The sequence below is a fragment of the Hibiscus syriacus genome, unplaced genomic scaffold (genome assembly GCF_006381635.1).
Source record: "Hibiscus syriacus cultivar Baekdansim isolate YM2019G1 unplaced genomic scaffold, ASM638163v2 tig00011079_pilon, whole genome shotgun sequence".
Lineage (NCBI taxonomy): Eukaryota > Viridiplantae > Streptophyta > Magnoliopsida > Malvales > Malvaceae > Hibiscus > Hibiscus syriacus.
This window is the reverse complement of record NW_024062242.1, coordinates 632,698-921,055: the sequence shown is the minus strand read 5'-3', so window position 1 is coordinate 921,055 and position 288,358 is coordinate 632,698. Positions and strand designations below refer to the sequence as shown.

The window sequence follows — 288,358 nt, the reverse complement described above, 5'->3', positions numbered from 1 at the left end:
ATAGATGGTTTATATGAGTGGAAAAGGAAAATGATATAAAATAAGTGGAAATTATTTATAAGATAGAATGAGACTAATTGAACCTGTAATATAAACTTTATAAAGGAGTACTTGGGTAAAATCATTATATGATACAATTATAGAGTATTACTATACAAATTATATTAAAATATGATATATGAGAATATGAGTAAGTTTATAGGTTATTGATAGGACATATAAGAATATATAAATGTACGATGATATGAAAAAGGGAACTAAGTTTAATGATGTTGAACCCTATGAGTAGAAGTTATGTGATTATAAGTAACATGATTATATGATCACAAGATATGATACATGATATGAGATATATGAAAGATAAAATATATGTTATATGAAATATTATATGACTATGTGATTATATGAAAATGTTCTACGCGTAGGTAAACCATGTGTTTATATATATATGGGATATGTGATTTATATGACAATGAGCTATGTGAAAGGACTACATGACTATGTGTATATGTGAATGTATGTTAACATAAATATTAATGCCCATGTTATGTGTCATGAGAGCTAGGGGTATAGTTGGCATGCCAAGAGTCGAGGGTCTATGTGGTCCTTCGGGACATATATGTATTCTTTGGAACATGTGTGAAGTTGGTGAGACACATACTTGATCCTTGGCATATGTATATGATTCTTAAGGAATGATATGTGGTCCTTCGGGACATATATGTATTCTTTGGAACATGTGTGAAGTCTGATGAGACACATACTTGATCCCTAGTATATGTATATGATTCTTAAGGAATGATATGTAGTCCTTATGGACATTATTATATGGCACTACGGTGCAATTCTATGCGGCACTCCGGTGCAATTATATGTGGCACTTCGGTGCAATTATATGAGCTGTGGTGACAACATTAGTGCACAACCTCTATATACTCGCATATCTTTAGTTCTCACATGTGTATCATGGGCTATTAAATAGATAATATTAATAAAAATGAAGATGATATTATAGTTGCATGGGTGTACGTGTTTTATGATAGTATATATGGTATATGTTATATGATATACATGAGTACAGGTTAAGGTATATGTGAATGAGTATAATTGATTGAAATGATGATATAATAATAAGTTTATAAGATATATGATATGAACATAAGAGATCATAGGAACATGAGATAAGAGATATGAATGATAATGACATATATGTATGTATATATATTTGTTACATATAAAAGTATGAGTTGTATGAAATGATAGTAGTAATGTTTATGTATGATTATTAGTTACCGTTTAGCTTATATGGTTATTGCCTCACTAAGTCTTCGACTTAGCGTGTGATTGTTTCACACGTAGGTTACAGAAGCAAGAAGAGAAGAGAAGAAGAGTAAGACAGGTCAGCACCTCCCTTACAAAATTTCAGATCAGAAAATAGAGGATTTAAATGTTTTTGGTTATTTTGAGTATAGTTGGCATGTACTAATTGGTTGAATTAAGTATACTCTGATTGATTTTGGTTATTGTGGTCAGTTTATGTAACTAAACCGCTTTTACTTTAATGAAATGTTTAAAAAAATTCTTTGAATTTTGTCAAGAGTCAAAGTTTGAAAAGTCAATGTGACACCTCATACTCGTATCCGGGTCGGATACGGGTTGGGGGTGTTACACAGACCTTGTATACATAACTGTTTGAACTCAAGATCTTAATATATAATAACATTTCCTTTAACTACTGAGGTCACTCGTCGAGTTCAATTAATTTTTTTGTTTGAACAATGGTAACTGGGTTTTATTAATAAAAATAAAAAATAATCAAAATTACAAAGCACATAGAAAAAAATGAGGACAATAGTCACCAAGAAACTCATACAAAAACAAATATATTAAACCTAAATATACGAAGAAAAACGAAATATTCCCTTAATGACAACAAACATCGAAATAATATAACTTTCATAAAAAAACTCATAATCTATGTAGAACGAGACACTTACGAAGTGATAAAGGAGTGGTGAATGAACCAAACTATCTGAAAAATTACTTCGTTACACAATTATGATTATATCGGCAAACAATTATGATTTTATTAAAGAGGATATCTGTCGATAGTTGATCACTAACAAACCAATCAAAAAACAAATAATGTTTGTACGAGTACCAAAATATGCCATAAGAACAAGAAAAAAGCGTGCCACAATAACCTTAATTCTTAATCAAAATTAAAAAAATTCAAAAAAAAAAACAAACGACACAATATAATAAAAAAACAGAACTAATAATCATTAAAGTTCGACAACTATTTTAGAAATGAGGACTTAAAACGATAAAGATAAATAAAGGCTAAAAATGAAAATATGCCATAACCGCGGTCTGCGAACCGTCTGTATTTATTATTGCGGTCGCCGAGTCATTCCCTCTCGGCTCGTCATCGTCGCCTATAAAAGCCATTGCAACATTTCAAATTTCTCAAATATTTCATTCCACAATATACTCGTAAAGAATCCTTTTCTTCTTTCCAAAAATAATCATGAGAATCTCTTCTCTATTTTCCTTTGTTCATCCCCAGCTTAAACATATTGTCGATAAGATGACTCTCTTCGATACTCTATTGTTCTATGTCCGTACGCCAAATTAATCTATTTCTTTACCATTTGTTCCTAATTAATTACTAATTTGGTGAAGATGTTGGGAAAATTTTAGGTCATACATTTTGTGTACAAGTTTGGGGTGTGCAATCGGTTACCGGTACTGTTGGGATGGCTTACTTGGGAATTAGAAGGCACTTGCACCAACGTTACAATCTGTTCGATGTCGGTTCGGGATGCGGCACAACCGGTAGTGCCGCTGGTCGGAAATATTACATGGTAGAGTTTTGTTATAGGACGGCCGATGGGAAGTGCAACCATCCTAGTAACCATGTAATCGGTAGCCGGGGAACCTTTTTTGGTCGCAATATGCCTCCCTCAACTTCAAATTATGGGGTACGTAAAATTATATTTGATATATATGTAAGGTTGCTAAAATATTAAAACGACATCATTTTAATCTTTTTTTAATCTTTAATTAATAATTTAATTGTTTGTGATATGGTTCCTAATTTTTTTTATTTCTTTCTTAATTTTAAGTTCATTTTTAATTATATTTGAATCACATACTCTTCAACTACTATAGAATACATGTATAATTACAGTTCCTCATTTTGACATCATTTTTTCTTTTTTCTTAATTTAATCCTTCAAAATTTTGTTTTATTTAATTTGATCATTTGACTATCATTTTTTTCTACAAATTCTTCCTCCCATTAATTTCCCGATTGCTTAAAATTCTTATAAACACTTTGTCCTCAAAATATTTTAATATTTATAAATATTTTATATCATATTTAATTTATTAAATAACATTATAAATCTTCTTTATGCATATGGAAAGAGAATATAAAAAATATATGTATATCATATTGTCCCAACCGTCTTTCGGTTGGGCCCGGAATTAGGCTTCGACTTGAATTGATTGGGTTAGAGTCGCCATCAACCGTTTTAAAACAAATTTAGGTGGGTCGGACATCATTTTACATGATCTGCATTTTTCCAGAAATGTTTCAGGTTCGGGAGTTGGTTACGGTTAATGAAGGATTAGTACCCTTAACCGCCCTTTCGATACCAATTAATTTGTCGTTGTCTTTATTTGCGAAAATTAGAAAATTTAAATTGAAATTTAAAAACCCGATTCAAATTACTTACCTTTGATTGGTCGAGGTTACTACTAAAAAAATATTCAAAAAATAAACATCGAAAGAAAAATTAATTAATTAATTAATAAGCAAATCAAAGGAAAAAATGTTAGAAGAAAAATGTGACAAAAGAAGCAAATGTTAGCTTTCAAAAAATGAAAACAATATGTAAAAAATAATAATAATGAAATACATAAATAATAATAATAATAAACATAATAAAAAGAGAATGAAAATAATAATAATAATAATAATAATAATAAACGAAATAAAACGACGTCGTTTTTCTATGGGTATTTATACCCAAACCCACGCCCTACAACCCTTAAGCATTCTCATTTCCTTCTTTGTTCTCTCTCACTAAAAGAGAGAGGAAAACTCCTCTCTGAACTCTCTCTGGAAACTCCACCGGAGGGAATGACCGGCCACCGCTGCCCGAGCAAAACTAACCTAGCCCGAAATGACCCACTCGGCCTCACGAACCCAAAACTAACACCCAAACAACCCCCTATCGGAGTGGATCTACAAAAATATGTTCAGGTTCTCTCTTCCTCTTTTTTACCTTTTCAACGCGTTTTTTCGGCTTCGGTGGTATGGTATTTTCTGTTTGGGCTCTTTTTTGTGTATCTTTTTTGATTTCGGTTATTTTGTGGTGATTTTTGTTTCGGTTGTGTTTGGTCTCTTGTGATGTGCATGTGATGGTTTTACTATTTTGTTCTCTGTTGATGTTGGCTTCTTGTTGATGGACGTTGTGGTACCGATGATGGTGGTTTCGTGTTCTGTTGGCCGATGATCCTTTCTGGTCCTCTCACCGTTGGTTTCCGTGGGTATTTATAGCCCCCAGTCGGGGCTGTTCTCCGTTTGTTTCAGGGGTCGTTCACCCCTGTTTCTTGATTAAATTGGGGTGGCCGGTTGTTGTTGGTTGAGGACCCGGAATGGTGCAGTCCCGGGCTATCCCTGTTCGAACGCTAATAATCTCGGCCGACGTGACTGTGACTTTTCGGTGTTGACCTTTGTGCGGCGCCCTCTCTTTCTATTGGGCTAGTTCAGACCCATTTCTTGGATTGTTTGGACCCGAACAGTGGACTCTCTAGGACCTGGACAAAATTTAAAAACAAAAAACAAAAAATAATTAATAAAACAAATAGAATAATAATAATAATATAATATAAATTATATAGTATATATATTTCAAAAATATTTTTAAACTATATATTATATTTTTAAAGAAGTTTTCAAAACTATATATATAGTTTTCAAAATGTTTTAAAAATATTATATAAGTTTTCAAAAAAATGTTTTTAAAACTATATATTATATATTTTTTCAAAAATGTTTTAAAAAATTATATATTATATAAGTTTTAAAATGTTTTAAAAACTATATAATATATAAATGAAAATGTTTTCAAAACTATATATTATATATATTTTAAAAATATTTTCAAAAACTATATAATATATAAATTTTCGAAAATCGTTTTCTAAAAATTATATATTATATTTTGTCAAAAACATTTTCACAAACTATATTACTATATATATATATATAAACAAAATAACTCCGGACGAAAATGAGTATCTACACATATATGATTAGGGAGAATCATTTTACAATTAAATTATATGAATCAATATCATAATATTATAAATAATTATATTTAAATTTGAACAAATATTTCAGTTTGACTTAATTCGACTTAAAAAATTTAAAAATTAAAGTTAAATGATAAAATAATACTCATAAATTCAACTCGGTCAAATACTTATTCCCTCTTAAAGTACTTCTATTAATAGTAATACCGTAAATGTACCAAAAATTATTTTGATTTTAACTTGTGTGTATTAAATGTAAAAGATCAATATAGTGCCTTTATACAAAGAATCAATTGTTACAGTTTAGTTTCATTAATTTTTTAAAATTAGTATAAAAATTGAATTAAATTATTCATCTATCTAATGGAATTGAATCTACCTCATTTTTAACACATGTAGTTGTTGGATCCTCTCACCCGTCAATTGTAGCCGCAAAGCTTTTGGCTAGGAAGAAAATGATAGATACAGGGGAACAACTCAACATGATCGCCAGCTCTTGGTTCAGTTCATGATCCATGATTGGATCGATCGTTTGGAGGACACTCAACAGGTGAATTCCTTTATTCTGCCTTAACCTTGTTTTCTTCTATTCGACTAGTCTAGCTCAAAAATTTGACGAAAACGAAACACCGTTCTGAGAAAATCGTTCGTTTCGCCGGCAATGGCAGGTCGAACTCAGTGCTCAGTGCTCCACCGATATTGCAAGTGCCAAGTGGTTGCCCTTTGAAGTCATTCAAGTTCTTCAAGTCCAAGATGGTCTCCACCGGTGAACCCGATATAAAGTTCGAATTTTTGAATACAAGGACCCCTTGGTGGTACGTTATGAATTTGTCGTTTTTCGTAAAATATTTATGTCCTACACGTATTTAATTTGTACTTTGTAAATTTAGGGATGGAAGTGTAATATATGGGAACAACGATGAAGGGATGAGAAGTGTGACAGCATTCAAAGATGGGAAGCTAAGAATAAGAGCATATGGGCTCCTGGAGCATGATGACAAAGGGATTCCGATTTCCAGCGACGTACGAAACTGCTGGGCCGGCTTTCTCCCTCCTACAAGCCTTATTCGTCCGCGAGCACAACGTCGTTTGCGATATGCTCAAAGTAGGTCATGTTAGTTAGAAACTGATCATTGTAGCTGATGATGAACTATAAATGATCTGTTTGATTTTTCTTCTCAGGAACATTACCCTGATCTCGACAATGAGAAGCTCTACTGACATGCAAGACTGGTGACCTCGACTGTTATTGCTAAAATCCACACGATCGATTGGATCGTAGAGCTCCTCAAAACCGACACTCTTCTTGGCGGAATGAGGGTCAATTGGTAAGAAACTGGCTATTGTTTTGGCCATCTACTATGATATTGTTGAATTGCTGATATTTTATGTTTTATGCAGGTACGGTTTACTTGGGAAGAAAGTTAAAGATTTGTTTGGGCACATTGGTGGAGCTATACTAAGTGGATTGCTTGGTCTTAAGAAGCCTAAAGATCACGGAGTCCCATACTCTCTTACAGAAGAGTTTTCTAGTGCTTACAAAATGCATTTGCTTCTGTCCGAAAAATTAATCCTTCGGGACATCAGCAAGTCTACTAATCCAAACTATGAATGCCCTCCTATATCAGAGAAGTAATGCTTCCCTTTCCCTTTAACGATTACTTTGCGATTTCGAACTTGAAAACATGTACACGACTTAATTCGTATGACAACAAATATATATAGGGTGCCTATGACAGAAATGGTCGGCAAAGTAGGCGAAGGAAGACTGTCGAAGATCGGTATGGAACAAATGTTGGTATCAATGGGTCATCAAGCATGTGGTGCAGTCATTTTATGGAACTATCCATCATGGATGAGGAATCTTATTCCTCATGACATCAATGGGGAAGAACTACCTGATCTGGTCGATATGGCTGCTCTCGAAAGTAATTCGTTTTTCGATATTTTGCAGAAGTTTTAACTTTTGATTTTAGTGACATCCTTTACAATGTTGTGAATTGTGTGTCCATGTTGATTTGGTTTGTGTAGTTTATAGAGATGGGGAAAGGGGAGTTGCTCGGTACAACGAGTTCCGAATGAACTTACTGATGATTCCAATCGGCAAATGGGAAGATTTAACGGATGACTGTGAAGTCATCGATGCTCTCCGTGAGGTTTACGGCGAAGATGTCGAGAAGCTCGATCTGCTTATCGGCCTACATACAGAGAAAAAAATCAAGGGCTTCGCCATCAGTGAGACTGCCTTCTTCATCTTTCTACTCACTGCATCAAGGTAAAATGAAACTAAAATCAGTTCCTTTTATTTGCTTTGGTTGACTTGTTTTTCAATGGTGAGAACTATTTCTCAGGAGGCTCGAAGTCGATCGATTTTTCACCACAAATTTCAACCCCGAAACCTACACCGAGGAAGGCCTCAAATGGATCAACAAGATGGAGACGTTGAAGGATGTGATCGATCGGCATTTCCCTCGCATGACGGCGAAATGGATGAGGTGTTCGAGTGCATTCTCTGTTTGGAGTGCACCACATGAGGAAACAAACTACATCCCCCTGTATCTGAGACTAGCTACTTGATCACAATGACCATATTACAAAGCATAAAACTAGACATGATTCCTAGGAATGTCTTCCATATACTTGTCGGAAAATAGTAAATGCCCATGTAGAGAACTTCCTTTACATCAAACTAGTACCATCATGACTTATATATCCACTAGTGTAGTAGTGTTGATCCAGCTGATACATGGATTTTATTAATGAGTGCTTTAATGAAAAAAATTAAGGTTATTATTTTATATATATGAATTTCTTCATCTCGGCTATGGATGTTACAAATATTAGGTTCATCATTATGAACCACCTGGTCAGATCGGAAATGGATATGTTGCGGTCTTTGATTGCCACACCTCCCACATCGTTGTCAAATTTGCTAAACTGTTGACCAAGATGACGACCGATCTGGTAAGGAGCCTAAGTTCTTGAAGAACGATGATGCAGGAATGGTGAAGATAGTTCCCACCAAGCCCATGTTGTGGAAACTTTATTATAGCGGAGATTCAAACGGTCAGTCAAAACGATGTCATGTTAATCAATTTAATGCACCACGTTACTATTATGTTAACCCAATAACAACTATTAATAATAAGTGATCGATTTGTTATATATCGGTAACATAAATGGAAAAAAGGAACTTATTCAAATATATATGATTATTTATACAGTTTACCTTAAAATAATTAATTAAAAATTAAAAATTTATTATAACATGAATGATTAAATCATTATTTTTAATAAATCATTATTAAAAAGGAACTTACTCAAATTTAAATTTGAGTCTATCATCATTTATATTTTATATAATCATTTATTGTGTTATTGATAAACATATATTTTATAAAAAATGTTCTGTTTTACTTAACACTGCGAGCGTAATAAAAATGAGGATTTATGTATACACATACGAAAACGCTGTAAAGTTGAGATTTTTTTTAAAAAAAAGAAAAATTGAAAAAGGAAAAAAAACCTGTTCCAGGAGGTTGAAAGAAAGAGAAAAATAAAATTTGCTTGGAAAATGGCATTTGGCCATTAATATAAAGAAAAGGATTTGGTTGTTGTTCTCACATGCTGCTGTTGACCTTCACTAAAGCTGACCGAAATAATAATTAAAAATTACAAAAGAATCCAACATTGTGTTTTATTTACTGAGGACGAAAAATTAAATTTAATATTTAAGGGAAAATAATATTTTTTTACATGAATTAATAGTTTTAAAACTATAATTTGAGGCTTAATTTTCTTGGAAAGTGGTTGCATGGATAAATCATGGAAACCTAACAGTCAACCATTAAGCATGTGAATTCTGCCTACTCTTTCCCTACTTCTGGTACGTGAAAGGGTTCTAAGGCTTATAAAAATTTATATTAAATATAATTATAACACGAAAAACAACATAAATATTTTCAGCATAAAAGTAAACCAGATGACGAGAACGCTGCAATGATTGGGGAAATTTCATTTTCTGGTGTTTTTAGAGAAACTAGCAATCTATATTCATGGCTTGTTGGTAACTTCATTTGCAGTGTTTGATGTGTTGCTGCTATTTCTCTATCTTTTTCAAACCTGTTGTGGAGAGGAATAGGATGTTGTTATACCTAATTCACTATTCCTTTATTCTATGTCAATCTAATAAATAAATGTACATAAAATAAATTTATTTCGAGATTCAATAATTGACCGAGTGATCAAGGATGCTCATGTTGTTCTATATTGAGTTTAAACCCTAATATTTATGCAGTTATTTATAATATTATTTACATGTATTGACTTCATAAAAAATATTTTTAAATTTTCCTTTTTCTTTTTATAAATATTAAAACAAAATAATTAATTGATTCTGAATTTTTTTAATTAAATATCATCGCTCAATATTGGTGTTGATGATTTGAAAACAAATTTTTCAACAAGAAAATATTCTCTTAAATATTTTATTGTAATAGTTAATATATAAAATCTTTTAGTAAAAAATGTGTTTTTCTCTTTTCCTTTTCTTGTTACTGTAATAAAAGTATGAGATGCTCTAACAACTTTATTCAGTTTATTTATTTTTAAAAAATAAGAACTGGAATTAATTTATCAGGAAAATATATTCAGCTATCACTAAAATAAAATTTATAAATGTACTTTTAAAATTCTCACTAAAACAAACTTTATAAGCATACATTTGTAATATGTATTCATTTATCAATAAAAAATATATTTTAAATATTTTCAGATATTCAATATATTTTTTGTGGATTTAAATATTCTATTAAATGTATCGATTAAGAATGGACACAAATATTAATCTTGTAAATTTATTATCCGTATTTGCTTTTCTTTAGTAAATACAACAATAAAATATCGATTATCCAAATTTGTTTTATGTATCAATATTTTTTTTTCAAACTTACTAAATTTTAATTTCGATGTCCAAAATATTATTTAATTAATTTATATTTGAATAGAGTATCAGCATAGTAATTAGATTCAAATTTTAAAACTGATTTAGGGATTCATATCTAACTCATTCCTATTCATATACCTTGGAATGACAAACTAGAAATACATAACACCAAAATTAGCTCTTAAAATTTATTAAACTAATTATTTTAGTTTTTATTATTTTTGGGTAGTTTGGTTATAGCATTTCATTTTAGGGTAAAAAAGATCTTAAAGTTTGATTAATAGTCACTTTGGATTTTTTGGAGCATTTTGACCATCAACATTTCATTTTATGATAAAATATCCTTATTTTGGAGCGTTAATTGTTTCTTAACTAACAGTTTTTATCCACAGATCAAGAGTCTTTTTGTCCCAAAATAAAATATTGAGGGGCTAAAATGCTCAAAAAAGAAGAAAAATAAAGTAATTATTTAATTAAACATTAAGGGTGTTTTTTGATATTATGCCAACTAATAATCAGGTTAAGATATAAGTGCAAACGGAGAGAATTCAACCATCTTCATTGAGAACTTAAGGATTAATCTTATTCTTATTTAAGTGATTTAAATTCGAATAAATTTATATGTGTGCGTAAATTTAGTAAGTATTTTAAAAGAAAAACCATCGTGGGTTGAACTTATTAGGCTTGCATCCACGTGGATACACACATCCAACGGCAGGTACCCGTAAGTCAATCAAGAATGACAGCTGGGAACAAACAGAAACTATATATTCCTTTTGTTTTCTTGGCGATTGCATGCCTGAAATCCATTATAATGAGAAAGCCTTGTTGCGAGAAGAAAGAGACGAACAAAGGAGCTTGGTCTAAAGTTGAAGACCAGAAGCTCACCGATTACGTTCTTCAACACGGCGAAGGTTGCTGGCGTTCTCTTCCTCAGGCTGCCGGTCAGTCCATTTCTCTCAACTCAAATATATATTTATCATTGCCTTCTCTTTCAGTTCATCAAAAAGTTAGCAGTTTTGAGTGGCCTGCAGGGCTGCTTCGTTTTGGTAAAAGTTGTCGGTTGAGATGGGTCAACTACCTCCGCCCTGGCCTTAAATGAGGCAATTTTGGCGAAGATGAAGAGGACCTCATTATCAAACTCCACGCTCTCCTTGGTAATAGGTACTTCAAACCTTATATGCCTTTCCATTCTATTTCATTTTTCGGGTTTTCGACAGTATATTGACAAAAAATTTCATTGAAATCTGTCAATAAGTGGTCAACCCTTTAAAATAAGGGTATCTCTGCTCTAAAATGAACCGCCTGTCTATTTCTCAACTCAAACACCATTTTATCTCTCAAATATATATATAACATATGTTTAATTAAATAATCATTTTCACTCATATTCTAATTTCTTTTAATCATTTATTCCCTAACGTTTCATTTTGAACAGAAAGACCATTTCATAAAAATCATTAGTCAACAAACGATGACTTTCCAAAATATGAGCATTTTTACCCTATAATGAAACATTAGGAGTTAAAATGTTAAAAAAAGAATAAAAGCTAAAATGAATATTTAATCAAACGTTAAGACTTTTTAATCATAAAATGAAACGTTGAAGAAAAAATACTTCAAAAAATAATAGAAACGAAAATGACAATTTAATCAAAAGTTAGACACATCTCGACTTTGGATAAAATGTGCAACTAATGTGGATGAACATTGTTGAATATTCAGGTGGACATTGATAGCAGGGAGACTGCCGGGACGGACAGACAAGGAAGTGAAGAATCACTGGAATATCCACATAAAAAGGAAACTTTTGCTGATGGGAATCGACCCCAACAGTCGTCGCTCCCTTCTCTCTCCCACACCAACCTGTAACCCTAATCCTGCAACTGCTGCCACATCTTTACTAGACTTGAATCTCGATCTCACCATCGCTCCTCCACCTAACCAATCATGAAAACTTACCACTTTATTGTTTCCAACTAATCATAATAACATACGTTATGTCTGTAACTCTCGACAAATCTTCGCTGAAGTCTACATAAGAATAAGCTGTCTACAACTGCAACTCTGTTGATATTTGTTGTTAGTTTCAGTTAATTGCAGGTTTTATTCTGATTTTTCATCAAATTATTATTTCCAATTTTTTTCAGTAAATAAATTAATTGTTTTATAACCAAGATATTACTATTAGGGACGTTAATGAGGAATTTCTTCTTTTATATATAATATTATACTTAGATTAATTCATGTTTATCGTATACTTAGATTAAAATCTTTTAGGATAGATTGTGGAGAGTGAAAATGTTCAAAATAATAATAATAATAGTAATATATTTGGTAAGAGAAAAATGATAGGGACTAAAATATATTTAAAATATAAATATTTTCACAAAATGGAAATTAAAATTATAAGAGAATAATATTGATGCTGGTCAACTGTATAAATTTAACATTTTTATCATTTTTTCTGAACTTATAAATGATAAAATAAAATAATTTCATGTTTTTCTTTATATTTTTTAATATTTATTGAGGTAATGATTATTATTTTTGAATAGTTTGAGGTGATTAAAATGGGTAATATATGTTCAGGATTTTTCTTTTAGCCATTGACAACGTGCACACACCCCGTAATACTCCCTTTCATAATCGATGCCACTTAATTAATTAATTTTTTTTCTTAAATATTCTACTAAATGAATATAAATATGTATATAACTTTAATTATAGTTAGTGAATCACGTTATAGTATATCATTAAAATTATTGATGTACAAGTTTAAACATTGTTATTAGATCATATAATGATATATCATCAAAATTAAATTATATAAATTTATTTTATTACAAAGTAATATATGTTCTAAATATTCTCAACTATTTGACAATAAACATTCAATCACCCTTGCAGTCAGTGCTGCTTGAACACATGACTTCTATGAAAAACAATTATTCTTTTAACTACTAAAGTGAGTTGGTACGTACTTATATATATATATACACACACTTAAATTAAAACTAATTTTTTATATTTATAATTGCATAAAATCGATTTTCATGTATAATATATCATATTTTGATCAATATTTATATATAATTTTAAGATTTGTTTTCATCATATATATTGGATTTCCTTAACATATACTAATATACCTTGTTGAATAACTATTTTTGAAATATTTTTATGTCGTTTTTCATCCTTTCATTTAATTTAATTTTTTTCTCTTTTCTTTTCTTGTTAGTACTAATATATGCCTTAATAAAACCAAAAAAAATTATCGTTTCCAATTGGAATTGTATTGGTTGCTTTAAAAGTTTAATAATGTTAAAATACCGGATTTTTTTACTCTCCCAATTTTTAAGGTTTCGTTTTGATTAATCCGAATCGATCTAAATCACACACCTGGTTGTGGTGGGTGAGTCTCCCAATGTGGATTTTCTACATACATAATGTCTCAAACTCGAAACTTGTTTAAACGATATCAATTTGCTTACCACTTGAACCAACCCCATTGATATTAAATACTAGAATTTTATATATCTAAAACATTACTTTTTTATCATTCAATTTCATTTTAGGATCTATTTTAGGAAATCTGATCTTATTTCCTCTGAACTTACTGGTAGATCACTATCAGATTCGGATTTAAAGATAAGATGGGCTGCTTTTGTTGAAAAGGAGTAACACTGTCGTGAAGTTAGAGTGTTGGTAGTAAGCTAGTTGATGTTCTCCAGTCACAAGAATTGTTGTGAGGTTGGTGTGTGATCAGGGCCTTGGCAGAGTTTTCGGGGGCCCTGTACAAATTCGTATAAAGGGGCCCCTATTTTCTAGATATATTCAATTTCGGGGCAATAATAGTGGTGTTTTCTTGACAAACGCCGCAATAAATCCATCTATAATGGCGTTTTATCAATAAAGCCGCAATAATAGTGGCGTTTTTTTTTTAAAAACGTCGCAATAGGTCCATCTATAGTGGCGTTTATTGGTAAAACGCCACTATATTTTTTTTGGGGCCCCATTTTTTGGGAGGCCCTGCGCTGTCGCGTAGTTTGCGCCCCCCAGCCATGGCCCTGTGTGTGATTGTCGGGGTTTGAGTGAAACATAAGGCTGTGTTCTTTGAGTTTATTTGCTGAATTTAGGATTCATGGTTCTTATAAGAATTTTTTGTTGTATATTGCATGTTGGGTTGAAGATCAATGAAGTCAGGGTGTAATGTAGTGTTCAGCAGGTCTAGTGATCTTGGGTCTTGCGGTTGTTTTCGGATAGTTCCCTTTGCTGCTGTGCACATCTGAAGTTTGGTTTTGTTGTCATTTCTTATCTTATTTCTTTTTGTTGTTTGGTGTGTAGGATGTTTGTGTGAGCTTTGTTGTGGTTTGGGGTTTGTAATGTATGGTGCACTATGGTATCCTTGTACTATCTCTCTTCCACCTCTTGGTTTACTCTTTTTCCTCCATTTAGGGTTAGTGAGATTTTTTAATGAGGTCCAAGAGGTGGTGTACTTTGCATTGGTCTATAATACAAAGTACCCTATTTCAAAAAAAAATGAATTCGAAAATTCTCATTCATAATATAATACGTTTCAACACTTCGTCAAATTTTATTATATTAACAAATATTATTTTTCTACGACAACACTAAATCTTTAGCTTCTTTATCCATCCATTCAAGAGTTGGAGGATGCACTTTTAGAAACTTCTAAATATATATTTTAAGTATAATATCAAAATTAGTCCTTCAACGTTTATTAAAATGATCATTTTCATTTTTATTTTCTTTGGAGCATTTTGACCACAACATTTCATTTTAAGGTAAAAATGCTCCTAATGTTTGTCCGAGTAGTCATTTTAACTTTTATTCTTTTTTTAGATCATTTTGACCCATCATTTAGGGTAAAATACTCTTAATTTAGAGCGTTAACTGTTTGTTAACTAACGATTTCCATACATAGAATGATCTTTTTTCTCCAAAATTAAGCATTGGGGTTAAAATATTCAAAAAAATATTAGTCAAGATAACCAATTTAATAAACGTTGGACTTATTTTAACATTATGTCTATATTTTATGGTGAAATGTATTGGAAGGACAAAGAGGATAAAGTTGGTATATCTTTCCCTTTGGGTGCATGAAATTTCAGTAGCAACCAAACATTCAAAAGCTGATTCATGCAATTTATGGAGGAAATGATTCTGTAAATTTGTGTTTGGTAGTAGTTGCAGCTGCACGTGTTTTGATAGTCAAACCAACTACCTCCCAATAACTGCAGTATAACTCCATGTTGAGCTGCGACTACAACTTAAATAATTTAAATATGGCACGAAACAAACTACCTCAATGGTTAAAGGAAGAGAAAATAACCTCAGTGACAAAAAATGCCTTATAATATACGAATTTAACCAACTTTTTTTGGATTTGCCAAAATGACCAACAAATTCGCAATCCAGTTTCCAATTTCGCAACGCGAAAGTCAAATTCGCAACTGAATTTCAAATTCGCAACGCGAATTTAATTTCACAACAAGTTTTAGTTTCGCAACACAAATGTTTTGGGTACATAACAACGCAGTAGCAGTAACTCATAACCTAAATCCCTAAATCGCAACTCATTCCATCTCCATCTATCACTCTCTCCGACGACATTCGTTCCTATATCCAACGACATCCTTCCCCATCTCTAATTTTTTTTACATAATTTTATTTCTATATAATTTTTCAATGATCTCTCTCCCAAATTATCAACTATCAACTTAATAAAGGTATGTTTTTCTCTAAGTTAGTGATGATATCTAGTTTATAGCTCGTTTGTTTAGAAAATTAATTTACAATTTTTAGAATGAAATCATCTAATGTTGATCATGTTTGGATAGATTTGTGTTTTGGAGGGTCATGGGAGAATGTTCATGGTGGTTTACAATATGTGCCTTTACCCATGAATCTTCAACTAAAACTGTCATTAAAAAAGTTAACTTATGAAACTCTAATGTTACGTGTTGCAAAGAAATTGAATTTAGAGCCTCTAAGTGGATTTAGGCTATCTTATCTGAGAAAAGGTAAAGTTTATTTGTTAACCGGCAATGAAGATGTTGAACGATTCATTGCTTACATTAGTGTTTCGTAAGAAGATGATGTTACATTATATGTTGTTGAACCTAGAAGTAGTGAAGTTGGGTCAGTAGCGGGTAGTAATCAACTAAGTTCTTTAACCCAAAATTTAATGGTTCCACCACAATTTCATCACCAAGCAAATTTTGTTTCACCAAATTTCCAATACCAAACACAATATCAAACACAATCTCAAAACCCACAACCTTTTCCTAATCCAAATCCCAATCAACTTTCAGCACCAAATTCCAGTTTTCGTATTGACCAGTTAGACGATTATGAGCCAACAGAAAAAATTGTGAGTACTAGTCAGTATTCGAAATTTGATCTTGGTCAATACTCAGACTTTGATCTTGGTTAATACTCGGATTTTGATGATGTGATGGAAGAAGAAACAGACCTTGCATGTAATGATTTTGATATTGGTTAAAATCTGAATTTTGATGATGAAACAGCCGCTGCCAAGGAAGATATTGATGATAATGAGGAGGAAGTTACGACTGTGAATGAACATGTTGAACATCCATTATGTAATTCATATAACCCTGAAAAAGAAAAAGAAGAAGAAGAAGTCCCCGAAGAAAAGAAAAAGAAGAAAATGCCACGGGAGTATAACTGGAATATGCCAGAATTACTTCAGATACCGGAAGAAGAGTTGGTAAAGATATCAGTTGATTGTTACACAAAAGTTATTCATATAAAGAAAGATGATTGTTTTGATACAAAGGAAGACTTGAAGATAACTTTGTATACGAAATGTGTGGAAGATGACTATCAACTAAGAGTTAACAAATCAAGCAAAGATCGTTTCGAAACAAGGTGTATGATTGACAAAAACTGTACGTGGCGTATGATTTCTAAGAGGATAAAAGATTGCGAAATGTTTCAAGTTAGGACTTTTATTGATAAACATACATGTTCAAGAACCCAAGTTTTTCCTCACCATAGACAGGCAAACAAAAAGGTGTTGGGTGATTTTCTGGCTGAGTTAATGTTTTTGAATGGAAGGGTATATCGGGGACATGAAATTATGACTGACATGAATGCTCGGTTCAAGATTAATATCTCATATTCTCAAGCTTGGAGAGCCAAATGTTATGCCTTGGAATTGTTAAGGGGGTCGCCAGAAGCATCGTTTGCCCAACTGTCGGCTTATTGTCACATTTTAAAGCTGAAAAATCATGGGTCGGTAACTCATATCAAAACAGATAGAGATGGACGCTTTGAGTTGCTGTTTATCGCCATTGGTGTTGCGGTTAGTAAATAATTATAATTTTGTTGACTCATTTTTGTTAGTTGCATGCATTTCACATTTAAATGATTATATTTCTTGTGTATATGATTTTGTAGATTCGTTCGTTTATTACTTGCATGCGCCCAATTATTATAGTTGATGGAACACATTTGAAAGGTTGATACCTTGGAGTAAACTTATTAGCAGTAGTCATGGATGCTAACAATAGGATACTGCCAATAGCTTACGGGGTTGGCAAATCTAAAACCTCTGATTCATGGACATGGTTTATGGGCATCTTAGGGATTGCATAGGTCCTATTAACAATCTGACAATCATATCCGATAGGGCAAACTCAATTGACAACGTTGTTAGAAGGTGTTTCTCAGATGCTTTTCATGGACTTTGTGGTGTTTATTTGTACAAAAATCTAAAATCAAGGTCTGCTGGTATAAAAAATCACAAATGGACATACTGGAAGGCTATAAAAGCTTATCGGGAAGTGGATTTTAATAAGCATATAAATTGTTTAAGACGTGTTTTGCCTTAATGTACTCAAACACTAGAAGATGTCGGGTTTGAAAGATGGTCAAGAGTACATCAACTTGGAGCAAGATATGGTTTCATGACGTCTAATAGTGCAAAATCAATCAATGCTCTAAGTTGTCATTCCCGGAAATTACCCATTACTATGTTAATGGAGTTTTTTCGAGCCTCTATTCAACAGTGGTACTACAAGAAAAGAAACCATGCAGGTATTATTTCTTTAAATTCGTAACTTATCATATATTTTACTAAGTATTATTTATTTAAATTTACAGGAACATTGGAACGTCGGGTTACACCATGGACTGAAAAAAAGATAACGAAACATGTTGTGAAATCAACGTCCTGGAGAGTTGAACCATGTTCAAACACTTTGTTTGAAGTATTGGATAATAATTTAAATGGGCTTGTCGATCTAAATACAAAGACATGTAGTTGTAAGAAATGGCAAACATCTGGTTATCCGTGTGACCATGTTATAAAAGTTGTTCTTCATCTAAACCAAGATGATTCAAGCGCATACGCTATGGATTGCTACACTAAAGAAGTATATTGACAAACTTATGTTGAGATTGTCTACCAATGTCCACATCCTTCTGAGTGGGACATACCAGATGACTTACAAACAGTTTTGCCACCAATCATGGACAGTAGGCTACCTGGCCGACCAAAAAATCACGATCGTATACCGTCTAAGGGTGAAGAGAAGAGGATATCGACATGTAGTCAGTGCAAGGAGAGTGGTCATACAAGGTTGACCTGTGGATCACCAGTGTCATCACAATCATCTTTTCCTCTACCAAAAAATGGATCATCATCAAAATCCAAAGCTCATATGGTGTCAAGCAAAAAGAAATCAAAATCGCAATCAAAATCAAAATCACAATCACAACCGGCTTCACCTTTTGAGATTTATTAACTTAGTTGATTTTTAAATGAAAACGTTGTATTATGTGTATTTTATGTGTGAATGCATACATTTTCAGTTAGACATTCATTAGTAACTTGAGTTTGAACATTGATATGATCTGTTCAGTTGTTATCATGTTGGGATTTTCTCGTGTTTGATTGCTTGGATAGTTGTTCTCTTGCTTCTTCAAGTGTCCTTAGCTTGTATTTATAGCTTGGAATGTGTTTGATGTTGTATATACCTTGATGTTATATGTTGCGATCAACGCGAAAGTTAAATTCACAACACGAAATAAGTGTTGCGATAGTCAAATTCGCAACGCAAAAGTCAAATTCGTAAACCGAAAATCGCATTGCGAATTTGACTTTCGCGTTGCGAATTTGTACCTTCAACAAGTCTTTTTTGCCTTCAAACATAATGCAGATTGAATTTTTTAGAAACAACAAATCAACTTTTACAAATCAATTAAACAAGCAAAAAAATAATTCTTATTTACAAATCAACTTTTACAAATCAATTAATCAAAAATAAATCTTATTTCCTCATCAATTGTAACAAATCAACTTTCAATGTAAAATTCAATTAAACAAAGAAAAAAAGTGTACCCTAGACTGTTGTTTATGCACAAATACATTTCACGCAGCTCACTTCAGGATTAACCTGCAGAAACCAAACATTTGCTCAAACAACACTTTCTACACATCTAAAACCAACAAACAGCAAATTACTAAATTCTAGGTACTTAACCAAATATTTTCAAACCAATTAAAGAGTATATATGTTAACAACACTTGCTCAAACTTACCAATTGTTTATGTACAACTTTCAGCACGTGTATGCAGGTAGGCAGTGTCTCGAATATATCGATCTGGTCATATAATACCGAAACCACAAGCCTACTGCAGCTCTATCTCTATCTGTGGGAGGTATATATTGTATACTTCATGTCGTCAATCGTTCCAAGCACAAGCATACGAGAGGACCACAATCCCCTCTGGCTCCCTGCGTTTGTTGTGGCGCAGTCTCGTCTCTGATCATTGTACTTTTGAACTTCTTTGGCTTCTTGTTTCCAGATTTTGTCCAATAATCAATCGCATTCAAGAATTTAGCCAAATGATCGCTCCATCTCTTTGTAATAATATCTCTCAAATCAGACAATAGTATGTAATTCAACATGATGTCATATACCACTGTCTTCAGGGATGGGAGCTAAAGCTCGACGAGAAGCCAATGACGCTTTTCCAAAACAGGGATAAACATCTGCAATCATAAATAATTGCGCATATCAAATAAAATTTATGAAAACCTTTAAAATATTCAAAAAATAAATACTAACCTTATCGACCTCCCGCCATGTAGGATAAAGTTTACCTTTTCCATTAGCCAACTTATATGAAGCATCTCTCTGATCCTTCAAGTGAGCTGCGTGAAAAGATGTCGGCATAATAGTCCATCGAATACCTCTTTTCTTCAATTTTCTTATTATTAGAAGACGTGACGATACCCATGCATCAATATGTTATTTTATAAAAAAAATAAATATATTAGTGAATTTATTAATAATTTTAAAAAAATTAATCAAAATGCAATATAAGAAGAATATAATACTTACCCCCTTCGAGGTAGCCATTATCTTCAACCCCTAATAAAATACCCTACCAAGACTGATCAAGAAACAAATGAATAGCATCGTCGATTTGGCATAGGTCAGAATAATACCCCTTGCTCTGCTCATATAGATAAAAATCAACTGCGGTCTTAGCCCAAAGGGTATTATCCGTAATTGTGTCCGGTAGTGTTTTCATCTCCTGCTGAGGAATGGTACTGGCCGGTAACTCATACGAAAGCTAACACGCATCCATCATATCGGGTACGGGAGGTGGTTTATCAATATGTCTACATATGACACCAAATGAATCAGGCTCTTGAACGGCGGGAGAGACCAATTGAACGATGACAGTGGCCTCTTGAAAGGTGGGAGGGGCTTCTTCGATGATGATAGGGCCTCTTGAACGATAGGATGCGCCTCTTGAATGATGATAGGTGCATCGGGCTTATTCTTACAGAGTCTTGGCACTAGTAGGGTGAACGGAGACGTAATGGCACGTGCACGACGTCTGATGCGTGAACCCCATCGTACAAGAAAAACCCGACGTAAAGCATCTACCTTAACGGGCCGCTGAAAATAAATTAATATATAAATCAGTAAATAAATAAATAAATAATGCCGAAAAAAAGTTATTTGCATTTTTAGTATAGTATTAAACAAATTTACCTCATTGCGTAGAGTATTAACCTCATTCTGCAACAATGAAATAATCTCGCGTAGAGCGGCAACCTCATCACGTAAGGTAGATACCTCACCGCGTAGCACACCATTGTCATCGCGTAAAAAATCCACCTTACCACGTAAAGATCGAACCTCATCACGCCATGCACCATTATCTTCACGTAAAGTACCAACCTCATGACGTAAAACACCGACCTCATAACGTAATTCCCCTAACTCATCCCGTGGAGGTGGAGAACAGGGAGATGAGGATAGACAGAGCCTCTTTGCTGGTCGCCTATCATGAGGTGATGGTGGAGAAGAGGCTCGATGATGTGATGGAATAGGTGATGGTGGAGGTGGAGAAGAGGCTCGACCAGGTGATGACTCCGGGTGTCGAGCTATAGAATCGGCCCAATGGGGTGATGGCTCTCGAAGTGGGGGGTACTCATCATCCGTCCCATCAAAAAACCACTTACTAGCTTGCCACCAATCAGTGGCAAACTCAGCATCTGAGGGTGTCAGCCTCTGTAATGGGTAGTTGTCCTCCTAACAATATAAAAGCTCAAACAAAGTTAAACGTGTACTAGTAATAACTTGTTTATATATGGTAGTATTTGTGTGTTAACTTACATCATTAATCGTCGTATATGGGAGTAAGTCTTCCCAATCCAACATGCGTTTCCTCTTCCAGGTAATAGCCCTAGGAATATCATTTGATCTTTTTATCGCATATGTCCGCATGCTGGGGAAAGACTCAAATATCCAAATCTACAAACAATATAATACAAAAACATTAGTAATTGTTAAATAATTAATTATAATTTTGGAAACATTATATAAAAATTCTTACCTTAAAGGCCCAAGTAAAGCCTGTCAAAGTGTATTTAGAACCATCGCCCCGCAAACTTTTTCGGTCTTCGAAGGCAGACGACAACTTCTTCCAGGTAGCTTTCCATATATATGAACCCCACAGAAATAGGTTTCATGCATTTAGGTCCTCTACCAATAATATTAGGTCCTCAGAGATTGGTTGTATGCCCTCTTTGCCTAAAAAACCGGCATGCAAAAGTAGTAAATGGCATACTCGGACAACATCAAGGTCATCCATCCGAGTAAAACCATCTTTATCAAATAATCTCTTCAAGTCATCGACATGTATACTCGGCTTCGACTTTGCCAGCTCAGGAAAAACCCGATATAACCATGATAGGCGGGCGATATGACTAGTGTACCGACCTACATCATCGTGTCCGAAGCGTAGACCGGTGATTAAGCAAAACTCCTCCCGCCCAAAACAAGTATACGCTGGTGCCGGAGGAAAATGAAACCATATCTCTTCATCACCACGTTGTACCCCATCGGGTAGATCGTTAGTCATGGTATGAAGAAACAAATGTGTCAACATAGTATCTCCACCCGGATGTTGTACTTTCAGCCATGGCCCGAAGCAAGTATCCTCAAACAATTTTCTTTGTAGAGGTGTAAGCGTCGACGTAATTTTAGTGGCTATGCTTAATTTATTCCTTAAGGTCAATTGAGCCGAAAAAAATTTCTACAAAAACAATAAACATACCAAGTTAGATATATCAAAAACTACAAATTATACACTACAAACATACATGATATTAAACAGTGAAAACAAAGTCAAATATGTTTCAAACTAGCACGGTATTCACCCAAGTCATTATTCCATGATAGTTTACAAAATGCATCAAATAACATTCCAGAAGTAAGCACTTATATAAACATTTAAAGACAACATATAAGTTTAGTGCAGGTTCAAGGATAACATAAAGAGTAGTAGTTTATTCTTCAAACTTAAATTAGCAACACTGTGAAGTTAGTATTTGTGTTTGTTTTTTGGTTGAAGTAGTACAATTCATTCAAGTTTCAATTTGGCGAATAAAAGAAGTTTCAATTTTGCTAAGTGACTAACCATTTTCTTTTCATTTTGTAAATTTTTAAAAGACTGTCGTACGAGGGGTGAAAGGGCCTGAAATCCCCATTTAGAATAGTTTGCCTTGCTTCAGCAGAAAGCAACAAAGTTAGAAAGAAGTGACCGCCAAATGCATATTATCCTTAATCAAACTTAATAATAATTAACAACAGACGTTTTTGTTAATCGATCCATCATCATGTTGTATTCTTGTGAAATTCAAAGAGGAAGAAATTCTATAAACCAACTTTGATTTTGAATGATAGAGATGGTTTGATTTAATGCTAATTAAAATTAAATTTTAAACAAAATCAATGTTTAAATTTAATATTTATAAATAAAATAAACTAGATTACGAGGATCATCCATCATATTGGACTATTATGATAGATCAAATATAGATTGATATACCAAAAAATATATATAGTTTTGTTTGTATACCGAGTCATAAAAGAGGTATAACCTTAGCATCGAATATAAAGTGAACACATACAACTTCTCAAACGTACTACTATTACACTTGCACACAAACTACATTACATAAGAAATATAATTAATCAACATTTTAACCACACTCTCCCAACACACTCAAACCAGTTCTATATTTATATATTTATAATCAGAGAGACAGAGAGAGCAGTGGAGATTCAACTCAACGCCTTCGGTTGATGGGCTCCTTTTGGGCGTTGAAATACACAGTGGCCACAGGCAGCCCCAAGTTGAGGTGGTTGGCGAAGAACCTTGTGCTGAAGTTAGCCCGTGATGCCGGTTGCAGCACCGCACCCAACGGTCCCTTCTGTTGGAACAACACCAGAATGTACCGATGAATGCCCACCGGCGGCCGTGGCCCCATGTAACCCAGGATTTCCTTCCCTGAAAATAATCTCACTTGATTATTAAACTTGAAGACTATATTATTCTGTCCCGACCGAAGTCACGTAGACAGTGTCGTTACATTGCACGTGGCAATATGTAAGAGAATCCAAAGCTAGGGTGGGATGATACTTGTTGTTCAAACAACTAACCATGTGTCAGATCTGTGGTGCATGCAATTGCAAAATACAATGAATATAGAAATATTAGGGAAAAACTATTGGGTTGCAGAAACAGCCAATAAGGTTTTTAATTTTATATATTACATGCAAGATGCAGTGAGTGTGAGTCAGTTCTAAACAATTTTCCTTGCAAAAAAGAAGAAAAAATTGTGGGTTGCATGCATGCAAGAATTGGTTAATTCTCGGGTGAGATAAAAGAGATTGGTAAGAAAATCGAACTAAATATCATCATAATTGCAAGACTTGTTTCTGCTCAAATATGTTTTCCCTCAATTGATTAGGGGAGACAATATAAATATGTATACCTCTTGTGGGGCTGCTTCCACCGGGAATATCAGAAACGATCCTGAGACATGGAAGAAAGCAATCGGATTAGAGACTAACGTAATATTTCATAAAATTTTAAAACAAGATTTTATATGATAAAAACTTAAAAAATTATATTAGAAATTTAAAGGCGTAAAATTATAAAAGTTTAGAAATATAAAAATAGATCGTCAACAGAAAATATAAAGTTAAAAATATATAAAATTATTATCTATGAGAATTTCGTTTTTTTTTTAAGTGTGACCGAACTCGAGCACGGAGCACCACTAATCCATCTCTAGACTCTAAATCGAGTGATGTTTTACGAGTTGAACTACATGATGTTTTAGGAGATGAACTACATGTTTATATTATAAAATATTGGCTCAAAACACGTACCAGTGAACCCATTCACGCATGCTAGGCTCGCTGGGGCTCGGCGCATCAGGGTCTGTCATCACCTGGTTCAAAAACCATCAGCATGCATAATCAATTGCCACACTCAGGCATATCAACAAACATTAAACGTTCGTAAAGATAAACTCAATTGAAGTAAAAAAAAGAAAAAGAAAAAAGACAACGAACCAAAGTATAAAGCTGATTGGAGAGGCCATCGATGGCGACTTTCGGAGTGTTGATAGCCATGGAAGGCTTAATGTCACAGCCGTTGCTGACATGCTTGGCACCGTAGTTAACGGACATGGTGACGGTGGGAACAAACATGTCGATAACATCGCCGATGACACGACCGACGATGAGAGGATCGACAGAGGCAGCCATGGGAAGAAGAGGAAGATATTTTTGGTAGTGGGTGCAGTTCGGGGGAAAGGGGTTTATAAAGGGGGAGGAGTGGGGTTGGATTAGTGTGACGTAGGTGGCATGCATAGGGCATTAAAAAGTGAATTCAGCCACACACTGCCACGTGCTACGCCTACCAGCTGTTAAAAAGGTCACTGCTATTCCTTTTGTCTTTGTACCCGAGTAATGCAACCAATCTCTGCTACAATTTTTTTAATAACCTTATAAATTACACAAAATATAAGATAAATTACTATAAAAATTATATGGTGAATTATGTATTTTGCCTTCTATTTATTTCTTGGTTTAGTTTTGATCGTTTCTATGATACATAAAGATGGGGTATAAATGATGACATTACACACCGTATAAAGGTGGGATGACTAAAATGAAGGGCTGCAACTGGAGTTTTGTGTGACAAGAAGGTATCTCTAAAACTTAAGGGAAAATTTTATAGAATTACAATAAGACCAGCACTGCTGTATGGATCAGAATGTTGGGCAATCAAGAAGGATCACGTAAGGAGGATGGAGGCTGCAGAAATGAGAATGCTTCGATGGACATGTGGTAGGACTTTGTGAGACATGACACCAAACTCTGCAATTAGGAAGTCCTTGGGGGTTGTGCCTGTATCCGAAAAATTGAGGGAGGGAAGACTACGGTGGTTTGAGCATGTCCTTAGGCAACAACTGTCGGATGCGATCAGAAGAGTAAAGTCGATTACAATCGACGGTGCCAGAAGGAGAGGATGACCAAGGAGGAAGTGGGTAGACTGCTTGAGATCTGATTTGAAGGAATTAGCTCTTACCGAGGACATGACCTCTGATAGGAAAGTATGGAGACTCAAGACAAGGGTACCCGAGTAGTGTAGCATCTCTGTCTTCTTTTTAATGCCTTTATAGTAATCTCCATGACTTATACTTTTTATATGTTTCTGTTATTGGAATTTATGAAGGCTTAGAACTAGGATAACGGAGTAGTGTTGCCTTAGTTTAGGATTTAACCCATTTGACTTTATTCCTTCTTGTAGCTTGTTATCGCTGACTTCTGTGTATCCTCCTCTTCCTGTTTCCTCTTTTGAAATTTAACCGGGACTTACGTTTCTGTCTATAAGCAGAGATTTTTTACGCAGGGATTTATTTGCAGGGATTACCTCCCATTACAGACGCGCATATGAAGACTGCATATAAAGACTGTTCAACTGTGTATTTATTGATTTATTTATGCATGCATTGTATTTTATCTTTATTTTTAATTATCTTACTGCCGGAGGTCTTCCACGGAAGCTGCTCTCAATCTGGCGTTGGGGGCAGCCTACTACCCCACCCCCCCTTACCCCATTGCATATGAAAATAGGATTTTGTTATTGTTTTTGTTGTTGTTGTTTAGTTTTGATCGTTATTGAAACCTAAATTTATTTATATTAATTATTCATTTTATTGATGATATTCCCTCTGAAATTTTATTTGTGCCAGCCTCACACGAAAATTTTCTGTTATTAATATATATATACGTACACAATCTCGAAAATATTTCTGGATCCGCCACTATACCTAACGTCACGTTTTGATTTCTTTTTAGTCACCTGTCATTAAAAAATAAACAAAATTGCTGACATGATATATTTTTTAATTTTTTTCCAATGACGATGTGATATTACTTTATAGTAACTCGTCAACATAACCACTAACTTTTTAACAATTAGTGAACTAAACATAATCGTAAGTATGATTTTGACAAAAGAAATAGTTAGATGACCAAATCGAAATTGTGAGAATGATCGGACTAAATACGTTGATACCCAAAAATATAATATGATATAAACTTTGCATGAGTTACTATAGATATGCAACGTCTAAATATTCATTCGTTACAAGCTCTTCTAAGTTCTCATCTCTGTCAGTTTGCGTAGGAAAAAGATTGGAAGGAAAGGAAGAAATGCAAAAAGGAACGGAAATTGTGAGAAGGGGGGAGAAGATGTTTTTTTATTCATTTAAATTATTATATATTTATTAATTTAAATCTATACAGAAACATTTTATTAATTTTTCAAATAATATATATGAACAAATCGAGGTTAATGAATAACGACGCACCATCAGGAACCATTGGTATTGAGGCCATATTGCCAAGGTTCAAAATTTCCGAGCCTTGGAATTCGTAGTTTATTTCAACATAACAGCACAACTCATCCTCCGTCTGCATTATTATCATGATATCATCATCACATAACAAACAAAGAAGAAACAAAGAAGAAAAGCAGCTAAATGCAGTATGTCTGTGTTAGATATAATAATCCAAATCTACACAGTCAAAAATAAATAGGAATATAGGAAAAACAAATAACACAAAAGGGGGGGGGGGGCTAACCGGAAAATGTCATGTTTTATCACTTGTTTTACTAGTCAAAGAACTTCCACGTGGATACACAACTTCTACTGGCGGATACCGAGGAGGAGACAATCGAAGGGCATCAGTTTGCCTCCTTCAGTTACCTGCATCTCTACTGTAGAACTGGTCGAGAGTTTTTGCTGGTATACGGTGGAGAAGTTCACGAGGGAATATGCGGAGCAGCGTCCATGCCAAATCGAGTGACTGAAAGATGTTGCGGGTGTCATACGCTCCTTGGCTGACGAATTTCCTTTCAAATTTATCCAAGAACTCCAAGTATAGCTGTTACATTCAGGGACATCATGTTAGGTTCTTTCTAAGCAATTTCTTGACCAGGAAATGTTGCAAGAAAATTAATGAAGTGGAAAAGAGTAAACCAGATCCTCGGAAGAAAGCGCTTCTTCTCCAACAACAGCTTTCATGGCCTGCACGTCCTTCCCGATAGCATAGTTTGCATAAAGCTGATGGTTAAAGGATTGACAAACAGAAGAAGAGTTAGATGCCTTCACATAAAACAGAGGATTGAACATTTGAAATTATGCAATACAGTCGTACCTGGTTAGACACATCGGCGTGATCCCTGCGTGTCATCCCCTCACCAATGGCACTCTAGGAAAAAAATATAGAAAAGAAAAATGGTTACAATTCATAATAATTTACAGTTTGTATATTTTTCATCTTGGAAGATGAAAACTATCCTCCCGAAAAAGCAAAAGCTTCAACTAATGAGTGCTATCCAAACCTTCATCAGACGAGACAGCGATGGAAGCACATTGATTGGTGGGTATATCTGTCCAATTCAGAAAGAAGGAAAATTTATTAATTAAAAAAAAAACTAAATTGTCATTCATACAAAGAAGAAACCCATATTCACTAAAATCCATTTTGAAAACAGATGAATGCTATAGACCTCGAAATCAACCAGTTAAGAAAACAAGGTACGTGCCATCAACATCAGACACCATGATGTGCCGCATTCAACCCATGTCAACTTGAGAAATTTACTAACGCAATGCAATGATGGAGGAGATACAGTTCCCATTAAAAACACCATACTAAATATGAAATTTATGCATAAATTGATGAGAATCATGGTGATAACTTGTGAACCTTCGAATCTCCCAGATACACAAGTTGATAGCTTCTACAGGCTACATTTAGCATTACCTGTCTGTTATAAAGTTGCCTGTCAATGTATATTTGCCCCTCTGTGATATATCCAGTAAGATCCGGGGTGGGATGTGTAATATCTGCCAAAAATAATATATAAATAAAGAGAATGAAGTTCTGAATCAGAATTATAATTAAAGCAAGTATTGCAGTGCAAAAAGTTGATAGTTTTTTTTTTTATAGAATAGTAGGCCTCATTAAAACCCCCTTCCTACCCTCCATGTAACGAAAGTCACATGTAGGACATTGGGAGGAGAAAAAGTTGATAGTTAAAAGATCCATTACCATCATTTGGCATAGTAAGAATTGGAATCTGTGTGATAGAACCCTTTCTCCCTTCAATTCGTCCAGCACGCTCATATATGGTGGCCAAATCAGTATACATGTACCCAGGATATCCACGCCTTCCAGGTACTTCTTCTCGAGCAGCGGACACCTGCATTAGCAAAAGTAGTCTGTCTTACTCAAATGGCATAACATTCTATAAAACAACATGGATTTAAGATAAATAAAGACTAAACTTCCAGCATTCACATAAAAGCTTTCCAGAGCTTCATAAATTTCTGAAATGCATGTATTAAATGTCAGGAATGTAAGATCAATCAGGATCAATGAAAGTTTCATGGATCTTTGAAATATCTAGTAGCCGTGCACACCATAGAGTTTGCGCAAATGAGGCGTGGTGGTTTTTCATTACCTCACGGAGAGCATCAGCATAAGAACTCATGTCTGTAAGGATCACAAGAACATGCTTCCCACATTCATATGCCAAGTATTCTGCAGTAGTGAGAGCAATACGAGGTGTAATAATACGCTCAATTGTGGGATCATTAGCCTGTACAGAAGAAAGTAGAAGCTAATTTCCAGGTATAAATAAATTTTTGGAGTAGATGCAACCTCCCAACCAACCCACCCTTCCCATTTTAAAATAAATAAATGGATAAGGCCTCTGTATCTCAAATTGAATTATACCAGGTTTAGGAAAAGGGTCACTCTCTCCATTGAGCCATTTTCCTCAAAGTCACGTTTGAAGAACTGTGCAGTCTCCATGTTTACACCCATAGCCGCGAACACAATTGCAAAATTATCTTCTTCACCATCCTGAAATCAGTGAGTGAAGCATCAGCTTTTATAAACTTATGGATAGGCAGAAAGAAACAGCCATATCAAGGATAAATATGGCTCTGTTTTCAGTTGTAAGAAATATTGGTGGAAACAGATAACAACCAACACAAATTACAAAATGTTTATTTATTTTTTTATGTCTAGTCAATTTTGAGTTCACTCCAAAGGTACAAGCAACTGGGCAATGGCATACTATGAAATTAAAATTCCACTAGAAAGAAACTTCATTAAAATTTCATAGTTGATTCACAATTAGCACATTAACTCATTCAAACCATCAAGGATGTCACATTATTACCAAACAACCAATAGTAGTACATGAACTTTACCTCAAGAAGATCTCCTGACTTCTCCAAACGTTTCACCAAACCAGCCTGACGACAAATCTGAGCAGCAATTTCATTATGAGGAAGACCAGCAGCTGAGAAGAGAGGGATTTTTTGCCCTCTAGCAATTGAATTCATGACATCAATTGTTGAAATTCCAGTCTGTATCATCTCTTCAGGATAGGTTCTCTCGCTAGGATTAATGGAACTCCCTACAAAGTAAAAGATTAAAGGATAAGTAATGTAGCTAACAAACTACTGATTGCAAGCAACTTATACAGTTCAATTATCATTCATTCCACAACACTTCCTACCAGAGATATCCAAATATGCCTCAGGCAAGATAGGTGGACCATTATCTATTGGCTTGCCAGAGCCATTGAAAATGCGCCCAAGCATATCTGAAGAGACAGGAGTTTTCAACACCTACAAAATAGAGTCAGGAGAACGAATACAGGCAAACGAGTTAAAAAAAGCAGCAAAACTAACAGGGGAAAAAAAGAAATAGTTATCCAATGCACTCAAAATATGCTAAGTTTTCCTAAGGTACTTGGACTAGGATGTGCAGGGTATGCGTATGCTTCCAACAGGAGTATATTTAATTTCTTTCCTAAGTTTTTCCATGCATCTGTAAGATCCTTGGAGGGTCATATCCCCATACTCATGTCCGGATAAGCATTGAAAAAAGGTGTAGGACATGGGTACTTGAGAAGAGTTAGAGCAACATAGCAAACAAGTAATAGACTGCTAGTTATTAATGTTCACATTGGATGCGACAATAAGAATCAATAATTCCTCGATGGATATGGCATGTTCTGTGTTACATTCTTTTGAAAGGTAGCAAAACATGGTGCTAAGCAAAAACATAGATGGCTGATTGAACCATATACTAAATCTGCAATTTGAAGTAAACATAATTTTTTTTAATCTTAGTGTGTGTTTAGATGAGGAATTTCGAGGAGATGATTCACTTTAATCAAGGTTTTTAAAATCTTAAAAATGAGATTCCTTGTTTGTGTGAAAATAATAGGGAACTTTAAAATGTAAAAGGATTTTTTTTTTAAAAAAAGGGATTTTGGTAGCGCAAATCCCTTATTCAAATTTCACCTAAATAGGTGTTTTTTTTTAAATCCGTCCTAACCTTTTGTTGAAATGATGCATTTCAAAATGCTAGTATTTTAAAATTTCTCCAAAGTTTTAAAATTTCTCATCCAACACACCCTTAGAAGATAAAATATTACAACAATAACAACCAGTATAATGCCAAAAGAGAATCTTAGCTCACTACACAACATAAAATGTCTACAAGCTCTAGTAATTACAAGACTTAGTTCCCTTTTGGTCTGCTAAAGAACCAGGCATGTCAAAATTCAAGAAACTGCATATCAGCATGCCTTGTAATGTCTAAACACATACAATCAGATAAACAATGCCAACCAGCTATCTTAATTAAAAATTTCCCAACAGGAAAAGCAGAGATTCAATCATTTTGCAGGTGTGTTGAAGGTATGATATTTTCTTATCAAATTAGGAGATTCAAGAAAAGTGTTAAACATAAAAGACAAAATCAAGAAATTACATACCTCTCCTGTAAATTGCACAGTTGTATATTTGTTGTCAATTCCAGATGTTCCTTCAAAAACCTAGCCAACGAGACATATAAGTAGAGCATATGAAGAATAAATGCATCAGAAGTTGATGTTATTCGTTTTGGCATGATGTAAAAGTGCATAAAACAGGAATTCATAGTTCCAAAGGAAAGTAAGAGAATTTTAGACAGAAATTACCTGAACAACAGCCTTTTCTCCATCAACTTCAAGGACTTGACCACGCCTGGTTGTTCCATCCCCTAAACGAATATTAACAATTTCTTGAAATTTGGGTCCCTAGAAAAAGCATGAACCCTCAAATAATGAGTTGAAATACATACCAAACAAGCTTGAGAATAATAGTACATAATGAGTGAGAAAAACAAAACTTGCCTTCACTTTATCAAGAATTACTAAAGGCCCAGCAACTCCAGAAACTGTTCTATATTCTGCAATCAACTCAAGAAAAGTAAAGAATTATTCTTTTTAGTTTATCAGTTTCTTTCATGCAACAATTCCTGCTAGTCACAATACATGTGGCAGCTTAACCCCAATCTTATCACCAATTCAGCCCTCAAGATCGAACCTCACAATTCATAGCTAAATCACAATCCATTAAAAGAAAAGCAAACAAGGATTCTCATGATGATCATGCAACTAGTTTAGAGCAAGCAGTTTACCCATGCCAATCTCCAGTGTTCCCTCCTCAGTACCATTAATGTTTTCTGTCTTACCCATTTTTTAGTTCTGTCAAGAAAGAAAGCCACAAAGAGACGGAAAATTCATTTCTGGATGGGAAATGCGAAAAGTAAATAAAAAATAATTTTTTTATAAAAAGTACACTCTAATTCCATTCTCAATCTCTAGAAAAAATTCAAAGGAAAAAAAATCTAGAAGCTTGAAAATATGTTAAACATGTCAGGCTTCATTCTCTAAACCCGTCTAGCAAATTCCATAAGCTTGAAAAGTAGTTAAGTTGTAGAGATTTGTTAGATTATTGGTTTTGATACTTGCCTTTAACTATTTCCCTCAGTTTAACAAGAAAACAAACAGTAGAAAGCAAAATTTGCAATTGATTGAAAATTATTAATGTTTAAATATAACAGCAATTCTGGCATAAAGTTCTTATACGGTACAAGTAATAATACACTTTGCTCTCCTAAATGATACATTTTCATCTTAAAATCTTCAAAAACACAGTTTCCATTTGTGTCTGAACACGCTGTTTTCTTTTTTAATTCTGGATTAACATAATATAAATGATGAATGAGACAAATAAAAGAGCATGGCGAGAATTCTCAACCCGGAGATTAAGTAGTAGAAGTAGCAATCAAAGCCACACCTTAATAAATAAACTTATAAACGGAACAATTGCCAAACGAACGACTTTCCCTATTTATGTAGAAGAACCGAATTCCACTAATTTTCATAGTTTGCTACACTTTAAATCTATTCAATAAAATCACTTCCTTTAACCTTAAGTTATTCCAAAAGCACTGTTAATCATAACCATAATCTGGAACCTATTACTTACAATATGTACTAATCACGTCGTTCTAAATTCATAGAAATCATATTCGTACTTCCATTTAAGGAGGACTTAACTACACTAATGATCTAAGCTACAGATCATGAAACTTCAATAATCAGAAATGGTTCAAAGACAACTAGAATTGAAAACTTCTATTAAAAATTGGATCAAAATTAAGAGAATTAAACAGAGACAAAGAAATTAAACAACTTAAGAAAAATTGCAAACCGGTAGGAGGAACGGGTCGAATTAGAGAGGAACTGAATTCCGTACGATTAGTTTAAGCAATAGGAAATTGAAATTTACTGAATGGAAAACGAGATTTGAAAAAAGAAGAAGGAGGAACTTACAATTTTTGTGCGTTTTCTGTTTCACGGGAAGCAGCGAAGGAGCGAGAGACAGATAGGGGAATCAACTAAAAAGTCAGATCTACTGCGATTTGTGAATACAAAATGAAAATTGATTATATAAATAAATAATACTTGGTATATGTTTTAAAATATATTTATTACCAGCCATACTAATAATCCAACCAAAAGAAAAGGTAAATATAATTTTGGGCACTCCTAATGTGGTATTCAATTTTTTTTAGTGTAATTAGATATTTAATTTTTTTGCATAATCAGATGCTCAATTTTTTTTAGAATTAAGGGTCACTTCTGCCCCTGTAATAGATTTAATTTATTATTTTCACCATTATCATATTTTCGCATCAATTTAGGCCTCAAAGTTGTTTAATTGTATCATTTTATACCCTACCCCTAACTTAAAACTCTAAATCGATAACCTAGATCTTGGCCTCTAAACCCTAAATCTTATTCTCTAACTTAAAACCCTTAATTTAAGGTTTTAAGTGAGGGGTATGATATATAATGATGCGATTGAGCAACTTTGAGGGCTAAATTGATGTAGAAATACGATATGGGAGAAAATGATAAATTGTGTCTACTACATGGGCAAAACTAACCCTTTTGCCATTTTTTATAAAAAAAAAAGTATTTAATTTTTTTTAAAACTACACGTATTCATTTTATTTAAATGATATTAGAATTATAAAATAACCAATCAGAATTAAATGTGATTAAAAATTATTAAATACCAAATTATTCTCAAAGAAAAAACTTAAATAACTAATTATACTATTGAAAAATCAAATATCTAATTATAAAAAAAATAAAATACCACTTTACACATAAATACTAAAATTATGTACCAAAAGTTATATTTATCCAAAAATAAGTTTTAATAAATGAAAAAAAAAATCAAACTCGTTTTAAAAGTATGATATGGGCTTGGGCTTGAGCTTCGACACTTAACACTTGAACCCGAGCATTTTTTTTAAGTTATGATATATTATTTTATCTTTATATGTTATATAATATTTATCATAAAAGATAAATCTATAATAATATATATTATGGAAGAAAGTAAATCAAATTTAATATTCATATACATGCATGAACCAAACAATTTTAGTAGTTAAGAAATTATTGTTATTCTTTGAAGTTTCGGGTTTAAGCAACATGTACACAGAGGTGTTTGAAAATTCAAAATCAAATGATTGAGAGCATATAAACAGATACTACCTTATATTCATCTCATACTAATAAAAAAATTTCATATGCATAAGTTTATCTAGGACTTTATTTCATTTGGACTACAAACCCTTTTTTTAATAGTTTGAGTGATTATTACAAATTACTATAGATTTGGAATTTTTTTAATCACTGACAATATACACACTTCCTAACGCACCGCTCGAACTCTAAACCTCTAAAAAGAACGGGATTTTTTTATTATTATTGAATTTGTTGAATGAATTCAACACCTATATTTTGAATAATCAGTGATGTGGCGAATATTGATAGGAGAAAAGGATTAACTTGGTGGAAATTGTTGTAGATTATATATTTTTTAATGGGCCCGTGTTAATTAGACCTAGCTTTGGAATCCAAGTAGTTTGATTCGGAATATCTTAGGCCAAAATTGCTTAGTTTTATTATCAAATTATTTTCAAGTCATTTTTATTAGATTTTTACGTATATTGAATTTAAAATTAAAATATAAGAAAATTATATTATTTTTAAAAAAAATAAATCATAACAAAATATAAAATCAAATGGCGAACGAAAGAATATAATACTCAAGTTAAATTCAGATTGACCAAAACTCGACCCGACCTCATCCATTTCCATCTCTATTTGTACATCACCTTTGCATCGCAAGTATCTTTAGATTTTGCTTCTCTAGTCACAGCCAAGAAGAAAAATTAAGATGCATTGACTTAGAGCTTGGGGCGTCAATGTCATTGCTTACCACAAATAATTAATTATTACCACTAACCATATTTTAAAAAATGGTAACACTCCTTTACTCTTTGATAGCCGGCTTAAGCCTACTCCAAATGGCATCTTTTCGCTATATCCCCAAACCAACCCGATCTCACTACTAGACATACATTCTTTCGCTCTCGGTGGTCGGACACCCCTCAGCCGTCCGATCATGGTTCCCAAACCCAATCTCAACCCTTCATTCACAACTCAAATATGAAACGCCTTTTGTATAAATAGCTACCACGATCTCTTCACTTTTCAAGTCTTTGAAGGGAGCGTTCTTTTTAGTAACATAAGCCACAACATGCGTGAAATACTTCACATTCAAGGAGGGCAATGCGGGAACCAAATCGGATCCAAGTTTTGGGAAGTCGTTTGTGGTGAACACGGGATAGATCCGATCGGCAAGTACGTCGGAACTTCCGAGTTGCAACTCGAAAGGATTAATGTGTACTACAATGAGGCAAGTGGTGGTCGGTACGTGCCGCGGGCTGTTCTCATGGATCTTGAACCGGGGACGATGGACAGCATCCGAACTGGTCCGTATGGGCAGATTTTCAGGCCCGATAACTTTGTTTTCGGTCAGTCCGGAGCTGGAAACAATTGGGCTAAGGGTCATTACACCGAGGGGGCCGAGCTTATTGATTCGGTTCTCGATGTTGTTAGGAAGGAAGCTGAGAATTGTGACTGCCTTCAAGGTGCTTTTATTTGCCTCCCCAATGACATCCTACTGTTATGCTTTGTTTATATGCTTATTTAGCAACTTTTATTGAGTTTTGCAGGGTTTCAAGTGTGTCATTCACTTGGAGGAGGAACAGGGTCCGGAATGGGGACTCTGCTTATTTCGAAGATTCGAGAAGAATACCCGGATCGTATGATGCTTACGTTCTCGGTTTTCCCGTCTCCAAAGGTGTCCGACACCGTGGTGGAACCTTACAATGCTACTCTTTCAGTCCACCAGCTGGTGGAAAGTGCAGACGAGTGCATGGTTCTCGACAATGAAGCACTCTATGATATCTGCCTTAGAACACTAAAGCTCACTACCCCTAGCTGTATGTAATTGAACTAACACAATTCTTTTTGATGTTTTACATTTACTTTTGTTGAAAACGTTTAATTTCGTTTCATCTTGTTTCAGTTGGAGACTTGAACCACTTGATATCTGCAACAATGAGTGGTGTGACCTGCTGCTTGCGATTCCCGGGTCAGCTCAACTCGGATCTCCGAAAACTAGCCGTGAACTTGATCCCGTTCCCGAGGCTTCACTTTTTCATGGTGGGATTTGCTCCATTAACATCTAGAGGATCGCAGCAATACCGTGCACTCACGGTCCCCGAGCTGACACAACAAATGTGGGATGCCAAGAACATGATGTGTGCCGCCGATCCACGCCACGGTCGTTACCTTACCGCATCGGCGTTGTATAGAGGCAAAATGAGCACAAAGGAAGTCGATGAACAAATCCTGAACGTGCAAAACAAGAACTCTTCCTACTTCGTCGAGTGGATCCCGAACAATGTGAAATCAAGTGTTTGTGACATCCCTCCCGAAGGGCTTTCGATGGCTTCAACTTTCATCGGGAATTCAACTTCGATACAGGAGATGTTGAGGAGAGTTAGTGAGCAGTTCACTGCCATGTTTAGGAGGAAAGCCTTCTTGCATTGGTACACCGGGGAAGGAATGGATGAAATGGAGTTCACTGAAGCTGAAAGCAACATGAATGACCTTGTTGCAGAGTATCAGCAGTATCAAGATGCCTCAACCGATGAAGATGACGGGTATGAAGACGACGATGATGCTCGGTGAACTTGCTGCTACGTATGCTAGGTGCAGCAATGGCACAGTATTGAAAAATGTTTGTGCCTATGGTTTTTGAGTATTTCCCTAAAGGCTTCCTCTCCTTAATTCAGCATTAAGGAAGAAGGAAGAAACTTTTGTTACTTGTGTGAAGGGGAAGCCCCTTAATTTATGGCTTTATCCAATTCCTGCTTTTGATGTGTGTTCTAATGGTAATATAGAAACTTCTCAAACTGTTAATTGCCTTGATTAATGATATAATATTATTAAGTAGGTTAAAGTTCGAATCCTGATATTGTGAATGGAATAATTGGATTAGGAGAGCCGCTCCCATAATTCGATCTAAATTAATTACAAACTTTACTAGGAAAATAAAAACAAAAATTCACAAGGTTAAGGGTGGATCCTTGGATTTGTTTAGGAAAAGGGGTTTGAATTTGTTGGCATGGATCAAACCCCAAAAGCATGAAATAATTAAGATGTTGACATATAGGTCAGTGCCATCGGCTACCTCATAATCCCAATAGTACGTAGTACACAAGCGTTATGGGCAACGCTATTAGCATCCCAAAAATAACCCTGCAATTCAACCCCAAAAAATGAGGAGAAACTTATTTATATAATCAGAGAAAAAGCAAAATTAATATAATTATAAAAAAAATAGTGTAAAAAGGAGTTACGCTGTGCTGAGAATATCAGGGTGTACGTTGTATTCCTTGGCAAAGACAAAGGGCACAATTCCTTGTGGGAGAGCTGCCTGTTGGAAACCCAAATACATGCAAACCAAAATAAAAAGAAATAAACGAAGGACATGTTAGATTATGCATGGGTGGTAAAAGGAAATATTCTTATCTCTAAAAGTTTTGATTTCTAGTAGTTATATTTACAGATGTATTATCAATAGGTTAAGAAAGTTATGAGCAAATATTACTTTTTAATTATCCTAGACTATTCAAAAGAAAAATTACATATGGTATGTTATATTATATAGTGCGACTAAAATTCGACGTGAAAAAAATTATTTTTATCAATTTGATTTGATATTAAAAATTTTGGCTTAAAAAATTCAAATAAATTTTGAGTTATAAAATAAGATTCGAATAACTTTATTTCTTTTTAGTAATTAGTGGATTAGTTTTTAAGTTCGAGTGAAGTCCTTCAACTATATATGATATATGTATATCACATACAAAAAAATACGTGTGTGTATATATATATATATTGTATATGGTTATATAAAGTTGTTTAAATTGAAATCAATTGTAAAATGAAATTAAAATATTTGCAATTAAATTTAAAATAGAAACTCAAACAATTCAACTCTAAATTTCATAAAATTAATTCAACTAAAAAAATTAAGGGTAAAGTATATAAATAGTCCCTCGATTATAGGGTGTTACTTTGTTGAGTCCATCGTCTATTAAAAGTTATAAAATAGTCCTCCAACTATAGGGTATTGCTTTGTTGAGTCCCTCTATTAAAAATTAAAAAATGATAAACATATGTTCTAAACTCATCATTTTTCATTAAAAAATTGGCGGTCGTCCGAGCTGAATGTGAATTTGCTAACTGAGATATGATAAAATTTAATTCTAGAAACGTTTGAATTATATTGTTGTTTGAGATTCTAGGATCAGATTTTATCATATCTCAATTAACAACTTAACGTTCAATTCAGACGATCGTCAATTTTTTAACAGAAAAAAGATGAGCTTGAAACATATGAGTAATATGTTGTCATTTTATAACTTTTAATAGTCGAAAGACTCAATAAAACAACACCTTAAAGTGATGAATCATCTAGAATCTCTATAGTCGAGAGACTCTTTATATACTTTACCTAAAAATTAAATAAAATTAGAATTATAAAATAGATCAATTTTTGAGTGTGGGTTGTGGAGCTTAAGTTGTGTGAGACGATAAGGAGTAGGGAAGAGGAAATAACGATGGTAAAAGAGAAAGGGCAAAAGGCAAAGTGACCTGTACAATGGCAACGTGTAAGAGAACGCCACGTAGGCCAACAATAACGGAAGCTGCTGCCATCACAGCTGGACCTACAAGGAATCTAACACCCATAGCAAAAGCTGCAACGGAATTCCCACATGCTATGATCCTTGGTTGTAATGCCATGAACAGACCTGTCGCCACATCATACCATCCCTATTAATCTCGAATAGAATCGAATTTCATACAGAAAGATATTAATTTTTTTATCACTCGAACGAATATTAATAGAATATAGATGTTCCATCATTTTAGAGATCTTTCATCATCATTTCCACCACCCCAACTTATTATGATCATCATGACCATATACTGTTCAGGTCACTTTGCTTACGCAGTTGTGCTTGCTTTATAACAACATTTAATAATAACATAAAGCCAATACTGTTTGTACTTAAAGAAAATCACTGACCAAGGCTGAACATGGCCATGCCAAGCCCTGCATCGGACAGAATGGCGATGGACTTGGCTATTATGGCAGGCATTTGTACATTCCACCTAAAAATAAACCAAGCAATGAGCTATAAGAGAGATTAACACAGTGCCGAATTTTGTAATAGTATTTGTTACCTGAATGAGATTAGGGACCAAATGAGGCCTATTAAGCTTGAGTAAGTGTTGGGGTTTCTTATAAGTTTTCTCCAAACCATGATCAGTATTAGTCTTGTGATGACACTTGTTGGTGGCATGGTTTTCGGCTTGCCGTTGCCCGTGGGATGATCCCCCGCTTTGTCATTACCATCACGGTGGCTGTTCGTTTCTTGTTCCGATCCTCGATTCCCAAACCCGAAATCTTCTCTTTCGGTGTACTCTTCCAATGGAAAGACGAAGCAAAGCAAATACTTATATAACCATTAATTTGTAGATGAATGCATAATTTTATGTTATAGTACAAATTTATAAAATTTTCAAAGTATGATCAGACAGTCCATTCCTGGAACAAACATAAATGTAGTATAAAGTTACCTTTGCCTGGGGAGAGAGGAACTCTATCCTCTTTGTGGTCCGTTGCTCCATATTCATGGCCGCCGCCGCCGCCGCCACCACCAAAGACATCGGATACAGGAGAAGCACTTGAACTCCAAGCAAACATATGAGGGTCCCTAACACCATCTTCAGCCTTATGGTGAGCTTGATCATTATGCTTCTTTGCCTTAGACCCATGATTAGGAGCCGGGTAATGGACTGCACCGGCACTGCCTGGTGCGTGGTAATGAGCTTGATCATAATTAGATGGTCTCGGAGTGGGTCCTCGAGAGGCAGACATCCCATAAACATCCGCAGCACCGAAATTCGAGTTGCGTCCACCAGCCATCATGGAGCAGAAATCAGTGTGATTAAAGCTAGAGCCTCTCGGTGTGGGGTTCCTCGATGATTGCAAAGAGTAGATCTCGGCATTGGTTAGATTAGAAGGTCGTGGAGTTGTCGAAGAGAATCCATGGGATTTTCTCGAGAAAATATCTGATCTCGAGGCATTGGATTTCCTGACAGTAACATGGAGCTTACCATCTTCTTTGATCTCAGCCTCGGTTTCCAATGGTTGTCGACCGTCAAGCGACATGATATCCGAGTCGACATGGATCGAAACAATAGTACCAGCAGTGTCGGGGAATTGCTCCGATATCAACATTCTTGCACCTCTATATTCAAACATGAAAAGCATCAAAGTGTACCAAATAATGCACTGAAGAACAACGATCTGAACCATCAAGCTTCCGGAAAACTCTCCATACATCCCTTGAAGCAAAGGGATGCCCATGACCAAAGTGTTTGGAAGGGTAGAAAGTGAAAAGAGGGTGATGGTCCATTCCAAGGAACCCCTTTTGCTCAAATTGCACCAAACCGCCAGAATCACAAGGACTATGACCTTTTGTAGGGTATCAGCAGCTATGAAACGAAAGTTCATTGCATAAGGATCGTTTGAGGCGATGAAGTGAAAGGAAAGGAGAGGGACGGCAAAGAGAGCAACGAAGCGATTGATCCCAGAACACTGACCGGGAGAGAAGATCTTCCACCATTTCACTGAACCGTAAGCTAAAATCATGGCCACGTAAAGTGGCACCATGGCAGTCATCACATGGTAGAAATCTTTCAAACTGATCATCTTTGGCAAGCTATAAGTTGAACTGACTTACTCAGATCAAGAAAACAAGTTGAAGCTTGATTGAGAAGAAGAAGAAGAAGATGATAGGCTCGGTGGAAGTGATGATAATGATGGGAAAAACAAAGAAAAAGGGAGAGCATGTGTTTATGGGTTTGCAGTCCCCCAAAGCACAGGGTTTTTCTGCTTTTTATTTGTTTATTGGGTTAATATTATAATACACTCATTTAAAAAAAATAATCTTAAACTTAAATAAAATTTTAAAATTTATCCATTAAAAACTTTTATTTATATCAGTGCATTAACTATAAAATCTTATCTATATAGGATTAGTTTGCTGATCTTTTGGTTTATAGTACATGTGTAGAAAGAATAAATTATTTATCCGGTTTGATAGACCTAATAGATTTTGTTTTGTTTAAATTCAAATAAGATAATTTTTTATTTAAATTGACTCAATCTAATTCAAATTTCGGGAGAAGGAAAGAGAATGATTTTAGTGGATCTAAAACCTATAATTTAAGGAAATATTATATAACAAAGATGAACAGTTTAGTCAAGCGCCCAAATATGTTTGCCAACCTTTTCGAATTCATTAAATGGTATAAAAGGATAATATTTCTTTAAAAGTTTTAGATTCGAATAAACGTATCTACACAATATGTGTTCATTGTAAATAAAAAAAACATGAACAATTATTACCTCGTAATTATCTCAGACTATTCGAGAGAGAAAATGTTTATCTCTTTATTATTTCCTTCAATAAATGTGTTTCTAGATTTTCATAATTTTAAATTTTCACTACATTCTAGTACATTTTCATTTTCCAATATGCATAGTAATGTGGATTTCAATTTTCAACATAAAATTTATATTATTCTTTTATATATTGATGGTTAAAAATTTTCTTCTCAATTAATTTTGTTCTATTATTATACACTTTTAATTACTATTTAAACATATGTAAACAAAACTTGTATTATTTCAAATAATTATTTTGAAAATATTTCTTTATACAGTTTTCTAAATTCCTGGTACGGCGGATTTGAATGAAGATGAAGGGAGAATTGGATTGTTTCTAGAAGTGAGTAAAGGTTAATCTTACAACACTTTGAAATTCACTCACTCCAAACACCATGCTTAATTGCACGCATTGCAGCATAGGTTATGCTTTCCAAGAATATTAATAAACTATTAACTTCTATGTACTTTTAGCCTTCTAGGTGTGAACATAGTGACCGACAAACTAATCGAAAATCATTCGTATAACGTTCGTTTATTAAGTTAAGTAAATGAGTGTGAATAATATTTTTATGTTCATTTAATAAACAAATAAACACGAACATAGATGTATTCGGTTTGTTTATATTTACGAACAAACTAATTTTTGGCTCATTTATAAGCTTGTTATCGACTCATTTACTCGGTTCTCATTTTTCTTTTTCTTTTTTTACATTTTAAATATTGATGAAAGATATGGACTAAATTGAGCATGAAGTGAACTCTGGAGTTCAAAATAATAAATCTAAGGAACTAAAGGACTTGTGCCATAATTTCACTATATTTATTTGGCTTGCAAATAAAAGCTAAAAAAAGGAAGGGTTGGTTGTCAAACATTAAATGAATATATTGGTGAACGCTAAACGAATGAACAATAATACATTTAAAAATAAACAAACATGAATATGATAATGAAAATTTAAACGAACACAAATCAAACATGAACATTTTCAAAAATAGACAACAATCACAAGTATAACACTATTCGTTCAAACTCGATTTATTTACGCTTGGCTTATTTTTAGCTAACCATATTAATTTATTTTTTCTTCTATCACCATAACCAGATGATGTGAAAATGAATATATATGTATTGAAAGAAGTTCTCAGCAAAGATAAGAGAGTTGGAGTAGATAATAATAGATTGTACTTACTTTATTTGGTATTCAAAAACAGTGGCATGGCAGGATAAACCAAGACTTGTTCAATCCCATGTGTAAGCCAATGAGCATATTGTTTTTTTAATAGAAATACAAGTGCAGAACATATAGGATATTAATTATAGGATGGGAACAATGTTTATCGAAGGCCTTTACAACCAGGGAGGTCGATCCACTCGAGTTGAAGTTCTATTTCACCGCACTCCACGTTTCTCAATCTGAGGCAAAGGTCTTGAACAACCTTCCCTTCCCTCAATACGATGCTGCTCTCTTCTGCCAAGCAGTTTGTCCGGCACGGTTGCACTTTCGATAATATCGTTCCGTTCGGGAAGTCTGCGTAGTCCAGTCTCAACGCTTGTATGAACGTCTTAATACTGAACTCCGCATCACCCATTTTGTCGTCCATGCTGAATCTGTCGTAGTCGTACACAATCTGGATACCAATCACAGAAAAAGGATTGCAATTAGGGGCGTAAATAAGTAGAACGTTTGTTGAATTGTTCATTAAATAAACGTGAATGACCAAAAACGAACAAACACGTATAGGAGTGTGTTCAGTTTGTTTATTAACTCATTTGTAAATTCGTTTACCCGCTTTTCTTTTTATTTATATTTATATTTTATATATTGATGAAAGTATGAATTAAATTGAATATAGTATAAACTTAAATTTAAATGATAACACTTAATAAGCTTAAGGACCGAATAGTATAATTTCACCATTTTTTAATTCTAAATTAAAAAAAAGTAAAAAGAGTCCGTTGGTTGTCTAGAGTACTCGAGACATATAAACGAATATGTTCATGTATATTGACGAATGTTAAAAGAATATAATTAAACCACTAATCGTATCAGACAGTAATACATTTAAAAACAAACAGATAAATATCGAATAATGTTAACGATAAATAAACAAATATGAATATAATCTTATTCGGTCCAATTTATTTACACCTCTAATGGCAACCTGCTAAATGCAATGTAGAAACCACTTACAAGATGGATTGGCATATCAGGATCTGTAATGGAAAGAGTTAAATCTTCATTCCACACAGGATTAACATCCATATCTATTACTCTAGTCTTCAATGTCTGCAAGAAACATAAAATTAAGGTATGGGAAGAGCAGAGTAAATTGAGGTTTGAAAGTGTATGATGTAAAACCTGGTTGCCCATCGTGAAAATAATGTAAGGGTCGCTGGTACGGACATCACGGACGGCAAGGTTTACTCCCCGTTTCACGTGAATCCTCAGCAGACCCATGATCTCCCCCAACGCAGCCATTAGTTTGATCAACCGTGTTAATGTTTGATGATTTCAAAAACAAATTTATGTTTAATTAAGAAACCCAGATTAAATTGGGAGCCACCAGAATTGCGTTGGCCGAGAGAGAAAGAGACGCCTCTTTTCTTTATTTTTTTAAATTTTTATTCTGCAAAAATGGGAGGGGTGAGAGCTTGAGGAAGGAGAATGTGGGGGATTAATACTTGACATGGGTGACCGACAGAACCGGGAAATACGGTTATAATTAGATGGAATTGGTCTTTCTTTAATGAGGTTTTATTTGGTTGCTTACGCCTTTAAATCATATGTACACGTCGCATATTTTTACTTTTTTTACCTCACATCTCGATTTCATTTTCTCAATTCAATTTGCCTTTTTTTCTTACTTTTATCTATTTAAATTAATTGTAAATTATGTATTTAGTCATCTAATTATGTACGTGGTTCTGTTATGGTCATTCAATTTTTTTTAAATTATACTTAACGTTATATTTTGATTTTATTTTGGTTATCTACCATTAACAAATTAACGGTGATATTGACATGTCACCATAAGGTAAAGTCACATCATTATTGAAAAAATTTAAAAATTGTCACATCAGTTGCTCTATTAATTTTTTTAACGGTGAGTAGCCAAAATGAAACTAAAACGAAACGTTTGAAATGATTTTGAGAAAAATAGTTGAGTGACCAAAATGAAACTAAAGTGATAGTTAAATGACTAAATATATAGTTTATCCTTAAATTAAATTAAGTCACCTTCATTATCAAATATATTTCGTGCAAAATATATTTATAAAAAGGGTAAAGTACATAAATAGTCCCCTGTCTATAGGATATTATTTTATTAAGTCCCTTGACTATTAAAAGTTATAAAATGGTCTCCCGACTATAGGGAATTACTTTGTTGAGTCCATCGACTATTAAAAGTTACAAAATGGTCATCTGACTATTTATTATGTTCCAAACTAGTCATTTTCAGTTAAAAATTAACAATAACCTGAACTATACGTTAACTTGCTGGCTGAGATATGATAAAATCTGATCTCATGATCTCAAACGACTATCATATCTAGTCAACACGTTAACGTCAAGCTCAGATGACCGTTAATTTTTTAACAAAAAAATGACAAGTTTAGAACATAATGAATAATCGGGTGATTATTTTGTAACTTTTAATAGTCAATTGACTCAACAAAACAACTTCTTATAGTCGATTGATCATTTTATAACTTTTAATAGCCAAGAGACTCAACAAAACAATATCCTATAGTCGAACGATTATAGTTTTATCATCTCGAGACACAACTTAACAATAGATGCTTGACCTTGTGACCAATCTTGCATGTGAATGAACTACTGGCCATTAGGGACGATCGGTTCGTTTCCACCTTCTTTTCCAACTTACTCACTTTTTTATGACTCTCTTCTTCATTATTACAACCAGAAATTTAAAAGAAAATTAAAAAAAAAAGTTTCATAGAGATATTATGGCAGAATAAAAAACAAATGCAAAAGAAAAAGAAATAAGGGACTTTGCCTTGACCTTCCCATAAATAGACGGAGAAAACTATATCTTTTGACTACACCAATAATAAGATGACATGTGTACCGGCATCCTACCGTTAAAAGACAATTATCATAACAATTTCTGAAAAGTGATTCATTAAATGCAATAAACGTTGTCACACACAAGTCTCGAGTCAAACCTATTTATATAATAAACCACTTTATCAAAGTCTCGAATACCTCCTTTGGATCTCATCCACAAATTACATCCTTACTGCCACTACTTTGATGATCAATCAAAGGATCTCCTTTGTTGACTATAGTCTTTGAGGTTTCACATCCTTTGACTAGTTATTATCTCTTAACATAATTATTGACAAGTTCACATAATCAATCATTATCAAATTTACCATATGATATTCGTACCTATTTATCTACCAATTTACAGATAATCATCATGACTCTAGGTCTAATATTAATATTAAATGTCAGTATTTAAGTCATCGAAGACGACTAAAGAAGGGGTCAAACACTATTCTCTTCCCCTCTACTCATGATTCTCATATGATCACCGATTGTAACTTTTCATTCAAATCAAAAGAGATAAACTCCTATATCCATTGTAATTTAAATATTACCATCAACAGAACACGAGAATAATTTTCAAAGAAAATTATTACTCTAATAATAAAATATTTTATAAACTAAACACACCTTAATAAATAACTCTCTCTCTGTATATATATATATATATATATATAACAAGGGACGGGCACTGTTGTGTGTTTAATGTTGGATAAGGGACTGCAGGCTGTCATCTTATGATTTACCCGGAGAACATAATACGTGTAGATATGGATTTATAGATATCTAGTTATCCACAAGCTGCATGCAAAAAATGGGGGGCAATCTAGGAGAATGTGGTCCTCTATGTCCTTCACTTATCATTTTCCATATATCTATTAAGTCATGAAGTTTACACTCAGTACTTCATCGACCCTTAGACATAAATATAATAGCGACTGCGTTAGCTCTGTACGTATGCCGATACCAATGTCCACGTGTCCAATGCTCTACTCCAATACGAGATATTTTATCTAGAAATTTATATTTGATCGATATCGATGTTCATAGTCTGGAATGATTACAATGTAATATAATATTTTAATAAGACAACCTATAGATACAAATGTTCAAACTCAAAACCTTTAAAAAGAACAACATTCTCTTTTATCAATGATATCCCTCATTAAATTCGGTATTAATCTTCAATTAATAAATTTAAAAATACGTGTAGTCGTATTAAAAAAACACCAACAATCCCAGATGGCGAATGCATTTAAGATATAGAAAAGAGCAATCAAGAGGGAGAAAAAATGAGTGTTTGAGATTGGGAGAGGATGGTAGGAAATTGGGAAAGGGCAATTCTGATGTAGTTTGAGAGATATTTTAGGGAGTGGTTATTGTTGGAGAAGAGGCAGTGGAAGACAAATTAAAAGGCCAAGCTTAAACCACGTAAGGCAAAGCACCAATGAACCAAGAAATAATGGACAGCAAAGCAAATCTATGCATATTTGGTCCAATTATAAGATATTTTTTAATAATTTTTGGCGATTATAAAATAATATTTATTTAGAGTTTTTTAATTAATTGACAACATATACTTATAGACGTAGCTATTCGAGTTTAGGTCTTCTAAAGAGAATAATATTCTCTTTACCACTTAGGCCACTAATTAAGTTCATTTATAAGATTTTTTATGTAATTTTTATGAATTCGATATTAAAATTTATATTAAGATTTTATATTAAAATTTGTGAATAAAATATTTTATTAAAAAATTAAAAAAATAATTGCTTGACACAATATTTAATACAATTTCAAAAGTATTTTTAAATAGTTTATGGTGATTAAAAAGTAATATTTATTTAGAATTTTTTTAATCTATTAACAATATTTATATACTTTACAAACTTAGATACTCAAACTTGAATTTTTTTTAAAAATAATATTTTATTTTATCATTGAAGTTCCTCATAAATTTACAATTGAATTTGTTAAAGTAAAATAAAAATGGAAAAATCGAAAGAAAGAAAAAAAGTGTAGCCATCTTCTCCGCTTGAGGTACAAAAACGGCCAACGTTCGTCTTTAGCCCCCCCCCCTCCCCACAGTTAATGTTTATCCATCCTATGCTACATTTACAAATGCATTAATTGCATCATATGTCCCCCAACTATGAATCTCATTTCAAATTGGTCCCTAATTTTTTGAATATTCTAATTTCATCCTTAAACTTCCCATTCTAAATTAATCCTTAAACTTTTGAAAATTTTAATTTCAACCCTAAACTATGACCCTATTTCTAAATTGGCCCCTAAGCTTTGGAATATTCCAATTTCATCCCTAAAGTCATCAAAATATGTAATTAGTCTCAATCATAGTTTAAACTAAATTTTGTTTTTTTCAAACGTATAATAATATAACTTGGTCTACCGATTTTATTAAAAAGGATGCGATTAGTATGTACATATAGCTTGGGATGGAATTGAAATGTTCAAAATGTTTAGGGACTAATTTAGAATATAGGTTGTAGTTTGGGTATGAAATTGCAATATTTAAAAGTTTAAGGACCAATTTAAAATAAGAATCATATTTTGAGAACATATGATGTAATTAACTCTTTACAAATTAAAGATAGAATAATGACGATGATGATTGATGATGATCAACCGGAGGGGGGGGGGGAAGAAAACAATAAATTATTGAAAAAAAGAACCATAAGTAACTCATTTTTAAACAAAATTAAATGTATATATGTTAATATTTATATTAAATAAAAATTATATCTTATTAGAAAAATAAGCTAATGCCCTTTTTAAATATTTAATATATTTATTTTGAATTTCAAATGATATTTTTGTTATAATTCAGAAACAAAATAATATATATTTAAAGACTCTCAATCATTTGACAATTAACGCATATATCCTTACATATGTGGTGGTCGAATTAAGAACTTCAAAAGATAAAAACAATTTCTTAACCACTGAAATCGTTAGATTTGTAACTCACTCAGACCGATAAGGGTAACCAGATTCGATCCGAGGTGTCACTATTACGGAAAATTTAAAACTTTTAAACGTGTAACTTATAATTTAGAGATTCTATGATCAATTGCTTTCCCGAACATTCTCTTATCTTGAAATGATTCCTTAATAGAATTATAATATCTTGCACAAACCCTCTAGGGGTTAAAAACCAATTATCCGAAATTTCCAAATAAAACTAACATTTCTTATGCACATCAGTAGTTATATCGGATCAATATGTCTTTTTAGAATTATTAACCAACTTTCAGGGACAATTCTTGTCATCCTACAACATAAGGGTATTTTCATAATTTTACCATACCGGAATATTCTCATAATTTCTCATCCAAGCACCTTTAACATTTAACATTTGATGAAATAAATTATAACTTACAAATCCATGTTGATTTCTTTATCACTAAGCACAGAACTTGTAATTTAATTCTAACAATCCCTCAATTTCTTATAAAAATCATCTGAACCATAATCAATTACTGAACCCTTTTACCGTATTCAGATCGAGTGTAGAAACTAATTAACTACACAAATGAGACCAACATTATCTTAATCATGCATTTACCAATATTCACATGTTCCATAAAGCATAAAGAGGTAGTAAAGTATTATCTCGATTTTCGTGACATACTGATCGACCATAAAAATTCCATTCGAACGCCCTCGATCTTGAAATCATCTTCCAATATATCCTCGGATCCATATCAACATAAATTATATCAGAAACGGAGCTTAATTTTGATAAACGGATCGAATCGGGTGATAAATCATTGAAAAATTGCTTACCAGATTCGAATTTGGCGAAACGGACTTCGGATTCGGATTCAGGACGTCGAAAGCATAAAATATGACTTTTCGGAAATTTGGAATTTTCGCTCAAAATCAAAGTCAATGAGTTTGACCGGTAATTTAGAGGCCTTCGGGTTCGAATTTCGAAAAACAGACAGCGGGATCGGAGTTGGAACGTCGAAACATGTCAGGATAGGTATACTCGGTCAAAGTCAAAGGTCGTTTAATGCTCGGTCAAAGTCAGTCAAAGTTTTTGTCAACATTGGTCAACGTCGGTCAACGATTAACGGTCAACGGGTCGGGTTATGACCGGTCAAGGGCGCGTGAACAGTGCTAAATTCTCGAAAAGATTCCTAAAAATTATTTTTAGCGATTTCGAGATACTAACAAAGCTCGGTTCACAATTTTGAACGACAGTGAGCTCGATTTCAACGAATCGGAAACTTTGACCGCTTCACCTCCTCACGCGCCGCCATCTACGGAGACCAAGGATGACACCGGCAAACTCGGAACGTTGCAAGGAACACGATGGTGCGGGAGGTGTCGTAAACGGATGAACCGATCGTCGTGAATTGATGAAAAACCAACTAAAACTGAGTTATTACCGACGATACTTCCGACTGAAATTAACGACGAATGGTGACGATTAACGACGAAAGATCTTAGGGGTTTTATTCCTTGGTTGACAACGAACACGATGGTGGTTTCGGCCCGTCGATCGGAGGTCGTACGACGAGTAGATCGGAGTTTAAAGAAGGGTTGTTGGAGAGGAAAAACTAGAAAATCTCAGCTGAACCTGCGCACGGGGAATTTATAATTCAACATATTAAAAAATAGTTAAATCATGGGTTTAGCCACAGAATTTCATGTACTTCTTAAAATGGTCTGTCAACTTTAAAATTTTACAATTTAATCCCTACTTTCTTCCAAAAATACAAATTAAATTCACCACTTTATAATTTCTTAAATTTAACCCTTAAATTGAGGTGTTACAAGATTCGTGTCAAAAAATATATTTTTGAATTTTCAGATATTAGTCATGGTAATATTTGTATAGATTTACAAATTATTTATAATAATATGTTATCTAATAATAATCAGTTTGTCTAATATTATAGTTTATGTCATATCAGTACCGAAGATGACAAAATGTAGTTCTTAAATCACATAAACTATGAAACATCAAATATGCATGAATTATTTTTTGAGAAAATAACCTCAGTGACCAAAAATCCCATATAATATACGATTTTAACCAACTTTTTTCGGATTTGCCCAAATGACCAACAAAATCGCAATGCGATCGCTAATTCGCAACGCGATCTCCATTATCGCAAATCAGTTTCCAGATTCGCAACGCGATTATGACTATCGCAATGAGATTTTCCTAATTCGCATTGCGATTTACGTATTCGCGTTGTGATTTTCATAATTCGCAATTCAAATACGTAAATCGCAACGCGATTAAGTAAATCGCAATGCGAATTAGGAAAATCGCAATGCGAATACGTAAATCGCAATGCGAATCTGACTATCGCAATGCGATTTACATAGCGCCATTCATATTAACGCGTATTTTTTTTTCAAATTCCAAACATGAATTTTTTCTTAATATATCGGAAACTGAACTGTCCACAGTAATCGCAACTCATAACCTCAAACCTAAAATCACAACACTCAGTCCCATCTCCATCTCTCACTCTCTACGGCGAAATCCGTCCCCATCTCCGAAGATTTTCGTCCCCATCGCCGACGAAATCCTTCACAACCATTCACGGTCAGAAATCCCTCACAATCATTCAGAAATGGAAAATCAACCTCCGAGGGTTAGTTTTTTTAATTATTTTTATTTTGAAAATTTTGCATTATTTTAGGTTTTTCATATTGAAATTGATGATAAGTTTACTGGTAATTTCAATAATAGATTAACCATTTCACTTAGATTTCTTATTAAATTCATTCGATTGCTGCCAATACTGCTAAACTGTTTAGTATTTAACCCTGTAAAGTTAGTATTTGTCTTTGTTTTGTCTTTTGGTTGAAGTAATACAGAAGAAAAATAGTTTCGAGAATGAAAATCGCAACGCGGAAATGACTATCGCAACGCGAAATGAAAATCGCAACGAGATAATCGCAACGCGAAACCAAAATCGCATTGCGATTTTCATTTCGCGTTGCGATTCTCTCGTTACGATTTTCATTTCGCGTTGCGATAGTCATTTCGCGTTGCGATTCTCTCGTTGCGATAGTCATTTCCGCGTTGCGATTTTCATTATCTCGTTGCGATTTTCATTTCAACCAAAAGACAAAACAGTGTTGCAAATTTTAGTTTCAAGAATAAACTACTATTTATGTTTATTATTTTTGGTATATCTTCACAGTGTAGTTTTTGGTATATCTAACTTGGTATGTTTATTGTTTTTGTAGAAATTTTTTTCGGCTTCATTGACATTAAGGAATAAAGTTAGCCTAGCCACTACAATTGCTTCGAAGCTTTCACCTGCACAAAGAAAATTGTTGTAGGAAACCTGCTTCGGGCCATGGCTGAGAGTACAGGATCCGGGTGGAGATGCTAATTTGACCCATTTGTGGCTTCAGACCATGACTAGCGATCTACCCGACAGTATACAACGTGGTGAGGAAGAGATATGGTTTCATTTTCCACCGGCATATACTTATTTTGGGCGGAAGGAGTTCTGCTTAATCACTGGTCTATGATTCGGACACGATAATATAGGCCGGTACACTCGTCATATCACCCGCCCATCATGGTTATCCAGGGTTTTTCCTGATGAGTCAATAGAGAAGCCGAACTTACACGTCGACGACCTGAAGAAATTGTTTAATAAGAAATATGGTTTTACTCAAATAAATGACGTCGATGTTGTCCGAGTATACCTTCTACTACTTTTGTATGCCGACTTTTTAGGTAGAGAGGCCAGACAACCTATTCCTCAGGAGCTAATATTATTGGTAGAGGACCTAAATGCATGGAATCTGTTTCCGTGGGGTTCGTATATATGGAAAGCTACCTGGACTAATTTGTCGTCTGCCTTTGATGAGCGTAAAAGTTTGCGGGTCGATGGGTCGAAATACACTTTGTCAGGCTTTGTTTGGGCCTTTAAGGTAAGAATTTCTATTTAATGTTTTCAAAATTATAATTAATTATTTAACAATTACTAATGTTTGTTATTATATTGTTTGTAGATTTGGATATTCGAGGCTTTCCCCAGCATGCAGACATATGCATTAAAAACCTCAAATGATATTCCTAGGGCTATTTCCTGGAAGACGAAACGTCTGTTGGATTGGGAAGACTTAATACCATATGCGACAATAAATAATGTAAGTTAACACAAATACTATCATATATAAACAAGTTATTAATAGTAGACGTTTAACTTTGTTTGAGTTTTTATATTTTTAGGAGGCCAACATTCCATTAATGAGACTGACACCCACGGAGGCTGAGCTTGCCACTGATTGGTGGCAAGCTAGTCAGCATTTTCTTGATGGCACGAATGATGAGCAGCCTCCACTTCCTCCACTTCGAGAGCCATCACCTCACCCAGAGCCATCACCTGATCGACCCGACTATACACCTCTACAACGAGAGCCATCACCTATCCCGTCACATCATCGAGCCTCTTCTCCACCATCACCTCATGATAGGCGACCGGCAAAGATGCCACGACTTCTATCTCCCTGTTCTCCACCTCCACGGGATGAGTCAAGAGAGTTACGTGATGAGGTCAATGCCTTGCGTGATGAGATCGGTACTCTATGCGATAACGATGGTGCATGGCGTGTGGAGGCGTCTACTTTACGTGGTGAGGTTGCCGCTCTACGTGAGATGGTAGTATCGTTGCAGAATGAGGTTCATACTCTACGCAACGAGGTAAGTTTAAGATTTTCCATATTTAACTTGATGATAAATTTACTCGTAATTTCACTTAGATTAACCATTTCACTTAGATTGCTTAGTAAATTTATTCGGTTGCTGCCAATACTGCTAAATTGTTTATTAACACTGTGAAGTTAGTATTTGTCTTTGTTTTCACTGTTTAAATATCATGTATGTTTATTTACTGATATTTGTATTTAATTATTTAGCGGACCGATAAGGTGGATGCTTTACGTCGGGTTTTTCTTGCACGACAGAGTTCACGCATCAGACGGCGTGCACGTGCTATTAAGTCTCCGTACACCCCAATAGTGGAAGACACCGCAAGAAGAAGCCTGACTCGCCTGTCATCCCTCAAGAGTCCACTCCTATCGTTGAAGAGGCCCATATCATTCCTCGAGAGTCCCCTCCCACCGTTCAAGAGGCCACTATCATCGTTGAAGAGGTCCCTCCCACCATTCAAGAGCCCGATTCACATGGCGTCATATGTAGGATTCTTGAGAAACCCTCTGACGTGCCGGACATGATGGATTCAAGTTGGCTCTCGTATGATTTACCGGCCAGTACCATACCGGTATCTGAAGTGGAGAGGAGACAACTACCGGACACAATTCTGGATAACACCCTTTGGGCTAAGACCGCAGTTGATTTTTATCTACATGAGCGGAGCCAGGGGTGTTTCACTGACATATGCAAGCTCAACGATGATATCTATTTGTTGCTTGATCGGTCTTGGTGGGGCGTATTATTAGGGGTCGAAGACAATGGCTATTTCGATGGAGGGGTAAGTCTTATATTTTTCTTATATTTTAATTTGATTATTTTTTTTAAATTTATGTAAGTTACTAATATATGTCTTTTTTTGTAAAACAACATATTGATGTGTGGGTGTCACGTCTTCTAATAATTAGGAAACTTAAGGAAAATAAAAGAAATACACGATATACAATTATGCCGACGTCTTTTAACGCCGTTCACTTGAAGAATCAACGAGATGAATCATTTGCGTTGGGCAATAGACAAGCTAAACTTTATCCTGCATGGTGGAAGGTCGATAAGGTTAGTATTTATTTTAGATTGAGTTTAAAGGTATTCATAAATAAGTGCGCAAATGAATGAATTATTACTTATGATTGCAGGTGTTTATCCCTGTTTTGGAACGTAAACATTGGCTTCTCGTCAAGCTTCAGCTCCCATCCCTTAAGGCAATAGTATATGACAGCATGATAAATTATATATCATTGGCTGATTTAAGAGATATTATTAAGGGATGGAGCTCTCATTTGGCTAAATTCTTGGATGCGATAAATTATTGGACTCGTTCTGGAAACAAGAAGCCAAAGAAGCTCAATATTACAGTTAGCATAGACGAGACCGCACCACAACAAACGAAAGGACCCAGAGGGGATTGTGGTCCTCTCGTATGCTTGGCGTTGGAGCGTTTGATCACAGGAAGTATAAAGTATCTACCTCCCACCGATAGAGATAGAGTTGTAGTAGGCTTGTGGTTTCGGCATTATATGGCTAAATCGATATATACGAGACGCTGCCTACCTGCATCCGCGTTATAAAAATGTCCATAAACAATTGGTAAGTTTATAGGCTTGTGGTTTGAAAATGTTTGGTTAAGTACCTAGAATTCAATAATTTGCTGTTTGTAGGTTTTAGATGTGTAAAAAGTGTTGTTTGAGCAAATGTTTGGTTTATGCAGGTTAATCTCAGAAGTGAGCTGCGAGAAAATGATGTATGGCTGCAAAAGTTGATTCAATAGTAGATGAGGAAATAAGAATTATTGCTTATTTTTTATTGTTTAATTGATTTGTAAAAGATGATTTGTAAAAGTTGATTTGTTTAATTGATGTGAACATAATTCTTATTTGTGCTTGTTTAATTGATTGAAATGTAATGGATGATTTTGTTGATTTCAATCTGCATTATGTTGAAGGCAAAAATGACTATCGCAATGCGAAATGAAAATCGCAACGAGAGAATCGCAATGCGAAATGAAAATCGCAACGATTCGCATTGCGTTTTTCATTTCGCTTTGCGATTCTCTCGTTGCGATTTTCATTTCGCGTTGCGATTCTCTCGTTGCGATTTTCATTTCGCATTGCGATAGTCATTTCCGCGTTGCGATAGACATTAAGATGATTGCGAACGTCATTTCCGTGTTGCGATAGTCAAATGATTGCCTAATAAGTGATAACAACTGAACAGATCATAGCAATTTTCAAACTCAAGTTACTAATACATGCCTAACTGAAAATGTTAAAAGTTCACACATAAAATCTACATAATACAACGTTTTCATTTAAAAATCACCTAAGTTAACAGTCCCAAAATGTGAAGCCAGTTGTGATTGGGATTTTAAAGATGATTGCGATTTTGATTGCCTTTTTCTTGACACCATATGAGCTTTGGATTTTGATGAGGATCCATATTTTGGTAGAGGAAAAGATGATTGTGATGGCACTGGTGATCCACATGTCAACCTTGTATGACCACTTTCCTTGCACCGACTACATGTCGATCTCTTCTTCTCTTCACCCTTAGACGGTATACGATCGTGACTTTTTGGTCGGCCAGGTAGCCTTTTGTCCATGGCTGGTGGCAAAACTGTTTGTAAGTCATCTGGTATGTCCCACTCAGAAGGATATGGAATAGGGTAGACAATCTCGCCATAAGTCTGTCGATATACTTCTGTAGTGTAGCAATCCATAGCGTATGCGCTTGAATCATCTTGGTTTAGATGAAGAGAAACTTTTATAACATGGCCACACGGATAACCAAATGTTTGCCATTTCATACAACTACACGTCTTTGCATTTAGATCGACAAGCCCATTTAAGTTATTATTCAGTACTTCAAACAAAGTGTTTGAACATGGTTCAACTCTACATGACGTTGACTTCACAACACGTTTCGTTATCTTTTTTTCTGTCCATGTTGTAACACAATGTTCCAATGTTCCTGTAAATTTAAATAAATAATACTTAGTAAAATATATGAAAAGTTACAAATTTAAAGAAATAATACTTGCATGGTTTCTTTTCTTGTAGTACCACTGTTGAATAGAGGCTCGAAAAAACCCCATTAACATAGTAATGGGTAATTTCCGGGAATGACGACTTAGAGCATTGATTGATTCTACACTATTAGACGTCATGAAACCATATCTTGCTCCAAGTTGATGTACTCTTGACCATCTTTCAAACCCGACATATTCTAGTGTTTGAGCACACTGAGGCAAACGTCTTAAACAGTTTATATGCTTATTAAAATCCACTTCCCAATAAGCTTTTACAGCCTTCCAGTATGTCCATTTGTGATTTTTTATACCAGCAAACCTTGATTTTAGATTTCTATACAAATGAACACCACAAAGTCCATGAAAAGCATCTGGGAAACACCTTCTAACAGCGTTGTCAATTGAGTTTGCCCTATCGGATATGATTGTCAGATTGCTAATAGGACCTATGCAATCCCTAATATGCCCCATAAACCATGTCCATGAATCAGAGGTTTCAGATTAGCCAACCCCGTAAGCTATTGGCAATATCCCATTGTTAGCATCCATGGCTACTGCTAATAAGTTTACTCCAAGGTATCGACCTTTCAAATGTGCTTCGTCAACTATAATAACTGGGCGCATGCAAGTAATAAACGAACGAATCTACAAAATAATATACACAAGAAATATAATCATTTAAATTTGAAATGCATGTAACTAACAAAAATGAGTCAACAGAATTATATTGATTTACTAACCGCAGCACCAATGGCGATAAACAGCAACTCAAAGCGTCCATCTCTATCTGTTTTGATATGAGTTACCGACCCAGGATTTTTCAGCTTTAAATTGTGACAATAAGCCGGCAGTAGGGCAAACGATGCTTCTGGCGACCCCCTCAACAATTCCAAGGCATAACATTTGGCTCTCCAAGCTTGAGAATATGATATACTAATCTTGAACCGAGCATTCATGTCAGTCATAATTTCATGTCCCCGATATACCCTGCCATTCAAAAACATTAACTCAGCCAGAAAACCACCCAACACCTTTTTGTTTGCCTGTTTATGGTGAGGAAAAACTTGGGTTCTTGAACATGTATGTTTATCAATAAAAGTCCTAACTTGAAACATTTCGCAATCTTTTATCCTCTTTGCAATCATACGCCACGTACAGTTTTTGTCAATCATACATCTTGTTTCGAAACGATCTTTGCTTGATTTGTTAACTTTTAGTTGATAGCCATATTCTACACATTTCGTATACAAAGCTATCTTCAAGTCTTCCTTTGTATCAAAACAATCATCTTTCTTGATACGAATAACTTTTGTGTAACAATCAACTGCTTTCTTTACCAACTCTTCTTCCGGTATCTGAAGTAATTCTGGCATATTCCAGTTATACTCCCGTGGCATTTTCTTTTCTTCGGGGACTTTTTCTTCTTCTTTTTCTTCTTCAGGATTATATGAATTACAGAATGGATGTTCAACATGTTCATTCACAGTCGTAACTTCCTCCTCATTATCATCAACAACATCTTCCTCGGCAACAGTTGTTTCATCATCAAAATTCGGGTATTGACCAATATCAAAATCATTACACGCAGGGTCTGTTTCTTCTTCTGAAACAACATCAAAATCCGAGTATTGACCAATATCAAAGTCCGGGTATTGACCAAGATCAAATTTCGAATATTGACTAGTACTCACAATTTTTTCTGTTTGCTCATCATCGTCTAATTGGTCAATACGAAAACCGGAATTTGGTGCTGAAAGTTGATTGGGATTTGGATTAGAGAAAGGTTGTGGGTTTTGAGAAAAACTTAGTTGATTACTACCCTCTACTGACCCAACAATACTACTTCTAGGTTCAACAACATACAATGTAACATCATCACTTGAAACACTAATGTAAGCAATGAATCGTTCAACATCTTCATTGTCGGTTAACAAATAAACTTTACCATTTCTCTGATAAGATAGCCTAAATCCACTTAGGGGCTCTAAATTCAATTTCTTTAAAACACGTAACATTAGAGTTTCATAAGTTAACTTTTTTAATGACAGTTTTAGTTGAAGATTCATGGGTAAAGGCATATATTGTAAAACACCATGAACATTCTCCCATGACCCTCCAAAACACAAATCTATCCAAACATGATCAACATTAGATAATTTCATGGTTGTAAATTAATTTACTAAACAAACGAGCTGCGAAACTAAGACCTGTTGCCGGGTGGGGAAGGATGTAGGAACGGATATAGGAACGGATGTCGCCGGAGAGAGTGATAGATGGAGATGGAATGAGTTTCGATTTAGGGATTTAGGTTATGAGTTGTTGCTGCTGCGTAGATATATACACAAAAAATTTGTGTTGCGAAACTAAAACCTGTTGCGAACTTTGAAAATCGCATTGCGATTCTGTATTATCTCGTTGCGATAGTCAGAATCTCGTTGCGAAAGTCAGTATCGCGTTGCGATTTTGTATTATCGCGTTGCGATAGTCAGTATCGCATTGCGATTTTCCAAATTTGCATTGCGATTTACTTATTCGCATTGCGAATTGGGAAAATCGCAACGCGAAATTGGAAAATCGCATTGCGATAGTCATAATCGCGTTGCGAATCTGGAAACTGATTTGCGATAATGGAGATCGCGTTGCGAATTAGCGATCGCATTGCGATTTTGTTGGTCATTTTGGCAAATCCGGAAAAAGTTGGTTAAAATCGTATATTATATGGGATTTTTGGTCACTGAGGTTATTTTCTCTTATTTTTTTCATAGTAACGTTAATTAAAATATATATACATGTTTAATTAATAAGCATATAGCATAATAGCAACAATCATCTGGTCTAGTGGGATGAGGCGCTAGATTTTTTAAGTAAAGTTAGAGATTTAAATCATGGTGTTTGCGAATGAAGTAAATTAGAATGTGAGAAACGTCCTATAATAAATCTTTGTAGAACTCGATTTGAGTTGGTTAATCAATAAATCGGATATCGATGATTAATTAAAAATTAAGCATACAGGCTAATTAATAAATTAAAGCTTAAAGAATAATCGAAACATTGAATCCACATTGCATCAGCATATTTGTAGTCTCTTATGGAAAAAAATGAAAAGAGAAATCAATTGAGTTATAATGAACACAAAATCCTAATTAACCGCTTTTATTATCTTCTATTAATAATCAAACTAATTTATGACGAGTCTTATTAACGAAGGACCAATTATTATTTTTCATTAGAACTCAATATTATTCTCATAAAAAGCATTTGATTTTTAATTTCTTTAAGATTTTCTATGAAAAAAATATAAACTATTTTTATTTAATTTTTTTGGTAACTAAGCAAATACTAGAGGTTAAGAAAAGATAGTTTTGATGCTCAAATCGAATTTAATTGACAAAGTATAATTTTGTTTTTGAAAAGGGAGTCTTGCATGTTATTAAAGTGCACCAATCATACAGAGATAAAACAACATTGAACGGACCTCGTTAAAAACTTACCTAACTTATTTGGAGGAAAACAAGTACCCCAATCAAATGCCAAATGATACAAAACAACCACACGATTCTAAACATACCTCAACCAGCATACAATAAATACTGCAATCTAAAATAGATAAAAAAAAAAAAGGAAAAGGGAAAAGGAATCGATCCCAACAGTACACAACAAAGGTACAAAAGCCAAACCCCATTTGCGCACCAGCCTTAACCGCCCCACAACCCGTCTTTGCACTATCATCATGGCAGCACGAAACATGATTGTTTGCCTCAAGACCTTGTAACAGTAACATCGAATACACATTGGAGGCAATTAATGTCAATCAGTCAAAGCAAAACAACAAGATAGCAACAACCAGCCATCAACTACCCCAACCAAGCAACACAAAACAACAACACGACATACAAAAAAACTGTATGGACTCACAACCCTTGCTAACTACCTGAAAGAAATAACCCCATTCGGATAACTGGAAAAATCAAATGTAGAAAGACATAAACCAGGGTATTTGCACTTGAACAAAAACACAATCATAGCCTTAGTCGACTCTAGAATATGATTAACACACATTCTACGTTTGTTAAAAATCACATCATTTCTACATTGCCAAATAGCCCACGATAGACCAAAGAAAGATATTGTCCATAGTTTCATACTTGACCTTGAAACCGAGCACCCAACCCGAGATATGAGAAAGGATTTCACATCAGGCGAGCATACAAAATGCAAATTCCAACTCGCAAACATCACAGTGGCAAAAGAGATGGTTAATTGACTCCATATTCTTTCTGTAAAATATGCACAAACATGTGTTAGAATCAACCATGCCCCGTTTAACAAGTTCCACTAGAACCAGAACCTTTTGGGATACCATTCTCCAAACAAATAGCTCAACTTTTGGTGGAACAAGATTTGTCCAAACAATCTTTCACACCTTCTCAGGCTCATTTTCTTCACTGTTGCTCAATGAACAAAAACATTTAGACAAATACAAACCATTTGCAGCCCCTACCCAAGACAAACGATCAAGACCGGAATGACGATACATAACACTATTAAGAATTTGCATGAAATCCACCCACATGTCCCATTCCCAAACGAAAAGTGATCTTCTAACCTCAATATTCCACTCCCAACAACCGTTCACTCTCGAGCAAAAAACCCTCACTTTTTCTTCTTTTTTAACAACCAAACTGAAGATTCTTGGGAATGCAGTTTTGAGCGACGATAGAGAAGTCCAATAATCATTCCAAAAGTCAACTGAACCCCCATCACCAACAATAATTCTTATATCATTAACAAAGTTAGCATTAGACCCCGACTGAGGGTGAACAATACTTCTCCAAACCCACGACATCTTTCTATCTGAAATTGGGTTAGGAATCAATGAACGAGCATCGTACCCATGCTTAGCTATCAACACCTTCTTCCAAAGGGATCATTCTTCACACCCAAATCTCTAGATCCATTTATTAAGCAATGCTCTATTTTTTACCCTTAAGTCAATTATCCCCAAGTCGCCTTGAATTCGTGATTTACAAACCTTGCTCCATTTGACCCAATGTATAGCCCTGTCAGACTTTGCACCCCAAAGAAAATTAGCCACAAGGCTATTCAAACTTGAAGCCATTGACACAGGCATTTGAAACAGAGACAAATAATAAATCGAGAGGTTCGACAAAACCGACTTCACTAACGTAAGCCTCCCACCAAAAGAGAGCAGCTTACTCTTCCACCCATCCAATCTCTCATGAAATCTGTTAACAATTGGTTTCCATAGAGCTACAGAATTCCTAGGATAACCAACGGGAAGACTGAGCTACATAGTTGGAAAGCTATCCCACCCACACTTAACAGTTTCCGCCCAATTCGAGATACGATTATCTTCAATGTTCACTCCCAACAGTTTTGACTTACTCAAATTGAGACTCAATCCCGAAGTAGCTTCAAAAACTTTAAGAACCCTTTTCAAATTTCTATTTGAGTCAATATTTCCATCGGAGAATATCAGGAGATCATCTGCAAACTACAGATAGACATAAATAAAGCACTACATATTTATTAATTAAAAATATAAATATTTAAAATTATCAAATTTAATTACACGCATAACTGTATAAGTACTTCAATTTATAATAAAACTCACTAATTATAACAATATTATAAACATATTACATTTATGTAGTGACAAACAATTATACTTAGAAGTCCAATTTCTTGGCGACTTTCCAAACTAAAGTGTTCAATAGGAAAATTCTACACTCAACTTACCATATCAAAATACATCATTAATGTGATACACTGAAACACATTACTAACTAAAATCTCTTTATTAAATGAATATTAAAAGGGTATCTTACGTGTTTAGTACCTAAACTATCACTTTTGTTTCGTTTTAGTACCTAAACTTGATTTTTTTCAAAACCATACCTAGCGTTTAGTTTAAGTTTCAATTTGGTACCCACATTTAAAAATTTAAGGAAAAATGTTGATGTGGCATGACATGTCATTTTTTATTTTCAAATAGATATCAACATATAACTTACTATTTTTCTATTAGTCCGAGTGATTACAAGGTAATATCTATTTAGAATTTTTTTAACATATTGATAATGTGTGCACACCCCACAGACGTAGCTACTCAAACCCAGAACCTTTAAAAAAGAATAACATTCTCTTTTACCATCGATGTCACTTGATGAGTTTATAACTCATTATTTTAAAAGAGAGAATAATTATAAATAAGGGTAAAGTGTACAAATGGTCCCCAACTATAGGGGCATTGATCTGTTGAATCCCTCGATTATTAAAACTTATAAAATTATCCCTCGTTTATAGGGCATTATTTTGTTGAGTCTCATGACTATTAAAAGTCACAAAATGGTCACATGATTATTCATATGTTTTAAATTCATCCTTTTCTGTTGAAAAATTGATGGTCATCTTATCTTGACGTTAAATTATTGACTGAAATATGATAAAATTATATTTTAATTATTCTATTTTCATCAATGTTGCTTTTAAGAATTGACTCGATGATATAATGTTTCAAGCATTGACTCAACGATATAAAGTAAACAGAGAGTCGATCCACAAAATACAACTCAAATAGTCTTGGAATCAAATTTTATCATACCCCAATCAATAGGTGACATTCAGCTTAGATGGTTATTAAATTTTTTAACAGAAAATGACGAGTTTGAAATATATTAATAGTCAGGTGGTCATTTTATAACTTTTAATAATTGAGGGATTAAAAAATCACCTTATAATTAAGAGACCATTTTGTAACTTTTAATAGTCGAATGATCATTCAACAAAGCAACGTCATATAGTCCTGTAATCGATGATCATTTGTATATTTTATCCTTATAACTAATAATAATAATTTTAAGCAATGGCATTATTGTAATAGAAGAGAAGAGGGAGCATAAAAGTGGTAAATCCAATATGGTAGCAGCTAACGTATTTATCCGCACCGCAATTTTGTTGCGCTTTGGTTAGGTGTATGGGAGCCTTTCGTTGGTTTCATGGTTCAAAATCCTCTCATATTATGCCTCCCTTTCCATTGAATGGACCATGAACAACAACTTTTCCGCCGGATTCCCTCCCCCCGCCGTCCCCGGCCAGGAAGAACTATCAACCGCTCGTAGTGACTGGGATTTTTCTCTTTCCACCGTCATCTCATCCACCGCCAACGCCACCGTCTCCGACACTTTAGGCGTCATCGAATTCGACCCTTCTAATACCATCTTAGCAACCGGCGGAATTGCGAGAAAGATTAGGATTTACACTTTGAATCCTTTGTTGCCACAGGAGGAGACGCAAAGCATTGCCTTTCTGGACCATGTTAACGCGTGTGATTATTACATCTGTACCCCGGCTAAGCTCAGTAGTCTTAGATGGAAAACCGGTTCCGGTGGCCGCGTCTTGGGATCCGGAGATTACGACGGCGTCGTCACGGAATATGATCTAGAGAGGAAGCTTTCGATCTTCGAACGCGACGAGCACAGCGGGAGGCGGGTTTGGAGTGTGGACTACTCCCATTCGCACCCGTTCCTCGGAGCATCCGGCTCGGACGACGGAACCATACAAATCTGGGACACACGTTGCAGCGAAGGAGGACAATGTGTGGCGAAGGTACAGCCCACGGCGGCACGGAGTTCAGTCTGTTGCGTCGAATTTGACCCATTCGGAGATGCATTGGTAGCCGTCGGATGCGCCGACATGAAGGCCTACGCCTACGACGTGCGGAGAATACCGGAGCCCGTATACACGTTCGACGGACATACCAAAACGGTGACGTACGTCAGATTCCTCGATGCCGGAACAATGGTTACGGCGAGCACAGACGGGTGCTTGAAACTATGGAACGTGGATGATTCACGGTTGATTAGAACATACAAAGGGCACGTAAACAGTCGAAGCTTTGTGGGGCTATCAGTTTGGAGGCATGGAGGGTTGCTCGGGTGCGGATCAGAAGATAACCAAGTTTTTGTCTATGACAAGCGATGGGGTGAGCCCATTTGGGTGCATGGTTTCGAGCCAATGGGCAGAGATAGGTTCGACCATGGGTTCGTCAGCAGTGTGTGCTGGAGACAAGTCAATGAGGACCAGTGCACACTTGTGGCTGGAGGTTCCGATGGGGTTTTACAGGTATTTTTCGGAAAGAAAAAATCAGATACATAATTATGAGTATTTTGCATTGTTGTATTTCCGATACCTTAAATTCTCGACTGAAACAATTTGATACTACCACTTTAGCAATGTTGTGTTAACCGACATTTTTAGTGCTTTAGTTTAGGGTTTTAGAGTAGATGCAATTATTGTTGTTAATATTAAATAAGCAGCCCAAAAGGGTATTGAGGACAAGGGGCAATGGGTTTGTTTCTGACTGATAAACAGCTGTTTGATGTTAAAGCACAGCTACTTGGAGCTGGCATCTTTGGCTCTCCACCATGCGTTCTCGCCACCCTACTCATTCCCTGTTTCAATTTCCAAAACTCTTCTTGTTTGTTCCTTCATTTACTTTTTAGCCTCTGGTTTCCTTGTGTAGTTTTTTTAAGGTAAAATATACAAATGATCATGAGTATAGGTATTGTTTAGTTGAGTATCCTAATTATTAAAAGTTATAAAATAATATATCGATTATAGGACGTAATTTGGTTAAATTCTCCGATTATTAAAAATTATAACATAATCACCTGATTATTCATATGCTCCAAACTCTTTCTTTTCCGTTAAAAAATCAATGATCACCTGAGTTGGATGTTAACTTGTTGATTGTTATTTGATAAAACCATATTTTAATGATGTCTATATCATCGTTGCTTTCAAGCACTAACTCGACGACATAATGTAAACGAATAGTTAATCTACAAAATACAACTTAAACTGTTATGAGATCAACTTTTATCATATCACAGTTAATAGGTTAACGTCCAGCTCAAACATTAGTCAATTTTTTCGAAAAATGACGAGTTTAGAACATATGAATTGTCATATGATCATTTTGTAATTTTTAATAGTTGGAGACTCAACAAATCAACACCCTATAGTTGAGGGATCATTTTGTAACTTTTAATAGTTAAGAGACTTAGCCAAGCATTTTCCTATAATCGGCAGATCATTTATATATTTTTTATCCTTTTATTTATTAAAATATATTAAATTAATGAGTTATATTTGTATAAAATTGGAGTCGGTTGATTTTGATTTGAGTTGTTTAAATTATTAAATGAATTCATTTTTTTAATTTATATTATAAAAATATATTTATTAATATGTATTCATAAATAATAAATGAATTTATACTGTATTTGCATGGACACGCAAGACTGCAGTGAAATCAACCGATCAGTCAAATTAGGGCGGTAAATGAGACAGTTAGATAGTAAGTTATTCGAGATCAACTCGATCAAAGTTTGATCAATATTCAACTCGAATAGACTTGACTCGAGCTCGAACTTGACTTAAATTCTTAACGAGTAGAAACAAACTACTTTATACTCAACTCGAAAAGTTTACGAGCTACTCACAAAAATAATATATTAAAAATTTAGTTTTTAAAATAAATTATTAATAATTATGTGTTGATTTTTAAAAAAAATACAATATAAATGTATTTAAGATTCATGTTTAAGTTTAAGCTTTAATTAGGTTAAGTTTAAGATTTTTTTTATTTCGAGTTTTTTGGAACTTCAATTCATGGTTTCGAGTTCAAGTCGAACTTAAAAAATTTCGATTCATGAGTTTTCAAGTCAAGTCGAGCTCTATTTCAGAGTTTTCGAGTCGAGTCGAGCTCAACTCGTTTACAGCCCTAAGCCAGACTGCCAATCTGCCAGAGACGAAGGGTACATACATATTTGAAAAAATAGAATGGTACATATATAAATTTAAAGTAAAAAATTGAGCATCAACAAAACTTAGTAATTAAGGAATTTGTTGTTATTTTTTAAAGTCTTGAGTTTGAGCACCATGTGTGTGGGGATATGAATTTTTATTGTCAAAGAATTGAGAGTCTTTGAATAGATACTATTTTATATTCACTCATATTTATCAATATATATATATAGAGTTAATTATAATATACATTCTTAAACTATGATTATCATTCTAAATTAGTGTATAAACTTTTGAATATTCTAATTTATCCTTAAATTATAACTCATTTTAAATTAGTCCTTAAACTTTTGAATATTTCAATTTCATTCTCAAACTATGACCCTCATTCTAAATTGGTCTCTAAACTTTTTTACATTTCAATTTCATCTCAAACTATCAATATATGCTAATCATATTCTTTGTTAATAAAATCATAATGTCAAGTTATATTATTTTATGTTTGAAAAAATAATGTTCAATTAAATTATGCTTGAAACTAATCACATGTATGGAATTTGGGGATGAAATTGGAAGATTAAAAAAAATTTAGACTAGTTTAGAATGAGGGTCATATTTTGGGATAAAATTAGAATATTTAAAAGTTTAAAGACTAATTTAAAATGAGAGACTAATTTGGAGATGAAAGTAAATTATTTAAAATTTTAAAAACCTATTTAAAATGAAGATTATAATTTAACGATGTGTGATTCAATGAACTCAAGATTTTAATATGAGATACTTATAAATATATCTATTGAATAATTTAAGGTGATTATAATGTAATATTTATTCATAATTTCTTAACATATTGATAATACACATATCTTGTAGACACATTTGTTCGAACCCAAAAACTCTAGAAAAATAACATCCTCTTTACCACTAAGAAGACTTAAACATATATATATTAATAGTAAGAAATGATAAGATATTCACTGAAAAAATAATAAATTAATCTCAGTCATCTATTTTCACTTATCTAACGGCAGTGACGGATGCACTAAGCCCCCATAGGGGCCAAGTGCATCCCATTATTTTGGAAAATTGGTTAAATTTAACTTAATATGTTAAGGAAAAAAGAAAAAAATTATAATTTTTGCATACCCATTATTTTTAAGAAAAGAAAATTAAAATTTTGGATCTCCATTCTTAAATTTATGGATCCGCCACTGTCAAATGATCTTAAATCTGTGTAAGACTAAGAGTTTTACATTGTGTAAGGGAATTATATTTATATATATATTAAAAATATTAAAAACAAATTTTATGTTAAAATACAGTTTCAAATTAGACTTTGGGTTTCGTACAAAATATCTTTTCGTTATTCAGTATTGGCTTGATAAGACAACAAATATTTATTTAAAAATATTTAAATTTGAATGTTATTTATTGTACTCATAGCAAAATCATATGAAAACTTCTAATTAGAAAAAATAATATTTGATTAGAATTGTTAATGTAAACTTTTCTTTTATGAATAATTAATGTAAAGGTGGTTTAGATAATTAAACTAATACAATTGATGAGGTTTAAATTAAAAGTATTACTACTAAATTTCTCACAGCAACTTATACAAATTTACAAATTAGTTCAAAATTAAAAAAGGGAGGATCAAAGTATAATTTTACCATAAATTTATCTATTTAGGGTCCAAAACAAACCCTCACCATAAATTTAAGTGATATTATAGCGGTCACGTAACCTCGTCACTGCAGCGGTCAAGTACAGTTCGCTCAAATATAAAAGATTATGCACGTCACACCATGTATAATAGCATTATAATATTTTAAAATAATTAAAATATAATATTATAAAAAATACATGATATAATCCCTCACTACTGTTTATAAAAGTAAAATAAAATGAAATGTTGAATTTTATAAATATTAAATTTAGATATAATAATAATTCACGTCTATTATATTTAGTTAATAAAAATCGATATTGTAAATAATCTCAAGAGTACATTATAAAAAATTCTCACTAGACAATTAATTTTTTTATAATATTGTAGTTAAATACTTAATAAAATTAAAATTCTTGAACGTCCTCTCTTAAATAAAAAAAATGGCTTTCTCTTTTTCCCATATGTATGGGGTAAGAGGGAGGTAAGATAGTAGACTACCCCTAACACTAGGTTGAGAGCAACTTCCGTAAGAGACCTCCAAATTATGAAATGTCTTCCGTGAAACTCGATCTCACCACCTCAAAATTAAGAACTTTGTGCTCTACAAACTGAGCTGGATGGTCATTTCAATCTTCTCCTAAATAAGAATTGTTAAAAAAATGGATATTATATGGCGTCTTCTCTTTTATAGCCTCACTACTTTAACCTTTGTGACAATCTTACCCATGGTTTTGTCAATAATATCAAAACCCACACCACTCTATCTAAACACACCTGAGACTTTATTCTGCCAGACAATCTCATCTTCTTCGTACTGAAACCATTGCTGTTGCCCCAAGTTTCCAGCTTTCCCTCAAGGCTTACCTGCATCTGGGTATTTGTCTTGCTTCCATGCTTCCTCTCTTCTTTTTTCTTTTCTTTTATTGATAAACAAACAGATGATTAACAATTTCTCCATCTCTAACAGATTATATTCATTGTTGAAATCAGTTTTGAGGCTTTTAATTAACAATTTTATTGATATTTTCTGTCCATTTTGTTGGGCAATTATTTGGCAGTCCTCCAGTCCTGAAGCTTGTGAATTCTCTAAATATCCTGTAGATTGTAGAAAATTACTTTTGGAAACAGTTACTGCCATTTTTGGAACCTTAAGATTGTTTTGTTAGTTGTTGAAATTTTATGAATTGATTAGAAATTTTTTTGTTAGAATCTGCTAGTGGAGGAAGAGATGATAGTTCATGTTTTGTGGCCAGAATGAAGCACTTTGTGTTCAAAGGAAAGAACTTATTTTATCTCCTTTTTTTTCCTCAGGAAAAATCAAAACTGTGGAGATGCCTTATCTTCTGCATGTACACCCAAATCAGCCTATTTCTTTTCTAGGCATTTCGGGTTTTCCCTTTTTGCAACCATCAAGGACATCATCTACTGCTTCTTTCATGCGAGGTAAGTCCCTTTGCTTCCCCGGACCGACCTGGATTTTATGTTGGAGGCGAACTTATAAAATTTTAGGGGTAAGAAACAGATTATCAAAAGAAAATATCTAAATTATATTAGAATTTGAAATTTTCAGGCTGCCCCTTCCCCCCCCCCCACCCCAATATGTCACTCATTTCTCTGCTTATCTTGCTCTGTGTAAATTATTTTTGCTTTGGTTGGACCAAATTGTTATTCTAATTCCAGTAGTTGATCATTCATTGCACTGTTATAACTTGTTCATTTCAATTGATTATTTGGGATTTGCCACAAAACATATGGAATTTTATGTATTCAATGAGCTTGAGAGTGCCAAATTATGGTCCTGTGAGTTAATAATATGTTAAGTCATCTGTTTTGAATTTTCTGGACTCAACCAATGACTGAGAATCTATTAAGCTTGATTTGATAGGGTGGAACGAATATATGCAAGATGAAAAATTGGGGAAAAAAAGTGGAAAAAAAGAGAGGAGGAAATATTTATATATATTTTCTTTCCATTGGTTGATTTGTAAGAATTAAGAAACATAAAGATGAGAAGAAAAACAAAAAATATAGTATTTTTCTCATTACACCTATTGTAAATTAAACAAAAATATTATATTAAAAACCGATGGATAATCCATACAAATGAGTAAATGCTATAAACCATGGATGATGTTGTTAACAAACAGATTTGAGTAACATCTTTTCCATTTCTATTAATCTTTCCAATGTGAAATGATTTGATTCTACAAATGAGAAGGAAAATGCCTATCTTTCCTATTTTCTTTCCTCAATTTTTCTTTCATACCATGCAAGCACTAGCAAGAATCATCTTTTGGGTACTTTTCCACCAACCTCTATCCATCCTTTTGAAGTATCAATGCTAAAGTATTTGTTCTTCCATTGTGTTTACATGCATGTTTTGATACTCCTTATTTCTTTTTTTTTCTTCCCTTTGTAAAGTTAAGGGATTTATGTTATTTGTGAAGTGCTATTCACAAGTTTAACCTTTCAGAAGTAATACATGTGTATATACGTGTGTGTGTGTGAGCGCGTGTGCGCACGCGCAGTGTATACATATGTGTGTGTGTGTTGTGCATATACGTGTGTGTAAGCGCGCGCACGTGAGTTGTATACATATGTGTGTGTGTGTGATTCAAGTAAAACTGTGTGTTTATGTGGTTGTCATCTTATTTGACTTCAAGTAACAGACAGAGAACGCCATACAATGCTATAATTGATTGCTGTTATTTTTTGTCACATGGCTTAGGTACTGCTCTGCCTCGGATCTTTTATAAAAAAGAAGCATCTCTCTTTCTGCAAAATGAGTTGAACAACACAAGGTCAAAGAAACTGGTCTCCATTCCTCCCAGATGTAGCGGTTCCACTGACTCCAATGATAGTAAAGATCAAACTAAGGCATGCACTTCATATTGCTGATAGATGAGCTGAATAGATATCGTTTTCTGTATTATGCATGCATGATTTACCTCTAGATTCTTCATATACATATTCTTGCAGAAAGAAATCTAATTTGAGTTACATAAGTACACGCTTGACTTTCATCATGAGTTGATCTTGTCAACGTCGTTACTGAAGTAATATCTTGCACGTTCTTGTTCAGACGCCTTTCGGGTACACAAGGAAGGATGTTCTATTGATTGGTCTTGGAGTCACTGTCATTGGATTTGGGTTGAAAAGTGGATTGGAGGTATTTTGCCAACAACTTTGGCTATGTTATTTTCCTTTACATGCATGCTTGCTTTTATTCTACATTCTTGGTAGCATCGATTCAATACCTTGTGAATTATGAGTATGCATCAATGAGCAATTTCTTTGTAAGAATCCCCATGACCCCATGATGGTGATGCAGTTTGTGGGAGTTGATCCTTTACAAGCAGGAAATGTAGTTCAGTTGGTAATGGTTTTGGGTCTCACAATTGGATGGATTTCAACATACATCTTTAGAGTGTCGAACAAGGAAATGACGTACGCTCAACAATTACGTGACTATGAAGTCAAAGTCATGGAGGTTTTTGTTTCTACATTTTTCTCCTTCCAATTTTTAGTTATATCTTCCAAATTGGTGCTCTACTGTTTGCCCTTTAATATGCAACAAACAAGTTATTTTTTTATCGTGTTGCTGAACTATGTAGCCTTTTCGAACATTGTAAAATAAAAAATACGACCACATGGTAAAATTCATTCATTCTAGAATAGTTTCCTTATGTGATAGATTTGTCTTAGAATGTTAAAAGAAGAATCTGTCAGTTTAAAGCCAGTGCTATGAAATTGCATGTAAAATGACTCAAACTAGGGTTCATGTTTGAGACCTTTATTGAATCCTGTTTCCACATCACAGCCAGAAAACTAGTAGGATCACTGGTGTTTCGCCTAAGAGCCCAACCTGTAAGATAGTTGAGGTTATCCGAAGACGACAAAAAGGACATTGGCTCATTTCCTGATAACATACCAATCCGCAAGTAATGCATGTCACAAAAATTTCTTCTTTCTGCAGAAACGTTTAGAAGGCTTGACAGAAGCAGAGCTGGTAGCATTGCTTGAACAAGTTGAAGAAGAGAAGCGACAGCAAGCAAGAGGAGAGCAGGTTAACTGAAGCTCCTTACATTCTAGTATACATTGTTGAATTTTGACAAGTCGGATAATGTGTAAACTTGTATATCAAGTATGTTCCATGGCAGCATGTTATATATAAGTCACTGTAAATGTGACAAGTATGATTAGGGAAAAAGGCATACATACATGACCCAGTAAGTTTCCTTTGTATGCTATGAACTAAATATTCTCAATGTTAATGAACCTCAAAACACAGTTGAAAGCACAAAAATAAGCTCTACCACAGCACAAACATTAATCAATCTTCCCCTTACTATCTTTTTTTTATAAGAATTGGAAGTCTCATTAAAAACTCCCTTCATAATCATCAACATACTAAACCGTATGTCAACGACAATTGGAAGGAGGAAAAGAGTACCTCATGATTTATTAAATATTTGTGTGTACACCTTGGATGAAATAACACCCCAATAAGATACATCCATCAAATAAAAAAAACCAGAAAACCTCTAAGAAACCACCCTAAAACAGCCAAATAAAAGGAGAACCCTATTCGATACCAACTCACGCCTATCTCCCCTTACTCTCTTTATTTCACCTTTTCCTTGCTTTCTAGACTTGAAAATATCAAACTTTTTGAGGGTATTTTTTTAAGCAAACAGAATGTAGCAAAATTCATCTGTTTCTTTCCATTGATAAAAAATCAGGAGGTGCCATCGGAATAGCCTTTCTAGCTACATTTTCTACGAGTCCGCCCGTTTTGCAATCAGCAATGTCTCTCAAAGATTCGATGCTTATTTTCTTGTCCGAGGTCCCCAATGCAAACCTAGTACAAAAATGTGTAATTTAATCTTAAAAGAAAATGAAGATACAATTCTTGGTCTATTAGTTATAAATTGTACCTCTTAGAATAATGCTTACTATCTCCTACTTTTTGGCTTAAGTCTCTTGAAAGCCATAAATGTAACTGCAGCAGACAAAGAATACCTGCAGAAAAAGGAGATAGATACCAGGTAAGAGGTATGATTGGAAGAAGAAGAATTAGCTTCAAAATTATGAGATAAATCTGTTATTTTCTTGTATTTTCACCGACAAGCTGCTGAGGTGACACCATGATTTAGTTCAGAAAAAGCCAGCAATAGCAAGAACGTGCTCAAAATAAACGGTGTAGTGACAGGCATACACAAATCTAAAATAATACTAACACATGCATGCTCCCTTGCCACAATCCATCATGCATCCAATATACACATCTCTACAGATGAAAGTAGAAGGATATATGAATCATTATGTCCCATCACAAGACATTTTATTGAAGTGAATTTTTGGTAAAGATGCATATTTCGGCTATGCCGAATCTTGAATACAAAAGATTTTACATGCGATCAGTTAAGCTTTGAAAGGCTCCTCCCATTCAAAACTACCAAAAAAAAGTATGCGTATGTGTGTGAAAATCCTTGATGCATAACTGATTCTCAACCCAAATGCAACTAACTTCTGCACATTTCTACAAAATGAAAAGCTCGCATTCACTGAAGACAGAATTATGATATAGGGAAACAGCTGAAAATACTATATCATGATAATCATAGTGTGAATTTGAATTTTAAGAAGAGGGAGCAAGAAGTTATCGGAAATCATGTGCTCATTAATAGAGTAAAATTCATGAATATGAAGCTAACTCAGTCTATTTCACCTCAAGAATGCTTCCGAACAAAACAACCTCAAAATATATTAACATCCAAATTATCAGTGGAAGCAAAATTCTTTCCTCAATATGGAAAAATCTCCCAGAACAAATTGATGCTAAAAAAACAATTATGATAACTAAGTAAACATACAAAAGCATACCAGATCTTAAATCTACTTCAAAAACAAGTAATTAGCATTGAACTCAACCCATAAACTTGAAAGGTTCAATAGGGCGTTTCCAAAGAGAGACACAAATATTAAGTATATGGTCTATTAGTCCTAAACATCATGACAATAAAAACATAAATATATTAAAAGAACATTTGAAGCATGTATAGTGTGTCTCCATGCATGGCAGCTTTAAGTTGCCTTGAGGTATAAACAAGGCATTTGCACCAAGATAATGTTGTACCGATAAGAATCAATTTTTATCAAGCAGTCAAAACTTAAAAAGATCAATCAAATAATGAACGAAGAAAAAAAGGAATTAATTTGCAGAAATTGTGTTAAGCCAAATGCAGTTTAAAGCAACAGGCATCACTTCCTTTTGATTTCCAAAGGAAGAGGCAATCTTTTTCCAAAAGTTGCAAAATTGAATTAGTACAAAATTTTATTTCACAACAAAAATATATAAATGATAATAATTAACTCAACTCTTGAGTTTTCAGCAATATATTTACATTGCTTAATTCAGTTCATATAATATATTCATTATTTAAATTTGCTAATTCAGATTTGTTTAAATTCTAATTAGAAATAAAGTATTTTATGTATTACCTTATTTTTCCCTTCAAAATAAGATATAGACCAACTGTTTGCCCACCTTCAACGCAATCACAAGAAAATAAAAAAAAATTCTAATGCTGGAAGGAGAGGGGACGAGCATGCAGAATAATATAAAATATCCGCAAATATCGCTAACAAAGGAACTATATCTGCAGGGACAATATTTTGGATCATATAATATAGTGACTCATACCATGTCAATGTATAATTTAGGTGATCTTGAGGCATAACTGAACTGTGAATCAAGGCATTGACATCCTTTGGAACAGGATAAGGGTTGCTCGGATCAACATTTTCATTGATGTCTTCAATTAAAAGAGTCTCCTTTGGAAGCCCACAAGCAACAGCAATTGCAGGAACGTCAACATAGAACCACTGTCCAGAATTTGGATCATTTGCAGGAACAAATATGCTTGGCTTTTCACTCCCCCGGACAACTCCAGTAACTTCCACAGAAGTAATAGCAGGGGCTTGATCCTATATTCCAAAAAAAGAAAAACTTTTTCTCCTAAGATATGTCATTGGTATCAACCAAGAAATTAAGGGATGATAGACAACCTCAACAGCTTTTTGGTTCTTAGTCCTAAACATTCTCCACCAGCTTTGTTCATTCCCTTGGGCAGGAACAGCATTCATACTTGAAGATTTCTCCCCGGCTTGTGGAACTTCAAAAGATTTGTCTCTCCAGAGGAACCCATCCTCTATTTACAAGAACTGGTGACTGCACACTGAAAGTGCATCTAAATTAGTCAAATGGAAACATAGTAAGCAATCCCATGCATCAGATAAGAATATGAAGTCCAGCACCCAAAAACAATTTAAGCTTCAAAGGTAAGGTAGTATCTTCAAGACTTACGCATTCCAGCTTGCAGCTTAGCTCACTATTTTGTGACCAAAGCCTAGAGCAAAGCAACAAAAACCAACACTTTCTAGACTTTGTTTTTTTTCATACTTTATTTACTTGTTTGTATGTGAGTGTGTGTTCAGGTGTGCGGAGAGTAAAATGACACAAAATTGAAGCACCTAAATCCCATAAAGACGGATTTCTTTTGAAACATTTAAAAAAGGGTTTTTAACACATGACAATAAGTTTAAATGGGGTCTAAGGGATCACAGAGGGGCCCACTAGTGAAAATGTAAAGCTTGTCCAGAAGCAATGGCCTTAGATGAGAGGTTCAGCCATAAATACGTAATATAATTCTAATGAATCATGCAATGTCTGTTATACCATTGTGATTCTCCAGGACATGTTTACTCAGCCAAGGAAAGCAGTAAAAGCGTGATCTAACCTTAACTAAAGAACCCAAATTAACTGTCTTTTACATGTTATCTCCATTACTATGCATTCTCTTCTCTACTCATTCCCATAAATATGCTTAAAGATGATATCAAATGAAGAGAAAAGAGGAAATTAATGATAAGGTGTTTAGGATAGATCTGGAAATACAAAAGTTGACAATAATATTTATTGAATAGAAAATTAACGTTAATTACCTCTCAGCACTGCACGAGATTGGCATTAGGGGTGTAATGACATAGTAGCCATTTTCAGTCACTCCAGAAATACTTCTAGAACGAGGCCCAATATAGATTGACCTTCCATTGTCAAAAACTCCTTTGCACACAACTCGCCTGAACTCCAAAGTTTCCAATATCTCATTTGAAGGAGACATGTTATTTAGTTTCAAAGGTTCCATTTCCAACCTTTTCTGTCTGTAATCTAGCATCTTTATCTGTATGAAGCATAATGAATAAGTTATAAGCATGCTATTCTGAAAAAAAAACAAAGAAAAAAACTGAAACAATCCTAAAAACTGCAATCAAGGGAATACAGATGAGAACAACATGTGCAACAAGTTGAGCGGACACGTTTCTAAAAGATGAAACATTCCAGTTAGACACAAGGAAAAGGACTTTTATGGACTCTTGCAGCATAAACCTGAAAATGACAGATGATTATGCTTATATAAAGTTTATGGCATATAAATAAAGAAAATTAGTGAAATTAAAGCATGGCTTAAGTGTTATGATCCATTGAAAATGACAGATGATTATGCTTATAAAGTTTATGGCATATAAATAAAGAAGATTAGTGAAATAATAGAAAATATATGCTAAATTGTATATCGTTCATTTATGCATTTGCTTTCTTAGAGTATTTTATTCATTCAAATGGTTTATCTACATCACAAAAGTATTTTATGCCAGAAATAGAAAGTAAAAATGGAACACAAATATGAATTATTAATCTTCCAAATTTCAAGTGTAAATGTAAATAATAGCACCTTTAGGAGTATATTTCTTTTTTCATAAAAACACCTTGCACTACTATTGTCTCAGTGCTTGACTGTTTTAGCTGGACTTGGGTTGTATGTCTGATACAAATATGTATACCACACATATATGCTCAATTTATTTTAAGCTTTTCCATATATTTGGAGAATCGTATCCCATTCGGCATACCATGTCTGAATATGTCTAGGAAAAGAGATAGAAACACTGGAACTTCTGCAAAGTCCAGGCAAAGTGGCGCCTGATTTGCACAAAGCCTAAAAGCATACTGTAGACAGACACCTAGATATCCTTCTCCTATTAGAACACTTGTCTAATTTTAATTGTGTTCACCCAACAAATTCAATTAAATAGTAATAGAACATCCTATCATTTCTAATCAAGAAACTCTGCTAGAAAATCCCCAACTCTCGATGGAATTCAGAACCATTATGATTGGTTTGAGCCTTGTTTCTTCAAATAATCAATTTCGACATTGATATTAAAAAACTCACTACAATCAAGAGCATTATACTTGACCCATTCCTAGAGCAATTCAAACTCACTAAAATGGTAGTCAATGTTAAAACTTTGAAAAACAAAATACAGAAGCAGGCAAACACAAGAAAATGCAAGAGAATGAATGGAAGTGTAAAAGAAAAGGAAGTTGACCTTGTCTTGCCTTCTGAAAATCTGCCAGGTTCCAAGGCCGAAAGTGATAGCTCCTGGAAGGAAAAGAAACCATCTTGACCAATTTGATCCTTTCTCTTTATCTGCCAAAGATCAACAAATGAAGACGGCAAATATTCCCTCATTAAACTCTAAAACACTCCCCACGTGAAGAAAAATTTGATAAGTCTAAATACCATGATGAGATTGGAATGAAGAAGAGGAAGAAGCAGCAGCAGCAGCAGTATCAGCGGAGGTGGAGATATAGAAGGAAGAAGATGGTACCCAATGCTTTGGCGGGAGGGATTGGTTGGAAACGGCATAGAAGGCCCCATCAGGACGTTTTCTCGTTAGGGCATTGGAAATGATAGAAGTCTTTCCTCTCAAATTTGATGCCATTGTCTTCAACCTTCTACCCCTTTGGTTTTGAGCCTCGGAAGAGAAAGATTGGAGACTAAAAATTCCTACGGTTTTGGGCTATGAGGTTCTAATTAGGTGCTGAGGGGGGACACAATGTTGAATATATGCTTGCTACCTGAGTTATATTGGGTAAACTACATCATTAGTCATCAATTTATCATTACTTTTATATTTTGATCATCAAATTATTTTTTTGATAAAACCATTACTACAGTTATTTTTTTTATTTTGATTATCAATCATTAAAAATTTAACAGTTTATTTGATAAAACCATTACTATAGTCATCAATTGTTTTTTATATTATTTTCTTTTTAATGATTTTATTTGAACTAATAAAATGATGACAACTGTGAGATTTAACAAGTAGTGAACAAAATAAAAAATAATAATTTAATTATCAAAATAGAAAAATTATCTTTAGAATTAGGTTATCAAGTGCCTGTGAAATATTTTGGACCCATTTCGAGCCGCAATTTATACGATGTCATATTAGGGTTTTCATTGTTTTTACTAATTAAATTTATAATTTTCAAGTATAATTTACACATTGAGCACCTTAAAATTTGACTCCAAATTCTTATTAATTCCCATAAAATCGGAGACTATGTATGTTTACACTCAAGTGCTTCATCTTCATATTATATAATGTATGATACAATTGCTCACTGCAGCCTTCGGCATAAATCGACTACTTCCGGGTCATCGCGATAGAGCCATTGTCAGTTCAGTCTGGCGGTGCAGGGGAGAAATCTTTTAGGAAACCAAGCATGTAATAAGCGGATATCGAAACACATGGAAAAGAGATCGAATGGTATTCACCTGAGCAACCCCATCGACTTATGCTGGAACGGGACTCAATCCAGATGATTGTTGCACTCCGGCAGCATAGTCTCGAGCCCACAGGTCATAATGTATAATCTCCTCTAGGGAAGGAGTGGCCACAAGTTCTTCTTGGTGCTTCTCACAAGTCAACTCCACCACCTTGAATATGTCCAAATAGCTGATCCTGAAATTGGGTAAAACAAATTTATTAGCTCCAAGTCATCAGCATCCATGATAAGCGTTCGTTAGACGCCAGAACCCAGAAACGGAAGCAACAGGAGACATCGGGATAAAATATACCTACTTTTCATCGATGAACAGTTCCACAGCTTTCTCGTTAGCTGCACTAAGAACTCCTGTCATGGTGCCTCCAGCCCTTCCGGCTGCATAGGCAAGACTCATGGACGGGTATTTCACGTTGTCGGGAGCCTTAAAAGTTAGTGAACCAAGCCTGTATCATCCATCAACCAACTTAGCTCATGAGTATGGTGGCAATGCATTTAACTGTTATTGTAAAATGTAAACCGAATGAAAACCGATCGAAGCTTGAAAACTTAAATCAGTTGTGAAGTAAATTTTGAAAGGAGACGAGCTGGTTACTTGCAAAGATCAAGGCGAGGCCAAGTTATTTCAGAGCAGTAAATTCTTTCTGGCCACGACATAGTGTAGAGGATCGGCAAGCGCATATCTGGCCATCCCAACTGAGCTAGCACTGACGAATCCTTAAACATAAGAAAATGAAAAAATAAAAATAGGATATGAAAATCGAATTCAAATCTGTACTATGCAATTCAAGGGCACAGCTCCAGCACAAACTAAAAGGTGAACGGTGAACAACGTAATATTTGTGGCATCATCACTGAGCAGTAGCCAACAAGATATAATTAAGAGTAAAACCTGTGTTTCAACCATTGAATGTATAATAGACTGCGGATGAATTACTATCTCGATATTATCATACTCAGCTCCAAATAGGTAATGAGCTTCAATGACTTCGAGACCCTGTCGAACAGAGAAACTGCTTCATGCTAGTAATCTAGACCAGGGTAACATCTAAACGATAACATGCAATATTAAAAAGTACAACATGAATAATTTCAAATGAGAAATTTGATAAAACTAAACCTTATTGAAAAGGGTAGCAGAATCCACAGTAATCTTTTTCCCCATATTCCAGTTAGGATGCTTCAAAGCATCAGCTACTTTAACTTCTTTTAATTTATCGACAGGCCAATCCCTACGAGAAACAAAACGAGCAAATTGTTCAAAATGTCATGTTTATGCACCCTCAAGCCTAGTTTTAATAATGTCAAACTTCAATTTCTTTTAAACTGAAGAAAGAAAGTGAGGAGATGTCTGCGAGTAAGCGGTTCACTATATCAGACTCTCAACTTATAAACTTAATCGTTCTAACTTAAATTATGACTATACACCTGAAAGCCCCACCGGATGCTGTCAAAATAATACGCCGAAGTGCACCCTCTGGTAATCCCTGAATACACTGTAAGAAACACAAGATTCTATGATGAGCTTGTTCTGTATTATTAAGAATGAGTTAAAGCAATAAATGACAGGTCACACAAGTTGATGCAACAAGAGTTACGCCAAGAAAAGAGCGAAGACACCCAACTATTGTTATGAAAACAACATAATTGGCTAAGAATTCCGAACTACTAGAAATTTTCATATAATCTTACTCATTGTGTTATAGTTCCATACCTGAAATATGGCAGAATGTTCAGAATCAGCTGGAAGGATCTTTACTTTATGTTTGTGAGCAAGAGGAAGGACAAAGGGGCCACCAGCGATCAACGTCTCTTTATTGGCCAAAGCAATATCTTTGCCTGCTTCTATTGCAGCAACCGTAGGCTACAATAGACCAAAAACGAAAGGAGGAGATTTTAGCAAAGCTTAAATTATATACTAATAAACAACAAACTGTTTGCTTCTCTTTTTAAGGCATATTCTAATGGTTGACGGTGAACCGTAGTTCATAATATCTTGGACATACTTAGTTTAGTGGATGCAAAGAAAGTTGTACACAGAGAAAGCAGATATCAGTGCGTACCTTCAACCCCGCACAGCCTACTATCCCGGTAACTACACTGACAGCATCCGGATGGCGAGCAACCTGGAAAAATTTAAGCCAAACAATGTAAATACTAAAAGTTGCTTTGTCTAGATAAATAAAAGAATCAATGAATTATATGACAGGCTACCTCTATAACACCTTGTTCCCCAGGAATAATCTCGGGCTTTTGTTCCATATCAGCCAATGCCTCTTTCAATTCACTTACCAAAGATTCATTTCTAACAGCGACCAATTGGGGTTTGAATGTCTTAACCTGTAACAAGAAGAAAAATTATCAGCCCTCAAAGTTTATACTCCCTATTCATTTAAGCAAAAACTTGAATCATATTTTAAATTCATTTTAGCAAAGTTTATCAGCCTCTAGTATGTCGATAAGCAACACTTTCAAGCATATGCTGAAACCATTTTATATGAGATTATGACGCCAAAATTTGTTAGTCCATGAATCAAGCTACTCGAGTCCGAGTTCGACATCTCCAAACGATTTGCATGCAAGTTCGAAACAAATAATTCTTTACAAGTTGTTGTAACATGATAAAACCGAAAGTTACCTGATCAGCAAGAAGGGTGACATTTGAACCAGCAGCAAGCGCCACAACTCTGAATTTATCTGGATTCTCAGCAACTATGTCCAACGTCTACAAAACACCAAATTATGTGTGACTCTAAAGATCTTGATCAAGTGCTAAACAGAACATGCAATCCTCAAATTGGAGCAGAAAATCTACAAGGGCACATGGCCGGTGATGGACCGAAGGGGGGCAGGCGAGGGCAGTCAGCTTAAAATTTTAAAATTCTCATATACTTCAGATTTTTTTCTTTGTATTTTATATTGATAATATGTTTTCGATCAACATGTTTCCCCCCCTTCAAAATTTATATAAGTTTGTCCCTTCTAAAATTGTATAAGTTCAACCCCTAACATAAAATCTATCCTTGCAAAAGGCCAAAAAACTACTTTTAGCATGTCATAGGTTAAAAGTTTTCATTTTTTTCTCCCCCTTTTCACCTGAGTTCCAATAGATCCAGTTGAGCCAACGATGGAGATAGGCTTGGGGCCATCCCAAGTCTTGAGTCCGGGTTCTGGAAAAGCTCGTCCAGGCCATGCAGGTGGTGGTTGTGGAGCCTGAATTGAACATTGAACTCTCTTCCAAAACGCTGTACCACAGTCCTTCTTCAAAACAAAACCCCCTTAAAATTTCACAAAAATAACAATATTTAGAACTGTGAATCCAAACCCAATAAGCCAAAAGAGAAGCATTTTCAAAGTTCTAAACAAAACGAAACAACTTTCCAGGTTTCTAGGAAACCAAACAGAGAGGGAGAAGAAACAGACCTGGAAATAGCTTGGGGATGGAGTTGGACTTGGTGGAACCCAAGAAGGAGATAGAGTTTACTTCAGGATGAGAAACCAAACTCAACGCCATGAAAACTGTGAAAAGGAACTAACTTTCAACTACAAATTGGAAAGGAAAAGCCCACCAGGTTAGACTTTGGAGAAATGGAAGAGTGGGGTGTCAAAAGAAGAAGAAAAAAAACTGAGAACTCTTTGAATAGAAAATTGGTATAAATGTGTGGAGGTGGAGGAGTTTGGGAAGTGGCAGAGAGTGGTGTGGTCTGCTAGCATATATAGTTAGGCAGTAGGACAAATGAATGGTAATTTAACTCGAATTTAATATATTCTAATTTAATTTAGTTTGATAAGATTGAATTTTAAAGCAATTGACAGAGATATAAACGAGTTCAGTCGATTTCGATTAAATTCGAAAATTTTGAAATGGAATTTATCTCGGTTTGAAAATTTGTGAGTCAAAAATTTTAAGCTCGATTCGAATTTTAAATTATGAAATGAAGCTAAAAAAAAGTTCGAAATACAAACTCGAATCGAACTTGAATCTTAAGTACATTTATATTGCATTTAAAAAAAATCAATATATAAATATTAATATTATTAATTATTTAATTATTAAAAAATAAAATTTTAATATATTATTTTTTGAGTTTCTAGAGCTTTTCGAATCGAGTATAAAGTAACTCTTTTTGGTTCGTTAAGAACTCGAGTCAAATCTATTCGATTCAAGTATTTATCTCCATATAATCATATTTTATTTAAGTCTTTATATTTTCAAATAAAAATAAAAAAAATATTCTTTATATTTGTGTCGAATTAAATTAAATATGAGTTTTTAACTTAAAATTCATATCAAATTTTAAATCAAATGAAACTCGTGTGAATTCAAATTAAATTAATTAAAAATTATATCTGATTCAATTCGATGTCATACATGATATCACAGGTGGGACATTAAATTTAGATGATTTATTTTGATTATAACTATAAATATATTAAATTATTAAATTGGAATTGTGGCCATAAATCAAATAACAAATTGTTTATCTGTTAAAATCCTATTTGGAAAGTACATAAATTGGTATAAATATGTTCCCAAAAATAAATTGTTTTAAATGTGTGTGGGGATGGGAGGGATTAGCAAGTGGAGGATAGTCTGTTCAAATTAATTCACATATTATTAACAACTAATAAAGAATTAACTAAGATTAATTGTTAGTGTTTAAAATGTTAATATGATTAATACTTTTGTAAACATGAGAATGAAATATTTTATTTATAATTGATTTTTAAATAAAAAGAATTTATATACTATATTTAAATAATAAATATATTATAAAACTCATTAAATAGCTTAAATAGTAAAAAATAATATTGTTTTTATGAGAGGTCCTGAGTTCGGACAGTTATTTAACACTTGTATTTTAGAAAAATTATGTCTACAATATTTTCAAATTTTATTGCCAATCATATACAAAAGAATATAATTTATTATTATTGTTGTTGTTATTGTTATTGTTATTATTATAAGAATAATTATATTTTATAATAATCAAACTCAACCTAAATGTTAATTGAGTTAAAATTAATTTCAAATTGGGTAAAGTATACAAATAGTATTTCGATGATAGAACATTGTTTTGTTTAGTCGCTTAACAATTAAAAGTTACAAAACAATCACTTAACTATTCATATGTTCTAAACTCGTCATTTTCCGTTAAAAAATTGACGGTCGTCTGAGTTGGACATTAATATGTTGATTGAGATATGATAATCGTTTAAGATTTTTGGATTATATTTTATTATATCTCACTGAACAGGCTAACGTATAACTCAGACTATCGTCATTTTTAACCGAAAATGAAGGATTATAAATATATGAATAATCAGATAACTATTTTGTAACTTTTAATAATCGAAAATTTTAACAAAATAATATTTTATAATTAAAAATTATTTATAATTTTTAATAATCGAAAACTTAACGTAACATCTCCTTATTATCAGTAACGATTTGTTTACTTTACCTTTCCAAATTTCGGTGCAATCTAAATATAAATATAGTTAGGCAGTGGAAGAAGTGGGGCGGTAACATTATTAATACATGGATAAGTGGTGCTTTAGACTTTTAAGACTTTGATGAATGAGTAAAGCGGTGTCCTTTTTAATCGTAATAAATCAATTAATTAAATTTTAATATAATTAAAAATAATATTGTAAAATATTTTTATTATAAATTATAATTAATATTATAATAAAAATATTTTATATTCATATGTATATGTATTCTTTAAAAATAAAATAATTAAAAATCTCTACTTAAAATTCAAATTTATTAATATTTTCTTTTATACTTTTATATAAAATTTTCAAATAAAATAACAAATGACTAATAAATTACAAATTTTATTAGTATTTGATATATTATTGGTGAAAAAATATTTTTATAAGTGATGTTCATGGTATTAAGTGCTCTATTCTTTTGTAATTTAATTTTTTTAAAACAACTTAAAATAAATTTAATATCATTTAAACACCACTTATAAAATTATTTTTTCAATATTGGCATATCAAATGAAAAATCTTAAAAAATAATATACCTTTATTAATTAATAAACGGAATGTTTCTCTTTAAAATAATAATGTTGCTCAATTAAAAAATACACGCTCACATAGTGTCCATATTATTGCTGGCTATGATATTCCTTACAGATACTTGTTCAGTAGGTATCATGTAATTTAAGTGGGAGCATCTTGTTCATCTTTGTCTGTTTACACACAAGCATCTCCCTGGTTTTGTTCTCACAATAACAACGCTTTCATTAAAACTGAAGTACATTTTTCAAATAATTTGAGATTATATTTTATTAAATATTGTTTTTCAATTTATAAATTTCTAGATTTTTAGGCTGCAAAATAATCATGGCCTTGTCATGGTTATTATAAATCAGACTTTATTTAAAGATCAAGTCATTTATTCAAGCTAAAAAAATTATTTAATATTTTAAAAGATTTGGACAAGAATATTAAAATGAAAAAAAAAAATTAGATAAAATTTTTGTTTCATTTAAATTATAAATCGAATTTGAACTCGAATATTTACAGTCAAATCTGACTCATTTTATAAGTTTATAATATAATATATATTATGTTACTTATACATTTTACGTTGCATAGAATTAATTCATAATCTATAATATAAACGTTAAAATAGGTTGAAGTGTCAGTGTGTAATAGAGTAATCACTACATAAATAAATTTTATAAAATATATATCATATAAAAACATATTCAATATTAAATTGGAAATATTAAAAAATAATAATATAAATTAATATGTATTATGTTACTCATAAACCTGTATTATTTAGCAGGTAGAAAACATTCAAGTGGGAGCAGTTTGGTCCTATTTGTCTTCTTAGACACAAGCATCTCCTTAGTGTCGTTCTTACCAGAATAGATCACTTTCCTAGTTCATTAAACCTTGAAAAACGACTGCTTGCAACTATATATACATTGTTAACTTTTTAGAGGAAAATATGTTCTTCCTTGTACGATAATGAAAACCGATTGTGTTGTGATTTTGATACCACATCAGGGATCACGCAGATTCATTGGTACAGAGTTGGTAACCAGATAAAAGCGCGCTAAATGCAAATGCAATAAAACCCAGAAAGGCCATTGAAACTGAGGCACTAGCCATCTCTGTGAATTCATCTTTTCCCCAACTAGTTTGCCACTCGTCGACCCGCGTGGCCGCTGCAGATGATGCTGAAAGCAACAAATAGGCTAGTATCTGCAAGATAGAACCAAACAAGCAAGCAATACCCTTTCAGCATTTTGTGATTGCACATATGAATAAATGCACCTGGACAATTTTGTCATTCAAACAGCCATATATATCTTATATGACACTTGAATCCATGCATATTGCGCAATTTTACTGGCATATTGGATGCAAAGGCACGTCCAATGAACTCCACTTATCAAGAAAATGGGAAATCTAATTATGATAATAGACTAATACTGGACAACATAGGGCCTTGACCCCGAACAAAGCATAACTCAAAACAGTTTTATATAGGCTTATTTGAAATATAAGCACCCAAACTATACTTCTTGTTTCATTTAGATATCTGAAATTTTTTGGTCAAAATAGATGAATAAGGTTTTATTTTGTTACCATTTAAAAGTCAAACCGTTAACGTCCATAAAAAAATTCCGTCACCCAATGCATGCATGACACATGAATTCTTAATTTCCTTTAATTTCTTTTAGAAAAACTATAGTTGTTTAGACCACTATACTCTCAAAAAGAAACCCCAAAATCCCTTCTCCTGCTCCATGTATTATTGCTGAATTAACCACCACTGCCCACCCTTCTGTCGCGGCTGTCGCCAGACCTCACTACCAATTATCCCACTCTTCTATAGTTGCAAATCAACGAACGAGGTGCCACTAACAACGAATGAGGGTAGGTGCCACGAAAGATGAGTGCGGCTGAAAAAAGAGAGGTGTAATGAACTGGGCCTTGCAACTCTTGCAACGGGAGGAGGAGACTTCATTGATGCGGCGACAAGGTGGCGCTCGGCGTCATATGGGATTTTAGGAATTTTGGAGGAGGTTTCTTAGAAACTAAAGATTTTAGAGTTTTTCTTAAGAAATTAAGAATTTTAGGTTTTTTATTTTGAGAAAATAAAATATTTTATGCCATGTGTCAAGTAATAATTGGGTGATGAACTCTGTTGACGGATATTAACAAATCGACCTTAAAATGATAACAAAATAAAACATTATGGGTCAAAAAAGTTTTAGGCACCTAAAGCAAAAAAAATAGGCATAATTTGGGCACTTATTTTCAATTAAGCCTTTTATATACACCTGGAACTCAACCTGATTAATAAGGTTTACTATTTCAGCCCCTTCATGATGTTTCTAGCATCTCTCTGGACATAAACCATACGGAGCCAAGGCTGAAGATAGTGATACAAATAGAACAAAGGAAACAGGGACGAAAATGGAGTTCCAAACTTCCAATTGTCACTCCCACCATCACTGGATAAGACTAATTGTTGTGATCACAAAAGGGGAATTCTCATAAACTTAACTTGCATGCTAATCAAGACAACAAATGTCACCGAAAACCAGAATGCCACGGATGATTAACGACTAAAAATGAACCTATGGTGGCTAATTTACAACAAGTATTCTATAAAAAAGAAAAACTTGCCTGATCCAAGGAGAAATCAAACAGCTGACGATGATGATGGCGGATGACATGTTTTTGAAAGACGAGATAGTAAGCTAGAGCATAGGCTTGAAACCCAGCATATGCAAATCCAATCACAGTTACGGAAAGACAATACCTGTAAATGAAAAAGGGCAATGTAATTCATTAAATCGACATACTTAAATGCATGGTATTTTTCTTTATATTTTCTATTGATAATATGTTTTCGTAATTATAATTTTATAAGTTCGACTCCTAAACATAAAATACTAACGTTTTCGTCCACGCTTAAATGAAGGGTTTTGCTAATGATACTCTGTTTAATATTAGTTAATAGAATTTATAATAAGAGCATTTACTCAAATGCAATATTTGGTAACCTAGTTCATCGTTTTCAACGTTAAAGTATAGATGAACACATGTGTATTTAACTTAAGAAATGCATAATTGTTAAGCAAAATGATTGAACGGGAACAAGAACAAATCCCAGAATTATAACATCTATTTTCACCAAATTAACATAATTATAAAAAATATCATGGCTGATTTATCGATAACAAAGATGAAAACCTGTATTCTTTATAGCGATCGAAAGAGTCACCGCTCCAGCCTGAAGTTTTATCAGCAGCCATAACGGAGAAAGATATCAAGCATAAAACGATTTCACTTAATCGAAACCCTAGAGCCGCCATCTTCAGAGTCTCCTTGACCTTGGATCTCCTCAGCACCGTCGCCACAGCCCTCGCTCCTCGTCCTTCTCCCGCTTCACCATTCAGTTTCGTCTTCGTCGTCATTCCCGGTCCTTCCTCCCTCACCGCTCGATTCACTGTCAAATTCGACGGCTGTTGCGGTGGAGTGGTCGGGGAAAGCGGCGGCGAAGGAGAAGGGAAAGAACTGGATTTGAACTGGGTGGGCTTGTCGACGATGACGAGCGCCTTGCAGTTGTCGACGGGGGAAGCCGCCGAAGAAACATGAGGAGAGGGTGTCCTTTTGGGCTCGGCCGGGTCAGGGTCACCGTGATCGGATCGGAGAGGTGAGTGGGGCGAGTGGAGGGGAGAAATTATCTCGGAGCTTGAAGAAGAGGATCGTTTCATGATGTCGTTGAGAGTTTGATTCTTTGTCATCGGGGCTTCGGATTCCATAGCTTTCCGAAATTTAATTGGCTGAGCAAAAGAGGGGAATCAAAGTAGAAATGAAAACGAAACAAAAGAAATAAAGAAAATTAAGGGTTTTCTGTGTTTGGGAAGCGAGAAAAAAGTGAGTGAAAAAAACAGAAAAGGGAAAGTTAAACAGTTAACTGTTGAAGTTCTAAGATAGACTGATTGACTTCAAGCTCAAGCTTCAGCACCGCGCGACGTCTGTGTTTTATTCAGGTGCGGTAACTAATAACGTAGTCCAGTGTTTCTACCGGTAGATTCCTGCCACGCTTCATTGTCTAATTATTGATATGACGTGGCGACATTCTGTTTGTCGACCTTTATTAATTCATTAAAATAATACTTAAGCCCATTTATAAGATGTTATTTTGTAGAAACACTTTACTATTAAAAGTTATAAAATGATCCTTTAATTATAGGATGTTATTTTGTTGCGTCTTTCAACTATTAAAAGTTACAAAATAATCATCATACTATTTATATGTTCCAAACTTATCATTTTTCATTAAAAAAATTGGTGGTCGTCTGAGATAGACGTTAACTTGTTGACTGAGATACGATAAAATTTGATCTAATAATCATTTTAGTTATATTTTATAAATCAAATATTCATTTATATTGTGATATTAAACGAGTGCTTAAAACATTATGCTGACAAGTCACTGCTTGAAAGTAATGGTGGTATCAATAAAAATCTTTAAAATATGATTTTATCATATTTCAATTAGTAAGTTAACGTATAACTCGGACATACATCAAATTTTTAATGAAAAAGAACGAACTTGCAACACATTAATAATCGGATTATTATTTTATAACTTTTAATAATCGATAAACTCAATAAAACAGTATCTTAAGTATCATAATCATTTTATAACTTTTAATAGTTAAATGACTTAATAAGATAATACCTTATAAACGAAAAATATTTGTGTACTTTACCTTTTTGTCTTACCTAAATTGTACCCTTTTCAATAAGACACGTTTTTGTATAAGCATATTTTCAAAAGGTATATTTTGTAGGATACTCTTTTGTATACGTGACGAGATTTTAAGATAATATCTCTTATACTAACATATACCATACATATTTTTAAAATAAAATTCATATAATTTTGACTGTCACTTGCATAAAAAAAAGATGAATTGGATATTATATCCCATAATATTACGTAAATCCTTAATCTTAACTTTTAAACCCAAAACCTTAAATTTATAAAATTTAAAACTTGTATGTTAAATTATTTTTTATATTTGTTAGTAAATATAAATAAGATATAAACTATGACGGATTAAATACAATAATTCAAATAAAACTACATTAATTTATTAATACGTCATATTAATAACAAATATTATATTATATAATTAATGTTATTTTATAGAAAACATAAATTTTATTTTTATATTATTATGAGACTAACCATCGTGCACGTATTTTATGAGTAAGATACTTGTACCTAATTTTCTTAAAAAGGTTAAATATTTATAATTATAATAAAAAAATTATAATCAATATTGTAAATTAAACCTATAATAAGGACAATTTTTTATAATTATTAAGACAACAAACTAGTCACTCAAATTTACAAAATAATTATATAATACAATGAAAAAGTTAAAAAAACTAACTAAAAAAATTCGAATAAAAGTTAGATACGAACAAATATGATAATACGAATAGACGAACTATAAAAATAGATTAAATTATTGAAAAAATATTTACAAATCATAAATCAGAGTCGAACGACGCGAGAAAACTATTCACGAATGCACATCGTGTATCCAAATCTAATAACATAATCCAAAACAAAAAATATCACCACAATAACAAATAAACACCATATTAAACAATTGTAACGATGTCAAATCCAACCCTAAAACAAACAAAAAAACATAAATGGATTTAACTGTTTTAATAAAGATAAAGTCAAATGCTTAAGGAGATCCATAAAAGGGATAACAGTAGCATTCCCTGAATTTTTTTTATTCATATTAAATTATTAATCTGAGAACTTAGTTTGTTTAAGTTTAATTCATAAATTTAAATTTTTAATATTTTATAAAAATTATTTTATACATTCTTGAAAGAGTTAATTAATCCACATGTCCCTAAACTATGATCCTCATTTCAAATTGGATCCTAAACTTTTAAATATTATAATTTCATCCTCAAACTATACTTTTATTTTAAATTAGTCCCAAAACTTTTGAACATACTAAATTCATCTTCAAACTATAACCCTCATTCTATATTAATCCCAAACTTTTAAATATTCTAATTTTAACCTTGACGTTCTGAATGATTTAGTGGGATATTATTGGAATGTATAAAATTTTGTGGATCGATTTAAAGTGAGAGTTGTAATTTAAAGATAAAAATTAAATTGTTTAAAGAGATTAATTTAAAATAAAAGTCATAATTTAGGCATGCATGTTACAACTAAATCTTCGTGAAATAACTTTTTATACATTTAATTTATATGTAATAATTATTTTTTTAAAATTTTAGTTTAGTAGTAAAAATATATTAAGTATGGCAGTAGGGATGGCAAACGGGCGGATCGAGTGCGGATACTCCCTCTCCTATCCCCATATCAACCTAATATTTTTAAGAGAAAATAACCTCAATGACCGAAAATGCCTTATAATATACGATTTTGACCAAATTTTTTTCGATTTGCCAAAATGACCAACAAAATCGCAATGCGTCTCTAAATCGCAACGCGATCTCCTGTATCGCAAATCAGTTTCCAGATTCGCAACGCGATTTTGACTATCGCAATGCGAATATGTAAATCGCAACGCGATTCTGACTATCGCAACGCGATTCTAACTATCGCAACGCGATTCTGACTATCGCAACACTGAATTTCAAATTCGCAATAGATTTTAGTTTCGCAACACAACTGTTTTAGGTATATAACTACGCAGCAGCAGCAACTCATAACCTAAATCCCTAAATCACAACTCATTCTATCTCCATCTATCACTCTCTCCGACGACATCCGTTCCTATATCCAACGACATCCTTCCCCATCCGGCAACAGTTTTTAGTTTCGCAGCTCGTTTGTTTAGTAAATTAATTTACAATAATGAAATCATCTAATGTTGATCATGTTTGGATAGATTTGTGTTTTGGAGGGTCATGGGAGAATGTTCATGGTGTTTTACAATATATGCCTTTACCCATGAATCTTCAACTAAAACTGTCATTAAAAAAGTTAACTTATGAAACTCTAATGTTACGTGTTGCAAATAAATTGAATTTAGAGCCCCTAAGTGGATTTAGGCTATCTTATCAGAGAAAATGTAAAGTTTATTTGTTAACCGACAATGAAGATGTTGAACCTATAAGTAGTGAAGTTGGGTCAGTAGCGGGTAGTAATTAACTAAGTTTTTCAACCCCAGTTTATGGTGCTCAAAATTTAATGGTTCCACCACAATTTCATCACCAAACAAATTTTGTTTCACCACATTTCCAATACCAAACACAATCTCAAAACCCACAACCTTTCCCTAATCCAAATCCCAATCAACTTTCAACACCAAATTCCGGTTTTCGTATTGACCAGTTAGACGATGATGAGCCAACAGAAAAAATTGTAAGTACTAGTCAGTATTCAAAATTTGATCTTAGTCAATACCCAGACTTTGATCTTGGTCAATACTCGGATTTTGATGATGTTTCAGAAGAAGAAACAGACCCTGCGTGTAATGATTTTGATATTGGTCAATACCCGAATTTTGATGATGAAACAACCGTTGCCGAGGAAGATGTTGTTGATGATACTGAGGAGGAAGTTACGACTGTGAATTAACATGTTGAACATCCATTCTGTAATTCATATAACCCTGAAGAAGAAAAAGAATAAGAAGAAATCCCCGAAGAAAATTCCCCGAAGAAAATGCCACGAGAGTATAACTGGAATATGCCAGAATTACTTCAGATACCGGAAGAAGAGTTGGTAAAGATAGCAGTTGATTGTTACACAAAAATTATTCGTATCAAGAAAGATGATTGTTTTGATACAAATGAAGACTTGAAGATAGCTTTGTATACGAAATGTGTGGAAGATGGCTATCAATTAAAAGTTAACAAATAAAGCAAAGATCGTTTCGAAACAAGGTGTATGATTGACAAAAACTGTATGTGGCGTATGATTGCAAAGAGGATAAAAGATTGCAAAATGTTTCAAGTTAGGACTTTTATTGATAAACATACATGTTCAAGAACCCAAGTTTTTCCTCACCATAGACAGACAAACAAAAAGGTGTTGGGTGGTTTTCTGGCTGAGTTAATGTTTTTGAATGGTAGGGTATATCGGGGACATGAAATTATGACTGACATGAATGCTCGGTTCAAGATTGGTATCTCATATTCTCAAGATTGGAGAGCCAAATGTTATGCCTTGGAATTGTTGAGGGGGTCGCCAGAAGCATCGTTTGCCCAATTGCCGGCTTATTGTCACAATTTAAAGCTAAAAAATCCTGGGTCGGTAACTCATATCAAAACAGATAGAGATGGACGCTTTGAGTTGTTGTTTATCGCCATTGGTGCTGCGGTTAGTAAATCAATATAATTTTGTTAACTCATTTTTGTTAGTTACATGCATTTCACATTTAAATGATTATATTTCTTGTGTATATTATTTTGTAGATTCGTTCGTTTATTACTTGCATGCGCCCAGTTATTATAGTTGACGGAGCACATTTGAAAGGTCGATACCTTAGAGTAAACTTATTAGCAGTAGTCATGGATGCTAACAATGGGATATTGCCAATAGCTTACGGGGTTGGCAAATCTGAAACCTCTGATTCATGGACATGGTTTATGGGGTATCTTAGGGATTGCATAGGTCCTATCAGCAATCTGACAATCATATCCGATAGGGCAAACTCAATTGACAACGCTGTTAGAAGGTGTTTCCCAGATGCTTTTCATGGACTTTGTGGTGTTCATTTGTATAGAAATCTAAAATCAAGGTCTGCTGGTATAAAAAATCACAAATGGATATACTGGAAGGCTGTAAAAGCTTATCGGGAAGTGGATTTTAATAAGCATATAAATTGTTTAAGACGTGTTTTGCCTCAGTGTGCTCAAACACTAGAAGATGTCGGGTTTGAAAGATGGTCAAGAGTACATCAACTTGGAGCAAGATATGGTTTCATGACGTCTAATAGTGTATAATCAATCAACGCTCTAAGTCGTCATTCCCGAAAATTACTCATTACTATGTTAATAGAGTTTTTTCGAGCCTCTATTCAACAGTGGTACTACAAGAAAAGAAACCATGCAGGTATTATTTCTTTAAATTCGTAACTTATCATATATTTTACTAAGTATTATTTATTTAAATTTACAGGAACATTGAAACATCGTGTTACACCATGGACTGAAAAAAAGATAACGAAACGTGTTGTGAAGTCAATGTCATGGAGAGTTGAACCATGTTCAAACACTTTGTTTGAAGTACTGGATAATAACTTAAATGGGCTTGTCGATCTAAATGCAAAGACGTGTAATTATATGAAATGGAAAACATCTGGTTATCCGTGTGGCCATGTTATAAAAGTTGCTCTTCATTTAAACCAAGATGATTCAAGCGCATACGCTATAATACAGAAGTATATTGACAGACTTATGTCGAGATTATCTACCCTATTCCACATCATTCTAAGTGGGACATACCAGATGACTTACAAACAGTTTTACCACCAGCCATGGACAGAAGGCTACCTGGCCGACAAAAAAGTCACGATCGTATACTGTCTAAGGGTGAAGAGAAGAAGAGATCGAAATGTAGTCGGTGTAAGGAAAGTGGTCATACAAGGTTGACATGTGGATCACCAGTGCCATCACAATCATATTTTCCTCTACCAAAATATGGATCCTCATCAAAATCCAAAGCTCATATGGTGTCAAGCAAAAGGCAATCAAAATCGCAATCAAAATCAAAATCCTAATCACAACCGGCTTCACCTTTTGGGACTATTAACTTATGTGATTTTTAAATGCAAACGTTGTATTATGTGTATTTTATGTATAAACTTTAAATATTTCAATTAGGCATGTATTAGTAACTTGAGTTTGAACATTGCTATGATCTATTCAGTTGTTATCACTTATTACACATTCATTTGAATATCGCAACGCGAATTTTATTATCGCAACACGAATTTGACTATCGCAACGCGAATTTGACTATCTTAACGCGAATTTGATTATCACAACGGGAATTTGACTATCGCAACGAGAAAATCACAAAGCGTATTAGACTATCGCAACGCGAATTGATTTTCGAGTTGTGATTTTGGCTTTCGTATTATGATTTTGAGTTTAGCATTGCAAAAGTGTACCTTCAATAGGTCTTTTGCCTTCAATATGATGCAGATTGAAATCAACAAATTAACTTTTACATTTCAATCAATTAAACAATCACAAATAAGAATTATTTACACATCAATTAAACAAATCAACTTTTACAAATCAACTTTTACAAATCAATTAAACAAGCAAAAAATAATAATAATTCTTATTTTACTCATTAATTAAACAAATCAACTTTTAAGAATCAATTAAACAATAAAAAAAAGTGTACCCCAGACAGTTGTTTATGCACCCATACATCAATTTCACGCAGCTCACTTCAGGATTAACCTGCAGAAACCAAACATTTGCTCAAACAACAATTTCTACACATCTAAAACCAACAAACATCAAATTATTGAATTCTAGGTACTTAACAACACTTGCATTTGACTTACCAATTGTTTATGGACACTTTCATAACGCGGATGCAGATAGGCAACGTCTCGCATATATCGCTCTAGCCATAAAATACCGAAACCACAAGCCTACTGCACCTCTATCTCTATCGGTGAGAGGTAGAAACTGTATATGTCATGTCGTCAAACGCTCCAAGCACATACATACGAGAGGACCACAATCCCCTCTGGCTTCCTGCATTTGTTGTGGCGCGGTTTCGTCTCTGATAACTGTAACATTGAACTTCTTTGGCTTCTTGTTTCCATAATAAATCCAATAATTAATCACATCCAAGAATTTAGCCAAATGAGAGCTCCATCCCTTAATAATATCTCTCAAATCAGACAATGATATGTAATTTATCATGCTGTCATATACTGTTGTCTTCAGGGATGGGAGCTGAAGCTCGACGAGAAACCAATGATTATGTTCCAAAATAGGGATAAACACATGCAATCATAAGTAATAATTCAATTGTGCATTTATTTATGAACACCTTTAAAATATTTAAAAAATAAATACTAACCTTATCGACCTCCCACCATGCATGATAAAGTTTAGCTTATCCATTACCCAACACATATGATTCATCTCGTTGATTCTTCAAGTGAACTACGTGAAAAGACGTCGGCATAATTGTATATCGCATATTTTTTTTATTTTTCCTCAGTTTCCTTATTATCAGAAGACGTGACACCCATGCATCAATATGTTGTTTTACAAAAAAATACATATATTAGTAAATTACATAAATTTTAAAAAAATTAATCAAAATGAAATATAAGACTTACCCCCCATCGAAATAGCCATTGTCTTCAACCCCTAATAATACACCCCACCAAGACCGATCAAGCAACAAATACATATCATCGTTGAGTTTGTATATGTCAGCGTAACACCCCTAGCTCCGCTCATGTAGATAAAAATCAACTGCGGTCTTAGCCCAAAGGGTACTATCCAGAATTGTTTTCGGTAGTTTTCTCCTATACACTTCATCTGTCGAAATGGTACTGGCCGGTAACTCATACGAAAGCCAACACTCATCCATCATGTCCGGCACGTGAGAGGGTTTCTCAATAATTTGACATATTACGCCGTGTGAATCAGGCTCTTGAATGGTGGGAGGGACCTCTTCAATGATGACAGGGGCCTCTTGAACGGTGGGAGAGGACTCTTAAGGGATGATAGGGGCCTCTTGAACGATAATAGGTGAGTCAGGCTTCTTTTTACGGAGTCTTCGCACTATTGGGGTGAACGGATACGTAATGGCATGTGCACGCCATCTAATGTGTGAACCCCATCGTGTAAGAAAACCCGACGTAAAGCATTCACCTTATCGAGCCGCTAAAAATAAATTAATACATAAATCAGTAAATAAACAGATATGATATTAAACAGTGAAAACAAAGACAAATATGTTTTAAACTTGCACGATATTCACCCAAGTCATTATTCTATCATAGTTCACAAAATGCATCAGATAACATTCCAGAAGTAAGCACTTATATAAACATTTAAAAGGACAACATATAGGTTTAGTGCATGTTCAAGGACAACATAAAGAGTAGTAGTTTATTCTTGAAACTTAAATTTGCAACACTGTGAAGTTAGTATTTGTCTTTGTCTTTTGGTTGAAGTAATGCAATCCATTCAAGTTTCAATTTGCAGAAGAAGAATAGTTTCTGAAACTTAAAATCGCAACACGAAACTTAAAATCGCAATACGAAAATGACTATCGCAACACGGAAATGACTACCGCAACGCGAATTTGACTGTCGCAACGGGATAATGGCAATGCGAAATAAAAATTGCAACGCGAAACCAAAATCGCAACGCGAAACTAAATTCGCGTTGCGATTTTCATTTTTGCATTGCAATTTTCACGTTGCGATTTTTATTTCGCATTGCGATTATCTCGTTGTGATAGTTAAATTCGCGTTGCGATAGTCATTTTCGCGTTGCGATTTTAAGTTTCGTGTTGCGACTATTATTCTTCTGCAAATTGAAACTTGAATGAATTACATTACTTCAACCAAAAGACAAAACAAAGACAAATACTAACTTCACAGGGTTATTTTAGAACTGTTTAGCAGTATTGGCAGTAACCGAATGAATTTACTAAGTAATCTAAGTGAAATGGTTAATGTAAGTGAAATTACGAGTAAATCAAGTTAAATATTAAAAATCTTAAACTTACCTCGTTGCGTAGAGTATGAACCTCATTCTGTAACGATGCTACCATCTCACGTAGAGCGGCTACCTCACCACGTAAAGTATATACCTCATCACGCCATGCACCATTGTCATTGCGTAAAATACCGACCTCCTCACGCAATGCATTGACCTCATCACGTAACTCCCCTAACTCATCCCGTGGAGGTGGAGGTGGAGAACAGGGAGATAAATGTCATGGCATCTTTGTCGGTCGCCTATCATGAGGTGATGGTGGAGAAGAGGCTCGATGATGTGACAGAATAGGTGATGACTCTCGTTGTAGAGGTGTATAGTGTGGTCGATCAGGTGATGGCTCTGGGTGAGGTGATGACTCTCGAAGTGGAGGCTGCTCATCATCCGTGCCAGCAAAAAAATGCTTACTAGTTTGCCACTAATCAGTGGCAAACTCAACCTCCGTGGGTGTCAGCCTCTGTAATGGAGTGTTGGCCTCCTAACAATATAAAAGCTCAAACAATGTTAAACGTGTACTAGTAATAACTTGTTTATATATGGTAGTATTTGTGTTAACTTACATCATTTATTGTCATATACCGTAGTAACTCTTCCCAATCCAACAACCGCCGTTTCCTCTTCCAGGAAATAGCCCTATGGATATCATTTGAAGTTTTTAATGCATATGTCTGCATGCCGGGAAAAGCCTCAAATATCCAAATCTACAAACAATATAATACACAAACATTAGTAATTGTTAAATAATTAATTATAATTTTGGAAACATTATATAAAAATTCTTACCTTAAAGGCCCAAATAAAGCCTGACAAAGTGTATTTGGAACCATCGCCACGCAAACTTTTTCGGTCATCAAAGGCAGACGACAACTTATTCCAGGTAGCTTTCCATAGATACGAACCCCACGGAAACAGGTTCCATGCGTTTAAGTCCTCTACCAATAATATTAGGTCCTTAGGAATAGGTAGTCTGGCCTCTCTGCCTAAAAAGCCGGCATGCAAAAGTACTTAAAGGCATACTCGGACAACATCGACGTCATCTATCCGAGTAAAACCATCTTTCTTATTAAATAATCTCGTCAAGTCGTCGACGTGTAAATTCGACTTCTCCATTGATAGCTAAGGAAAAACCCGGGATAACCATGATGGACGGGTAATATGACTAGTGTATCGACCTGCATCATCGTGTCCGAAGCGTAGACCAGTGATTAAGCAAAACTCCTCTCGCCCAAAACACATATACGCCGGTGGAAAATGAAACCATATCTCTTCATTACCACGTTTTATACTCTCGGGTAGATCGCTAGTCATGGTCTGAAGCCACAAATGGGTCAGCATAGTATCTCCACCCGGATGTTGTACTTTCAGCCATAGCCCGAAACAAGTATCCTCAAACAATTTTCTTTGTACAGGTGAAAGCTTCGACGCAATTGTAGTGACTAGGCTTATTTTATTCCTTAAGGTCAATTGAGCCGAAAAAAAGTTCTACAAAAACAATAAACATACCAAGTTAGATATACCAAAAACTACACTGTGAAGATATACCAAAAACAATAATAAACATAAAGAGTAGTAGTAGTTTATTTTTCAAACTTAAACTTGCAACATTGTGAATTTCGTATTTGTCTTTGTTTTTTGGTTGAAGTAATGCGATTCATTCAAGTTTCAATTTTCAGAAGAATAATAGTTTATGAAACTTAAAATCGCAACACGAAAATAAAAATCGCAACACGAAAATGACTATCGCAATACGAATTTGACTATCGCAACGAGAAAATCGCAACGCGAAACTAAAATCGCGTTGCGATTTTGTCGTTGCGATTTTAATTTCGCGTTTCGATTCTCGGTTTCAAATAGTCATTGTCTAAAATTGAAACTTGAATGAATTGCACTACTTCAACCAAAAGATAAAACAAAGACAAATACTAACTTCATAGGGTTAAAGACTAAACAGTTTAGCAGTATTGACAGCAATCAAATGAATTTAATAAGCAATCTAAGTGAAATAGTTAATCTATTATTGAAATTACCAGTAAACTTATCATCAATTTCAATATGAAAAACCTAACGCAAAAAATTTCAAAAATAAAAATAATTAAAAAAACTAACACTCGGTGGTTGATTTGGTTGATTTTCCATTTATGACCGTGAATGATTGTGAGGGTGGCTCTGAGAGATGGAGATAGACGGATTTCGCCGGTGATGGGGACGGATTTCGTCGGAGATGGGGACGGATGTCGCCGTAGAGAGTGAGATACGGAGATGAGACTGAGTTGTGATTTAGAGTTTTAGGTTATGAGTTGCGATTACGGGATATATTAATATTCGTGTTTGGAATTTGAAAATAAAATACGCGTTGCGATACTAATGGCGTTTTGAAAATCGCATTGCGATTTTGTATTATCGCGTTGCGATAGTCAGAATCGCGTTGCGATTTACATATTCGTATTGCGAATATGGAAACTGATTTGCGATGTTGGAGATCGCATTGCGATTTAGAGATCGCATTGCGATTTTGTTGGTTATTTTGGCAAATCGAAAAAAAGTTGGTCAAAATCGTATATTATAAGGCATTTTCGGTTACTGAGATTATTTTCTATATTTTTAAATCCACTACCTGCCCACCACCCATGATGGGTAAATTTTTTCAAATCCACACCCGCCAATGTGGATATATTCTCAAATTCATCCCCACACCCACTACCCAACTGGAGATATATATGGTTAAACCCGCTTGACAACAACCTTAAGTTATACATAAACAACAAACATAAAACAAACAAATCTATTAAGAAGCATAATATTAGTCTCTAAAATTATACATAATATTTGGTTAAATTATAGGTTATATCTTATACAATATTAAGATTTATAAATTAATCTCTAAAATTATACCTAAATTTATAATATCTAAAATTTAATAGATATTTAATGAGCGTGCGGATGTGGAGCGGACGGATGCAGGATAGATAAGATCTCAGCCCATCACCCTCCTACTATTCACGACGGTACCATTTTCTAAATCTACATCCAACCACAACTAACGCTTAAACCCATTTCGCCCCCCATTAAAACGGGTAGGGTACAGAATCTACAAAATTATACCCTTTTGCCGTTGTGCTAGCCATGTGCGCTTACGGTACGTCTTTCTCTGCTCCCGAAGGAAGAAGATACTGATTGATTACCGAGCCGGTGGAGTGAGTGGTAGGTAATCTTGCTCCCATTTCTTCTCTTCTTTATTTTATTATCTTATATTTTAAAAAATTCTGCAATATTATACATTGTTACCAACAGAACATTGTTAGGCCGTAAGCGGTTTTCCAAGAGCGGATTTCAGGTGAAACTTGCATGCCTTTTAGCTCTTTTCGTCTTGTTGTTGATGGATCTGCTTTCTTTGACTTAGCTTCTTCTGCTTTTTCTCTTGTTTTTCTACGGATCTTTCTTTACTAGCTTATATTTTCCCTATAGCTGCTTAGATCGTGGTTTTCCACGGATCTCGCCAAATTTTCCATGCTATTGTTGTTATAAGTGCCAGCGTTTCTGTTTCTCTGTTTTACAGTTTGTTAAGGTATGTTATGGTTGTTGATGGTAGCAGCTTCTAGTTTTCTTTCTTTGCTTTGACTTTTGTTCGGTGTTTTGTTTTCCTCTCAGCAAATTGGAGTTACTCTTTGTTTTAGTTTAGTTTTATTATTTTGGTGTTTACTTTTGTCTGATACGTTTTTCCCTTTTCACTTTTTATCCTGCTGTAGTTAGTAGTTACCAACATGGTTAGGAAGACGAGAACTGATGTTACTTCTGCTGGAGGTGAGAGCTCTCAGTCCCATGAAACGTAACGCCCTCTTCAACAAGGAAGAGCTGGAGAGGGAGGATACTCGGGTGGAAGGGGTCCACAGTCTCAGCAAAGTGGTCGGGGAGGTTCTGGTGGCCGGGGTCGTGGTATGTCGCAACAGCACTATGCTGAAGGACCCCACGAATACCAAGGAAGGGGAAGGGGTGGGCCTCCCTAGCAAGGAGGACGTGGGAGCTACGGCAGTGGTGGCCGTGGAGGAGGGCCTTCCCACGGTGGACCGTCCCGACCACCTGTTTCCGAGCTGCACCAAGCAACCCAATCTTTCCATGGGCCTGCTTCACCAACCACCTGAGCATGCACCATCAACACATCAGCAGGTTCCCATCCCAGAAGAAGTCGGTCAAGCAATTCAGCTGGTCCCTGCCTCAAGCAAATCAGTGAGGTTTCCTCTTCGGCCTGGAAAGGGTTGCACTGGCACGAAGTGTATAGTCAAGGCTAACCATTTCTTTGCTGAACTGCCTGATAAGGATTTGCACCAGTATGATGTGGGTTCCTTTTCTCTAATGTTTCATTAGTCTTCATCAGGAGGGTTTTTTTTATTGTTATTGCCAATGAAAATAGGTTACTATAACACCGGAGGTTGCATCACGAGGATTGAACCGGGCTGTAATGGAGCAGCTGGTAAAATTATACAGAGAATCATATCTTGGAAAGCACCTTCCTGCTTATGATGGCCGAAAGAGCCTTTATACTGCTGGGGTTCTCCCTTTTGTGTCAAAGGAGTTTAAGATTTCCCTTCTTGATGATGATGATGGGTCAGGAATGCAGAGGTTGTTGTTTGCCTTTGTGTTTCCAATATGTCGTGTAACTTCTGTTTTCCTTTTTATTTGTTTGTGCTAGAAATAAAAAAAAAAAAACTGGATGAAAGTTTTGTATCCTTCATTGGTTTGAAATGCTAAGTTATGCTTTCTCAATGATTTAAACAGGTTCTTCAATACCTAGTAAGTGGCAATTACTATTTAATCTTCCCTGTAATTTTTTGGGTGCAACAGAAAATATAAAAATAAAAAGTTCAAATGAATTGGGGATTTGACTTTATTATATTCTGTTTTTTTCCATGTATATTCCATCTCTTATTATATTCTTAAGGCAGAAAAGAGAGCGATTTTAAAGTTGTGATCAAATTAGCTGCACGAGCTGATCTGCACCGTCTTGGACTCTTTCTGCAAGGGAAGCAAGCTGATGCACCTCAGGAAGCTCTTAAGGTTCTTGACATTGTCCTTCGTGAATTACCTACTTCGAGGTACTGCTATTTGGTTATTCCCTTTCATATATGTTTACCAGCTTCTACTTCCAAATTTGACATATGAGACAGTGAGAGACTAATGGGAATTGATTATAGGTACTGTCCTGTTGGCCGTTCATTTTACAGATGGGGCTCTCATTGAATATTGGTATTGGTTTATGAGGTTATCATTTTTCATGTTTTGGTCTACTTCTCACGCCTAGGTGGTTCACATGTGTGGTTGCGACTGCATTTGATCTGTCTGTTAATTGAAAATTGTCTTATGCTGACAATAATCTCGTGGACAGATATGTCTTCAACTACTTTCATCGAGCCATTGCCGGCTATTGATTTTGTGACACAATTGCTAAATCGGGATGTTTCTTCTAGACCATTATCTGATGCTGATCGTGTGAAGGTTAGGATTTCTTCAATTTCTGTCTGTTTGGAAATTATGGCTAGGAAGCAGTTTGTCATCCTTGCAGTTTATTATTTTTATTGGTAAAATCAGCTAATTTCATGACATATAATTTTAGAAATGAACATGATTGCTTTTGCCTTAGCAGGTGAAAAGTTCTGCTAGGCAATAATAGTGTTCTCTTCCTATTCTTTTAGCTATTGTTCTTCCATCTTGGCTCAGCTTTTTCCCCTTATATATTTTGTATACAAGCTTTTTTCATCGGCTTTACTTGTGTGCTTTTATTCCTTAAATGTTGATTTTAATCTCTGTATTATATTTACTTTTAAATATATAGATCAAAAAGGCTCTTAGAGGAGTCAGGGTGGAAGTTACACACCGTGGAAACATGCGAAGAAAATATCGCATATCTGGTTTAACATCACAAGCAACTAGAGAGCTCACGTAAGTACTGCTATTATTCTAGGATATAATATCTTTTTGAAAAACAAAAATCGACGAGTCATAAAGGATATTAGAAGCAAAAATTTTAATGCACATGATATGTGAGGTTTCCATGATACATCTTGATGTGCCATGAAATTTCTATAACAGACCTTATTGTTTTATAGTTTTCTGGCTGATGAAAGAGGTACAATGAAATCCGTTGTGGAGTACTTTTACGAAACTTATGGTTTCATCATCCAACACACCCAATGGCCGTGCCTACAAGTTGGAAACCAGCAAAGAGCAAATTATTTGCCGATGGAGGTAAAATAAACTCCAGTCCTTTCAATCAAAGATGTAATTACTTCATGGATTTGCATGCTAATTTTTAGTGATTAACATAGGTATGCAAGATTGTTGAGGGTCAAAGGTACTCCAAGAGATTAAATGAGAGACAGATCACTGCTCTACTGAGGGTTACCTGCCAGCGTCCTCAGGAAAGAGAGAAAGACATTATGCAGGTCTGACATTTTTGCCTTATCTTTTGTGTTACTAACATTCTTTTGTTTGTTAAACAAGAAGAAATTTCCCGATGAGTTTCTGGCTTGTTACCGTTCGACTAATTTATTATATTTCCTTTTGTAGACTGTACATCAGAATGCCTATCTCGAGGATCCTTATGCAAAGGAGTTTGGAATTAAAATTAGAGAGAAGCTTGCTTCAGTTGAAGCACGCATTCTGCCTCCACCATGGGTAAGTTACTTGTAATCATGTTCAGTTTTCTGCATCTTTTGTTTCTTCTTGATGTGTAATTTCTGTTTTGCTTGTAGCTTAAATATCATGATACGAGTAGAGAGAAGAACTGCCTTCCTCAAGTTGGGCAATGGAATATGATGAATAAGGTATCTCTTGCTGCCAAACTCTTGTATTACTAGAGCATTCATTGTGTGATGTTGAGCGGGTTTTCTGTATACCTGTATTTGTGCTCTTTTAGTGTATTTGGTCTTAATCAAACTAGTCTCACTCATCAACAATTGTGTGGAGTCAATAAATAATATGATTATCTAGATAAACGTGACAAGAAAACAAATCATAGTTATTGTAAACTGTAGAACAAAGTGGATTTAACTACAACCCTACTTTAAAGGAAGGTGTAGAACTAATGACTTGACAAATACATTGCCTGTTTTCTTTCTTTTTTCTTTTAAATTGTGTTCATGAGTTGTGTTAGTGTCATTTAACCTGTTGCATCAAGCTGACTTTGGAGCTTTTTTATTAGTATAAATTATTGTCTAAAAAGGTTGAATTATGATTTCTGACTTATAGGTGATTCAAAGATGAATATTTAAGGTCGAACAAAAGAAAAAAAAATAAGGGAAAGGGTTGTTAGGATACTGAGGGAAGACATTCATCCCCAGAAATGAAGGGTGAATTTGGTCCGAAGAGATGCCCTGAACATTGTTTGATTTTAATATAGGAAACGTTTATATCATTATATATGCATGTGTAACTTTATGTAATAACTTTACTATATATTTATGTAAAGAAGAGAGCAAGGAGTAAATTAAGAGTACTTCTGTACCAGGTATTCTGTGAACAATGAAACTAAATAATTAATTTAGAGTTAGAAAACTAATCAAATTGAACTTCAAATGTTAGTTGAAAAGGATCCAAACTTAATTGCCCTGACTCGCTCAATTGATAGTTCTAATTAAAAAAGATGAAGTTGGTGACTTCATAATCTTCATTTTATATGACTAATTTGATTTTAGGTTAGTGAATCTAAAAACTTAATTGTATATGACTATTTTGATTTTAGGTTGATGAATCAAGGATGGCTTTTGGTTAAGGAGTCATTGACCCCAACAAAGAAGCCTATCATAAAATTTTATATTTTGTAATGGCTTTATGAATGTCGTATCGAGCTGTGTCATCTAAATTTTTGCGTCTATGTACAATCTATAGCCACGATCATTTTGAATATTTGATTTTTGTTTTTCATCATGTAAATGACTGCTCTGCGCCTATTGACATGCGTTTGAATGAATGATATACTGGCAGGTGGGTGAAGTTCATCTTTTCTGCTTTGAATGTTGACTTGAAAATTTTCTTGGTACATTTTTTTTGTCTGATTATGTTGCAGAAAATGGTTAATGGTGGGACAGTAAAGAACTGGATCTGCATAAACTTTTCTCGGCAAGTCCAATCTAGTGTTGCACAAAGGTTTTGTTATGAACTTGCACAAATGTGTTATATCTCTGGCATGGTAAAGGAGTTACAATAAGCCAATAACATACCATTAATGTCTTTTTGATCTGAGTTTTGTTGATTTTATTTTGTATAGGATTTCTTTGAACATTCAACATTGATGTGTCATTTGTAGGCTTTTACTCCTGAGCCAGTGCTTCCTTCAATTAGTGCTCGTCCGGAGCAGGTGGAGAAGGTCTTGAAAACCCGATACCATGATGCCATGACTAGAATCCAACCCCAGAACAAAGAGCTTGACCTTCTTATTGTTATTCTTCCGGATAATAATGGCTCTCTATATGGTATAAATTTGTATTATTTTCTTAAAGAAAATTCATACAATTATTTAAAATATTTTACTTCTTTGCAGGTGATTTGAAAAGGATTTGTGAGACTGATCCCGGAATTGTTTCTCAATGCTGCTTGACTAAACATGTATTTAAAATGAGTAAACAGTATTTGGCTAATGTGGTATTGAAGATTAATGTCAAGGTCGGAGGAAGAAATACAGTTCTTGTTGATGCGATATCACGACGAATACCTCTGGTCAGTGACCGGCCTACTATAATTTTTGGTGCTGATGTTACCCATCCTCATCCTGGGGAGGATTCAAGCCCGTCTATTGCTGCTGTATGTTCTTTATTACATACCTTTTTGCTTTTGGTGCACGCTTTTCATGGTCTCTTTAATTGGCTTCTTTGAAATTTTAGCCATTAATATAATATTTAATTAAATGTTCAGGTTGTTGCTTCCCAAGATTGGCCGGAGATTACGAAGTATGCTGGTCTGGTTTGTGCTCAAGCTCATCGCCAGGAGCTCATTCAAGATTTATTCAAGACATGGCAGGATCCAGTAAGGGGTACTGTTTCGGGCGGCATGATTAAGTATGGTTTTCTCCATTTGCCTCTAGTTTGAATTCCATTTTGCCTTTGGTAGGTTTCAACTGTAGCTTGTCTGAAAACTTTGTTTTCATGGTAATGCGGGGAGATCCTAATTTCTTTCCGGAGAGCAACTGGACATAAGCCACAGCGCATTATATTCTACAGGCATAGTCAAGTTGCTGTCTCTTTTATTCTCCCCCTCTAGGTTTAGTGATTTATTTTCTATTTTCTATGTACAGGGATGGTGTTAGTGAAGGCCAGTTTTATCAAGTGTTGTTGTATGAACTTGATGCTATTCGGAAGGTGAGGCTTCTTTGTTGACCTTGTTTGTAGCTTCAAATCTCTGCATTTTATTCACACACTTCTCAATTTCTCATTTACTCGTTAACCTCAGGCATGTGCTTCTTTGGAGCCAAAGTATCAGCCTCCAGTTACCTTTGTTGTGGTACAAAAACGACATCATACAAGATTGTTTGCGAACAACCATCACGATCGCAATGCTGTTGACAAGAGTGGGAATATTTTGCCTGGTAATTACTCTTCGGTCGTAATTGACAACTATCTTACATTCCAAACATGATTTTATTGTATTCTTGCTGTATGTATTTTGCAGGCACAGTGGTGGACTCCAAAATCTGTCACCCCGCGGAGTTTGATTTCTACTTATGCAGCCATGCTGGGATTCAGGTCATATACTAATTGCTTCTTCATTCTATGTTAGAATATTTTTTCTTTGTTTCTGCTTTATTGATTTAGTAGATTGTTAGGTTGTAGTTTGTGTTTCTAATATTTTTATCAATCTCGGTAAACAGGGTACTAGCCGTCCAGCTCACTATCATGTGCTATGGGATGAGAACAAGTTTACAGCTGATGCTTTGCAGTCTCTTACAAACAACCTTTGCTATACGTAAGTTCTTGTCTCGATCTTTAATGAATTCAGTCTTACAAACAACCTTTGCCGTCTGCATCGCTTATTTTCACGTACTGCAGATATGCAAGGTGCACAAGATCTGTGTCTATCGGTAAGTTCTTTCGTTTATCTTCAACGTACAAATGCGTCTTTGAGTGCTGTGAACTAGTTTCAACCCCACCCCACCTCACCCACTTTTCTGCTTTAATTGTGATTAACTGATAAACGTGCAGTTCCCCCTGCATATTATGCTCATCTTGCTGCATTCCGAGATCGTTTTTACATGGAACCAGAGACTTCAGATAGTGGATCAATGATAAGTGGTACAGCGGGAGGGCGAGGAGGTATGGGTGGAGGTGCACGAAGCATGAGAGCACCTGCTGCTAGTGCTGCCGTGACACCTCTGCCCGCCCTCAAGGAAAATGTCAAGCGGGTAATGTTTTATTGTTAAGGGTGGCTTGATCATTAATATAATTTAATGCTAGTTGGTTGGTTGTTTCTTAGAAGTGTGTTGGACTAAACCTATCCTGTGTGAGTACCATTTAGCTTAAGTTATTGTGTTTAGTGTGCTTGACTCGCTGCTTAACACGTGTTTTATTGTGTTTAGTGTGCTTGACTCACTGCTTAACTCGTGTTTTATTGTGTTTAGTGTGCTTGTCTCACTGCTTAACTCGTGTTTTATTGTGTTTAGTGTGCTTGTCTCACTGCTTAACTCGTGTTTTATTGTGTTTAGTGTGCTTGTCTCACTGCTTAACTCATGTTTTATTGTGTTTAGTGTTGTTGACTCTCTGCTTAACTCATGTTTTATTGTGTTTAGTGTTGGATTAATCAATTAAGCTCTGTAGGTATTTTAATAATTTACATAATGATAATTTTAAGTATTATATTGAATGTTTTATCGAAGTAAAAATATTATATTAGACATTTTTAAAATATAAAGATCACAATAAATACTTTACCAAGTATAAGTATGACATTAGATAAATTAGTGAAAAAATGTTTCTAAGTAATATTATATCCTATTAATAAAATATTTTAAGTGATTAAGTTGGGGGCATATCCCTACTAAATTGGTTAAATTGTGAATAAGCCCTTTAAAGATTCTTAAAATATTAAGTTATAATACGGTAGAATTGTAATTTAGCCCCCTAAAATATTAAAAAAATGTAATGTTGTAGTCTAATACAATAATATAATATCATTTTTGCTTTAATAAAATGTATAGTTCAATTTTGACTCCTAAAAAAATTAATGAGTAAATTATACCTCTGATTATTTAACTATTATATTTTTGAACCATCGATTTTTTTAATTTTATCAATTAGATCATATACAACGTAGTTATTAACCATTAAAATTTAATGGGGAAACTGATTTATATCATTACTTGTATACTTTATTAATTTGGTCACAATTTTAATTTAATGAAGTTTAATCTATAATTAGGTGACCGTATGTCACCCTAACATTATCAATTTAATTTAAAAATACGAACAAATAAATATCTATATCTTATATAGTTATAAAAATTCGTTCCAGATAATAATATCGTAAATATTTATAATTAAATAAAAATTAAAAAATTAATTAGATTCTATTCTATTAAAAAATAAATTTTAAAATATAAATTATCAACTATACTAATTCTATTGGATAAAATGCTCATCTTTAATTCTAAATATATATGATTTAATTTCTATCATAATGAATAACATATCCAGCGGAGATTGGGCTTGGAAGTAGGGATTGTAAAAAAAATGAATCTGTCGGGAAAAATCGAAAATCAAATTAAACGGGTTGGGTTTGGGATGATAAACTGGGACGGAGACGGGAAAATTGAATTTTTTAAATGGGGGCGGGTTTGGTAATTCCCGCTTTGATTACCCGAATACCCGGCTTGATATCCGACCTGATAAATATTAAAAATAATTATATATATATATATATAATATTAATAAATTTAATTTAAATTAAAAAATAGATAAAGGATATTAGGTTATGCTAAAGGGATACTTGTTTTTTCGTGGTTTTTTTCGATTATCTGATGGGAATCCACGTCCCCGTTTAAATTCTGACAGTTTTTTAAGCAAAAATAAGTTTTTTAAACGGGGACGAGTTTAAAACCAATCTTCGGCCCGAAATCACCCTGTTGCCATCCCTACTTGGAATAACTGATTGTGGAGGTGGACGATTTTAGGGAGCCGGTATGCATGTAGCCTATTTTCATCGTGTCATTTACCCAGTAAAAAGCAAATCATATGTGGACAAAAGTAATGGTCATTTCAACTATATTTTCCAAGTTGACGAAATGGGGGACAATTCTTTGAATTGATATATATCGGATATATTAATTAATTAATTAATTTAAATATTATAAAATAATATAATAAATATTTTAAATTTTATTTATATTGATAGAATTTTTATTTATTTTAACAAATAGTTATAGTCGGTGATGAAGTGACAATTGGTCAATGTTGAGATTTCTTATTTTATAAAGAATTAGAATTTTAGAGAAAAAAAATCGATTTTAATTAAGAGATTTTATAATGATTTATAAGATTAATAATCATGATTATTATTTATAGATTGATAGGTAGATGGTTAATATGATCAATTGTCAATTAATTTTGAAAATTCGTATGATAACTATTAGAGATTATGTCAGAAGATTATAGCTTTTCAAGAAGTGTGTATTTGGAAATATTGAACCTTAACTACGAAAATATTCTCTGAAAAATTTAATAGTGTAAAATAGAGATTAATTTTTGAAAAAATCGGAATTATTACGATGTAATATTTATTTATAAGCATTATCAATATATATTTTATAGATTCAATTACTTAAATTTAAAATTTGAATAGAGAACAAATGAACAATACTTGTTTTAATCATTAAGATTATTAAATAAATTTAAAATATTTTTATAAAAAGCCTAAACTTTCATTCATTAATTAAATAAGGTAGTAGGGTTAAGAGGTTTTGCTGTGGGGGCAGAGACGACAATGACCAGACTTGAATGCCCTCGAGCGTAGCCTGTGGAGCATAGGGTTGGGCTTTGTTAAAAAACCAATGAGTGCAGGTCTCATTCTGGTCCTGCCTTTCGTCTTCCACGGTGCTGATTTTGTGGTCCATTGACGGCTCCTTGAGGTCCAACCTATTTGCAGATTAGGAATGTAGCTGTCTTGTCCCTCTCTTCTTTATTACTGTTTTCTCCAAATATCAATATAACCCCAGCATATTTTAAAGATTCTCATTGGATGGATGGAAATATTATCATGAATAACGAAAATTAACGTGATATATTTTTAAAATTATTTATTTTTACTTAATAATTAATAATATTTTAATTAATTTTATTCTATTAATAAAGTGTTGGTATATGTCACCACCTTATGAGGACTAAATATGTGGGTAGACAGGTGCGGAGGTAGACCTGGGCCTACCTACGTCATGGCCCCCATGCTAAAAGAATGTTTTTTATTATATAATTTTATTAAATTTGAATATAATTATAATTTTATTTAATTAAAATTAAATTAATTATAGTTCTATTTAATTTTAAATTTAGTTATAATTTTTTATCTTCAAAATTTTATACTAAGAGAAAACAAATATAATTTTATAATTTTATTAAATTTAATTTTAATTTTAATGCTATTTAATCAAAATTAAATTAACTAGAGTCCTATTTAATTTTTTAATTTTAAATCTAACTACAATTGTATATCTTCAAAATCTTACAACTTATATAGTGTGATGCTCTCTCTTTTTTTATTTATTTATATTCATTTTGTACTTTCCAAATTTAAAGAACTCTTTTTAAAACATGAAGGTAATCGAATATCCTAACTAGAATTTTAAAATTTTGATGTTCTTCTACAGGTTTTTCATTATTTTTTCCTGAATTTTCATAATTTTATTTTATTTTGTTATTTAATTACTTATGAATTTTTGGTGTTATTGGCGTTTGTTTAACGACTTTTCAACATCACCTACAAGATTATAATAAAAATTTAAAAGATACTCCTCATATCTTATTTTATTCAATGAAGATTATTCATTGTTTCTTTTGCCTCGATCATGGATGATTTTGGTTCTATGAAAAACAAAGTTCATCTTGATCAGTGAAAATATTATATTTCGAACTATTCATTTTGTTCACATAAATTTTAAAGTTCTTTTAGAACATGTAATTATATTAGTTTTAGTTATTAAATTTTAAATTTTAAAATATTATATATATGAGAAATATTAGATAATTTTTTTATTATGTTTATATTGGCTCAATCAATAATATTTTTTTGAATTCACTGTGCGTGTAGGATAGCATGATTCAAATCTTAGCCCACTTAAAAGGAGATTAGATATGCCCATTGTGAATGTTGATGGAGTCGTTCGTTTCATCGATAGTGCGGTTGTTGTGGGAGATATCATTCATAACGATAGAAACAAACGACTCTTTAGATTTAATTATTATATTCACGAATGAAATAAATTTTTCGGATTAAGTTAAGATGTTATACTTCAAATATCCAAATCTATGATACGTAGAGAGGTTATAATTTGTTGTGAACACGATGATTGCCTTATGGGGCATTGTTACGATGATTGTTATGTGTGGTGACATTATGTTATTTAGCTTTAGAGGTGTTATTATGTCGGACGATTAGATATTAATACTATATTTTATCATTAATATATGAGATGTGTGGTAATATTGTACTCGATACTTCTATATATATATATATATATATAAAAAGATTATACTCTATACGACATGTATGGAACGTGACATAAATTGAACACCCGATGATGGTTCTGACCTATTTGGTATTGATATTATTTGAATAAGACTACATAATTGAATCATAATATACTTAATGAGTGAATTTATTAAAATACGTTTGATATTATAATTATAGAATTTATACGAAACATTAGTGGATTTTTGTTTTTGAAATAATATAAGTGATTATAAGATGATATCTATTTATAGTAATTTCTAACTATTAAAAATGTACACACATCTTATAAATACAACTGCTCGAGCTTAAAACTTTTAAAAAGAATAACATTTAAGAAAATCACTCAAATAACTTAATAAATTTAAATTTAATTGAATATCTAAAATAGAGAAACAAGCTTAATTGATTGATAAAGGTTTTGCCTAAGGATGACAAACGGGCGGGTCAGGTGCGGATACCCCCTCTCCCATCCCCATACCCACATAATATTTTTAAATCTATCACCCACCCACCACTCATGATGAGTAAAAAATTTCAAATCCACACCCGCTCATGCGGGTACATTCTCAAATCCATCCCCACACCCACTACCCAACTAGAGACGTACCCAGCTAGACTCACCTGACAGCAACCTTAAGTTATACATAAACAAAAAACATAAAACAAACACGTTCATTAAGAAACATAATAAAATAAACCAAGGATTATCTGAGTTAAGTGTTAACATAGATCTTAAAGCACATAAAACACCATAATAAAATACATAATTAAAGCTTAGAAACATAAATGGCAAACACATAATATTTTTGTTATTTGGCACACATAAATAACAAACCCTAAAATTATATCTAAATTTATAATAGTCCAAAATTTAATGAGTTTTTAGTGGGCGGGCAGATACGGGACGAGTAAGGTCTCAAACCCATCACCTGCCCACTACCCGCGACAGATACCACTTTCTAAATCCACACCAGCCCACTACTCACTAAAATTATACCCATCCTTACCCCAATTAGAACGAATACGATACAAAATCTATAAAATTGTACCCATTTAACACCCTAATTTATGCCCCCAGTCCTTACCTTGAGCACCACTTTCAATAGTGGTGAATCTTGATAAAATAATGGGGGGTTTACATAAAGCTTTTAAAAACTTTAAAACCTTTTTTTAATGGATGAAGTTTTTAATTATTATTAATTTAAAAAAAATCTAATTAAAGTTTTATAAAACTAGAAAAAATTGAATCGTATCAAATTTTATATCTTATGCGTGTTTTATCTGACGATGATCTAACTTAAGTTACTTTTAACTTATAAATTTAGTTATATTTTTGGAGAACAATTTTCGAAAATCATTAATTCTCCATCAACTGAGATCCTAGACGAACATCAGCGATCATCGAAGCTTTTAGAGAACCTAATTTTTTCGAGCAAATGTTTTTGAACCAGTCACAATATATAAACAAGACATTTGACAGATTCATGTGATCTATTAAAACTAAATCTAAAATTTAATGATTATATATATCTAGCCTATTAACATACAAATAATTATAATGATCATACAATTGATATGCATATCGAAGACTATTATAAACACCTTTGATTGAGATTAGAGGCGAGGATGACTCATTTTACAACCACCTTTTCTTTTATTTTTTGTGATAAACTCTTTACGATATAAAAAATATCGACCAACGATCGTTATTTCACTAACGATGATTCTCCATTAAAAAAAATCACTTAGGATGAATGAAAATCTAACATTCCACCAACAGTTTCCCAACATAGTTGATCGATAAAGAAACATAAAATCACAATTCGAGTTGTTAACCCTATTCACATTCCCAGCTTGTCAAAGCTCTGGCACATACTTCTTTTACAAAGGTGTTGATTTAAGCAAAAAGAACCTTCCAAGTGTTTAAAAGGTTGGTCTCAGCTATGAAAAATATCAGAATAAATAAATAATTAATTCAAAGCTTTAATTCTTATTCAGATCAAATCAAAAACTCCATTATTTTATCTTACAATTAAAAAATAATTGGACAGACAGCGTCAGAACAAGCAAAATTAAAATTTAAATGAAATCAAAGCATCTTTTTTCTCTTGAAACAGAGCACTTTCCCACTTTCCCCCCCCCCCTTCCTCGTACTTCTATATAGCCTCCATTATTCATCTAAATATGGAACACCGAATCTGCTCTTCTTGCTTCCAATTGTTCTCGAGATCTGGGATTTCTTTTTTGTTGAAAAATCGGCATGGTGGGATTTATTGATTCCCGAGAAAATCTCTACTCTGCAGTTAAATGCTTTGCTTCTTCTTTTCCCTCGATTGTGTACGTTTTGGTTTGTTCAAGAAAACAGTAAATGCCCTTTTCTTTATTTTCTCCATTCATGTTTGGATAACTAGAAAATTCCCTTTCTTTCTTGAAACCAGTTCTCAGCTACTTTTTTTTTTCTGGGTAAAGGGTACTCTTTCTGTGCTTTTGATTTCGTTTTCATGGTTTTCCTATAATCACTTGCTGGTTTTTCTTCTTCTTTGTCCTCTGTCTCTCTGAGAGAGAGAGATGGCGAGCTTGTTGAGTGTTTTGACAGTGAAGAACTTGCTGGTTTTGTCACTTGCTCTGAATGTGAGTTTAATCTTTAAAGTCCTGGTTTTGCATGATTCTCAAAGTTATAGTTTTTTCATCGAGCATGATGGAACAAAGGAAGAGGCTCTGTTATCCACTGTTCCATCATCATCATCATCATCATCTTCATCCTCTTACTCTCTTTTGATGGACCAAGATAGGGTTATCAACCTTGATCAGTAAGTCTTTTGATGCTGCCAGTATGATTTTATATTAATGATCACAATATCTGATTCTCTTGTCTGGGTTTTGGCATTTTGTTAGCTAATGATCATCAATAGTTAAATGAAAAAAAAACTACTAAATACGATAAATAAACTACATGCGGATCGGTTGACAAATGTAAGTGTTTATGTTGAGTTAATAATTTTTTTTTTATAGATTTTCCATGGAGTATGAGCCTACCTTGTCAGGGAAAATTGAAGACCATTTTTTGTCTTCTCTTTGTTCCCAAAGTGCAAATCAACCATAGGTGCTCTACTCAACACATTTTCACGTTTTTCATCGTTATGCACTTCACATGGTGTGTGGCAGCTAGGGATAAGTATTCGATTGAGTCCAATAAAATATTCTGACTAATTTTATTTTATAATTTAAAACAGATTTAAAATTTTTTAAGTCTAATATATGAAATTCAAGATAAATCTAGCTCAGTTGTTCTAATTTAGTTTTAAATTTAATTATAAATATTTAAAACAATTTATTATAATCATAGATAAGGTATATATGTCTGGTAGAGTCGAGGGTGTCCTATTCTAACTTATTAGTTATTAATTTTTTTATGTTATGTTATTTTAATTTTATTTTATAATTTCATTTTTACTTAAATTTTTTAGTCAAATGTACTTTTTTAAGATTGAAAGTATTTTAATATCAAATTAATTTTTTGGAATTAAATCGAGTTATTAGTGGACCATTAAAATCTTGACAGCAAGTGTTGGGATTCCTGTCTCCACGGTGCATAATTTGCAATTGCAATAAGTGGGGGCCATGAACCGCCCTAAGTGACCCATTGTAGCCCACTTTCTGTCCTGAAAGAAACACCAAACTGGTTTGTCTTTGAGCTTTTGACTTAAATATCTAAGCTTTTTACAAGCACCGTGGGCGGCCATTGCTGTGCCTATAAACCAGAACCTCTTTTTTTTTCCTTGGGTTTTTGCTGGTGGCAGAACCGAAATGCGAAAGTGGGGTTGTCTGAAATCTAACACCTTTGTCTGTGTCGTTTTGGTGGTCCAATAATGAACCCATCTCTTGGTCTTCATCTCTGCCACGTAGCAACATGATTCATGATGTGTCCATCTGATGTGACCTATCCATACATATGTAATCATTGATCTGCTGATGACATGGACCCACCATTGCAATGGCAGATTCTTTTTTCCAGTTTTACCATCGTTTTTCTTACTTTACCTGTTTTTACCCTGCATGTACTGTGTATATTTACTGGGGTTATTTGGCATTGCATAAATGATGTCCATATTTTTTTACTGCAGTGGCGATCCGACAATGTACGAAAGCTATTGGCAAAAGATGGGGGAGGAGACCACCGTGGTTATTCCCGGATGGCAATTCATGAGCTACTTTTCGGATGCCACCAAACTTTGCTGGTTCTTAGAGCCTGAATTTGCCAACCAAATTGTCCGATTACATAACGTCGTCGGCAATGCGGTGACAGAGAATCGACACATCATTGTCGGGACAGGATCGACACAACTCTATCAAGCTGCGCTCTACGCACTGTCCCCCGACACAGATGCCGAGCCCATCAGTGTGGTTTCAGCAGCCCCTTATTACTCTGTAAGTGTTAGGGTACATATGATGTTAACTTGGTTGAATGACTTGATTCATATTCAATGTGTCAAGTTGACGTCAGTTGTGTTGATTACTTGCAGTCGTATCCCTTGATTACCGATTGCGTGAAGTCCGGGCTTTATAAGTGGGGAGGCGATGCCCGGAGCTTTAGTAAAACCGGGCCTTACATCGAACTCGTTACCTCCCCGAACAATCCCGATGGATTCGCGAGGCGCTCGGTTGTTAACGGTAGCGAGGGAATAATAATTCATGATCTCGCCTATTATTGGCCACAATACACGCCCATATCTGCCGCTGCGAACTATGATTTGATGCTATTCACCGTCTCGAAGAGCACCGGTCATGCCGGGATGCGCATCGGGTAACTTTTATCGTTTTAATCAAAATTCCTCGAATGTACCATAGGATATCTATCTCGTCTAACTTTTTGACATTTTCCAGGTGGGCTCTTGTTAAAGATGAAGATGTTGCAAGAAAAATGACAAAGTACATAGAGATCAACACGATTGGTGTGTCGAAGGATTCACAGCTTAGAGCGGCCAAGGTTTTGAAAGTTATATCCGACAACAGTGAAAGAATGAATGCAGCCAATTCGTTCTTCGAGTTCAGCTACCATGTTATGGCCAAGAGGTGGAAGCAATTGAGAGAGGCAGTGCATGAGAGTGGCCTATTTAGTGTGCCTGATTTCCCCCCACGGCTCTGCAACTTTCTCAATGTGGTCTTCGAGCCACAACCCGGTAAGACAAAGGCGAAAATATACTTATGTGCATCGAATTCCCGGACCAGACTTACGTCGGCTTTGTTCTTGCAGCTTTTGCATGGGTGAAGTGCGAAGGAGAGATCGAAGACTGCGAAAGCTTCTTTCGAGGGAAGAAGATTTTGACTCGGAGCGGCACACACTTTGGGGTTAGCCCCAAATATGTCCGGATAAGCATGTTGGATCGAGACCGAAATTACGATACTTTTGTAGAAAGATTGTCTAGGATCCGATCATGACATCGAACACACATCTGTTAGGCACAACAGATAGGAACGGGGACAGGCAGAATTCTTTTGTAAATTGGGCAGCAAATGAAGTAATAGATCATTTTTCTCCATAAACATATGGTACTAAGCTTGTATTCTTTGTTTTCGTGGTTAAAGTAGAAGTTTTGAAGTATAATTTACCATATATTATTTTAGGCACTTGTTCCAAGGGTTGAAACCATTTCTGCTGCAAATATAGCACATCCAATATTGATTACATAAACAGAAAGAGATTGCATGGGCTACTTGAAAGATTCCATTAAAGGGAGCCGATAATTGATTTTTATTTAAAATTTAGGATCAAATTAATATTATATTTAAAATTTTAACGTTTTTACTAACGTGACACGTCAGCAAATTCAGTGACTAAAATAAGATAGATCAAAAATAAAAATGTTCAGAAAGTAAAATTTTCAAAATAAGTGACCAAAATAAGACATAATGAAAACAAAGGGGAACACCAGTGTACTTTACCCATTTTTTTAATTAGAAAAGAACTAAAGATGACGGTATGAAAATGATGAGAGAATAAAATGGCGGGCTAAAATCTAAAATCAATCTCCTTTTTTCATTCAAATCAAAGCCCTCTTACAAACGGGGAACGAAACTGAGGAACATCCGAAGGCAAAAATGGAGTACCTGAGCTCGATCTGCGACGGAGAGATCCGTGTCCAACAACAGATCATAGATTCTTTTGCTGCATCGTTTCCTACTTCTCTTAATTTCATCAAAGCCCTGGCACTGGACACCGCCCAAAATCACGGTTAGTAACCCAACTTCTTTCACCTTTATGCTTTCTCTCTCTAATACTATAACTCGAGTGAATATAGATAGATCGTGAATTTGAGGATTTTCTTTTTATGCACTGTAACAGCTAAACTCGCAAAGATGAAAGCTAATTTGAGAGAAGCTGAGAATGAGCTTGTCAAAGTTTTAGCAGGTAGTGCTTTGCTTTTTTTTTTTTGAGCTTTTGATTTTGCCGGGTTTGACATTACACCTATATTTTTATGAATTTGAAATTGGAAAGCAGAATTTATGGCGGTTGTTAAGTGATTTATGAATGTTTTTATAATATGTTTGTGTAGCAAAGACACATAAAGAGGCAAAGCAGATGGATACGAGGGACTCAATTTCTGCTATAAAAGCTAGAGTAGAAAAACTTAAAAGAAGCGTCCAAGTACAAAGAGCAAGGAGAGATGAGTATGGATCAATTATATCTCAAGAATCTCTAGGTAATTGTGTACTCCTGTACGATGGCTTAATGTTTACGGTTCACACATTGCACAATTGGGGTTCATATTTATGTTTAACATCTTATAGTTTTACATTTTACATTCTAATAATAGAGGTTTCTTGATGCACACTGTCATTATTGTTCTTTTTGGTCGTTATGTGGGACTAGAGCTTTGAGGATATTCGGGATGGACCAAGTGGTGTGTTATGGTGCGGTCGCATCCCTTGAAAATTTCAAATCTCAATATAGTTTAGATATTTTTTTTATTTTCTATCGATGATCTAATTTTGTACCCCGAAATTTTATAATTTCGCACTCCTTGAATTTCTAGTATAATTTCTTAAATTAGCACCCCTGATATAAAATCTTGTGCCGGTCCCTGAGGATACCACTGAGGACAGTTGTCATATAATGGATAACGCATTTCATGCATTGTCTTCTTGGTGAACACATGGTATTTAGGCTGCTATGGAAATATTGGCATCACAATCATAGTACTATGTCTCCATTCCTTGATGAGCCTTCTTCCCTCCCCTTTCCCCCTTTTACTGTCTTTATTCATTTGCCTCTGATTTTCTTATGCAAGTATTGGTATTTTGAGCCTGTACAACCTGAGTAGCAAGAAATAGTTGTGGTATGAGGAGCTCGGCTTATGCAGTTATTTTGGATTACAATGCTCCTTAGATATTCCAATTAACCTGCTCCGCTGAGAGCAGTGAGTAACAAGTAAACTATTGGTTGTGATATAATTTTCTGGAATATATGTAATTTTCTAGTTTTCTGCTATGGGTATTTATGATGTTTTCCTTTTAACCTATTTCTTATATATATATTTTAATTATTACCATAACTCCGCAGTGCCATTGCTCTCCTAAGCTACTAATTATTTCATGCTTCCTTGTTCTCTGTATGGTGTTGCCCACAGCTTTGGCAAAAATTGAAGAGAAGGTGAAACATGCAAATGAAGAAAATGGAGAAATACATGAAGCCATATCATGGTACAACAAGGTTCTTGGTTTTAAGATTGAAAGTGGTCATGGTAAGCGAGGTAGTTTTATTGCATGAGATTTAGAATTCGTTTAATTCCTCTGTTGTTAAATTCTCACTTGCTTTTCTCTTTTTCTAGGGGTGAAGTTCACATTCAATTATATGAATATGGAAAATCCAAAGCAAGAATATTCTTTTACCATTCGACATGCAGATGATGCCTACTCCTGTAAGTAATGCCCTCCTTTTGTATTAGCTATATGTATTCTGAGTTGGTGTTACTCTAACATATTATTTTCATTTCTTATTGTGATCTTAAGTGTTGGATTGTGATCCACCCTTGAATGGAATCAAAGAATTGATTAATGAGTTGAACAGAACAAATGGCTTGTTCAAATTTGTCAGAATCATGAGAGAAAAGTTTCAAGAAGCAGCAGCAGTTGGTATGATTTTGTTGTACTATTAACCCTGCATGTTGGGTGTTTAAATTTGACACTCCTCAATTCAAGCAGATAGATATTTTTTATTGTTGAAAATTTCTGCCATTGCTAGTAATTCAAGAGGAAAAAAAATCAAAATTCTTCCCATGTGGTTCCCCAATATTAGTTTCATTGTTTTTAATAAAATTCTTCCATAATTTCTGATTCATCAGGATTGCAGCCCCAATCCACAAGTTTTCATCAGGGCTCTTCTGCAATCTCTATGTCTGGTCCAGCTTTGTCAGTTTCAACTGATAGAAGCGAATCTTCTACCAAGGAAAATGAGCATTACATGCCACTTCAAGAAGTAAACAAGCCAGTCGAGGAAGTGAACCGCAGACGTAAATCTTCAGCAAAGACAAATGAAAACAAAATTTATGATGGAAGCTTCAGTAGACAGACCAGGAAGCCAAATCAGATCTTTAATTGTCGGTCCCCTCTGCTTGAGGTATCATCTCCTAACTTCCGTATTGCCTGCCTGTTTTTCACATTTTGCAGACGGTAACCCAAAATATTTTATATGTTTAGGGACCACATTATGAGTAGAACGACTTTAAATCCCGAGCACTCTTACCTTCTTTAAAATAGGCGCTAGTTCATGAAATGTGTAGATTAAGGCATCTGTAGGATCAGTTTGCTAAGCGGTTGTACACATGATGACCTTTGTATGTTGTATGTTATCTACATGAAACTATATGATAAGAACATTTCTGCTGGAAAATATGGCAGGCAAAGAAATGAAGTTAAACAACGGCTGCTACGGGGCATCAGATGTACCGTCGTTCTTCACCGATTTTAACGTTACAGCTGATATTTAACATCTTACTAGCTTGTGCTGCAGTTGGCATTCAAGGCACGGTAACCATTCAAGCATCTTCCTTTGTTGTCGCAATATAAAATGATTGGTCCTTTGGTTAGTCCAATACAAGGTATAATAAAATCTGTATATTATTTTGAAAACCTAATGTTCTGTCCATGCGATTGAGTGTGAGTGTAAACAATTGTATGAATACGTAAACGTTTAGTTTAAGTTTCTAAATAAATTTTTTGAGCTTACTTACCTTATACCCTGTATTGTTTTCTTTGAACTTTATAATCTCTCGATCGATGAATATAATTTTCTCGTCAGAAAGATCGATTTTACATCCATTTGATGTGCTTCAAGATTAGTACATTGAAGCAATTACAAACATTTATCCTTAAGTAGAATTGAGAGAATGCAGGCAATACACAAATTTAAGGGGTTGTTTGTTTATTTCAGAATGATTAAGCGTTGAATGATTCTGAGACTCTGTATGAATTAGTTATAAATGTGACATGTTGTTTAATAATGGCTCTGAATCATTCAGAATGTATTTCTGTGCTGAATCATTCAACACTGTTTTGCTGAATCAATTAACATTGAATCATTTAGAGGTGCTAAACAAGCTCGTTAAATGCTGAACGGTTCAGCATTCAACATTGAATAGATCCATTAAGAGACAAACAAATAACCTCTAAGTCTATATTTTTATAAATTTAGATCCGATTTGATCTTATATGGTAAATAAAACTAGGTGATAATAAAAAAATAAAGTTTTTTCAACAACAATTTATAAAAAATTATTTTTGAGTTATAAAGTGAGGTAAAATCCTTGAGGAACTAAAAGAAACCCAAAATTATAGTACATCTAGGGCATGTGCAGCCTCAGGAACGTATCCAACAATCAATGCTTTCATAATCATATATAGATTAATCCGTCTTGTGAAAAAATTTGTAATTATCTCGGAGTAAATCGATATTCAGATCCGTTTAAAATAAATTTGATCTTATATAATGAAATTAGACTAAAATTTATTATTTTAATTTTTTTTATTAATTTAGGGTAAATATATGATAGTATTTGTTCAAAAATAATTCTTAACTATTTGATATTGAACGCTCGTACCCTTAGCATTACTTGTGCTCAAACGCGAGATCTCAAGAAATATTAACAATTTTTTTACCTTCGATATTATAAGGGTTCGTGCTAGATATTTTAATCTTTTATACCTAACAATGAGGGGAAAATTATTTATTTATTTATTTATAGAAGTCTATATTTTTATTAAAAGAAGAAAATATTCTAAATATAATGAAATTTTATAATTATAATTAATATATTTTTTATAATTATTGAAAAAATATTAATTTAAGATTATAATTTATTTTAAAAAAGATAATAATAATAAATACAGACATTATCTTATGGAAGAGTGTGGCAAGTAACAATTTCCGGCTTCTACCGCCCAAATATATCACTTTCCAGATCAATCCACATTTTCTGCCACCGATTTTCCCCGGAAAAAAACACCCCACTGTCCTTACGCCTCGCTTACCACGAATTTTTGAGGGCTGAGCTGAGGGGGAAAAAGCTGTGAATTCAGCGGAAATGACGATCCATACGTGTCAAGCTCTTCGTGCGTGTCGACCTCCCTTGTTTTTTTCATCTATGTCCACCCTTCAACGCCCACGAAACTGCAAACTCTCCGTTCAAAACTCTATGATAGATCCAAACAGCTCACGGAAGGTACCAACTTCGTACTTCATTTCTCTTAATACGTCTCATTGCCACTGGGTTTTATTTGGATTCTGTGAAATCTCATTAAAAAGACAAGAAAATGTTGGAAACTGGAATCGTATAAAGTTTCCCATTTTGGATACTTGTGCAGGATTACTTTGGATTATTAGTTTATTTTTTAGTCTCGTGATGAGGAAATTCGATCATTTTGATGAATTTCACTTGATTTTGACTGTCCTTTTTGTTTAATTGAATGTTTACTAGATTCATTTCAGTTTTTTTGCTTTTTGAGAATGAAATTTGGTTTCATCTATGCTGGAAATTAAGGCAAAAAGAACTAAACATGCTTTGTAAGTAATAAACGTAACCATCAAAGTAGCTTGTTTATGTATTTACCGAAATGGATAATCAACTGTCTGTTGATCCTGAGAATTCTTGGCATAAACCTTACAGTTAGTTTTGGAAGTTAAGGAGAAGCTTGAAAAGGAGCATTGTAGTCTGGCGGTTGGAAAGAATGGAAGAGATGACGAAGACATGATACTATGGTTTCTTAAGGATCGGAGATTTTCTGTTGAAGAAGCGGTCTCTAAGTTAACAAAAGCTATTGTATCCTTTACCTTTGCGTTCATATTTTGTAGCACAAGAGCTTTCACTATGTGCATTTAAATGATACCTTAATGGAAGCTGATTTTAATCAACACTGCCTGTGCATTCTTTTCCCGAAAAAGAACAAACTTATCAGTTTCTTTAGTTTTCTTTTGTATCGACTGGTGAATCACATTTCTCAATTGCAAGTTTTCTTGCACAAAATGAAGAAAATTTAGAAGATTGTAATTTGATTCTTTACCTGAAACTCTTATCCTGTTGCCCTTAAAGCATTTTTTTTCTAGAGATGGCGTCAAGAATTTGGAGTTTCTGATCTGTCTGAAGATGATGTGAAAAATATAGCCGCGACTGGAAAAGGCTATGTGCATGACTTTCTTGACGTTAATGACAGACCAGTGCTCATTGTCGTGGCATCTAAGCACCTCCCTGCAGTAAGTTTTGAAGATCACAGCCTGTGTTCATGTACGTCTGTTCAGACTTTTTGCATTGAAGGATACTTTTCTTGCTTGATAACTTCTAGCGGGATTCCTTTAAAAGATTATCTGGGTGTATCTCTGGATAAAAGAGAAAGAAAATTTTTGCTGACGTAATATAAACGATTTCCAAATGTAGCAAGTAGGAACTAGGATGTTTCGCCCTGATTATGTTGTTTCACAACAGCTATGCTCTATTTACTCCGTTCCACCGGATACGAGACCATTCTTCAAATGACCGATATGCTAATTAACTGTGCTATTGAATTGGAGTCTAAATGAGAGGCAAGACATGTATCTCTGCTTCATGAATCGGATTCCTTTTTCTTTGGCAAATTCTTGGTGTCTGGACACAGCTCATCTATCCTCCTTAAGTATAACCACCTTGCTTTCTAGGTATTTGAATAGACTGGATCCTTTTATTTTTCTAAGGATCATGTTCTTATAATATAAGCCAAAATAGAGTTTAATTTTGATTGCCCTTATACTTTAAATGTGCTTCTAAGATGATTAAGCTTCCAACAGAAGTCATTATTTTATTGCTCACAGGTGCACGACTCTCACGAGGATGAGAAATTGTGTGTATTCTTGATTGAGAAGGCATTGAGCAAGCTTCCACCTGGGAAAGAACAAATACTTGGAATAGTTGACCTCCGAGGCTTTGGCACTGAAAATGCAAATCTCGGTTTTTTAACTTTCTTGGTAATATACATATTATTTGCAGAATATTTTTGGAACATAAATCATATCATGTATCGATACCAATATATCAACATTAAGCTATTAATAAATGTGTTGGGCTGGCAAAAGGAAAAGAAAAAGGAGAGCATTTGTGTTAACTTCTAAGTTTCTTACAATGGAGGTAGCATGGGATGTACACACACACAAATATATATTATTTAGAGAAAGAGGCTGTGATAACCTGTCGTATTTTATTAGATACTAAGGTTGTGAAAAGTCTTTATGTTGTTAGATTAATTAATATCACTTATGATCAATGTACAAATTTTCCTCTTTTTGGCAGTTTGACGTATTCTATTATTACTATCCAAAGCGGTTGGGCGAAGTTCTCTTTGTGGAAGCTCCTTTTATATTTCAGCCAGTTTGGCAGATAACAAAGCCCTTGTTAAAATCATACGCTTCCATGGTACGCATAATTATGAACTTGTTTCTGGAAAGCTTATTATTGTTAAAGTTAATATTCTTTAGTTTCAAAAGCACTTTCATGCCGTACACTATTAACTCTATTACCAACATATTCTTGTTTACATTTTCTTATCGGTTGGCCAATGTGGAGCGAAATTTAGATAAGCATGAATATGATTAATGGAACATGCAGTTACTTGTATGGATATCATTTCTTTTCGTTGGGAGCATACAGTCTTTTATCACCAAATAGCTGCTTAAACTCGATGAACTTCGATTCTGATATTCGAATGCATCCAACCTTTATTTGCATGTACATCTTTCTACTCATCAAATTCAGGGCATTTTATAGAAGCAGAAGCAATTGCTTTTTCCGGTTGGACCGTGTTTGTTTGTGCATTTATGTTTACTTTTCTACAATTTTCAGATATAAGACTATCAATGCCACGTTAATTGACTAATCAATGAAGCTTGAAAATTATGTAATATATTCTTTCTTGCTTTGATGTCATTTGTTGAGATATTTAATATGGTGCTTGAAGGTGAAATTCTGCTCAGTGGAAACTGTGAGGAAGGAATACTTCACAGAAGAAACTGTACCAATCATCTTTAGACAATGAGGCAATTACGTTACATTCATACAACTTTTAGAGGAGAATGTACCCCAAAGTTACTGAAGCATGTTAGCAGTTCCATTTGTTTGCCATCTACATATTATGTATATACACTAATGGGCCGATGGTTCCTGTTAATTGAAATCACAGCACGAAATCTGAGATTTTGATATAGGATTATGGTATTTGGTTCATCAACATTAAGATCAGCCTGTAATCTAATAAGATTATGGCAGACTGTATTAAAGACTCTCTCAGTTATAATTGGAGAATATTGTTCTTTCTAGATAACTATTCGAACAATTATATTTGTAAGGTGTATGTGCATTGTCAATATGTTTAAGAAGATTTCTAAACAGATATTATTTTATTATTATTTAAAGTTATTGAAAAATATTCTAACGACAGTTGAGTGGTGTTGAACGAGGGAAAATAAGATTAATGGAATGTTTTATTTAATAAGTGATTATGAAATTAGGTTTAAATATTTAATAATAGGATAAATTATGTATTTAATTATTTATCTATTCTTATTATTTTGTTTTGATCATTCAATCATTTTTGTAAAAATCATATTTAATATTATGTTTTTGTTATATTTTTATTATTTGTTTTTAAAAAATAAATAAAATTATTAGTGTGATAATTTTTTTTAATAATGATGTGATATTATCTTATGATTTAAAAAAAAATGAGTGACTAAATAAATTCACAAAAATAAGTGGGTGATTAAATAAATATTTTAATCTCAATTCTATAAAAAATACCTTACTCTTTAAATAAGAAGAAATAAGAAAAAAAAATAGCAAAGGAAGAAGAAAAGCCAATCTCGGTCGCTTATTAGTATTTCCCTTCACTACCTCAAACTTCCAAACACAATCCTATTGATTACATTACTTGATTATCTCCAGTTCATTTGGTATCGCCATGGGTCTGCTTAAATTCTCTTCCATTAATTTGGGTATTCCTCAGAATCCATCAACATGCGCTGCTCGTGCTTGACTCTCTCCTACCCATAGCCTTTCCTCTACGAATATACAAAGTACATACGTATTTGTTTATGGCTTTTAGCTGTTATGCTCCAATCTCTCATGTCGCCTCGCCCCTTTCTTCTTCATTTCAGTCCCGGGTATGTTATTTTCTTCATTTTTTCCATGTTTAACAATGCGTATATAGCCAAGTATTTAGTATGTGTGATTTGTAGTGTTTGTGTTGCATATCAGTAGACATTCTGACCTGGAAAATCTTGAACTTATTTTTAGCCTTGAAAATGGAAAAAAGAAATGATTTTTTGTTTAATTGCTGATGTAAAATCTGCTTGAATTGTAAATTTTGAATACCATTAGCTCAAGGTATGCTTGCATTATTCTGTCTTGAGGCTTTCTATTGCAAGTAATTAAGCTATTTTTTTCAAGTTATTTAGTTAAATTCCACGTGCTGCAATTCCATTTTAGGGTTCTTAGTTAAAAAGCCCATTGTTGTTTTCCTTTTCTGATATCTCGTGTTTTGCTATCCAGGTAAGCTTGTTTGGAAGACCTTATAATGACCAGCGAGAGAGGACTGAGCAGCCCAGAAATACTAAAGGTAGTTTCTGTAACTAATTGCATAACAAATTCGTCTCTCAAATTTTGTCTCAAGGTGTGGGATTTAACTATTTTCGATGCCTTTGAAATTCTTTCTTTTATCTTGTAAATTGCCCCAAATCCGAATGTATTTGGCCCCTATATTTTAGTTGACTATAGCTGTAGTTTCAGATTATCTCCCATTTTAAATTCTAGAATGGCAATGTAATCAGGTCGTATTAGCAATGGTTTTGAAAATTAGCTCCTGTAATAAGTTCTTACTTAATTTCACTTCTTGTAGTGCTTAAGTTGAAGGGGTTTCGAAGGAGACAAAATGTACTTTTCTCAACTTTCAAGGACCAATCTCAGTACACTGAGATCAAACCTGTTGACTCAGAACTACTACAAGACGATCCTGATCCTGAAGAGATAATCCCGGTTGGCTTACCATCTATTCATTTTGAGGGAAGTGATGGAAGACCAGGTTTTATTTCGTTTTATAATCGCGCATACAAAAGAGACGATGAAGTCATTTCTAATGTGCAGAGGAATCAGAACAGCTTGTTATGGTTTATTGGTCCAGCAGTTCTTGTGGCCTCTTTTATTTTACCCTCACTTTATTTGCGTAAAGTACTTTTAACCATATTTGAGGACTCCTTACTAACAGGTGAGTGCAATGCCATGTATGGAGACTTCCTCTTTTGTTTTTACTTTTATTTTCGTGCACCTTCTCTTACTCTGGGCTTGCATTTGACACTAAGCCACTTAAGCAGCCAAATGGACAAAATGAGGCATGCGATTATATTCAAGGTTTTTCAGGGGATAGAGGGCTTTTGATTCCCTTCCCCACCTTCCCCTCTCTCCTCTTGGTGTATGTATATCTTTGTGTTTATAAAAGTGATTCTAACCTGAAAATTTATCTGTTAATTGGAGCACGATTTGATATATGAAGCTGACATCAGACAGATCGTGGACAAAGTAAAAGAATTGAAAATAAACAAAACTTTAAGAAAATAGAAATCCTATATTCAGAAGAGAGTGCATTCAATTATTAAACTTGATGTTATGGTAGTTTCTACATGTATATGATATGTTAAACTTGAATACTGGTTCTCCTCGTTTTCCTCTTGTACAGAGAAATTTAATCCTTCTCTAAATAGCCTGCTCTTCTCTGCTACAGATTTTCTCATATTGTTCTTCACGGAAGCACTTTTCTATTGCGGCGTTGCTGTTTTTCTTCTGCTAATTGATCGTCAAAGGAGGACTACTGGGCCAGATTCTGCAGCAGAAACCTTGGCCCCTCACTTGGGTCAACGTATCTCTTCTGTTGCTACTCTTGTGCTTAGTCTCATCATTCCCATGGTAACGATGGGTCTAGTATGGCCCTGGACTGGTCCCGCTGCATCTGCTACTCTAGCTCCTTACCTGGTTGGTATTGTTGTACAGTTTGCCTTTGAGCAGTATGCAAGACATCATAATTCACCTTCATGGCCTGTCATCCCGATAATCTTTCAAGTAAGGACGGTTCTGACTTAATTTGCGACCCCCTTTCTCTGAGTATTGTTGTTAACCGGGGAGGAGTTCTTGTCCTTATAAATATTTTTTTGTTGTTATTCGTCATAACCGATTTCTTTTATACTTCAACAGGTTTACAGATTGCATCAACTGAATAGAGCTGCTCAACTAGTGACAGCCCTGTCATACACAGTGAGAGGTGCTGAAATGACCACATACAACTTGGCAATAAACAGCTCTTTGGGAACACTTTTGAATGTCCTCCAGTGCCTTGGGGTAATCTGCATTTGGTCACTCTCGAGTTTCCTCATGAGGTTCTACCATTCCACCTCCCGGATTACATAGCGTGTGGAACGCAGTTCATGTTTAAGGTCAGTGAAACCTTTGGTACATGTTATTTTTCTAGAAGACTGCATCGATCATACTAAATGTAATTGAATATACCGGATTCGACTTATGCTGTTTGGTTACACTCTGCTGCGAATTCGGGACAGCAAAGGATTTTAAAGTCACTCTAACTGAAGCCATATCTAAAAGGGTACTTTTGAGTATCTGGGAACACAGGTTTTACATGCTGAAGAGAGTAAAAGCAGTTATGATTCCTAATCTGACTGCCTTACAATGAAAACATTGAACAGCAACAGCGTTTGATCTTTTACTTGTTTAAGAACATGAAATCATTTCTGTAGATTGATGATTGAGCTTTGAAGAGGGAGTCTTTTACATGATAATAACACATCTGTGAAATTTGCTCTGCAGTGCAGTATGGATTATGCCATTATTTAGGGTTATTCATTATTATTCGATTCAAATTTAATCATCATTTTGTAACGATTTTAAGCATGATTGGCATGATCTAAAGGTCGATTTTACACACACACATATATTAACGATTAATGTACTATTAGAAGATTAAAGTGATATAAATCCATCAAAGTGACTTTATTAGCGGTAAAAGGGAATATTATTATTGTTAGAGGTATTGGGTTTAAACAGTTATGTCTGCAGGGTGTGTGTGATTTGTTAATTGGTTAAGAAAATTATGAACGTATACTGTACTGTAATTATCTTAGATTATTCAAAAAAAATTAATATGACATTCTGGGAGATGAACAGACGATGTTAGAGAATAAAAATTAAATAGGTAGAATTAAATTTATTTAATTATTTAGAATTAAGATCAAAATAAAAAATTATATAAGTTTACGAGGCAAATTATTATTATAACAAGTCACAATATTATTTTGTCTAATATTGAACATCAATAACTTGTTTATAATAAATTTCTAATTGAATGATTAAATTATAATTTTTTAAAATATAACTCATTTATTATCGAATACGTAACTAAATAACACTTTAAATAAATATATGATTTTTATACCAAAAATTAGCATACAAGGTGTATGATGATATGCCACAATGAGATGCCAAAGTAAAAGATTGCGCAGATATGCGTAAGTAGTTTTAGAAGATGGCGAGGAAGAACAGGTAAAAATGTGGCTCCATCTCTACTGGTATCCTATAATTTCTTCGAATCAAACGGATTATTTGAGTGAATCATGGATCGGTTTCCCATTTCTCTCCAACCTCATCTTATCTCCCCCTATATAAACACTCTAATATACCTATTTTCCGACACACTCAGCTCTCCACTGAAGAACAAAAAAGAAAAACAATGTTGGCAGCTACAGTCCCTACAGACGAGCATGTGCACTCCACATTTGCTTCTAGATACACACGCAGCCCTGTTCCCAGGTTCCGTATGCCAGAAAGGTCGATGCCGAAGGACGCGGCGTACCAAGTGATACACGACGAGCTTATGCTCGACGGAAACCCGAGGTTGAACTTGGCTTCGTTCGTTACGACATGGATGGAACCCGAGTGTGATAAGCTTATGATGGCTGCCATCAATAAGAACTATGTTGACATGGATGAATACCCTGTCACCACTGAACTCCAAGTATCATTAATTTCTTCGCTTTTCATTATGATCCGTATACTATGTTCGGTATTCTTTGATTAATAGTGATCGTATCGGTTATGTAGAATCGATGTGTCAACATGATTGCGAACCTGTTCCATGCTCCGGTTGGGGAGGAAGAGACGGCCGTAGGTGTGGGGACTGTTGGTTCCTCCGAGGCTATAATGCTGGCCGGATTGGCTTTTAAAAGGAGGTGGCAACATAAGATGAGGACGGAGGGAAAATCGACTGAGAAACCCAACATAGTCACGGGAGCTAATGTACAGGTGAGACATGTTCGACATGGTCCGAATATATGTCGAACATGAAACAACACTAATGAAATTGTATGCAACAGGTTTGCTGGGAGAAGTTTGCTAGGTATTTTGAGGTAGAGCTGAAGGAAGTGAAGTTGAAAGAAGGATACTACATTATGGACCCGGTACTAGCCGTGGAACTAGTGGATGAGAACACCATATGTGTAGCAGCCATTCTCGGATCGACACTGACCGGAGAGTTTGAGGACGTGAAGACGTTAAACGACCTCCTCATGAAGAAAAACGAGGAGACCGGTTGGAACACCCCGATCCACGTCGACGCGGCTAGCGGAGGATTCATCGCTCCGTTCCTTTACCCGGATCTCGAATGGGACTTTCGACTACCATTGGTTAAAAGCATCAATGTTAGTGGCCACAAATACGGGCTCGTATATGCTGGTGTTGGTTGGATTGTATGGAGGAACAAAGAGGATTTACCTGATGATCTTGTCTTTCACATTAACTACCTAGGATCTGATCAACCAACTTTCACCCTCAATTTCTCCAAAGGTAATTAACACATTAATTTCATACATTTCTTCATATCTTTTGGCTTACACAGATGATAATTTTCCCATAATGATGTTATCTCAGGCTCTAGTCAAATTATTGCTCAGTATTACCAGTTTCTACGCCTCGGTTTTGAGGTAATTTCCAATAAGTTCGTCTCTGATATAAAATTTTGTGTTCGTCTTCATAATTATATGTACATGAATGAAATTGTTGATGGTATATAATGATTAATAGGGTTACAAGAACATAATTGAGAACTGCATGGTGAATATGAAAGTGCTTAAACTAGGAATAGAGAACACCGGGCGGTTCAACATTGTGTCTAAGGACGTAGGGGTGCCTCTGGTGGCGTTTAGTCTAAAACAAGGCAGCAAACATACGGTTTTTGAGTTAGCCGAGAACCTGAGGAGGTTCGGATGGATCCTCCCGGCTTATACGATGCCCGCGGATGCGCAACACATCGCGGTGCTACGTGCGGTGATCCGCGAGGATTTCAGCCACGGCCTGGCGAAAAGACTTGTAGAACACATCCAGCTGGTCCTAAAGGAGATGGATGCCCTGCCCGGTCGCAGCATTCCGCATAAGAAAACGGAGAGGGAGACTCAGGAAGAGATCTTCAGGTACTGGAAACGGCTCGTCGACCGCAAGAAGACCGGTGTCTGTTGATTTCGTCGCGGGTGGGAGTCCTTCATCTAGATTTGCCTTCCCAGATGATGATATGTTATTACTTGTTTTGAATAAACATTTGAATTCATGTAATATGTATGTTTATTCAGGCCCTGATGCTTGAATTGGAGTGTCAGATCATCACTCTGTATTAAAATGCACATTCATTGTCTTCATTGTTTCGATAAATATCAATTTTAGATTTTTCTTTTTATTTCTTCTTATTTGAAGAGTGTTGTCGAGCATTATTTGATTTTTAGTCTGCAAAACTCTAAATATTTATATCGTTTTCAAATTAATTAATCAATTTCATATCATAAAATTAATTAGAGGTGTTTAATCAAGTTCATAGTATTTTCATGGGTTAAGTTCACATAATTCATATATTTATTTTAGGGTAAATTATAAATACTGATCACATAATTAAGAGTAATTTACATGATTGATCATTTTCATTTATATATTGGTCGAGTGACATTACTTAATTAAGGACAAATTGTATGAATGATCACTTTTATTTAAGTTTTGTACATTTTTCTACACTGAATTCAAAGATCATAACATTTAATCACTTTAGTTTATATGAAGATTTACGATTATAATTGTAAATTAAATACAATAATCAGGACTTGGGTGCTAATTCTTTGGTGTGGTTACGGCCCCTATCGGTTGGATTAAGGCTAATTCGGATGGCGCAGTGAAATCAAACGATAGGATGGCCTCAGCTAGTGGTCTGTTGCGAAATGCTGAGGGTACTTGGATATTTGAATTTACTTGGAGCATGGGGAGATGCTCAGTTCTCGTGGCCATACTTTGGGCGATTCATGACATTTTAAGTCATGCTTGGAGACCGATAATCGTGAGGTTGCAAGTATTTGTAACAAAGATTCAGAGGTGTTAGCGGGCAGTGCCATGTAGCTGCTATCTTGGAGTGTCGGGATTGTGACTGGATGTTAAGATTCCGACATATTCATAGGGATCAAAACATTGCAGCTGATCGATTGGCTGCTTGGAGTCGCGGAGCTTCCATCGGTGGATTTGAATTCATGGATCCTCCGGTGGAAATATTGGCCATTTTACAAAAGGATATTCTTAGTTTTAGTTAATTTCTAGTTGTTGTCGTATTATCAAAAAACAAAGTACAAGGAGAATATTAATAACTCAATAAAAAATTTTGAAAAAATATACACGAACAAATCTAATTGCATCGACAAACGAACTATAAAAGAAGATCAAACTACTAAAAGATTACTGACAAACCGTAAACTAGAGTCGAGCAATACAAAAAAATTATCTACAAACGTAACTGCATATACAAACACCATATTGAGATAACGTCAAATTCAATTAAGAAAAAAGAAAGATAAATACAAAAAATAATCAAACGACCTCGAAAAAGATTGAAAACAAGATAAAAGGTGAAAAAAATACAAAAAAAATACAAAAAATGTGACATAAAAACAAACTAATTAAAAAAACAAAAGAAATAAATATATAATATAAAATAATTAAAAAATAAAAAATATCATCGATCGATATCTAACATTAAAATTGATACCGTTACGGATCAAACAAAGATAAAAATGAAGTGAGCGGCACACAGGAAAGAAAAAACTTAGGATTTTTCCTACCTTTCAAGAATGAATCAACAACAACAATAAAACCTTATTCCCATATACAATAAAATAAGGAGAGATAGGGTAGTAGGCTGCCCAACGTCAGGTTGAGAGCAGCTTCCGTGGAAGACCTCCGACAATCAGAAAATTAAATATACATTGAGCAAAGAAATTATCTGAAAATAATAATACATCAAATTCAAAATTTTACATTATCTGAAAATGGAACCCAACTTTTTCAAAATGAAAATTGAATTACATATCTCTTGAGGACCAAAACCAAAATTACACAAAAATTGAACACTACCGCATTAGATTTCTGCATAGCAGCCCGATTGGACAAACCCAGAAAACTCAATAGGCACATTGAGTTTCTTCAATGTACTATTTTGCCCTTCCTTCATTTCCACATTGTAAAACCCAAACGGTGCGCCTTGATACTCCGACCCCGTAACCAAAACCCGACCTCCTCCAAGGTTGATTCCACATGCTCCGACCCGAACGGCCGGGTCGATCTCTGCCCAGTTCAACAGTTTCCCATCTTTTCCGATCCCGACGCTTGATCTCGGGCACCGACCGGGTTCCCAAACCCCTTCAACCCGTCTCCATTGACCCGACTTTAACCCGTACACGTCTGCACTACCGTCGAATTGACCTTGGCTCTCTGTTCTATACCCACTCACCACCCAGAACTCGTCTTCCCCGATCACCACGCCTTCGCACTCGTCTCGCTCTTTACTCAGCTCCCCCAACACAGTCCACTCGTCCGTTCTCAAATCATAAACCCACGCGGTTCTCGACGCGTTCTTGTTCTCGTCGTGCCCGCCCGCAATAAAAACCCGACCTGAACATGCTCCGATCGCAAAGAAGGATCTTTTCGCCGGCATATCCTTCCCTTGTCTCCATTGCCGAGTCATGAAATCGTAGATGAAAACGTAAGGAACCGGATTGTAACTCACCGGGTCCCACCCGCCCATCACCACGAGCTTCCCCTCACAGCTTGTTAATTGACAAAACAAAGGCAACCCGTTTAGGTACTTCGGAGCCGGGGCGAGTCTATCCCAGCTCTGACTCACCGAGTCAAACACAGCAATCCCATAACTCGGTGATCCACCTGGTTTTTTAGGTCCATCAACGATTCCATCGTTGAAGACTAGAGCCAAGCACGCGACTTTCTGGGTGTACCCCAGTTTTTTGCGGTGGTAATAGTAATCTAGGCTTTGCAGCAATTCCCGCCATCGATGGCAAACTCGGGACGCGAGTCCATGAGCTGTGTAAGGTAGGCGAGATAAGCAGTGGAGACCGAGTTCTTCAGGTAAACCCGGAAGCAACTCAGTTGAAAACTCGGAATTCTCCATTTTTTTGAAAGCTTAAAGAAGGTTTCTTGTTATACTGAAAAACCACTCAACTATCGGGCAGCTTATTTATATTATTATATAAGACAGTTGGATAACGGAAACTTAACGCAGTTTGGTTGAGTGACACGTGTCCGTATCACTCTACTTAAGCAACTTAAAGGATATATATTAATCGGTAGTTACGGGATAAGTGCAAACAAAGGGATCAGATGTAGCAGTTGTTCGATTATAATAGAATTATAGAGTTTAAGATTTGTAATTATAATTTAATATTTAAGAATTATTGATTTTAATTTAGGGTTTAGATTCGTTTAAATATATTAAAATATTAATGTTTAAATAAATATATTAATGTTTAAATAAAAAAGTAAACTATTCATCAGTTAAATATTTTTCATACAATTAGATCTAATTTTCTAATTGAATGTATGAAATATTAATTTAGAATATTAACTGATTTATAAAATATGGCAAAAAAATCTATATTAATAATATGATAAATTTTATTAGTATCTGTTATTTGTATTAACTTCATATTATAATTGTATTTTTAATTAAAATAAAAAAATGAATATATTTTAGCAAAATATATTTTTCTTAATCATAAAATTGGTTTGGGTTGTACTCTTTTTTCTTTTTCTCCCACATTGATAAACTTTCCTTGTATGTGACAAAATTTGAGAATTGACAAGGAAGCGATTATACGGCGACCACACGTAAAGTCTTCTAGAAGCCATCCAAGCATGCCCAATTTGTCAGACTAGAAGACAACCACCATTCATGAGCTGTCTTCATTCAACTGATTGAATCAATTATTCATCACAAATATAATTTGTATTTATTTAACTTAAATTTAATCAAAATATAAATTATAAAATTTGTTTAAATTATTTATATTAATAAATAGTTGATTTATATTTAATTATATATTTTTAAATATTTATGTTATTTTTAATATGTTTAATAAATTTAAATACATGTTCAATTAAAGTTATTTTTATACTCTTTTAAACATGAATAATTTAATTTATTATTTAAAATTTATATTACATTGTTAATTTTTGTTGGGTAAAATACACTAATGGTCTCTTGACTATATGATAATGCTTTGTTGAATCCCTCGACTATTAAAAGTTACAAAGTGGTTAGTTGATTATTTATATGTTCTAAATTCATCATTTTTCATTCAAAAATTGATGATCGTTTGAGTTGGACTTTAAGATGATGACTAGGATATGATAAAATGTGATCTCAGAACCGTTTGAATTGTATAGTCGTTTAATATTATGATATTATATTTTATCATATCCTAGTCAGCAGGTTAACGTCCAACTTAGACAAACGTCATTTTTTTAACGAAAAATGACGAGTTTGAAACATATGAGTAGTGGTTACCATTTTGTAACTTCTAATAGTCGGAGACTCAACAAATCAACATCCTATAGTTAGTGAGTCATTTTATAACTTTTAATAATCGATAATCTCAATAAAATTTATCGTATAATTAGAGGACCATTTGTGTACTTTATCCTTTTTATTTTGTATAAATTATATTACATAATATATTACAGATTTGAAAAAAAAAGTAGGGTTAAAGTTTAGCCTTAACCTGACTTGTATTTTTTAAAATTAATCCTTTTTGTCAATGCACGTACTTTATAAATACAGTTATTCTAATTCGGAATATTTAAAAAATAATATTATTTTTATTATTAAGATCGATTAATAGATAAATATAATAGAGAGATTTTCTTTTTCTTTTTTATCATGCAGGGTATAAGTTGAAAATTTAGATGTTTGACGTAAGCTAATCAATATTTAGATGTTTAACATTAAGCACAAGATTAAAGGATGGAATTATTAGTTAAAGACAAAAGGCAACGTTGTTTAATTATTAATCTTGTTCATGTTTACGTTGCGTTGTATACTTTTTATTCGAAACTGTTGATAAGTTTTACTTTTCAACAGTTTTACTTATCGAGTGGTTTAAATATTATATAAAAATATTATTTATATAATTATTTTATTTATTTATTGTCAAAATCAAAACAAAGCAGCCTCCAATTTGAATCTGATAAGTTTTGCTTTTTTATTAAATAAATTCTGACGTATTTGTATATTTTCACCGTTAATATTGTTGTTAATTTTACATTTTTTAAGTAAAACATTTAAAAATAAAATTAAGAGTCACTTCGTTTATGCCGTTAAAAGCAAGGGACCTTAAGACTAACCCAAAGGGCAAATGTTATAATTAATTAACCCTATGGATAAAAGATTTTAAAGAAAAGGGAAAGACAAAAATAAAATAAAGGAAACGATATATGTATTTTTTTTGTTTAGATAGTTCAAATTAATAAAGAAAATAAAGAAAATTAATTATGTGCTATTTTTTTATTCTCGTATTTTTTGTTTTTGTATTTTAATTATTGTTTGGTAAAATTATTTAATATTATATTTTGTTTCTATTTATATTTACATTTTAAAAGTAAAAGAGATAATGATGTGGTCTGATGTAATAACAGTTTTAATCTAAAATTTATACATTTAATCAATTTAATTTTGTGTGTGTGATTAATATAGGGTGCTTACAAATGGTAGTATATGTTCTGAAGACTCTAAACCATTTGACAATAAACGCTCAAACACCCTGTTGTTGCTGGTGCTCGAACCTTAGATCTCTAGGAATAACAACAATTCCATAACCGTTGAGGTCGCTTGGTTTGTGCTCGTTTGTTAAGCTAAATAAACGAGTACGAACAAAAAACATTATGTTCATTTAATAAACGAACGAACACAAATAGAGGTATGTTCGATTCGTTTATGCTCACAAACAAGCTCGTTTATGAGCTTGCTTATTGACTCGTTCGTTTATGTTCATGAACAAGTTTGTTTATCCGATTATCCTTTTCCTTTTACTTTTTTATAATTAAATATTAGTGAAGGTTGAGATTAAATTAAACACACGGTAAAAGTTAAAATTTAAATTGTGAATTTTAAGGAGTTTTAGGACTAGTAACGTATAGTTTTCAAATGAAAGGGTAAAACTAAAAATTAAACATATAAACGAATGGTAAACAAACACTAAATAAACATGTTTGTGAATACTAAATAAACACGTTCGTGAATATATAAACGAACACGTTCGCGAACACTAAATAAATAAACATGAACACCTTCAAAAAGAAATGAACGAACATGAACACAATATTAAAAGTTTAAATGAATACGAACCCAACATGAATACCTTTAAAAATAAACAAACAAACAAACAAACATAAACATAACCTTATTTATTCAAACTCAATTCATTTACACCCCTAATAACAACCATCCTTTCAACTAATGGAACCTCTTTAACCATCCCTTTACATGTTTGTGAATACTAAATACCTGCTTTGAAACCTTTTCCTCCACTATAATTCAATTATTGCAGTCTACTTCTAACAAGGTAGTCCAAACTTTTCAACCAAAGTAAAAGTAATAACATTAGTGCAACTTTACTATTAATAGTCATAGAACAAGGTTTACCATTTCCATATTTCACATGTTCATCCATTATTATTATCGAGATGGACCAAGGAAGAACGGGTGGAGGCAGTGGCTCCTCTTAAAAAATTTAATTTTTTATATATTTTAAATATTTTCTATTGATAATCTATTTTCATCATCCAGAAATTTTATAAATTTTTTTTCATAAAATATTATAAATTTATCCCATAATATAAAATTTTACGTTCTTCACCGATTATTATACCATTAAAATCGTTAGTGAAAGTATCATAAACATCATAAGTTGACATATCTCAATCATAATTGATATCATGTTCACCATTATCTCTAATGACCAAGACCTTTGTATTAGGGGAATTCCCAACATAATGATTTCTTCTTGTCTCTATTGCTTTTATAATGTTTTTAACTAAAAGAAAAAGTAGGTTTTCCTTTTGGAATATTATCAAAACCTTTAGGATGCATTTGGTTCACGGAATGTAAGATTACCAGTAGGAATAAAAGATTACAAGGGAATATGATTACTGGGAATGTTGTATTTTGTGTTTGGTTGGTTTAGCAGGAATGTAAGATTATCGTGTTTGGTTAAAGGAATAAAAGATTATTAGAATGTATATTTGACCAAATTGTCCTTATTATATATTTGAATAATATTATAAATTGTAAAATATTTATATATTTTCTTAAAAAAAATTAAATTCATAATATTTATATATTTTTTTTACAAAATTAAAAATATAAAAAAGGTTTAATAAAAGGATAAAAAAATTTTTAACCCCTGAACTTCATATAAAATTTTAATTATATATTTTTTTTTGTGAATCTAAAATAATTTAAGGATAAATTTGTAATTTAACCTTCGTAGAATTTTTATTATTCAATGACAGAAGAAGGATATTTTTGAAAAAAAATAATTTAAGGGCATTTTAGTTCAAAACGCCAGTAATGTTACAATACCTAAGGGAAGGGAGGTAATGACATTCCCGGTAATATACCCAAAAAAATCTACTATTGGTAATAAAACATTACTGGGAACGAGAGTCCCGGCCAACCAAACATGAGAATGTGGTCAGATGCATAACTTGTACCTATGTTCGAGCTGATATTTAACACTAATTTTAATACGGGATATATTTAACCCGTTACTAGGTTAGTAGAATGATATAACACTTATGATTTAAGGATTTGATTAAATAATTCTAAAATTTTAGGACTAATTTAATATTTTAATATAAATTAATGATGTATGGTAGAATTAATCCTAAAATAAGTTTGTGGAAAAAAATCATTGAAAAAGATGAAGTTGCCATTTTTGTCCTCAATCTAGAAGAGAATAATTCACAGAGCAGATCATGTACGTGAAGGTGACAAATAATAATTAAAGAAACAATTGAAAAATAACTAGAAAAATGGAATTTGATGACCACCTATCTCAGCTTCTAGAACCTTTTTCTACCAATGTTCTATATTTAAAAAAGGGTTCATAATTTTGCTAGTTCGGCCGGTTTAACCTCTAGAAGTTTGCGTAATTTGATAAACAAAGTTTGTTAATAGAGTTTTCCTAATTTATCCCTTTTAATTTAGATAAAAAATTACGATTAACGAGAGAATAATCATTAGTTGATATTTTTATACGACAGTGAATCAGACATAAGTAAAAAGAAGAGAACAAGTCAGGTTGTAAAAGGTGTTAACCTTTCCCACAACTATGTTGAGGAGTATTTATAGAGAATTTTAGTATATATTAATTGTAGAATCATTATGATTATTCGAAAATACGAAATTATTTTTGCCATTATGTGGATGTAAACAAGTAATGCATTTTGGCTTGGTTGAAAAGAGTAGAGTGGGGTCTTGGCACGACATTATCTTTGCCATTTATGCAAGAAAAAAGAGGGTCTTAGGGTCCCCCATTTGATGGACTCCGATTTGGGGGCTACCATCATTTTTTCGTCCATGAAAGGCGTTGGGAGCAATCCTTTTAGCGACTCAACATCCACACTCCACCCATTCGCTTAACTCGCTCTCAATTACTCTTCTGGTAGCATTGTGGATTGAGGTGAAAAACCCCTAAAAATCCTTTTTTTTTTCTGTAGAAGAGAGTAAATGTCGTCGTCACAGTTTAAAACGTGAATTTAAAAGTGATAATAAAGATAAAATTAAAATCAATGATGCAATTAAAATTAATTATTTAATTTCAAAACAACAATGGTTTATCTACTGAAAAAGAACTAGAGTTTATAAAGTTTTCAATCTAGAAATTGATAGGTCAAGTTTTGTATTTGACTAATATTTTTATTAATATTAAACTAATAAGTAAAAAATAAGATAAATTGTGTTAAATTTTGATTTTTTAAATTTAATTCAAAGATCGAAAGCTTTCACCCGAATATAATCTGTTTCAACATTTTGGTGTTTTTTCATGCGAATTAAACCCGACCCAAATTTTAGGATAAAAAGTCGACTAGATCCGATATAAATATTTTTTTCTTTTTTATTAACAATATAATCTATTTCAAAATTTAAAGATTATTTTAAAAGTGACGTAATTAAAAAAATAATGCAATTTATAAATGAAACATATAAATAAATTTTAGGATAAAAGTACGAAATGACTCTAGTAAAGCTGGCTATAACCTAGCCTAAATTTTAATAATTTATTTGGATGAATTTTGCAAAATTCTTTTAATGCTTATTTTGCTTGGGGATTATAATCCACAAATCTATGTTTCATTTAAAAAGGGTAAAGTATAATAATGGTCACTGAACTTTTCTAAAGCTTTCATTTAAGTCTCCCAACTTTTAAAACATGTAATACAATCCTCCAACATTTAGTCCGATTGCAATATGGTCCATGACGTTACACTGCCGTTAGTACGTTTACAATATGGTCACTGAACTTTTCAGGCGCTTGCATTTAGGTCCCCCAACTTTTAAAACTTGCAACACAATCCTCAATTTCATTCTAAACCCCAAATTCCTTTTCGATCTCGAATTTCCTTTTTCGCTTCTCTCTTATCATTTCCAGCGTAACTTTTCAGTCGGGAATGCATGGGAAATTCTAATCTAACTTTGAATTATGTGGAGGTGTTGACTTGAATAAGAGTCCATTGAAAGAAGACCCGACAAAGGGACTATCAGGACTATCAACGATTTAAGGTGTAATGTTAGATACAAGTCATCTCAAGTGAAGCATAGGTGTTCGATGAAATGTTTGTGAGAAAAAATGTGGTTATAAATGCAGAGTTGACAAATACTACTAAGATAAACTAAGTATCATTGTTGAAAGTCACCAACAAAGCTGGAATTATTTTGTATAAATGACATATAATAATTTATTCGTTTATTCATTGTGGTTAAAGATTTTCCAACAGATGATCAAATATAATGAAATCCCAAATAGTGCATTCACCTCTCAGTCTCTTTTGTAACTCAAAAGGCATCATGTCAGGGTAAAGTAGCTACTCCAAATATAATACCCTTTCATGATGCATTTCGAGTTACGTGTATGCAGAATTGTCTTCTAAAGCTATAATTCAATACAATTCAACTGTAAAATTTCCAAAACATGTAAAAAAAAATCTAATTCATTCACGATATATCAGTCCTATAATCAACATGAACTTATTAAAAAGAATACGAGCTCACAGGACGCCAACAATCACAGGTTAGATCAATACAATTCCCAGTAAACTAGTACTAGTAGTCTCTCGGATTGAGCCTGGCGATTTCACTATGTCAATACTCACAACCAATTCCCTGATTTAAAGAAAAATCAAACAAGAAGATTAAAAAAATTTAGCCTAGGACCCTATTTCACTTCTATTCTGATGGACTGAATATCTTTCATAAGGAGTACTAAAAGTTTTGATTAAGAAGAAAGAAATAAAATTAGATTGTTTTAGTTCAAAACTAACACTGAATATCCAGATCATTGACATGTAGTTCCAAAAACATAAAGATTTCAACAAAAAACACACAATGCGAGCTGAAAATGGGAAAGTGAGAAAGAGGAAAAACTTACTTCCGGATAGTCCAAAAGAGAAAATAAATACCTTCTTGCAAGTGAGGGGAGAGGCTAAGAAATAAACGTAATCGATGTTGTATTCCATCAATTATTCCTCCAGTTTTTCTTTGTAAATAAAAAGCTGAAAGACATAACACTACTTGGGTTTACAATTTTACATGCGGAAAATTGAAGAACAAAAACCAAACGAGAGTGCATGTGAGCGAAAGAGACTAAGAGGTGAATGCGTTGTTTGGAATTTCATTATATTTTATTATTTGTTAGAAAATATTTAACCAAAAAGATTAAACAAATAAATTATTATATATCATTTATACAAAATAATTCCAGCTTTGTTGGTGACTTTCAACAATGATACTTTGTTCATCTTAGTAGTATTTGTCAACTCTGCATTTCTAACCCCCTTTTTTTCTCACAAGCATTTCGTCGAACATCTATGCTTCACCTGAGATAACCTGTATCTAATATTACACATTGAAACGTTGATGGTCCCAATAGTCCCTTGGTCGGGTCTTCTCTCAATGGACCCTTATTCAAGTCAACACCTCCACATAATTCAAAGTTAGATTAGAATTTCCCATGCATCCCCGACTGAAAAGTTACGCTGTAAATGAGAAGAGAGAAGCGAAAAAGGAAATTTAAGATCAAAAAGGAATTTAGGGTTTAGAATAAAATAAAGGACTGTGTTGTAAGTTTTTAAAGTTGGAGGACCTAAATGCAAATGCCTGAAAAGTTCAGTGACCATATTGCAAACGTACTAACGACAAGTGTAACGTCGGGGACCATATTGCAAGCATGCTAAATGTTGGAGGACTATATTGTAAGTTTTAAAAGTTAGAAGACCTAAATGAAAGTTTTAGAAAATTTCAGTGACCATTACTATACTTTACCCTTTAAAAATTTGCATTATTATTTTTAATTACGTCACTTTTAAAATAATCTTTAAATTGTTATTCAACCGAACAATAATTTTAAAGGAGTTGTTTTATTAATTCTTTTATAATGGACATTTAATCGGGCAAGATATTGCCCTTGATAAAGTTTGAAGTCTACGTCAACGTATCATGTTTTAAAATTGTGTCAAAATATTGATAAAATTATCGATGTCGCTACAAACATTTGAAAATTATAAATTTAGAATTAAATGATTCTTATTTTTGAAGTAAATTTAAATCAACGACGTTAATTTTATTTTCGGAATTATTTAATTATTTTTTGACCAACATTGATATCTTGTTGACTTGACAATTTAATTGTACTGATATGACGATCTATTATGCTGACATTACAAATTACGTGTGAATAATGACTTGAAAGATTTGAATTGAATTTTTTAACCGAATTTAAGTGTGTGATTAATTTTTTTGATGAAATTCAATAGTATGATCGATTTTAATTGAAAGATTGACGGTTTGTCTAATAATTCGATCAGCGTAGAACTATTATCGTCGTTGGTGGTCACCGTGTTTTTATCGTTATATCGACACATGAAACAGGTACGACCCTAGCTGCATAAAGTAGTCTATTCTCAGACCAAATCCCACATATTTGACCAATCCTTAGTTCCCTCGAGTGTGTTTTTCCCAAAATTCTTTCAAAGAATGGTGTCAAGTCCAGAGAAACGGTTTGATTCAAGGCTGGTTTCCAAATCTTCTCCAACGGTGGCATCTACTACTTCGACAACCACAACCTCAACCATGCTAAGAGCATCCTTGCAATATGGGTTTGCCAAGTTGTGGTCATGGGATTTGTTCGAGGAAGAAGGTGGGGGCGGGGATGCAATTTGGGGTTTAGGGTTTGATCTAGGGATTGTCAATTGTGGTATGATTTGAAAGTTAAGGTTTGAGTCTAAATTTTAATTTAGGATTTTAAATTTAAAACTACACATTTAGTATTCCAATTATCATTTTTGTTCCGTTTTGGTCACCCAATTATTTTTTAAATAATACATAACGTTTAGTTTTGGTTTCATTTTGGCCACTCATCGTTAAAAATTTAATGATGATGTTAACTTGTCACCATAAGATAATGACATGTCATCATTTAAAAATAAAATAAAAAAATACCACATTAACAATTCTGTTAATTTTTTAACGGTAGGTTATCAAAATGAAATTAAAATGCAACATTAGATATGATTTTGAAAAAAAAAATAATTGAATGATTAAAATGAAACAAAAATGATAGCTAGGGTACTAAACCTGTAGTTTATCATATTCTTTTTTTTATATAATTCTACATGGCATTAATAATCACAAATATGCCACATTATAAGAAAAAATACTAATAAAATAACTTACGTCATCATAGTGTGATCAAAATAGGAGTAATCTAAAAATTAAATGATTAAATTGAAAATGTTTAAGATTTAGTGAAAACCTAGAGTGAGAAGATCGAGTGGTGAATGGTTTAGTTTACCCAACTATTTTATAACGAAAAATGTCGCGCTTTGATCTTACTTCCTTTCCGAACTGTTCCTCCTCCTATTCCCCCGATCGGAACCCTAATACCCCCAAAACTTTCTCCTTTTTGGGCGCCCCTTTCCCTATAATCCTACCGATTTCCTCCCTTTCTCCGAAAAGTCAGTCTTCCATCGACCGCTCTCCATCTCTTGCGCCGCCGTGTGCGTCTTCCTGTCTCTCTGTTTTGGCATCCCAAAACAAGTTTCAACGGTGCGTGTCTATTCGATTTATTCGGGTGGCTGTACTGTTGTGTTGAACTAGTGAGTTTTAGGGTTCTTTTGTTTGAGTTTCCTGTACGGGGAGATCATGTGGAGAAACTGCGAATTAAACCAATAAGAAGTCATGGAAACGAAGGAAAACTTTGATTTAAATTTCTTTTCCTTATTATTTTTTTTGGGGGGGAATGGAAGGACTCAACCCAAATCTGATTCTTCTTAACTGAAAAAAATGTTGATAAGAAGATTAAAAATCCTGCTTAAACCCTTGTTCAATCCTCACCTTCGTCTCATAGTTACCGAGTCAACACAAAATCAACTCAGCAACCCATCTAACCCAGCCAACTCTATAACTCCAATCAACCAATCCACTCTCCTAAAAGTATGTACGATCCTCTACCAACAGCAAAACTCACCGAACTCGCGCCTCGACTCATCTCTCTCTTCTTACAATCCTTATTTCAACCCTGAATTCTTCCTTCAAGTTTGCAACACTTTCCCATACTCATGGCGTCCTATCTATCGTTTCTTCCTCTACACCCAAAAACTCCCTCATTTCACTCACAACTCTGTCACCTTCAACAAAATGTTGGATGTCATTGGAAAATCCAGAAACATTGACCTTTTCTGGGAAACTTGTCAAGAAATGGGGAAACTTGGTTTGGTCAATGATAAGACATTTAGGATCGTTTTAAAGACCCTTGCTTTAGCTAGGGAATTGAAGAAATGTTTGGGTTTTTTCCATTTGATGAATGGGTCTGGAGTCGGATACAATTTGGAGACTTTGAACAAGGTGGTAGAATGTCTATGCAAGGATAAGCTTGTGGAAGAGGCAAAGTTTGTGACTTTCAAGTTGAAAGAGTGGGTTCAGCCAACTGGGGTTACTTATAAGTGGTTGATATGGGGATTCTGCAATGTGGGTGATTTGATTGAGGCGTCAAAGATTTGGAATCTGATGGTGGATGAAGGGTTCGAGCTCGATGTCGAGGTCGTCGAGACGATGATGGAGACACTTTTCAAGACGAATAAATATGATGAAGCAATGAAAGTTTTCCAAATGATGAGAGTTAAGAGAATGTCCGATTTGGGGCTTTCGAGTTACAGGGTTGTGATCAAGTGGATGTGCAAGAGAGACAAGATTGAGCAAGCCAATGGGGTGTTCGACGAAATGCGCCAAAGAGGGATCCAAGCTGATAATTCGACCTTGGCTTCGATTATTTACGGGCTTTTAGCAAGGGGAAGGATTAGAGAGGCTTATAGGATTGCGAATGGGATCAAGAATCCGGATATCGATGTTTACCATGGACTAATAAAGGGGCTTTTGAGGTTGAGGAAAGCAAGTGAAGCAACACAAATCTTTAGAGAGATGATAAAGAGAGGTTGTGAGCCGATCATGCATACGTATATCATGTTACTTCAAGGTCATTTGGGGAAGAGAGGGAGGAAAGGACATGATGCATTGGTGAATTTCGACTCGATATTTGTGGGGGGTTTGATTAAGGCTGGGAAGACATTAGAGGCTACCAAGTATGTGGAGAGAACAATGAAAGGAGGAATGGAAGTGCCCCGATTCGATTACAACAGATTTTTACACTATTACTCGAATGAGGAAGGCGTAATGATGTTTGAGGAGGTGAGCAAGAAATTAAGGGAAGTGGGATTATTCGATTTAGGTGATATATTGGAGAGATATGGGCAGAAAATGGCCACTAGAGATGGGAGAAGAGACAGGGAAGTGGAGCCATGAAAATGAACCTTCAAAAACAGAAGACAAGTTCTAGTGTTGTAGTGTAAATACATTATATACAAGAGAACGGGATTTTTTTTTACATAGGATAAATTTAACCTTTTAATATTTGTTAATTTAGTGTTAATTTTTTAGTTAAAATACAAGGTAAAGTAAACAAATGGTCCGGCAATAAGATATTGTTTTATTGAGTCCTCTAATTATTAAAAGTTAAAAAATGAACTCCGACTATAGGGAGTTGCTTTGTTCTCAACTATTAAAAGTTATAAAATGATCATCTGACTATTCATTATGTTCTAACTTGTCATTTTTCGTTAAAGAATTAATGGTCGTCTGAGTTGGACGTTAACATGTTGATTGAGATATGATAATCGTTTGAGATTATGATATCAGATTTTATCATATCTAAGCTAACAAGTTAATGTCCAGTTCAGACTGCTTTTAATTTTGTAACGGAAAAAGATGAGTTTGGAACATGATGACTAGTTAAATGATCATTTTGTAACTTTTAATAATCGATTGATTCAACAAAGCAATTCTATTTAATCGGATGATCATTTTATAACTTTTAATAGTTAGGATACTAATAAAGTAATATCTTATACTCGAGAGATAATTTGCCTACTTTACTCTAAAATATATATAAGAAATTATCTCGTTATTAATTAAAATGATATATCATTCATTTGAGCATGATTCAATATTTTCTTTACCGAAAACGATATGCAGTATGTCAAAGCCGAGTACCTGAGAAAATACAAAAAGACCTTGGACGAGGCGGTTCACTCCGCAACATCCGGACATTACAGGACTTTTCTTCTTGCTCTTTTGGGACCGAAATGTTAGTGTGAAAGGATGTGAACACGGTTTGCAAGTTTTTAGGTTGTCTGTAAATAACTAAACCAATGGAAACCCATATATGTTTGAATGATGTTTTTTCAGTGGGTGGAGTTGGTCATGTATTGATTTGATGTATTTTTTGATAATTTGGTAGAATTGAGAATGATTACATTGTTGATTAGGTGATCAGGAACGTAAAAAGGTTGTTAAAAATATAACAACTCTAACTATTGGAACAAGGTAGGGGAGTAAGAGCCCCAAAATGCCATGTGTAACGGTGCATGTAAATGACGCTTACTTGCAGGAAAAACAAAAGCTTGCAAACCTTAGTTTTGGCTGAGGTAAAAGGAGTAGTGCATTTTTGTAAGTTGTTCATAATGGAAAGATTCTTGATGGATTTGGTTTGTCGGCCGTTAACAATTTTTTATTTGGATGAAAAAAATTATAGTTGATAAAAATTCAATCGTGGGTCAAGATTGATATGCATGAGGAAAGAGAATGGTATTAAAGAAGACGAACAATGTAGGCGAGAGAATAGGAAAAGAGAAAGAAAATCACCTTTTAAACTTTTTTCGTGATATAAATAGTTCAGTTATAGGATAATTGTTGTCAAACCTATAACGGTGATAGTTATATGTAGGTTGATTTAAACAAGATAATTATAATTGTTGAAGCATATTTGATTTTGGTAAATTGTATAAAACTGTTATAGGATTAATTGTAAGACTGTAGTCATTTTGGGAGTATGAAACTTTGAATGAATTATGGACGGATATATTATTTCTAGAAGATATCTTTAGAGGTATAATACTTGTCATTTTTTAATCGAGAGAATGTCACAAATAATTTGATCTGAGACTCAACTTATATAATTTTTTCTTAATAACTTAATTAACTAGATTTTTCGGTATAAATATTTAATTAAATATAAAAAATCGAAAACTAAATTATTCTTAAAGAAATTTAAATAAAATTTACACCCCTCATATATCTGGCAGCTATACTCATTTGTTAATTTAGTGTTAATTTTTTAGTTAAAATAAAAGGTAAAGTAAACAAATGGTCCCGTCAATAAGATATTGTTTTGTTTAGTCCCTTAATTATTAAAAGTTAAAAAATGATCTCTGACTACAGGGAGTTGTTTTGTTCTCAACTATTAAAAGTTATAAAATGATCATCTAACTATTCATTATGTTCTAAACTCGTCATTTTTCGTTAAAGAATTAATGGTCATCTGAGTTGGACGTTAACATGCTGATTGAGATATGATAGTCGTTTGAGATTATGATATCAGATTTTATTATATCTTAGCCAACAAGTTAATGTCCAACTCAGACTGCTTTTAATTTTTAACGGAAAAAGGATGAGTTTGGAACATGATGAATAGTCAAATGATCATTTTGTAACTTTTAAAAATCGATTGATTCAACAAAGCAATTCTATTTAATCGGAGGACTATTTTATAACTTTTAATAGTTATGATACTAATAAAGTAATATCTTATACTCGAAAGATCATTTGCCAACTTTACTCTAAAATATATATAATAAATTATCTCGTTATTAATTAAAATGATATTTCATTCATTTGAGTATGATTCAATATTTTCTTTTTGAATAACCATTGCTTTAACATTTTGTTATTCTTGAGATACTTCTAAATTTCTCATGCTAATCATCTGCATTAGTACAAATAATTATTGATCGATAGACATAATATTTGCAAACAAGATAAAACCGTTTAAAATTATGTAAAGTAAAATATTTTTTTTTTTGGATAATTCAGATTTTATTACCCAATGTCAAAAAGATACAACCAATCAACCAATCAAGAGAAACGACAAAAGGTAAATCAATACAAAAGAGATTGGTTAGACAATATCCCAAGCATTACAAAGCTTTAGATTAGTACTATCAAGTCTATTTATGTTAGTTCCCCTTAGTCTAATTCCAACGACTTCTTTGACATCTTTGAGCAAACCTTCAACCGTTCTATGACGTCCTAGGAAGACCCTCTGATTTCTTTCCTGCCATAGAAAATAGATGCAAGCAGTCCAAGAAATTTTCAAAATGGTGATAAGGAGAGACTTCCCTTTCCATGAAGAAGAAGCCCTTGAAACCATACCATCCCATGATATAATCGATGGCTTCATCCCATTAAGGTTCAAAACAGATTTCCAGAGGTCTGCTGCCATAGGACAATGTAAGAAAAGATGGTCCCTTGTTTCTTGGTTAAAATTGCAGTTTACACAGTGAGCTTCTGAGCAAATTCCCATTTTAATGAGCCGATCTCTAGTAGGCAGCCTGTTGAGAAGAGTCATCCAAGCTATTAAACTATACTTAGGAATATGCAATGGGAACCAAATTAATTTATGCCAATTGACCTTCTGCCCTTTGATTCGAATCATGTCCCAAATATCCTTCAATTGCACAGGAACGGTTGAGGTAATGGAAGATGCTTCAGATCGCAATTTCAGAATCCGTTTAATAGGAAAATATTTATCATCAAATAATAATCAGAGGCGGACCCAGGATAAAAATTCAGGGGTTGCAAGAGCCTCAGGGGTGGCACTTATATTAGGGGTGACACTTGTGGAGGGGTTGCCTGGGATACCCCGGGCACCATGGAGGTCCGTCCTTGGATGAAGGGTTGCCTGGGATACCCCGGGCACCATGGAGGTCCACCCCTAGATGAGGGGTTGCCTGGGATACCCCGGGCACCATGGAGGTCCGCCCTTGATAATAATAAAAATCAAACATATCAAATAATAAATGAAAATTCAACTTGTTCAATACTGATGAAAATGTGTAATACATCTCTTTGTAGTATTAGATCTTAATTATTATCGATATATAATTGTAATATAATTAATCTAAAATAGTAGGTGGAACTTGATATAACTGTAAATAATATTACTATGGTTTTATCTAGGAAAAATCAACGAGATAATGCTCTCAAATTGTTTATTTCACGAAATAATGATATCCCCAGATTAATTGCTCAAATGGAGTGATTTCCACAGTGTTGCCGTAGGTCGCTATGCCATCCGGGCGAGCTTGGAGTGCATGGCAGCATGGCAACGTGGCATGGGTCTGGGTGGCAGCATGGCAACGTTGGGTAGGTCGCCAGGGCATCCCAGCGACATTGTTGGTCGCCAAGGGATCCCAACGACCTATGCCTTCTTTGCATGGCCCGAGCTCTCACGTGCTCTGCTGTCGCTGCTCCTCTGCTCCCATGCAACGTGAATTCAGCTGCATTATTGCAGCACTTATTGCTGCATTATTGCAGCCCGTGAACGTGAATGACTCGACGACCTATAATTGAAGCAGAGTCTGCCCTGTTGTTGTATTATATATTGGATGGATGGGGTTAATGAGTGAAACAATTAAGAGAGAAAGAAAGGGAGAAAATAGGAAAGGAGAAGATAACAGAGAAACGAGGAAGAAGAAGAAAGGGAGAGCACAACATCGAGGTAAGCTTTTTAATTATTTTAAATTATTAGTTTGTTAGTTTATGGTTTAAGTTAAAACAAAATTTTAGTTAATTATTTAATTAGTTTGTTTGATGGTTATATATTAAAAAAATAATTAATTAGTGTGTTAGTTAGTCTAATATTTAATTAGTTTGTAGTTAGTTAAATAGTTAAGTTATATTTTGGTTGCTGAATTTATATTATATAAAAAATAGTTTATTAGTAGTTTAATGTTTTATTATAATAAAAAATAGCTTATTAGTTTAAGTTATATAAAAGAATAATTATTTAAATTAGTTTATTGTTATAAATTATTAGTTTATTAGTTTATTATTATAAATTAGGGTAAAAAATAGTTAATTAGTTTTTTGTTTAAGTTATATCATATAGAAATAAAAAAATATTTAATTAGTATGTTTGATAGTTACATATTAATAAAAATAATTAGTTAGTTTGTTAGTCGTTAGTTATATATAAAAAAGTATTTAATTAGTTTGTGTTAGTTAAATAGTTAAGTTATATTTGTTTGTTGAATTTATATTATATAAAAAATTAGTTAATTAGTTTTTTAGTTTAAGTTATATTAAAGAATAGTTTATTAGTTAAAGTTATATTAAAGAATAGTTAAAGTTATATTAAAGAATAGTTTAATAGTTGTTTAAGGAAAAATTTATATTTAACTTATATTTTAAAAAGTTTAGTTTGTTAGTTTATTATTTTAATATATTATAAGTTATTATAATAATTTTTTTGTTGTGTTGTAAAATAGTTAGTTAGTTAGATTATATTAAATGATTTTTTAAATATTGTTGTTTAACTTTTTTTTACAGATTCATTCAAATGGCTGATCAAATTTCACTGCTGAGACTTGACAATGAACATATTTCAAGTCATTTGGGAATAATAGTAGATAATATATTTGTTTAATGAATTATAATTAAAAAATATTTGAATATTATTTTATGATTATGATAAATTTTTTGAAATATTTAATCGCAGGAGGACGAGCAGCGAGTCCTTCGTCTTCGGCTACATAAAGTGCCCAAGCCACACCCATTGATAGAAGAAAACTTGTAAGAGGCTGGATTTTGGTATATAACATTTGTGCGAGACTACAAGTTGGTCCCAGGTTTGATCAGTGTGATGATTGAACGTTGGAGACTAGAAACGCACACGTTTCATTTACCGTGTGGCGAATGCACGATAACTCTGGAGGATGTGGCAATGCAACTCGGGGTCCAAACAAATGGGATGCTGGTGGTAATGTCACATGAGTTTAATAATGTGGCACAACTTTGCAGCTTGTTTCTTGGGAAAGCGCCCGTACCACTAGAATGTAGAGGGTGGCGTGTGAGGTTGTCATGGTTGAAGAATGAATTTCATCTTCAATCAAATAGTACGGAGCACGAAATTATATATGCAACACGAACATATATATTACAGTTGATTGGGGGAATTTTGATGCATGATAAATCCGATAGTTATGTTCACACTCAGCATCTTCTTTTTTTAACAAATTTTGAGAATTGTAGGAAATATAGCTGGGGATCAGCGATATTGGCGTTATTGTATCGTGAGATATGCAAGGCGTCATTAGTCGTGAATGATAATAATACAGCAGAAATCGGTGGATGTCTGTTGCTGCTACAATCATGGGCTTGGCATAGACTTCCATTTTTGACACTGATTAGTCGGACTACGGTTGATTTTCCACTTGCCGGAAGGTAATATGAATCCTCTATTTTAATATAAAACATTAATTAGAAAATATTTATTTTGATTAAAATTATTGAATAAAATGGTCATATTTTTGTTTTGATTGATATACTGATGGAGGCATAAAATTGAAGGCACGGGGTTGGTGCACAACAACATTAAAGTGTTTAGGCTGAAGATCGACATTAAGGCCAAAAAGGAGGTATGTATAATCTGTTATTTTTAATTAATATTTAAATTAAATATATTATTTTATTTAAATCAATTTTTTTTGTAATTTTATAGTTTAATTGGAGACCATACATGAATAAAGAAATTTTTGCGTTGATATCGCACGATATTTTAGATGGGTTTCAATATTGGTGTGTTGTTACACCATTGATCAATTTTGCTTTTGTTGAGATCCAATTTGGGGATAAAGTGCTGAGGCAATTCCACTTCCACCAACCTATTCCGCGGAGTCCATGGGATCATGACCTCCTCCAAAACTTAGATGGTCGTCGTCAGGTGAATTGGGTTGAGACGCATGACGACCTGCACAGATTTGATGGTCGTCGTAAAGAAGGCGTTAATTGGGTTGAGAAGCATGCAACCTACATTAATGCTTGGAACAATAGGGCTTCATTCATGCCAACTCTTGACGCCATTCAAGACGACTACTTTAATTTTGAGACTTCGACTTACCTTGCTTATTTTTGGGATAATGGAAAGTCGTTCCTCACAACAATGGTAGAGAGGCGACAATTTTTGAAGTTTAAGAAAAGATTTGGTAAAGCTGGATACTCTCTACCGAGTGGGAGTGGGAGTTCATATCAACAGCCTGAAGTGGAAATGATCGATGTGGATAATAGCGCACCACAACCATTCGGCGATGCGGGCTTGTTGTATCACGCAGTTGATGATTCTACTGTCCCGGCATACATACCAGAGTTTGTGCAGCCTGAGGCACCCATCTATTCTACTATGTTTTCGTCGACGTATGACTTTGAACACATGGCAGTTCAAATGCCCACAATGAATGAGGAGGATGGGTACCATACTCCCGAGCAACCGCAACGGCCACAACGTATCAGACGTCCGCCCCGAAATTATCATTCAACAACACCTCGGCATTGACAACAATTGTAAACTCGTTTGCTATTTGTTACAAATTATATATTGAAATTAGACTTGGTTTTTTAACCTTAACAATGATTTTTAGTATCAAATCATTATTATAATTTCATTACTAGTAATCATTAGTAAATAATTAGTATCAAATAATTAAATATTAATAATAAATCATTATTAATAATAAATCATTATTAATAATAATTACTAAATCATTAGTATTAAATCATTAAATATTTAAAAATCATTAATAAATTCTACTATGTATAAATTTGAATTCGAGTAGATTGGTCAGAAAGAAATCCCAAGCCTCTGTTGTCTCTCCCTCAACAATGGTGAATGCAATTGGGAAGATATTCCGCTCACCATCTTGAGCAACTGCCATCAAAAGTACATGCCTATATTGACCAACAACCACGTACCATCTACTTGGATCATATGTTTGCAAAATGGAAATCCTTCAATACATGCCTTGAATGCCCAAAATAGTCTATGAAATATTTTCTTCCCTGCCAGAAGTTGACCTTCTTCATCATATGCGGCCATGGTTTGAGACTTCACTATGGTTCCTGGTATAAATCGCTTCATTGATTGTAGCAAATGTGGTAGCTCATTGTACGATGTATCCCAATCTCCATACGTCAGCTTCATTGCCTTCATCTTCGCATTCCACACCTTGCCATATTTTACTTGATATCCAAATTGGCTTCGAATAGATGTAACTAACACTGAACAAGATATCCTTGGATCCTTTTCAACTATCGCCTTCACGTATTCGCATATTACATCGGAGTCCAATAGTCGGTGGTCTTGTTCGATGGAGTTTCACAAACATGTGTGCGGACCATTGTACCTCGTGATGACCCAAACATCGTGCCTTTGATTTTTCAACACTCTGATCTTCCACTTGCACTCTGGGCCATATTTTACACACTTCGAGTATAGGGTTTTCTGGTTGGACTCTGCAACATGGACATCAACATGGCATTTGATGCAGTATTCTTTAATCGCCAGGGTAGCTTCATGTTTTCCTCTGAATTGCACCCCCACTGAAAATTCACCAGAATTATCGAATGATTCAGTCATTTGGTACAGAGGTAAATGTGGCATGTATGGGAATTCAGGTGCCATCATCGTGTCATAGTTTATCTCGTACATGTGAGGAGTAGCTTCATACGATGTCGAAACTTCATCAATTGCACCTCCACCGAAAATATTTTCATCGTCGCCCAAAATGGGTTCTTCGGTTTCTTCATCTTCGCTTGAATCATCATGAATTTCTCCCCATCGATTTTCAACATCAATATCAACAACCAATTCTGATATGTTTCTCGTCTCATACTCTGCTGCTGCAAATGTCCCTCCGACTTCATTTACACTTTCCAATAGTGCCATAAAACTGTTCCGGAACCTGTATGTCGGCTCCTCAAACTGACTATATAAAGCCATTTCAGATGGATTTTGAGACACATCTCTTGATGACCCAGGAACATCACATATGTTACGCACATCAACAAATAACTCAATAACTGCTATATTGGTTGACTCATGTAATCCAACCATGGTTCCAATATCATATTCTTCAAGTGGAACTGCATCATATCTGACTGGGTTGGGGGCATACCATAAACCTATACCTCAAACCATCAACTGCAGCTCGAATTTTTCTTTCTATCTTATGCTTCATTTCTATAAATGTGATGTCTCTTTTGAACATCATATTTATTGGTTTTTCAGACTAAAAAATTACTCCGACCTCATTTTCCATAATCTGTCCATTATAATGGACAATCGTGAAAAACTTATTGCTCATTTTCTCTACAAATAAAAAAATAAATAAATTTAGATTACAAAATTAGATAAGATAATTTCATCAATCATTTAGTAATGATTACTAATAATAATGATTAGTTTGATAATATTTTTATTTTTTTAAATATCAAACAAATTTGTTAATAATTGTTATAAAATTTAAGATTATATAATCTAATATAAATTAAACAAAATATTCTTTTTAAAACAACACTAAATATTTTTAAACACAATATTTTTTTAAACTATAATAAATTAAACAAATTAATTTTATATAATCTAATATAAAATAAACACTAAATATTTTTAAACACAATATTTTTTTAAACGGGAATAGATTAAACAAATTAATTTTATGTACTCTAATATAAACTAACTAATTTACACATACACAACAACAAAAAATGAACAACAAAAAATAATAAATTACCCCGTATTTATTCCTTCTTCCTTTCCTTTCCTTTCCTTTCTTGTTTTTTTTCTTCGAATCAATATGTACGTGTGAAAATGTTGTGGAATAATGCCTTGTACGTGTAAAAAAATTATATATTAGATACTAATAAACTATTTCTTTATTATAATATATAATTTAGTTAAAATAACAAACTAATTAAGCACTAATTAACTTTTTTAATATTTTAACTTAAACTTCAACAAACAACCTAATATACGTTTAAACACACTAACAAATTAATTAAATATTTTTTTACATTTAATAACTTAAACTAAGAAACAAATTAACTATTTTTTTTATAAAATCTAATATATAACTTAAACTAACAAATTAATATAATATAACTTAAACTAACAAACTAATAATTTATACTAACAAACTAATTAACAAAATTAAACCTTAAACCCTAAACCCTAAACCCTAACAAACTAATTATTTCATATTAATAAACTAAATTAAACAATTAAAAATTACCTCACGAACGATGTTTGAGCCTTTATCTCCATTTCTTCTTCTTCTTTTCCTTTCTCTTGCCAAATTTTATTTCTTTCTTATGATTCTAACCCTAAACTCCTCATATTCAATATATAATGATCTTTGCACGGTTGGTAAGCTGCAATCAATTTGAGCTGTATAATTCACGTTGAATGCTGTAAATTTTTCAACCGTTGAACGCTGCAATAATACAACACTAATTGCTGCATGCAGTAGCTGATTTTACGTTGCACCAATGCAGCTATGATAACAAGAGGGGACAATCTCGAAGCTATGGCAAGAGGGAGCAGCTATGGCTCGAAGCTAGGGCACGAAGCTATGACACTTTGCAGCTCAAATCATGCTGCAATAATGCATCTATTACAGCTGCATGCATGAGGTCTCCTGAGCAAGTCCTAAGCAAGTCTCCTGAGCAGTTTCAAGAGGAATCTCGTGAGGAGCAGGATGAATAGGTTCGCCTGAGCAACTGCAAGAGGAATCACACGCGAGGAGAGGACTGTATGGTGACCTACAAGGTCGCCCAGAGTGCTTGGCGATCTACAAGGTCGCCTGGAGTACTTGGCGACCTATGCTTGGTACGTGCATGTACCATGCAACACGTTCATTCACGTGGCCACGTTGCCATGCTGCCACCCAGACCCATGCCACGTTGCCATGCACAGCCATGCAGAGACTCCAAGCTCTCCCGGATGCCATGGCGACCTCCAAGGTTGCCCGGATGGCATGGCGACCTACGGCAACACTGTGGAAATCACTCCATTTGAGCAATTAATCTGGGGAGATCATTATTTCGTGAAATAAACAATTTGAGAGCATTATCTCGTTGATTTTGCCTATTTTTAACTATATTTTTTTATTTTAATATAAAAGTTAGTATAATATTTATTTTTAATATCAATTTAATAATAAATTGGACAATAAAAAAATAAAAAGATAATTTTATCAATTCAAAAGTTTTTTTCTAGGATTTATCATTTTGGGCATAGCTTATAGAATACATGGTAGATTCAAAAATATTTTTTAACGTTGATACATATGTATTAATAATATAATTTTTCGTATAGGGACGGCCACAAATAAAATTTCAAGGTGGAACACCTTTAGTAAAATGAATAATGAACATAAATAAATTCGAATTTCAAGTTAGACACATACTCATACTAGTGGTGCATACATCCGCCACTGTACATACATAAAGAACTCAAACAATAAAACAGTTTTTTTCCTTTTCTGGGAAAGGGTTTGAAATTAGGAAGGTGCTATCGGTTGAGTATTTGGAAAATGGAGGAAGGGGTGGCTTGTATTTTAGTATAATATGTAACGTAATGCATGCGATTGGACAGCAATAAAATATTACAGTGTGATTATCAGTTTAACCATGTAAGCTTTGTTTCTTTGCGGGATGTTTCTCAATTTTGGACCATCTCATCTCTCTCTTTTACTTCCTTTTCAACAAGTTTCCATGGAGATGAGGATATAAAGAGAGCAAAGAAAAAAGATGATAGAAAAGCTGAATGTTTAAAGCCTTCAAAAGAAAGAAAGAAAAGTGCTTTTGATTTCTTTTATTTTCCTTCCTCTAATTATATCTCTCTTTCATCGTCTACTGGCATCAGATCAGCAGCTTTGCTCCATGTTGGCCAATAACTCTTCTTCCTCACTTCCTAAGAGGAAAAGAAGACCAGCAGGAACGCCTGGTACGTGTAAAACAGTAAAAGTGCACTGTTTCTTTAATCCAAAAGTGAATTGGCTTTGTGTTTTCTAATTGGAATGTGCAAATTTGGGAGATGTTAGATCCAGATGCTGAAGTGGTATCTCTGTCGGCCAAGGCACTACTGGAATCGGATCGTTTCTTTTGTGAGATTTGCAACACAGGGTTCCAAGGGACCAAAACCTGCAGATGCACAGGCGGCGGCACAAGGTCCCGTGGAAGCTGCTCAAGAGGGAAACGCCCGTGGCGAGGAAGCGAGTGTTCGTTTGCCCCGAGCCGAGTTGCCTGCACCACGACCCTTGCCATGCACTAGGCGATTTGGTGGGGATCAAGAAACACTTCAGGCGGAAACATAGCGATCACAAGCAATGGGTGTGCGAGAAATGCTCCAAGGGATATGCTGTTCAGTCGGATTACAAGGCACATCTTAAAACCTGTGGAACCCGAGGCCATTCTTGCGACTGCGGCAGAGTTTTCTCAAGGTTTTAGTTACTTATCCATTCACATCAACAGTGTTTTAGATTTATCCCTGTGCCCCTGCTGTTCATCTTCTTGTTATACTTTAGGAGGACACCTCCGAAAATTGTCATTAACTAAGGTTTCTGGATAGATATCTGCACCCATCGGAGTCTCCAAGGATTCCATACCCTCCTAAACTAGAAATATCATAGCTTCGATTCAGTTACGGTGCATAAATAAGATTTTTAACAGGTCCACATGATTTACCATAATAAAATCAAATCTAAAATCTAACAATTAGATCTATTTAATCCGTTACCCTATGATCTTATGCCACAAGCTAGTTTATGTACTTACTGTCCATCCACCTGAATTAAAAGGGTGAACCACCAAGCCAACGCAATTCAGTAGTTACCATCAACACTTCTCCTTTGAATATTTCCTCTCCTACATACAATCATAGCAGTTTAACTATATATATAATATATATATATGTCATTGATTTGCTATGCATTTTTGTAGGGTTGAGAGTTTCATTGAACATCAAGATGCTTGCAAAATGAGCCGTAGCCGGCCAGAATCACAAGCAGTGCGGCCGCCTTGCTTGTCGCGAACAGCTTCAAGCCCTAATCCGTCTAGGGAAACCAATTTCAGTACAGTTCCATGGCCTAGTTTGGAGTTGGCAAAGACAACAGGTACCATGTTGTTGAGCCCTACAAAACATAATTCCCCTAACAATGCACAATACCACATTGGACCTTCAACTCTTAACCACATCAAACCCCACTGAGGTCTCGGTTTGCCCTAATGACCATGAAAATCATTCGATCCATTACACCACCATTCTTCAAATCACTTGCCATGCTTGCAAGCAGAGGTTTCAAGCAACAACAACGACATCAACGCCTCCCGAAGAGAACTCACTTGTGAGTTACATTTCGTCAGCCATAACAGAAGGTGAAGTTGACAACGATAGTCGAACAAATCTAACAAAACCTGCAAACGTATAAACCTAAATATATATACCACAAATGTTTGTTTTCTGGTGAAAGTGTTGTATCCTGCAATTTGTGTGATGTAATTTGTTCATTAATTTGGTTCAATGGAAAGATATAATGATGGGTTTTGTTGATCATTTAATATTAAAGATGGTGTGTTTGTGTAGTGAAGTGTTATATCATTTAATATGCAAGAACTGTTAGGTTTTCGTTCTGGAGAGTGTGGACTATTACAATGAACAAAGGACAGACACATAAAAACAGTGGTGGATTTATGCTTTACTCCGAGTGGACATGTGTTTTGAAATTCGAATTTTCTTTGATTAATCATTTACTTTATTAATTAAGTTTATTTTAAAATTTATTTATATTTATTTCGTATAAAACCTTTTTGTTATTAATATATATATATATATTTATCTTTAAAAATATTTCTAGATCCGACGTTATTTAAAAATAAATTTTACTTTGGATTTTGTGTTTGGACTATTTGGAGATGTTTGTACCATGAAGAAGTCAGAAAATGATGGTGAGGTTGGCCTTCCCTTTCTGTGCTAAACCATAGTACTCACAGGTGTCTAATTTATAACCTAAAATCTCTCATAAATATCAATAGAAAGCAAGGCATCAGAAGGTACCTAAAAAAAATCTATTAATTTTTTTAGAAGGTTTTTTCATATTCGAGGAATTTTTAGCGTTTGTTCAAAAATTTAAATAATAAAAAATATTATCTAGAAAATATGAATAACATACCTTAAAATTAATTTCATCGGATAATCATCGAATTATTTACATATCAAATCTTTATATAAATTTTCTTCATTTATGAGTTTCTTAAAAAATCAATCTAAAAAAAAGAGCAAAAAATGAAATGCGAACATTTTAATATCAACCTTCTTGTAAATGATGATCGATGGCTAACAACAATTGAAAGCGTCGTTGCGCTTGCTTGATGGGCTTAGCATCTGGTTTGATATTAAACCTGTGGACGGCCAACGATAGCCAAAAAGTTTGATGTCTCAAACTAAAGCATTTTCAAGATTAATATTAAAAAATCAATATACAAATTAAAGATTATATGATCCTTGTTTGATATCAACATGTCCAGTCAAGACGAGGTTGTCTTGGTCACGTCATTACATTTACGAAAACTGTCATTTATATCGTTATTGTTTTGAATTAATTATCCAATGATATAATTGAAGAAAAGAAATGAAACTTTAACACTATAATTATATTAATCTAAAATTAAATAGTAAAATCGTTTAAAAAAGTAAATTTTAGTGATATTTGAATTAGATTAAAAGATTAAATAGTAAAATAGTTTAAAAATTTATAATCAAGCCGAGCGCAAGAGACAGAGAAGAGAAGAATCTGATGGTTCCTTGTTTTGTTCTTAAATGCAAAAAAATGACATGTTTTTCAGTGCAACAGCATGAGTTGTAAGCAGGCGGTCTGAAAGTGGCAGGTGGGGCAATCGATTTTTTAAAATTTCAAATTCTTTTTATATTTTAGAGTTTTATATGTATTTTTTTATTAATAATTGTTTTTATCTTTTAAATTTTTTATAATTTTATTTATCTTTAAGATTTTATAAATTTATTGTCGTCTTTGATTACAAGGATTAATGGAAGACTCAGTCCTCCCTCTCATTGTCTGCAGACAAACTTGATTCACTCACTACTCTCCGATACATCACTTTCTCCTTGGAATCACCGCTTCGGGATTGTACAGAATAAACCATTTTTGCAGGCACCATCCAAACTCCATTTATTGTTGCTCATCGAGTTGTTTTTATTAAAATAATGAATCAATTCCATTATCATCTTAATTACCAAGTTAACTGTGGAAGATGATCCAACTGATTACCCTCTTTTCAGGCAAAGACTAATACCCCACTGTTATAGACATAACCCTAATTTGAATCTTGCCATTTTTGTCAGGACATTGCTTTATTGAGTCCTCTATTATATGATGTTATTTTATTAATTTTTTAATATTAAAAGTTATAAAATGATTATCTAACTATTTATATGTTCTAAACTTATCATTTTTTATTAAAAAATTGAGAGCCGACTGAGCTAGACGTTAACATGCTTATTGAATATAAAAAAATTATATTATAATGATGTTTCTTGACACCGTTGTTGTTTTCAAATACTGACTTGACAATATAATATAAATAGAGAGTCGATCCACAAAATACAATTTAGATGATTCTGAATTAAGATTTTATCATATCTGTAACATCCCAAAAGCCGGGTCAGTGACTAAAATGTAAAATTTGGAAACCTTGTGCTCAATTCCGAAATAAGCTAAAAGTTCAGGGACTTAAGTAAAGGATTTTTTTGGATTAAATAGTAAAGATAGATTAACTAAAGGGGTAAAATGGTCTTTTCATAGGAAAGATTTTTATTCTCCCTTTTTGAGTAATATAAACGTGGGAAATGTGAGAAACATCCAGAGTTTCTCTTTCCTTTCTTCTTCATACGTGGGAGAGCAAGGCAAAGGTAAGAGTTTTATTAGTTGATTATTATTTGAATTTTAAGTTTGGTTTTGATCTTTAGTTGATGGATAACATAAGGAAAGCTTGGGTTACGGTAAAATCAAAGAATGGAGGGTTAAGAGAGATTAAAGATTTGGAGTTTTTATATGAAACTTTGGAAAGAATTGATAAGTAGAATTTGAAGTTAAATTTGACTTGTCAATGGTTAAATTAAGAGATTTTGAGTGATAGAATTGGATTTAGAACATATAGAAAATTTGGTATGATTCTTGAAGTACATATGGAAGATAGGATTTTGAGGTTTAAGATGAAATAAATGATTATAGATTGGTTTAAGTATGTGTACTAGAGTTAGAATGAAAAGGGGATGATATAGGAAGTGTTGAGCTAGAAATGAATGATTTTCGAGCTAAAAATATGATTTCTGGGCAAGGGGAATCGGTACCCATTCAAGGGGAACCGATACCCCTTCAAACGAACAAAAATTTCCAGAATGTCATGAGGGAATCGATACCCCCATAGTAGGGAACCGATTCCCCCTAAAGGAAAATTGTAAATATTGGTGTAATAGTTTGTTTAGTTGCTAGTACCAATTACAGGTGTAGGTATCTAATGATTGCCTCAAAATGTACATTTATGTAGATTCTGTGCGTAAAGTATTCCGGAACATTTGACAAGTAAGATCGATCAAGGGAAAGATAAGAGATTGGAATTGACTAGTGAGACCAAGGTGAGTGCATAGTGATATGTAGTGTTTAATGGAATAAGACTTGCGATGAGTCAATTTTCTAGAGTAATATGCATGAAGTCATGGACATGATTATGTGTTGTTATATTATATGTGATTATCTGTAATACATTGATTGTAGTATGCATGACTAAAGATAATGATATGCTTTGTATATGTTATGTGATTATGAATAGGTAGAAAGGAAACAAATGATGATATAAAAATCTATTATAAGATATATGATATGAAAATATGATAGTGAGCTATGTGAGATATGAATATAAAATCATATGAGAAGTGAAAAGAATTACATGAAAATAGACTAAGTGATTACATGTATATGTGAAAGAAGTTATATGATACGATCTATGTGATTACATGCAACATATGATATTAGATATATGTTTACACATACATGTGGTATGTGATAGAAGAGAATGACATGTGATTATAAGATCAATGATACACGTACCTGTGATACGTGACTGAAAGGAAAGATATGTGTTTATAAGAGAAAGAATATGAATAGTAATGTGAACTGTTAAAATAATGCCCATGTTATGTGATATGAGAGCTAGGGTATAGTTGGCATGCCAAGTGTCGAGGTTTACCTGTCTTTCGAGACATATGGACAGTATACCTATGTTCTAAGGAACATATGGACAGTTTACCGAGGATCTTTATGGCCTGGACAGTTACCGAGGATCTTTAGACCTCTGGATAGTTACCGGGGTCTTTGTGACCTCTGGATAGGTCCTTCGGGACATTTTATGAGCTGTAGTGACAGCATAATAGTGCACAACCTCAATGTACTCACATACCTTAAGTTCTCAACAATGTACATGGGCTAATAAAGAGATTTAATAAGTATATTGAATATGATATGTATATGCGATTTGTTATGTAATAGATCACAGGATTTATGTAAGGATGTTAAATTGCAAGGATATATGTACATGTGAGTATATTTATAGAAATTTCATGATGAGTATATGGTAAGTTAAAGGGATTAATGATAGTATTCACAGATGTATGCCTTTTATTTATAAGAAATGATATATGGTTATATTATATGATTTATATGCCTCACTAAGTCATCGACTTAGCGTGTGATTGTTTCACACGTAGGTATGGAAAGCGAAAAGAGAAATAAAGAGGAACAAGACAGGTCAGTTACTTCTTACCGAAGATCAGATCAGAAAAGATCTCTTGAATTAGATGTATTCTGTACATTGCAAATAGTTGGCATGTAATTAATGTTTTTGAATTGTATATGCTCTGATAGGTTTTATCAAAACATTTAAGCTCTGAATAGTTCTGGAAATATTTTGAATGAGTTACATGTACAAAAGTTTTAAATTACTCACTATTTTATACGAATAAATGTTTGAAAAGTCAATGTGACACTTCGGACTCGTATCCGGGTCAGATACTGGTTGGGGGTGTTACAATATCTCAATCAACTTGTTAACATTTAGCTCAGACAGTCGCCAATGTTTTAGTGAAAAAGGATCAGTTTAGAACATATAAATAGTCTGGTGACCATTTTATGTCTTTAAATAACGAGGGTCTCATAGTATCCTACAGTCGGAAAACCATTTTATAACTTTTAATAGTTGAATGACTCAACAAAGAAGTACCATATAATTAGGGGACCATTTATGTGCTTTACATTATATATATATATATGCTCATTCAGTATAAACGTATAATTTTTTGTCAGAGATGATGAATTTATAATATTTTAGAGAAATGAGTATATATTATCAAAAGAAAATATAAAAAAATATTTAAAATATATGAGAATTCAAAATTTTCAAAAAGATAACGGTGCTCGCTAATCCTCTCGATCCATCCTTGTGCGCAAGAGTTGTCATTACTCAAATACAAGAATGGTGCATGGGCTAGAAATTTCATGTAGATAGAGTTTCAAACTCCAAAGACAATAAGCCAATTAAACAGACTCCAAATATTATTCTTTATCTGCTTGTGCTTACAATTGTAGTCTCTTTTGTTTCAATGACCTTCCAAAATTTGATCTCCAAGCTCATATTCATCTCCATTTTAAACGATAAAAAAATGATAATAATGTGTTGCTAGATCATTTCTCTCGGTCTTGATCGAGAGGTCTTATAGTGACCCTTAATGTTGGGATGCGAGATTCTGAAGACCTTATGTTCAAAAATACTCTTTTGAAGGCCACAACTGCGAAGACTTCTCTAGAAGTCTTGACATACGAAAATGGTAAACTAAGCTATAAGTGGCAACAGGTGGCCTGAACTAGCATGATTATTAAAGGTACCACATAGATGTTAATAGAACACCAAGGCTTCCATGAACTGACAAAAGCTATCCACAACAAACACTAATCATCTATTGCGATGTTGGGGACCCTTCATTTTCGGCAGCTTTTGATCCATCACCCTTAGAAATCACACACAAAGTTGAACAGTGATGGTTCATGAAACAAACCATGTGAGTGGGGAGTGGGGGACTTGCACCTTTAAATCTAAAAAAGAAAAAGAGAAGGTGCCCTGAGCTAGTCCTTAAGTCAAAGCATCATATCTAGAAAGATAGAAAAAATGCACTTTGCTTTGTAAAAGATAGTATGCTTGCATGATGATCTATGCGGTATTCTATTCAAATTATAAAAGACAATGTGCTTTATAAAAGAAAATTATATAGCACTTATAATCTGAATTAAGAAATCAATTGATCATATATTAGTGGTTAAAAAAGGATAAATTATACCCATGACCTCTTAATTATTGACAAATTCTAATATGACCATTGATCTTTCAATTTTGTTAATTAGATTACTTAATTGTTTAAATGATATAGCCTTTAACATTTAACAAAACAGACGGTTAAAAATTTCAGTATAATTATACATTTAGTCTATATTGCTTATACATTCTATCAATTAGGTTCTAATTTTAATTTAATCATCTGATCACACTGTAACACATGTAACCGTCCGATTGGAAGAAAATAAATGTAACAAAAATAAAAGAGGGGGATTCAAACCTGTTCTGCTTGGGAAACCAAGCACATTGTATAGTAACCTTTAGAACTCAACTTAAATTCATAACCTTTTATATATTTTAAATTAATATCTTAATTTTAAAATAGATTTTATTTTTATCTTTAAAAATGTTACCTTGACTAATCAAAACTTGATCGATGCCGAATATGAACTAAATCGGATTAATAATCACTTAAACATTTATCAAACTCACATTTGAGGATTAAATTATTAAATATATTAAATATGGACTTTAGAGCATTATATTTCATTCAAAAGAGATAAAAATGTAATTATACCAATGTGAGTTTGTGAGTTTCGAAACGCACCCTTCACCTTTATGAAAATTTGACACAATTATATATATTTCATTGAATTCCACTAACTAATTTATTGGAAGAATTAACTTGCAAGACATCTACATTTGCTTCTTTTCTAATTTGGTCCTTGAGTTTTCAATTACTACTTTACGGTTTTCAATTTAATCCAAGATTAAACTATAATTTATCTAACTAACCTTAATCGACCATGACACATTTTTCACCTTTTTAAATTAATATTTAAATTGTTTAAAGAATTTTTCAATCATCATATTTGGAAAAAAAATTGGTTAAGAATTACGGGGTGCTATAGATTTTGAGCTCAGGATTTATCTGAAACTGAGCATGGATGGAGAACCATATTTGAGAAAGATTCCAGAGGAATATCTCGCAGCAGAGTTTTGTGTCACTAACACATAACTTCCATTAGAACAGTTGAAATTATACATAATGACAGATTTGTAACCAATACTTTGTGTGTAAAATGAATTTTCCAGCGAATCCCTATCAGAAGTGTATCCGACAATGCCCAGAATCTAATAGGCATGCTGTTTCCCAGTCAAGGACATGTGATCTACAAATTGTCTGAACTCCATTAGAGAAGCCTCGTTGTTTATGGAATATTTGAAGGAATAAATTCTCTCAAGTTTTATCACGTTTAATAAGTTTAGGGTTAGATGCATGCATGAAAACAAGTTATATATTGAAGGAACCGCCCCACATGCAGTTTTAGCATTTTGATCCACTTTTAACATTATTAATATAACATATTAAGTAGTGTTAAACCTTTACTTTCTGAATATTAAGTTTCTTACTTCGAGAAAAATATAAACTAATTTAACCCCAAACATTTGTTGCAGTTCCCAATGATGGAAATGATCTCCTCTGATATGCTTAAAATCCTCTCTGGAACTCGTGATGGTGGGAGTAGTGGCCTATAAACGTATTGGTTTTGAGGCGTTTGTCCTACGCATTGGCATTGATAGTTTCGTGGATGCATGTATTCGGTATATGAATCCAAAGATACAAATTAATATATAAAGATGTTTCAGTCGCTTTTAAAAGATTTGAATTCAAATAGTTGTGTCTGTATACTTAGGTGATTAGGCACAAAAGAAGATGATATTCACTTGTCATTAACCGTACGAGGGAGAGGCGTTAGGGTACTAAGAGGCTGTTGAGACAAAACAACCCAAACTGTTGGATGGTATTTGTGACAATATGCCTTCACTAGAAATGTTTGAGAACAACTTTTTTAGAGTAATGATTGATGAAAATAGTATCTATAATATATGATATAATGTCTTTACTAATAAAAGGTTTAAGTTAATCATCGATAATGGTGAACAGTAAATTAAATACCTTCAAATTTGATCCATCAAATTAAACTTTTTAAAATATCTAAAAATAAAGATAATCGACGAGAGAACTTATTGAATGGTCTCAATGGTTAAAATGAGTGTTATTCTCTCTTGAGGTCTTGGATTCGTTAGCATAATATTTCAAGCACCAACTTGATGACATAATATGAAGGGATATTTGATCCACAAGATACAACTAAAATGATTCTAGGATCATATTTTATCATATATCAGTCAATATAAGTTCGTCTCATACGACTACCATTTTTTAATAGAAAATGATAAGTTTAGAACATATAAATTGTCGGATGACCATTTTATAACTTTTAATAGTTAGAAAACTCAATAAAACAACACTCTACATTCGATGGATCATCTGTGAACTTTACCCTTCTTTTAAAAGAGATATTAAATCAAGTAACACTAGTACTTACTCCAAAATAGTTGTTAATTTGTTACTGTAAAAGACGCCAAGTTTATTAAAAAAAAAGTACACTGATCCTTGTTCTGGAAGAGTATTATATTGTTACAAAATATTGTGAAATAAAGTACAATAAAAAGAGAAACTTTTGAATCCAGCAAAAAGAAAATCATCATGAGGAGTGAATGTTGAAGATGATGATTATAGTTATTGAGGGAGAGCTTCAATCTTTATAGAAGAAAATGAAATAATTTTTTTAAGAAAAAAATTTGCAATACAAAAAGTTGAAGGTGTATAGGACGTGGAGAGGTGAGCAAAATTTAGGGACCCTCGTTACCAATTATCCCACTCGTTCGTAGTTGGAAATCGAAGAATGGTGTGTCAATCGATTATCAAATGTGTAATGTGGAATGTGAAATATTTCGGTTGAACGATGATTGGTGGATAGACGAACAACGAACAAATACTTAATTTTAATTGTAATTAGGATTGTAAAAATGAAAGTACGAGGATGAGATGTAGAAACAGATGCATGATCTTATGCTAAGAGAAAAATTCATAAAATTAAAAAAAATATAAAATATTTAAAATGACAAAAATAATAAAATTTTTAGTGAGACACAACTCACCTAGTCTCCCTTATGTATGCATGGAAGGGATATTCCCAAATGCTAAATGGCAATCCTCCGACACATGAACTGAAACCAGCAAGAAAAGGAACACACTACCTGTGCTGCCTCCATTCCCGTCTAATCCTCTTGTACCCAAATTTAAGCACTTGCTATTTGCTGTCAATTATTGGGGGAATACCGAATACCCATACCGTTCACGGGGCATCCCAGCTTTAAACCATGCTATTTGCTGTATTTCGGATACTCCAAATCCAAAGCTTTTGACATTTTTTTTAAACATTATTAACACATAAAATGAAAGATAGTGTGTTCATGTATCAGGACAATCTCCCATACTTTCAAGTCATTAAAATATTTAATCCCATATTATAATAAATAACACAAAAGATTTCTAAAACAGCCCAAGGTGTTGCGTTGGTTCATAAAATAATACCAACTCAGCTTATCAACTAAACAAAATTCAAAGTTGGCTCTAGGTTTTCACCTCATGGTATCATAGATTGTATCATGCATGCATTTCTCATGTTCACTTTATTGATAATATACACATTCTACAAACGTAACTGTTTGAACTCAAATTCATTATGAAAAAATAATATTTTTTTGTCATTTAGACTGTAGATTGATATGCATATACATTAAGCACACATATGGGTAGTTTCATATATACACGGTGTCGAGAAGAAGCAACAAGTACAAGGAAGAGAGAGAGGAGGGGAGAGATGGAGAAAGAGTACCCAAATGATGTTTACAAGGAGTGCTTGAGAAACCATGCAGCCAGCCTTGGCAGCTACGCCACCGACGGCTGTGGGGAGTTCACCCTCGACGACACCTCTCTCTCAACCCTACAATGCTCCGCATGCGGTTGCCATCGCAACTTCCACCGCAAAGTCACCTACTGCAGCAGCACCAGCGTAGACCGGATCGATTGCGGGGACGACGGCGGCAGCCGAGGAAGACGTCCAATGGTGGCGGAGTACTCGACTGAGGGGAGAAAAAGAGGCGTAAAGAAGCGGTTCCGGACAAAATTCACGGCGGAGCAGAAGGAGAAGATGTTGGGATTCGCAGAGAAACTAGGGTGGAAACTGCAAAGGAGAGAGGAGGAAGACGAAGTGGAGAAATTTTGTAGAGGGATTGGGGTGAGTAGGCAAGTGTTCAAGGTGTGGATGCATAACCATAAGAACTCTTCGGCTGCTTCGTCTACCTGCAATGTATCATCTCTTACAACTCCATAGATCTGATACTCCATTTTCTCTTTGTTTTTGTGAGTTCTCTTTCATTCATGTTTGGTTTCCTAGAAATTAAGCCACCATAACTTTATATATATATATATATATGATCATCCTTGTTTGTTTATTCAAAATTTATGAAGACGCACATTTCCCAGAATCTGAAAAATTTATAATAAATCTAAAGATAATAAACCATAAGCACTTTAATTTGTTATCAAAATAAAAATGAATTATTAAAATTAACCGATTCTGTTTTTAATAAATCTATTTCTTATAAACAGGAATTAAAAATTTAAATGAATGGGAATTGATTAAAATTATTATATTACTTTGTTTTGAGTTGCTCTGTCGTAAAAAATTTGAGTTTTTAGTCTTATTTTTTAAAACTCGGTTTGTTTATAATTAATGGAAATAGAATAAAACGAATAATTATAAAATTATTTTTTGTATTTAAATTAATATTTTTTTTTATTTTTATTTATAATGATTTTGATTGGTTTCAATTAATTGAATGTTACTTTAAGTTAAAAAAAAACTAAGATACTATTTTTTTCAAAAAAAAAGAATTATTTAAATAATTTTTATTTTTAAAATTTTATATCTTTTAAGTAAAATAATTATAAATCGTAAGTTAATTCCGTATTTAATATAGTTTATATTTCTTTACTACACTACGTATAGTAATTTGTTCATTCATTTTTATTATTATGCTCGTGCAGACAAAGAATCAAAATTGAATTGTTATTTTATCTCTTTGATTTTTCTTTTTCATTTCTGTAGGTATAGAATTTTGAATTGGGAATATGAAATAATTCGTGGGTTTTCTTTTTCTGCTTTTTGATGTTTTTTTTAAAAATATTTTTATAATTCAACATGGCGTAATTTTTCTCGTTATTTTTTACTTTTTTGTAATAAACTTTTAGATTGTTTTACGGGTGTTTTTAATTTTAATAGTTTATTTTTATTTTAAAAAAAGAATATAATGTTTTTATTATTTTCTACATCTATTATAAAATATTATTTTTAATTAATAAAATATATAAAAAAACTCAATGATTTTTTTCCGGTTACAAGACAAACTCATTGATTGAGGAAAATTCTATAACACTCGTCAAGCGTAGATGAGCACGATTAAAAATGAATATTATTAAATTAATTTAAAAATAATAAATTATAAAATATTAAATTTATAATTATAAATTAATTAAAAATCTAATTATATTTAAAATTCAATATTTATTAAACATTAATTGTATAGTCTTATTTTAATTATAATTAGATCAAATATTAATTTGAAAAATTTATAACTCTTAATTTATATTCATAGCTTTGAAGTCATTGGTGCTGCCATCGTTGCCGCTACTGGTATCATCTTTTGCCAACGATTGAGTATTTTTCATTCATCCCTCCCGACGTGTCCACCATTCACCGTCATTCGCGCAATCAATCCCTTATATCATAAGTTAAATCCGTATTCAATATAATTTATATTTCTTTATTGCACTACGTATAGTAATTTGTTCATTCATTTTTATTATTATGCTCGAGCAGACAAAAAATTAAATAATTTAAATCTCCTTCTTACTAATAAGAAAACATCTAAAGCTTTACAATCTGTTAACACCAAGTCAGGTGAATATCTTATTTTAATATTTATAATTTTAAAATATATTTTTTATTAAATTAATTGAATGGTCTTTGTATATAAGAGCATGTCCCCCACTTCTTATTGGGTTCCTTCTGCCAGCTTTACATGCTACCAAAAATGCCAACATATTCCCCCTTGAATTGACCTTCCAACTTCATGAACATCTCACCCATAAGAGTTATTTTCCCACAACTTCTTAAACATTAATCACACGAACATGTGATATAAATACGATACAACACGAACACGAACACAATCAGACCGATATGAATAATACCATGCAACTTGAACACAAACCACCAAGAAACCATCAAATATAAGGACCCTCAAAGTTACAATATTGAATCAATGTACAAACAAGCATGTAAATGCTGAATTTTTATTTGGCAATTCAATTTGCTTATCATCCTACTTTAATTGCTCATTACATTAAGAGTTCCTTCTATTCTCTCCTTTGATGGTAGTAGAAGAAGTTCATCTGACTCGCTTTTCTATACCCTACAATTTAACCACTGGATTATGTCACCCACTATGGTTTCTCGTTCTGGTTCGAATAGGAGATCGTGTAGCAGGCCTACAAACAGTCTGATCGTTTTGTCGGTGGAGGCAGCTTCTACATACAGTTTCTGAGAAGCTCGAGGATCGGTTACAGTATCATCCATTCCGTGGAGAACAAATAAGGGAACTCTCAATCTGTTCATATTCTGCTGCAAGTAGGATGTAATTCTAAGAATTTCATGACCAGTTCTCACCCAGAGGGGTCCGGTGCATACCAGTGGATCTGAATACTTGGCCACCAGCGCCTCTGGGTCCCTAGAAACCGGCAAGGCCTTTTTATTCGTGACACTGACTTTGTATCTTGGCAATAGAAATGATACAACTGAAGCAAGCACCTGTCATAGATAGAAGACGCGACGATCAAAGATGCAAAATATCCCGGAAATCGGCCAGGAAAGAAGATATGACTAATAGAAGTTCTTACCACAAAAATCGGATGAGATGGCTGTACACCTACAGCTGGAGAAGTCAGTATAATGCCTGATACATTGGCTTCAACCTTCGGATCAAGTACCGCCTATATTGCAAAAGAAATTAAAAGTTTAGTGGAGCAAAACTTGCAGGGGAAAGCAACAGAGAGATACTAATATTTGATTCACAACTTAAAGGGGGACTATGGTTGATTATGAAAGACCTTAAGGACAATTGCACCACCCGTTGAATGACCAAAGCAAAAGCATGGAAGCCCGGGATTGTCGGTTAAAACCTTTCCAAGGAACATTTTCTGTAGCAAGGTGGAAGACGAACAAAGATGGTTTAATCCGATCCAATAATCAATCCAAATAAACTTTTGTCACTGAACCTTAAACATACCGTATCAGCAACAGCATAATCAAGAGAATGAACATATGCATGTAGACCATCGCTTCCACCATGTCCTACAGGATATGAGGAAAACATAAACTTGAGAATGAAAACAAAAGCAAAATAGATGTGTCCATCAACAATGAACCACCAAAGATAAAAGCTTATGACAAACAACTTCCATTTCAAAGAAGAGAGATGCGAGCAATCTCGCATAATCCGGGGGATGGTAGATGAAGATAGAAACCATATTTTCAACTACAAATACCAATCACGCTTCCGAATAGATTGTAACGGATCCCTTGTCTCGGTTCAGTTTATCATAGAAGTTGTTTTAGAGATTGGTTGTTTAAGGCATAAAGCCAGCATGCTGCAAGAGGCAACATTGGTCAAAGAGTGTCTCTCCCTTTGACATTTTTAACCATGAAAACCCTCATGTACTGTAGAACATTCATCAAAACAGAAATCTGAGTAGCCGCTAATGCGGAGAATATCATCAAAAACAATACTTCTAGTTTCTACAGGTCAATCAAACAGGAAGATAGTTTTTTCTTCTTCCTTTTTTCAGGTCTTGCTTACTATAAACACTTTAAAGTAAGCTTACTTATTATGAAGAGCTTCAAATGTTACTTTTTGGCACCTATGGGCTTCTCCCAATGGAAATACTCAAGCCCCTGCAACATCCAAATATAGATGCATCGTTGAAGAAAATGTCTGTAGACTAAATTGATCGTGCAGGAAGTTATATTAAAATTGATTTTACCAGCAACAAAAACTAAAGGGCATATAAAACTAAAATAAGCTACTAAAATGCCTTTTAAGACACAGCATTCTTTAACTTGAAATGGTTTACCAGAAATGGGTTAAGTCAACAGTACAATATGATCTCTGATTTTCATTCTACTCATTCATGTAAAATAGTCATGGAAACCAAAATAAAGAGTGTGTATATAGGTTGGGGGGATTTGCAATGTCAAAAACAAATGGCATACAACATTGTTAGACTATAGCATACTGTGTACATGCATGTATTATAGCATGGCTTTGGCAATCAGTTAGTTTAGGCGCCAAATATTGTTAGTCTGTTAAGTGGTTGATAGCTTGACTCTAGTTATAAAGCTAGTATGATTGTAAATGCAATAAACGTGAATTCAATACATTTCTTTCATATACAGTTTCTTAATATGGTATCTTTCGCCATTGGTCTTGGGGTTTCTTGAAAAACTCTTGCTGCGCATTCTTCCTTGGTGTTTCAATGGAGTCGTCCATAAGCACGAGCTTCTCTCACAAGAAAATCAGCGTTGTTCTTGATGAGATGAACTACCTTCTGTGGAAGCAGCAAATTCTGCTCACGGTAAGGAGTCACCGTCTTGAGCGCTTGTTGACCGGAGCTCTACAATCACCACCGGAGACGATTCTTGATGATACCGGTTCGATTCGTGTCAATGATGCATTTGAGGATTTTGTTACGTAGGATAGTGCGCTTGCTTCGTGGCTCCTGTCAACCATTAGCTCTCATCTTCTTCCTCATTTTGTTGGTGCCGAATCTGCAGCTGCAGTGTGGAGTGTTGTGCAACAGCTCTTTGCGAGCAGATCCACGACGGTGCTATGAGTTTGCACTGCAAGTTGCAGTCGCTTAGGAAGGGAAATGATAGCATGCGAGTGTATCTCACTCGTGTAAAAGAGGTATGTGACGCACTTGCCTCGTGTGGTAGTGCAGTTTCGCATGTTGGACATGTTGCCAGTATCTTGAAAGGATTGCCCAGGGAGTATCAACCGTTTTGGCGGTTCACTACGATGAAGGAAACACTGTCCTTGGACAGCCTTTACACCGTTCTGTTAGATGCTGAAGCACAGTTGGCCGGGTTCGAAGAGCAGTTTGATTATGCTCCTATGGCAGCCAATGTTGCTGAGAGAGTAGAAGATCATGATTCCTCTGCTAATGGACGACGTGACTCTAACTCTTCACGCTCATCGTTTACAAACAGGACAGGCGGTCGAGGTCGAGGACGAACTAAGATTCAATGTCAGCTATGTGGCAAGCTCGGTCACTTGGTTGATCGATGCTGGCATCGTTATGAAGAATTTGGTGTTACATCTGAGTCTCAAACTCATAAAGGACAGTCTGCCAATGCACACTACTCTGCTACTGAAACTTCAAACCTGGGATGTGAATACTGTAAAGGTCATTCTCAGACAGTAGGTAATTTGCAAGCTAATACGGTCTCCAGGTCCAGTGATCATTGGGTGGTGGATTCTGGAGCTACACATCATATTACACCAGATGCTGCGAATGTCTCGAACCCTGCTGAGTTTAGAGGACCAGGTAAACTTACTGTTGGCAATGGAGTTTTGTTGATATTCATATGTTGGTAATGCGGTTGTTTCCTCTGCTTCTTCAAGAACTCTAATCTTGACTGAATTGTTGCATGTGCCTCACATAACTAAGAATTTGCTTTCGGTCTCTAAGCTTGCTAGGGATAATAAAGTTTACCTTGAATTTCATGCTGAGAAGTTCTTTGTTCGTGATGAATTCTCTAAGGCGATTCTTCTGCAAGGTGAAGAGAAAGGAGGGTTGTATACGTTTTCTCTTAGTGATTTCAGTACAGAAGGTTGTGGTGCTGCAGTTCATCTTGCAACTTCAGATATGACTCAGTCTGAGCTATGGCATCGACGTTTAGGACATCCAGCTAGTTTTGCTTTAAGTAAAATTGCCAAAGAGCTTGATGTAAAACTTGATATTGATGTTAATAAACGTGTGGCTTGCTTTATGGGAAAAAGTCATAAACTCCCTTTTTCTTCATCTAATACAGAGTACACTGCACCTTTTGAATTGGTTTTTTCAGACTTGTGGGGACCTCCTCACATTGCTTCCAATGGCTTTCGCTATTATGTAACCTTTGTGGATGCGTTTACCCGATTTACTTGGCTTTATCTACTGAAAGACAAAGCGCAAGCTGTTGATGTGTTTCATCTGTTCAAAAAATTGGTAGCAAATCAATTTGACAGTTAAATCAAAGTTTTTCAGTCAGATTGGGGTGGAGAGTACCGAGTGTTTCCTGCGTTGCTTGCCAGATCAGGGATAGTGCATCGACTGACTTGTCCTCATACGTCTGAGCAGAACGGAGTCGTTGAGCGTAAGCATCGCCATGTTGTTGAGTTAGGACTTGTTCTGCTAGCTCAAGCATCCTTACCTATGCAGTATTGGTCATATGCATTTGTGACTGCTGTTCATTTGATCAATCGCCTTCCCACGGTGGTGCTTGGAGGAATGACTCCATACGAGAAGCTGTACCAGAAGAAACCAGAGTTTTGCTTCACTGAAGGTCTTTGGTTGCCAGTGTTTCCCGCACCTAAGACCCTTTCAGATCACAAATTGTGCTTTCGATCTCAGTCTTGTACATACCTTGGAGTTAGTCCTCAACACAAGGGCTATCAGTGTCTGGCAAGTAATGGTAGAGTTTATATCTCTAGACATGTTGTATTTAATGAAAAGGTTTTTCCATTTGCAGATAAAACTACTGCATCGTCCATATCATGCACAAGCTGCTTGTTCACGTGATATTCCAGTTGTTGCAGATGTGAGGAAGTGGATTAGTGATGCTGCACCAACCATTATTCAAGAGAATGCGCAGAATGTGGTGGGACAAGAGGACATGTCTAATATGCACAGCCATGCTATTACCGGGGCCACACCGCATTCCACTTCAACCGGCTACCGAGACAGTGCGCATGATAATGCGCATGGAGACAATGTATTATAATAATAATGGAATCTTGCCGTTTGGAATAATACATGCCCATAATGCGCATGGGACCAATGGAGCCATGCCGATGGAACTTGCACACAATAATGCGCATGTTGGGGCTACTAGTGATGACGCACATGCAACCACTCCACTTAACAATTATAATATTCATGGAGCCGTGCCAATTGAAATTATTCAGAATGATGCACATGAGGTTGGGGCCACTTGTGATGCGCATGGTGATAATAATGGGGCCACACCGGTTGAAGATAGTGCGCATGGTGATAATAATGGTCTTGGAGTGTTGAATGCACATGAAGCTCGTGATAATGCTGCCCTTGGAGAGATGGCCACTTATGATAATGCCGCACATGGTGGGGCCACGCGGCTTGGAGCGTTGTCTCCTTCTTCAACGGGAAACAACCGAGCAAACGGTGTTGGGGCCACATCGAGTGGCGTGCTTGATGCTAGTGGAGTTGAGCCGCTTGGGGCCACTCGTCATACTACAAATGGAGCCACACCGCTTGGAGTTATGTCCACATTGCACTCTAATTCAACGGGTGACAATGATGTTGGGGTCACACCGCTCGGCACAGTATCCGCCTATGATGACTCCACATTGCATTCGTTGGAAAATAATGGTAATTATAATATTATTGGGGCCACTTATCCTGGTGCAAATGATTTGAATAATGCGAATACCAGTCCTGTGATTGAAGAATTGGACTTGGCCAAAATGTACAGAGTACATCAACTACTCTATCAACTAGAGGAATCATCATCCAATGAAGACACAGTAAATGTGGAGTTTTTAAACCTAAAGCATACTCCACTCATTTTGACAATGATACACCTTCCACAATCCAAGAGGCGTTGCAGTCGACTAATTGGAAGGAGGCAGTTCAGGCTGAGGTAGAGGCTCTTCAAAGAAACGACACGTGGAGGTTGGTGAAATTACCAGAAGGGCGTACTCCAATTGGGTGTAAGTGGTTGTTTAAACTGAAACGAAATCCAGATGGCTCCATACATCGCTATAAGGCGCGACTGGTTGCAAAAGGCTACTCACAAGTTCCAGGGTATGATTTCCTTGATACGTTCAGCCCAGTTGTTAAGTTTTCTTCCCTTAATGTTGTGTTGACACTAGCGGTTTCAAATGACTGGGAGTTGAGGCACATTGCCATTAATAATGCGTTCCTCAATGGAGACCTCTCTGAGGATGTGTTCATGCAACAACCGCCAGGTTTTGTGCAACTTGCTGAAGATGGATCTGTCCTCGTCTGCAAGCTTCAGAAGGCGTTATATGGATTGCGTCAGGCACCTAGGAACTGGCATGCCAAGCTCCGGGATAACCTCGTGCATATTAGATTTACAGCATCTCGAGCAGATTCGTCGTTGTTTGTCTAAACGAGGTACTGGTGACATATATGTATTGGTCTATGTTGATGACATAGTCATCACTGGACACTCATCTTGTGAGATTCAAGTAGTGAGGCTGCTTAGTGAAAAATTTTCTCTCAAGGACCTTGGTGCACTTCGTTTTTTCTTGGGGATTGAAGTGCATTGCTCTCGTGGCTCTCTATTTTTGAATCAGAAATTTTTTTTGTTGGAACTGCTTGAGAAAACTAGTATGGCAGGTGCAACTGCATGTTCCACACCGATGATACTAGCATCGAAATTGTCAAAAGATGCTGGGGAGCTGCTGTCAAATGAAAGTGAGTATCGCAGCATAGTTGGCTCCTTGCTCTATCTGTGCCATACACGTCCGGATTTAGCCTACAGTGTTGGTAAGGTGGCACAATTCATGCATGCACCACGTGAACCACATTGGCTTGCAGTCAAGCGTATACTTCGATACTTGGTTGGAACTGTGAATTATGGGTTGATGTTCCAAGCAAGTGAGGCAGAATTGTCTGTGTCAGCTTTTACAGATGTAGATTGGGGAGCAAACATTGATGATCGACGGTCAATTTCCGGTTATGGTGTGTTCGTTGAGAAATGTCTTGTTGCGTGGTGCTCAAAGAAACAGAAAACGGTGTCTCGGTCCACGATGGAGGCAGAATACAAGTGTCTTGTTAATGCTGCTGCTGAAGTTACATAGACAAGTTCTTTGCTTGCAGACCTAGGGATTCAACAACGGAGGGAGCCGGTGATATGGTGTGACAACACCGGAGCAGTGGCTATGAGCGCTAATCCCGTGTATCATGCACAGGCGAAGCATATAGATCTTGACATTCACTTTATCCGAGAGAAGGTAGCTGCAGGACTGTTGAAGATCAACTATATACCAGCTGCACATCAAATAGCAGATGGTTTTACAAAACCTCTCTCAAAGTCAGCTTTTGAGGAGTTTCGTCACAGTATATGTGTGATGCCAGGGGTGTAGAGTCGATTATGGGAAGAAATGAAAAGAGTAGAGAGAATGTTAGACTATAGCATACTGTGTACATGCATGTATTATAGCATGGCTTTGGCAATCAGTTAGTTTAGGCGCCAAATATTGTTAGTCGGTTAAGTGGTTGATAGCTTGACTCTAGCTATAAAGCTAGTATGATTGTAAATGCAATAAACGTGAATTCAATACATTTCTTTCATATACAGTTTCTTAATAAACATAAATAAGACAGAATTCCAGGACAAGCAGAATACGATTTTGAATGAGACTTGAACTTACCAATCCAGTCCATTCCATAGACCTTGAATCCATTAGCATTAAGACGCTTTGCAAAAATCACTGTACCTACCACTGTTGTAAAAATAAAACATTGTAAGAGAAAGAAACGAAAGTTGCAGAAGCCTGTGTTCACTCAGATCGAAATAACAAACCTGTGTTCATTCAGGCCATGCAACAGAACAACTACTCCCCTGAAAAAGGCATGCAAATAACATCACCATCCAAGTGAATAAAGTAACCATCCCCTGAAAAATGATACATATTTGTCTAGTGAATAAAGGTATCATTGTTTAGATACAGGGGTTTTTAAGTGCGTAAATATAGTCAACACGCATTTATTTTGAGTGATTGGACATAAGATTAACACACGCGCGTGCAATTATGTGTCTTCAACATGCACCACGCGTTATTCTTTTTAGACAAAATTTGTATCTTTTTTCATGTTTTTGGCTCATCATTTCTTTTCATTTTAGCCCAACATTTAAAAGTTATGACCGACGTATACCACATGAGCAGAAAGCGCTTTCCAGAATTTGCTTCCTAAGTAACGCAACTTTGCCCTACATGGCAAAAAAGAGTGCAAGTGCGCTTCCTACATAATGCGCATTTGTCCTACGTGACAAAAACAAGTGTCTAAAATAGGTGTTTTTTTTATATTAATTTTTGTTTGGGTGTATTTGGATAAAAAAGTCTCAAAAAGTTCTGGCTGGATATTTACTAATTCTCAAGCATTTAACGAGAAAATCAATTTATAAAGTTAAACTAAGCATAAGGAAAACAAATTTTACACACTGAAGTCCGAAAACCAGTGATGGAAGCATTTTGTCTCATCAGTTTTTTTCTTTTGAAAATCCAATTCAATAGGAAAGTGTGCCAAACGATTACTCCCTGGGAAGCTGATAAGGCACTGCCAAAACATTTGACAAATATGTGACAAACTATAGCAGAGTGTGCTGGAAATACTATCTCCTTAGCAACTGCCGTTCTACCAACAGTCTGCATAATGCAGGTAAAAGAAAGGTAGGGGACCGTATGCAGAAGTTTATGTTGCTTGATTGAACATAAAAGTGAAAGTATGAAAAGAGGAGACCTGAAAAATGGGAACAAAATAAATTTTGAGCGTCCTGGGTTAAAAAGAGGAGGCTATCCTCCCATTGTTACTATATTAGTCAGACACGATTACAAGATAATATATATTTAAATGTTTTTTAGCCTAATGACAATCCATGCACACCCTGCAGATGTAATTGTTTGAATTCGAAATCTCTAGAGAGAATAACATTCTCCCTTTACCACTAGGACCACCTAATGAATTCTATATATAGGGTTAGGAATCACTAACACCTAATGTAAAATTTTTAATTTTACATAATTTTAGGTTCTTTGGATAAGTGAAAATAGACGGCTGAGATTATGTTGTTTGCTCTTCCTCTTCCATCTATCTTTCAACTTTCTTCTTCCTCCAGTTTTAAATATCTATAAAAAAAATCTACCTCACCTAACAGACTTCACTTCCCTATTTTTTTTCTTCTCACTTCGCTTGCTTACCACGCACAAAATTTATTTTCTTTTCGCTTTTCCACTTAAGCAAACACACATTTAAAGATTCCAGGCAGGAATAATCTACAGAAAGCAATTCAAGGGAGGACATTTCACCACAGTTTTCAGATATGCATCTCTTTAATTGATTGTAGCATTTTAATATTTTCAAAGCATTGGCTCAAAGATGTAGAAGAATCAGAGCACATAAATTAACATATTTTAATCTTTATGAATTTTTTTTTTCAAAGGTTAAATAAAGTAAAATTTTCAAACTCAATCTCAAAAATCCCATGTCCTGAGTTAATTTTAAACTAAATTGAGAAGAAACCATTAGCATCACTGCATCAGCTTAACTAAAAGTGATCAAGCAATTAGCGTTATGAATTGATCCAAAACTGACCTGACTATGACAGAAACGGAAGTCCAAGACTGAGTAAATAAGGTGTCACCTCTTGCATTTGTAAACAGCGAAAACTCCCTCACCGTTTTGTCATCATCGTCCTGAGCCACCCTCTCGATCGCCAACGACCGCCTCGCCGCAACCTCCTGGTCCACGACCACCGCCGCGGTTCTAGGTGGCAACATAGCCACCGGAACCCTCACCACAGCCGGCGAAGACGAGGACCCTTTCCTCCGGCTCTCCTGTTTCTCTTCCTTCCCCACTTTCTCCCCGGAACTGATCGCGGATGCACGTCTTGTTCCCCGGAACTGCAAAAGCAGCAACAAAACGACAGCATTTAACGGCAACAAGAGGTCCACAAAGGACGCAAGGAGAATAGCGCGTTTATGCGACCACTTGCACCAGAGGTTAAAGGCTCCACCGCCATAGTTTTAGAAGAGGACGAGATTAAGCTATTAAAATCCTTGGATAGACAAATGCGTATGATTTCATATGAAAATGAGAAAGCTCGTAAATTTTAGAATACTGAATCTTAGTTTCTCTGGAATTACAATCGCTCGACTCGATGAACAGATGCAGATCATAAACAGAACCCCCCCTAACTACCCAGAGTTTTGTTTTTCCTCTACAATCCAAAACACAAATAACCCATAAAATCAAATGCAAGGCAATGTGTATGGTGATGGAAAAATTATTTTTTTAATTGAAATCTTATCTGTAAGAATCTTTTTTAAGAATTTACGCGGAAAGAAAAGAAGAAATACTGGTTTTGGCCAGGAGAATCGTGTTTTAAACAGGAGCAAGGGTAAGTCTTCGGGAAATGATAATCAAAATGTTTGAAAAACGTTAAATGTTTGTAAGTTGATGATTCTAGAAATTGCAGGAATGAAAAAGAAAAACAAAAAAGAAATACGTGAAGAATCACGGGACAGGTGCCTGAAGCATTAGGAGCGAAGCACATGCCTGAATCATGGGGATACGTGGTGGGGTCGTATATTATTATTTAAAATCTGTATTTTTTCAATTACTATGTTGTTTCCATAGGTACCATTATTATTATAATAAAATTATCAATTTAAATATTATATCAAAAGTTTTCCTCTACTTATAATTAATATTTTATTTAGTCCAAAGAGCACATCCATACCGAGATGAGTGTATGATTTGAATTTAATAAATTTTGACTCGATTTAATTTTATTATATTAGATTTTCTTAGAAAAGTTAGGTTTCAATTTGATTGGATCAAACATTTTAGAAGATAAATTTGAGTTGAGTTTAAATATAGGGTGAATAATATTTTATCTAACGTGACTCAAAAATTATATAATTATATTTTATATATTTAGATATAATTACAATAATATATTTTTATATTGTTGTTTTTCAGTTAAATCCATATTATTATTTCGATTCAAGTGAAGTTATCCAATACTCGAGTTAGGTGAAATTTCAAGTAAAATTTACATATTTTTCGAGTTAAAATGAACTAACTAAAATCTAATCCGACCCATACTCATCCGTAATTATATATTTAAAATCTTAAACCATAATCTCAACCCTAAATCTTAAATCCTAAAACATATACCACTAAACCCTAAATATGACATAATACCGTTAAAACTCACTTATGAACTAATTTTCCCGCCGCCAGTACATAATATATATATGAGAAAATAACCTCAGTGACTAAAAATGTCTTATAATATACGATTTTAACCAACTTTTTTTGGATTTGCCAAAATGACCAACTAAATCGCAATGCGATCGATAATTCGCAATGCGATCTCCTGTATCGCAAATCAGTTTCCAGATTCGCAACGCGAACTTCGACTATCGCATTGCGATTTACATATTCGCATTGCGATAGTCCAAGTTCGCGTTGCGATAGTCGAAGTTCGCGTTGCGATTTATTCCAAATTCGTTGCAATTTATTCCAAATTCGTTGCGATAGTCCAAGTTCGCGTTGCGATTTATTCCAAGTTCGTTGCGATAGTCGAAGTTCGCGTTGCGATTTATTCCAAATTTGTTGCGATAGTCCAAGTTCGTTGCGATAATCCAAAATCACAACGACGGTATTGCATTTGTTTCTTAAGAATTTTCTCTAAAAAGATAGTATTCGCGCGGACGTGTCGAAGACACGTATTACCACGACCACGAGACGAGACGGGACGGCGGCGGCGGCGCGCAAGAGTCCCCCTTGTTCTCTATCACTCAACAAGGAAGTGGGAAAGCCAAGCCTTAAATACCATTCCCAATAGTGTTTCCAATACTATGTGGGATTGAGCCTTAAATAGTTATATTATTTTTGAATGTTTTGCTTAAAATTGCAATAATCGTGATTGATTGTAGATTGACTTTTAATTATAACATATTTAATCGTATAATACTAATGCAATTGGTTGTTGATTCAGTTGTTTTAAGGTGCATGATTGTTAATTATTTCCTGAATAATCACATTGTATTGGAAACAAGTGTTGGTAATGCTCAATCCCACATAGTATTGGAAACACTATTGGGAATGATATTTAAGGCTTGGCTTTCCCACTTCCTTGTCGAGTGATAGAGAACAAGGGGGACTCTCGCGCGTCGCCGCCGTCCGTCTCGGGTCGGGTCGGGTCGTGGTCGTGGTAATACGTGTCTTCGACACGTCCGCGCGAATACTATATTTTTAGAGAAAATTCTTAAGAAACAAATGCAATACCACCAGTCGTTGCGATTTTAGACTATCGCAACGAATTTGGACTATCGCAACGAATTTGGAAAATCGCAACGCGAACTTGGACTATCGCAATGCGAATATGTAAATCGCAATGCGATAGTTGAATTTGGAAAATCGCAACGCGAACTTGGACTATCGCAATGCGAACTTCGACTATCGCATTGCGATTTACATATTCGCATTGCGATAGTCCAAATTCGTATTGCGATAGTCCAAGTTCGCATTGCGATAGTCGAAGTTTGCATTACGATAGTCGAAGTTCGCATTGCGATAGTCGAAGTTCGCATTGAAAACAAGTGCTTTGAAATAGGTTTACTTGGATATATGTGGATAGGTTTAAAAACAAGTGATGTTATATAGGAACGGAACACGTGTGAAAAAAAATGAACATTAAGGTAAAAAATGGAAATGAGAATTGGTGGCACTGCGTGCTGCCAGCTGGGTGACTGTTATTCCTTAACGGATCAGTTGACGAGATTCAACTTTTTAATCTCAAACACCAAAATTTTGAAACAGTTGACCTGTCTGGTTTTCAAAATGTCGACTTTAAGCCTCCCGCCGGTTCCCGTCTTCCCCAAAGACGATGCTGTTCAGATTCACCAAGCTTTTAAGTGTACCCTTCCTCTCTTTCTTTCGCCTGCGTTTCTTTTAGGGTTTTCTCTCCTTTTTCTTTTCCTTTTTTTTGATTCATGATTATCGAGATTTTCTACTACATTTTGCTTTTCCAAAGATAAGATTTTCTTACATTAACATGTGCAGGAAGAAAAACAACTGAGTTCGAAGAAAATGTTAGAAAAAAAATATTTGTGTTTCATGTTGTAGTTTTCCTTGTAGGGTTGGGATGCGATGCTAAAGCAGTAATCAGTATAATTGCCCATCGAGATGCTACTCAGCGTTCTTTAATTCAACATGAGTATAAAGAACTCTATTCTGAAGACCTTCTCAAACGACTGGCTTCCGAACTTCATGGAAGATTAGAGGTACTATTAGTTTTTTAGTTTTTTATGTACACGAATATAAGATATTACGTTAGAAGATCTTCAACTTTTTTTTTTCAGACAGCTATGTTGATGTGGATGCATGATCCGGTAGGACGTGATGCCATAGTGATAAGGAAGGGACTATTACCAGCCGTAATCGATCTTTGTGCTGCAACAGAAGTTATATGTTCTCGCACTCCGTCCCAGATTCAATTAATCAAAGAAACTTACCAGTACAAGTTCGGGGTTTCCATCGAGCAAGATATCGGAAAACACACCTCCGGTCATCATAAAAAGGTACATTTTCCGGCCGACGATGAAACGTTAAAGCCACCGGCGTTGTGTATTGAACATATGTTTTGTACAGCTCTTGGTTGCATATGTAACTACACCGCGTTACGAAGGCTTCGAAGTGGATATGGAGATGGCCATGAAGGACGCAAAGGACATGTACGAAGCAGGGGAGAAGAGATGGGTAGCTGATGACAAAACTTTTATACGCATATTGAGTGAAAGAAGTAGTGCACAATTAGCAGCTACTTGCACTGCTTATCACGACTTGTATGGAGGCCCCTTACAAAAGGTTAATCTTCTTTGTCTTTCTTATATTCTTCGAATAATATATCAGGAATTCGTATGTGAAAAAATAATAAAAGATAATATCAACGTACAAAAAATCACAGGTAAGAAATAAGATTTAACGTAGGTCATTTATTTACTTACGAATGAGAAATAAAGGTAAATGCAAGGCTTTTCTAGTGGACATCACACACCATGAAATCTAAATTTATTTATGTCAGCTATTAATTTTATTGAAGGTGTCAATCTCATACGAATTTTTTTTTGTTATTAATATATATATATACTTGTCATCAAAAAAATTTCTAGATTCACTACTAATGAGAAGAATAATGTTCCATTGCAAATATGAGGTCACAAATGGTACAAATATGTCTCATGGATTCTAAAATTCGATATTTATAACAAAACTTGAAATATCCCAAATTTTTCTCTTAAAATCTTTACGAAACTTATCTTTGCATGGTAAATCCTATAAGTTGTAGAGATTATAACATGATTGCATATCTTTAAAATAATTTTCTCACATAATCTAAAAGTTAAGACCTACTCAATATTATAGAGTCCAATATTTAGTCAACAAAAAACTTAATTCATAAGCAATGACAGATCTAGAATTTTTTTAGAATGAACACATATATTAATAACATAAAATTTTTGTACGATGGACACGAATAAATTTTCAAGACAAAAACAATCGGTAAAATAAATAATTAATCAAAGAAAATTTAGATTTCAGAATGGACAATAAGCGTGGATCCATCATTGTTCATAAGATTTTTTGTGATTAAAATAATTTACTTATTAAATAAGCTCAATTACTACATAATCTTTAACAAATAAAATTATAATAAAAACTCAAATTACTTATTAGAGTTTGAGTTAATATCTAACAAATTCTTATTATACCATATTGTAAAATTTCCAGGTTGTGAAGGGTAAAACATCCGGGAAGCTCCAGCATGGTCTCTTGACAATTTTAAAATGCTCTCTTAATCCCGCAGAGTACTTTGCTAAGGTATATATGTTTTTGTTTCATATGCTGCATTTGGCTTTTAGATCTCATTCCTATATGAAAACCATGTAGGTTCTTCGTAAGGCAATGAAGAACAGCGATGACCTTACACTTATGAGGGTGATCGTTACACGAACCGAAAACGATATGCAGTATGTCAAAGCCGAGTACCTGAGAAAATACAAAAAGACCTTGGACGACGCGGTTCACTCCGCAACATCCGGACATTACAGGACTTTTCTTCTTGCTCTTTTGGGACCGAAATGTTAGTGTGAAAGGATGTGAACATGGTTTGCAAGTTTTTAGGTTGTCTGTAAATAACTAAACCAATGGAAACCGATATATGTTTGAATGAAGTTTTTTTCAGTGGGTGGAGTTGCTCTTGTATTGCTTTGATGTATTTTTATATAATTTGGTAGAACCGAGAGTGATTGCATTGTTGATTAGGTGATCAGAAACGTACAAAGGAAGTTAAAAGATAACAATATACATAACGATCGTGCAATAAAATAGATAATGGAATTTTCACTAATGTCAAAAATAAAAGAATACCAAAATAATCTTTATATACCACTTAAAATCTAACCTTAATCTCTAGTATCTATTTATAGAGATAGTTACTTGATTACAAAGGAAACTTATATAACAAGAAATTTACTGTAACTATTGGAACAAGGTATGGGAGTAAGAGCCCCAAAATGCTATGTAACGAAAAGGAAACTTATATAGCAAGATATTTACTCTAACTATTAGAACAAGGTAGGGGAGTAAGAGCCCAAGATGCTATGTGTAACGGAAAGGACTCTTATATAGCAAGAAATTTACTCTAACTATTGGAACAAGGTGTTGCGGAAGACGGCTATCGGATAGAGTAAAATCGTAACTAATAATTTGAGAAAATAAAAAATGAAGATAAAAGAGACACAAAATTTACGTGGAAAACCCCTAAATAATATAGGGTAAAAACCACGGGCAACGGTAGAAGAATTTCACTATGAGAAAAATAGGAATTACAACCTCTCTCGATCTACCAATGAGAAAACAATGATAATTCTCTCTTGATAAAAAGGAGAAAACAACTCTCAAGAAACTCTCTAAATTCTCTATAGTATTGGAAGAAAGCTAGAATGCTTTGGGATGGTTTTGAAGCTAAATGGGTTGGGGTATTTATAGTTGAAACTTAAGGACTAATCTTATAAATATCCTAAAATTAAAGTGACTAAATTGGGTATTTTACCCTTGCTAATTTTCAACAATTTCATGCTTCAAATTCAAAGCAGTCGGCTGCCAACTTTGATTAATTTAGCAGCCCCCTTCACGTATATAGCCGCCCAACTTGTTTAACTTTCAACAATCTCCCACTTGAAGATTTGATTGAAACAATCATATCTTCACACCATTCTTTCTACCTTGTACCTTCATGTTGCTTACGTCTCTGACAGGACACAAGAGGATCGACACCAGGTAAATTTATCTGCATTGATTGCCTTCGTCATGAAATCTGCTATATTGTCTTTGGTATGGATCTTCTGCATATCTACCATCCCTTCTTCCACCTTTTCACGAATGAAATGGTATTGAACTCGTATGTGCTTTGTCCTTGAATGAAATGCTGGATTCCTTGCTAGATGCAATGCGCTTTGACTGTCACAAAACAGAGAGACATACTCTTGATTGTACCCAAGCTCCTCCAATAGCATCTTCAACCAAATTACTTCTTTACTGGCTTGTGTAGCTGCTACATATTCTGCCTCTGTTGTGGATGTAGCCATAACTACTGCAATTTTGAAACCCAGCTTACAGCTTCACTAGCAACTTTGAACACATATCCTGTAGTAGATTTGCTTTTATCCAAATCCCTTGCATAGTTAGAATCTACATACCCATTGATTAGTAAATTTGATCATCCGTAACATAATGCAACATTTGAGGCCCCTCTGATGTATCTCAGGATCCTCTTTACTGTATTCCAATGCTCTTTGCCTGGATTCTCCATGTACCGACTAACCACTCCCACTGCTTGTGCAATGTCTGGTCTTGTGCATATCATAACGAACATTAAACTTCCCACTGCTGATGCATACGGTACTCGAGACATCTCCATCATCTCTTCTTCACTGCTAGGACTCATACTGGAGGATAATTTGAAGTTAATAGGAAGAGGGGTAGAAATTGGCTTACAATCTTGCATGCTGAATCGTGACAAGATCTTCTTCAAATAATTCTTTTGTGAAAGCCAAATCTTCCTATTACTTCTATCTCGGTGAATTTGCATCCCTAGAATCTTGTTTACTGATCCCAAGTCCTTCATTTCAAATTCCCTAGCCAGATGTGCCTTCAATTCTTCAATATGATATTTGTTGGGTCCTGCAACCAACATGTCATCCACATACAACAGCAATATAACAAAATCGTTATCACCAGACCTCTTGAAATAAGCACAAGGATCTACATTAAGTCTGTTGTATCCAAGGCACATAATGAAATAATCAAATCTCTTATACCAATACCTCAGCGCCTGCTTTAGACCGTACTGAGATTTGTTCAATCTGCAAACCAAGTTCTTCTTTTCTTTTTCTTCAAAACCTTCAGGATGGAGCATATAAATTTCTTCTTCAAGATTTCCATGAAGAAAAGCTGTTTTAACATCTAGCTGCTCTAGATGTAAGTCCAATGTAGAACACATTGCCAAAACTACTCGAACTGTTGTTAGCCGAACCACAGGAGAAAATATTTAATTGAAATCAATACCTTCTTTTTGAGCATATCCTTTGACCACCAGTTTTGCACGATACCTCTCAACTTGATCGTCACCATTTCGCTTGATTTTGAAGACCCATTTGTTACCAATTGGCTTCCATTCCTTGTGTAGTGGAACAAGGTCCCATGTATTATTTTTATGAAGGGCTTCAATTTCTTATTGCATCGTCATCATCCACAGTGAAGCATCTGAGTTGTTTATTGCCTCCTGGTATGTTGATGGCTCACCGTCCTTTGTTAAAAGACAATATGCAATATTACCTTCTATAACATAATCTGAGTGCCAATTGGGACGTCTTCTCACACGATCTGATTGACGAGTTGTTGGAGCTTCAGAACTCTCTGGTTCTTTTTCATCATGTGCTGGTTCTGCTTCAGAAGAATCTCCTTGTTCACACTCTTTTTCCACATGTATCTGAGTAGTCTCTGAATTTTCAGCGCTATCATCATCTTCTTTTCTTTGTAGTTTATCTTCTACAAAGATAACATCTCTACTGATGATCACTTTGCGGGCAGTGGGATCCCACAAGCGATACCCATTTACTCCATCAGCATACCCCAAGAATTTGCATTTCCTGGATTTTGGATCCAACTTTGAAATTTCTTGGGTGTTGTACATCAAGTACACTATACTTCCAAATACATGGAGGTTTGAATAATCAGGTGGTTTTCCAGTCTTCATCTCCACTGGTGTCTTCAGCTCTATTGCAGTGATGGAGCTCGATTCACCAAATAACAGACAGTATTGACTGCTTCTGCCCAGAATGATTTTTCTAGGCCTGCATCCCTCAACATTGCTCTTGTTCTTTCTAACAAGGTTCTGTTCATCCGCTCTGCCACTCCATTTTGTTGAGGAGTGTTCGCCATTGTGAACTGTCTTTTGATGCCTTATTTCCTGCAAAAGTCATCAAATTCTTCTCTTGCGTATTCTCCTCTATTATTTGTTCTGAAACACTTGATCTTATTTCCAGAATCAAGTTCCACCCGCGCTTTGAAGTTTTTGAAAGTTGAAAACACGTCTGACTTCTTCTTAATAGGGTGCACCCAACATCTCCTGGAGTAGTCATCAATAAATGAGACAAAGTATTTTGCTCCACCTAGGGATGTTACTGGTGCATGCCATACGTCAGAGTGAACCAATTCTAGAACACTTTTCCTCTAGAATTTGATGTGTTGAATTTCAACCGGTGCTGCTTACTTGTTATGCAATGCTCACACAAAGTAAGTGATACCTTTATTAAGCCTGGAAGTAGCTTTTTCTCCACAAGGACTTTCATTCCTTGTTCTGACATGTGTCCAAGTTTCTTATGCCATAGCATTGCAGAATCTGAACTATATGAGGCAACATAGGCTTCTGCTTCTAGCAATGTCTCTCCCTTCAGCATGTACAAGTTTGCAGCTATCTTTTCACCTTTTCACCACAAGCGCTCCACAAAACACCTTCATAATTCTTTCCGTGTTTCAATCTTGCTAGCATTATTATCCAACAATCCGTAGGATAATAAATTTTTCTTCAGACCTTTCAAGTCGCACATCTGAACAACTTTAATTGTTCCATCATACATCTTCAATTTGATGGTTACCACGCCAACGATCTCTAAGGCATGATCATTGCAACTATATACAGATCCTCCTGAGATAGGTTCATAATGATGAAACCATTCTCTTCTTGAGGTCATGTGATATGTTGCTCCCGAATCAATGAGCCATATATCTGCAAATCGTTTTCTTCCTTCCCTGGTGGTTGACGCTTCACATCATAGAGCATCTCCATCATCTGAAGTGTTTATGGTATTGCCTTGTGGATTGGATTTTTTATTTAGACTCCAACAATCCTTCTTCAAGTGACCCTTCTTTCCACAGTTGTAACACTTTAAATTCTTCTTGCTTCTCGACTTCGATCTACCATGTTTGTGACTGCTGCTTTGGCCACGTTCTGTTGATCTCCCTCTCATCGTTGTCAACGTTTCTGCTTGTTGCAGATTTACTTGTCTGTCTTCCTTGTTCTTGCGCCGATTTTCTTCTTGTAGAACAGCAGCTGCAACGTCATCAAAGACTAGACTGGTGACATTACAGTTTGTCAAGTTGATGATGAGTTGATCATACGAATCCGGTAGACTTTGAAGTAGAAGTTCAACACGTTCTTGTTCTCCTATTTTACAACTTAAGGATGTAAGCTGAGAAAATAAAGTGTTCAGTGTATTTAAGTGCTCCGTCACTGAAGTAGATTCTGTCATACGGAGAGTGTACAATTTTCTCTTAAAGAAAATTTTATTGTGCAGCGATGTGGCCTCGTACAGTTTGGTGAGATGATCCATATCTCCTTAGCTGTCTTCTTCTCCTCGATACTTGACAATACTTCATCTGCTAATGCTAGATGAAAGTTTGCCATAGCATTTCCGTCCATTTCGATCCATTTGTTGTCGTCTGTGAAATCGATTGGCCTTTCGCTGATAGCTGCTAGACAACCGTCTTTCTTTAGGATGACCTTCATCTTCAAATTCCACAATGAGAAATTTCTCCCATTGAACTTTTCAATATCAAATTTCGTTGCAATTGCTTCGTTTACGGATAGCTCCCACTATTTCACTATCGTGAATAGTTCTCTGGAACCTTCAAAGAATGGGTAATAACTTCTTACTTTCTTATGTTGGAGGATCCACCTTTTGGTGGCAACCACAAAGACAATAAGCAGATATTACACACTCTAATCTGGCTCGGATACCAATTGTTGCGGAAGAAGGCTATCAGATAGAATAAAATCGCAACTAATAATTTGAGAAAATAAAAATGAAGATAAAAGAGACACAAAATTTACGTGGAAAACCCCTAAATAATAAAGGGTAAAAACCACGGGCAACGGTAGAAGAATTTCACTATGAGAAAAATAGGAATTACAACCTCTCTCGATCTACCAAGGAGAAAACAATGATAATTCTCTCTTGATAAAAAGGAGAAAACAACTCTCAAGAAACTCTCTAAATTCTATCTAGTATTGGAAGAAAGCTAGAATGCTTTGGGATGGTTTTGAAGCTAAATGGGTTGAGGTATTTATAGTTGAAACTTAAGGACTAATCTTGTAAATACCCTAAAATTAAAGTGACTAAATTGGGTATTTTACCCTTGCTAATTTTCAACAATTTCATGCTTCAAATTCAAAGCAGTCGGCTGCCAACTTTGATTAATTTAACAGCCCCCTTCACGTGTATAGCCGCCCAACTTATTTAACTTTCAACACAAGGTAGGGGAGTAAGAGCCCCAAGATGCTATGTGTAACGGAAAGGAAACTTATATAGCTAGAAATTTACTCTAACTATTGGAACAAGGTAGGGGAGTAGAACCCCAAAATGCTATGTGTAACGGTACATGTAAAGGACACTTACATACAGGAAAAGCAAAAACTTGCAAACCTTAGTTTTGGCTGTGGTAAAAGGAGTAGTGCATTTTGTAAGTTGTTCATAATGGAAAGATTGTTGATGGATTTGGTTTCGTCAGCTGTTAACAATTTTTTATTTGGATGAAAAAATTATAGTTGATAAAAATTCAATCGCGGGTCAAGATTGATATGCGTGAGGAAAGAGAATGGAATTGAAAGAAGACGAACAATATAGGTGAGAGAATAGGAAAAGAGAAAGAAAATCACCTTTTAAACTTTTTTCGTGATATAAATAGTTTAATTATAGGATAATTGGTGTCAAACCTATAACGGTGATAGTTATATGTAGGTTGATTTAAACAAGATAATTACAATTCTTGAAGCAGATTTGATTTTGGTAAATTGTATAAAACTATTATAGGTTTAATTGTAAGACTGTAGTCATTTTGGGAGTATGAAACTTTGAATGAATTATGGACGAATATATTATTTCTAGAAGATATCTTTAGAGGTATGATACTTGTCCTTCTTTAATCGAGAGAATGTCAGAAATAATTTGATCTGAGACTCAACTTATATAATTTTTTTTCTTAATAACTTAATTAACTAGATTTTTCAGTATAAATATTTAATTAAATATAAAAAAATAAAAAACTAAATTTTTTTTAAAGAAATTTAAATAAAATTTACACCCCTCATATATATATATATAAAAGGTTACACTTAGCGTAAAACTTTCAGTTTTATGCAATTTTAGGATCAATGAGAGAAATCAAAGGTTGAAATTAACTTCTTATTTTTTTAAGTAAATATCTCTACATTTCTTACAGTTAATATCAGTCTTTGATTTTTCATCATCTAACGATCCTAAAAAAGGGTAAAATTAAATTTTTTTTCACAAAATAATTAGATCATGCCCTATATATATATATATGTATATATATTATATATATATATGTATATATGTATATATATATATATATATATATATATATATATATATATATATATATATATGTATATATGTATATATGTATATATGTATGTATTTAGTAAAAGAACGAGTGTGAAAAGAAACAATGGAGATTAAGGTAACAACGAAGTACTCGTGGCGTGTCTCTGGCTGACGATTATTTCTTAACAGAGCGCTTGGGAGATTTTGATTTCAAAGTTCAAACCCAGCAAAATTGTCGACTTTAACTATCCCGCCGGTTCCTACCTCCCCCAGAGACGATGCTTTTCAGCTTTACCGTGCTTTTAAAGGTACCCTTTCTTTTTCCTTTGCTTTTCTTCCTGGGTTTTCTCTCCGCTTTGATTCATGATTATGGATGTTTTCTACTACATTTTGTATTTCGAAAGATAACCTTGTCTTGATTAAGTCTTATAGAGTTTCCTTTTGATTGCTTAAATTTCTATGGGCTGTCTTTGGAATTTGTAGAGAACGAGTTCGAGTTGTCAATTTGCTAAGAAAAATTTCTTGTCTAAACTGTAATACCTTATTCTATTAAAAAGGATTCCAAATTTTGACCATTTTATTTGTGGAAAGCATCAGTTGTGACTATAGAATTCAAGATTTTACATTAAAATGTACATAAAAACGACCGACTTTATGAAGAAAAGGTGAAAAGAATATTTATTTTTCATATTTCCCCCTGTTTTACTTTTCCTTCTAGGGCTGGGATGCGATACTGAGGCAGTGATCGATATTATTGCTCACCGATATGCGACTCAGCGTTCTTTAATTCAACATGAGTATAGAACAATGTATTCTGAAGACCTTTCAAACGATTGATTCCGGAGCTTCATGGAAAACTAGAGGTACCGGTCTTTGTAACTTTTTTCTCTATTCACATGGTTTTGTAAATTTTTGAATCATTCATCACAAACATAATGAAAACCTGTATATTGCCTATATGAATTGTAAGAAATGGTATGTGTGTATCAATGTATGTGAATGTACTGATTTTCACTTGTCTTTAATTTTTCAGGCGGCTGTCTTGATATGGATGCATGATCCGGCAGGACGTGATGCAATAGCATAAGGCAGGCACTTATGCCAGATGTAACAAATCTTGATGCTGATACGGAAGTTATATGTTCTCGCACACCATCCCAGATTCAAATAATTAAACAAAATTACTAGTCGAATTTGGGGTTTTGCTTGAGCAAGATATCGAAAGACGTACCTTCGGTGATCATAAAAAGGTACATTTCCCAGATAACGATTTTGGTATGCTGACCATCCCAGGGGCCCTATTTTGGTAATTCTAAAGTTGTTTACTCTTCTATTTTTCTCCCTCGAAAAAAGAAAAACATCTTTTTAATCTCTTGATTAGCGGATCATGTATTCATTCTCGAAAAAATAAAAGCTAAAAGTAAATTTGCAAGTCGTAAGTGAATCATAACTCGTATATACCTATTCCGTTTGTTTCCCCATCATCCATTTTTTACTGTGTCTGCCGTGGTGTTCCTAAGCTGATCTCCAAGTTTGGGCTGTGAAGCTCTACGTTTGACATCGTTGAGTTTTGTTGACCAAAGTTGCTTCCCTGCATCGTTTAAATGCATTATTTCACTTCAAATGTAAACGAAAGAAGAATTGTTCAGTCCTTCTCAACATGTTGCAGAAACAAGAAAGTATATGTATTAATTGCTAGGCCGAAAAAAGCAATGCAATGTTAACCCTAGATGGTCTATTTAGTGTTGCATGTGCATGCCTAAGCCGATAAACAAAATATTTTGATTAATCTGATACCAAAAATCAACAGCTTTTGTATGATCTCTTACGTTGAACTGTTTTTCGGGTTGAGATGATTGGCTAAACTTGTCTGGATTCCTCGAACTCGAACACCAAACTCCCCCACTGCGCCAAAATTCATAAACTTAAGCAAATATTTTCAATCAAACAATGAGTTGAGAGAAGTGCAAACCACAAAGTAACCTACGTTGTCAGGATTCAATCAAAACCAAAGCACAGTTTAACCATACATAATGGTAAAAATCAGTTAAATATCACAAGTTGTCCACCACCATGCATGTGAACTAACGTGGTTCCCAGGACCAGAACTCAGGTCAATTCATATATATATATGTGTGTGTGTGTGTGGCACTTGAAAAAGTAATTTGAGATGAGATCTATTGACATGCACATGTATAGAATACTTGTTTGAAATGTACAAGTAATGAGATTCATTAATGAAGAAAATAAACCCACGCCATGAATTAATGCAGATTGCAAGCACTCGGCTGTGCTGGACCATCAACAGAAACAAGAGGACACCATACTCGACTGTATAACTCCAACGGCCCTAAAGTCTGAACTCTCTCTTTCAAAAGTATTCATAGGTAAGAATTGACCTAATTGATAAAATTGTGTGTTGTCCGGTTTCGAGCAGTTGTGTCTACATTATATATATATATATATATTAACTAAGATTCTAAACATTTATCATTGTTGATAAATCGGGCAAAGTAAACGAAAGAACACAAGAATTTTAACGAGGTTCAACAATGTGCTTACGTCCTCGGTGCCTAGGCGGCGCTAGAAAATTTTTATTCAATGATAATAGGTTTAGGTTACATCTCTATTTATAATAGAAAACCCTGGTACATAATTACAAAATTAATCCTGTACCGTACCGCGGGGCACAGCCCCCGCACCCCCAACCTACATAATCGTAACCCCCTCTATATAAGACTTTCTTTGTAAGGACATTTGATGTTTGCTTCGCTCACTCCGCTCCATCCCCTGCCCTCTTTACCGGTATATTTATGAGCCATACCTTACAAATCTCCACCTTGGCGAATATCCTGCCCCTTAGGAAACATTCAATGTAGGTTGGGTTACCTTACTTCTTTAACAACTTGAAACATTCAACAAGTCCAAGCAATGCTTGAACTTGTCTGTTGTAACTGGCTTGGTGAACATATCAGCGGCATTCTCATCAGTGTGTACCTTCTGAAACAAAATCTCTCCAGATGCAACCAACTCTATGATCTTGTGAAAACGTACATCAATGTGCTTAGTTCTAACACGATATACCTGATTCTTAGCTAAGTGAATAACACTTTGATTATCGCAGAGCAGCTGAAGTCCACCTTACTGAACACCCAACTCCTTCACTAAACCAGTGAGCCATAAAGCTTCTTTTGTAGCTTTAGCCGCTGCCATGTACTCAGCTTCAGTTGTAGATAGTGCCACAACAGATTGAACAGTAGACTTCCAACAAATAGGTCCTCCACCAAGAGTAAAAACATACCCTGTCGTAGATCTTCTATTATCCAAGTCACATGCATAGTCAGAATCTACATATCCTACAACCAAAGGATTATCTCGTTGACTACCAAAAATAATTCCATGTCCCACAGTACCCTTTAAGTACCGAAAGATCCACTTGACTGCTTCCCAATGTTGCTTACCAGGTTTAGACATGTACTTACAAACTTGACTAACAGCATGAGCTAAATCAGGACGAGTACATACCATGCATACATCAAGCAACCAACAACATTAGAATACGGAACCTTTGCCATATCTTCAGCTTCCTTATCTGTCTTAGGGCACTGTTCTGATGAGAGCTTAAAGTGGTTCGCCAATGGAGTGCTAACTGGTTTTGCGCTGCTCATCGCAAACCTTTCTAGCATTTTTTTAACATAACCCCGTTGAGATAGCCACAGTTTCCTTGAGTCTCTGTCCCTGCAAATTTCCATTCCAAGAATTTTCTTTGCAGCACCTAAATCTTTCATATCAAATTGATGACTCAATAAAGTTTTCAAACAGATAACATCATCCATGTTCTTCGCAGCAATCAACATATCATCAACATACAGTAATAGAAAAATAAAAGAACCATCATCAAGGCTCTTAACATATACACAACAATCATACTCACATCGGTTGTAGCCAATCTTGATCATATAGGAGTCAAACCGTTTATACCACTGTCTCGGAGACTGTTTCAACCCGTACAAAGATTTCTTCAATCTGCAAACTAAATGCTCGTTTCCAGGTTGAGTGAAACCTTCAGGTTGCCGCATGTAGATATGCTCCTCTAAATCACCATGCAAAAAAGTAGTTTTAACATCCATCTACTCTAAATGCAAATCCCAACTGGCCACCAATGCAAGTACTACTCAGATTGAAGTGTGTCTGACCACAGGAGAAAAGATTTCATCATAATCAACTCATTTCTATTGTGAAAAACCCTTTGCTACCAAACGAGCTTTGAACTTCTCCCCCTCTTTTTCTGTTACTGCTGGTTTCTTCTTATACACCCATTTTCAACCAATCAGCTTTTTACCCTCAGGAAGGGGAACCAACTCCCATGTACGATTGTGATTCAAAGACTCCATCTCCTCAACCATGGCTGCCATCCACTTGTCGTTTTCCTGACTAGTAACAGCATCATGAAAAGTAACCGGATCATCATTGCTAACAATAAGTGCAAAAGAGACCAAGTCTTCAAAACCCAATCTACTCGGAGGCTTTATATTCGTCCGTCTCACCCTGTCTCTGGCGAGACTATAATCTTACAAATCATCCGTAGTGCAACCACCAGAAGTCGATTGAGACGTTTCTGGTTTCTCAACTGGAAACTGCTCGAAATCCACCACTGTCGTGTCTTTCTTCTGTTGCAACATGGATTGTTCATCAAAAACAACAACTCTACTGATCACAATTTTCTTCGCAACTGGATCCCAGAACTTGAATCCTATGACACCTTTCTTGTAACCCAGAAAAATGCACTCCTTCGATTTTGCATCAAGTTTGGATTTCTCATCAGCAGGTACATGCACATAAGCGGGACAACCAAAAATCCGTAAGTTATCAAAACTAACATCATGACCAGTCCATACCTCTTCTGTAACTTTCCCAACCAATGATGCCCTTGGCGATCTGTTGATAAGATAACACGCCATGTTAACAGCCTCGACCCAGAAGTGTTTGGGAAGCCCCGCATTCAACCGCAAACATCTGGCTCTTTCATTCAATGACCTGTTCATCCGTTCCGCAATACCATTATGTTGTGGTGTCTTGCGCACTGTAAAATGTCTCTTAATCCCGTGCTCCTTACAGAAGTGTAAGAACTGTGAATCTGTGTACTCCGTACCATTATCAGACCGCAAACAATTGATTTTTCGTCCTGTTTGGTTTTCTACCTCTCCTTTTCACAGCTTGAACTTCTCAAAAACTTCAGATTTCTATTTCAAAAAATACACCCAAACTTTCCGTGAAAAATCATCAATAAAAGTAACATAATACCTAGATCCACCCAAAGACGATGTCGTGGAAGGCCCCCATACATCAGAATGCACATAATCAAGAATCCCTTGAGTTGTGTGCTTCGCAGTCTTGAAACGGACTTTAGTTTGTTTACCAAGAACACAATACTTGCAAAAATCAAGCTTACAGCTTTTGACACCATGCAACAGATTTCTTTTGTGTAATTCTGTCATACCACGTTCACTAAGATGAGCAAGACGCATATGCCACAGTTTTGTAGTATCATCACAGGATTCAACAGAATGAACTCCACCTGCAACGATACTCCCTAACAATCTATAAATATTTCCTGCAGTCATCTTTCCTTTCATCACAATCAAAGCACCTTTAACAATCCGAATGATTTCCCTATCCTCATCGGCCTTAGGGATAAAACCATTCTTGTGCAAAGTGCCCAAAGAAATCAAATTCTTCTTCAAATCTGGATATGTCGAACACCACTCAACGTCCGAACAGAGCCATCATACATCTTAATTCTGACATCACCAATACCAACAATATTGCAACATCGATCATCACCCAAATAAACAGAACCAGAATTAACCGACCTGTATGTCGAAAACCATTCCCTATTTGGCGTGATGTGATAAAAACATCCAGAATCAAGAATCCACGCATCCGTCAATTGAGTCGTTGAAATAGAAAGCATATCACCCTCACTGCAATCAGAATTGTCATCCTCAACCACGTTCACAGACTTGGATAAAACATCACGCTTCTCATCAGTTTGGTTTTTCAACTTCGGACAGTCTCGCTTCATATGTCCCGCCTCCTTGCACTTGTAACAGTGAATTGTCTTCTTATCCCTAGATTTGGATCTGGAATTCCGCTTGCCAGACCCTGCCTTCTCTGGCTTCCGTCCACGGTCTCGATTACCCTTGACATATAAGCTATCGGCTTGAGAGTTTTCCCCTGCATTCTGCTTCCGCTGGTTGTGAGCCAACAAGGTGCAGTAATCTCCTCAACGTTGATAGTCTCTTTCCCATATGTAAGAGTAGTCACCATGTGTTCGTAAGAGGGAGGCAATGAACATAACAAAATCATCGCTCTGTCTTCATCCTCAATTTTTACATCAAGCCGAGCCAAATCAGAAACGATTTGATTGAAGACATTCACGTGTTGCGCCAAATCATGATCGTCCTGCATCTTCATCCCATACAGCCGCTGCTTTAGATACAGTTTTGTCGTTAAGGATTTGGACATAAACTGACTTTCCAACTTCCTCCAAATTTCGTCTGGAGATGATAGATGCATGACGTGATACATAACCTCGTCCGCCAAGCATAATCGTATGGTTCCTGCCACTCGTTGTTGCAATTCTTCCCAATCTTCCTCCTCCATCGACGCCGGCTTTGTAGGTCGCAAAGCCTTCAGGATCTTCTGCTGCGCCAACAGATCCTTCACCCTCGTTTGCCATAATCCGAAGTTACACATACCATCGAATTTCGCAACTTCGAATTTTTCTCCTGACATCTGATACCAATTGTTGATAAATCGGGCAAAGTAAACGAAAGAACACAAGAATTTTAACGAAGTTCGGCAATGTGCTTACGTCCTCGGTGCCTAGGCGGCGCTAGAAAATTTTTATTCAATAATAATAGGTTTAGGTTACATCTCTATTTATAATAGAAAACCCTGGTACATAATTACAAAATTAACCATGTACCGCTTTACCGGTATATTTATGAGCCATACCTTACAATCATTAATATATTTTAGGTCTTATTTGGTAATGGTACTGTTTAATTGTTTCACTAGGTTTTTGCAATGCATTTAGGTTGAAGGTACGTGTTATGTATTGACAACCTTTGTATTGTCCTTTATTGATCATTAAATTTCCGTATAATCTTTTTATAATAAATTTCTATAATATTTAATTTAAATTAATCAGTCAACATGCTGAACATTAATAATTAAACAAAAACGTAAGTGTTTACATAGAAGGGACTTGCATGTACACCAAGTACTATGCCTAATCCTACTTAATGAGAGTGGAGTTAGTAAACACCACAAACAAAATTATAAAATTCTAGCCTTATTTTATTATTAGAATTAATAATAATTAAGGTTAAAGGGAAAAAAAGGAATGAAGTTATATTTGAATCTATCAAGTGGCTTTAACAGTAAAAGGTAACGTTGTTCTCTTTAAAGATCATGGGTTTGAGTAGTTACGTTTGTAGGGTTTGTATACGTCGTTAATTAGTTAAGAAAGATATGAACATATACTACCTTACAATAGTCCCAAACTATTGAAAATAAAAGAAGGAATGAAGTCATATTTTTGCCAATTCCCTTAACCAATGAATTTGGAAGAAAGGAGATATGAGGTTTCATCTTCTTCCTTTCGCCTTTAGCATCTATTGACGAGTCCTCAAAATTATATTGTTTTAAGTCCTAATTATTAGTGAGTTTCAGATACAATTGGAATGTCATTGGGTCCATGAGTGTTTATGTATGAGTTTTATAAATTTTAGTCTTAGTGAGACGAAGATATGTTGTGATATTTGGACTTCGATCGGGCAAGACGAAGGGATGTTTTGTTGTGTATTGTATCGTTTTGATACTTGACGACGAGATGAAATCTGAATATTTGTAGGACCCTAATATACCACCTAACAAAGCCTAATGAAAATTGATAAATTAAAATATTTTATGCCAAGTAACTTGCCATATAAGATATGTCTGAATATCGGTCTTTGATAATTATGTAATTGGATTACTTTGTTGCTAGTTGTTAGATACTCATCAATATTTCATTTATAAACTTGTGTGATTTTATGTGTCTTGAGTCTCTTGACTATCTCACTGTGCTTTCAAGTTTACTCTGTTATTTTAATACCAACATTAAATTTAGGTGTAGATTTAGTTGTTTTTGAATTCCTAGAATAATAACATGTGATGTGTTGATCTTTTAGAGCAATTGGGTCCATTTATCCATTGGTTATGTATATATATAAGGCTTATTTTGACCCCATAATCATTTTCAAACGAAAAAACTGAAATTTTTAACTTTTACGATTAGGTTTAGAGTATTATCCAAATTTGTTTTTTTAACTATTTATTTAATATAAATTAATCTTTTACATAAAACTTGAGAGAAAATGTAATTTAATAACCACGGGAGATGAGAAAAAAAATAGTAGTGGTACATGTAAGTTGACTGAGCACCTAAGCTGGGGTAGCTGCGACTTTCACTGTTTCAGTGTAATTTCTGCACTCAAGACACTGCCATCTTTAATTTTCTTCTCACCCCAGCAACTCGTACTTAAGTTGGAGATGCCCAATTTAAAAGGAAAAAGAAGGCTTGTTTTAATGGTGGGAAAGATCATCTTTCATCGTTCGTTTTGAAGAAAGTAAGCATAAAAATATAAAAGGATTGATTAAAGGTTAATAAATCAAAAGCTATCCTGAACCCATCATTTAGTAGGATAAAACATTAGATTTTTTAAACAAAGTTAAGAGTTCAAAATTTAGTGTTTGAGAACGGAGCAAAATGGGTTTGGAGGATCGTCTTATGATAGATATTTATAAAATTCGATCCAAAATAATCAATGAATAAATCATATACAGATAGTTAAACTAAAAAAAGAAGAAGCAAAAACTGCCCTAAAGAATAGCTTTCTACCTTCTTTATTGATTATGTTGTCACATTTAAAAGGAAAAAGAAAAATAATAAACTAAGCGACAAATTAAAGAATTATTGTTATTCATTGAAGTTTTGAGTTCGAACACCACGAATGAAAGGATATGAGTATTTAATGATAAATAGTTAAAAATCTTTAAAAAATACTATTTCGTATCTACTCAGACTAATTAAAGAAAAAGAAAAAGGGAAAATTAAATATTGGGAACTTTTGATAATTTATATCAAATATAAAACTTTCTGATATGTCCTAATTAGCTAAATCTAGTCATGCATTATAAGACAAAAAAAACCTAGAGAAAAAAGTGAGAGTAAATTTGGCATATCTATATATATTTAAAGCAAAGAATCTGTAAAAAATAAATAAATGTAAAACTGGAGAGACTTACCTGGATGAGTTGTTACTCATTGAATTTCTGGAAACAGGCAAACAATCTTCTTCTGCACACCCATCTGTCACAAATCATTTTGTCTATTTACTATTTTAACAAAGAAATTAAGCCATTTACTAATTACATTTGTCAAATAAAACTAATTAACAGGATCAACATATTTTCCAAGTGCAAATAAGAATGCATGCTAGAAATATTTTAAGTTTTGATAAAAAAAAATAGATGCGAATTACCAGAGGAAATTGCAGGTTTGTCAGTGCTCTTAACAGTTCTATACATCTGCAGAAAAAAACAAAGAAAAAAAGATAATGAAAGGCAAGAGAGACAATGAAATATTTGATTGATTAACTAATATAGGGATAAAGTAACATCCCCCACTCAAAAGTATATAGTTCTGGGTTTTTATTGGATTGTTTAATAAACACGAGGTTGATGTTTGGTGAGCTCAGTAATTGCTTTATATTATTGAGAAATGATGCCACTTTTCTCTTTTAAAAGTTGAAGTTGCTGTATCACAAAAACACACTCTTTACTGTTCATTCATTCATTGCTCTCATCGGCTCTTGTGCCGGTTCCAATGGTTGATAAACATTTTCTTAGGGCAAAAACAAAGGGGTGAGGGTTTGAAGTTTTGGTTACCTGTAAATGGCTTTTAACATGGGCGAGGGTTAGATCTTTGACATCCATTAGCTCCAACACAGACTTGGGAGTTGCTCCTACCAAGTACATAAGCTCATCAAGTTAGTCCCCCAAAAGCTAAAAACTAAAACTTTACTTTTGATTTAGTTGAATTACTTTCATGGCCGCCAAGGAGCTCCACAGCATGAACAAAACGAGCATGGAGAGAGCTGGTCCAACGCATCCTGGGTGCCCTTGTGTTCCTTTTGCTCGGTAATTTAGGTATAAATCTCGAACTCCCCATTGACAAGCCATATTGGTTGTACTGTTGATGAAACTGTGGCCTTGCTCTCTCCAGTGAAACCCCATTAAACCTAGCTGCAGCTGCTGTACTTCCTATTCTATAAGCATCAGCCGAGTGCAAGGGGAACGAAATAGGGTTACTGTAAACCGGGATCCCCTTGATGGGGTTCAGTCCAGAAACATCAAGCAATGAAATCCCATGGTTTATATTACTTAGCTGACCCCATTTGGGAACATTTCTGTGCCATGTTTGATCTTCATAACTACTTGCACCAGCTGATAAGGAGAGCTGGGTATCTGCTTGGGAACTATGAGTATCGCCATCGTCTTTGAGCCAAATATCAAAGGAAGGAGCAGTGTTGGGGGGCTAATATGCAGTGAGAGATCAGGGATCCGATTCAAACATTGTTCACTGAGATCCCTTTTATTGTTCATTTTAAGGGTCTCAAATACTGTTCACTGAGATCCAAATAAACCAGGGAAAAAAAGAGAACTTGGGTTATTTTTTTTTGGCTTTCTGGTGTTGTTTAAGGAACAAACATCCAGAGAGAGAGAGATGTGTGAGGTGTTGCAATGATGAAAGAATAATTTTTATGTGTGAGAGAGAGGTAAAAGGATTGGGAATGAATAATGGGGAGGGATGAGACTGCGTTTATTTTGCTTGCTTCTAGTTCACCCTAGAAAGTATATATAGGAAAATGGCACTTCAACAAAGCCTCTGTCTCTTTCTCATCTCTCCTTTTTCTGGTCAATAACAGCATCTTGCTTAATCCCCCCCCATGGTAAAACTTCATTAACCATCAATGGATACCATGTGATGTCATATCTTATCTAGTGAAAATTGTAATTGTTTATAGGTGTTTCTAACAATTTTTAATGAGTTGTTACTGTATTACTCACATGTTTATACACTTGATAGATATCAAATATGAAAATAATATGTATTATTTTCTTAATTTTCTCGATAAAATGTGTGTACTATATATATATATATTAAAGTCACTTGTCCTCTATTTTTTCATATTTATTTGCCTGGCCGCTATTATGATATTCTTATTTTTCTTTACTTTCTTATATTACCTATTTTCTTTTCTTTTCTTTTTTAGTTTATAATAACTATGTCTTTATGACATATTTTTTTCTTTATCGGTCGTTTAGTTGTTTTCTTTTATTAGTTTTTTAAGGATTGGATTTCACGTCACCTCGACTGATCAAGATTACGCTTATTTGTTATCATGTTGATATTCTCTTCTTTGAACTCTCGAATTGGATTTAAATAAACAATTTGTGTTCAGAGATAGTTTTCTCATGGTGCTCAACTCTGATTTACGATTGTCATAGATCTTTCAGTAGTTTGATCTCATGTTGTGGTTCGTTAACTGACACAACCAGATATTTTTGTATCTATATTTTGTTTGAGTTTTTAGATGATTTTTAACTTTTTTTTCCTTTTATGGTCATTGTATGATCTCAAATAGCTATTTTATTATGTCAGATGACTATAGAATATATCTTAATTATGAGTTCAATTTACTTTTATGGTTGTAGATTTTGGATATTTTTTTAAAATAAAACCAATACCTTCTATTTGCATAAAAAATAATCATCATGGACAACTCTTTGGGAGAAAATTTTTAGTAAAGAAAAAAATACATATTTTTAGTACGTATAGTATAGTTTTCTCTTACATATTTTTAGTACGTATAGTATAGTTTTCTCTTAGTTTGTGCTAATCTATAGATAAAAATTTATATTTATGTACTCGATTTTTAAGTCGAAATAAAATTTGATTCTAAAATTCTAATTCAAATACTTCATTTAAATAATTGAAAGCTTTTGAATCTATAATATTCAAATTATAAATATATATAATAATTATGACATACTCTTAATTTACCCTTTTTTATAAAACCACATAAAGTCATAAACATATTGAATCATTTTTATATCATTCTTTTAATTCTCATTCATTGATTCGGCTATATCATATATGCACAAATTATCTCAACCCATTTAAATATTCACACAAATTGTAATACACATAAATTCGAGTATTTTCGTTTAAAAGTTTAAAAATTTTAAACGAGTCAACATGTCAACGGATCAGATAATTTAAGTCAAATACTTTACAAATATGAACCACTTAACTAGCATTTTTTAAAAATAATAATAATAATTTCATAAAAAATTGATCATCAAATTTAAGTAAAAAAATGGAGGTTAAATTCACTTTCTAAAAAAAATACTTGAAAATCTCTTATTTCATTATAAAAAGAAGTCAAATTCCCTTAATATGGGAGGTTAAATTCCATCATTATGAACATGAATGCCTTGATTAATAAACTGTTCGTGCCCTTGCATTTATTTCTTTTGCTACAAGGTATGCCCTATATAATTGGTCTGAAATATTGTTTTCGTCAATTTGTGAAAAAAAATCAGATTGGAACCTTTAAAATTAAAAATAATTATACATTAACGAATGAATTAAATGTTAATTAGGTATTTTATTTAAAATACCTACTTCAGCACAGTAATAGAGTAATTATTGGGAATTAAACCTAGCTAATCTATGTACCAAACTAATTCATGGATAAAATCAAATAGCAGAAATTAAAGAAAGGGGAGATATAAAACGTAAGATATACAAAGAAGCTGATTGTTTGGCATGAAAACAGTAAAAGAACAGAAGATGATGGCGGCATTGATCATAAATTGAATTAAATGAAAATGGGTGAATGTAATTGTCAAGGGATGTTGATTTATTTTTTATGGACCCATTGACATGAATGTGTGGACTCAAAGTGTGGGAGGGATGCCCTCTCTCACGTTATATAATGTTACATAATTTTATCATATATAATGTAATTGAATTACTCGTGAATCGTAAGTATATTATTCATTTATGTTTGTTTCTTCAATTAAATAAATATGAATAAAAAATTACTGCTCATTTATTAAACAAACAAATTTAAATAGATTTGTGATACGATAATGAAAAGCAATTGATTACAAATCAAAAGTGTAACACCCCAGATCGATGTGGGTGACCCGATCTGAGGCGTCACATTAGGGCCACCGGAGCGACCCACAGTAAAAATCCAGGAAACTTTAAATTTTTTTGGTAAAATGTGTAAAATCATAAAATAATTTATAAATAAAATACAAGCTCAGAAAATCATTCCTATATTACGAACATAATTAAAATCATACAAGTTCCAGACTCACTAAAAAATCAAATGTTACATACATGCTCCCTAATTTCACTTGTATCGTACTCTTCAACCCAAGCCAAAGGAATTCCCATTACAGATATCGATAGTTGCACTGGATCAATTCTTTTAACCTGAAATGGTGAGTAAAAGAGTGAGATTTAGGAAGCTCAGTAATACAGAAGTACCTGTTGATGCTGAAGGACATGCAGATAAATGAGAAAACATAAATTTTCCTTATTGATTCAGACGTCTACAGATTTTTGTGAGGAGCTAAGGTTCCGCTGATATTTCTTCAAGTGAAAGACATGAAGCTTACAGTTTAGAGGAAAAGTTCAGAGGACCAGGTTCAGGAGATCGGAAGAGGATGTCTAGTGTGTTCCCACGAAACTAGAATAAATAAAATCATAGATTATAAATTGTAATATTTTATTTCAGTAAAACAAATTTTTAAAATCACTGTAATATCCTCTATCTGAATACTCCATATGCAGTCCCCCAGAATTGCATCCATAAAGGTTTACCCTAAGCACAAAGCAAAAGAGCCACCCTAAGTGAGTACATTGGGGCCTATGGGCCTATCCAAGGGTCACCTTAGGTCTGGAATTACCAGCTTGATCAGAGCTGAACCTCCGTGCTCCAGTTTCCTACCCATACAGTATCTAGTAGAATATTGTAAAAATGACTATGTAGTTAATTTAAATCACATGAATGCCCTCCACCCATACACCATATGTAGTTTCCAAGAACTGCATCCATAAGGACTTAACCTAGGCCTAATGGACCTAGGAGCCAACCTAAGGGAATGCCTTGGATCCGTAAGGAATTACCAGCTTGATCAGAGCTGAACCCTCATACTCCAATATGTTAATCAAAAACAATATCTCAATAAAATGATTCACACAGTAAGTAGTGAATTCAATGATTCATAAATTGACATAATTATATCTTCAAGTGAAAACAAGTATTCATATAACATATATCAGATAGCCATGGTACATAAACAGTCAACCTATATATCAGTACATCAGTAAATCAATAATTCTAGTAAATCACATTTCAAAATAGATAAAACAATCATATATCACGTAGGGAACACACAAGAAGATTCATTTATTTTTCAAATTTATTTGATTGTTATCAAAAAGGGAAAACATAGAATTTATGTAGATTGATCGGATTTCAAGTATGTTGTCCCTATATAAAAAAGGTTTGATTACTAACGGATCTAATCAAACATTTAGGAATTGACATTTCAGTACCGTTTAGGATTTTAAGTGCATCAGGAACGTATTCAGGAACCTTACGTCAGCATAATTTAAAATTCATATATAACTAGAGTAATTCCATTATTCAGGCAATTAGGGGCCTTTTGGACATTTGATTCTTAGAGAATTCTTAGTAATTTAAACTAATAATGGTTGGGTGACAATTTGCAATATTTAAGATTATATTCAATCATCAAACTTGAGTCAAGTTGCACTAACCAGATTCCAACACTACGATACTTGCCAATCATTTGGGTCAAGATACTTCACAGATACTCCCTCCCTAGTACTGATTGCACTAGTTGAACGAGCCTCCTTTATAATCAACATCGAATATGTAACACCCCAACCTGTATTTGACCCAGATACCAATTTGAGGTGTCACATTTACTTTTCAAAACATTTTCTATTACAAAATCATGGAAAATTTAAACTTTTCATTAAAATAAAAGTGAACTAATTTACATAAGTATAGTCAAAATATTACAAAATTGATCAAAGCATTTGTGATTTAAACTTGATTACATGCCAACAAAATTAATACAACAAAAATGGCATACTGTTTGAATCACTTCTGATCTGATCTTCTGTAAAAGGGTATGTTGCCTTATTGGATCTTAACTCTGATCCTCCTGCTTCTTGGTACCTATGTGTGAAACACTCACACGCTAAATCACAGACTTAGTGAGGCATATATTACACTAATGCAATACTTAAGTCATGAACATACAATCCAGTCATCATATACTACTCAATAATAACATATATAATCATGCATTTAGCAATAACACATGTCATCTTATCATCAAGTTATTTCTTTTTATATTTTTTATGTGACCATGCACATTACTGAGAACTTAAGGTATTTGAGTACATTGAGGTTGTGCATATATACTATTACCACAGCTCGTATAAATTTGTACTGAGTGCCATATAAAATTATCCCGAATGACCTCATATATATCCTGAAAAACCACATATATATCCCGAAGAACCATATATAATTGTGCCTAAGGACCACATATATGTTCCAAAGGACCAAATATATGTCTCGAAGGACCTCATATATATTCCAAAGGACCACATATATATCCCGAAGGACCAAATAGAACCCTCGACTCTTGGCATGACAATTATACCCACAACTCTCATCTCACATAACATAGGCTTAAATATTTATATGTTTTATATGTTCATGTCCGCTCTTGTAAGTACTATAAAATGAGTGCGGATATGTGTGCAAGTATACACAATTGAACAAGTAATACAGTGATAAGTGAGTATCGTCTCCACAGAGATTGAAGGAAGTCGAATAAGTTCTATCAAAGCGCTTTACTTTGTCACCTAAGTAAAGTTAATGATGGTATGTACAAATGATAATGTTGTGGCAAATGAGATGGATGTTGTGGAAATGGAATGATGGTATGGTAGCAAATGGATATGTCGTGGCAAAGTGGATGGAAATGTTAAAGCAAAATAAAATGTAAATATACAATTTGATTAATATGACTTTGTCTTTCTCACTCGACAAGATACTTTGGGAATGAGTGGTAGGAGTCACTCTGGAAAACCTAAGTTTACTTCTCAGAATGATCTTATCTCTATGCCTCTTCTGCCCGACAGAGTATACTAAGGTGCCCTACGCTATCTCTAGTAAGGGACTCGACATATTGAAAATGCCTGGCAAAACCAGTTGGTGTAAACCCCTGCAGTGATCCTATTGGTTCAGATAACATAATATGTCTCGGCAATACCTTTTTGCGGCAGCATTAACATCTAACATATCGTTCATGCACAACTCTTATTAGTCGAATGAAATCCTAGCCTTATCTCTAAGGTGGATTAGGCCTAGTTACTACCTAGAACCCCTTGTTTATGTAGTTTCTCCCTAGTTTCTCTCGAACACTAAGGATGTGTTATCTTGGTATTCTCTCGAACCCAAAGAATCTCCTAAGGAATGGCTACTCTCGTAGCTCCTACAACCTTAAGGCACTAAGTCTCATAAACAAAATAGAATATAACATAGAAAAGCAACCATTCATTGAAATAAAACTTAAACATCCAAGTGAACTCCCACAAAATAGGTTTAGTTCATGGTGGGGTTCAAAATAAACAAGCACAAAGCAAGTTTCATCCGTTCCTTACAACCCAATAACAAAATATGAAAGTAAAGAACTAAGGGAATGAGAAAAAGCCTTCGACGTGCACTGTCAGAGCTTTCCTCGACCACCACGAACTGCCCCCAATGAACTAGCTCCTCTCGGATGTCTAGAATACCCCTCCCTCAAGCTTGTCACGGAGAAATGCCACGGCAAGTAGGATTATTAGAGAAAGATGAGACATTATCTCTCTAACTTTTTAAGCTCAAATCTGGGTGGAACCAAAGTCTCTAACATTGTGGCTTCATCCTCTATTTATAGGGGAAAATTAACCCTAGGATTGGTGTTGAAATTCCTAGGAAACCCCAAACCATACTTAAATCATGTGGGTATCGGGCAGAGCATAGCAGTGATCCAGTCTGGGTTGTCGACTGAGTACCCGACATAATCCCGCTGCAGAATCCCAATGATATACAGGATCTGCAGAGCAGGCAACGTGGTCAACAGGATCGGCTATAGCAGCGCCGATCCCTCCAGGCGGATCTTTGAGGCAGATTTCTCAGGCAGAGCTCTTGGAAAGTCAGAGACAGCTAGTTTTAAAAATATCTTCTCACTTTAAGCGCTATCAAAATTCAGTCGAACTTGGCAATTTCATTATGCTCAGTAGTCTCCTTATGTCGCGACATTTCCTTTTCTCTTTTCATTGCTCTCAATTCCTGCACATCATTAGAAAAACACCTTCCCCATAAGGTAGCACTAATGACAAAATAAAATGTTGCGGCAAACTAAATTCCACCACATGCAACTAAATACTTCTAAATGCATCTACATGGTCCTAAATGAGCTATTAGACACTCAATAACTTAAGTGAAAAAGGTCCCAAAATGTGACCTTTTACGGAGTTATCACACCCCCAAACTTAAGTTATTGCTTGTCCTCAAGCAATGGATAGTAATAAGTAAAACAAAAATACCATGACAAGTTCAGAAGCAGAATAGTCTTATGGAATAAAATTTCAGCCCTCAGCACATATGGCTTCACCATGCTAGACTAGTTCGAGAAATCTAGTACTGTCCCCTAGGGCAAGATTCTTTGTGTGGGTGTGTGCATGCTTGTATTCAGTCCCTGCTTAATAAACTTAAAAATTTTCTAAGCAAGCTTTCTTAATTTGCCATGACATTTATAAATTCTTTACTTCCAACTTTCTTTTTTTTCTTTACTTCTGCTACGAGGGGAGTCAACCTATCACTCTACCCTTCCACACTCTAGATAAAAGGGAGCATACCTTCCACCCCCGAGCTAGTTAGGTAGAGTCATCCTGTGACTACTTTCATTCACTCATATGTCCTGGCATAGCGGAGTGTCCCTCTACAGATATACCAATGCATTTATTCACAACTATACCATTATTTTTCATTATTTTTTATTTTTTTTATTTTTTTAAAGCATAAGTTTTCATCATTCAAAGTTTTATGCCACGGTATTTAAGAATTTTCTTATAAAAAATTCCTAAGTTTCTCAAGCATGGAAAACATACAATCGTGTTTTCAAGGATTTCAAAGAAGCAAGTCCTAGAGTTGGTTCTATCATTATCAACCAGTCATGTACATTATATCCTAGCCATCAAGAATTCATCATCATTGGGCATCCTTAACTAATTCCAGAAAACTATTCGAACATTTACTAATGTCATGGCATATTATTTTACTACTACTATCTTGCAATGATACGAGAACCCTACTTCCCCTAAACTTGAGAGATACATTATCCTTAATGCTTACTAAAACTAAGGAAAATAAACTACATGCTATGAATGCAATGCAATGCAAGGTACCTTGACTTAATACGTATGGTGGTACGACGGTCGTGCCACGGGTGCGCTTACGCAGTTGGGTGGGGCTGGAGTGTTCGGAGTTAGAAGCGGGTGTAACTGGAGGAGTACTGGGACCTTCAGAGACGGTTAAGAGTTGGGGCTTCTTACGCTTAGATGCCTTCTTTAGTCGGCGTCTGCTTCTTTGCAAAGGAGCTTGTCATGGTATCTCGGATTGGCCCCCCTCCATGGACTCGGTGGGCTTAGGTAAAGGCGGGGAGATAACAAAAGTAAAAGTAAAAAAAATTAACCCTAAAGCAAAAGTAAAAATAAAAAAAAGTGAAAGTTTTCCCTCATTTTTTCCTTCCTTGTTGCTGTCAATTTTTCCTTTAGCTTCCACCGTACGGTATCACGTGCTCGTTGTGTGAGATGGATATGAGTAAATCTAAATGTAACGGTATCTTCATGATGCTTGGTCAGTTTTGACATCGTGCAAGATGAGTGCAGACTTGTCACGCTCGATCGGAGCACCAGTGTATACCAAAATGCCCCACACATATAACAGTTCAACCTTCAAAATGTTTATCCTGGCATTTTGTGTCTTTCAAATCTGAATTGTAGGACCTTAGCAGTAGTCCCCTCTTCTTCTTTTCTTGAAGCTGAATGGTAGTGGAATGAGATCTCTTTTCACTCTTTTTTGCCGTGGTAACTTGAAATCATTTGGCAGTAAATTTGTTGAAGAGGTCGGGGTCATCCCTATGCCAGTAGCCACCATCGTGTATGACCTTGTTCTTTCCTAGACTAGTCAAGTAAGGAAGCAAAATAATAATTTCTTATTAGGGAATTTTTCCTTAATTTCCATTTCATTTCTTAATTCTTTTATAATTTCTAGCCTAGACAGATGATCAATCACTTGGGGTTTAGGATGAGCGAGTTCAATAGAATCCAAAGGTTCAAATTTTATACCTAGTCTAGCTATGGGTAAGCTAGACTTACTCATCTCCTTTGGAATATCCTCGAGCTCCCCTTCGTCTTCTTCATCAAGATTCAAGTGATTATCACTGCATAAAAATTTGTTGCGACAAAATTCTGCAGCTTTTCTTTGGTCATCAACTCCTACTGATGGGGGCTTTTCTTTTGTCGTGGTAAAATATTTCTTGTCTTCATCGGTTGCACTCTTCGAACCCTCATCATTATTTTCCAACAAATGTAAATCTTCTTGCACCTTCGGATCTTCGTGCATAATCTCATGACTGAGATCTCCGAGTGTCTCTCCCCCAAAGTTAGCATCTTTATAGATTTTGATGTGACTCCTTAAGGTGAATTTACCACAATGCTCCCTGTCTTGAGCCTTAGTGACTTCAGTATCATTAGGAAGACTGCCATGTGGGCGAGACTGTAATGCCGCAACAATTTGACCAACCTGATCCTCCAAGGTCCTCAAAGATGAGCTGTGGCTTTGAAGCAAAGCTTATTGACTTTTTATACAGGTCGCATGGTCATACAATATGGTCTTCGTTGTTGCGATAAAATCTTGCATCATGGCCTTCAAAGAGCTTGTGTTATATGAAGATGGTACTCACTCGTTAGAATTATGCCATGACATATTCTTTTGAAAACCCTGGGAGTCACTAAAGTTCTGCTGCCTAGCGGGATGACTAGAGTTGCTGGTTCCTTGATTTCCCCATAAAAAGTTTGGATGTTGATGCCATCCAGGATTATATGTGTTGGAATAAGGGTTGTTATTGCCTAGATTGAAGTTGCCTACAAAGTTGATGGATTCTTGATTGGTTGGGCAGTCACTCTCATTGTGATTGTCGTGGCATAATAAACATGCTGAATGAGCTGCCTTCACTTCTCTCATCTCACTTGGCCTTTGCAAATTCTTCAACATGTTGGTAATAGCAGCAAGTTGGGCGGACACGTTATCCTTAGAATCTAGCTCGAAAGCTCCATGAGATTTTTTCCAAACTCCAAGCCTTGTGGATGAAAACTGATAATCATTAGTGGCAATCTTATCTAGAAAGTCAAATGCCTATACTGGTGATTTGTCAAGTAACGTCCCATTTACCGAGGCATCTAGCATCATCCTCGTGGGTGCGTTTACTCTATTATAGAATATCACCACTTGGGTCCAATTTTGAAAACCATGGTTTGAACACTTGCGAAGCAATGCCTTGTATCAATCCCATCATTCATACATCGACTCGTCATCAGCCTGACAAAAGGAAGCAATATCTTTCCTCAATTGGGTGTTCATATTCGGAGGATTATACCTTAGCAAAATTTTTTTGCAAAGATCTGTCCACAACTCTATTGAACCCGCTGGAACGCCACTCAACCACGCCCTTGCTCGGTCACGCAAAGAATATGGAAATAATTTTAGCTTCAAAACATCTTTGTGCACCCCTTGTTGGCGAAAAGAATCACACACCTTCAAGAAGTTACGAATATGCTGCCTGTCATCTTCATTTGGCATGCCCCCAAACTATCCTATTGAATTTAATATATTGAATATGACTGGTTTGAGCTCGAAGTGGGCTGCTGAATTTCTGGGGCCACTATTCCAGGATTTAAATCATCTAAGATTAGGTTTAAGTGATCACTAATGGCACGAAGTCTGGCTACATTCCCAACATTTAAATTTGCCCCTGTATTATGATCCTCCTCATGACCAATGCCTTGATTTCCAAGTTGGTACATGTTTACACGTTGAGCGCGTCTTCTTTGCCTAAAAAGCCTATCGATTTCAGGATCAATCGGTTCTAATGGCTCTTCAGGGTTGCTTCGGGTCATCTACCTAGAAAAATAAATGAAGAAAAATTAAGGAAAGTAACAAGTAAAGCTAACTAAAAAGAAAATATGAACAAGTAAAATAAAAATGCTATGACAAATCAATTTAACTTCCAGTTGCCAACTCCCCGGCAAAGACGCCAAAAACTTGTCCGCTCTTGTGAGTACTATAAAATGAGTGCGGATATGTGTGCAAGTATACACAATCGAACAAGTAATACAGTGATAAGTGAGTATCGTTGTAACCCCCTCAGACTGATACGGATAGCCGATCCGATCTGGAGTGTCATATTAGGGCCACCGAAGCGACCCACCGTAAAAATAGTGGAAAATTTTAAAACTTTTCTTAAAACTTGTAAACTCATAAAATTATTCATGAGTACAAAATAAAAATTTATCAGTATTCGAATTAAAACCGATTTTCAGACTCATATATAAACTAAAATACATTTATATGCCCCCTAATCACATGTACCATACTCTGCAAGCAACGCCGGAAGAACTCCCTTACTGATGTTGATAGCTGTACTGGTACAATTCTTTTAACCTGTAATGGTGAGTAATAGAGTGAGCTTCAAAAAGCTCAGTAATACAGAACTACCAGATAATGCTACATGGCATGCAAATAAATGGGAAGCCATAATTTCCTTATTGAATCAAACGTATACCAATTGCGGAATAATATGGGGTTCCATTAGTAGTTCATCGAGTAGAAGCCATGAATCTCAGTTCATAAGAAACCTTTCATACAGTAACATTTTCTTGAGGTCGAATAGGATGTCTAGTGTGTTCCATCAGTACGATAAAATCATAATAGGTACACTAATCAAATGATAGTTCAGTAAAATCCCATAAACCATACTGTGGTGGAGCTTTTAAACTCGTATTTTAAAACCATCTTACAAAGAGTTAACCTAAAAGAATATCTTAGGGCCTCAGAGCCTACCAAAGAAAGTTTGGGCCAAGGGGCAAACCTAAGAACATATCTTAGGGCCGTGGGGCCTACCCGAGAATGATCTCAGGGCCGCAGAGCCTACCTAAGAGTCACATTAGGTCCATAAAAATTTTCCATCTTGATCAGAGCTGTACTTTACAAATCTTTATCTCCAAGATACAATTTATACCATGATACAAATCCATAAGCCATCACCATTAGGTCGGTGCATCCATAAAATAGTAACCATAAATTTCAGTGTACCTCATGTTAAAACAATAAAACAATTTTTCAAAATATAAGGAACACACTAGAGAATCCAAATATTTTTCAAATGCATTTTGTAGTTATCAAAATGGATAACATGAACTTGTGCAATTTGATTGGATTCCATGAATAATATCTTATTGAAGAGAATCGATTTCTAACCGATCTAATCATATTTTCAGATTGATACTTTAGAATTTCACTAAGTTTCCATGTGCATCAGGAAAACGTTCAGGAACCTTTATACATAATAATTCTAAATTTAGATTTACTGCGAGTGATTCCATTACCCAAACAATCAGAGATATTCAGGAATATACTTTGAATTCATAGGATTTCAGCCCAATTGAACCAAATGAGGTATTCAGAATCTTTTCCTTCTGCGTTACTTGTGTTTTCAAACATGACCAAAGTGACTTTAGATGAAAATATAAAATCGAAGATTCAAGTCATTTACAATCTATGACTATCGATCGTATTATCAAACAACTCGAGTTACACAACTCCCAACCTGATACATGTCAACAAGTCAATTTATTATCCTTTCAGTGTATTCACTCTTTAATACCATAATGCAGATCCATAGATCATTCCCATAATCATCGCTGAATCGATCTTCCAACGGTCTTTATTCCATTTCCATGTTTCAACGATATCAGGAAATACGGGCGTACTTGATTCATGGTTCATAACCCATAAGGACAATTCATCATGTAAGTTCAACAGTGTTTCCAAACTCATCCAATCACCTAATTAATCCTCAGTCATTGAGGTTACTTAGTTCGTTTAGTAAGTAAGTCTATCCCGGTTACTTTAGAGTTTTCTAGAATAATTCAGATGTTTCTAAATTTCAAATACATGTTGTACTTACTTTCAGTTCAATTTAGTCATATAATAAAGTCATTTTGGTATTCGTGGTTGATTTATCTCATAAATACCCACTTATTAGTACTGTATGCGCTCTAGAGTTTAGCTGAGCCAAGTGCTTCCAGAATTATCATCGATCCAAATTTGAGAAGACGAACAAGCATTCAAGAGGTACTATATCATTCAGGTAATGATATAGTACTAGCGTTGGTTGATCACTTAAGTTGCGTTCCATAACTTTTACTGGTAGCACAAAATCCATGTTTATTTGGATTTCTTAATTAATCCAAGAAATTTACTTATTCTAGGTCATAAGGGTATTTTGGTTATTTTGGTGCTCAGTTTTATTCCATTCATTTCAGAGCTCAATGGTATCCAATCATTCCTGAGCTTGGTGAAATTCTTGGTCATTTGCATTCTAGGGATATTCTGGTCATTTTACAGATACAATGTATTACAATCATTTCCTTCCGTCCGATCTTATTATCAAATTCAAACTTATCATTTATTTCAGTCATTTCGAACAATTCTGACAAAATATCTCCATCGATAAATTATTATTCTTCATGTACTTACTCAAGTCGGAGATTTCCAGGTTAAAATGCCTTTTTAGATGATACTAACGGATTATCAAGAATTTTCCATACAAAAATAGGATCTCAACAATCAAATCGGTAATTTATCGGTTTAAAAACAAATTATCATGTTACTTCCTCCTTCAGAGTCAACTTGGACTATTTTTACCTCTCAAGGGCATTTTCGTAATTTTTAACTAGATAATTTCGGTATTAACTCTTAATGAAAATAATTATACTTTAGAGATCCAATGGTTAATTGCTTTCCCGAACATTCTTTGATCTCGAAACGATTCCTTAACAGACTTCTAGTATTTTTGTACAAACCCTTTTTGGGGTTAAAAACCAATTATCCAAATTTTCTAAGCAAAACTAGCATTTCTTTTTCACATATGCAATTTTATCAGATCAATATGTCTTTTCAGAGTTATTAACCAACTTCCAGAAACAATTATTGTCATATTACAACATAAGGGTATTTTCGTAATTTTACCCTACCAGAGTATTATCATAATTTCCTATCCAAGTACCTTTAACATTTAAACTTTCATTATATGCTATAAATCCATGATAATACCTTTATCACTAATCACATAACTCATAATTTAATTCTAACTATCCATCTATTTCTTATATCAGTCATCTGAGCCATATTCATTTACCGAATTTTTACTGTATTCGAATCATGTGTAGAACTTCATTAATTACACATATGAGACCAAAATTTACATTCAGCATTTACCATTACCAATATTTTCCATAAAGCATGAAAAGGTAGTAATGTATTATCTCAATTTTTGTGCCATACTGATCGACCATATAAATTCCATTCGAACGCCCTCGATCTTGGAAATCCTCTTCCAATAATTACTCAGATGCATATCAACAGAAATTACAAAAAAAACGGAGCTTAATTTCAAAAAACGGATCGAATCGAGTGATAAATCAGTCAAAAACAGCTTACTCGAATTTGGCGAAACTGACTTCAGATTCGGATTCAGGACATCGAAAGCATAAAAAATGACTTTTCAAAAATTTGGAATTTTCGGTTAAAATCCAAGTCAACAGGTTTGACTGGCAATTTCGAGGTCTTCGGGTCCGAATTTCGAAAAACGAACTACAGAATCGGATTTGAAATGTCGAAAAATGTCAAGATAGATATACTCGGTCAAAGTCAAAGGTCGTTTAATGCTCGGTCAAAGTTCTGGTCAACTGTGGTCAACGGTCAACAATCGACCGTTTTACATAAATATCACCCTAACAGAAATTAATTACCAAATTAGCCACATTCTACAAATATTTACCAATCTAACACCCGAATTTTACACAAATAGCACCCAAACATAATTAATTACAAAATTATCACCCAGAAGATGCCCACCCTCGGAGGGTGGCACGTGCGGCGCGTGAACAGTAACCTGGTGCTGGAAAATTCTTGGAAAAATTCCTAAAAATTATTTTAAGCGATTTTGAGGCACTTATAAAACTCGGTTCACAATTTTGAACGGCGGAGAGCTCGATTCCGAAACGTTAGAAACTTTAACAGTCTCACACCTCCACGCGCCGGTGACGATGGAGAAACAGAGAACACCGGTGGACTCGGAACGATTTAAGGAACATGATGGTGCGGGAGGTGTCGTAAACGGGTGACCTGATCGTCGTGAATCGACGAAAAACCAACTGAAATCGAGTTATTACCGATGATACTTCCGACTGAGATTAACGACGAACGACGATAATTCACGACGAAAGGTTTGAGGGGTTTTGTTCCTCGGTCGACATCGAACACGATGGTGGTTTCGGTTCGTCGATCGGAGGTCGGACGGCGAGTAGATCGAAGTTGAAATGAAGGTTGTTGGAGAGGGAAAACTGGGAAATAAATCTGAAAACTGTGCAGAAAGGGGGTTTATAATTCAACTTATAATAAAAATACGTAAACCATGAGTTTAGTCACTGAACTTCCTACACTTCGTAAAACAGTCTACCAACTTTGAAATTTTACAATTTAATCTACATTTTCTTTCAAAATACCAATTAAATCCAATACTTTATAATTTCTAAAATTTAACCCCTAAATTAGGGTGTTACAATCGTCTCCACAGGGATTGGAGGAAGTCAAATAAGTTCTATCAAAGCGCTTTCTTTGTCACCTAAGTAAAGTTAGTGATGGTATGTACAAATGATAATGATGTGGCAAAATGAGATGGATGTTGTGGAAATGGAATGGTGGTATGGTAGCAAATGGATATGTCGTGGCAAAGTGGATGGAAATGTTAAAGCAAAATAAAATGTAAATATATTATTTGATTAATAAGACTTTATTTTTCTCACACGACAAGCTACTTTGGGAATGAGTGGTAGGAGTCACTTTGGAAAACCTAAGTTTACTTCTTGGAATGATCTTATCTCTATGCCTCTTCGGCCCGACAGAGTATACTAAGGTGCCCTGTCCTATCTCTAGTAAGGGACTCGACATATTGAAGATGCCCTGGTAAAACCGGTTGGCGTAAACCCCTGCAGTAATCCTATTGGTTCAGATAACATGATATGTCTCGGCAATACCTTTTTGCGGCAACATTAACATCTAACCTATCATTCATGCACAACTCCTATTAGTTGAATGAAATCCTAGCCTTATTTCTAAGGTGGATTAGGGCTAGTTACTACCTAGAACCCCTTGTTTATGTAGTTCCTCCATAGTTTATCTCGAACACTAAGGATGTGTTATATTGGTATTCTCTCGAACCCAAAGAATCTCCTAAAGAATGCTACTCTCGTAGCCCCTACAACCTTAAGGCACTAAGTCTCATAAACAAAACAAAATATAACATAAAAGCAACCATTCATTGAAATAAAACTTAAACATCCAAGTGAACTCCCACCAAATAGGTTTAGTTCATGGTGGGTTCGAAATAAACAAACACAAAGAAAGTTTCATCCATTCCTTACAACCCAATAACAAAATATTAAAGCAAAGAACTAAGGGAAGGAGAAAAATCCTTTGATGTGCACTGCCGGAGCTTCCCTCGGCCACCACGAACTGCCCCAGCAAACTAGTTCTTCTCGGATGTCTAGAACGCCACTCCCTCAAGCTTGTCACGGAGAAATGATAGGGCAAATAGGATTGCCGGAGAGAGATGAGACCTTTTCTCTCTAAATTTTAAGCTCAAATCTGGGTGGAACCAAAGTCTCTAACATTGTGGTTTCATCCTCTATTTATAGGGGAAAATTAACCCTAGGACTTGGTGTTGAAATTCCTAGAAAACCCCAAACCATGCTTAAATCACATGGGTATCGGGCAGAGCATAGCATTGATCCAGTCTGGGTTGCCGACTGAGTACCCAGCATAATTCCGCTGCAGACACTCAAGGACAGACAGAATCTGCAGAGCAGGTGGCGTGATCAGTAGGATCGGCTATAGCAGCGCCGACCCCTCCAGGCGGATCTTCGAGGCAGATTTCTCGGAAAGTCAGAGACAGCTGGCTTCAAAAATATCTTCTCGCACTTTAAGCGCTATCAAAATACCAGTCGAACTTGGCAATTTCATTCTGCTCAGCAGTCTCCTTATGTCGCGACATTTCCTTTTCTCTTTTCATTGCTCTCAATTCTTGCACATCATTAGACAAACACATTCCCCATAAGGTAGCATACATGACAAAATAAAATGCCGCGGCAAACTAAATTCCACCACATGCAACTAAATACTTCTAAATACATCTACATGGTCCTAAATGAGCTATTAGACACTCAATAACTTAAGTGAAAAGGTCCCAAAATGTGACCTTTTACGGAGTTATCAGTTTACATGGTCAACTAATTCATCACATATATGTGTACTCATATAACTCATATAATATAATCATATAGCTTATGTTTTGTTCTCTTATGTTCACATGGATCACATAACATATATCATAACATAATAACATATGTCAATTATGCATGTACTTATAGTGATCATAACATATACATGTTCATAACTATGGAACCATTAAATCAAACATAAAAAATATACTTATCACAAGTCTTGTTTCCATGAAACAACATCTATACTATAGTATGCACTCACCTTAGCCTCACTGAGTTCGATCAATTCTTATACTTTTATCTCTTTCTTGATCGTTCCTAACTCTTCGATCGTTCCAAAACTTGTTTTTTCTCGATTTTTACACAATTATACATTTGATATGACAGCACAATTCTAAGTATTATAATTATTTCCTTAATAACCTAAGCTAAGAGAAGTACTTAATTTAAATTTCCACTTGAGTAGTATCGGTACCAAAGGGATGGTACCGATACTTCATTCACTATGTATCGACACTGTTCCTTGGTATCGATACCCTTTCCCAGTTCTAGAATTCCATTTCAAAAATGGTATCGATACTCACCTAATGGTTTTGGTACCCTAGGTATCGATACTTCCCTTTAGGTATCGATACTCATTGAATGACTTATCATATTGATGATACACCCGAGTGGAAACGAGATGTATATGGATCTCAAGAGTCGGTATTAGTGGTCAGGAATGAAAAGAAGTATTACAAAATTTATGTCTAAGTGTTTAACTTGTCAAAAAGTCAAAGTTGAGCATCAGATTTCGTCAGGATTATTGCAACCAATCTTCATTCCTCAATGGAAATGAGAGAGTGTAACGATGGATTTTATGACAGGGTTACCCTTGACTCCAAATAAAAGAGTTTCGATTTGGGTGATAGTTGATCAATTGACAAGCTCAGCACATTTCATCCCAGTATGAGTTGATTTCTCCATGGATAAGTATGCAAAATTATACATCAAGGAAATTATTAGATTGCATAGTGTACATGTTTCAATTGGTTCTGACCTAGATCCTCGATTTACATCGAGATTTTGGAAAATTTTACATGGAGCATTAAGAACTCGATTGAACTTTAGCACAGCGTTTTATCCTCAGATATTTTAAGAGCTTGTGTTATAGAGTTCAAGGGATCTTGGGAGAAGTATTTGCCACTAGCTGAATTTTCATACAACACTAGCTACTAGTCAAGCATCAAGATGGCTCCCTATGAGGCTTTATATGGGAGGAAGTTTCGTACGCCCATAAATTGGTACGAGATTAAGGATCGAGATGTTATTGGTCCTGATTTGATTAAAAAATAGAGGAGAAGGTTTAAGTAATTAAACACAATCTCAAATGGCATCCGATACACAAAATTCATATGCTGATCTTAAGAGAAAAAAGATCAAATTTCAAGTTGGAGATAAATTATTCCTAAAAGTGTCTCATTGGAAGAAAGTGATAAGGTTTGGGCTAAAAGGAAAGCTTAGTCCTCGGTTTATTGGGCCCTATGAGATCATTAAGAGAGTAGGACCAGTGGCATACCAATTGGCTTTTCCACCGGAAATGAAAAAAGATTCATAATGTTTTCCATGTTTCAGAAATATAGGTCTGATCCCTCCTATATTGTCACACCAGAAGAGAAAGAAGTTCAGCCTAACTTTACCTATAAGGAAGAACTGGTGTAAATATTAACATATGAAGTGAAACAGTTACGGAATAAGACTATTCCATTGGTCAAGGTTTTATGGAGAAATCACAAAATAGAAGAAACAACGTAGGAACGTGAAGAGGACATACGAAATCAATACCCCCGTCTCTTTGAGCAATGAAAATTCGAGGAAGAATTTTCTTAAGGGGGAGATTTTCGATACCTCTTGCCCAAAATTCATCCTTTTAGCTCGAAAATTCACCCATACCCACTTATACTTTCCATTTTGAACTTCTTTCATGCCACTAAACTTAACTCAAACTATCTTATTTTCATATAACTCATCATCATCTTCAATATTTTATCATAAATCTTGAAACCAAGAATCTTACCAAATTTCCAACATGTTCTAATTTCATTTCAACACTTTATACTTCTTATTCTAACTGATGCCAAGTCAAATTTAATCTCCAACTTTACTTACTAATCATTTTTAACAATTTCACTTGAACCCCTTTTCTATTAAATCCTTCATAACTCTCTCATATTTTGGTTTTAAAAAATCTTAAGCTTTCCTAAGCTTAAGTATTATCTAAAGACATAAACCAAGCTTAAATTAAATAAAAAATCAACTAATATGAAACTCACCTTAACAATTTAGGGTTCACGACTGAAGGAGGAAGAAAGCTCTGGAAAACTTACTTTTTACCTTCTATAATCTCCACATGGTTATAATATAACCATAACCAAATTTTTAATTATTTTCCTTCTCAAATGACCATTTTTCCCTTATATCCATCATTCTTTGCTATTCAGTCCTACATGACATATTTCACTTAAGTTCTTAAACTTTTTGATTTATCTAATTTAGTCACTAAATTATAAAATTTTACAATTTGGTCACTAACCCGATGTTTGGGATGTTACAGAATAGATCTTCACAAGATGAACAAATATTTATGTGGTGTTTAATTTATTTATGAATTGCAACAATATCAAGAATGACTGACGTACTTGGGTCGTGATTCACCTTAAATAACGATACAACACTTAGGTTTATCGGCATTTCTAAAATTTACCAAGGACATCCACTTATTTTAAGTCATTAGGTTAATAGGACGCTTCAATAGTCGTGGTTACTTCGGTCATCTAAGAGTTTAATGTAGTTTAGTTCTTTCGGGGTTCAAGGTATTTTGGTCATTTAAACATTGAAGGTTATTTTATTTGTTTCGCAGATCAAGGACATTTTGGTAGTTCTGATCAATCCAAACATATGTACTTTTTCTTGTAATTTGGTCAGGTATGTCATTTCAGTGTTATTTTTCACTTTTAGGGGCAATATTGGTCTTTTTACAGTGCAAGAGGATTTTTGTAATTTTACTTTATGGGTGTGTTTGGTTTACGGAATGTAAGATTACCAAAGGGAATAAAAGATTACCAGGGAATAGGATTATTGGGAATGTTGTATTTTGTGTTTGGTTAGTTTAGCAGGACTATAAGATTACCGTGTTTGGTTAAAGGAATAAAAGATTATTGGAATGTATATTTTACCAAATTATCCTTATTATATATTTATTTTTTAACAAGTTGAATTCTACTATAATATTACTATAATTAATTTATATATTTTCTTTAAAATTTTAAATTCATAAAATTTATATGATTTTTTACAAAATTGAAAAGATAAATAGGTTTAATGAAATGGTAAAATTTTATTTTAACCCCTGAACTTCATATAAAATTCTAATTATAGACTTTGTTTTTATAAATCTAACATAGTTTAAGGATAAATTTGTAATTAAACCTTCGTAGAATTTTTATTATTCAACGAAAGAAGAATGATATTTTTGAAAAAGAAATTAAGGGCATTTTAGTCCAAAACGTCGATAATCCAACAATACCTAAGGGAAGGGAGGTAATGACATTCCCGGTAATATACCAAAAAAATCCACTATTTGTAATAAAAGATTACCGTGGGCTGGGAATGTTGGCCAACCAAACGGGGGAATGAGATTCCATTCCCTCGGTAATCTCAGATTACCTGAACCAAACACCCCCTATAAGGCTATTTTTGTCATTTTGATTTTGAAAGAATACTTAATAATTTAACGATAATTTGTCCTATTCAAGATTTATATTGAATTATCATGATTCTGGGTTAAATAAAGTTGAACAGATCTCAACACCACGGTACTCACTAATCATTCGCACTAATATCCTTCAAAATATTCACTTCTCAATACTGATTACACTAGTTGAACTACTCACCATCATACTACCATGAGAACGAATCTTGAGAAGATGAACATATATACAAATGAAATTATTTATTTCTGTACTGCAATCGTATCCAGAGACTGACGAGATTGGGTCGTGTTCTAATACTTTTAGAGGCAATTTAATGCTTAGGTTTAAGGTATTTTTAGGGTTTATCCAAGGTCATTCACTTATTCTAGGTCATTTCTACTATCAGAGATAAATCATGTCATATTTGTATCTGAAGGGTATTTTCGACATTTTACAAGGATCAATATAGATTTAGAATAGTTAATATTTATTCCCAACCTAATCATATTTATTTATGCATTAAGCAATATCTAACATGTACTATACAATATGCAACGGGTAGTAAAATATTGCCCCTATTCTCGAGCATATCGGTCGAATATTCAAACTTTATTCAATCACTCCCAACTTGAATCCAACGTCCAATAATATATCAGATACATATCAATAGAAATTACATCAGTAGCAAAGCTTAATTGTGAAAAACAGATTGAATCGGGAGGTTAATCAGTGAAAAATAGCTTACTGGGTTCGAATTTGGTGAAACATACCTAAAAAACAGAATCAAGACGTCGAATAACATAAAATATCATTTTTTGAAAATTTTAACTTTTTGGTTAAATTCAAATATGGTCAAAGTCAAAGTCAACTATGGTCAAAATCAACGATCATGTCAACTATCAAGTCAACGGTCAGTCAAAGTCAACAAGTTAACTGAAATGAGTTGACTTAGTGAGTTAACTCAGTGAATTGACTCAGTTCGACTCGGTTCAGTCTGATTGGACCATTTACAAAAGACTTCTGGACTGGCAGAGGAGCCCCATGTGCACTTTCGACACATGGAGGTGTGTGCAAAGATGACAAGGTCGGGGGTGGCGGTCGAGTAATCTGGGAGCATTCAAATACCAAATGCAATCCAAAACGACACTAAAAATCAGCCAATCATCGAAGCAAATTAAAATAAAACAATTGGAAAAAATGAATCTAACTCACCCAAATGAAGAACGGTGGATCAAACGACGGTGGGAGGAGCATGATCACATGTATAAGTGTGTGTTGTGGCATGTAATTCTGTGCAAGTATAAAAAATCGATGCAAGTAATATAATAGTAAGTGAGTTATCATCTCTACAAAGATTTGTGGGAATTTTTTATGATTGATATAGCTAGAACTAGGTGTCATTAACTAGTCCTAAGATTCTTGTCTAATGGTATTCACAAAGGAAAAACAAGTAGTAGCAAACAGATGGAAAAAGGTTTGGTTGAGGCAAGAAAAATTGTAAAGTGAAGTGAGTAGAAAAGTTTTGTCGTGGCGAAAAAAATATGCGAAGGTAAAAAAATAAAAGTTGTCAAGACAAAGAAAAATGTATAGTTCAATATATTATGAAAAACTTCACACAGTCAGACCTCTAACGGAGCACTTGGGTTGGATTCAGTACGACAAGAAATTATTCTATGTGTATGATGGTTTAGTATGCTATGCATATGTTGCCCGATAGGATTTACTAGAGTGTTCCTAGAACTTTTGCTACGACAATAATACCCAACGTGAACTGCAGTCCTTGGTTTGTCAAACTATTGCTGCGACAATACCCCTTAGTGTAAACTGTAGCTCTAGCCTATCTACTCAAGCATTTTCCCTTCTTAGTCTAATGAAACCCTCTCATTATCTCTAAGGTGGATTAGAACCTCACCATCTAGGATTTTCCCCCTTGTTCACGTAGATCTAACATAACTTTTTCGAATACTAGGTATCAACTCCTAGAAAAATGAAAATCTTTTAAAAGCTCTATCAAAGACTAGAAATGTTTTTCCGTGACACCAGATAATCTTTTAAAAGCTCTTACAATGCCAAGAAAAGATTAAAACAGTGAACAAAACAACATTAAATAAAAACATACTTAATCATTCATTAACAATTGAATAAAGTATCATTCAAGCATTTTCAACACCAAATAAAATAATTTATGGTGTGGAAAACATCATCCCAAAAATAATCTTTAAATACAAGCCCTTAAATGATATGGAAATGAGGAACAAGAGGAAGAATAACTCTTATAATAGAGCTCCGTCATGACAACAGACCACCACCATTACTGGTCCAACAGCCAGCCTCTCTCGAGGGCCTGGTAGTTGCTCCAACGAAGCCTGACTATGGAGGGCACCAAGGATGGTTGAGTGGGGGATGGTGGAAAAGGATGTGATGCAATCGTCTTTCTCTAAGCCTCACTTTTAGGGTATGTTCTCTCCTCTCCCTTTAGAGTGGTATAATAAGTTACTTATAGTGGGAATTTCTATGGTTTAATGCCCTTGGAAATTCTTTAAATACCCTTGGTTTCATGCTCATTTTGTGTATAATATGGCATCTGGTAGTGGTCCCAAATTCCTTAGCAGGGGCATGGTTTCACGTGAGGTTTATTGAACAGTTGGCCAAGTGATGTCAGCAATTTCATTTTGTGTTGTGTGAGACTTGTAAGATAAGAACTCGTCTTGGCAAGAAAGTTTTTCCTCATTGTTATCGTCTTCTGTTCTACTAGCCTAGAAAATTAATTTTTCTTGGCAAATAAATTATTCCTCAACCATTTCCTACATCTTCACAACCAACAAACATCCCTTCTCCTCAGCAGCATCAGTTTAGTCAAAAATAAAACTTTTCCTCGACAAAACTTATCCACCACATGAAAATATGTCATAAATGCAACTATATGAGGCTAAAATGTTATGTCAATGGCTTTTAGACAATAAATAACTTAAGTGAAAAGACCTAAAATATAATCTTTTTACGGAGTTATCACACCCCCAAGCTTAAGCTATTGCTTGTCCTCAAGAAATGGAAAATGAGCAGTAGAAACATAAAGTGTCAAGGTAAAGTATAAATTAGGACAATCAAGTGGTTTAAAATTTTAGCCCTGAGCAACAAGCTTTGCCTCAACATGCTTGACTTAATGAGAAATCAATCACATTTCCTTGGGTGAAGACTCTTTGTTAGTGTGCGTGCGTGATTGTATCTAGTCTATGCTTAATGAATTTAGAAAACTCCTAAGTAAGTTTTTTTGTTTTGCCAAGGCATCAAATTATTCATTAAGCATAACTTCACTCATGTTTATCCAACATGTAACTTCAAATATTTTTTTCAACACTACTTAAAGGGGAGTCAACTCATCACACCTACTGTCTCATACTCTAGGTGAAAGGGAGCATACCTTTCAACCCTGAGCTAGTCAGGTAGAGTCATCCCTTGAATACTTTCATTCACTCATGTACCAAGGCTACCATTTATTTAAGGGGGTTTCCAGGTAATGTCATTGCACAGAGGAGTGTCCCTCTACAGTAGGCATTTATTTGTAATTCAATAAAATTCAAAACGCTAAGGAGTTCAACTTAATCTTTTTAATCATTTTATGCCAGGACACACAAAAATTATATCCTAAAAATTTTCTAAGTCCCTTAAACATAGAAAACATACAATCATGTTAACATGATCACAAAGAATCAAGTCCTACGGTTGGTTCTATCCTTCTAAACAGTCATGTACAATAATTTTGGCTTAGGTAATAAAAAATTTCTTTTATCATCAGGCATCCTTAATTCATTCCAAGCAAGTATACTAACTATAACTCATGCCATAACAAAAATATTTCTACTAATCATTGTCAACGTAATTAACTAAGTGTGAAACACAACACCTCCCCCCAAACATGAGGGATGCATTGTCCTCAATGCATGAAAACCAAAGCAAGTTAAATTACTCCAAATGCTATGCAAATGCAAATGTAAAGAGGTACCTCATTGTGGTGGGTCAATTCTGCTGGATGTTCGGGTTTGACGTCGCTTGAGAGAAGGGGGTGACAGATCCAATTTCGTCTGAAGGTTGCGGTGATTGAGGTGAAATAACAACACATTAACTCAGACGAGGTTTTAGGATAGAATAAAAAGGAATAAAATAACAAATGAAAATATATTTCCCTCTCAAAATTGTCTCTCAATTGTTTTATTAGGGTTTTGCTTTCTCTCATGTATAAGACTTAACCCTAGGCTACCATGTGTCAAAAGATTACTAAAGAGACAATATTACAGAATAAAATAAAGATAATTAACTCGTGTAGAATAAAATAAAAAAAATTATTTATGTACATAATGAAAAATATTTTGCCTAGGCAAAATAATTTGTTCAGGGAAGAGAAACAAACTCTTGGCATCGTGGAGTAGCAACTCCGATTTGTCACGCAGGATTGGTGTTTCGTTGTACACCTTTAGTTTTTGACTATTCACCTTAAAAGTTGTTCTATTATCCAAGTTCGTGATTTCTATTATGTCATGGCTATGCACTTCATGCACTACGAAAGGCCCTAACCATCTGGATTTCAGCTTGCCTGGTAACAACTTGAGCCTTGAGTTGTAGAGCAGTACTTGTTGTCCCAAAAAAAAATTCGTGGAATTTTTTTTTTGTCATGCCACTTTTTCATCTTTTCTTTTAGAGACAGACGTTCTCATACGCTTGAGCTATAAATTCTTCCATCTCGTTTAGCTCCAACAATCTCCTTTCTCCAGTAAGTTGTTATCTATATTAAGTTTCTTGATGGCCCAAAATGCCTTGTGTTCTAGTTCAATGGGAAAATGACATGTTTTTCCATAAACTAACTTGAATGGAGACATCCTTAGTGGTGTTTTAAATATTGTGCGATAAGCCCACAGTGCCTCATCGAGCTTTGGCGACCAATATTTTCTTCTTGGGTTGATCACTTTCTCAAGTATTTGCTTGATCTCATGGTTGGAGACCTCAACCTGTCCATTAGTATGGGGGTGGTATGTCGTGGCAATTGTATGGTGTACCCCATATCTTTGTAGCACCTTGGCAATTAATTTCTTGTCAAATAGGGTGCCCTTATCACTGATAATTGCTCTTGGAACTCCAAAAAGTGTGAATATATTTTGTAATAATTTAACATGTTCCTGGAGTCATTTTTAGGTGTTGTCACGACGTCGACCCATTTGAATACGTAGTCCATAGCTAAAAGTATGTACAAATCATCAAAGGATTATGGGAAGGGTTTCCTAAAATCGATTCCTCATACATCGAAAAGTTCAACTTCCAAAATATTTTACCATGACATCTCATTTCTCTTTGATATATTTTTGGTGCGTTGGTAATCATCGAATGTGGGCTAGTAGAAGCCAGATTGGGGGACATTTGCACCAGTCCTCATCCCACCAAAGTGCCCTCTACACAGGGATGTATTGCAATGAAATAGGATCTCCTTGTGTTCTTTTTTGGGGACACACCTCTGGATTATTTGATCTCCACATTACTTAAATGAGAACGGTTTATCCTAATAATAATGGCGTACATCGTGTTTGGATTTTTTTTTCCATGGAAAGATAAATTTGGAGGCATAATACCACTAACAAGAAAGTTAACTATGTTAGCATACCGCGACACTGCCGCGACAAATAAAATTTTATCGTCAGGGAATTCTTCCTAAATTTCTTTCATATCATGGCAAATGTTTTTGTTGTATAACCTAGACAAGTGATATGCTACTTGGTTGTCGGTACCCTTCCTATCTTTCACTTTCTAAATCAAATTCTCGCAACAAGAGTATTTATCTAATAAGCCTAGGCTTGACATCCTTTTTATTCATTATGTATTTAATGGCTGAGTGATCAGTGTGTACAATGACATTAATGCCTATAAGGTATGCCCTAAACTTATCAAAAGTGAAAACTACAATAAGTAATTCTTTTTCAGTGGTGGTTTAGTTAAGTTGTGCATCATTTAGGGTACGACTAGAATAATAAATAGCATGAAAGATTGTACCTTTTTGTTGCCCAAACACTGCCCCTACTGAGTAGTCACTTGCGTCGTACATCTGCTCGAAAAGAACATCCCAGTCACGTGGAACAACAATTTGTGCCGAGGAAAGTTTTTTCTTCAGAATTTGTGAACGCGTTGAGACATTCATCATTGAACACGAATGACTGATTTTGCTATACCAATCTGGAAACTTCTTATGCCCTTCACAGTGGTAGGTCAAGGCAGATTCTCAATCACTTCCACCTTGGCTTTATCAACTTTATGTTGCGGTGATAAATTTTGTGTCCCAACACAATTCTGTCACCATAAAGTGACATTTCTCCTAATTTAGCACAAGTTTGGACTCCTCACATTGCTTCATCAGTTTAGATAAATTACCGATGCATCATTCAAAGTCATCGCCAGAGACAGAAAAATCATCCATAAATATTTCCAAGAAGTCATCCACCATGTTTGAGAAAATGACTATCATACACCTCTGAAAAGTTATCAGGGCATTACATAATCCGAACGAAATCCTCTTAAAGGTATATATGCCATAAGGGTAGGTGAAGGTGTTATTCTCCTAGCCTTCAGGTGCTATGGAAATCTGATTATACCCAGAATATCCGTCGAGAAAATAATAAAATGTTTTGCCCGCCAAACGATCAAGTATTTGATCGATAAAAGTGAGGGGAAAGGATCATTCTTCATCGTCTTGTTTAGTTTTCAATAGTCCATACAAATCCTCCACCCCATGACGATTCTCGTTGTCAAAAACTCATTTCTCATTCTTTACCATGTCAAACCACCTTCTTCGACAAGCATTGAAGCAGACTGACCCAAGAGCTATTGGATATATGATATATCACCCCAACATCTAGCCATTTGGTGATTTCCTTCATCATCACTTTCTTTATTATCGGGTTAAGTCTCCTTTGGGGTTGTAAAGAATTGTCATGGTAATCATCTAACTAGATCTTGTGCATGCATATTGTAGGGTTAATTCCCTTCAAGTCTGCCATAGTCCATCCAAGAGCTATTTTATTTTGTGAAAAAACTTTCAACAAACTACCCTATTGCTTGGGAGTTATACTAGCAGAAATTATAACTGTCAAAGTAGCATCACTATCTAGGTAAACATATTTCAAATGTGATGGAAAAGGTTTATGTTCCAAGGTAAGTGCATGCTGGAGCGAAGGTTTTGGAGGAATTAATTCATTGAAATCAAGGGTTCAAATCTCATACCTGGTCTAGCTTGAAGTAAGCTAGATTGTTCCACATCCAATGAATAATCCTTGGACTCCACATTTGCTCTATCTTCAGTATGTTTATCATTTGCCTTAATCGAAAAAAGTTTGCCTAGGCAAATATTTTTGTATGCCTCATTCTAAGAAAATTCGTCTGGGCCAAAATTATTGTATCCCTCTGACTGTAAAATATCATCGTGACAAAAAAATTTACATTTCTTTATCTGAAAAATATTATCTTGGCAAAGAGTATTATACTCGTCTAGATGTAAAAATTTGTCTTGGCCAAAATTTTATGTTCCAGCTTTTTCCATTGACTCCATGCCTCCAATGTAATGACATTTTTCTGAATCATCAATATATTTAAGAGTATTGAAGACATTGATTGTAACGCTTTGATCAACCACTCTATCGTGAACTCTCCCTTATCATAATCTATTAGGATGCGTACAGTGGCTAAGAAGGGACGCCAAAGAATAATAGGTACATTTTTGTCAACCTCAAAGTCTAGAATGAGGAAGTCTATTAGAAAAACAAATTTCTCCACTTTCAAAATGACATCTTCAATTTTGCTCTTGGGACGAACATGTGATCGGTCAACTAGTTTCAAAATCACGGTGGCTGTCGAGCATTGCCCATTCTGAGCTTAAAAAACTGGACTTTGGTATCATATTTACGCTGGATCCCAAGTTACATAGGGCTCTTCTAACATAATTTTCACTGATGGAACATGGTATAACAAAGCTTCCAGAACTCTTTGTTTCGACGAAAATTTACTTAGTGCAAAACAATATTATTTCATCGTGGAAATATTTTTTAGTCTTTCAACTTTTCTCTTTTCCGTGATAATATCCTTTAAGAATTTGGCATAGGAAGGTATATTCTCAATGGCTTCGAGCAGTGGAACATTGATATACAACTTATCAATGATGTTAATAAACTTTTTGAACTGGACCTCGTCGTTATGCTTCTTCAACTATTGAAGGAAGGGTGACGGGGGCCTGACTTTATCTACTGTAGGTGGGGGGTGAAACTTTTGCCTTGCAATAAATTTTCCACTATCAGTAGGGTGACTTGTTGAACCCTCATCCTTTTCTTCTCCTCAAGAAAATCTTCTTATTCAGAATGGTCAACTTGACCTTCAGGTTCTTCATGTGTCATGTTTTGGTGAGAAATTTTTTTTTTTCTTCCCTCATACTTATCATCAAGATTAATCAGGGTTCCACTTCTCAGAGTAAGTGCACTGTATTTCTCATTTCATGAGGCTTAGTGACCTTAGTGTCACTAGGAGGCTTCATTACGGGCAAGAATGTAATGTCGGGCAATTTAGCCCACTTGGTTCTCCAACGCTCTCAAAGATGAGTTATGGTTTTGTAATAAAGTTTCTTGGCTTTGCAATAAATTGTCTTGGTTCTTTATTGTTGACGAGTGTTCATACATTAAGGCCTTTATTGAAGCCATAAAATCTTTTGTCGAGGCTATAAATTCTTACAGTGAAGCTTCAAGGAATTTGAATTTGAGGAAGATGTTGAACCTTTGTTAATATTTGGCCAGGGCATCTATTGATGTTGAAAACTTGAAGGTTCAGAAACATTTTATTGTGGCCTATTAAAGTTACCTGCATGGTTGTTGTTTTCCCTTAATTACCCCAAGAAAAATTTGGATGTTGTCGCCATCTAGTATTGTAGGTATTAGAGTATGGGTTGTTGTTTCTTCTATTAAAATTTCCCACGAAATTGATAGACACCTGATTTTCTAGGCACTCACTTTTATGATGGTTGTCGCGACAAAGAATGCATGTTGAGCTAGTTGCCTTGACTTTTTTCACCTCACTGGAACGCTGCAGACTTTTTAACATATTTGTTATGGAAGAAAGTTGGACAGAAACTTAATCCTTTTCGTCAAGTTCATATGACCTAGATACTTTCCTTCTAGTTTCAAGCCTTGTAGATGAGAATTGATAATTGTCGTTGGTTATCCTATCAAAGACATTAAAAACTTCATCGAGTGATTTGTCAAGCAGAGTACCATTTTTCGAGGCATCCAACATCATACGAGTGGGTGCGTCGACACCATTATAAAATATCACAACTTGAGTCCAGTCGTGGAATCCATGGTTGATGCACTTACGAAGCAAACTTTTATATTTATCCCAACACTCATACATAGGTTCATCATCACATTAGCGAAAAATTGCAATGTCATTGCAAATCTGGGTGTTCATATTGGGCATATTATATCGAAGTAGAAATGTTTTGCATAAGTCAGCCCAAGATTCCATTGAGTCGAATGGGACTCTACTCAGGAAAGCTCTTGCTCGGTCACGTAAAGAGTAAGGGGACAATTTTAGCTTTAGCACGTCCTCGTGCATACCTTGTTGCCTAAATGAATCACACACTTCAAGGAAAGCACACACATGTTGTCTATCGTCTTCATTAGACGAGCTACCAAATTGACCAATAAAATTAAACATGTTAAACATCATTGATTTGAGTTCAAAGTATGCTGCCTGAATTTTTGGTTCCACGATTTTAGGGTTGAGATAATCGAGAATGGGTTTAAATGATCTCTTATAGCTTTTGGTATTGGCATATTTTTGGGAACATTATTTTCCCGACATCGAGATATGTTTGATCCTCCATAGGGTTATCAGCCTGATATGGTAGTTGATTCGTATTACCTCAGGCACGTTGAGCATGTCGCCTTCGTCTAAACAATTGCTTAATCTCAGGTTCGATGGGTATTAATGGTTCTTTAGTAAATCTCCTGGTCATGCAATGACAAAAACCTACAAAAGATAATACGAAAAACTAACATGTAAAACTAACTAACTAAAAAATGTGACAAGAAAATAAAAGTTGCTATGGAAAAAATTATCAAAATTCCTCCAGTTGCCAATCTTCGGTAACAGCGCCAAAAACTTGATCTCATGTATAAGTTTATGTTGTGGCACACAATTCTATGAAAATATACACAATCAAAGAAAGTAATATAGAGTAAGTGAGTTATCATCTCCACAAGGATTGGTAGGAATTTTTATGATTGATATAGCTATAACTAGGTGTCACTAACTAGTCCTAAGATTTTTATTTTATGGTATTCACAAAGGAAAAACAATTAGTATCAAACAGATGGAAAAAGGTTTGGCTGAGGCAAGAAAAATTGTAAAGTGAAGTGAGTAGAAAAGTTTTGTCGTGGCGAGAAAAATATGTGAAGGTAAACAAATAAAAGTTGTCAAGGCAAAGGAAAATGTTTAGTTCAATATAGTATGAAAAATTTCATACAGTTAGACCTCTAACGGAGCACTTGGGTTGGATTCACTATGGCAAGAAATTATTCTATTTTTAGGATGATTTAGTATGTTATACCTATGCTTCCGGACAAGATTTACTAGAGTGATCCTAGAACTTTTACTACGACAATACTACCTAGCGTGAACTGCTGCCCTAGGTTTGTCAAACTGTTTTGCGACAAAGCCCCTCGGTGTAAAATGTAGCTCTAGCATATCTACTCAAGCATTTACCCTTATTAGTCGAATGAAACTCTCTCTTTATCTTTAAGGCAGATTAGAACCTCACCATCCCGATTAGTCCCCTTGTTCACGTAGATCTAACCTAACTCTTTCAATTATTAGGTATCAACTCCTAGAAAAATAACAATATTTCAAGAGCTCTTACAAAAACTAGGAATGTTTTGTCGTGACACCAGGCAATCTTTCAAAAGCTCTTACAATGCCAAGGTAAAATATTAAAACAGTGAACAAAACAACATTCAACAAAAACATACTTAATCATTCATTAACAATCGAATAAAGTATCATTCAAGCATTTCCAACACCAAATAGAATAATTTATGGTGTGGAAAACATCATCCCAAAAATAATCTTTAAATAAAAGCCCTTAAATGATATGGGAATGAAGAATAAGAGAAAGAACAACTCCCAGAACAGAGCTCTGACGTGACATCAGACCACCATCATGACTGCTCTAGCGGCTAGCCTCTGATGGCCTGGTCGCTGCTCTGATAAAGCATGTCTATGGAGGGCACCAAGGATGGTCGAGTGAGGGACAGTGGAAAAGGATGTGTTGCAGCTGCCTTTCTTCAAGCCTCACTTTTAGGGTATATTCTCTCCTTTTCCGTTATGGTGGTATAATGACATATTTATAGTATGAATTTCTAGGGTTTAGTGCCATTGAAAACTCCCTAAATACCATTGGCTTCATGCCCATTGCGTGAATAATATGGTAGCTGGTAGTGGTTTCAAATTCCTTAGCAGGGGCATGGTTTCACGTGAGGTGTATTAGACAGCTGGCCAAGTGACGTCAACAGGTTGCGTCAGACTTGTGACATAAAAACTCGCATTGGAAAGAAAATTTGTTCCTCACTGTCGTCGTCTTCTGTTCCACTGTCCCTAGCAAATTAATTTTTCACGGCAAATAAATTCTCCCTTAGTCATTTCCTACACCATCATAACCAACAAATAACCCTTTTCCTTGGCAACATCAGTTACGTCAAAAAAACTATGCCTCGGCAAAACTTATCTACCACATGCAAATATGTCCTAAAGGCAACTATATCCAGCTAAAATGATATGCCAATGGCTTTCAGATAATCAATAACTTAAGTAAAAATATTTAAAATATAGTCTTTTTACGGAGTTATCAGAGTATTCTGGGTTTTGGTCGAAACAGAGTAGGGAACTCGATAAGAAGGGCGGTGAGATGAACGAACCACCCAATCGAGCGGAAAATATAAAAATTAGTGACTTGTTTAAAGTTTTTCGATAAATTTTTTTATGGTTCTCCACGGCATAAAGTAATAAAGCTTGACAAGGGGCAACTTGGGTTTTGATCAGGATGAGACGACATATCGATTGAAACCGGCATTGACGTCTATCGACGGTCGGGATCGGGGTTGACCTTTGAATGTTCTCTTACTATTATAAAATGAATAACGTTGGGTTTGGGGGATTGATGGTTGGTTTCGAGGTCAAATGGGCTGCTATAGTAGTTAGGGGGCGGTGCACACCGCCGCTGGCTAGAAGCAGTGGCTGGGTCGAGGATGAACTTTCCAAATTGGGGATAAGAGTGTTTTCACCAGGTGAAATTGATTTGGAGCAGATAAAAAATTATAAAATCGAACATGAGTAAGTGAAATAAAAATAAGTTTAATAACATATCAGTTATAATGACCTAGCTTATATGGCATGGTCTTAAAGTGGTGGTTCTAAAAGGCGAAGGTTCAAAACTTGTGAAATGCATCTTATTTTATTTATATATATAATTTTTTGAAGTACAAAAGAGAAAGGGGTAAACCTTTGATCAAGTTCTTGAACATAGAAGAGTTTCAAAACAGACCCAAATTTATAAAATTTTGCTATATGGTCCCTTAAAATTGATACTTAAAAGATTAATATTATTCCAAAATTTTGGGGTGTAACAAAAAGATATAAAGAAAGTGAACACATAGGTTTACGTTAAAAATCTTTGCTTTAAAAAATCACGAATAAATAAGAACAACTTTATTATGATCCACATTAAATTATAAGAGAGATGTGAAAAGTACACACAACACACGCTAACCCTAGAAACGAGATAGGGTATATGCACTTATCAAAATAACTTGTTAAATCAATAAATCATTTTTTAAGATAGTTCTCATTTTTCTCATTTTAAGATAATAACACTTGACATTTATCAAATTTATTTCTTAAAGCTGTGTGTTTAATCAACATAAGACAAAAATATGTGTTTAGACAAAAATAATAAGATTCAGGAAATATTTATTTACAATAAAAATGTTAATTTTAGTTATCATACCATATAAATATAATATTTAAAAAGTAAAAAAACCTTATTAATTTAAAAATATATCAATACGAAAAAAAGAAGCCCATTAAACTGATCTGATAGGTCATTGAGTGTAGGCCTAATCTGAAATGGTGCTTTGTTTGGGATTTGTGCCCTCTTTTTTGACTTTGGTTTAGGTCCTTTTCTACTCTCATTTCGATGCTATCTCAGATAAGTCAGCCCTTTCGGTACTCAAATATTATGTCCTCGCTCACCTTTCACATCTCCTCTATTACTCTGAATACACCTACACTTTAGTCTTTGCATTTTCTTTTTATTTTATTATAAACTTGTTTCGGTTGCATCTTAAAGTAATAAATAGTGATTGATCAATTTTTAAGTGAGAATTTTCTGTATTTAAATAGATTTAATTTTAAAATCCGTTTAAATGATATCAAATAAATTAGAACGAAAGAAATATTATATTTATGATTTGAAAATACTTTTATTTTAAAAAAAATAAATCATTATGTATCATTTACAATATCCACAGTCATAATATTTATAATTACATATGTATAGATGTTAAAGTCATAATTTAATATTACATGCGAACATCATCCTATACTATAAAATTTCACCATCAAAGATTCGAATAGGCATTTCATGTTAACTTCACACTATTACAAAACATTAAACCTTAGATCATCTTATATACACACAAAAATATGTTAGAGTGTCAAAATTTTGAAAAGCAAAGATTAAATAAAAAACACACACAATCAAATCCATTTTTTATTTCTTGAACAATAATAATAATAATAACTATTAGGGCATATTGTACATTGTTCAAATTTGCCAGGTTATTCATTAGTGAAGTTTGGGCCAAAATAGTTTGTAGCGTGGACCTTGGAATTAAATGGGCCGTTCTGTCCTTTGGTCGTATATAGAATAGAATTTTAAAGTCCTATTTGAAATTATTGATTAAATTAGTGTCATGTCATAATAAAATCTCAAACTAATTAAAATATTATTATTTTTTGATTAATCTGTAATAATTACAAAATAAATATGCTCAAAATAAGTTTAATAAATTTTTAATTTGATTATGATTGAAGCTTAAAAACAGCTTTAAGATTTTTTCAGAAAAATAAATTTAATTTATTGATTGAGTTTAACTCAATCAATATTATTATTGGTGTATTATATAGAAAAATATAAGAAATTTTTATTTAAAATTTAATAATTATTCAATTAAAAATTGAAAGAATCCAAATAGTTTAAAATTTTATAATAAATATATGGAAATTAGAGAAACGGTTTTGGATCAATAGGTACTTACGTGTTGGGATGATATAGAACCCAAAACACCCATAATTGGTACTAAATTAGTTACAGTTTTTTATTTGTTTATCAAATCAATTTTTTACAAAATTATTAATCAAATTTTAAAAAATTCTATTAATTTAGTTGATAATTGAATTAACCGAATTTTTAAATAAATAAATTAGTTATACTAATTTAAATTTAATAGATGTATTTTTTAAATTTGGACTAAAATTCGATTGAGTTTTAAAAGTGAATTTACTGTTAACTGAAGACACATGCCTCAGCTGATCATGTGCCAGTCCTCTCATTGATCAAGTAGGAATGTAGGATTCATTCACTGCCGATACCAAATTATTCTCCCAAGTCCCAAACTTCCTAACAATTATGTGCGTAACGGGAGTAATAATTATTCGATTGTACATATATATCACAAGTAAATATTCGATCGAATCGAATCAAATAAAAAATTAAATTAATCAAATATATGAGCATTTTTATCATTTAAATTTTATTTAAATCCTTTTCAGTAAATTTGAATAAAATATATTTATTCAAATGTTTATTTAAACTAAATGTAATTATGATGTAATAGTATAGATTGTTTTCAATTTAAATAACGTTATAATATATTATATTTATATGTTTTTTCATATGTAAAAGTAAGGTTTGTAATATTATCTAAAAATCAAATATCATATAAAATATTTATAATATTATTTCTTAAAGAATAAATTTTAAGAATAACATATCGACGTGAGTATAAAAGAATTGACGAAAATAAAAAGTTATAATGAGTTACAATTAAAAATCAAATTAAATAACATATAAATGTGAGGATTAAATTGTAAGTATAAGTGAAATCCAAGTCAATATCTATTGCGGAAGACGGCTATCATATAGAGCAAAAATACAACTGATAATTTGAGAAAATAAAAATTGAAGATAAAAGAGACACAAAATTTACATGGAAAACCCCTAAATAATATAGGGTAAAAACCACAGGCAACGGTAGAAGAATTTCACTATGAGAAAATAGGAATTACAACTTCTCTTGATTGACCAAGGAGAAAACAATGATAATTCTCTCTTGATATAAATGAGAAAACAACTCTAAAGAAAATCTCTAAATTCTCTCTAGTATTGGAAGAAAGCTAGAATGTTTTGGAATGGTTTTGAAGCTAAATGAGCTAGGGTATTTATTTATAGTTGAAACTTTAAGGACTAATTTGTAAATATCCTAAATTACAATGACTAAAATTGAGATTATCCCATTAGCAAATTTCAACAAAATTTGCTGTGTCTTTCGGTGCATTTAATGTTTTTTGAATTTTTTTCCAACATGCACTTTCGGTGCATGTGCTCAACAATCTCCCACTTGAAGATTTGATTGGAACAATCATATCTTCACACCATTCTTTCTACCCTTGTACCTACATTTAAAGTCAAAACAGAATTCCCAAAGCAACATCATTTTCAATTCATGTCGTTTAGACTATTTCATTTTAATTTCATTCAAAATAAGCTTTTCATTCATATCATATCATATCATATCATAGCATGTTACATTCACTTCATTTATTTCATAGCATGTATCATTCATTTAATTCATTTCGTAGCATGTATCATTCACTTTTCATTCATAGCATATACTATTCACTTTTTCATTTCACAACCCAATGTAAACCACAGATAATACAAGGTATTCGAGTCAGATGAGCATATACATAAGTAGCACCACCGTTACATAAGTAACATCAGACATGCTAGGTACCATCGATAGTAACACCACCATCACACAGAAGTCAGACGTGCTAGGTACCGTTCATAATAGCACCACCATCACACAGACGCCAGGCGTGCTATTTATCATTAATAGTAGCACCACTGTCACAAAGACGTCAGATATCCTAAGTCATCATTAATAGTAACCATCGTCACAAAGACGTCAGACGTGCTAAATCATCATTAATAGTAGCACCACCATCACAAAGACGTCAGACGTGCTAAATCATCTACATCTATACCAATGATTCTCAATGCATTTACAATGGGCATTTTCTTTAAGTCATTTATTGTTCACTTATTAGAATCTTTTTAAACATCATCACAATCAAGTGTCATATTTCATTCACTCATCATGGTCTTTTTAAATATTAACAAAATCAAGTATCATAAATATAAATCTCAATACGCATACAATGGGTTTTTCCCTCACATTCACATATCATTTAAATATTTAAGTATTCATAAATACGAACATATCAAAATATAACATATAAAAATGCATTGGGCAATTCATACCCGAAATTATTCAAAAGAAATCATTTAGCAAAATAATATGAAATATAATAAAATGATTTGAAATCATTTTCATTCTAAATCATTCGAGGTTGACTCATCGCAAGTCTACCTCATGTCATGCTTATATTAGTATAAGTAAAATTCACTCACCTGGAAATGCCTTATTAGTAACCTTACTTAGCGATTTCAAGTTTTCTTTGCTCTCGATATTGATCACAATCTTCATGTTCTTCATTTATATATCACATACTGTTGGGATTTTCTTAAGCTCGAATCGACAACCGGAACGGTTTGCAAAGAGGGGTCGGAACGGTTTTGTGTTTAGGGAGTAATGAGATTGAAAGATAGAGAATTGCACAGCGATTTATAGTGGTTCAACTTTCTCAACCAAAGTCTACGTCCACTACCTTAGATCCTCACCAAGGATTTTCCAACAAATTCACTAATTTGTTCTTTCTTTTGAGGACAAAGAGATAACCTTACAACTCCCTAGTTTTTCCGAGCTAGACTAGAACCTTTCCCCTTTACAAAATGATAAGAAATGTGAACAATAAAACCTCTCTAAGGTAGGTGTTTACAAGAATTAAGCTCACAAGAACAAAATATTTACAAGAGAAAGATGAAATAAGAATGAAAAACTCTTCTCTTGTGTTTGATTGCTTGGATAGTTGTTCTCTTGCTTCTTCAAGTGTCCTTAGCTTGTATTTATAGCTTCGAATGTGTTTGATGTTGTATATAACCGTTGGGGATGTTTTGGAGCCATTTGGGGATGATTTTCTACTCAAAAAGGCTGCCCATAACATGGTGCATCGGTGCACTATCAAGGTGCATCGATACCCCTTCATTAAATTCAAATAAACTAGTTGTTGCAGCCTTGGTGCATGGATGCACAGCAAGGTGCATCGATGCACTAATTGCATTCGAAATGGAGTGCATGGATGCACTACATGGTGCATCGATGCACTAGTGGCAGGTGCATGGATGCACTACAGGGGTGCATGGATGCACTTTGACACCCTTTAGCATTTTTTGCACAAATCTGAATTTAATGGACTTTGAAATATTTTTGAAACCTTTTTAAAACTTTGAATAAATTCAATTCAGGTCCAAAAACATTTTGCCTTTTAATTTGTTATATCGAAACATAATTCAAAAATCTCCCCCTTTTTGATATAACAAAACATTTGAAAATTTGTTTTTGGCAAAACTCCCCCTTAATAAAATGTTTAATGAAAAATATATCAATTGTTAACAAAATGATATCAATTGTTACCAATTGTTTGAAAATATATGAAAATGTTAAGCTCCCCCTTTTTCATTAAGAAATTGAATTTTTCAAACCAAACTTCTCCCCCTTTTTGTTATATAAAAAATAATTCAATCTTTGAAGTTCAAAATAACTTTGGAGAGTAAGTAGTAAATTTGACATTTTAAAACTTATTTGAAAAATCAAAGCTCTCCCTCAATAAATGCATTCCAAACAAAATTTAATTGTTATCCAACAATCCGTAGGATAATAAATTTTTCTTCAGGCCTTTCACGTGCTGCACATCTCGAACAACTTTAATTGTTCCATCATACATCTTCAATTTGATGGTTCCCACGCCAACGATCTCTAAGGCATGATCATTACAACTATACACAGATCCTCCAGAGATAGGTTCATAATGATGCAACCATTCTCTTCTTGAGGTCATGTGATATGTTGCTCCCGAATCAATGAGCCATATATCTGCATATCTCTTTCTACCTTCCACTGTGGTTGACGCTTCACAGCATAGAGCATCTCCATCATCTGAAGTGTTTGTGGTATTGCCTTGTGGATTGGAGTTTTTATTTAGACTCCAACAATCCTTCTTCAAGTGACCATTCTTTCCACAGTTATAACACTTTAAATTCTTCTTTCTCCTCGACTTCGATCTACCATATTTGTGTCTGCTGCTTTAGCCACGTTCTGTTGATCGCCCTCTCATCCTTGTCAACGCTTCTGCTTGTTGCAGATTTACTTGTCTGTCTTCCTTGTTCTTGCGCCGATTTTGTTCTTGTAGAACATCAGGTGCAACGTCATCGAAGACTAGACTGGTGACATTACTGTTTGTCAAGTTAATGATGAGTTGATCATACGAATCAGGTAGACTTTGAAGTAGAAGTTCAACACGTTTTTGTTCTCCTATTGTACATCTTAAGGATGTAAGCTGAGAAAATAACGTGTTCAGTGTGTTTAAGTGCTCCGTCACTGAAGTAGATTCCGACATCCGGAGAGTGTACAATTTCCTCTTAAGGAGAATTTTATTGTGCAACGATGTGGCCTCGTACAATTTGATGAGATGATCTCATATTTCCTTAGTTGTCTTCTTCTCCTCGATGCTTGACAATACTTCATCTGCTAATGCTAGATGAAAGTTTGCCATAGTATTTTCGTCCATTTCGATCCATTTGTTGTCATCTGTGAAATTCACCGGCCTTTCACTAATAGCTGCTAGACAACCGTCTTTCCTCATGATGGCCTTCATCTTCAATTTCCATAATGAGAAATTTCTATCATTGAATTTTTCAATATCAAATTTCGTTGCCATAACTTCTTTTACGGATAGCTCCCACTATTTCACTATCGTGAATAGTTCTCTGAAACCTTCAAAGAATGGGTAATACCTTCTTACTTTCTTATGTTGGAGGATCCACCTTTTGGTGGCAACCACAAAGACAATAAGCAAATATTACACTCTCTAATCTGGCTCTGATACCAATTGTTACGGAAGACGGCTATCGGATAGAGCAAAAATACAACTGATAATTTGAGAAAATAAAAATTGAAGATAAAAGAGACACAAAATTTACGTGGAAAACCCCTAAATAATATAGGGTAAAAACCACGGACAACGGTAGAAGAATTTCACTATGAGAAAATAGGAATTACAACTTCTCTCGATCGACCAAGGAGAAAACAATGATAATTCTCTCTTGATAAAAACGAGAAAACAACTCTCAAGAAAATATCTAAATTATCTCTAGTATTGGAAGAAAGCTAGAATGTTTTGGGATGGTTTTGAAGCTAAATGAGCTAATGTATTTATAGTTGAAGCTTTAAGGACTAATTTATAAATATCCTAAATTACAATAACTAAAATAGAAATTATCCCATTAACAAATTTCAACAAAATTTGTTGTGCCTTTCGATGCATTTAATACTTTTTGAATTTTTTTCCAACATGCACTTTCAGTGAAAGTGCTCAACAATATCCACTCCACCACGCAACAAAAAAAGCAAAGAAACAACAGCAGGCATTAATATTTGGAAGATAAGGAAAGACGTGGGTAGATACGACTACTTACAGTGGTAATGTAAACCTCGAATCTTTCGCCCATTCATTTCAAGCCATGCAGTTGCGTCAAGCTACATGAGATTGCGTGGATTCACACCTAGTCTTGTCTTCCACCCATTATCTCCTCTTTTCCGCGTGGAACCAAAACCTTTCTATTTTGTATTCTTCGTCATGTTTGCTAAATTGCTCAACTTTTACGTACCAGTTGATTAGGTTTTAGATTTCAATGATCTATAATGAACGTCGAACATAAAACATAAAGTAAATATTGAAAATGTAATATTTTTTTCTTTATATATATATATATATATATATATATAGTTACCACTAGCAATTCGACAATTGATATGATTGTGATTAGGGGTGCTTAATGAGTTGATCAGCTTGTGAGCAGTTTAAATTTGACTCAATCAAAACCGATAAACGTTCGACTGAGTTGACTCGACTCGGGACCTTTACGAGCTGAGTAAAGTAAAGTCTAACTCGACTTGATAAGTTCGCAAGCAAAAAGTTAATTTTTTAATAAATAATTATTAATTTATTAATAAATAATAAATCTAAGTAATAATTATTAATTTATTAATAAAAAAAATAAGTTAACTAATATATTATTTTTAATAAATAATAAAATATTATTAATTAATAATATTATTTTAATAAAAAAACCCCAACCCTAATATCCTCATATAGTATTAGTAAATTTTATTTTTAGTTGAAAAATAAGGAAAATTTTTTTGTGAGCTTAACGAGTAACGAGTCGAGTTGAACAACAAATTTTTTAATGAGCACAAGTTGAGCACAATTTTAATGAGCTTAACGAGCAACGAGTCGAACGGTAAAAATTTTTAACGAACACGAATCGAATACTGTCCAACTCGCGATCGACTCACTCGATAAACATCATAATTATGATATATGCGAAAACATCTGTCAAAAAGATTCTATACAGAGCATCGACTTTGCTAGGATCATCAAACTTGACCAATTATTTGAAGAATATTAGAGAACTATTTTACATTGAATTTGTGAAAAAGACAAGTGATATCAAATACAGGAAGACTGAGGAAAAATATTGTCCTATCAATGTGAACACCTAATAAATGAAAATTATATTTTAATTGTTATGCTCATATAAGATTATTAGATGTGATTTTCTTAGGTATAAAATCGGTTGTAATTTTCATTCCAACTCTTAGGTTTTTTTTAAATATATAATTTACCATTTTTAATATCATCAAAAATTTCAACCAATCATCATATATTCGTATGCACTAAAAAACGTTAATTAACTAGGGGTGTATTATATTAATTTAGTTAATTTACAAGCAATAATAATATTCTCCTTTTTAATTAGATTGAAAATTAAAAATGATATATGAAACAATTATTGCTTTAAAAGGTAAATTATTGGTAAAATTTAAAAAAAAAAAATCAGAAATTCAGTATTATTTATCAACAATTACAAGAGAAACAATTGTCATGATTTCGTGGTGTAGTGGGGATGAGGTTTTGGTGTAGCGTCGGATTCACATGTATTCGAGAATATATATGTGTATACTTTAAAATTTAATTTATATTCATTTTATTTAAAAATTTTATAATATTAATATATATATATATATATATATCATCTTAAAAATATTTTTAAATTCGCCGTTATTCATATGCTCTTCTAGTCCCCCATAAAAACAAACCAAAGAAGCTGCCACTTGTGTATATTCAAAACTATTTTAGGTTCATCTCGGATATCTATCGGTTCTGGTCCATCTTTTATCTCACACTTGGTTCATTGGTGTAAACCCGCTCACGGACTTATTAAAATTAATGTAGATGGAGCTTGTCCACATTCGACCGGCGCTCCTGCAATTGGTATTCTCGCTCGGGACTCAGATGGATTTGTGCTTGCAGGTCGTGCTTTATGTGTTCCAGTACCTAAGCATTCATCGATGATTGAAGCTGCTGCAATTTGTGCAGGTTTGCGACTTGCCGTTGAATCTGGTTTCACTCGTGTTATTTTGGAGATTGATGCATCTAATGTGGTTTCTCAAGTTCTTCGTCCCGTTTCTGATTTTTCGGTGCTAAATTTTGCTTTGGCTGAAGCAAGATCCATCTTGGAATCTCGCTAGGAATTCAGCATCGTCGCGGTGCCGCGCTCGGCTAATGCAGCTGCTCACATTTTGGCACAATCTGCCTCTTTGGATGGTTCTACCTTGTCTTCTACTGTTGATTATCCACGTTGTATTTCGGATATTGTTGTGTTTGATGCTATTTCCGGTTAATGAATATTTGGTTAATTTCAAAAAAAAATTACGTAAAAATTATTTTTTAAAAACTATCCTATAATAGTTATAAATTTATATACTACAATATAGATAATACGAAAGAGCCTAAAAGATAAGGGTTCAGGGCGCTCCCTTGCCTTCGTCCTTACTGTAAAGGATAAAATAATGTTTGAAATTGATAATTTAAAAAAAAAATATCGAACAAAATAACGTCAATACGAAATCGAGTTAACTTTTTTTTTCTGTATAATTATAACCGAAGTATTAAAATTTGAACAATAAATAAAATGCCAAAAGTCGGTGATTCATTTAAATAGGAAAAACAAACTATTTTGATGCCATTTATTATATAAAGGGGAAGTAGTCACATATTTGTAGGGTACCGGACCATCAACTAAGTGCCAATTTATCGATGGTTTTAGCATAATCAATATGATATTTTAAATACTAAGATGGCAAGAAATGTTGGGTTTTTTCTTCTTTCATAAAATCTCCACAAATCTTCAAGGTTTCCATAGGATGGTTGTCTCAGCAATCATGGAAGTGACAACATATGGATCCATGTTCGAAGCTGGCCTCCTGTCCTCAAAATACCCTTTGCCTTCCTTCTCCGTGTCTCGTCCGACTCGAACCGAAGCTCCTCGGTTCGCCACTCCCTACCGAATCATTTGAAAAGAAGAACAAAATTTCGATTCATTTCCATGTCTCGAATGAATTTTTGAACTTTTAGTATGTTGTTGTTAAGATGTTCATACCCATGAGAAGGTGTTAATGTCCGCTGTTTCATGTCGTCCCGTCAAACGGCGGTCGTTGCCTTCCCCGTAGGCCGTGATGTGTTCCTTGTGCCTCAGTTTAAGATTTTCGATGGCCTTTTTGATTACCTCGAATCCGCCATCGTTTCTCATGGACTTGGTGCTGTAATTCGTGTGCGCGCCTGCCCCGTTCCAGTCACCCTGCTTAGACAACAGACATTGTTGTCGGAGCAGTCGCAAAAAAACATAAACCGTAAAACGAACATATCGAAATCGAACCTGGATCGGTTTAGGATCAAATGTTAGAACCACTCCACAATCTCAGTTATCCTCTGCCATTGAGCAACAACAAAAGTATTCCAAACTTAAGCTTTTACCATGGAAATTCTCTGTAATTAACCCTGCTACCACAATTTAATTACCTCTAGAATGTAACGAGCCACCCATAGTTCATCAGCAGCAGAAATGCCAACAGCAGGGCCAACTTGGAATTCCCACTAGCCATCAGGAAAATAAACATCAAATTTATCAACTTTGTGGACAAATTGCAGAATTTGTAAGAAAAACGACGGTGATTTACCTGGCCAGGCATCACTTCACCATTGATGCCACTTATGTTGATACCAGCATAAAGACATGCTTTGTAATGGGAGTCAACGATGTCCCGACCGAAGGCCTTATCGGCACCAACACCGCAGTAGTAAGGCCCCTATGAACCCCAAACACATTCCCAGTTATTTACAGAACTCGGACCTTAAAGAAAGAAGATAAAAATGGTTTACCTGAGGTCCCGGATAACCACCGGTAGGCCATCCGATCGGCCATTTCACGTCCTTTTTCAGCAAAGTATACTCTTGCTCTATCCCATACCAGGGCTCTTCAGCAAGAACTTGAGGGTGGCTAAATAGTTTGGCTGCATTGTGTCTGTTATTTGTTGGAATTGGTTCACCAGCAGGAGTATAGGAATCGCACATTACCTGCACATTTAGCATTAAGGTTTAATTGAAGTTTTGACTCATTCAGATACATGCAACTTAAGGGACATACCAGAATGTTGTTGCCCCTTCTGAAGGGATCCTTGAATATTGCTTGTGGACTGTTTTCAGAAACCAAAACACATGAAAACTTATATATATATAACAATCAAATTAAGTAGTGGAAAATGAGAAATGGAAGAGACATACTATAAGATGACTTCACTGTCTTCCCCAAGAGCTTGGCCTGTGCTTGAACCATCATAATTCCATTTTGGGAGCTTTTTTGGATCATTTACTGGTGCAGGAAGAGTCTGTATGTATGTCCCATACAAACATAAACAAAAATACTAACCAAAAACAAATGAATAGATGTGATATAGTCATAGATTTACCCTGGCTTTGCTTCTAAGGTCCATACCAGACCCACCAATCCTGAAGTGTCCCATAATTCATCACAGAGATTAGTTCAGTATTTAATCAACAACCCTTATATGATACCAATGCTGCTAAGTAGTGGTAGTCTAGGAACGGACGCAGAAGTTTATGTTAAAAGAACGAACTTATGCAGAGAACATACCATATATATTCAGCAATAACCTTGTCCGTGGAATCGGAGAGGCTAAGGTTGACAAGGTCTGAGAGCAGAGACATGTCTTTTTCAAACAACAACTCCTAGAGATGAAAGAAGGTTATACAGAGAAGGGTTTTTGGTTTCAGCTATTTATAAAACCTCCAAAAGGTGTCGGATGACATCAGAAACAAATATGATAAAATCATGAGATAAATGTAATATATTAATAGTATTATATATAAGTAATTTTTAAGAAAAAAAGGTTTCATTTATCTACTTACGTGCAGAGTCCAAATGAGTTGAGAGTTTTAGACGTTCAAACTTGCACCACTTGGACCAAAATCATACTGAAGCCAAATAAAATGAACAAGCAACCAGTAAATTTGATAATAGCAATTGCCAATTTTTGCTTTACTTGTCAACCGACTGAGATATTTCAATCATTTGTAAGCTAGAATTTTCCATTTTTGAAAGACCATTAAATGAAAAAAAAATTCAACAGTTTGATTTAAAAAAAAATGCTCTTTTATAAAGGCACGTCACTGTAAAAGTGCTTTCCAAAAACGTATTCTTTATGACCAGTCTTTACCTACGGGCAGGTTTTGTAGATGAGTTCTGTTATATTAATGTCATTCGAGAATAAAATGAAAAGAAATAAAAATAACAGATAAACTGTACGAATTTTATTCCACAAAAAAAATTTGTGGTTCATGTATAAGCCTTATATTTTGATACTCAATAAATATGTATAAGCCTTATATTTTGACACTAAATAAATATATGCTTTGAAGACTATATTTGAATACTTGAAAAAGTTAATATATAAACGATTTGGTATTTGAGAATATCATGTTAAAAATTTGTTAATTTTAAGTTATCAAAGATAATTTTTAAACTTGCTCAGACTCGTATCAATTAAGACAGTTAAAGATAATTTTGAATACTAATATCTCGAGTATATAAAAGCAAATGTCTTGTAATTATTATACTAATACGACTATGCTCAAATTTAAAAATTATCTTTCACGACTCTAAATCACCAAATTTTTATCGCATTATTTATTTATATATGACATCTATGACATATCTATAATTAAAGAAACGGAAAGAAATAAATAAAAGAATTAAGGAAAGAGACCGGAAGAAAAACATAGGAAAACTAGTCCTATACATTTTTTAAAAAAAATGCAAAATAATCTATCCACTAAAATTTTCATTTATTGAATGTGCACGTGGCATTTTAATTTGCATTTTTTTGTATAAATGCCATGGAAAAATAATTGATGTGGAATTGGAGATGAGAAATTATTTTACACATTATTATAATGACATGAATGACTACTTTTAGAGGACTAAAGACTGATTTACCCATTATATATTATTAACCAACTAAAAAACACTAAAAAATCCACACATAATTTGATATAAGTTTATTACAAATTCATAAAAAAAAATTAAAGAGAAGGAAAAATTATTTTAATTCAACAATTAAATAATAACTCGAGACATAAAAATTCACAAAATATATTTGGGGACATCTCAATATATAACATACAGTACTTGGAACTGACATTTTCCACCACACAAGGTCAAAACTACAACTTCTCAAGAAGCCAATAACACCTTTTGAACTGAACATAGAGGCTGTGTTTTCATTACACCGAAGACTATAGAGAGATACAAATTACACCATCAGCCAAAAGACCATACCGACATTGCAGCATGTAAATTAGGGTTCATCAAAGGTTATTGGAGTCAAAATCCGAGTATTACAGTTGTTTACCTACGAAAACAGCACATCCCGAAATGGTTACAATCCCAAGTTTTCTTCCATCTCTGCATGCATCAAACACCACATCGAGTTGCTTAAAAATACAATACTTGTTGAGACAGAAAACAAAAGGTGTATCAAAAATTCAAATCACATACATACATGTACAGGCTACACAAACAGCACCGGTGATGAGGCTCGTTAGATAATACTACATCAATCTAATGTGAAAAATAAAACGAAGCTCTCGAAGAAAAGGAGCTTCCTATGCATTTGAATTTTCCGGAGGATCATCCTTCCAACCTTTAGAAAGCAGGTCATAGTTAATTGATGCGAGCTGGGGCAGATTCTAACAACCACGATGAAAAAGATGTATTAGCAAAACTTGATCAAGAAAACTAACCACAAAATCCACAATGCAGTTTCAAATTAAGAATAGTAAAAACCATCTTTTCTACAATGGACAAACGAGAGTTTAAAAAATCCGCCGGACCTTATGTAGGTATGTGTTTATAATTACATGTAGCATTGGAGTAAAACAAAATTGCTATAATAAAAAGAAGAAAAAAGAGGATGTGGAAATTTATCTAAAAAAAAAGTGAACCTAAAATATTTCTTTTGGTGCCATTCTGGCAACAACGAAAGCGCTAGCAAACTATAAAACAAAAATAACTGATGCAGCTTACTAGGTAAAAGAAAACAATACCTTTTTTTGATAGGAAAAAAGAAAACAATACCTTAAACGAGAAATTACTGAAAGAATAATTGACGGATGAACTGGACTCAAATTCAGCCGGACCTCCACATTCATCTCCCTGTTTCATTCATGGTCAACAGAACAAAAAAATCAAACCCCACAAATCATAGATAAACCATCATTTCTGAAACAGCAAATTTCTGGGGCTAATGTACCACCACTTCATCTTGCCGGTGCTCAGGTAGCCACTACTTCCACTTAAACTGTCAGCATCGCTGGAGTCATCGAGATCACTACCAGGATATGCATGGTCATCAGAAGGATTCCATGAGTAGCGACTAGTAAAGTAACTTGTATCCAATGCGCTCTCTGAACTGGGAACAAAGGCTGCCTATAAGATATAAAAGCATCATGATTAAAAACTAACACTTGAAAAACAGTTGGATGGCTCAAAATTCAGAAATGATGGAAAAGAAATACACATTACACACCTTTTGCCTTGCAAGTGTGTCCCAATTGATATCTTTGAAAAATACATGTTGCTTCACCTATACAAAAACATTCGTTGTTTGGGATTCAAATACTAAGACCGGTATAATTATTTTAAAAATGCCAAAATATTAAAAAAAAATTCATAACCTCTACTCAAATTTAAGAATCAATATCACCTCTGATGCTCCTCTGGCTCCAAGTCTCTGATTGGGATCTTCTGTCAACAGTCTGGAAATTGAACAAATTAAGCAATTTTAACTCAATAAAAAGGCACTCGAACCAAGAAAAATACTGAAACAAAAAGAGCATTACAAAAACCGAGACTCCAAGATACATTTAATCTTGATAGCACTGATTTTGGGATAAGCATCTGCTAAAACATCTTGATGCAGTCTCTATCTTTTCAAGAAAATTAGTTTACAAAGTTAACACAGTCATTAAAAATTTCTTTAAAAGATAAAATGAGAGGGAGAGAGAAATGAGCATTAATACCGATCAAGAGACGGTTTTTAACATATGAAATATGAAACTTCTCAAAAAGGAAATATAATTTTCAAGAGATGGTTTACAAAAAGTTAGTTTCTTTTTAATCTGTAAAAAATATTCAGAAATGCTATAAAAAGAGGTTTCAGTTTCCATAAACTGAGAAAACAAAGCTGTTAACTTAGTTAAGAAAATCTGAAAATGTCCTCTCAGATTTTTTTTGATAGAAGAGGGAGACCTCATTAAAAACCCCCTTCATCCTCAACGAAATATGAAAGTTTCGTTGAGCATTGGAAGGAGGAAAAGAGTATCCCATAATTTTATCGCAACATCGAACATTACAACTTAGACATCATCAGAACATAACATCCAGTATATACCAAACAATACAAAACCCCCCAACTCTAACACATAAGTCCTACACACAACCCCACTGATCCAATGCCCTCTTTTGCCAACTTCTCCGCCTCCCAATTAGCCGCTCTGGAAATATGTCTGACCACCGCATCTTTATCCCTATAAATCTCTAAAATTGATTCAACAGTAAACACAACTGTTTCGGGCAACCACCCAAATTCTTAATCCAATTAACCACAACAAGACAATCACACTCAACTATAAGTCTTCCTTTGTAACTCCATTGAGAACCAAAGAAAATATCCAAACCCCTTTTAATAGCCAACATTTCAGCAACTGTAGGAGACCCTTTCCCAATTGCCTCAGAGAATGAAGCCAACAAAGAACCCCCTGCATCTTTAATAATCCCTTCTATACCCCTTTTATCCAATCCTCCGTGACAGCACCATCAACATTTAATCTAAAAAAGCCTTCAGGAGGCGGAACCCACATAGCTCTTGAAACCACCTTACTGCCATGTTTGCCCAAACTATCAGCCATAGATGGATCCCCCATAAGGCAATCAAACAACCCCGAACACTCATTGAATTTAGCAGTGAACCAAGCCACCAGTCTATATCTAGCAAGGAAAAACAGGTTAACCTGATCCAATTGCCCACCCTCAAATACAAGCCTGTTTTTATACTTCCAGATAGACCACAAAACGGCACTAGGAATAACTCTCCAAATTTCAAAATTCGTGATCAACCCCCACCAAGCTTGCATAAAAACATCAAGGGCATAATGCAAAGTGTGAACATTCCAAAATCTTAAAAATCTACACAACAATCAGGAAACATTACAGGTAAAATAAATGTGAAACCGATTCAGGAAACAACCCACATAACAGGCAAAATGTATCCACAATACCTGGAACCTTCCACTTCACCAACTCACACTTCACAACCATCCTTTTTGACATAACCTGCCAAAGGAAAGATTCCACCCTCGGAGGAACAAGACCACTCCAAACCATCCGTCTCCAATGTTGTTCAACCCCCAGTACCTCGAACCATCCCTTCAAACAAGACCTCACCGCATATACCCCATCAGCACTACCTTTCCATAATAAGCCATCCACACAATTTTGATCAAAATTGACAATATCCAATAAATTCATAAAATCAATCCACACATTAACTTCCCAGATTGCCAAATTCCTCCTCCATTTGAAGTCCCAAATCCACTTTGCAATGCTAAAAGAACCGAAATCTGAAATTTTCCCCTCTTTTTTAACTGAGAGAGCATATAGTCTAGGAAACCTAACCTTTAAAGGTACCCTCTCAATCCAAACATCATGCCAAAATGAAAAGGATTTCCCATTCCCAACATTCAAAACGATCTTATTCCGACCTATAAATTAGGGATCCCCAGCCCTCCACAACCCTTTGGCAAACACACAGAAGACCATTGTACCCAATGCACCTTTTTCCTCTCACCCGATCCTCCCCATAAAAATCTTGCCATAATAGAGTTTAGAACTTTCAAAACCGAAGTAAGAATTCTAAATATGGATAAAAATAAATAGGAAGTGAACACAACATCGACTTTACAAGCACTGTTCTACCAGCCAACGAAAGAGTCGCAGCTTTCCATCCAATTAGTTTTGATTGAAATCTCCTTACCACTGGTTCCCACAAAACTACCGAATTCCTCCTAGCTCCAAGAGGAATTCCCAGATAATCAGATGGGAAAGAACCAACCGAACAACCAATATAATCTTCCCATTCTTTTAACACCCCCTCCTCCACATTAATTCCATAAATCTTACTCTTGACCAAATTTATCTCAAGACCCGATAATAATTCAAAAATCAGCAATACCCTCCTAACATTCTTCAATTGATTAACCAAAGCCCCACAAAAAATTAAAAGGTCATCAGCAAATTGTAAATGGGACAGATTAAAAGTCTAACCTTGTTTCCCTATGGTAAAGCCAGCAAACATCCCCAAATTTACAGCTTTTGACAACAACCGGCTAAGAAGCTCTCCCATCAAGTTAAACAGCAAGGGTGATAAGGAAACCCTTGACGAAGACCTTTAGATATTTTGAATTCCTCCGTTGGAGAACCGTTTACTAAAACAGAAACCGAAGCCGATGAAATACATTTTGAATCCATGAAATCAATTTTTCACCAAACCCCATTAGCTCCATAACCTCTATAAGCAAAGACCAGTCAACCGAATCATACGCTTTCCTAAAATCAACTTTAAAAGCAACACTGGCTAGCTCTTTTCTCCTCCAATATTGAATCCCTTCATTTGCCATGAAAGAACAATCTAAAATGTCTACCGGGATAAAGGTAAATTGTGAAGACCCAATTAAATACTCCATGCACCCTCTAAGTCTTCTAGCTAACGTCTTCGAAATGATTTTATAAAAACCCCCAACAAGACTAATGGGACGAAAATCATCAATGCAATCTGGACACACTTTCTTCGGAATTAATGTAATAAAAGAGTGGTTAATACCTCTCTCCCATTGTTTTATAGCAAAGAAATCCTTGCAAAACCTCATTACATCTGCCTTAATATAGGTCCAAATTTTTTGAAGAAACCCAAATTGACCCATCTGGCCCTGGAGCTTTATTCGGATACGACTCGGCCACAATACCACATATCTCCTCCTCTGTAAATTCTACTTCCAACCTCTGAGCCATATCTGGACCCAACTTGGCAAACTCTACATTTATCTCCACTGCCTCTAAGGTATTTATTGAGTTATAAGCCTCTTTAAAATGGTGAAAATATGGGCTCTAATGACTTCAGGATTCGAACACTCCTCCCCTTTGATCTTCAACGAGAAAATGGAATTCACCATACCCCTTTTTGTTGCACATTGATGAAAGAACAGAGAAGTATGGTCCCCTTCCAAAAACCATTTACACCTCGATTTTTATGACAAATTTGTTCTTCCTTTTGATATAGCTTCCATAAATCATTCTTTTCTTTCACGATCCGATCGAAGTCCACCAATTTCTACTGCTGTCTTGCCAATTCCATCTCATGTATGGAATTTTCCAACTCTGCTATTTCTTTTGAAAGTCCACAATGATTACTTCCAGACCATGCTTTAACAACCATCTTAACCTATTTCAGTAACCAAGATAGTCCTCTGCGTTTCTTCTCATTTTCAGCTCCCTAAACTTTGCTTTTATCATTTCCTGAAAACTTACATCCTCCAACATATAATTAAATAACTTAAACAGTCGAGGACCCCAATCAAATGACTTATTTTCTAGCAAAATAGGATTATGGTCAGAAACAAAACGAGGAAGCAATAATTGAGAAATTCTCGGAAACAAATTTAAAAACACCGAATCCACCAGAAATCTATCTAACCTCACAACCGATTGATCCTCTCTATTATTTCCCCAAGTGATAGTACCACCACTCAATGGAAGATCTATCAAATTCGACAATTGAATAAAATCTGAAAACACCTTAATTGAATGTAAATTTTGAGTCTTCCCAAGTTTCTCTTCGGGGATCAAATAAGAATTGAAATCTCCTACACAAATAGGTCCAGCAGCTTGTTCCACAAACGATAACGACTCACTAAAGAAACTTTCCTTTTCCGCTTCAATTGTAGGACCATAGACATTGACATACCTGATCCAAGACATCAATCTTCTCTTCATCCCAAAGAGTAAATAACTCTCCTGCAGTCCCCACTGAAGAAGCAACCACACAACCTTGTAAAAAACTCCCACCCACACTTCTCAACAACGAATGTTTCATCATTTGCACTTTAGTTTCCTGCAAGAATACCACTAACAGTTTCTTTTCTTTAATCTTTCTCCTAACCGCCCTCACCTTCTCCTTTCTCCCTAAACCCCTCACATTCCAAGACAAACAAGAAAACTTTAACATTAATACAAATACAACCCCTATAGGATGAAGCGTCTAACGACCTCCCTCCTCCCCAAACCTTTTACCCACTTGAGCTAATTTTTCCGCCACCGCTTCCCCCCCTTAAAAGATATACTAAGAGATTTCTCACCTCCCAAGTAGCATTAATTTCTTCATCCTCTTCTAGTATTAGGCACGTCCTGCCACCCATTTCCGATTGGCATTTGTCTCTAACTCCCCCTGTCATTCTATATACTCTCTCAAACCCTTTATCCTTAAAGTTGCTCCTTAAATTCTCTCTAAAAGATCCATTGCACTCGGAACGTGAAGATGACCTTTCCAATACTTTGTTTGTTGAGAAACTAGTAAAAGCTTCATTACCTAATTCTTTTCCTCCAGCAACTCCAGCCTTTTCCACACAATTCAGATCACATAATGAATCTGCTCTACCTTCCCTGTTTTTCCCAATACCCATAATCTATAAATTGATAACCGGCCCACCTGGTATTAATTTTAACATGGGAGAATTGGGCTCATTGCTATTTTCAGAATGGGCATGAGCACTACCCTCCAAATTCAAATTTTCCCTCAGACCAATCCCCTCAAAGTCCCCGTTGTAGACCTACTTAAGTAAAAAAAATTACACTTCTTTCATTATGTTTCCCATCAGACCTCTGTTTAGTTGACTTCGAACTCCCACAGCCGCCATTTATTCCAGCTACCCCAGTCTCATCTAGCCACCTGTCGATCCTTAAACGTTTTTCCTTAGCTGACAGATCACCTCCTTCAACCACCCCCACTTCCCTTCCTTCTTCTTCCTCCTCCATCGCTGCACCATCATCGGACCTATATTCGGATCCCACCTCTGAAAATAATTGTCTCTACAACCAAATTCTTATACGGTAACCATTTTTTATAGTGACTTTGTACGATCTCCCATATGCACCTAATGTTACCCAATCCGGCACGTTGAAAGGGCTTGCCACCCTCATCAACACCCTAGCCATCGACATATCCCTCCTGTTCAACGTGCAATCCTGAATACACTTCAGTTTCCCCCATCGCCCAACTAGCTTCTCCATGAAGGAAGCATTCCAACATAGCAGTGGAATGCCATATAGTTCCACCGAACAAAAAGCCATTGGAATACCTCCTTCATCCACCAGGGGTTCCAACCAGTCAAACCAGAACATTAATTTCTCCTTCTTCGACCAGATCTCTTCAAGTTCTTTTGTCGAACCAAAGGTGACAATGCAAGCTTTCCATGCATAACCCCATCTGGCTATCTTCACCTTAATCCCATCACTTTCCAGACCATTTTGTACCAGACCCAACTCAAATAATCGTTTAACGATACCTGTTAAAGAACATTTTACCCAATCTGATTCCCCCAAGGGGATATGCATCTCCCACACATTTCTCACCCCTAAACCCTTCTCGAACACCCTCTCTTTTATCCTTTGGACTCTTTTCATTGCTCCTCCTTTCATTCGAGACCAGTACATCTTTATAAGATCTTCCATCCCTCAATCTGTTCAAAGAGACTGCTTCTTCTCTATTCCTATCAACTTCACCCCTCTTCGACTTCTTTTTTTTTATAGGAATAGGAGGTCTCAATAACAACCTCCCTCAAAGTTGGCTCTTATGAAGAGACAACTAATTGGAGGAGAAGAGACCTCAATTTATTAATTAACCTGAATTACATAAGATACAAAATGCACTCAAACCCTAAATTACATAAGATACACATTACACTCTAACCCTGAAATACATAAGATACGAATTACACTATAACCCTCCTTGATTAAACAGAACATAACTACAATAACAACAGGAATCAAAAAAACCATCAGCCTATCACTTCTTTAGCTAGCTTATCTGCCTCCAAATTACAGCTCCTAGGAATCCATTTAACCATTATGTCCTTGGCAGTAACTAAGGATCCAATTTCTCCTACCATCAAACTAAGAAACACAGGGGTCGAAGAAGGGTTCGAAATCCACTCCACTGCCTTTAAGCAGTCACTCTCTAGAACAAGTCTACCTTTCCCCGCCCATTGAGAACAAAGAAATAAATCAATTCCTTCTTTAATTGCTTTCAACTCAGCAAATAATGGGGGACCAGGTCCTACAGCAGTAGAAAAAGTGATCAGGATAGATCCATATGAATCTTTCATAATTCCTCCAATTCCACCTCTTAAGCCATCAACATTTAATGCCCCATCCACATTGAATTTAAAAAAATCTGGTGGAGGAGGCAACCAGCATAGATCTTTCTTCTTCTTAATCGGATAAGTAGCACTTCTGTCTGCAAGCGTTGGATCCCCTACCAATAAGTCAGGCAGGATTTTAACTTGAGGAAGATTAGCTAGAAACCATTTTGCTAGTCTAAATCTGGAAATGAAAAACAGTAAAGCACAATCAAGTTCCCAGTTTTCGAACACCACTGAGTTCCTAGCCTTCCATATAGACCACAAAACAACCCTTGGTATAAACTTCCAAATAGAAGACGATGCCATTAGATAAGACCATGAACACAGTAAAGATAGGGGATCTTTTGGCAAGACTGATGATAAATCCCATAACCTTAGAAATCTATTCCACAGCTCCACTGCAACTGCACAAGAAATGAACAGATGTTGAATTGATTCTTCTTCCTTTAGACATAAAGGACATTGAACATTATCCAAGGGAACCCTCTTTTTGCAGTTCCACTCTAACTGCCACTTTATGATGAGATAACTGCCATAAAAATGTTTGAACTCCTGGAGGGACTAGTCCTGACCACACCCATTTACTCCAATGAAAATCCCCTCCAGGTCTGCAAGGTAGAGACAACCTACATGCTTTAACCGAGAACAAACCATCACCTTTCCCTGACCAGGCCAGAAAGTCCTCAGCTGATTCAATCAAATAAATATTATCTAACAAAGACATTAACGAAATCCACTGGTCCAGTTCCCAGTCACATAAGTTCCTCCTTAAATTAATATTCCAAACCCAATCACTGTTATCGTAAATACCAAAATCAGCAACATTGCCCCATTTATTAGTAGAAAGAGCACAAATCCTTGGGAATTGAATTTTCAGTGTTGAGTTATTAACCCAAACATCATTCCAAAAAGTAATTGACCTACCATTCCCCACTTGCAATTTCGAATTTGACCTCAAGCACTCTCCAATTGTGTCCTTTTTCTCGTAGTTATTCAATATTCCTCTCCAGATCCACGAATCTTTGTGGGTGACAACCTTGCTAATTGAAAGAGTTGAATTACTGATATTATGTTTACAACAAATCATATCCTTCCAATGTGAATCTTTCTCATTTGCAAACTTCCAAACCCATTTCCCGAGTAGCACTCTATTGATCATACTCAATCTAAAACACCCAAACCACCCTTCTCAATATGGTGACACACCATACCCCAATTAACCCAATGAATACGCCGTTTTCCTGGACCTTCCCCCCATAAAAATTTAGCCATTAAAGAGTTCAGCTTTTGATTAACCTTAGGAGGAATTCTGAAAAGAGATAGGAAGAAAATCGGCAACGAAGATAGCACTGCCTTCACCAAGACCAGTCTTCCAGCCATGGATAATGTTGCAGCTTTCCATCCTGCTAACTTGGAATTAAAGTTCTAGATTACTGGTTCCCACAACAGGTCTGAATTTTGGTTGAACCAATCGGTACACCAAGGTAAGTCATAGGAAAAAACACCCACCCCACAACTGCATCAGAAGCCCACTCTTTTAAAGTAACAGCTTCCAAATTAACACCATTCAACTTGCTCTTTGAAAGATTAATGTTCAGCCCTGACATAAGACTGAAAATCCTCAACACTCTCCGAATGTTCAGGATCTGCATAGGGGAATCCCTGCAAAACAGAATTAAATCATCTGCAAATTGCAAATGAGTTAGACGGAAGGAATTTTCAACCCCACCAATGCTAAACCCTTCGAACAACCCACGATTCGCATCCTTAATCAACATTAAATTCAGTAACTCCCCTACTATATTGAACAACAAGGGAGACAAACTACAGCCCTGCCTTAAGCCTTTGCCCATTTGAAATTCTTCAGTAGGAGAGCCATTGAGAAGAACTGAGATAGAAGCAGATGAGATGCATCGTTCGATCCATGAAATCCACTTATCTCCAAATCCCATGACTTTCAATAACCTCAATAAAATCGGCCATTCAACCGAATCATAAACTCTACGGAAATCAACCTTAAAAACAACCCCTTTCCTCCCCTTTTTTCTCCAAAAATCAATAGCTTCATTAGCAACAAAAGCACATTCAATAAGCTGCCTCCCAGGAATAAAGGCGAACTGTGTTGGGCTTACAATGTCTTTGATAACAGAAACAAGCCTTCTAGATAAAACTTTGGAAATAATTTTATACAGGCTTCCAACTAGGCTTATTGGTCTGTAATCTTCAATACCTTCTGGATTACGAGTCTTAGGGATCAAAGTTATAACAGCATGATTGACCCCATGCTCCCAATTCCTGCCATTGTAAAAATCGTCAAAGAATTTCATAATTTATCCTTCAAATTTGGCCAGAATTTCTTCTAAAAACCCATCGTAAAACCATCCGGACCCGGTGCTTTGGAACTATCCGATTGAAAAACTGCCTCCCACACTTCCTGTTCAGAGAAATTCCTCTCAAGACCCATCTTTTGGCCAAGATTCAACTTAGCAAAATTAAGATTTATTTCATCCACCTCTAGAGCTGTTTTTTCATTGTAAGAAGCCTTGAAATAATCTGAAATACAGCTTCTCAACTGCATCGGGTCTGCAATAACATCACCAGCCACCTTCAAAGCTGAAATTTGATTAATTTTTTCCTATTCAATGCACATGAATGAAAAAAATTTGTGTTTCTATCTCCTCAATATTCCACTTCACTCTTGACTTCTGTAACCAAATACTCTCCTCCTTCCTATGCAAGTGCCACAGCTCCTTTCTCGAAGCACAAAGCTCCTCCCTTTCTTGCCTAGAAATCCCTCCATTCTGAACCTTTAGCTCGATGCTGTTAATTTTGGATTCCAAATCTAAGATATCCTCTGAAATTCCCCTGTGATTAGAACCTGACCAATTCCTAATAGCTAATTTAGTTCCTTTAAGAAGTGAGAGCAGCCCCCTACAACCGTTATCCATCCTCAAACTTAAGAAAGAATTTTCAACCACCACAGAAAACTCCTCTTCCTCAAGCAAGTAGTTGAAAAAACGAAAAGGCTTAGGACCACAATTTTTGCATTCATCCACTAATACCACTGGATTATGGTCCAAGAGGGATTTAGGTAGCAAACTTTGGATTACATCCGGGAAGTGATTTAGAAAACAGCCACTTAACAGAAATCTGTCCAGCCTTACCCAAGTTGAAACCTCTTTGTTATTGCACCAAGTAAAACTCCCCCCGCTAACCGGTAAGTCTAACAGATTACAACTTTGTACAAATGACCTAAACAACTCCATAGAATGTCAATTCTGCACAAATCCACACTTTTTCTTAGGAACCAAATAGGCATTAAAATCCCCCCAATACATACAGGGAGACTCAGGTTTTGCATAAAACATAAAAACTCCCTGAAGAACTCATCCTTATCAGCCTCAACTGATGGACCATACACATTTAAAATAACACATTCAAAGTTGATCAACTTGAACTTCCCTGATAATGCCATAAATCTGGTATGTTTATGCTCTGAAATAACCTCGAAAAAATCCTCATTCCAAAGACACCACAAGCCACCTGCAGAACCAACAGCAGGAATCGTGCTACTTCCTCTCAGCAAATTAGCACCTAACTTCCTCCTCAAACCACTTCGATAAACATTAAGTTTAGTTTCCTGCAAAAGCAAAATGGACGGTTTTTCTCTGGAAACCAACCTAGCCACAGCTCTGATTTTTTCTCTTTTCCCAAGCCCCCTAACATTCCAAGTAATAATTTTTAAATTTGACATTTGATAAAGATATCAAAAACCACCACCAACTAACCAAAAGAAATGATCAAGAATCATTCCGAGACCCCTTGAACTGCATCTTGAAAATCTCGTCTTCCAAAGATTGCTGGCCCCCTTTAAAGGAAATTCCCAGCATGTCACAAACCTCCCTAGCAGCAGCAGCTTCCATCCTCGCTTCAACAAAATCATGAGAAGGCTGAGATTGGTCTCTGACTTGCTCCAAAGAATCCCTGACCATACTAGTAATCACCTTTCTATAAACTCTGTCATAAAAGTCTATCGCAACTTCATGATCCGAGCACACACTTCCCGAAAGAGAAGGTGCAACTCTAAACCTTCTCTGGTTAATTGATAAAACAGGACATAGAGCTTGACCAGGATTAGCTGAAGAAGCCACATAATCCTTATCTAAGGTCGAGCCAACCAAAATATCACTTGCACTGGTTCCATCTCGTAACGCCGATTGAGCCTCAGACACACAATCCCCATGGCAACTCCCTGCCCTCCAGACTGCTAAAAAACCTGGTGGATATCCTGTTCTCCATGACAGAAATCCTCCGCCTCCCTTAAATTAAAACTCCCATGCCCAGTAGCATCCTCTGCCACTTGCAAAGGAGAAGCTAAATTGGAATTGGGCTGAACACCAATCCTAATTTGATTAAACTCCGGCCTAGGAGAATGAAGATCCCTCGAAAAGGCCGAAGCCTCAACTTCCTCTGGCTGGACATTTTCAACTGGAAAATTAGAATTTTCCATACCCTGACCCACGTGATTTTCCACTAGAGAAGTTATGTTTCTAAAAACCCTGACAGCCCACAATGTGAAGAAATTTCTTTTAACTTACTCGAGGTGATCTGTCTCCCACTAACTCCAATAATGCCACAATTCTGACCATTATTCAACCAGGAAAAGACTTTAGTCCTAGAATTCGCTGCTGAGTCAATATTAACTGCTGCCGACCTAGTTACGCGGGCCACTACCGACTCTGAAAAAATTTGAAAATTTTCCCTCCTTCATCCTCCCCTGCAGATCTGGAGGAAACACCACAGATCCCATGGCGATCTTAACTACAAACGATCTACCATACGAACAAACAGTAGTTGAATCTGGTACATCAAAGGGACTCTCCACCCTAAGCAAGACTTTTGCCGACGAAAGATCATATCTGTTCTTAGATTCTTCCTTCAAACACACAAACCTTCCCCAAAACCCAGAAAGTTTTTCCAAAAAAGCTTCATTCCAGCACAGAAGAGGCAAACCACATAAATCTATCTGACACAGCGCCAAAGGAACTCCCTTCTCATTCAAAACTGGAGCCAACCAATCGAAATACAAAGAAAGCTCATCCTTCTTATTCTCCCAAACATAAGAGAAAACATCAAACGATTTGAACGTGATAATGCAAGCCTTCCATGCGTAACCCAACTGGACACCTGGACCTCCAAACCCTCAATCTTCAAAGTATCCACTAACGATTCAAAAAGAAAATCTGATTTCATTATCCCAGATAATGAACGTTTAACCCATTCCGAATTATCTTTCGGAATAAACATCTCCCAACCATTCCTGACTCCACTATCTTTCCTTCTGCTACTCTCCATGTTAGACCCTGAGACATTATCTCTTCTCAAAGAGACATCAGACTGCACAGCCTCCTTATACGATCTATTATCCCTGAAGCTTTTCAACGACTGAGACTTCCTCCCAGGAAAAAAGTCTCAACTTTCCAGACTTACTCCCCAACGACCTCTTCCCAACAGCAGCCTCCCTCCTCCTTGCCTTCTGGTACTTAGCAACCCCTACAAAGATTCTTCTCCCATCAAACCACTTCCCATTGACAGAGTGGACTGATTTCCTCCTACTTTCCTCATCAGCGAACTGAACAAAAGCAAAAGTAGAAGACTTATAATTCGACTTCTCTAAAAAACTTGGAATGAAGATCCTCATAATCTGACCATAAGGGCTAAAGAAATCCCTTAACACACGCCTTGAGATCCTCTTACTAAGATTGTTAATGAACACAGTCCATTCCTCATCGGAGGCAATGGCCTTTCCCAAAGACGCTCTCTCTCTCTCTCTACCTAACGCGCTCATGATTTTTTTCCCCTCTTCGACTTCTCATTATCCATCTGGGACGTAATACCATCTGCTAACACAAGCTTCTTACTCTTGTATTTTGCAGTTCCAACATAGACTCTCTTCCCATCAATCCATGCACCGTTTACATTCTCAATCGCTTTCTTTAACCCCTCCTCATTCTCAAACTGAACAAAGGCAAACGTATGGTTCCTATACCTAGGTTTATTGGTTTCGAGCAGAATGTAAACCCGTAATACATGACCATGGTGTTGGAAAAGTTCCTTCACTGCTCTCCTAGACACCCTCTTACTCAGATAATTCACAAAAACTGTCCATTCCTTTGTGCCTAGTCCTCATGTCTTAAATTCAAGGAAATTGAGTCATACGTCTAGACACGTACATGCACGGGTCTAAGAAGCTTCGGTGGAAGTCAAAGGAAATTTGGGGGGGGGAACAAATGTTTCTTTAGCCCATTGCAAAAATGTCAATGAAATAATGTTAAAAGAAACTACTTAGCCTCGTTCTTCATGAACAAAGTTATATATTTCGACATGCATCAAATTCTCACAAATACCAAAATGACATCAACAGAACAATTTCCTTACCGATCAATTAGATCATGTGCTTCTAGGCTCATTTCATCTGGCACACTTGGCCAAGGTATGTTGCGGTTGAGAATATTATCAAATATTGTCTAGAACCAAAATATGGAAGAAAATTAAAGTATGGAAGAGAAACAATTTAAAGCCGAAATTTCCAAGCGGATAGCAAATTAATAATTTTAGCAGGCATTTTAGGAAATCCTATATAGTTCAGAGAATAAACAATCTTTAAAGAGAGAAAAAAAATCCTTAAAATAATAACATTAAAGTACCCAGGAACATCAGTTTTTGAGCCTAAAGATTAAGAAAAGCAATAAAGTTCCTTCCAGTTCAGGAATCTGAAGTCCAAAACTGAGCAGAAGTGAGTAATATACCGCTATAGCTGCCATGTAGTTTTGACTCAACCAAACAGAAAATAAACCCCCTTAATTGCCCAAGGTGCTAGAAAAAACCAATACTATATATGTGCTCTTTTGTTTACTTCTAATATTTTCTCAGTAGCTTCCATCCCTGCAAAGAAAAGAACCTCTGGAACACAAAAGTATACCCAACAAATGGCATAAGACTTGTGTATTCAGACCCATGTACTACCACAAGAAAGTTGTGAAGGCAACTAGCATTGAGAATTTTGAATTGATGTCGACCAAAGATATGGCTGATTTTCCATCCTCATTGACCAAACACCTAGAAATATGTCTGTCACTCGTCTAGAAATAGCTTCATTCTTACAAAGCCACATTCTCAATGCAATCTGGATAAACACTACTTACAAAAAGCATAAAATAAAAGTAAAAGGGAGCAGAAACAACCGGTGCTAGCAAGAACTAGAACAGCTAGAATCAAGATATTACTTGCGGATGTTCTGCATTGAAGGGTGGAATGCCAACAATCAGTTCAAACAAAATGACACCCACAGACCACCAATCCGCGGTTGCACCTGAGGAAAATTAGGTAATATGGTAAAATTACATATCTAAACAGGATCAATCAAAGAAGAATTGCATAAGCATATCAGGTAGAAACGGAGAGGCAACCAATCAGCCACCATAGGACTTGATGAAATTATTACCAAGATATCAGTAAAAAATCTTTTGATCAACAAATAACTTGGATCAAGGTTGCTTGAGCTTCTAACTTGACCTCTAAGGCAAACAGGAGACTAAGAGATAATTAAAGCACCTTAAACTAAAATGAGTTATACAAACCATGTCCTGTTCCCAAAAGGATCTCTGGTGCCAAATAGTCAGGTGTCCCAACAGCAGACCGTTTCTTCCGCCTTTCTTGCTGGTGCTCAGATGTAGATAAATGAGGCTGCTCATCATCGAGTAGAGATGTGCCGCTAACTGCTGGACCGGATAAATCATCAGTGCTGTTGATGAGTCCAACCTTTGAAAGCCCAAAATCTGTCAACTGAAACAAAGGAAAATTCAACTATTAGTTTGAAAGGGTATCATACAAATTAAAGAGGTCAGAAAATGTTCGCACTAAAGAAGTAATATTTCAGTACCCTCATTTGCTTAACAAATTATCATCTCGAAATAAATATACAGTACCTTGACCACTCAATCACATCTCACCTTTGCACATGAGTTTCAGTTTTCCCTAATTAACCAGTACCGTACAAGACATTTCAACTTGGCATTGTAATATCAATAAATCTCATAAATTATGAAATAACAGCAAAGAGAATGTCAATAAAATCAACTGTAAATAGAAATATGATATTCAGCTTTAGACCCAAAAACAAATGATATTTTCTATTGTGACTGTCAATAATGACACAATTATAATTACTGAAAACAACGAAGTAAAAAAAGTACGCAATGTGCATCTTCTAATACCCATTAAAAAGAAGGGAAACAAGGAAGGTAATATTAAACCAGCACCTTGATATGACCATCATGTGCAATCAACAAATTATCAGGCTTCAAATCGCGATGAACCACATGCAGAGAATGTAAATACTCCAAGGCAAGCACCTGTAAAAACATGTATCTATTATTTTACACTATAAATAACATAGAAAAAGAATTCAACTAACGCAAACCAAAATATATTATAGATTTAACCAGAAATTGTATATACAAACCCCAAAAAATTATGGCCAAAAAGAACCAAAACTTACTACTTCCGCTATGTACACACGAGCAACCTCTTCATCCAAGCAGCCTAAATTTCTCAACAATGAATATAAATCTCCTCCATTTAGATATTCCATCACAAGATACAAATTCTCACGGCAAGTAATGAATAGAAAAATCGAACCTATACAGCACATAGATGATAGATTAATGTAAGAATAAGGTAACAATCCCAAAAGGAAAAGTCAATTCTTTGCAAGCAAGGCCTGCTCACCACAAATGGGTTGCGGACTGAAATCAAAATATCGCGCTCAGCTAATATACTTTCAACTGCGTTCTTACGGATCATATTTGCTTTCTTTAGAACCTGAACCAAACAGAAAAAACATTTTTATTGAAAATTAAACCCATCTTCATTCTCATTAACAACAGAATAATTAAAATAAGATGAGGGGCCCAAACATGGAACAGCAGAAATATAGAGGGGAGTCGCACAAAAACGAAGCAGGAATTGCCTTTAACACAAAAGGGATTCAAAGGGCTGTAGTACAATACAAAAAGAATAAAACAATAAAGCCAGAACAAAACAGGGTAAGAGAAAGCAGGGAACCTAATTAAATTTTAGATAGAAAAATTCCATGGGCATTGCTGCAAAAAGAAAATAGATTTTTTTTATACACCCATTGCTTTGAAAGATTGAAAATGTGAGGAAAGAAAAAACAATTAAAAAAAGAATATCTTTTTACCATTATATCCTTTGTAAGGGAAGATGAAAAATAAAATGTGAAAAATGACGACAGTCTTCTAAATAGACAAACTTGATTCACACCACTCACGTTTAATTAGGGAGTTACTAAATTAGTAAACCACCTTCACATATATTCAGGACAGAGGAGCTTGAAGTCTGTAAGAAAGTGAGAAGGCTACTAAATATGCATCACAATACCAAAGATGCCTTCAAGTACTTTTACTTATTCATGATGAAAACTCAAGAAGAATCGACTAAAAGCAGACAAAACAATCAAAAGCTTTAAAAAGAAGAAGAGAGTGCCACAAATTGAGGAAACATTAATATGATAATAAACAAGGACTATTATATTCATTGATAAAAAATATCTTAGGGAAAGAAAATAAAACTCGGTACCTTTATAGCAAAAAGATCCCCCGTTGTTCTCTTTTTAGCTAAGAAAACACGTCCAAATGCCCACGACTAATTGGTTTTATTATCTCAAAGTCATCTATGGAGGTACGATCCTTAGATGAATGAACAGGGCTAGTTCTCAAACTACGAACCACATCATCCTCTAAAGGAGCATCTTCATCAATAATGGTACTTGTTATATCAACCTTTTCATCATCGACTAGCTCACAAAGCTGCAAGTACTTCTCCCTAAACATTGAAATCACAAATTAATAACGAAACCACAACAAACTCAATTAGCACCTTTTGCTCAAATTCAAATGTTCTTTACAATTGAATGTTCAGTAAAATTTTCATCACATGGCTAAATTTTAATTTTTTGAGTGCACTTACTACATTGTCCTTATAATTTACAAGTGTCAAAGTATGTGCCCCAAGGAATGTGTCAACGAATATCAGCACATACCTGATCAGTTTCTCAATGCGTGCCCCAAATGTTTCTACTGTAAGTGCATCAAATTTCCTGCAGTCTATGACGACTCTCAAGTCTTCAAGACAAGATAGCAAATATGGCATGGAACAATCATCAACCAATGGCGTATTTGCTACACATCTGGCAATATCAGCAAGTTCATTCATCTGCATGGCATGTAAGAAATTATAACTTGGCACTGCTACAGTAAGACCAAAATACACTCAACTAGATATTAAAAAGTAACACCTCACAGGTCCACAGAACCCAGACTCTTCAAAGCAATATGTAATGCATCAGCAATGCATAGAGTTGTATTTGCAAAACTGAACAGAAACAAATTAAGAAGAAATATATCATCTTAAATACTTTATAATTTATCTTCATAAGCAACTACAGGCAGTCTAAAACTGGTATAATCTATCTGCATAAGCAACTACCGGCGATCCAATGCTGGTGCATAACAGTTGTATTTGCAAAAATTTAACCACAAATTACAAATCAAAAAAAAAGAAAAAATTGTCTTTTATATAACAAGTATTTGAAACAAACAAAAGGAAAAGCATAACAGGGAAGGAGAGCTGTGTATGGATGGAAGGTCAAGGGAAGGGAACTATAAACTTGTACAGAAAATATCAAAAAGCATACTATTTCATTGGACTCTTCCAATTTACTACCTTTCTATCTTTCGGATCCCTATTACGGTACTCAATAAACTAAACTCTATCATGGCATCGTTTCTATGGGGGGATCAACAGAAAAAAAGAACATTCATTGGGTCAAATGGGAATTGGTGTGTAAGCCAAAGAAGTTGGGGGGTTTAGGATTCCGAATCTATTGCTATTAAACAGGGCTCTTATGGGGAAATGGGTGTGGAAATTTGCTGCAGAGAAAAAATCTTGGTGGAAATCAGTTGTGTGTTGTGTTTACAATATGGATCCTAATTCAATGATGATCCGGAATACTTGGACAGCTCGTACTTCTTGGATTTGGAGAGGAGTTGTTAAGAACTTCTTTTCAAGTGATGCTTTTGGGGACTGTTTTAGAGAAAATTTGTGTTAGAGCTGGAAATGGAAAAACAGTGCAGTTTTGGCATGATGTATGGTTGGGTTCGGTTTCTCTGAAATATAGGTTTCCAAGATTATTTGCTCTTTCGAATAACAAAGAGGGTAAGGTTGCAGAATTCAGATTGTATAACGATTTGGGTTGGGTTTGGGATATTCAAACAAGAAGGAATTTGGTGGATTGGGAGGTTGAGCAGTGGCTGCAAATTATCTCTCTGTTGAATAGCTCTTCATTGTCACTATTAGAGGAAGATTGTTGGATTTGGTTGGGAAATGGAGATGGCTATTTACTGTAAAATCATGCATGAAAATTTATTTTGATAGAGAGGGTAATGATGATTTAGAAGGTAATTGGGAAAGGTATGTTTGGAAAGGAGTAGCTCCACCACGAGTGAAATCTTTTGTTTGGCAACTTGCTCATCATAGAGTTGCGGTGAAAGAGGAACTGCTGAAGAGAGGAGTTACAGGGGTTGAAGACACTGTCTGCCCATTGTGCAAGAAGTGCAATGAGTCGGTCTCACATTTGTTTTTGCATTGTGATGTGGTATGGGATTTGTGGGCTAAATTTTTAAAGTTATGAAATGTTGTCACGATCAGAGGAGAAGCGATAAGAATCGGAGCAAGAGAATTGGGGAAATCAAAGAAAGGGTTAGGGATTTGGAATTGGGACTGGACCTAACATGTTTTACAGCCTCTAAGGATAAGAAATATCTAGCTTAGCTGTGCAGGTGGTTACTCAGTACAACCAGGACTACCAGCTGTAGGGTAAATATGAGAACACTGTAATTATATAAACCATGTACTAGAGAAGGAGAAAGTATGCTTTTATTTAATGAATTCTAAGTTTCTTGAATCTCTTCTTTTCTCTCCTTAATCTTAATTCTCTCAATTCTTCGTCTAAATTCTTCTCTAATCTCCTAGGGTCATAACAATTGGTATACAGAGCCACAACTCCTGGCAAAGCAATGGTTGCATACTCTGTTTTTTCTGCGATTGAAGACTTATCAAAGCTAGTGAAGCAAGATCAGTACTGGAGACAAAGATTGCAATGAATAAGGGTCGTTTGGAGCAGATTCTAAGGAACTTGACAGGAAGGACAAACCAGGAACCACTAAGTCTGAAAACTGAGCAAATTCATGGAGAGAAAAAAATGGGTCAGCTTTCACTTGGTGAGTCTAAATCCTTCTTTACTCCTAAAAAAATATTATCAGTGACAATAGACGAAACATATGATGTTTCACAAGTGTTCGATAAAATGTCAGCAAGAGTAGATCATGTGGTATTCCCATCCATCACCGGTTCCATGAAGGTTGATTCACGACTGCAGCAGAAACAAACCATAGAAGATTACAAGGTTGTTATGAGGGCTGAGTTAAATTTTGAACAGGGACATCAACTTCAAAATCAAATGAAGATTACAAATACACTAAGAAAGAGAATCGCCCCTTATTATGATACAGGATGGAGGGTTGACCATTATCAACTGAGGAATATTGGAGATGCAAACGTGGAAGCCAAAAATGGGAAAGAATTGATGACAGAAACTGAAACGGGGTTGGTTCAGAAAACTATCGATGCATGCTTTTACCAACACTGTCTCAATTTGCAACCTAATCATTCCCAAGCACTTACCAACCTGGGGAATATATATATGGAATGGAACATGGTTGTTGTTGCTTCTTACTATAAGGCTACATTGGCTGTCTAAACATTCTGCCTGATACTGTATGATACTAATGGCTTTCTGGAAAAGAACCGAGATCCTCTGAACTCGGGATTGGTCCAACTTCTGTCATCCTATAGTGGCCAATTGCCACAATCATTTGCCAAAAAAATGCTTGATCAGTCTTTGAAACCAGTGATTTCTTCTGAATACACGGAGCTAATTGTTGTTACGAAATTCAAGGGCCAATTTTTCGAACTAATGCACCAGTTAGAGAATACAACACCTCACTTTATTCGTTGCATAAAACCAAATTGCAAGCAGGTCCCTGACAAGTATGAAGAGGAGGTTGTCCTGCACCAACTTAGATATTGTGGAATTTTGGAGGTTGTTAGAATCTCAAAATTAGGATATCCAACTCGAATGACACATCAGAAGTTTGCATAAAGGTATTGGTTCCTACTTTCGGAGACCAACACACCTCACTATCCATTAAGCATTTCAGTTGCTCTTCTAAAACAATTTAACGACCTCCCTGAAATGTATCAAGTTGGCTATACGAAACTGTTTCTTCGAACCAGACAGATCGATGCATTGGAGCATAGGAGAAAACAGGTGTTGCGAAGAGTAATTGGGGTTCAAAAGTACTTCCGCGGTCACCGAGCTCGTTGCCTTTTCCTTGAGCACAACAAAGGAGCAAAAAAATATACAATCACTTGTTTGTGGTGAAAGTATCCGAAGAAAGTATGCTATTGAGGCCAATAAGTGCTCAACATTTGCTTCTCAGTTACTTGATGAGCAGTTGACATCAGTTGTATATTTACAATCTGTAATTCGTGGGTGGTTAGTTCGGAGAGATTTTGATAACAAGCATAATTCAAAACAGTTGAACCATCTAAGCATAAAATCTAAACGAAGGACTGGTAGGAAGGTTTCTGAGGCAAAGGTATTCCCCACGGTTGACATGGAAACACCACACGAGCAGCAGATTCAAGTTGTCCCTTCTGTTATGGCAGAGCTTCAAAGAAGGGTACTCAAGGCATAAGTAAATCTGGCTTCTGCTTATAAAGACAGTGGAGATGTGGAAACTGCCGTCAAAAGTTATAAGCAGGCACTGTTTTTTTGACCTAATTTTCCTGAAGTTAATTGTAACCTCCTACATACATTACAGTGTGTGCGCAACGGGGAGAAACACGATAAAATGTTTACTAAGGTTGAAGGAATTATCCGAAGGCACATTACTACGTCAGTTCATTTCAGTGTGCAACCTTTCTATGCCATAGCATATCCTATTGATCCAATGCTTGCCCTTGATATAAGCCTTAAATATGTTGTTCATCGGTTCATAATTGCATCACGTTTTGCATGCTGCAACCCATTGTATCAAATGGATCCTGAAATCTTTAACACTTGGTGTAATATTCTCAAGTGCATACCAAATAGTGCACATTGGCTCCTTAAATTTCCAGCTGCTGGAGAAATAAGACTGCGAGTGTATGCTGCTGCAGAAGGAGTACAACCAGACCAAATTATTTTCACTGATGTGACCATGAAACAAGAACATAGTAGGCACAGTGCTTTAGCTGATCTATGTCTTGACACGCCTTTATGCAATAAATATACTACTGGCACAAATGCGTTATGGGCTGGCTTACCTATGGTGATTCTGCCTCTCAAAAAAATGGCTACAAGGTTTGTTGGATCACTTTGTCTAGCTACTGGTTTGGATATGATTGTGCATAGTATGAAGGATTACGAAGAAGGGGTGGTTGAATTCGCATTAAATAGACCAAGGCTCCAATCTCTCACCAGCAAGCTCAAGGAAGTTTGTATGACATGGTCGCTTTTCGACACAGCACACTGGGTGCAAAATCTGGAGAGAGCATACTTCACAACGATTATTGAGGGCATGATAGGATATGTTCATCTTCCAACTATAATTCTCAAACCCAAGGAAGACATGAATCAAAGGTTTAAGGCATGGGGTGTGAAGGCACAAAGCAAAATGGAAATTTATAGAAATTTGAAGGTCGGGGGCCGAGTTTACTTGAAATTCCAGTCTTACCATCAACCTCACTTGCTCTTCGAAAGGGATTAAAGCTGGTAGCAAGGTTCTATGGTTCTATAGTGATCGACAAATGTAGGGAGCAGGAGCACAATCAGATACAGTGGATGAAATTAGGACTGGAAAACGTCACGATGGTAAATTATATTGTACTTCCAGCACAATTCTCATATTTTGATCCTTGGGGACAAGGATCATTTCGTGGGGAGGGTATTGTCACGATCAGAGGAGAAGCGATAAGAATCGGAGCAAGAGAATTGGGGAAATCAAAGAAAGAGTTAGGGATTTGGAATTGGGACTGGACCTAACACGTTTTACAGCCTCTAAGGATAAGAAATATCTTGCTTAGCTGTACAGGTGGTTACTCAGTACAACCAGGACTACCAGCTGTAGGGTAAATATGAGAACACTGTAATTATATAAACCATGTACTAGAGAAGGAGAAAGTATGCTTTTATTTAATGAATTCTAAGTTTCTTGAATCTCTTCTTTTCTCTCCTTAATCTTAATTCTCTCAATTCTTCGTCTAAATTCTTCTCTAATCTCCTAGGGTCATAACAAATGTTTTCTTTGTGATTCCTGGTAAGTTGATGGATTTCTTAATTGCATGGGATGACCTAGTTCCGAGATCTCACATATGGAAGTTTATTCCAAGAGCAATGTTGTGGTCTGTTTGGAAATGTAGGAATGATGTGATTTTTCAGAATGGGAAGGTAGATTCTGCGCTGTTGTTCTTCATTACACGATTCAGAATTGTTTCTTGGTTTGAAACTTCATTTAAGGATGTTCATATTCATTTTGATTCTTTGATGGGGGATTTAAAATTAGCGGATCAGCATGGTAATATGAAAAAGAGGTCTCTTCCTTCTTCTAGGTGGAGTCCTCCGAAAGGATTCTTAAAAGTTAACGTAGATGGTGCAATGGTCAAAGGTTGGGATAAGGGTGGAATAGGTGGCTTGATTAGGGATGGCAGTGGTTCGGTGCTTGGGACGTTTTCAGAGAAGGTAGGGGGAGGTCCTCCTTTACTCGCAGAGCTATTGGCGATCAATAGAGGGTTGATTCTTATTAATGAAGTTGAGTACTTTCCAAGTCAGAGGTTCATTTTGGAATCGGATTCTTCTAATGCTCTGAAGTGGATTAATAATCCAAACCTTAGTCCTACTTTGTTTCAATCCTTGGTAAGGGATATAGCTACCATTGTGGAGAGGAAGGGTATTATCATGAGGCATATTTTGAGAGTATCAAATTGGGAAGCGGATGAATTAGCTAAAGCTGGTATAGGTTGATTTTTAGGTTTGTGTAATGCTTAAAGGTGTTATGCCTTGGTTATTTTTATTAAGGGAGTATTAGGGTGTGTTAGTTTACAGAATTATGGTTAATTTGTTATGTAAGGAGTTGTTAGTTGTTGAGGTGTGGAGGTGTATTATTGTTCTCATTAATAAAAGTTAGAGGCGCTCTTTTCCTCCTTCCAATGTCCTTCATGTTATGTTTGTAACATGTAGGATATGAAGGGGGTTTTTAATGAGGCCTTATTCTATCAAAAAAATACTATTTCATTGGACATATAGCAGTACACAACAATTTCTGCTGTTCCAAAAGTAGGTAAGTCAATCTGAAATAAATGGGCAAAGAGATACCTGTGGAAGATCCTCTTGCTCAGAGAAAGCACCCCTGCCTGACAATAACAAGTCTATCGGACTTGTTCTCGGTGTCACTAAAGGAGATCTAGGAGTCATGCTTCCGGCAGATGATGTTGTCATTCCTTGATCAGACTTCTGACCAAAGCGAGTTTTACATGATATGAAAGGCAAACCCTTAAGGTCATCCATAAAAGCTGAATTATCAGCTTCAGGGAAACAATCAAGCATGTCTTCTGAACCTCTCCTTGACCAATCACTTAGTTTAGGAGATAGAACATCAGATTCTTCAGTCACACTCGAATTTGATGCTTTTGCAACATCTGGGCTCCCTAAGTGTTGGATATCCTTATTAGCAAAGGAGTCTGCCATCTTCTCAAGTGTTTCAGCAATTCTTAAAAGTCGTTCGTCAACACTTAAGCCGTGCTGATCACATCGATCAGCAACTGCACATATTCTTGAGTGATCTTCCACATTTGAGGTGGGAACCTCCTCCTCACAAATGCGGCATATTATAGAATTTTCTTCAAAAACGTCAGGTTGATCTCCCCAATAACCCCAAGAAACTTTGTGTTGATGCTTAGAAGACTGCCCTTGAGATTCTTTTGCAGCAGGAAGCTCCTGAAGTTTAACAGAGGCCATGTCTACATCGGAGGCTCCTGTTCTTTTCAAAGTTTCAATCATACTATTATTCTGCTCCTTGATAACAGTAGCTTCCTTTGGTCCTTTTTGACAGAAGTTGGGAGTTTCTTCCAAGAAGCTATCCTGTCTCTGCTTGCAGGAGACTCCAAGTTCTTTGGAGTGTCATCAGTGGGAGTAACAAAACCTCCTGGCATTCCAACATGGTCCTTACTCCAATCCAAAGCATGTTGCTCCTGACTATAAGATTTCTTAGATGAGGTTGCTTTTGATGCCTTTGATGAACTCAAACTTTTTGCTTCTCTTAGGACGCCTGAAAAACTTTTCTTATCTACAGGATGCAGGACTCTAGATTGGCGAAGTTGTATTAAAGGTTCATCCTCAGCCAACCCACTTTCTTTGTGGAACTGCAACAATCTAGTACACCTTGTGAGAATGAAAAGCATCCGGGTATAAAGATGCTTCAACACGCATGGAGGGAGTTCTTGACGCTTATCATCTAACTCCTGAACAATGCCTTCACACTGAAGCCAAAACTCTCCAGGTGGTGTCATAGCACAGCTTCGAGCCAAAACCAGCAGATCCTCAATAGTTTCCTGCCACTCAGGATGACTGTCGACAATTTTTTCTAGAATTCCAACCAGATCTGCAGCAAAAACAGCCAGATCAGAGTTCACTTCCTCCTTTGCTTTGTCAAATTTTGCTCGAATCACAACCAAGACTTCCTGCATAAAACAAAAATCTAGTTAGGAACAAAAAACTGCATGAAAATAGTAGGCAAGAAATAGAATCAATGTACCTCCACATTGTTTAAGCGACGAGGTTTCCAAAGTGGAAAAGGTCGTACACCTTTGGAATTCAATTCATGGGAAAAGCTCTTAATATCAACAGGAAACCTCTTCTGAGGACCACTTGTAACACGAAGGATAGCTTGAAAACGGGGCGATTCATATTCTTTTGGGTTATCACAATCATATGAAGTCTGGGAAAGAAATATTCAAATAAGCAATAACACTGTAACAAGTTAAAACTTAAAATGCTAAAATAGACAGTCACCACTAGTAATGAGTAACAGTAAGGTAAGGATCAATGAAAATACTGATATACCTTTGGTGTACAAAATTCTGAACTTTTTAAGCCTCCAGAGTGGCCCAATGATGACTCATTTTGCCCTGGTAACGGAGTTCAAGGTATCAAAGCAACGTTTGAGAAAATAATCACAACAAATTTCCAGCAAGCCTTCATGCAGTGGAATCATTTCATTATTAAACAGTATTATAAATAAACGGTAGTCTAAACCCTAAAAGTCCTTAAAAAATTAAAAGAAATGTTATCCTGGTTAAAACAAAAAAGAGAAACTAAGAAAATGTACTCAAGAGAAATTTTGCAACTTGAGAGAAATGCATAACTAGAAAAAGTGGTTGGGTCTTTCTATGTGACATTAGGAAGAAAGAAGAAGATAACTAGATAACCCTGAGTCTATTTAAACCAAATCATAAGTGGGGTACTTCAAAGTAATATTAAAGTTCAGAACTCCAGATAAGCTGAGATGGGGCAATGACTGTTAAAACTAAAAAAACTTTGTTACATAAGAAGCATCTTAAAATAACTAACAATTTGAACTGGCAATAAGAGAAAAACAATTATTTCATATCCCTTTAATTGTATCACTTCTTAGGGAATGAAGCAGGGTTTAATCTTCTTTGATTCCTTTCGATAGTGCTTTAAGAAACGTTTAATTATTGAAAGTGATAGCAAGTTGTCTGTGGAGTGGGTAAAGAATCTGGATAAATGTTCAGATGTGTTTGTTACTATTGTTAAGGATATTGCTGATAGGTTAAGAGTTTTGGAGGGTCTTATTTGCTAGGTAGCTAGGACAGCAAATATAGAGGCTGATGGATTAGCTAAATTTGGTATTGGCTAAGTTAGGGAGTTTCAGCTTCGGTGATTTTTTCTTTTTGTTTCTCGGGCTTTCAGTTGTAAGGGGGATGATCTTGGATGTAGTCTACTCTTTGTAATATTTTTTTATCAATAAATTTGAGACACTCTTTTCCTCCTTTCGCTGATTAAGGAATTCCAGTAGACATTCCTCTAATCATGAAGGGGTTTTTTAACGAGAGCTCATCTTCTTATAAAAAAAAGGGAATGAACTGAAAAAGAAGGGACTAACAAGAAAAGAAAGAATTTGTCAAATTACATGCGGCTGCTGAAAATATTAAGCATTACGGCATATCAACATATAGGGGAAATTCCCTTTAGTGCTCCCAAAATCAATAGCATCGACGCTATCCTTTCCTGGAAGGGTTGTCTTGGTGAAGTCTATCCTAACTGTGTTGCCGATTTACTATATGTCTTTGTTCAAAATGCCTTCTGGTGTTCGAAAAAGGTTGAATTCAGTTTTGATGAATTTTCTATGGGTGAGCACGACTCAGAAAAATAGAATTCACTGGGTAAATTGGTCGCAAGTCTGTAAACAAAAAGATTATGGGGGTTTGGGTATCACGGATTTAAATCTAATGAATAGAGATTTATTAGGAAAATGGGTTTGGAAATTTGGTAGCGAAAAGGAGCTTGGTGGAAGTGGATGGTGTGCTCTAAGTACAATTTGGATAGAAGGTTAATTCTATTGGATAAAAATATGTCTTCCCATTCTTCTTGGCTTTGGAAATGAGTATTCAATAACTTTTGGTGGAACGATGCTTTTGGTCTTTGCTTCCGCAATCATCTTCTTCTGCAAGTTGGGAAGGAAAATTTCATTTTGTTTTGGCAGGATAGATGGCTATGCAACATTCCTCTAAAGATAAAATTTCCCAGGCTTTCTGCTCTTTCGGTTAATAAGGATGGGGTTATTGCGGAATTTGGGTTGCTAATCAATGGTAGATGGGTATGAGATATCCAAATGAGGAGAAATCTGATGGATTGGAAAGTTGATCAATAGATTGAATTATTGTCGATATTGGATAATGATAGTGTTGGATCGGTCGCCGATGATTGTTGTGTTTGGAAAGGGAACGAGGAAGGTGTATACTCAGTTAAATCATGCATTAATGTAGTTTCACGATTATCTGATCCGGATTTGTCTTGGTCAAAGCTTGTTTGGGTTAGAATTGCACCCCCAAAGTGGAGGCATTTTTATAGCAGGTTTTTAACCGGAAAATGGCGGTCAAATCTATTTTAATTAGGCGAGGTGTAAGTGGGATCGAGGATCTCTTTGCCCGTCGTGTGGCTCGGAGCCTGAGTTTGTTTGTCATTTGTTCTTCTCATGCAGGATAGCTTCGGGAGTATGGGTTCAGTTTTTAAGTTTGTGGAATCTATGTTCAGCCTTGCCTAATAATCCCAAGGAGTTTATGTACTATTGGGTTGATTTAATTCCGAAAGCTGATATTTGGAAATTCATTCCGGGTGCTGTAATGTGGTCTGTATGGAAATGTCGAAATCAAATGGTGGTTGAGAATGGAAGGTTGGATCACACTCTACTATTTTTTTTTTGGCTAGATATAGGGTGGCTGCCTAATTTTCGGCAAAGAAATCCAATTTTCTTGTTCCCCTAGATTATCTTGTGGGTGATCTAACTTTGACTGATTTGCACACTAGTTTGTTGAAGAGAATTCCTCCCTCGCCATATTGGTGTCCCCCTCGACCGGGTTGGTTTAAAGTGAATGAGGATGGGGTTGTGAGATGTGACTGGAGGTGCAGTGGTATTAGTGGATTGCTTAGGGATGCTGAAGGTAAGCTAGTGGTGTCCTTTTCGTTTGCGTCTGGACCAAGTCCTCCAGTCCTTGTTGAGCTCAAAGTAATTCAAGCTGGTTTGAATCTTTTTTTAGATTCGAAGTGGAGTGAAAAGAGGCGTCTTATTTTGGAAAGTGATTCTTCTAATGTTTTGAATTGGATTAAAAATCCAGACGCAAGTAATGATGCGTTTATTCATCTGGATAAGGAAATTGCCAAGAGCATGCTAGATTATAATGTGATCATTAGGCATGTTCAGAGATGTATTAATTGGGAAGTAGATGGTTTTGCTAAGTCTGACATAGGGTAATATAGGGTGTTTCTAATTGGATGTGTAGGATGAGTGTTTTTGAGGATAGAGGTTTTGTTTTGTGGGGAAGGTTGTAATTAAGGTGGCTTTTATCTAGGATGTACTTTCTGTTTTAGAAATAAAATGTGGGCACTTTTTCCCCCTTCCAATGTCCGTTAAGATACCTATGTAGCTTGACGGTTAAAAAGAGTTTTTTTAACGAAGCCTCTTTCCTATAAAAAAAATCAATAGCCCATTGTAGAAACAGAGTTTTCCGGTTCTAGTAAACAAGGTTTTTCGATTCTGAAATTATTTTTTATTCAAAGAACAATTGCATATTACACAAGAGGATACATGGGATTTTTATATACATGAATTAGAGACTTAGATAAAATAGGAGTTATCTTTCTACAAATTAGGAGATAGTCTTAGAGATAAGTTAGGATTCAAAGTTTAACTTAAACACTACTTACACTCCCCCTGAAGTTGGGGAGTAAATATTATGAAGACCAACTTGGATGGAATTTCGTCAAAGGTAATCCTTGGAAGTGCATTGGTCAATACATCTGCTAGCTGGTTTTGTGAAGGGACGTAGTTTAGTTTCACAGTTCCGCCATTTACTTTTTCTACAATAAAGTGTGTCAATCTCCACATGTTTTGTTGTTCTATCGTGGAACACCAGATTCTTTGCAATGCTTATCGCAGATTTGATGTCACTCTAAAGTTCAAAATTGTTGTTGTCGCACATCTCTAGTTCAGTTAAGAGTCTTTGAAGCCAAATTCCTTCACACATTTCGAGTGCTATCGCCCTATATTCTTTTTCTGCACTGCTTCTGGAGACTACTGCTTGTTTCTTGCTTCTCCATGTCACTAGGTTTCCCCTCACAAATGAGCAATATTCGTTGGTTGACCTTCTATCTGTTAATTCTCCAGCCAAGCTTGAATCTGAGAAGATTTTAATTGTTCTGCCTTCACGTTTTCTGAAAATAAACCCATGTCTAGGTGTCATCTTTAGATATCTTAATATTCGATTAACTGCCTCCTGATGTTCATCTCTGACGACTAATACCATGTAGAAACAGAGTTTTCCGGTTCTGGTAAATAGGGTTTTTTGATTCTGAAATTATTTTTTATTCAAAGAACAATTGCATATTACACAAGAGGATACATGATATTTTTATATACATGAATTAGAGACCTAGATAAAATAGGAGTCATCTTTTCTACAAATTAGGAGAGAGTTTTAGAGATAAGTTAGGATTCAGAGTTTAACTTAAACACTACTTACACCCATCACCCATTTCTACATCTACTAATCATCCATCCACATATTTTACTTTCTATTTTAAGCTGAAGAATACCCAGAATTCAATAAAAATCCTGTTTAGCATGGCAACCAGAGGCAACCAAGAAAGGCCTACTAGAGTGCAATATAACATAAAATGTGAATCAATAGGATCACAAGTGCTAATATTTCTTTATTCAACATTATATATCTAACCATTGTGATCAGAAGGAAACATATCACACACATTTAGCAATTCATTTTCACATTAAAAATCGAAGGAATATTAACTGATATATATGAAACTACACAGAAATCATGTAAGCAAATCATATACCTACCGTGACATGCCAGCTGTCCAAGAACAATGTAAAAGAGTATGGTAAAAGTAAATACTGTAACCTAGTCCATTGCATATCTTTTATCATCTCCGTGTGACTACAATAAAGCTAAAGCAACTTTATCTGACAACATGTTCATTCACATCTACCCAATGCCAAAAAGAGGGTGAGAGGAGTAAGAGCAGTTAGGAACTTCAAATTATTTTAGCATATTAATCTGTGCTAGAGTGTAAAATTCTAAAACATCACTATCTCTCAAAAAGTTTTATAAGGCACCAATTAAAAAGAACTTTCACAACTTATTACACCTCAGGGTAAAGTAAACCTTCCCACTCACTCTGCCTAGCCTTCTCTAGCTACACCTTTTGGTTCTATGGAAGAATAGTTCAGAGCTTTAACTACATTCTAAGACTGGGTAATCCTAAACAGTTGATGGAAACATAAAGAAATTGTTTTAGCATCTAACTAGTCACCAAACAAAAAAATCCAGAATCAAGTCCCGGAATAGAGGAGACAACAAAAACAAATAACAGATAGCTATAAAACAACAATACCGCCACTAAAGTATCATCAATGGCATAATCGAAACAACAATTATATCAGAAACACAATAAACAGTAATGATTCAAAGTAAGAACACTACCAGCTTCTGAAGACGATTCCCCGTTCTGCAACCGGGACTTCCCTTGCACACCGGGACTCTGCTCTCTTGAGTTCCACCCACCACCACCACCATCATTTCCAGTCGACATACTATTCGAATTACTCACATTATCAGGCAAACTCTCTGGCACCAGCCTCTTGTTCAACCCGTCTTTCTTCCCGGATTTCGAGGAACTACTAACGCCTCCGCTGCCACCACCAATACGTGAACGTCGAGGCTTCGACAAGTTACTGGCTCCGAGCACAGAAGCCGCAGCACTTTTCTCACCTCGGAAACTGAAAAAAGTTTCCCGCGGCAAGGGTCCGGAGCGGGTTTTAATCCGATTTAGCCCCAAGGAAGAGGCCAGCAGGGGCGACTCAGAGGAGGCCCCGTCCTTGGCATCGGGCTTCTTGGATGTAGTAATAGAAGAAGAGGGCTTAGAAGGTGGGGTTTGGGGTAGGAGTTGTTTGGGTTTGAGGTCCTTGCTTCTAAGTCCATCTTTGACTTGGGTTTCCTTGCAAGCAAAGGGACTGGAAAGGGAGGTGGAAGGGGGACTGGGGGTATATTGGGAGTCGAGCTTTGAGGTAGAAGCTTTGGGTTTCTTCTTGTCGGATCGGATGGGGGAATTGGAAGTAGATCGAGGGCTGTTCGATCCGTCGGCACTAGAAGAATCCGATTTCTTTGAGGAGGAAAAGAAGAGCTTGTTTTTGAACACCATTTTTTGTTCAACATAAGGATCGATGAATGAAAGCCGCCGCTAAATGATTCTTCCTCCAACCCCAACCATTTATTTCTCTTCAAAAAAAGATTAAAAAGAAAATATTTTTGTTGGTGAAAGAAAAAGAGGGAAAGGTTGAAGAAATGGGATTTTGTTCAAAGGCTTGAAATTGAAGAGAACGAACAAGAATGCGACATCAAAGGGGCGAAGTAGAAGTTGAAGTAGATGGATGGATCGGATTATGGATAACATTTAATAGAAAACCGAACCGGAGCGATTGGATCAATAATCCAAATTTTGACCGCTAAGGTTTAAAGGTAAAAGAATGTTGAAAGGTACACTACACCAATCCCTCACATTTTTTAAATTAATTAGGTTTAATTTTTTTCACCGAATTAAAAATTCCAATCAATTAAATATCAAATTGAAAAAATAAATCAATTATATATTTAATTAATTTTAATTATTAAGCTTTAACAGTATTTTAAAGTTATTACTATCACAATTTATAATCTTTGCAAACAAAAATATTTTTAAAAAATATTTAAATTAAGGATTTGGCTCATGTACAACCATCCAAGCGCTATGGGGTGGCCTGGTTTGTTTTTGTTAAAAAAAAAAGAACTTAGCTCATTTTGTTTATATTGCTACTTAATTTGTCTTGTATCAATTAATTAATGAAGCAACAAGGTTGGAAACTCTTACAGTCGACCTTTATTGCAGGTGAAAGTAGAAAATTTGATGTTAACAATTAGTTCGTCTAGTGAGTTAAAATATTAGATTCTTTAAGTAAGATTATGAGTTTGAGTCATGATGTTTGCGAATTAAACAAATTGTGTTGTGAGAATCGCATGTGCCTCTACATTATCTGATATAAATTAGCCAGTTTAATCTTACATTTCTTAGCTGCTGCTTTTATTATGTGATGAATTAATATTTGTCTTTCAATTGCTTACGAAAAGTTCAATAGAGAATATTATTAAGAGAAAATAATTTCAGTGACCGAAAATGTCTTATAATATACGATTTTAATCAACTTTTTTTAGATTTGCGAAAATGACCAACAAATTCGCAACGCAAACTCCAATTTCGCAACTCAGTTTCCAAATTCGCAACGCGAATATGTAAATCGCAACGCGAATTTGTAAATCGCAATACGAATCTGTAAATCGCAACGCGAATTTGTAATTCGCAACACATAAGTCAAATTCGCAAAGCGCGTTTATTTTCGCAACGCGAATTTTATTTTCGAATTTGAAACACAATATTAATTTTGCAACACAAATGTAAACAATATAATCGCAAATCATAACCTAAAACCCTAAATCACAACTCAGTCCCATCTCCATCTCTCACTCTCTACGGCGACATCCGTCCCCATCTCCGACGAAACCCGTCCCTATCTCCGGCGAAATCCATCTATCTTCATCTCTCAGAGCCACCCTCACAATCATTCACGGTCAAAAATGGAAAATCAACCACCGAGGGTTATTTTTTAATTATTTTTATTTTGAAATTTTTATATTATTATTAGATTTTTCATATTTAAATTGATGATAAATTTACTGGTAATTTCAATAATATATTAACCATTTCACTTAGATTGCTTAGTAAATTCATTCGGTTGCTGCCAATAATGCTAAACTGTTTAGTCTTTAACCATGTGAAGTTAGTATTTGTCTTTGTATTGTCTTTTTGTTGAAGTAATGCAATTCATTCAAGTTTCAATTTGCAGAAGACTATTTGAAACTTAAATTCGCAACACAAAAATGAAAATCGCAACGCGAAAATGAAAATAGCGTTGCGATTTTAAGTTTCAGAAACTATTCTTCTTCTGCAAATTGAAATTTGAATGAATTGCATTACTTCAACCAAAAAACAAAGGCAAATACTAACTTCACAGTGTTGTGAATATAAGTTTCAAGAATAAACTACTACTCTTTATGTTGTCCTTTTAAATGTTTATATAAGTGCTTACTTCTGGAATGTTATCTGATGCATTTTGTGAACTATGATAGAATAATGACTTGGGTGAATATCGTGCAAGTTTGAAACATATTTGGCTTTGTTTTCACTGTTTAATATCATGTCTGTTTATAGTGTATAATTTGTAGTTTTTGGTATGTTTATTGTTTTTGTAGAAATTTTTTTCGGCTTCATTGACCTTAAGGAATAAATTAAGCCTAGCCACTACAATTGCGTCGACGCTTACACATATACAAAGAAAATTGTTTGAGAATACTTGCTTCGGGCCATGGCTGAAAGTACAACATCTGGGTGGAGATGCTATGTTGACTCATTTGTTTCTTCAGACCATGACTAACGATTTACCTGAGAGGATACAATGTGGTGATGAAGAGATATGGTTTCATTTTCCTCCAGCGTATACTTGTTTTGGGCGGGAGGAGTTTTGCTTAATCATTGGTCTACGCTTCGGACACGATGATGTAGGTCGGTACACTAGTCATATCGCCCGCCCATCATAGTTATCTCGGGTTTTTCCTGAGCTGGCAAAGGTGAAGCCAAGTTTACACGTCGACGACTTGAAAAGATTATTTGTTAAAGATGTTTTTACTCAGATAGATGACCTCGATGTTGTCTGAGTATGCCATTTATTACTTTTGCATGCCAGCATTTTAGGCAAAGAGGCCAGACAACCTATTTCTGATGACCTAATATTATTGGTAGAGGACCTAATTGCATGGAACCTGTTTCCGTGGGGTTCATATCTATAGAAAGCTACCTGGAAAAAGTTGTCGTCTGCCTTCGAGGACCGAAAAAGTTTGCATGGCCATGGTTCCAAATACACTTTGGCAGGCTTTATTTGGGCCTTTAAGGTAAGAATTTCTATATAATGTTTCCAAAATTATAATTAATTATTTAACAATTACTAATGTTTGTGTATTATATTGTTTGTAG

At 34.8% G+C, this 288,358-nt stretch overlaps 20 protein-coding genes and 7 pseudogenes across 23 annotated transcripts; 15 read left to right on the top strand and 12 right to left on the bottom strand.

Annotated features, from left to right (window-relative positions):
- Positions 1–2,530: 2,530 nt before the first annotated feature.
- On the top strand, positions 2,531–7,914 carry LOC120204591 (annotated as a pseudogene).
- A 3,151-nt stretch (positions 7,915–11,065) lies between these two features.
- On the top strand, positions 11,066–12,227 carry LOC120204651 (annotated as a pseudogene).
- A 7,672-nt stretch (positions 12,228–19,899) lies between these two features.
- Positions 19,900–45,092, bottom strand: LOC120204587 (protein C2-DOMAIN ABA-RELATED 4-like). Of its 2 annotated transcripts, XM_039204647.1 has the most exons (6): positions 44,901–45,082; positions 44,733–44,828; positions 43,874–44,169; positions 34,977–34,984; positions 28,157–28,164; positions 19,900–19,911 (listed from the first exon to the last, which is right to left on the bottom strand). In XM_039204647.1, exons 1-3 carry the CDS (start codon positions 45,018–45,020, stop codon positions 43,876–43,878), a joined length of 510 nt encoding a protein of 169 aa, XP_039060578.1. In that variant the 5' UTR covers positions 45,021–45,082; the 3' UTR covers positions 19,900–19,911; positions 28,157–28,164; positions 34,977–34,984; positions 43,874–43,875. The 2 variants fall into 2 exon arrangements, with proteins under 2 accessions (XP_039060578.1, XP_039060579.1); XM_039204648.1 differs by lacking the exons at positions 19,900–19,911; positions 28,157–28,164; positions 34,977–34,984 and having other exon boundaries at positions 43,866–44,169; positions 44,901–45,092.
- Positions 23,923–25,411, bottom strand: LOC120204588 (protein MOTHER of FT and TFL1-like). Its single transcript, XM_039204649.1, has 4 exons — positions 25,217–25,411; positions 25,031–25,092; positions 24,631–24,671; positions 23,923–24,143 (listed from the first exon to the last, which is right to left on the bottom strand). The coding sequence occupies exons 1-4, from the start codon at positions 25,409–25,411 to the stop codon at positions 23,923–23,925; spliced, it is 519 nt and encodes a 172-aa protein (XP_039060580.1).
- On the bottom strand, positions 27,688–34,015 carry LOC120204584 (V-type proton ATPase subunit B 1). Its single transcript, XM_039204644.1, has 15 exons — positions 33,912–34,015; positions 32,711–32,777; positions 32,424–32,479; positions 32,229–32,327; positions 32,025–32,084; positions 30,756–30,867; positions 30,445–30,653; positions 29,963–30,091; positions 29,688–29,825; positions 29,276–29,426; positions 28,988–29,070; positions 28,563–28,610; positions 28,376–28,429; positions 28,198–28,281; positions 27,688–28,102 (listed from the first exon to the last, which is right to left on the bottom strand). The coding sequence occupies exons 2-15, from the start codon at positions 32,766–32,768 to the stop codon at positions 27,917–27,919; spliced, it is 1,467 nt and encodes a 488-aa protein (XP_039060575.1). The 5' UTR covers positions 32,769–32,777; positions 33,912–34,015; the 3' UTR covers positions 27,688–27,916.
- LOC120204585 (tubulin beta-4 chain-like) lies at positions 36,189–37,700 on the top strand. Its single transcript, XM_039204645.1, has 3 exons — positions 36,189–36,592; positions 36,677–36,946; positions 37,033–37,700. The coding sequence occupies exons 1-3, from the start codon at positions 36,199–36,201 to the stop codon at positions 37,698–37,700; spliced, it is 1,332 nt and encodes a 443-aa protein (XP_039060576.1). The 5' UTR covers positions 36,189–36,198.
- LOC120204589 (auxin efflux carrier component 1-like) lies at positions 38,169–41,842 on the bottom strand. Its single transcript, XM_039204650.1, has 6 exons — positions 40,662–41,842; positions 40,266–40,506; positions 40,108–40,193; positions 39,672–39,829; positions 38,372–38,448; positions 38,169–38,270 (listed from the first exon to the last, which is right to left on the bottom strand). The coding sequence occupies exons 1-6, from the start codon at positions 41,797–41,799 to the stop codon at positions 38,204–38,206; spliced, it is 1,767 nt and encodes a 588-aa protein (XP_039060581.1). The 5' UTR covers positions 41,800–41,842; the 3' UTR covers positions 38,169–38,203.
- Positions 45,093–64,364: 19,272 nt separating the features above from the next.
- On the top strand, positions 64,365–65,716 carry LOC120204586 (WD repeat-containing protein RUP2-like). The gene has a single exon (XM_039204646.1). The coding sequence runs from the start codon at positions 64,424–64,426 to the stop codon at positions 65,531–65,533; it is 1,110 nt and encodes a 369-aa protein (XP_039060577.1). The 5' UTR covers positions 64,365–64,423; the 3' UTR covers positions 65,534–65,716.
- A 3,908-nt stretch (positions 65,717–69,624) lies between these two features.
- Positions 69,625–72,968, top strand: LOC120204583. Its single transcript, XM_039204642.1, has 6 exons — positions 69,625–69,729; positions 70,167–70,298; positions 71,584–71,732; positions 71,938–72,024; positions 72,187–72,345; positions 72,832–72,968. The coding sequence occupies exons 2-6, from the start codon at positions 70,187–70,189 to the stop codon at positions 72,928–72,930; spliced, it is 606 nt and encodes a 201-aa protein (XP_039060573.1). The 5' UTR covers positions 69,625–69,729; positions 70,167–70,186; the 3' UTR covers positions 72,931–72,968.
- Positions 72,969–73,411: 443 nt separating this feature from the next.
- On the bottom strand, positions 73,412–78,773 carry LOC120204582 (annotated as a pseudogene).
- Positions 78,774–79,283: 510 nt separating this feature from the next.
- On the bottom strand, positions 79,284–83,224 carry LOC120204581 (1-deoxy-D-xylulose 5-phosphate reductoisomerase, chloroplastic-like). 2 transcript variants are annotated; one of them, XM_039204641.1, is made up of 13 exons: positions 82,981–83,224; positions 82,654–82,835; positions 82,196–82,282; positions 81,772–81,897; positions 81,621–81,683; positions 81,272–81,421; positions 80,986–81,053; positions 80,678–80,789; positions 80,450–80,554; positions 80,153–80,274; positions 79,857–80,003; positions 79,546–79,736; positions 79,284–79,462 (listed from the first exon to the last, which is right to left on the bottom strand). In XM_039204641.1, exons 1-12 carry the CDS (start codon positions 83,069–83,071, stop codon positions 79,568–79,570), a joined length of 1,422 nt encoding a protein of 473 aa, XP_039060572.1. In that variant the 5' UTR covers positions 83,072–83,224; the 3' UTR covers positions 79,284–79,462; positions 79,546–79,567. The 2 variants fall into 2 exon arrangements, with proteins under 2 accessions (XP_039060572.1, XP_039060571.1); XM_039204640.1 differs by having other exon boundaries at positions 79,284–79,459; positions 79,550–79,736.
- Positions 83,225–86,386: 3,162 nt separating this feature from the next.
- Positions 86,387–89,507, bottom strand: LOC120204580 (CASP-like protein 4A3). The gene is made up of 3 exons (XM_039204639.1): positions 88,795–89,507; positions 88,225–88,360; positions 86,387–86,790 (listed from the first exon to the last, which is right to left on the bottom strand). Exons 1-3 carry the CDS (start codon positions 89,364–89,366, stop codon positions 86,596–86,598), a joined length of 903 nt encoding a protein of 300 aa, XP_039060570.1. The 5' UTR covers positions 89,367–89,507; the 3' UTR covers positions 86,387–86,595.
- Positions 89,508–101,426: 11,919 nt separating this feature from the next.
- Positions 101,427–108,852, top strand: LOC120204579 (annotated as a pseudogene).
- A 6,654-nt stretch (positions 108,853–115,506) lies between these two features.
- On the top strand, positions 115,507–118,603 carry LOC120204573 (tryptophan aminotransferase-related protein 2-like). Its single transcript, XM_039204632.1, has 5 exons — positions 115,507–115,850; positions 117,165–117,468; positions 117,564–117,844; positions 117,925–118,220; positions 118,295–118,603. Exons 1-5 carry the CDS (start codon positions 115,609–115,611, stop codon positions 118,477–118,479), a joined length of 1,308 nt encoding a protein of 435 aa, XP_039060563.1. The 5' UTR covers positions 115,507–115,608; the 3' UTR covers positions 118,480–118,603.
- Positions 118,604–119,047: 444 nt separating this feature from the next.
- LOC120204577 (kinetochore protein SPC25 homolog) lies at positions 119,048–122,113 on the top strand. The gene is made up of 8 exons (XM_039204636.1): positions 119,048–119,272; positions 119,384–119,449; positions 119,595–119,741; positions 120,669–120,782; positions 120,870–120,959; positions 121,051–121,173; positions 121,383–121,657; positions 121,939–122,113. Exons 1-8 carry the CDS (start codon positions 119,140–119,142, stop codon positions 121,948–121,950), a joined length of 960 nt encoding a protein of 319 aa, XP_039060567.1. The 5' UTR covers positions 119,048–119,139; the 3' UTR covers positions 121,951–122,113.
- Positions 122,114–123,472: 1,359 nt separating this feature from the next.
- On the top strand, positions 123,473–126,761 carry LOC120204578 (CRAL-TRIO domain-containing protein C3H8.02-like). The gene is made up of 6 exons (XM_039204638.1): positions 123,473–123,758; positions 124,203–124,355; positions 124,640–124,786; positions 125,378–125,530; positions 125,853–125,975; positions 126,517–126,761. Exons 1-6 carry the CDS (start codon positions 123,621–123,623, stop codon positions 126,592–126,594), a joined length of 792 nt encoding a protein of 263 aa, XP_039060569.1. The 5' UTR covers positions 123,473–123,620; the 3' UTR covers positions 126,595–126,761.
- A 683-nt stretch (positions 126,762–127,444) lies between these two features.
- Positions 127,445–130,328, top strand: LOC120204575. 2 transcript variants are annotated; one of them, XM_039204634.1, is made up of 6 exons: positions 127,445–127,717; positions 128,106–128,172; positions 128,452–128,817; positions 129,331–129,490; positions 129,596–129,665; positions 129,798–130,109. In XM_039204634.1, the coding sequence occupies exons 1-6, from the start codon at positions 127,649–127,651 to the stop codon at positions 130,008–130,010; spliced, it is 945 nt and encodes a 314-aa protein (XP_039060565.1). In that variant the 5' UTR covers positions 127,445–127,648; the 3' UTR covers positions 130,011–130,109. The 2 variants fall into 2 exon arrangements, with proteins under 2 accessions (XP_039060565.1, XP_039060564.1); XM_039204633.1 differs by adding an exon at positions 130,119–130,328 and having other exon boundaries at positions 127,447–127,717; positions 129,331–129,665; positions 129,798–130,036.
- Positions 130,329–131,318: 990 nt separating this feature from the next.
- On the top strand, positions 131,319–133,330 carry LOC120204572 (glutamate decarboxylase 5-like). Its single transcript, XM_039204631.1, has 5 exons — positions 131,319–131,628; positions 131,715–131,915; positions 131,987–132,455; positions 132,540–132,592; positions 132,693–133,330. The coding sequence occupies exons 1-5, from the start codon at positions 131,344–131,346 to the stop codon at positions 133,122–133,124; spliced, it is 1,440 nt and encodes a 479-aa protein (XP_039060562.1). The 5' UTR covers positions 131,319–131,343; the 3' UTR covers positions 133,125–133,330.
- A 1,697-nt stretch (positions 133,331–135,027) lies between these two features.
- Positions 135,028–136,137, bottom strand: LOC120204576 (F-box/kelch-repeat protein At1g15670-like). Its single transcript, XM_039204635.1, has one exon. It carries the CDS (start codon positions 136,096–136,098, stop codon positions 135,052–135,054), a length of 1,047 nt encoding a protein of 348 aa, XP_039060566.1. The 5' UTR covers positions 136,099–136,137; the 3' UTR covers positions 135,028–135,051.
- Positions 136,138–146,108: 9,971 nt separating this feature from the next.
- On the top strand, positions 146,109–148,141 carry LOC120204571 (putative pentatricopeptide repeat-containing protein At1g26500). The gene has a single exon (XM_039204630.1). The coding sequence runs from the start codon at positions 146,545–146,547 to the stop codon at positions 148,057–148,059; it is 1,515 nt and encodes a 504-aa protein (XP_039060561.1). The 5' UTR covers positions 146,109–146,544; the 3' UTR covers positions 148,060–148,141.
- An 11,284-nt stretch (positions 148,142–159,425) lies between these two features.
- Positions 159,426–171,462, top strand: LOC120204650 (annotated as a pseudogene).
- Positions 170,827–171,422, top strand: LOC120204570 (zinc-finger homeodomain protein 9-like). Its single transcript, XM_039204629.1, has one exon. The coding sequence runs from the start codon at positions 170,841–170,843 to the stop codon at positions 171,351–171,353; it is 513 nt and encodes a 170-aa protein (XP_039060560.1). The 5' UTR covers positions 170,827–170,840; the 3' UTR covers positions 171,354–171,422.
- Positions 171,463–173,477: 2,015 nt separating the features above from the next.
- LOC120204569 (monoacylglycerol lipase-like) lies at positions 173,478–183,179 on the bottom strand. The gene is given in 9 exon segments (XM_039204628.1): positions 173,478–173,891; positions 173,981–174,073; positions 174,191–174,280; positions 174,370–174,434; positions 180,781–180,835; positions 180,837–180,852; positions 180,933–180,971; positions 182,723–183,080; positions 183,083–183,179. Coding segments are annotated over 9 exon segments (1,185 nt in total). The 5' UTR covers positions 183,150–183,179; the 3' UTR covers positions 173,478–173,489.
- Positions 183,180–185,980: 2,801 nt separating this feature from the next.
- LOC120204532 (annexin D5-like) lies at positions 185,981–188,294 on the top strand. The gene is made up of 6 exons (XM_039204587.1): positions 185,981–186,056; positions 186,278–186,423; positions 186,502–186,720; positions 186,791–187,006; positions 187,931–188,020; positions 188,090–188,294. The coding sequence occupies exons 1-6, from the start codon at positions 185,981–185,983 to the stop codon at positions 188,285–188,287; spliced, it is 945 nt and encodes a 314-aa protein (XP_039060518.1). The 3' UTR covers positions 188,288–188,294.
- An 8,306-nt stretch (positions 188,295–196,600) lies between these two features.
- On the bottom strand, positions 196,601–205,998 carry LOC120204649 (transcription repressor KAN1-like). The gene is made up of 6 exons (XM_039204708.1): positions 205,264–205,998; positions 205,108–205,184; positions 204,702–204,747; positions 204,466–204,529; positions 196,938–197,013; positions 196,601–196,699 (listed from the first exon to the last, which is right to left on the bottom strand). The coding sequence occupies exons 1-6, from the start codon at positions 205,388–205,390 to the stop codon at positions 196,601–196,603; spliced, it is 489 nt and encodes a 162-aa protein (XP_039060639.1). The 5' UTR covers positions 205,391–205,998.
- Positions 205,999–249,505: 43,507 nt separating this feature from the next.
- On the bottom strand, positions 249,506–251,457 carry LOC120204568 (annotated as a pseudogene).
- A 1,434-nt stretch (positions 251,458–252,891) lies between these two features.
- LOC120204567 lies at positions 252,892–285,637 on the bottom strand (annotated as a pseudogene).
- Between the last annotated feature and the right edge of the window lie 2,721 nt (positions 285,638–288,358).

Bases quoted from the DNA above. Each gene is read 5' to 3' on its own strand.
- LOC120204588 (XM_039204649.1), bottom strand. From the start codon at position 25,411: ATGGCTGCCTCTGTCGATCCTCTCATCGTCGGTCGTGTCATCGGCGAT. The intron at 25,093-25,216 runs GTTCGTTGTCTT...TTTTTGAACCAG, and splicing joins CCAATCAGCTTTATACTTTG to GTGATGACAGACCCTGATGC. The intron at 24,144-24,630 runs GTATACATATTT...GATTATTTTCAG, and splicing joins TGGAAGCAGCCCCACAAGAG to GGAAGGAAATCCTGGGTTAC.
- LOC120204584 (XM_039204644.1), bottom strand. From the start codon at position 32,768: ATGGGTAAGACAGAAAACATTAATGGTACTGAGGAGGGAACACTGGAG. The intron at 30,092-30,444 runs GTAAAGTTCATG...CACTGATTTCAG, and splicing joins AGTCAGGAGATCTTCTTGAG to GATGGTGAAGAAGATAATTT. The intron at 28,430-28,562 runs GTTTGGATAGCA...TTTTTTTCCTAG, and splicing joins CGCTGTCTCGTCTGATGAAG to AGTGCCATTGGTGAGGGGAT.
- LOC120204585 (XM_039204645.1), top strand. From the start codon at position 36,199: ATGCGTGAAATACTTCACATTCAAGGAGGGCAATGCGGGAACCAAATC. The intron at 36,593-36,676 runs GTGCTTTTATTT...TGAGTTTTGCAG, and splicing joins GAATTGTGACTGCCTTCAAG to GGTTTCAAGTGTGTCATTCA. The intron at 36,947-37,032 runs GTATGTAATTGA...ATCTTGTTTCAG, and splicing joins AAAGCTCACTACCCCTAGCT to TTGGAGACTTGAACCACTTG.
- LOC120204589 (XM_039204650.1), bottom strand. From the start codon at position 41,799: ATGATCAGTTTGAAAGATTTCTACCATGTGATGACTGCCATGGTGCCA. The intron at 39,830-40,107 runs GTCAGTGATTTT...ATGTGGCGACAG, and splicing joins CATGGCCATGTTCAGCCTTG to GTCTGTTCATGGCATTACAA. The intron at 38,449-39,671 runs GTCACTTTGCCT...GGTTTCCAACAG, and splicing joins TACACGTTGCCATTGTACAG to GCAGCTCTCCCACAAGGAAT.
- LOC120204587 (XM_039204648.1), bottom strand. From the start codon at position 45,020: ATGGCTGCGTTGGGGGAGATCATGGGTCTGCTGAGGATTCACGTGAAA. The intron at 44,829-44,900 runs GTTTTACATCAT...TGTTTCTTGCAG, and splicing joins TTTTCACGATGGGCAACCAG to ACATTGAAGACTAGAGTAAT. The intron at 44,170-44,732 runs GTAAGTGGTTTC...ATTGGTATCCAG, and splicing joins CTGATATGCCAATCCATCTT to ATTGTGTACGACTACGACAG.
- LOC120204586 (XM_039204646.1), top strand. From the start codon at position 64,424: ATGAACAACAACTTTTCCGCCGGATTCCCTCCCCCCGCCGTCCCCGGC.
- LOC120204583 (XM_039204642.1), top strand. From the start codon at position 70,187: ATGCCTTATCTTCTGCATGTACACCCAAATCAGCCTATTTCTTTTCTA. The intron at 71,733-71,937 runs GCATGCACTTCA...GTTCTTGTTCAG, and splicing joins ATAGTAAAGATCAAACTAAG to ACGCCTTTCGGGTACACAAG. The intron at 72,346-72,831 runs GTTTTTGTTTCT...TTCTTTCTGCAG, and splicing joins ATGAAGTCAAAGTCATGGAG to AAACGTTTAGAAGGCTTGAC.
- LOC120204581 (XM_039204641.1), bottom strand. From the start codon at position 83,071: ATGGCGTTGAGTTTGGTTTCTCATCCTGAAGTAAACTCTATCTCCTTC. The intron at 80,275-80,449 runs GTTTTACTCTTA...CTTATGTTTAAG, and splicing joins ATTCAATGGTTGAAACACAG to GATTCGTCAGTGCTAGCTCA. The intron at 80,004-80,152 runs GTAACCAGCTCG...TGGATGATACAG, and splicing joins CCTCGCCTTGATCTTTGCAA to GCTTGGTTCACTAACTTTTA.
- LOC120204580 (XM_039204639.1), bottom strand. From the start codon at position 89,366: ATGGAATCCGAAGCCCCGATGACAAAGAATCAAACTCTCAACGACATC. The intron at 88,361-88,794 runs GTTTTCATCTTT...TTTCATTTACAG, and splicing joins GATCGCTATAAAGAATACAG to GTATTGTCTTTCCGTAACTG. The intron at 86,791-88,224 runs GCAAGTTTTTCT...TCTATCTTGCAG, and splicing joins TTGATTTCTCCTTGGATCAG to ATACTAGCCTATTTGTTGCT.
- LOC120204573 (XM_039204632.1), top strand. From the start codon at position 115,609: ATGGCGAGCTTGTTGAGTGTTTTGACAGTGAAGAACTTGCTGGTTTTG. The intron at 115,851-117,164 runs GTAAGTCTTTTG...TTTTTACTGCAG, and splicing joins AGGGTTATCAACCTTGATCA to TGGCGATCCGACAATGTACG. The intron at 118,221-118,294 runs GTAAGACAAAGG...TTGTTCTTGCAG, and splicing joins GGTCTTCGAGCCACAACCCG to CTTTTGCATGGGTGAAGTGC.
- LOC120204577 (XM_039204636.1), top strand. From the start codon at position 119,140: ATGGAGTACCTGAGCTCGATCTGCGACGGAGAGATCCGTGTCCAACAA. The intron at 119,273-119,383 runs GTTAGTAACCCA...GCACTGTAACAG, and splicing joins GGACACCGCCCAAAATCACG to CTAAACTCGCAAAGATGAAA. The intron at 121,174-121,382 runs GTATGATTTTGT...CTGATTCATCAG, and splicing joins TCAAGAAGCAGCAGCAGTTG to GATTGCAGCCCCAATCCACA.
- LOC120204578 (XM_039204638.1), top strand. From the start codon at position 123,621: ATGACGATCCATACGTGTCAAGCTCTTCGTGCGTGTCGACCTCCCTTG. The intron at 124,787-125,377 runs GTAAGTTTTGAA...TATTGCTCACAG, and splicing joins CATCTAAGCACCTCCCTGCA to GTGCACGACTCTCACGAGGA. The intron at 125,976-126,516 runs GTACGCATAATT...TGGTGCTTGAAG, and splicing joins TAAAATCATACGCTTCCATG to GTGAAATTCTGCTCAGTGGA.
- LOC120204575 (XM_039204633.1), top strand. From the start codon at position 127,649: ATGGCTTTTAGCTGTTATGCTCCAATCTCTCATGTCGCCTCGCCCCTT. The intron at 127,718-128,105 runs GTATGTTATTTT...TTTGCTATCCAG, and splicing joins CTTCTTCATTTCAGTCCCGG to GTAAGCTTGTTTGGAAGACC. The intron at 129,666-129,797 runs GTAAGGACGGTT...ATACTTCAACAG, and splicing joins TCATCCCGATAATCTTTCAA to GTTTACAGATTGCATCAACT.
- LOC120204572 (XM_039204631.1), top strand. From the start codon at position 131,344: ATGTTGGCAGCTACAGTCCCTACAGACGAGCATGTGCACTCCACATTT. The intron at 132,456-132,539 runs GTAATTAACACA...ATGTTATCTCAG, and splicing joins CACCCTCAATTTCTCCAAAG to GCTCTAGTCAAATTATTGCT. The intron at 132,593-132,692 runs GTAATTTCCAAT...AATGATTAATAG, and splicing joins TTCTACGCCTCGGTTTTGAG to GGTTACAAGAACATAATTGA.
- LOC120204576 (XM_039204635.1), bottom strand. From the start codon at position 136,098: ATGGAGAATTCCGAGTTTTCAACTGAGTTGCTTCCGGGTTTACCTGAA.
- LOC120204571 (XM_039204630.1), top strand. From the start codon at position 146,545: ATGTTGATAAGAAGATTAAAAATCCTGCTTAAACCCTTGTTCAATCCT.
- LOC120204570 (XM_039204629.1), top strand. From the start codon at position 170,841: ATGGAGAAAGAGTACCCAAATGATGTTTACAAGGAGTGCTTGAGAAAC.
- LOC120204532 (XM_039204587.1), top strand. From the start codon at position 185,981: ATGTCGACTTTAAGCCTCCCGCCGGTTCCCGTCTTCCCCAAAGACGAT. The intron at 186,057-186,277 runs GTACCCTTCCTC...TTTTCCTTGTAG, and splicing joins GATTCACCAAGCTTTTAAGT to GGTTGGGATGCGATGCTAAA. The intron at 186,721-186,790 runs GTACATTTTCCG...TGTTTTGTACAG, and splicing joins CCTCCGGTCATCATAAAAAG to CTCTTGGTTGCATATGTAAC.
- LOC120204649 (XM_039204708.1), bottom strand. From the start codon at position 205,390: ATGGGGAGTTCGAGATTTATACCTAAATTACCGAGCAAAAGGAACACA. The intron at 205,185-205,263 runs GTAATTCAACTA...TGTACTTGGTAG, and splicing joins GCTCCTTGGCGGCCATGAAA to GAGCAACTCCCAAGTCTGTG. The intron at 204,748-205,107 runs GTAACCAAAACT...TTTTTTCTGCAG, and splicing joins ATGTTAAAAGCCATTTACAG to ATGTATAGAACTGTTAAGAG.